Genomic DNA, 224,896 nt, shown 5'->3' on the forward strand with positions numbered 1-224,896 from the left:
CCAGTTTTGGCTTGACCTTTTATCCCTGCAAACAGCTGTAGTGCTAATTCCACCATGCCTGTCACCAACCATGCCGCCGTTTTACTGCTGCTGAGCAAGAATAGAGGTCAAAACACATTTGCAGACCCCCCTCCCCCATTACACATACATATATAAACTCAAACAAAAATGGGGCTGTGAGCTCAGGCCCAAAATGAACTGGTCTAATCCAGCTGTACCCTGTATTTCTATCTGCAATAAAGCCCGGGTCCTTCATGCCTCTGTGTCTAAGTCAATATTTGGAGGTGAAAGCTTGTGGGAATTTATCTACCACAGGCTGAGATTAGGCTACAAGGGAGATTCACTCATTACAAAACAACCCCCTCCTCCCCTCGACAGTTTTTTCTCCCCGACCAACAAATTCCCACTACAATTAGATTCACAACACCAGCTTCCCCCCCCTCTCCCTCCCCTTACACACATTTCCCACTCATGTGCATGCTTATGCTGTCTTGTCTGATTTTAATCACCCGATAAAAGTCCCAGTGTGTGTTATCAGGACCGCACCGTGCTGTAGTTAAAGTTGATATTGCCAGTAACAGAGCCAGCTTTTATGAGCCATAACAAGTCATCATTAAAAGTCATTAGCAAACATCAGCATCGTAAAAAGGCCACAGTCGATCTCAAGAGTCCTGCAAGCCGTGAACAGAGAGAGATAAAGATGCATCTGTGAGATAGACGGGGCATTGATAAATACGTGTGATAAGAAGGAGAAAGTGGGAGACTTCCTGAGCAGGAGTTTTTCCGGGATCACTGTTGGCACAGTTACCTCACAGTGTGTGTGTGTGTGTGTGTGTGTGTGTGTGTGCTTTGTGTCTCTGCTTGAGTGTTTTGTTTCTTTCAAACGCCTCCCAGCATTCCTTGCTTATGTTGTAGGGGGTTGAGTGTTGTTTTGGAGAAAATATTGAATTAGAGAAAAAGAGGCAGAGAGAGAGAGAAATGAAGGAGAGGGAGAAATATTGACTCCTTCTGGGAAGGAGCGAGGCGGCAACGCCTTTCCAATAACCATAAACCCACTGGGCTGAAAATAGACAGGCCGAATGAATAAACGAATGTGTTCATCCCACATGAGCTCTTCTCTTTCACAGACGGAGGGGAATGGAGGTGACCCCCCCCCCCCCCCCCCCCCCCCCCCCATCCCCGTATTCCCTTCTCTCTCTGTTTCTCTCTCTCTCTCCTCTTTCACTGAGGCCATCATTTCTTCAGCATGACGAGAGATATTAACCGGAACAAAACAGGTGTTTATGGGAAGCCTTCCCCCGAATGAGGTTTTCCAAACACACCACTTTTCTGTGCAGCATAAAGGTGTTGAAATATAGAGTATATGAAACATCTGCTTCCCATTTCACATTCACTCATTCACAAAATTACTTGAAATGTATTGATTTTAAAGTTGTTGTTTCACTTCAAATTATGTACTTTTCTCTGCTAATATTTACCTGCTTTGGCAATGTCTTGGCACCATGCTGCTTGTTGATTCTCCTCTTTAGAAAAAGCTGATAATTGACCAAAGACCAAAGGTTTGCAGAATGGGGCAAACCATTGGGCAAAAGGGCAGTTAAGTTTTTATTAAGCGGATTTATTTTTCTGTTTCCATCTCATGTCAGTGTAAGCTAATAATACTTTGCCGGTGATCTCTCGATCTTTCATTGAAAAATGATCAAGCAGCATCAAGTGTTTCCACAGAACTTGCTTTGGCCAGTTCTCGTTGGAACCACTCGAAATAAACACTCACATTAGAAATTCTGCAGAAGAAACCACAACATTGCCCATATAGAAAAAAACAAAAGTATTTTAAAAGGCTTTGAATGTTCCAGCAACGTTTAATTGACTTCCAGAGGCTGGAACCAAAGCACGTACATAAATGATAAATATGATTGTTTGTGTGTTTTAGGTGAACCGTCCTTTAAAGCACTGTGGTAAAAATAGTTTTAGGTTGAGTTAACCAGACCATCAAGATTACCAGCCATAATAATCAACTGCAACCACTATCGCCTTTTTGTGTTTTTTCCTTCATGCACCCACTGTTATTTTTTCTAATTTTCTTCATTCAGCTATAATTACAGACCACCATCAGCTTGTACATTTTCACTTCCGAGAAAAGCTACATCTGTCTCTTTTTTGCTTCCTATCTGCTCCATTCATTAACCATATTTTCAATTCACCCCTTGCAGCAGCAAGCCTGTCAACCTCCTGACCCTCATTCACTCCTCCTCCTCCTCCTCCTCCTCCTCTTCATCCTCCTTTCCCACATTGCCCACTCCTCTCTCGCTCTCTGGGAAGTCATGTGACTTCTCTGAAGCATGGCCCTATAAAACAGCAGTACATGGGGGGCTCAGAGTCTATACAGCTCTTTGATTGGCTCTTGCATTCAGAGTCTGTGTACTGCTGGATGAACTGCACACAAACACAGCAGACCCCCTATTTCTTCTTTCTGGAACAAAGTGATCCCTTGCTTTAAAAAACACAAACAGGAGTGTGTGTGTGTGTGTGTTTTTTTCTAATGCCATATTCTGTAGGAAAAACAGTATTTCCTTCATGCAATAACTAGTCCTTAATGAGTGTGACGTTCTCACCATTTGTTTAATAGGAGGACGGGGGATGCATGCTGTGGCAGACCAATGGCTGAATGGACCAAGTCCAGAGGGCTCTGCATTGAGACTTGTTTAATCCAATTGGATCCTTTTTGAGATGAAACAGAGCAGCCTGACAGTTATTGTCAGAAAAGTGCCACCGTCTGTATTTAGAAAGGTCCAGTTTAATGTGTAGTCTTGTTTTTTTTTTAGTTTCCAGTGAAATCCTTGTAAACTCCAGTGTGTCATTTCCAACAAAGTCTGGAAAGCCGTGTTGTTTTTTTTCTTCGATTTAAGTTCTTCCTGGTATTGTTTGTGTAAATCAATTAGAAATGTGTAAAGGACTTTTTCCCCACAAGGAAACCACAGTGAAGGTGTTATCAATAAAGACATGCTGAGGAGCAGTGAATCCTCACGATTTCAGTCACGCCTTTATTAGGGAGGGTTGAAGACCAACACCCTCTCATGCACATTTCCTCCTGCTATCAGATCACAACCTCACATGTAGAGTGTTGACTTGTTTAGATAAACAGTGTGTGTAACTTTGTGTGACTACAAGCAGAATATTAGAAGTGGGAGTAATTCCTGGAAACACATCTACACGAGTGTGTGTAAATAAAAGCGCAATAGAAATGTGTTATGGTCAAATGTGTTTTTATCAGCAACATCAACTGTTCAATGCTGCTAATACTGTCTGCAGGGAGAAAGACGAGTTGGATGGAGCTTGACAGGGTTTTTCGAGGCCAGCCAACAGGTGCCAGGAATCACGGGATGATGGAGGAACAGTTCCAGGATGCCTTAAAAACCAAGCACACAGCAACTATGGCCATGAAAGATGGATGGCAGTTATTTCTTTTCCTGCATATACTCATGGGGCCAATTTAATGCTGGTGGCGATAGCCTGACTTTTCTTAGTGCCACCAACAGAGTAAGTTTCAATACATCAGGTGAAATGTTCCCATATTAAAGGAAACATTTTACACATAAAGAAATGAAGTTTATCCTCTAAATGTGTCTCTGAGTCAAGACTGTCTACAATGAGTCAGAAGTATGAGTTCCACAACATTCTGTTTACGTGGATGGGATGGCCTTGGGTATAAAGCTGTTTTAAAGAAAAGAAGAATAACATACTCTGCTTATTTGGATGAAAGGTGCAAAGTTCATTTCACCACTGGGGAGGGGGAACAGAGTAGAACAGTCCAACTAGAGATTTAGGTCATATGACATTAAGCAAAAATAGGACATCGACTAAATTAAGAAGAAAACCCCCCAAAAAACCCAAAATGAAAGACCTTGAACTAAGATGGAAGAAAAATGTAGAGTTTCTTTCATCACTGTAGGTAACTCCGGGGTGTTGCCATTCGGTTATGACTAAAAAGCGCTCACTCAGTCTCGAGTTCAAATATTCTGCAGCCCTGTGTGCAGGCTGCATGGACGCAGTGACACCTGAGAGTGTTCGAGGGGTTTGGTCTCACTCCATGCTGTTACAGTAAGCCATTTGGCATCCACGCCTCTCTGCCGCTACGCTCGCGCAGCTGTGACTGGAGAGGAAAAACAGTGTAAAGAATCAGCCTCTTAGAAAAACACAATGGGCCGACTACAATGGGCCTCATAGATAAATGCTTTCAACAACCTGTTTCATACCTTTCCGTTCGTCCAAGGTAGTTTTCTTTGTTCTTTCTGCCAGTAACAGCAAAGACACGCCCATCTGTTGGTTTGTCCAGGTGTTACGGGAAAACCATTTCAGCGATGATTTAAGTGAAAATAGAGTTAGTCACAATGAGTCTTAAATGTGCAGAGGGGGTGGGGGTGTAGTCAGCTTAGAATAATATTGTGGTTTGAGTGTCACAAGGAGCAGGTCAGTGGGTGTGGGTCAAAACTGTCTTTATATTCTTCTACACATACACACACACACAAACATACATCCAAATGCACTCCTTTTTGAGTGCATTTGACTATATGTATGCTTTCCCATATGGTTTTTATTGATCCGTGTCCCTGTTATACCCCTCTTGCTCCATCTCGTTCTCTCCGTCTCTGCGCTGATGGTGAAGGAATGATGGAATGCTGGAGGGTAAATCTCTGGTTTCCTGGAAGCTGGTCTGGCTTTATCAGAAGCGGCTGTGACAATACTCCAGCTGATGGGCCAACCAAACGTCTTTTCTATAAGGAGCCGATCAGCCAACAAAAAGCCTTCCTGGAAGAAATAATCAGCAAACCTGGGGCCCTTCCTGGAAGACCAATGTGGATTGCTCGATGCAGGGCATATTCATAACCCCTTTAATATTCTTTCCACCTACAACACTCCACATCGTTGACATTGGCATCAGCTCAAAAATGAAAAAGACGCATAATAAAGTCATGTTTTCAATCAGACTCTGAGATTGTTATCTGTCAAACCACCTCACTGTTAAGACGTTCATCCTTTGGATTAACATCTCACTTCCTTGTGTTGAATTAATACCATTATGGAGTTCAAGAGGCAGCGCCCAAACCTTAGTGTGAATGTTTTGATTGTTGAAACAGTCGAGCTCAGTTGTTTGAGAGCCGGGTGTTGTGCTTGGCATGGGACTCTGTTGACAACTGTTGAGTTGGACACAGAAAGTCATTACCCGAAAAAATGAATCATGGTGGAAAGACTTTCTATGAGTGTGTGAGATTCACGAGAGGGGCGAATGATACAAGTAAAATATTCCAGCCCCACTAACCAGGCAACTATGGGGAACATAAAATGAGTCATCGTGAGCTGAGCTGGCTTATTTAGACAATGTGTGTGCGTGTGTTTGTGTGTAAAACTGGATTATTCTGGTTGGATTTTGGGAAGAGGGCTCACTCATTCCTGTTTGTCTCTCCAACTACGTCATGCTTGTCTATAATTTCCCTACTCAGTCTTCCTCTCATAGACAAATAGTGACACCCACATACATTTGCACACAAACACAAGCGTACTAACAGCAACTTTCAGCACACACACATTTTTTCCTGTAAGTGTCATAGCAAAATATGGAGCAATGGAAGTGAGTATCTGAATCATTGTAATTACCTGGACTGAGGTAAGCTGTAAAAACAGTTATTAAACGTTGTCCGCTCACTCCCACAAACGCCTGAGACCAGCTCACATCCATATTGGATATGGTAAATATAACGTACAGAGATGACAAAAGTACACAATATTTATTTACTTAAACAAAATGACTCAAGCTAAAGAAGTATTAACAGAAGGCGGTTTCAATGCAAAGTATACTGAGCCAAATAAACAAATAAAGAACTGAAAGCAATGAACATTGACTTTCTCTATTGTGAGAATAGGATGCAAACTGTTGACAAACTTTTTTTTATCAGCGTGGGGGAACCCAACTGGGAAAGTTTGGTTATGACTCGAGTAATCTGTGTAGCTTCTCAGTCATCCAGGTCGTGTGACGTTTGGTCCATAAGCAAGTGGAAAATTACTCAAGTAAAGAAATCAACCTACTTTAAGCAATTCTGAGGAACTTTAATTGTATAATTTTTGGCACTTCTTGTAAACAAAGGTACAAGTCGAAGTGATATATATATATATATATATATATATATATATATATATATATATATATATGTATAATGGAACAATTCCAGGGAGGGGGGCAATGGCCTAGTGACTTGTGTACAGAGGCTGGTCCTTTAAGGATCCGGCCTGGATTCAAATCCCACCTGTGGCTCCTTTCCCGCAATTCATTCCTAACTCTCTCTCCTCCCAATTTCTGACTCTATCCACTGTCAGAACCCTAAAAAAAAAGCACAAAAGCCCCCAGATAATAGAAACAAATCCATCATTTAAACTGAAAACTCATTACTGGAGCTTTAAGTACAGTAACAAAGTTTATATTCCCTTTTTTCAATGACCTTCTTTACTTGTCATGAAAACCTTCAGCAGTCTAGCTTTGTCTTCTCTGAATTTAATTCTCTTCCTGCTAAATTCTGCTTTTTCTATTATTTTCCTCCCATCACTCATTCTCACACTCTCTCTCACACACACACACACACACACACACACACACACACACACACACACACACACACACACACCCACACACACACACTCACACAAATACACCTCATTGGCTCGTTCTCTCACACACACTATCACCAGTAAAGCCGTAAAAAGTCAACTCAATTAAAGTGCCTCATTTCCTGGAAGCCAGCCTCAGACAGAACAGTAGGTATGCAGGGAATGGGAAATGTGTGTATGTGTGTGTGTGTGTGTGTGTGTGTGTGTGTGTGTGTGTGTGTGTGTGTGTGTGTGTGTGTGTGTGCGTGTGTGCATGTGGCAGGGATAGAGACTCACCTCATGCTTTATTTTACTAACTGCAATCTACACACACTCTGCATCAGTTGAAAACCACAGACCATCATAAATCTCCTCCACGTGGACCCTTTCACCTATTTGACCTCACACACACACACACACACTCTCTCTCTCTCTCTCTCTCTCTCTCTCTCTGGAGGACACCATCCTCACTCAGCCCCTCAGGCAGGATGTATAAAACCCAGCTGCATTCCTTTCCAGTTAGGTCCAGCCCAAAGTGAGCTTTCTACACAGTAACTGCTGTGTCAGAGTGCGTGTGTGTGTGTGTGTGTGTGTGTGTGTGTGTGTGTGTGTGTGTTAACTTCTGGGAATCCCTTTGTTACTGTGTTGTAAGCATCTGTGAGGCATGTCTGAGAAACATTTTTAACCCACCCCCTCTCCTATATGTTCTCTTGCCACCTATGGAATTTACCCAGAATGCTCGAGGAGAGAAAACAAGAAGAGATGATTGCAGTAATTTTAACCCCATTATGAATGAGTATTGTCTGTGAAAGCAGGCTGGTCCTGCTCTCATGAAGCCGGCTCACTGAATAAACAGGATCTTGTTTAACTAGGGAACCCTATTTGACAGTTAATAATCTGTTGGTAAGCCCGTACATTGTTATACTATAGACTCCCTTACGGTAAAGTCGAGCCCATTCAGTAAACACTGACTCAGTAAAGAAAGAGAGAAAACAAGAAAACAAACAGCAAAGTAACACACAAGACAACTGCTTCACTTTTGTAAAAATAGTGCTCTTTAATATAAATTATTGAAATATTTTAGAAATATAAATATGTGCAACGTTCCTTTTTCATTTATATTTTTTGTTGTAATGCTTTGTCATTTCCGATACTACAGCTTTTATTATGCCAGACTAGTGGCCAGCCTGGTTTTTTTTTTTTTGAGTCTTTATAAAAGACAAATGATTCACACACACGTGTGGTCCACTGCTGCTGCAACACATGTAAGAACTTGTTTTTTTTTTTATGAGAAAATAAGACTAAGATTTGACAACAACTTTTTGTCACATTGGTCGTGTTTCCACAAACCCAGAGATGTGCATATTTCAAAGCATCGTATTTGAAAATCAGAGAAAAGGCAAAGGCTTAATTTGACCAAACTTCCTAAATTGCGCATGTTGACTTGTTTGAGTGGGGGGGGGGGGGGGGGGGGTAAAATGCACCTTTAAAAATATCCATCACAAGTTGTCATGAACAATCAAACGTGTCCAAGAAGAAACCACTTCTTTGGAAGCTTTTTTTACATTTTTCTCCAGTCGCTGTTTGTTTCTGGTTTGCAAACACAACTTCTGCTGTTTTTACTGGTAAATTACAGCCGTGTGTAAAGCTGAGCCTCAAAACTTCTGAGGAAACTACTCTTGGCAATGGTGCAAACCCGTTGATTAGAAAAGCGCTTGAAAAGTCGTTGGGTTTTTTTTTTTCTTCCTGTGAAATTTCAAACGTTTGCTGAGAAATTGCTTGACAGTTCAATGGAAACACGACTACATTGTTATATTTCTGTGCGCCTGGCTGAAGTGGCCACATGAGATCACAAAATGTTGAAGATGTGAAAAGGCTACCACTTCCTGTCACAGTTAAGGGCGAGCACTGGTCACACACACACACACACACACACACACACACCTTTCATCAAATCCAAGTCTCTGTTTTACAAAAAGGCTTTAGGTTTTTTTTTTTTTTTTTTTTTTTTTAAAGAATCACTTTGAGGACGTCTTGTGTTCCTTTGACATTCAGACAGACAAAACTTAACTCCTGCTTCAGAGGTAATGATGGAGAACAGACGGGGCGCGAACACTTTAAGAGGAAGAGACTAAATTAAACCGACCGCATAAAAGTTAATGTCCTCTCTGTTATCCACTACAGGCTGTGCTGTAACGCCTCATTTCCACTGCTTATGACTTGACTCGCCTCACTCCAAACCGTCCTCTTTTTCATTTCTGAATTGGCAAGAGCTGTGAAGCATACCTGGTCGTTTCACCGGCCTCAGCCACCTGGGCAGACAAAGACGTGAAAGTCTTTGTAACGACCGATTCCTCAGCGGAAATCACTTCACTGTGGCGACTTTGCAAAGTGTGAAAGGACTTAAACGTGCCCTCACATTACTTACACTCCTCATGTTGAATCAGCACATCTTATTTCTTTAAGTTGCTGCGTCTGTTTGTCAGCCTTAAGAGACGCAAACAGCAGAGAAGGCACTGGTACCAGCTCCGAGTGAGTCGAACAAAGACTAAGCTGTGTGGAAAAAAAGGAAAGAGGAAACCAGCAAGGAGAGAGCAGAGACGCTCGCTCAGAGAGGGAACAGTGTTTGAGATGATAACATAAAAGAAACGACCGTGAGAGGCTCGAGAAAACGGACTCGGTTGGAACTTTCTTTTTCATACTGGGCTCCTTTAGCTCGGTTTTATATTTACAGGAGCAGCGTCCTGTTGAGCCTGATCATTTCCTCTAAGTCTGAGACATCAATCACGTCAATGTTTTTGTTTAGCTGTATACCAGTATGTCTCCTCCCACTGCTCCCCTCCCTAGCCCCCCTCCCCAGTTCTTTAGTTTCCTTTTAGCTAATCCCATTTCCCGCTCTTCTTCGTTCTCCTTCTTTCGACCCCTCTCTCCTCATCCTCACCCTCTATTCTCTTGGATCAGCACCCTCATCATCACACCCAACACGAGTTTTACAGTGTCGCTGACATTTTTCCAGCCACTCTGGACAAAAATAAGTTCTGTCGTTTTGTTTGGTCATGCGCCAAAGGCTTTTGTCTCAGTAACAAGCTTTTGTCTCAGTAACAGCAGCCTGTTTTGTGTCATTGTCAAAGCGAACATTCAACTCCAAAAAAAAAAAAAAAAAAAAAAAATACAAAATAAACATTTTTAAAAAAAGAAGAGGGATTGGGCAGGGAAGGGGTAATGGAGGAGAACCGAGAAACAAACAAACAAACAAACAAACAAACATGAGAAGATGCTTTGCTTTTCCACACTTTTGTTCCCACGCTAACAAATCCTACACATGGGCCTGTACCTGTTTGCGTGTGTGTGTGAATGTGTGTGTGAATGTGTGTGCAGAGCTAGCGTGCATGACCACCCTGCTCCCCCTCTGAGGCAACATTTGCGGGAAGCAGCGATGGAAATGTGTGCGCTGCCACAACACACAAAAAAACACACACACACACACTCAGACAAACAAATACTCGACGCTCTCGGCTTTAGCTCCCTCCGTGAGGACTTTGTCTTTTCTCTGAAACTCCTCCATCCTCCTCCATCCCCCCCCCCCACCGTTCTCTTGTTTTTTGTTGTTGCCATCTTTCTTTCTGTCCAGTGATCCACAGTGTTGTAAATGTCAGGCTGACTGAGGAGAGGAGAGGTTTCTTCTAAACCACATTGACCTCCTCCTTATTGATCACGTTGTCGTTGTCATCGTTAATATCTACCAATCAGGGTTAATCTTCTACGAGGCTCTGCTCTGCGTCTTTTTCAGTCTTAGGAAACACTGATCCTTCACGTCTCACTTCACCTGCCACTCACACTAGTGGTCAGTTTTAGGACGCAGGACCGACGAGGTAACCATTATCTGAATCCAACTTGTCATCCCAGTCCCCGTGTTGGCAGGAGACTCTGTGTAGCTGGTGTCTGTCAGTGTTGAACCAGATCTGGGATGAGTTGGTCACAATGAAAATCTGACCTCATACTGACCTCACGTTTGCGTCTAACGCCGATTCTGGTCTGTATCTCGTTGTATGCATTTTGAACATATGCACTGAGAACTGGTCTGCGGCATCCTGAAGACACCTGGTCCTGGACGGGGGAACCTCTGTGATTCCTGTCAGTCATATCGGGGCATCATACTCCTCCAGGAAGTCTTTAAGTGTCTGCGGGAGCTGCTCGCTCCTCTCCGACTCCCCGAAACCTCGATTGTTCAGGGTCCTCCTGCACATGTGCTGCAGGGACGAGAGGGATGTCGAGAGGGGCCGGCGCAATTCCAAGGGAATCCTCTCTCCACCGGTGTGGATCAGATACACACTGCGCCCCTTCATTTCTGCCTCTCCCGAGTTGCCCCCGCACGCCCCTTCTCTGCTCCTTCCAGCCTCTGGCCCCTTCCCCATGTAGTGCGCAATAAGTTTCAGCACACAGTCGAACTGCGGGAGCTCTTGCGTGTTTTGCGGGTCTGGTTGTAAGAAAAAGCCGCCTCCTTCGCTGTGTATGCGCAGGTTCTTGGTACCTCGAGCTGTCTGCACAGAGAGGGTGAAGAAATAGTGGTGGTCTGAGGAGTCACGGATCAGGAAGGTGCCAGGTGGTTCAGAGCGCAGCATGGAGCTGGCCTCCCGGCCCCCCACGGCCCCCCAGTAAAACCCACTTTCCTGCAGTTTATGCAACGCACGCATCACCTGGAGGATGAGAAAAATAAAACCACATTAGAACTCACTGTAATGATGCATAACGCTATTTCTATACACAATGCTCGTTCTCTAAAAATTCAGGCGTCGCTCACCTGCTGGTAGTGTGCGTGTGATCTGAAGGGCTTGTAGTGATGTGGGGTAAAGTTTGACCCATGAACCCTGCCCACAGGAGAGGTCACACTGCTCATGGCGAGGTGGTTTTGTCCGCTGGAGGCTACCATGATGCCATGGCCCCCTGCCTCTGCCCGCTGGTTGCGAGGCAGGGGGCCCGGAACGGGAGTGTTGAAGTGGAAAGGTGTGGGGGAGTTGGGGTCGGAGGGAGAGGGAAGAGAGGGAGACAGGGGTGAGGGCGGCGGGGTCACACACCGGGTCCAGGGCCCCGGGGGAGAGGAGTCCGATGCATCCAGAGAGGGGCTGGGAGAGAGCACCTAAACACAGCTGGAGAGAGGAGGGTGCAGAGTTTATAGACTGATGCGGCACACATGCAAAATCAGGCTGCATTATACAACACAGGCTCCTTTTTTGAGTCATTCATAGGCATAGACACGAATAAATGAGCACTTTGCCACCCTGGAGCTCTCAGTTTACTCTCATAAAATGCTGTTATGGTGACTGTGACAAATGCATGAGGCAAGACTAGGCAGAGCATGAAGGTTATATTTAGTTGACATGACTCCTAGCGTGCTGCTGCTGCTGCACCGTGCAGCCAGACGGCAACTGGATCCTGATTGCTTTCAATTGTCTTCGATCGGTCGTACCGCAACAAGGGATTTCAGAAACGGGGTCACTGTGAAAGAGTCCGACGCGTTTTTTTTTTCTTTTACTGCCTTTCTTTTCACAAAATAACTGCTTTCTCCTTGCTCGGAGGCGACACAGAGGCCCCCCATTCTCCGGTTTCACTGTGACTCAAAATAAGGTGTCCCGTCTGGTCCGGTTTTTTTTCACTGAACCAGACAGTGGGCTCCCCCGCATTAAAGCAGCCGGACTGTGCGGGAAGGCAGGAGGCCCCCATGACGGTTTCAGACGCGTTAAAGAGCCGCTGGAGTAGAGGTCAGCACAATATTCACATTATAATGAAATTAAAAATATAAATATATACCATTAACCTGCGCTTCGGCTGCACTGCACCAAAAGCCCAGGCAGCACCACAAGACCAGCTGGTCTGACATGTTTATTTTATTTTTATTTTTTTTGTCCACTCTGACACGTCTCTCCTCAGTCTGTATAACTTACCTTGCGGTTATGTTGAGCTCCGCACCGCAGCCGCTCGTCGCCAAAGCAAAAGCTATGCAAACTACCCGAGAGTAGTGCTGGATGAAATATTAACTCAGGCATTAAAATCCAAACAAAAAAAGTATCCAGAAAGTGGAAGGGGTCTCTTTCCTAAGCGGAGGAATGTAGCGGCATCGATATCTGCTGGAGAGATCCAGTGAGTGGACAAAGGTTACTGTGGGATGTTTCCAATGACTAAAGCCGATATGCGGAAAGCTCCGCCTCCTCCCGTTAGAGGTTCTTCCAGGAAATAAGCGCGCGCGCACAGGACAGACGCACGGGCTCGCGCTCCCTCTCGGCAGATTGCCAAGAAATAATAACGTGACCTTTGCCGACTTGTTTCCTGGTATTGGTGGGTTCGTTTCTTGACAAATGATCAAGTCACATTCTGCACTTAAAACACAATATATGAAAGTCATTTGCAAAACGGTTAGATTAATGGGACAGAGATTATTTAAGGATCTAGATGGGAGTTAACGTGAAAACCCTCATGGAGACACATTTTTAAAACATCACAACAACACTGTGTTATTGTACTTTTATTGTTTTGGATTAAATTTGTGCTCACAGATGTAGCTTTATATAGGCGAGAAAAAAATCTGATTAATGCGATAGTTTATATTCCAGTAAGCCAATCAAGTTTTAACCAATAACAAGCAATGTGGTATTTGAAATTACGTTTGGCTCATTTATTATTTTATTTTTTTATCAAATCATCCAGACTTCATATAGAATGCAATATGTATATTCAGAATCAGAATCAGCTTTATTGGCCAGGTATGTTTAACACACAAGGAATTTAACTTTAATAGACTGTGCTCTCTCTACAATTTGAACATTAAATATTAACAACAAACATATAAACAAGTAATTAAAGACTAATATGTACAAGACTTACTGTGATAAGAACAATAGTGTAGTGGTGAGTAGTGCAAGAAGATGATGAAGTAAACATGAGGCAGTTATCTTTTAAAGTGTTTATATTAAAGAGTGTGTGTAGGTGATCATTTTAATGTATGTTTATGTTTATGTACATTCATAGTGACAGTTTAGTTCCAGGGTTATTTTGAAACTGTATCAGATTTCAGAAATATTGATTTTAAAACAATATTTGACTTTTCGCTTTCAACATTGTGCTGCAACTGCTACAAAACAATTTCCCTCCACATAAATAAAGCTCTATCTTATGTCTGTCTTTTAAGCTTACTTTTCTTACTCTGTAAATGCCACCTTCTTTGTATTTATTTCAATGGTAAAACTATTTCTGTTAGGGAATGCAGGCTGCTTTAACTTCTCCAACTGAGGATTAATAAGTAAAAGTAAAAAGCTTACCTTAAGATAGTCAACATTTCTATTTTCAGGACCTCAGAAAGGTACTATAATGTGACAGATGATTAACATTTTACCCACTATGAGCTGGCAAAGGTTTAAAGATAAGGTCCCTCAGGCCCTCATGTCGTGTCAGGAAGTGTCTGACTTACTGTAAGTGCTCTTGAGCAACTACCAGCAATAGTTCTTGACCTAAAAAAAAAGCAATTGCAAGCAGAAGTCCTGCATTCAAAAGCTCACTTAATTTGAAGTGAGTTATTACCAAAATACAAAAGATTTTTTCAGAATAACCTTCGTCAGTCTTATTTTTTGTCTTCATTTTGTTATTATTTGTGCATTGTAAAGCAAATACTCTGATGCAACGTTTTTTTATATAAAATAACCTCAACCATAAAATACAATATATGTAATCCACTAATCTAATGAAAAGAAGCTGTAGAAGTACAAAGTAGCAGAAAAGGAAATCAGTAAATTAAAAAAAAGTGATTGAAAATGTTCAATCCACCTTTGTTTGTGTTGAGTATGCAAAGGAAGATATTACTGTAACTGTCTTTATAAGATGAATACTACAACTATAAAACGATAACAACAATCATATTATTACCTGCCTTCCAGTGGAGTCCTTGTCATATAATAATCAGCCTGAAATGGGTGGGGCGAGGTCTATAGTCCTATTCCAATCAGAGGTTGAACCAAACTCTGTGTAAATTATTACACACCCTGCAGTCTAAAACGAACAGTTGTGTGTATACTCATGCTCTGGCTGGCATGAAGAAAACATGTACTCATGACTTTGATATAGGACAAAGATCGAACAGGTGTTGTCAAAGATAAACTCCACTCACAGGCCATGGATATGCAAATATCTTGATGTGTGTAGAAAATCTGTGGTGTGTGTGATCCGTTTTCAGGGTAAATTTGACAAATTTAACTGCTTAACTTTTAAAGTAGTTTGTACTTTGGCCACTAGAGGTCATTTAAATACATTTATACATCCAAAAAACGCAAACCGATACAAATACTGTAATATTTAGCTGTCTTTTTTTGTAAAAGTTGCAGTAAGTAAATCATATAAGAAGAGTTTATAAGTGAATTTTGCATTTCAGAATATTTAAAAAAAAAACCAAAAAACCAACTGAGTGTTTGTGAACCCGGAGTGTGTCAATAAAGTTTTTTCAAAGTGTCTCTGCAGCAGCAATGGCGGCTCCCATGTCCTGGAGGAGGCTGGTGCACTCCGTGTACACACCGGCCATCGCCGGGGTTTTTACCCGAATATCTGACCGACTCTTCCGTGCACGGGATAGAAGAGGAGGGTAAGAGTCTCGGGTTGCATCCTTTGACGTGCACATAATGATCAAACGTGTTTCTGAGATGCTCTACTAATGTTGTTGCTGCCAAAGGGTTAAATGTCGGACGTTGTGTCATCTTCTTTTAGACTTTTAAAATCTCCAATGTCCAAGTTTCTGATACACTTGACAACAACTAGTACCTCATTGTTGAGTTTCATTCAGTTCGTCCTGACTGTTATCACCCTGCTGAAACAGAAGCTACCCTCCAGGAGGAGTGAAGGTTTGTACGTGATGTTCCTCTTGATGTTTATGTAACACATGAACTGTCTGACAGCTTCTGCTGCTGTCCCATCATGTCCGGGTTTGTCTTTGGTTACACACACAGATCATATCACAGATTAGCACACCTGGGTTTGAATTCGTGTTTCCTCTCATTCAAAAACACAGGGTAGCTGATAACTCAATAAAACAACATTTCCCTTCATGCAACACGGCAGAAACACAGGCTGGGTTACTAATACTTGTTTAATGTGCCAGCTGAAGATTTAGGTTGTGTGGGAAATAGATTTAGTCAACATCTTTATGGTTCTGTGAAATGTATTGACCACTAATTGAAGACTAATTTTATCCCAGCATGCATCGTATGTGGAATTAATCAAATGCTGTGTTTAATATGATCTCTATTACTATACTTTTTATTACACACACACACACACACACACACACACACACACACACACACACACTATTAACATTATTAAATGCAGTTAGACAATCTGCTCAAACTGGATCAGTGGTTATAGAATAATAGAATAACAGGAATGCGGATGTAGTTGATCTCAAATATAATGCTGCATACCGAGACTAATTTAAGCTACAGTGGCGCTTTCATGACTGACTCTCCAACAGTATGTCCGTCTACACAGAGCACTCTGAAATGTGTTTTGACTTCAGGCTAGTCTGCTAGTCGTTTTTTTTTTACGTTTCATTTCATGGACTACCTCAGATTAAAAGTCAAGAAGGTCAAACCTCAAAGTAAATTAATACACGGTCTAATTCGCACCTGACTTCTGTTGTTGCTTTTTTTGTAAGGTAAGAAATCTGAAAAGCACAGATTTCCACTCGGTTTTCTCCTTACTCTGTTCGTGTTTCTTTGTCTGTATGAATGAAGAAAAGATCGCTGACTTTCAATGGTGAGAGTTTCAAAACTATAACAAATGAAGGCAAAAAGAAACAAAATCCACGTTCAGATCAAGGAAAACGGTCAATACGGTGAAGCGACCGCCAGTGAAGGAAAAACAGTTTCCTGCAGTTTGTTGAAGCTTTTTATTGAAGAGATCGGAACAGAGATCTTTTATATTGTTACACTTTAAGATAACACAGAAGAGTCCAGGTTGTTTGTTGTTTCTGCGACGTCCCGATAAAATCGAAACACTGCTGGCCATCAAATGTTGAGTTCCTGGCACGGGATTTATTTACCAAAAACATAGTTTGGACATGATGGAGCCTGCGAACAGAATCTGTCATCTTATCACTCACACACTGTTGTTGTCTCACATGATCTCCTCCGGTCTCTATCTCTGGTTTCTGTGAGAGTCTACAAGCTGGCAAAGTTTTGGAATGTGTTTGTTAATGGAGCAGGCGGTTATTATCAATACTTCTGTTTATAGCAGTCGTGTACAGTATGTGGATGCTCATTTAAAGTGTGGTGTATAATATATTTGTTTACTGCTATAGACGAGGGGTTCCCAAACCTGAACACTGGTATTATCCCTCAATCAATATTTGTAAAGCATCAATTCACAACAAGTGAACTCCTGAACAAATTTTTTTTGGTTCACAATGATAAGTCAAGTTTTCAATTTTATGTTTTAGGAAGGAGTCTCACGACCCCCCCCCCCCCAGGTGGGTGCTGACTCCCACTTTAGGAACCACTGTTTCAGACGCTGTAGGTTGTTTGTTTGTTTTTTTCTTCGTTTTTTTTTTTTTTTTAATTGAAGTTATATAATGCATCCACCATCCGCTTGTCTTACCAAGTTATGGTATCGGCTTGGAGACGAGTCTTTCCTGTTTAAAGCTGACTTCAGCATGACAGTGCATTGCTGCTCTTAGCCGGGTACCTGTAAAAAATATTTACAGGTACCCGGCTTCATGAATGAAATGTTCATGTTTTCTAGACAATTTCCGGATATAGTAGTTTACACATGCAGTGAATTTCAGGGGATTTTCTTGAGTGCAGTGCGTGTGTGAAAGAAGCTGATAGAGGTGCCCTCACCTTTTATCTCATAGAACACCTTTGAAGATGAACTAGAGCACTTGGCGGCCTCATTACCTAACATGAGAGGAAGATCTCTCTACTACTTTGGTTAATGAATGGGAACAAATATCTGCAGCATGAATACAACCTGAGAAGAAACATTTTAAAAAAACTTGGAATTCGCAGAGGAACTTTACCAGAAATTCATTTTATTAATTTTTCTTTGGAAATATTCCAGAATTTTAGAAAACTTTAAGGAATTTTCATATAAATGTTCCTTTTCTGGGGAAAAAAATGATAGACATTTCCAGAAACTTAGGAACATTTTCAGTTGAAATGTTCTGACTTATTCTGGAATATGGGTATATTTTCACCAATATTTAGGAAATCTGTTAGAATCTGTTAAATTGAAACAAATAGAAATTTGTTTCAATTTAAAAAAAAAAAAAAGTCAGTACATTTTCAGCATTTGTTTGAAATTTCTTGAAGTTTGGGTTCGTTTAAGTCTATAACTTGAGGATTCTTACTTTAATCCCAGAATTGTGGGAAAATAAAATCAGTCGGACTTCAAAAAGGTTTTATTTCTGTGGCCCTATCAGGTGGGTCTGGATGCGTCACCCAACCTAACTTTTCCAGGAAAAATGAACTAATCACTTAATTCACCTAATGCAGAAAAATGAGATCATGCAAGCTCACAGTTAGGGAATTTTGATTTGCGAGGAAAGATGAGAAGCGAACTCTGACGGATCCTTTTTTCCGCTTCACGCTTCAAATCGAGAGGAATATGTCGCAGTGATGTCGACAACACACAGCTCCTCTATTCATTGGAACTTCTAGACAGACGCGCATCATTAAGTTAGACTCTAACCTCTTTAAATAAAACCCAGTTATCAAGTCAGTGTCACTACAGTGTAAAAACATGTTTGAGAACTGGTACCAGTATGTTGATTCTGGGGATTAATCTACCTGCTCTGAAACTGTTTTTTATGGAGGCTTTTATTTAACTGAGGTAAAGCTGATTGTATCTTTCTCCCCTCGGTCCTGACATGACCAAGCTCCTTTATGTCACTGTAACATTCAGCCATATGTTCTCCTTTCAGGTAACATTTGTAGTTTGCACCACCATGGAGACATTCAGCACCAGAAACGCATACCTCAAAAACTTCTAGTTGTTGTTATGAGGTTCATTCAGCGATGCGTGTGTTTATGATCGGAGTCAGATCCCAAACGTTGAAGAAATCCCCTCCCTGTGTTTGCTGCACAACTTCAACATCAGCACAGTGGTTTTGGAAAGATGCCCTGAGCTGTGTTTCCCTTTTTGAATATGACTTTTGTTTCCTCTGACTTCGTGTAGACAGTTTCTGTGGGTCAAATCCAAACCAAAACTTAAACCATATGAGTGAGTGAGTGAGTGTAGTGTAAGGTTTTCAAAAGAAGAACTTCAAACAGGCAGCCTCTGAGGTCGTGTGAGAATATCTCTCCGCCCTGGTTGTATTTAATGTGGTCGCACTGTCAGACAGAACAGTGAGATTGTACGGCAGACAGAAAGGCGAGGTGTGGTGATGATGGGGGTGAATTTAAGGACACTGAGGACAAAAAAGTCCCCCTTTGATCTGAGTCCTTAAACATCACAAGCATTCTGTCCATTAGTATATCAAATAAAGTCCATTAGTGTCGCAACAAAGAAATAATATGAAAGGCGAAGTTTTTCAGCAGTAATCAGAAACAGCTTTAGAGAGGATTAGTTTTTTAAACAAAAACTCATTTGTACAGAAGAGGATTAGGACCAATGAAAATCATTTCTTTAGTTCTGATTTTTTTTTCCCCCCTGAATTCTGAAATTTGGTCAAGATTTTAAAAAATGTAAAATGTTTTTTTTTTTGGTCTTATTTTTTATTTTGTTGTTGAAAAACCAAGACTGTAGTAGATCCTCTAAAGTTTTTCTTTTTTTAAATTAACATTTTATTTCACCAGGGAAAAAAAGTGTTGAGATTACAGAGGCCGCAGCACAGTAAACAGACTTTCACACAAACAAGCGGTCAACCATACAATCCCAAAAAGAAATGATTAGACATTAAAAGACACAAATAACAAATTTACAAAGCAAATGTTTTTTAGATCATCCACAGAAACATCAGGGAGAACATTTTTAGCCACGTGTCCATCGAACATCCTCATCCTCCTATCTATCCATCTATCCATCTATCCATCTATCCATCTATCCATCCATCCATCCATCTATCATTAAAGCATCCAATGAGAGCAGCTCGTAAAGTCCCAGCTCTAGTTCTGACTCAGTGTGAATCTTTGTGTAAACAGAGCTGCAAACTCTCCCCTCACTTCAGTTCTGCCTTTTGGAACAGACGGTCATTAAAAGTCCTGGGATTAAAGGTGGAAGGGTCACAAGTTATGAAGGACGTATACATGCTTCATTATTTTAAAAACTATTTGCTCTGAATCACTGATTTGGACTGAAGACGTGCAAAATTATAATCAACTTTCATTCTACATTTTCACTTCAACAGTTTATTGCCCAACAAGTAAACGACACCGCTAAATATTCTCCTTCATTCACCTGCTGTACAAATGCAGATATCGAGTGGGATGATAAAGGGAATAGCTGAACCACTGTATTGACATTCCCGTGTTTCCCACAGCTCCTCGGTGCTCCTGTTAGCTCCTCTCCTGGCTGAAGCCGACCCAGCCCCACGCCGCGTCTCCAGGCCCACCGGGTCAGCCGGAGCTCAGGGCACAGATGGCCTCTGCTCCCCCTTCAGATGGATGGCAGAACACGTGCCTGCCTTCAGGGTGCAGGGCACCCACATCCACGTCCTCACCTCGCCTGACCAGTTCTACCAGACCATGAAGGTAGGTGTCACCATGACATGGATTTTTTTTTTCAGCTACAAAGGAATGACTGAGAGGGTAAAACAAAAACAAAAGTGAACAAAACAATTGTGACCTTTTACAAATGCATCATTATTGTTATGTGTCAGGTGGATGACTAATGAGGCAGAGAAAGTATTTGAGGAAGTAAAGTTTTCCCAGAAGGCTCTTGTTTATTTATTTATGACATCTGAGTTGGCAGAAAAGCAAAATGCAAATGACATGAATAATCAACTTTAAAGTGACCGTCTACTCTGTACATCCTCGGTACACTTCATGCTCGCTAAATACACACTCTGCTGGAATAATAAAAAAAAAAAAAATCTCCCCGGACTGATATTTAAAAGTTAAAACAATCAATAAAACTGTGTTAAAAGTGGATTGTTAGAAGGTGTAACGCCTGCTGTCTGTCACCTCACTGGAATCCTTTGATGTTGCCTATCTCCAGGAACAAAGATGCCAATCAGGTCGTTGCTTTTTTAAAATGCTGCCATTGTCACAGCCAAGCAGGAAGTGCTCTTATGCAAAACTATTATTCACCATAAATTCAAATTAGTCAATAGATTTAATTCATTAAAAAGGCTTGTTGCTTGATGCTCATTCTAGAGAAAAATTATTTACGATCACTGATATGCCTTTGTTTAATGAGGTCTACAAATAACACGCATAACATAAACGCTTGATGTGTGAGTCATAAGTGTTATATAATAAGTTTTAAATGTGTAACAGTGGGCGGGATATACAAAATCATTATTTATTTTTATTTTGCAAGGGCACACACACACCACACACATAAAACCCCACTCCCTCTGCCTTTCCCTTTCAACTGTTTGCTGTTGTATTATGATGAGCTGTGTCTGTAGATCCAGAGTGGGGCGGCAGTAGCTCAGTCTGTAGGGACATTTGGGAACCGGAGGGCACTATCGAGCAAATCGACTTTAAAAGATGTTTGTGAAATAATAATAATTATTTTTTTTTGGGGGGGGGGGGGGAATTGATAGTATCCCAATTTTTCAAAATCATACTGGAGGTCATTGTGTTGTGCTAAATATCAGGGAGTGATTGGTTGAGAATTTAATATAGTCATAAATAATGACATCATCAAAAAATCAACCAATACGGTTAAATCTTTCAGATGTGCTGAAACAACATACGTGTCATGTTTAATGTATACAACAGTACTGTAAGCAGCACACAAAGGTCAACAGATGAGTTTCTTTATTATTTCATTCTTACCGTTTTATACAACATAATACTCAAGAATGCCGACTCAATATTTTCTTATCCCCTCAGTCTGTTGACAGCTGAACATTTAAAAGTTTCCGACGTTTGTTGCCAGATCGCAAACACCCACGTACACTCTCCAACTCAAATCCAAATTCCTCCTCCTGTCTTTGCTTCCCAGGCTCGCATCAAGACTGCAAAGAGGCGAGTGGTGATGGCCTCGTTGTACCTGGGAACAGGCCAGCTGGAGCAGGAGCTGGTGAGAAAAGAAGTGTTTGTGTGTGTGTGAGAGAAGCAGAACGTTCGAATCTTGTACGTCTTTACTTTGGAGCAGGTGAGAATAATGGCATCCAAACATGCGTTCGGGCCAAATAGCTGGTCAGAGATGCCAGAAAATGTGAGTCAGAGTCGTCCTCGGGAGAGAACCGCAGTGTGGTTTGTCCAGACTGAAAATGTACTCCAGGCCAGCTACAAGGACTGACCCTAAAATGCAAGGCTTTATGGGAATAAGGAGACAACTATTGGCGTGTGATAGCATGCTGTTCTTCATGCTTGGGGAGCCTAGCATAACAACATTATCCTTGAGCAAACCACCGTCTGGAATCGAGCTCATGTTCAGCTGTTTTTATGGGTTTTTTTTTTAGTGAAGTTCAGAAAAAAGGCCCGGTCGACTCAAACATGTTTAATTGCAGCTCCAATCGCCTGAATCAGCTGCTATGGTCACTGAACTCTTTCACTTCACAAGATGATGGATTACTGGAAACATCCAGTCAAGAGCCGAGTCTATTTCACTGACATTATGAAGCACACGTTGGCTTGTAATTCGACACAATGACCTGATTTCACTTCAGCAGAAAAATGTGAGTCACAGATTTTGTGGTTCAGCCTGAAGAATGCAAACTGCAGGTGCGATTTCAGCCCGAAGACGGTAAGAAAAAACGCCGCTCCCAGGTTCAGGACAAAAAGGATTTACTGATACAGACAACCCCACGTGTGCGACACATTTAACTGAACACAGGCTCAGGCACTGAGAAGATTGTGGAGTTGAAGGCAGGACACACAACCTGCAACGTGAATTCAAAGTGTTCTGAAAAGTACATCGAGTGGATCTTTATTTACTCACTGCAAATGAAACACTGTGCGTTACTCTTATGATCCTGTTTTGATGTCTGTGTTGTTGTTGTTAAGGTGGACTGCATGGAGGAAGCCTTACTGCGCTCACAGGAGAACAGTCATGCTCCAGACCTGAAAGTTTCTGTCCTGCTGGACTACACACGCGGCTCACGAGGTCATTCACAATTTCCATCAGATTTCAGAGATCCACGCTTGTTTTTCTGATTTAAAAAAAAAAATAAAAAAATTGGTGTTTTTATTTTCACGTGCAGGTCAGATTAACTCGAGAACGATGCTGCTGCCGCTGCTGCAGCGCTTCACCTCTCAGATGCGAGTGTCTCTGTATCACACTCCGGACCTGAGGGGGCTTCTGCGGCTGCTCGTCCCTCAGCGCTTCAACGAGACCATCGGGGTGCAGCACATCAAAGTCTACCTGTTCGATGACAGCATCATCATCAGCGGGTACGGCGGTTTCTGGGCAGAGAGCTTGTTTGCCATCCTTTGTGTCAATACGTCTGTTTGTGTGTTTGATTGCCAGCTGAAGTTTACAAGCGTGTCCTGCTTTCACCCTCGTGTTTCTGTTTGCACGAGTCTTGACTAAATGGTCCCGCAGGTGTTTTTCACTACTATTTCTAGGAAGGGTTCCCATCAAGCACCACTGGTTGTGCTCCAAGCCGCGATGGCAGGATGCCTGTTTGTGTGGTTTCCTCTCGGTTTAAGATCAGCTCGCGCTGCTTTCAATGACCTGAAGCAATAATCTGCAATAAAGAAACAAAATACTGCGAGTACAAACCAAGAGAGAGTAATTAACACAATTACCACAATAGCTTTAATATAAAAACTCTGCATCTTTCGGCAGCCTTTTTTTTTTTTTGTTCACCCACAAAAAAACTTTTGAAGTTCCTGTGGACTTTCACATTTTTGTCCTCATTCATGAATCTAACTGTCTCGTACCCACGAACATGTCAGAAATACCAGAACATTGTGAAACATCTGATTGTGTTTGCAGGTCAGCATCTTGTTGTTGGTCCCATTTTCTTAAGTTTTTTTTTAGTTTACACAATATTACTCTTTACAAGTTTTCTATCAAAAGGCTTCAGGGGAACACCCCCACCCCCCCCCCAAAAAAAAAAACAAAAAAACAACAACACCACAATGATTCCCAGACCAGGAAGCAGCACTCCTGTCCGCTCTTTGAATCGTCCTGTCTTGCATGTTTCAGGGCGAACTTGAGCGACTCGTACTTCACCAACAGACAGGACCGATACGTGCTGCTGGACAACTGCAGGGAGCTCGCCGACTTCTTCTCCGACCTGGTGGAGGCCGTTGGTGATGTTTCCCTGCAGCTCCAGCCCGACGACTCTGTGACTATGCTGGAGGGGATGGTGCATCCGTACAAAGGTAGAAACCAAAGTGTGTGTGTGTGTGTGTGTGTGTGTGCGCGCATTCATTCTGTGTACACATAGTCGCATATTTAGCCTCCAACATGTTTTGACACAGTTTGACACTTTCTGCTTGGCTTTTTCAACAAGAGGAGCCAATGGGTTTCACTAATGGAGCGTGAAAGCTTAGAAAGGGCCAATAGATGATAGTCAGAGTGTGTGTGTGTAGATGTGTGTGTGTTGTAAGAGAGTACACTGAGAGAGATGAAGAGAGCTCTTGCGGTTGGCTAGCCGTGCATCCGGATGTGAAATTGTCAAGATTTTCACTCCATGCACACACACACACACACAGATGCACACAGATACACACACACACACACACACACACACACGGGTGCTGTGTGTCCGTAACTGGAGCGCAGACTGCCAGGATGTTAGTTTGAGGAGTGAATGACATCATGTCTACAAGATCGGACCGCCGTGCTAACGAACACCAGGAATAGAGCTGTGATGTCAGAGTGTTGCTGGAAGATGATATGGACACCACACACACACACACACGTACACGCACGCACACATAAACCACACACACAATTATGATTACGGCTAGAAGTAAGAATGAAGTTTTATAGGGAGTTGATGGCCTAGCGGTTAGATCACACCCCATGTACGGAGACTACAGTCCTGCGGGTGGCCCGGGTTCAAGTCTGACCTGTGTCCCTTTCCCCTCATGTGACTCCTAAATCTCTTCCTGATTTCCTACTCTATACACTCTCCTGCATGAATTAAGACAAAAAGTCCAAGAATAAAGAGAGAGAGACGGTTTCTATCTTTTAAAAATCAAAGAGATGCTCTGACATACAAAATATAACCAAAGATGCCTCGTCACTGAGAGCTTAACTTCAGGGATAATTAAAGGATGTCGGAGCACTTTAAACGGAACTCAAAATGTTCTGCAAGAGCTTTTTCCAAACACACACAAATCCTGCAGTTCATCAAGTGTCCACTTGAGGCTGCACACACCCGGTGTGCCCGCGGGGAGCGCAGTGTGGTGTGTGCGTGCATTTTTGACCCTGATTCAAAAAGTGTGTTGATACTGAAAACATTAGTTTCCTTGGCATCCTGACAGCCAAGTTTGTTTGAAAGAGGATAAAGGTCCCATTGAAGGTTCTGTTTTTAGAGCAGTGCAGCGCTGATACGCATTTAGTTAACCTGGTTTTCACACCTTGAAAATGAGGAAGTGGTTTGTCTGGAAACTATGAGCTTAGTTGCCAAAAAATGTCAGCAAGAGTTACTAGGTGGTGATACGGGAAGTTAAGAGATTAAGTGATGCGGTGGGTAAATATATGGAATAGTCCAAGAATCAGACGTCTTATTTCAACATTTTCTCAAACAGTCTCCGAGCTCAGATCACTGTGACCCAAAGATCAGTTTGACCGACTTTTTTTCTGTGCGTATCCTCTCATTTTCTGTCGCCATGCCAACCAGGCAACAGGCAGGACTTCTCCGCGGTGGCGAGGCAGCGGATCATGGAGGTGATGACCACAGCCCAGGTGAGGCAGCAGCTCCTGAACAGCTCGGAGGACTCTGACAACGAGGGGATGAGCGACGGGGAGGAGGACACCTGGGTGTTTCCTCTGGTCCAGATGAAACCTCTGGGCATCCAGGTAGACGAGCAGGTCACACAGGTGAGCCTCTGCACTCCTAGCACGCACCTCTAACCATCTCTGTGTTATTAGCATCTTTCTGCGTCACGTTGTCTGCAGCTCTTTACTTTCTTCTCTCTGAACCTGCAGCGCCTGCTGACAGACGCGGGGCCGGACTCCACTGTGTTTCTAACATCGGGTTACTTTAACCTGACCCGGGCATACATGAGGCAGGTGCTCGGGGCCGGCGCCAGCTACCGCATCCTCACCGCCTCCCCCGAGGTCAACGGCTTCTTTGGAGCCAAGGGTGTCGCCGGAGCGATCCCCGCAGCGTACATCCACATCGCCAGACAGTTTTACAAGCAGGTGTGCCAGCTGGGCCAGCAGGAGAGGATACACCTGCACGAGTACCACAGGTCACAGTGGACCTTCCACGCTAAAGGTGGGGGGTCAAACTCAGGACACTCACACAGACAACCGCGCTTTATGAACACTTAGTTTAGGCTGCAAACAACATTTGTATTCTTCTTAATTATCTTTTAAATAAAGCAAACGTGTTGAACATGTTTACAGATTTTCAAGAAACCAAAGCGTCTTTAAATTGTTTTTTTTTTTTTTTGTGAGATCCAAACTTTAAAACATGAAGACAAAATGATGCAAGAAAATAATAATATAATATAATATATGTATTAGTTTAGCTGTGCATCTACATTCTCTGCACGTCATCAGAACACAAAGACAGATTGATGCGTGCACACACAATAGTTATTAAAGTATTCTCTGAACAGTTCCTACGTTAAAGATGCAAAAGCAGTGATTTCCAGTTAAGATGGAAGCAGTGGTCTTTGGTTTCAGGGCACGATGACCAGGAACGGAAAGAGTCGAGTTAAGGAAATTAATTTTCCTTTTGATATGATTTACAAATATAAACTGCTGCTTCTTTTTCCTGTAACTATGACTGGTGATAATGTCAAGACTCTTCATCGCAGACAAACTTTCTAAAGTGTAAAAGAGTGAAAATCCTATTACGCATCACTCCGGCTGCTCTGCTCTCTGCTGTTGTGGTCTCCGAGGAATTCAATGTGCGAGAGGAGGGCCTGTACAGTCGCTGAGTCGTAGCCTCAGGACAAGGATGTACACTCACTCTCTCATGCTTTGGGGTTTTTTTGGATTCATGTCGGGGATTTCTGCATGCGCTTCCTCTTCGTTGCTGTCTGCGCCGACAGAATTCCCTGCTGGAGCCCTCACCTCCTCACCGGCTCACTCCGGTTTTTTCCTCTCCTGCAGGTTTGTGGTATTACCTCAAGGGGCAGGACCGGCCGTGCCTCACTTTAATTGGCTCCCCTAATTTTGGTTACCGCTCGGTTCATCGTGACCTGGAGGCACAAATCGCCATAGTAACGGAGAATGAGGAGCTACAGAGCCAACTGCAGGAGGTTGGTGCTTTATGTTTACTTTAACCACAGCCAGAAATAATAGTGATGACGAATGATTCCTGGATTCACACCTGTGTTTTAACTCTCAGGAGCAGGAGACGTTGTACCAGCGCTCCTCAGAGGTCTCCGACTCCACGTTTGAGCAGCCAGACCGCCACGTCAAGCTGTGGGTCAAACTGGTCACTCCGCTCATCAAGAACTTCTTCTAAGATGCCACCAGGTTGTAACACACACACACATGCAGGGGATTGTTTTCTAAGTGTGGGGAAGATATGAAAAACATGAATACTTAATTAATTAATACGACCAATCATACTTACTGGTAAGTATGCGTAGTTAAGGATGCGTAGTTAAAGTATTTAAAGCTCCTGTAAAGGGATTTCAGCTGGCTATAAAATGGATTGAATTAAATGCTGCTGCCTTTTTATGACCTGTGAAAGCATACAAACCCTCAAAGACAAAGCTGACTACATCGTTATTTACGTCTGAAACTTCTGCCGCAGGATAAATGCTGGAAGAGGCAATTTACACTACACTGCAGGTATAGACTCTTTTTTTTTTTTTTTTTTGTCTTGTACATGTACCGGACAAGATGAGCCAGGAGATGAGAGCAACCACTTTTGTCCACTGGGGGCGCCAAAATCACCATCAATGAAAAGTTCCTCACAGGAGCTTTAATGTTTGTAGAATCTTTCAATAGTTTTGCTTTCAATGAAGTCATCAATTCAGTTAATAAGAAATAATCACTTCTGCTGTAAAGTACATTTTAGCAATTAAGCCAGACAATATTGTATTGTATATTGTTGTTGTGTTAGCAGACTAACGTTAGCGCTCTTTAGTTAGCTTGTAGCTTCACATCGCGTGTAAATTTAGACAGAATGATCATGATCTAAAATCTCTTACATGACATCGAAATAAGCAGTGAGTCTGTTCTTCTTTTCAACAGTCCTTGATTAAAGCAGCTGTTATACTAAAGTAAACACAGCTCTGACAACAACACAGCCAGCGGGACTCGAGCTTCTCACTCATAGTAGACAGTCAGAACACTCGGAGAGATGCTCACAGAGGATATACTTAAAGTTGCACATTCTACCTGTTAAAACAAACGGATCTCATCGTGCTTTCTTTAACAGTCGTCTGTTTCACAGCCCTCCTCCAGCAGTTAGAGCGATTTAAAACATTGCTAAAGAGTCAGTCGATCTTTATGCTAATTATAACGGTTGCTTTCATTGTTCATATAGAGGCTTCAGTTTGATTTCACATCGGTTTCATAACCAGCCAAAACTCTTTTAATGAAGTAGGAGTTCTATCTTTCACTGCACTCAAGTATAGTCTTTTTTTCTTATTTTTATTTTTTTTAATTCAGTCAGGATTTATGTTGAGTAGACAAAAAACATCCCTGAACATAGTGAACAGAAACACACACAGGCTGACTACACGTAGTAAAGCGGACTGCGGTTTCTTAGAAATGCCTGCAGTCATTGTGGTGCGTCTTCAAATCACGGGTCCCATCCATGTCTTCCCAGCAGCCCGGCTCAGCAGAGTGCGAGCGGTGAAGGAGAGTCGTCTGATTCACTCAAGTGGAGCAGTGAGTCAGCGTGGTGTTATGGGGATGATTTGACTCTGTGGTCTCTGTGTGAGTCCTGTTTGGACCTGACAGAGTGCAGTCAGTTCAACCCTGAAACTACACTGTGAGGGTGTTTTTTTTTTTTTCTAGGTTCGGTTTGTAGAAATGTTTCAATGTTTGGATAGCAGATCAGAGCAAGAGGCTGTCAGCATTTTCTCTCTGTTGTTTCTCAGAACAGGACAGGTTACAGGCAGGATGGTGACGGTAAATGGGTGGTGTCTTATCGCTACCTGGATGGAGTCATGGAAAAAATAAAACTTCTGTGATTTGCTGCCAAGAGGAAGTAGATCTTGTTTTAGTGCTCAAGTATTGTTCAGTGATATGTGGGAAGAAGATTTAAAAATACCTCAGACACAAAGACATGAACAGGAGGCTGTTTTTTGGCAAAGGTTAGAAAGACCTGTTACACGCAACGACACAGAGAGGTCGACCTGCCACTGCTGTGACCTCAGCCTGAAAGTTCAGTTTCCTCATGATCTTTACCGACTTGCTGTCTTACCTTGAACTCCTGCAGTTACTTAAAAATCAATCAGAGCTTCTCAGTTCAAATTCAACAAATCTTCATGAATTACTTTTTGGGCAAATGGAAGAAATCAAACTGACCTGCTGCCAAGAAGAAAATGTCACCTCTCTGTTACCTTTTGTATAAACACTTATTTTCCCCTGTGGTCGGTAAACAATTCAATTCAAAAAACTTTATTTGTCCCCGGGGGTCAATTCAAGGACACACAGAGCAGCAGACAATGACAGTGCAACTATAGTAAAACTAACAGCTTAACCATAGCATCAATAGTATTGTGTACTTTTTGGATCATGAGGCTTGGACAGAGTCACAAAATGTAACAATAAAAATGGATACAAGTGTAAAATGCAGAATGACTTGAAATTTGCTGAAATGTGGGTGGGATTTGTAAAACCTGTGAAATGATCTGGGTTTTTACCTAAAAATCTAAGTGTTTGCTCCTCTGCTGTCTGCGTGGAGGAGCACTGCAGGGACAGGCCGACACACACAAACAGGAACGTCAGTCACCATGCGCAACCGTTTACTTTAAGCACAGCAGATCACAGTCCACAATCTGTTGTTGATTGGGAACATGTGCATCTACTCTCACTGTGTCTGTATTAATGAGTAACTTAACTTTCATAATATCCGCCCACCGGCTTACCTTATCCACACAGACTCTGTAAGCAGGGCTGCGTTATATCCACACAGAGGCAGACTCCGTTGTTCACTCACAACCGGCGCAGTCAGCCAAAAACACAATCTGCTAAATGAACGGTCTGTTTATGTCAAATGTTCAACATTTTTAAAGCTAAATCAAGAAAAAAAAACATATTTTGGTAGGTTAAAGTAACATTTAAAGCAGGTTTTTTTTTGTCTCTTTACTTGTGTTTTGGCCTGTCTGGTTTTGTCATCTGTCATCTTCACCACAAATCTCTTTTTTTGTCTGAAACAGGAAAAAACAAACATGTCCCTCCAACAATAGCTTTTCCGTGTCGAAGGATAAAAAAAAAACAACACACATCCTCATGGACGGGAGGAGCAGGAGGTCTAAAGTTAGAAGCTGTTGATAATAAGTTGGAGCTTCTCCAAACATTTCTCATGTTGTGTTGTTCAGACTCATGAAAGGGTCAGCGTGGTTAAGACTCACAGCCTCATCATTGATCCTGGTAAAAACAGGCTGAAGTGATGGACACAGCTGCCCTCTAGTGGTAAAGTTGGGATTACTCATTGTGGTCTCACATTCAGCTCACCACTTGAGGAAAAGGAAAGTTGAAAAATGAGAGCTAGATTTATTTGTTTTAAAAATCAATGACTGCACTTCATGTATTTTTGTTATATATTAGATCTCACACGTTTATCAATGATACAGTAGTTATAGCTGTAAATTATGTTTAAAAAAAACGGTAGCAAGTTATACAATTTTTTTTGCTGCATCATTCAGCGAGGTGGTACTTTCTTCTCATTTCATATTTCTCCTGATCTTTTTTTTCTTACAGCAGCATATTCCTTTCGTCTTTCTTGATTGAAAGAGTCATTAAAGAGAAAATATACTGAAAGCTTTAAATGATGTTGAATGATGCCGTGTTTATAGAAAAAAAAAAAAAGATTCCTTAACTTTATTTTGTGCATTTTGTGCAGGGCTGCGTGGCTTTATTCGGCCCTGAGGTTGGCGGCTCTTTGTGAAGGTCGCTACTCTCCTGCAGACGGGACAGTCGGACATGTCGCTGGATGAACGGCATGCTGGGAGACTTTTGGACTTCATCTCGGGTTTACACTCATCAGTGTATCACAGGAAGTCAGACACACGCAACTGAGCAGCTTGTGGTGCATTCAGGGGTAAATCCCTTTTATGTAAACTCTGGATCTTTTGGTTTACAACAAATGTTACCCTGTTAGTTTATTAACGGAGAACACATTCACACTTTGATTTTTTTTTAAACTATTACTAAAAAATAAACTTGTACACATCTCTCCAGTTCCATGTTGCATGTTAGAGATTGCATTTCAGACTTCATCAGTGGAAGTCCCTGAAGTGCACACAGGGGTAAAGAAAACCCTTGAGGAGCCTTAATGACTGTTTAAGAGCTCTCTTGGTGAGTTTACAGCTAACTGTACAGTGTCTATGTGTAATTACCTTTGTAAATTAAAGGACAATTGTGAGTTTTTGAATATGACTTCAGATGTTTGACTTTTTTGTTTGGTTAGTGAGGTGTTTGAAAGTGCATTAAGACGAGAGCGAGCGTCCACAAGTTACATTTTGGCAGGCATGCCCCGTTTTATTAAAAAAAATTCCCTCCTCAGACTCAAAGAAAAAACAGCTCGGAGTCACAAATTGAATCTCTCATCACTGATTGACTTTCCACTTCTGACAAGAAAAACAAACCAGAGATGAATATTGTTCTGCAAAACTTTTAATGAGAACGGAAAAAGACAAACTTCAAACAATAAATTACAAGAAATCTGGATAAATAAATATTTAGCTATTAAAGCGTTGCCTTCATATTTCAGTGACAGTTCTTTGACTCGAGACAAACAGCAGGAAAAATAAGCAAACAGGCTGATAAAAAAAAGGAAGTATTTTATGGCAAAAACATTAAAGATGAGGTCCAGGCTTCCGGGTGAGAGATGCCTGCACTTTGTCTTCCAGTAGATTTCTTCTTAAAGTATTTAAGTGAATGAGATGGTTTAGTTGAAGTCTAGACAGCAGACCTCAGCTGGTCAATCAAGGCTCGCACTCCAGTACGATGAGATTTAGCCACCAGCTGCAGCTCCGCCCTTCTTACAGTCCCTTTTCTGACGCGCTGAATTTCTGTTCCAGTCAGTTTTACAGCCCGACTGCTGCCCTCTTCTTCAGACTGAAATGTTTTAAGTGGCTGCAGCCTGAGTGTGTACAGTATGAAGTGTTTCTGAAGTCAGTCAGACACATCTGAACTGTCCTCAGAGCACGATGAAAGAAGAGGACAGCAGAAGGATCTGCATGAACAGAGGAGTGCTCAAAAGAAGAAGTCAATGACCAAAAGCTGAATCTGAAGAGAACAAGGTGCTGAAGATGACAGAAGAGGAGCTCCTCTGCTGCAGGTCCAGGAGTTTCAGGTCCACATCCAGTAAAGATTTAAACCCCGGCGGCTCTACAGACCCTTCAGAGACGAGACCTTCTTCTTCCGAGCAGCGAGCATCTCGTAAAATGGGTCTTTGCTTATGGCGGCTCTGCAGGGTGGAGAGGGAAGGTTAGAAAACAATCAGCATTGTCACCCTTAAGATAGAGAGTTTGAATGAGGCTCACTTCATGCTGTTCATCCACTCGTCCTTCTCCTCCGCTGTCGGAGCAGAGATCCTGTAGTAAGTGTGGTTGCCCTCGACGACGCGGCCGTCTGCCTCCGTCTTGCAGGCTTTGATCACCTGATCTTTGTGGTCTGGGATGAAGAGCTCGAAACAGTTCTGAAAGGGACAAAAACATCAAGTGTTGGTTGGAATGGAATAAAAACATTTCATGACAATAAAAAAAAATCTCCAGGAACAAATCTCTTAAATAAGTGATCCGCTGCTCTGTGTCTGATAACAGTTCATGTTTTAAAGACATGATTACACCATGTGAGTTTTAAGTAACTCAACTATAATATACTGTATCTAACAGCAGGCGTTTTAAAATACATGCAGAATAAACGTTTTAATGAGCGTCATGACTTTTTCAAAACATCCCATTGTTGCTTATTTGTAACTTTCAGGATTTATTTATGCTCATTCTCTTGACTCCAGTTTTGAAAACTTTTGCACATGTTCGTTCTGTGTGTTTACCATTTAGCAGGCTTCATTTTCAGGGATGGAGAAATTTGAAATGTTTTTGACATTAAATTTTTGGCCCTTTTATCAAGTTTTTTTTTTTTTGTATGTTTTAAAAAACGTTTGGAAATATTGACTTTTCTTTTCCCTTCAAGATCTTGTTTTTTAATAGTTTCGGAAAGTCTTGGACTTATTTCGCCTGAGGTTTTTGTATTACTCACTGGGTTATAATTTCATGGTATCTTAAGAAGAAAAAGATGTTTTCATGCTGGGTGTTTGCTTCCAGATGGCTCCTATTTCACTTCTGGAAAGTTCCCACATGCATGAATACTGTTTATTGGGCTTCATCAGGTTTTTATTTATGGAAGTTTTTTAAACATTACTAATGTCTTTTTTTAGATTTTTTTCTTCCTCTAGATTATTATTATTTTAATGGTAGTTTAAAAAACTGTCACTGAGAGAGAAAAATAAAAACAGCTACATTTCGCTTTATTTACCGGTTTCTTGGAGTCCTCGACTTCTCTGATACTCAGATTCTCCAGTGGAATAATTCCTCGAGGCTCTTTATCCTTTTCAGGCAGAGAAAAAAAACAGAATATGAGAACTCTTACCTGCAGTCCTGCATGCAGTTATCCAATATCTTTTGTTTTGTAGCCGAACAGGAAGAACTTACAGTCGTATATTCAAAGTAGTAGAGGCAGTTATCAGTGAGAATAAACCAGCGTCTCTTCCAGGTTTTGACCCGTCCACCTGAGGGGAGATTACAGCTGGTCTGAGAGTCGGAACAAAAAAAACTGAACTTTACATGAAAGCAGCAGCACTCACAGAGCAGCAGGTTAAAATGAGCTGACTTATCAAATCAACAAACTCTGAAGTTAACACTCAGGTCAGTGGTCTGCAGTTAGAAACAGATGTGCAACAGCCTTTTTTTCCCTCACATCTGGGCTTAGCAGCATTCAGCGCAGGGTGAAAGCAGAAACACAATCTATTTTTTGCATTTTGAAGCCGATGTGAGGGTGAAAACGTAAAGGCAGCAGGAAGGGGAAGAAGCAAAGCAGTGCATCACAGCTGGGTACTTTAAAGGTTACATACCTCCTGGAGTCAAAACACATGAAACACAAACAAACAAGAAAAACATTACAAAATGAGAAGAACAAAATGACTCTTGTGTCAAGCTTTTTTTTTCCTCCTGTTATGTTTTAAAGATGTTGTTACAGAGTCGGCCCACTAGAGGGCCCTCCGGCTTACAGTGACAAATTGGCCTTCACTATATGAACACACCGAGTTTGAGCAGCCATCCTTCTCTGTCAGGGTTGAAGAACGTGTGTGTGAGGTCGTTCCCATCGTCCTCTGGGATCTTAAAAGGTTCATTCTTGATGCTGTCGTACAGGTTCTATGGAGAAGGAAGACGAGAGGGAGGCACGAGGACACAGGATGTTTGACTTTTAGGGAGTTTTGGCTGAAATCATCGATATCTTGTAAGTGCCCACATACATTTCAAAAAAAAAAAAAAAAAGCAGGATTTGATGTAAGTTGTTGTGAGTTTGTTCGTTTTCTCACCCTGAGAAGCTCCTCTGGCAGATCTCCTCCATCGTTGATCCCTCGGTTCATGGACGTGAATCTCTGGACGGACGGTTTGTCCTTGACGTTCGGGTTGTGTAGGCTGGTGTTTAACATGATCACAGCGAACGACAGAATGTAACACGTATCTGTAAAAGAAAGAACAAAGGGGTTGTAATCCAAGACTTCTACACACCGAGGTCGGAAGTCAAAGCGATGAATTAAACAGGCCTGATGTGTTTTTGTAACATTGTCAGAGCTCCTTCACATATTCATGTTTGTGGCCAGAATGAAGAATGAAGACTCTACTTTCTTTTTTGTTGTTGTTTCGAACTAAAATATACAAAAAAAAAATCTTGACTGTAACTTGTTTGAGCTCCCAGCTGGCTGCATCGGCTGTACCTGTGCTCTGGAACACTCCGGGGTTACAGCGACAGTATCTCTGAGCGAACGCCTCCATCATGCGGTCGATCTTCTGAGCCTCACCCGGCAGCCTGAAGCTCCACAGGAACTGCCTGAGGGCCTGGACCAGGTTTAGATCTGTGAACTCGTGTAAGTCGAGGAAGGCGTGCAGAACCTCGATGTTAAAGTCATCTCTGCACGACGCGTAACATCCCACACACACACACACACACACACACACACACACACACACACACACACACGAGGGGGAGGAAACAGAAGGAACACAGGATCACAGACTGGACGCAGCTCAAACCGTTTGGATGAGATTAAACACATCAGATGAAAACAGATCTAAACTTAAGCTCATCTTTTAATATCAACATCATATTGATAAGGCCTGATCTGTCCTCACATGTAAGAACATGCAGAGCTTTGTAAAAGTCCAAAGAGGAGTCTCTTACAGAACATCACTTTAAATGTCACAGGAGGACATTAAAGGAGTCTGTTTCCAAAAGCTTAGCTCAAGTTCAACGTGTGAACAAAATCTTAAAACCCTTTAAGAGAATAGGATGAGAAAGTCATTGCACCGTTTAATATCTTTAATGTGATATCCAAGACCGATTCTGATGAATCAAATGCTTTGAACAAGTTTGTCAAATAAAGATGTTAATTATCGCCTGATCACAGTGCTGCATACTACAAACCTTTTCTCAGTACATAACTCTGAATATTTTAGATTGAATGCTGTGCTGGTGAAAACAAAAGGGCATTTATCTCAACACAGGATCAGTCACAGAAAGCAAACTTATCTTTTTCTGCCCCCCCCCTCTTTTTTTTTATGTGACCTCAATAGTCACTGAACTCTTGAACTCGAAGAGATTCTGCCTTAAAGACGCAGCTTTTCTTACAAACCAGCTGACTTCAACAAATGACTGAACACTTAATACAGAATGTACAGTATGTATAGTCAACAGAGCCATTCAGCCGAGCAGCAACTGCCACTTTTAAAACAGAAGAAGAAGAATGACTATAGAAGGTCACAAAGCGAGTTTAGCTGCAGGAATCCTCATTACGCCTCGGCGCCACATCTTGTACTCTTTCTCAAAAGATCAAAATTTGGTTGAAGTAGCATTTAAAAAACGGTGACTGCCATATTCTGGCTTTAAAGCGCCTCTTTAGAAACTAATCGGTGAAGTCACAGAGACTACTGAGTGTCCTCTGCTCTGAAAAGTCTAAATGTCAGCTGTGAAAAAAGGTTTTATTTGATCTCTGTAGTGTCCCTCACCTCTCCCCGAGGAAGTCTCCAATCGCCGTCTTGTTGAGCCCTTCACCCTTATAGAGGAACTGGGCGATGTCATCGCTGGTGTTTTTCAGGAGGGAGCTGTCAATCAGGAAGCGAATCCCCTGAGAGAGACGAGCAGAGAAACAACACCGTCAGTCAAAATGATTCAAACTTCTTTCAGACTTTATTTTGTCCGTTAGCAGGAGCTAACTCTTCTCATTGACACTGACAGAGAAAGCTACAGATCCTTAACTGTTACCTGTACAATGAGCCTGATTCATTCTCACCTTCTTGGGGTCCATGTTGAACTTCTTTCGGCCGATGGCCATTTGTTTGTTCCTATGCATGCTTTTCCTAAAAATGAGATGAAACAGAAAGAAAAAAACCTCTTACACAATGTCTTTGTTTTATTTTCACTTGAACAAAACTGCCGTTGATTGGTTCATTCATTTGTGGGATTTACATTATTGTTCCTCCTACGAGCTAAAGTGCCAAAAAAAGTTTTAGCTTCTCATTTCTGAGGAACTCGAGTTTATTCGGAGTTCCTTTTAACAGTAAAGTGAATCCCCTTGAGTGTGGAGATTCATTTTTGACCTTCCAGACATCAAATACAACAGTCCACTCGAGGTGAAGAAGGTGAAGCTCCCACAATATCAAGACTTTTGAACATCTTTGGGTTTGCTTCTCTCTTTCCAGATAATCACTGAACTAATCACGCCTTTGGATAAACATTCGACACATTCATCGATAATTTAAACTAAAGCCGTCTTGTTTCTGTTTGGATTTTGTTCAGGTCATTTTTGTGGAGTGCACTGATTGGCCCACAGCTTCCCACACATAGGATTGTTGAAAGACACTTTACCTCTCTTCAGTCTGACCCAGGCTTTCAATCTCTATGGTCACCTCTGCTATCTCATCCTTCAGCCGCTGAGAGCAGACAGCCAAACACGAGGAGAGACATGAAGGAAAAGAAGAAAAAAAAAAGAAGGAGAAAAATAACAGCTTTGTTGTTTCTCTTTTGAAGCCACAGAAACCCAACAGACGTGTACACGTGTTTTATTTGTGACATCTGACGTTCCCAGAAAACCTCTGGAGGTGCTTTGATCCCACCGTCTCATGGTCGTCTGCTCCAGCTACACTCAGACCCAAACATCCAGATGAGCACTTACACACAACATGAACATAAAAAACCAACAAGCTAAAAGTGCAGATGTGATTCACTCGCTCAGCCCGTCTCTTTCTTTCTCACAGCACGAGTTTTGTGGAACAGAAAATCGTCTCTGGGAGCTGAAGCACCTGTTCTGGGGTCAATGCTGACCACCCTTTCCCCTGATTCCCTCTCCTCTGTGCTGACCCAGATTTACCCAGCCAGTCTCTCCCCCCCTCCCCCCTTCGTGACTAACTCCCCGGTCTTCTGAGTGTCGCACTGGAGGGGAGACGGGAGTGTGCAGGATCAAAGACCTCGACTGGCTTAGCTGAGCTGCTCCACAGAGCGCAGAGTTTATGAGTGGAAAGAACAGAGGAGAGAAACAGTGAGCCCAGCAAAAAAGTTAATGAACTAAGGTAATTACAGAAGAGAAGGAGACGAAGCCCGAGTGGTAGAGTCGAGCTATAATCACCTACAACTCCCTCTGAGCGCCTGTGTGTGTGTGTGTGTGTGTGCGTGCGTGCGTGCGTGTGTGTGTGTGGGTTAAAAACAGGTAAACAGGGTACATAAGTGCACTTGTCTGTATTCCTCCATGTGGGTTTCCATGGTTACCCTCCCACACAAACAAGCAGCGTCGTCTTTCTCCATTACTGAAATATTGCATGGCTCATTACCCATCAGCCCCCCAGGGCGAGACCTGGTGAGCTTAGAGGAGAAAAGCGCAGAGCGAGCGTCGACCTTGGTAATAAACTCCATCAATCTATTCACGCCGCGTCGCAGCCTGAAGGCACGTTTGTGTTTCCTGAATGTTCTTCATGTGTTTCTATGTCCAGCTTGCCCACAGTACACAAAGTGAACTGAAAATGATTCGATCCAAAATCTTCAGAATTATTTTAGAAGTTTGGTGAGGAATGAAAATACCGTCCAGTTTACAAAAAGTTTAAATGTAGAATTTAACGATGAAGATTCAGTGATATTATCTGTCAGCTTTTCGGCTACGACGTCTTTCGATTTCATCAAGTTTGTAGATGTGAAAAACTTTTTTTAATTTTATTTTATTTCAGGTTAAAGTGAAACTAAGGCAAGGGGCGAACCCATCCATGGACAAAGCCTTCAGGAGACACACACACACACACACACATACACACACACATATACATACTGTATATACACAGAGACAAAGAGAGACCATCCCCCTCCATACACTATCACTCCAGACAAAGACGGTCATCCATCGTAAACGTGTACAGTAACGCTCCACTGGTCATATTCCCAGACCCCTCTCGCCCTCACACACACCTCCCTGGGCGCACTGGTCTAGACGTGGAAGAACAAAATCTGTTCAAGGACGCAGAACTACCTGAACAATGAGAAGGTTAGACAAAGAGGAAAAACACACAATAAGCTGTGCTGCTGTCATTGCTGCTTATTAAATATGCCATGAACCTGAGCGTGAAAAGATCCCTTTGTTAACATTGTAGGAATCAAAAGTTTAATTCCAGAACATTTCAAATTAAAGTCTTAAAGCTTGAAAGATGTGTGTGTGTGTGTGTGTTTTTTTTACTTGTATGTCGTGGAGTAGTTCTTGTTTTCTGCGGCGGATGCTTTCCAGCTCCTGTCTCTCCTCTGGACTGAGGTCATCGGGCACTGAAGAGGGAAGCACATGCAACACTCAGATACACACATCAAATACTCTGTCCTACACACAAAGTGCAACACATTACACACAAACAATGGAAATGCTGCAGCAGCTGCACAACAACACACACACACACACACACACACACACACACACACACACACACACACACACACACACACACACACACACACACACACACACACACACACACACACACACACACACACACACACACACACACACACACACACACACACACACACACACACACACACACACACACACACACACACACACACAGAAACAAAAGGGAGACGAGTGACCTGAGAGTCCCACTGCTCGGGCTCACTATGGAAACACAAGATTTAAGCATCCAGAATATCTCCCCAGGATCCAAAGACCAAAGTGAAGGGTGAAATGAAATCTCTGTTTCATACTGAAGTATAAATACACACACACACACACACACACACACACACACACACACACACGCACACACACACGATGAAACAGAAAGACTTGAGTCATGATTAGAAGGAATTAAAAAATCTGTTTCTTTTCCGTATTTTGAGTTGGATCTACACACGACAGATAATATACTGTAGGTCGAGGCTTCATTCTTCATCCCAGGTCATCTTGATACTTCTTCATGTTTTCACAGGTTGTTGTGTTTCATTAATGAACCTTCTGACACAGATCACGATGCATAACCACTTATAACTGTCTTCACTGTCTTCCAACCACAACATGGAAATGAGCCATTTATTACGTTCAATGATGAGCTCAAACTTATTCAACCTAAGAACTCGAGAGGTCGTCGATAAAAAGAGAAGCCGTTTGCAAAAGAACTTTTCTTGTAGATTTCAATGATCTTTCAATGAAATATTCAGGTGACAAACCAAGAAGAAGACAAAAATAATAATTACTACTGCTTTAAACTTTTTTTCCAGCTCCATCTGTCAGTGACGTCTGATGACAAAAAAACATGTTTGAGGAAGAAACGGAGAGACTGAACTCGGACACAAATGATTTACTGTTAAAACCATCGAGCAGGGTGAACTCATCACTGCGTCCCCTACTTTAAACAGAGAGTTGAACATACTGAGGCAGAAACGGTCCATCATGGTCTCATTACAGCATCAGAGCTCTCGACGAGTGGCTTCATTAGAAACTGATTTTTAAATGACACACACACGCCTTACCTTTAAAATGAAAGAAATGCTGAACTAGCTTTGAAAAGAAACTTCATGAAACGTCTGTTGAGCTCATTCGTCCATCCAGCCTTTCTGTCGTTACTCAGACACACAACTGTACTCTGATAGAAGAGCAGCTCATGAGGCCACACACACACACACACACACACACACCGTCTGCAGAGCGCTGATAAGATGACGAGTGAAATATTGACACGACAGTGTCTGACATGAGGTTTATACTTGAGAGGGAAAAAAAAAAGGTTTGCTTCTAGAAAAAAGAGAAAGCATCATGTGAGATCACCTCTCTGATCTGTATCATCTCCACTTCACATCATCAGATATTACACCATGTTCTTCCTCTCCAGCATGTTAGATTAAAAACAAAACTTGAACCTACATCGATACAACTCTGCAAAGAACCCAGAAGGCCGTACATACATTGAATAGTTTTAAAACGTGGATTGTCGGCTCTGTACAAATATTTCACGAGAACATTTACACAAAGGATGGAAAGTTCCAGCTCTTTGTCAAACACAGACTTTCTCTTGACATTTAGGCAAATGAAGAGAAGTCTGAGGTGCCAACAGATACTGATACCATTCACACACTGCAGACGCACACACACAGAATGTGCTGCATTCCCTCATCATACACACACACACACACACACACACACACACACACACACACACACACACACACACACACACACACACACACACACACACACACACACACACACACACACACACACACACACACACACACACACACACACACAGACTAACAAACTCAGCCTACAGAGAGGTGTAAGTAGGCCAGAGCAGCAGCTCTCTTATTCTAAACCTGATGGGACAAGAATAAAGTCCCATTGTGAGAACAGAGGCATTCAGCTGTCTTCCTCTCTCTGATCGGAGAGGACATCGAATGATTTATGATACCTTGTGAAACATATGATCATGTGTTCAAACATAAACAGAGTACACACATTCTTTCTGCCTCTCCGGGCTCCTGAGCCCACTGCACTGCATCGTCTCCAGCTCACCGAGTGTGTGTGTGTGTTTGTGTTGGTACGTAACGGGACACCTTGCCATAGCAATGCTGCACATGACCAGCTGCTACGGACAGGCAACATACTCGGGCTTAAAGTTTCCTCTCTATCCATCCACCTTCACACTCTGGTTTAAAAGTTATGCAACACTTTACATCCTGTGCAGACAAAAGACACGGTTCAAAAGATAAGAAAAGCACGTACGCAGGTTCTGGCAGCTTTCTCAAGAAGATGTGACGACATAATGCACGCACAAACACTCATTCATGATAAGTTTCTGTAAAACAGCTCAAAAGCAGAAGTTCTGATGACGCACAGAACACCTACACATTTGTGTAATAATCCTGAGGCTCATACCAGAGAAAGCTTCCCGTCTGAGGAACCCGGCTTCTTTGCTGTTTATTCAGGAGTTTGATTCTTGCTCCTGGTATTTTTAAAGCTCCTCTATTTCCAGCCAACAATTCCAGTACAAAACCATCCTGTTTGCTGCAGTCCGGTCTGGCGCCTCCAACATACAAAAAAAATAATCCAGTCCTGCCAAAGCCCTCCAATCCCAATCCTGTGGTCCTCTGGTGCAGCCTCCCCGCTCTGTAATCCTCAGGCTCTCATTCCAGCAGAGGGGAGACAGGAGGGGAGAGGACCTTCAACTAAAATTAGGATGAGTGTGTTTGAGAAGCGTGTGTATGTGTGTGTGTGTGTGTGTGTGTGTGTGTGTGTGTGTGTGTGTGTGTGTGTGTGTGTGTGTGTGTGTGTGTGTGTGTGTGTGTGTGTGTGTGTGTGTGTGAGGGAGGGAGGGAGAGGGGGTAAAACCCTTGTACTCTCATCTTGCTCTCCCCCACTCCTCTCTCGGTCCAGCTTGACTCCTCCCACTCAATGTGAGCTCATCACAGATACAGGCTCCCCCACGTGGACACCGGTGTCCATGAAAGGGAGCGAGAGGATGGAGAGGGAGGACTCACCAACTTTGGATGCAAATCACAAACAAAATGCACAATTTGACAAAAATGCCTCTTTTTTTTCTTATTTCTTAAAACACACATTCCTGAAAATGTCCAGACAATTTAAGGACAGACTGAATGCTCCCTGATTTTCCAGTTCACAAATGGACAATGCAGAAATAGCACACAAAGCGACAGAGCTATTCTTCATCCTCTAAAGTTTTTTTGGTTTTTTAGAAATAAAGTTAGAGAAAGCCCACAGCTTTGTTGTTTTTTTGCCTGTATCCACAGTATCACTGTGAATTTCTCCACTTGCGAGATGAATAAAGGATTATCTTAACAGAGATACAGGAGAAGGTCAAGTTAGAGAAAAAATATTGTCCGTTTTCATTCAAACGGACAAATCTAGGTTAAATCTGGGTAGAAAGTTGTGTGGGCTTTCTGTTGACTTCTTTGGGGGGAAAAGAAGCATCTGATGTCACACTCTGTGTCTGCATGATGCCAATAATCCCGTAGAGCAAATAAACAAAGCGGGCACTTCAGCAGGGCTTTCGTACAGTGTGTTGTTAAAGAACCTCTGTGGAAAATGTGATACTGCTAACCACTAGCATGGCAGCTGACCCAGGACCTGAGGTAAGTCAGTTTGGGTACAAAATAATCTTCCTTTTCAGATTGAAAGATTCAGTGTCTGGTGCTGTTAACATTGAAAGCGCTCACAAGGCTATTAATTGTCCATTTATCTGCTCCCTGCCCCGCGGAGAACAAGATCTAGAGTGATAGAATTAGGCAGTTCTGTTAACCATCCCTTGTGACTGATCGCATTCACACATAGATAAACTGTGACTTCACACAGACAAACACCCATCCCAATAATGAAGGAGAAACGAAGTGAAGACTTTCAGATAGCATGTGAAGTGTCTCTCAGAGAGAAAGAGGCTCTCTGACCATGTTGAACAACGAGTTACAAAATCACTGTTATTGTGAAAACAAACTACCTGAACTTGTGGAGGTTTTAATATTCTGCTTGACCGCTTTAATTGCTTTTTCCATACCTGACAGAATAAGTCTGTTTTTGTATTACTCTCAGGCAAACTTTGTTTTTACAGCTTTTTCCTTCCTGACAGAATAAAACACATCCTGTAGGCGTTGCTCCATCTATCAGAGGAAACAGTGCAGTTGTGAAGAAGCTTGATTTATGATCCAAGTGAAGTGTTTTTTTAGAGCATATTTCCCTTTTTTTTCTGCAGAGACTTTCTCTCCAAACCCTTTATTACAGACTTGGGTCACAAGTTTGGGAAACTGTGCAAAGAAGTGCATGCAGCCAAGTCAACTAGTAATTTTGAGGGCAATCCCTCCAACAAAAGAGTGCATTGATCGTATTTATAGACACATGATGAACTATATAGTGCTGCTCAATAAGCACAAACCCCCATGAGGTCTGGCCTCAATCCAGATAATAATAATGGATCTCTTGTGCCTGATAATAAAGCCTACCAAGCAGTCAGATAAGGACTTGTTGCTTTCTCTCTGTTGGTTGGGGAAAAAACAATCTAACACACTCAATAAAGCGTTTTAAAGACAATGAGGTGATGTTTACGTCTGTTAGCGTGAGGTAAAGTTACGTCAGTTAACTAAGCCTGCTATCCTGGTTAGCTGTCTAAGTTAGCCGCTGTTCGCCTTTTTGACTACATTAAAGCGGTTCAAGCAACTTACCAACTCCTTCTTCCGACTTTAAAACCATGGCTGTGCTGTTTGTCAACGCCTGCTTGGGAAACTTTTTCTCCTCAAAGTGTCTCCGAGGGGTTTAAAAAAGGTGTCGGTATAGTTATTCAGTTACCGTTAGACTGACAACTGTCCGCGGAGGAGGAGGGACAGCCGGTGTTGGAGAAGGATGACGTCGGCGGGGCTTCGACGGCAGCAGCCAATCAGAGAGCGATGGAACGCAAACAGACTCCCCGTCTATTTAATTATCTGTTTATCTCATACACTGTATTATTATGCTTTACAGTCTATGGTTTATCTCTTTCTAATTTAATTCAATTCAAACGGCTTTATTAGCATGGAAGATATACATTAACATTGCTAAAGCTCATTATTAAAAATAATACACGTATAATATAAGAGATTCATCTATCTATCTATCTATCTATCTATCTATCTATCTATCTATCTATCTATCTATCTATCTATCTATCTATCTATCTATCTATCTATCTATCTATCTATCTATCTATCCATCCATCCATCCATCCATCCATCCATCCATCCATCCATCCATCCATCCATCCATCTATCTATCTATAACATGTAACTGTACAGTGAACCAGCCTGTTATTTAATCTCAAAAGAGATTACATGGTTTTGAATGCCCCTCATTCCCAGGGGAAAGAATGAAAACAACAAAAACGTCAAATGGGTGTAATTGCGGGCTTAGAAACCAGTTTAAATGTCTTTTGGCCTTGGAATATGCATACATGTTCTTTGTAAAGCCCTAACACCCAACCTAGTGTGTCCATCAGTGTGTGTGTGTGTGTGTGTGTGTGTGTGTGTGTGTGTGTGTGTGTGTGTGTGTAAACTAAGGTGATAAAAGTTGTAGCAAAAGGACATATTCTTCTCCTCATTAAGTTTGGAAAAAAATTAATGACTCAACAAGGGGCAAGAAAAATAACAACCTTCAGAGAAGATCAACAGATTGATCAATTTAAATGGTTGTGAGGACCGACGAGGCAGTTTTGATTTGAATGATGGGTGGCCTTTGTGTTATGCAAAGAGGAAGGGAGAGGAGAGGATGCAGGGAAGGATAGAGGAAAAGAGGGCAGAGGATTGCAGCTGTGAGCTTGAATCGGTGCTTTATCCAGAATTTGGACACACCAAAAACAGGATATGCTGAGAAAGAGGTGGGTGAACAACTGCTTCAATAGTTTAAAGGGTCAGATCACCAAAATACAGACGATATATATTCTCAACTTCTGATGAGAAACAAGCTGTGAATAGTTTTCATTTGGACGTTTTTCTTTGGTAGAAAGAACATTAAAAGACAGTTGTTGAAAGAGAGGCATGATGTAGATTATTTACAATAAAGGGGTATAATGGAGAGTCAGTTACCAAGTTTTCTGGAAGGACACCCCACAGGTATGCTTTTGTGATTTCTGTATTGGAAGTATTTAAGTGGGCAACCTGGAAGGCACATTTCCTCTAGCTGAAAGACACCTGGAAGCCATGATGTGATGTTTTCTCTATTTAAAGTGCAACCAATCATGTCCTCATTCATACATGGCCTTCTCCGACACCACCTCAGGAAGTGTGGACAATGGGAATGTGAGGAAAACAAAGGAGAAATCCTCCTTTATGTTGTTTTGTATAGCGTCTTGAGATAACAGTGTGAATAGGCGCTATACAAACAATGATTGATTGATTGATTGATTGACTTCATCACATGTTTTCCACTGGACAGGTAACTGAACAGCTCTGTAGTTTTCTTCAGAGGGGAGCTCCAGTGGGTTCTTTATAACATATCTTTACCACCCCCTTTACTTAGCTGAAAGAACATCCTCGACACAATTTAGTCATTTTTGTTACACTTCTTGAAAAGCGACCCTGGAGGACATGTTTGCAAATGTTCTCCAATTGATGGGCAACTTCAGGTCCAGTGTCAAGTTTTCTGCACTTGAGGGGATCTCAAGAACACACTTCATCATGTTTTCATCACTGGAAAAAACACTTTTAAGGGCTTTACTCATATTTTCTCCATTTAAGATGAACCCATATGGCATTTTTTTCAGGTGGCTAGCTTTCCATGGGAGCACTTGTGACAATTTTTCCACCAGAATGGCAACTAATAGGGCATTTGATCAAGTTTCTCTGAAGGCACATCATCATGTTGTCTGTATAACCTGTATTATGTTTTCTACTCTGACATGGCTGTAATATATGGGTAATCTTCCTCTGAGACTGGCATGACTACTACCACTAGAGCTGGCAGTGAACAAACGATATGAATTATTTCCATTGGACAGAACAGTATTGCCCATTATGAAAATGGTCTGCTTAACAGCTAAAGGTTACAACAGTGAAAGCATCACTGTTAGAGAGGCCTTTAGGCAAAGATATGATGAAGTGGAGAGTAGAAGGAAATCACAAGGAAATAGAGGGGAAGTACAGCTTTAGAAAGTCAGGTCATAAAATCAGGACAGCAAATGGAAATAACCTGGGTAAGCACCTCGCTGCTTTATCGTGTGAGATTTTGAATGAGGACATTTTCATGAAATCAAAGCACCTCCTTGGAAGGAGAGCAGTGGGCAGAGATGGAGATTACGGCTCCACGCAGAGCACTCACCCACTGAAGAGAAGGACGTGTGGAGTAGAGGATGATAGGTGTGCGTCATGTTCTTGAAACAAGACCTCGATAACACACACAGTTTGCCTGACTCGTGTCTGCCGCAACTCAGAAATGTCAAAAACACAGCATGGCACACTCACACGAATAAACACACACACTCACACAACACACGCTCACACAACTCAAAGTGCTGCTTAAAAACCTAACAGGGAATCACCACGGCAACTGAACACTTGTAGCACAGTCTTGTTTTCCATTTCTCACTGTTTCTGTTTTTATACAAAGAGTCAAATAAATGCAACAGACGTCATAATGACAATAGCTAGAAATTATTCTCAACACACATTTCTAATTAATATTTTAAGAGAAGTTTAAACACAACTCTAAACTAGGGTTGTTTACCTAGTTTCAACTTTATGAGATTTCTTGAAAAATGCTCTTACCGGTGGTTGCAGCAGGTGCCCCTGGTCGTACTGACGGACAGAGAAATGCCTGGAAACTGGAGGCACACAGCTCACTCACACTCCCCATCACAACACAGTGTATTCAGGAGTGTGTGACCAAAAAGAGCTCAGAAATATCAATATCCTCTCAGCATCTCTTTGCGTTATCGCCCCTCATATTTGACATCACCCTTGGTTGAAAAGAGTCCAAATCGGGAACAGGTTCTTTAAAAACTCTGGCTTTTAGTGTCTCCTCTCCCGGCTGCCACCAGACTCTGCCAGACTCTCAGAAAAAAAACAGCCTTCACTCTCACACGCTCTCCTCCCTCCCTGCACTCCTTCACACTCTTGACCTCTCTCCTGAATCCAGACTCACTTTCATGCCACACTTCTGTCCCACATGTTAATGGAAGTTAAAAAATTACAAAATATAAAGGAGACATTCGTCAGTTTTATCGACACCCGCCCACTGCTGTGTCACTTTGAACAGTTGTTGAGTATTCTTGGTAGTGATGACAAATGTACACACACATGCTCATAACCTCCCATCGTCCTGTTTCACACCCACACATATCAGAGCTCAGCATAGATTAGTCAGAACTGAATACATACTTCATGTTGTATATCAGTGGCGTTAAATAAATACACCCTCTTTTGAGCAAAAAATAGCAGTGTAAAATGTGTAGGCAATTCAGGGAAAACATTTACTGGGGTCAGTTACTCTTTTCATTAAGACTTGTACTTAAAGATAGACACTTTATTTTTATCGTATAAAGTAATACAGAGAAAATTAGCTTTACTTCATCAATCCAAAGCCAATTTAAATCTTATGAAATTCGACAGAAACTAATAAGCCATTTTCAGAGTGGGATTCAGTAACGCCGCTGTAACTGAGCTCCACATACACACACTCAGACGTGCACACACACAGTGCTGTTCTCTCTTTCTCACCCTGTAACACCTCTGCCACTACATATTCGAAGGTAATACACGCCTCTGTGACCTTCACCGATAAGGTGAGACGTCACATGAACATAAATAATGCATCTTGAACAGAACAAGACAAGCACTTTATCGACAGGGGGCGCCAAAATCAACCCAAATTGTCGATTCCTTCGCCGGAGCTTTAAGAGTTGCTTACAAAATAATCAGCGGGGAGCTTTGCCATTATAACGGTTACTTTTGCAGCTATCGAAACAAAAGTCAGAACAGTGCCTAATTACGTTACATCCACTATATGCAATGCAAATAATCTACCATAAATAAGCTTAAGTACTACGTGGACTGTGTGCATGTGAGAACAATATTATATTATGAACCTTTCAGGATGGAGTTTGATTTTGCTCTATATTGGACACGCTACTTCATTTTTAGAATATCTCCACTGCTCCAATATCTCCACTTTCACTACATTTATCTCTTTCTCTCATTAAATCTCCTTTGCTCCGCTCTCTCTGTGGAGCTGACCTCTTTCTGTGGCCCTTGACCTCATCACCTCATTCTCTGACATTCATCACTCCCTGCTGGTTCCGATCTTTCCTCCTCCCAAATCGACTCTTCTCTCAATCTTTGATAACAATCCAGACAACCAGGACAGGAAATGTTTTCTTTTTGAAACATTATTAACGTTGTAAGTATTTTCTAGCTTTAAGTTAAATCTCATTCTATATAGACGCACACAGAAACCAGACATCACAAGTGGTAGGTTGTGGAAAAAACGGAGACAGAGTAGGCGGTGTGACGCGAGCACCATGAGTGAACTTTTGCTTTTAAAATATATAAATAAAGATAAATGGAGGGAGAGGGAGAGTCGAAACAGCATCTGGCCTCATCGCACAGTTAAAATGTGTTCGAAAGGACCTTTCCATAAAGATGATATATGCAGCTTGGTTAAACTTGTGTGCTGCTGTGCCTGCACATAAATGGAATTTTTTTTCATCCAGGATTTAAGGTTTATTTTGTTTTCCATTTTATTTATACGTTTACACATAAGCTTTCACTTATCTGTGCACAGAACAGGTCACAAACACAACAACATAAACATCTACAACGATTAAGAGCCTATCCGCCCGCCATACTGAGTTGCTGCACATATCTTCTGTTTTCTCAGTGATTCAAATGGATTTAACACAAAAAGTGAAGTCATATGAAGAAGCCTAAAGCAGTTTAGACACTGGTATTATTTTCCCAAGCCTTGAAAGACAGTTAGTAGTCAATGTGTTCAGATCTACAATTTATTGAAGAGAAGGAAATCAAAGCTGCTACTGTTTTCTTTCAAAATTCTTCTGGTATGACCCATCTAGTCTAAGAAAATCATGTGCTAATGTTGGCTCTATATACTATTTTAAACTGTTACATACTGTATGTACATTTCAAACTTGAAATGTGTCGCCTGACAGCACAAGCAAGTAGCGCCTGACTTGAAAGTAGACTATGCAAAAGAAAGTTTCTTTAACCTAAGAGGAAAGAAGTCATCTCTGAAAAGGTCTTTGACACATTCAAGTTTTTTTTTCTGCTCCAGTTTGAAAAGAAGACTGAAAGGATTTGGAGGTAATGTTCCTTGAAAAAGAACTAGAGATTTGTTTAACATTGATTTGTTTAACATTTCCTTTTTTAAAGCAATTCTGGTCTGTATTATGATTAAAAAGCCTGTTTCATAAATGTTTAATTATGTACAAGACTGGAGACTAAAGAACATGCATGAACTCTTTGAACTTAAATGATTAGGCTTTAGTATTGCACACACAGCGGTAAGACAGATATTTGGAAACCTCAAAATATGAATGAATGAAATTGTAAGTTTATTTATTGAAATTGTAATTTGAAAGCAGCTTCTGTCATGATTTATATTTGTAGCATTTCAATAGAGTAAAAAGTATTTACTTTTTTCAATTCTCAGTCCTTTCAAATGTCAGATTAAAATGCTCATGTGGAAGAATATTTTCACAACCATGCAGTAAAATCATTTTTTTCACCATTTAAGTAGCCTTTCAAGCTTCAATAAGTTACTGTGTGTTTGTATAAATGCACATATTTTATGTGACCGACTGTCTTTGGGTAGATGAGGAATAAACAAAGGTAGAGGACCCAGGTGAAGACAGCAACATTACTTATTTGAACCAAAGGCAAAAACAGAAAACTTAACCAAACAAGTCTTTAAAAAGTTCAACTGAAAAAAAATCAAACTCAATAGAAGAATAAGGATTAACCAAGGAAAAATCAGGATGTAGGATCGAGAAGGTGAGACAACAAACTGAAAAAAAGAGCCTCATAAATTCAAAACCTCCTTGATAAAAAAAAACCAAAAAAAACAATTGTAAGTCTGTTCTGTCCCCTGGTGGCCACTGGGAGGCATCACAACAAGAAGTAAGAATGACAGTGTGGACCTATGAATTATGCAGGTACCTCAGGTTTGAACTTTATTGAACCTCATCGATGCACATTTCATGAAGGCCTTAGTAAAATTGACTTGATATCAATTATTCAGATTACTTTAGTTGCCTTTTGGTTTAAGTGTTAAATAAGTAAATGACTGATCTTGGCAACTCTCACTGCTGTTGTCATTTTCAGGCAAATGAAGGCACCTGAAAAGGAAAGGCATCATTCGCACTGTATGTAGTGGAGTACAAATATATACTTAAAAAGAAGGATAGACACATGACTAATTATTGACAGTTGTTTTGTCTGAACAAAAGGCGCTATCTCACAATTATTCATAACAAAATTTAAAAAATGCCCAAACTTACTCTTTTTTCTTTTTTTTAGGTTATGGTTATGATAAAAAAAATGATTGAAAAATCCAGGCTTTCTTTGATAAAAACAAAGTTTAATTTATCGTGCCTGTCTGCTTTTTCTAGTAATAAGGATTGCACAGCTGATGTTGTAGAAACAATCCACATCCGTTAAGTGTTGCCCAAACATAAAAGAGAGAAGTAAAACAACTTTAGAGTTAAAGGTAGGACAGTAAACATTTATCCTCCATATCTTACATCTAATCACTTCTTTTCGATGCATGTTTCTGTGGATCTATAATCCACAAAAACATTGACCTGACCTCTGAGTGTCCCACTAAGAGCTCAGCATAGGAAACAGTGAAATCCCCTCTGTCACCGGATGATTATTACAATCCTGTTTGACGTTTGTGAGGAGAGAACGAACAGAGATGCAAAACCCACCCAGTCTGGGCCCTGCCTGCACATTTCTCAAATATTTTCCTAGTTGAGTATCACCACATCTATCTGCCTTTCTCCAAGCACAGCCTCTACACTGAGCTCTCATGTGTCACAATGCTACACCCCAAACACAGTCACAGCTGATAAAAGTGTGAAATGTACAGTGACAAAAAAACAAAAAAACAAGCTCAACTGCTCATGAAACAAAATTACAGATGCTTGAACTTTAATTTTAAAAAAATCAGTTTGGTGTGTTTGCATTCCTATGAGAACGAAACTCAAAGTATTTTGACCCTTCCTGGAGAACCTGAAAGTTTTTGGATTTGCATTTAGCAGAAATTATTTCACTGGTATGTGTGATAAAAAAAAAATATATCTGCAGCAAATGACTCACAAAAACTGTGTTTATTCTTTCAAACATGTTTTTTATTTGATAATACTGAATATTTTGTCCTTTGCCTGGACTTACACAAAGCATCAACACATGCACAGTCCTCTAATCGTACAAAGTAGCCATTCTGATTTCTCTTAACCGCTCCAAAAAGGATTCATCTCTCTCACTCTCACGTTACTCCAGCGCAAGAGGACCCTCTCAACTCTACACTAAAGCTAAATACACCTTAGACAAAGACAGCCAGAAACACACAAAAAATCATGACAGATATAACAACAATAACACTGAAAAAATACAAAGTAATGAAAAATTTGAAAGAGTTAACTTTTTAAATTATGCCTCTAATACTCCATCATATATAGATTTGTTTGTTAATGTAGCTTGAGGTGTATAAAACAGCACTGTAAACTTTTATCAAGCAACTTGCTTTCTATGACAGCAATAAAGCTTTCATTAATGACGAAAGGGAGCAGGAGAGACGAGTCAAAGCTAACATTAAGCATGTAATTACTCAGGAAATAAACCGTCTGCGAGAATATATCAGAAAATCATGAAACTGCTTTTGGCATTTACAATCAACAGATAAAACAAAGCAACTGAAATAACATCCCACCAGCTTTTATTCTTTCTCTGAACAGTAAGATCTGCAAAAAGATCCCTTATCACTAAACCTCTTGCACACTCCCTTTTTTTCCCTTTTCATTGCAGATTCTATTTTTTTCTATGACAAAGTGAATATGCTCGCTCTCGTAAATATCAATCACCAAAAGTACTCGAAAAAGGCGGAATCTGCACCTGAGGTGGATTTCTCAAGCCGGGCGAACATCAGTGAGTTTAGGCTCTTGTCTTTACTGGAACTCGTCCTCACAAAGTGCAAATCTAGTTCAAATGCAGTAAATATTTATCAAGTAACAACAAAAGTATATGCATAGGAACTGTACAGCTACATAGTGGGGGACAACATTGGGCAGGGATGAAGATGAGCTGAAGAAGATTGAGAAGTTTGGGGGTATTTCTGACTTGTTGTTGTGTTGTTTCACATCAAGGTTTAAATTTAGAGCACTCGTCTTTACGCAGCATAGACTGGTCCAGCGAGGCCTGTGGAGGTCACGCACCTCAGTTAAAAATCAACCAGCAAAAGATCCGCTATGCAAAGTGATTCGTGCTTTTTTTGTTTGTTTGTTTGTTTGTTTTCAACAGGAAAGAGTGAAGCATATTGTGGGCATGTGACGTCACCAGTGGCCAAACAGCTCCCAGCACAGGATATGAGAGAAGCAGAATAATGAATATTATTTCCCAAAAGCGAGACAATCATTTAAAAAAAGGCAACTTGGAATTTGGCTTTGGAGTGAAACGGAGAATGAGGTAATAAAAGTAGAAACACGATGGGTAACGTATGATCGTCTGTGTGTCGAGGACTGATTGGTGGATTTGGAGAGCAGAGCTGTTGATGAGCTGTACGGGGCAAAAAAGTGCTCTGTCTCATTAAATGGTTTATGTCCTCCTGACGCCAGCCTCAGGAGGAAGTGATTTCATCACTCGACCAGTCTATGTCTCATGATGCTTTTTTAGGTGTTTTTAAAGAAACTGTGTCCGAAAACAACCCTTGAACCTCATCTGAGTCAGTGAATGTCGAGCAATGCTGAGCTTTTAAGAAGCCTCATATTGCTTTTTTTTTTTTTTTTTGACTGAAACACTTTTGGACAACAAATACAAAGAGAGGCTAAAGATTGTTTTCAGACCAGCTGAAAACTCAGTCAGATTAGCTTTGTTCTTTTTATTTATATATATGTGTGTGTATATATATATATATATAAATCACTTTGCCTGATGTTGTTGTCTTAAATTTTCAATGGAATCATTTACATTTATTTAGCGTGCCACTTGACTAAGGATCTTCTGTGTCCAGGAACTCCTTCTTGGGCAGTGCCACGCCGCGGTACCAGGAGCAGGAGTTGTCTACCCTCTTGACACAGGCGTAGTGGTTGGCCTGACGCCCGTGCACCTGCTTCTCAATCATCAGGTCCGTCCACAGACACTCCTCAGGGGCGGAGATTTCACAGGGTAAGATGGTACAGCGAACAATCTGCAGAGACACACACAGCACTCTCTTATCACGTACATATTTTTGCTCAGTCATGTATCGTCAAGTCGTGATACGATTGTATCTCATAAAAAACGTAAGCCGTGGGTTGGAGCGCCGATAGCATAAAGGTTGTGTCTCACACTCCATGTACAGACGCCATAGTCCTCGTGTTTTTCAAAAGCAAAGTCTAAGATCAACAATTAAAGAGAAATAAAAAATAGCTAATCCTTTTATTTGAGAAACTAAAACTATAAAAAGAAGAAAAAAAACTCTCTGCTTGTTGTTCGTGAAGATCTGTTTGTTGTTCTGATGTTGTTGTTGTGGTTCATATTACTCATTCGGTTTGCTGTATCTGGTTTTCTGCTCCAGAGGAAAACTCTGGCAGAACAACAATCCACACAGACACAGTTCTCCACTGCCTTACCTTGCATTCACAGCCCATCTGGTAGCGCTGGCTGAGACCCTTCTTCTGGGTGTTGCTTAAGGAGTCCCAGGGCATAATGTAGTCACAGAGCGTCACATGCATGCTCCCTCTGGCCTCTGCTTTGCCTGTAAACGATTGGGGGGGGGGGACAAAGGTTGAATCAGATCATTTTGGGACTGTTTCCTGCAGGCATTAACAAAGACCACCTGTCCTCGAGAGTTTATGTTCCCTGCCTGAGTGTTACCAGTCAAAACAAGAAAATATTTCAAGCTGCGTTTAGAGATCTGCTGAGGCCGCGTCCTCGTCAGTTCACCCCTGCAGCTCTTGACATGTTGAACTCTTTACAGCGTGTCCTTGCAGACGGGACTGACTCACGCTTCACTGTAGCCCATCCAGCTGTTAACCCTTCAGACTGCAGAGAGCATGAATCATTTTCAAAGTTGCACTGGTCAGCAGAAAGTTAACTGTCTTTCCCACTGTTTAAGTCCCACATCTTTAAAAAAAAAAGAAAAAAAAAGGGAAAAGGGTCAAAGAGGGAGAAAACGCTGGCTTCAGCAGTTCCTTCTCTTACAACTCTATGTAATTAGGGTGCAAGTTTGTGGGTGCATCGCTGTCTGCGATGGGGAAACCAGAGCGCATATGACATCATGTTCCTCTGTGTCTCCTTTACTCCGTGCACTATACTTTCAATCACTATACCAGTGAGCAGACAAACAATAAGGGAATACATATGCTTATCTACTTAGCTTAGCTTAAAGACCAGAAATCCTGATGGCTTTAGTCCATGAAAAGACATCAATGTCATCTTCAAAGTACAATAAACCCCACCACTTCTCATTAATCGTTCTCTAAGTTGATCACCTAACTTGTATTAAATGTTGGGTTTTTAGGGCAGAAGGGGGATTTAGCGGTTGAGCTAGCGCAACACCTGTGATATCGCATACCGCTACCAGAATGTAAAGAATCCCTTAATATCATACATGTAACGCTGGCTTTCATTAAAAGATGCCAAATACCACTCCCATTCATAAACTCAAAGCAGATTTACATTCACACACAGTACTTTAAGTGGTTAACAGTGCTAATCCATTCACACACACATTTGTGGAGTAACAGAAGGACACAATTTGGGGTTCAGTGCCCAAGGACACTTCAGCTGAGGATTGAGCTTCCAGTAGAGAGACAACTGACTCTATCACTGAGCCACAACTGCCCCAAGGTAAGAAGACAACGGTAAGTTAACTGTAGAAACTTTGTACATGAGATAAAAACAAATGCGGAACCTGATCGGAAATACACACCTGAGATCAAATACTCCTTCTTGCCGCTGGCATCCAGGGTAACACCACAGACAGCGGACACAGGAGCAGTGAATACAGCCTCGATGTCCTGGTTAGGCCCCTTGAACATCTGGAAAAACCACAGCAGGCGAGAGAGTCAAGGGTCAGGAAGATTTCCCCTTTCAACAAGAACACTATCATATCTGATTGATATTCTCAGTAAGGTTTTAAACCTGATATTTGCGTTCTTACCTTGATCTGTTTGACCTCATACTGGATCCTCTTGATGGGATTCCCGTAGATATCGTTCCCGGAATCCACCTCTCTCTCGCCCACCACCTTTGCTCGAATCACTGCGGGGTAAAAAGAAGAAAATGGCATCAGTTTGCATGGTTATATAGTGTTACACCTATCCATCCACACACTGATGGCAGAGGCTGCTGTGTAAAGTTACCATCAGTATGAACTAATCCCATTCATACACCACCGACCAAGCAGCGGGGGCAACTTGGGATTAAGTGTTTTTCCCATGACGCATCAGACATGTGGCTGCAGGAGCTGCAGATAGAACCTGCAACCTTTCAGGTTGACCAGCATTACTTGATCCCATGTAAAAAAAAATGGAAGTATGATTAGCTTATTGCATTCATTAATGGGAAAGGCAGAGGAGTAAATTAAAGCAAAAATACATAGGAATTTGTTTTTTAAAAAATCCATAGAAAGAACCCCATATGGCATGAACAGAATTCATAGAACCAATTACAGGCTGATATGCAAGATACAGCCAGAGGTGCGTTTCTTTTACTCTGTGTGTGTGTGTGTGTATGTATAGATGTTTGTGTTGGGTGTTTTATTGGTCAGACTGGCTACATCAGGCTTCAGCTATGCTTGGGGCATTTATTCAAAATGGAACAAATGAGCAATAGAGAGGGGAAAAAAAGCAGGAACAGAGGACAAATACACAGATAAACACACACTTACAGAGTAGACTGCTGTGGCTCAGACACCCTTGGGTTCAGTTTATGACTTAAGAGCAGACACAATTATTGGGGTCCATAGCTCCCTGAGTTAATAGTGTCTCTCTCAAATCACATTAATCTGCAGATTAACGATGTCTAATCGGTTTGCAGAGTGCGGCCGACCTCGCCGGTGAGTTTCCTAATGCCCGTGATAGAATTTCTGTAATTATTTAATTAATGTGTAATGTTAATTCACTGTTCCCTATGTCAGTCAGACCTGATGTAGTTGAGTTTTATCTAGAAACGAAGGACAGCTTGGAGAGAGTCAACAGCTCTTCCTGATATCTGCAGGGATGTTAGGGAGAACTTGTTGTTCACTCCAACCTCCGAGACGTCACAGATTAGTCGAGGTGGGTCAATATGACACGACCCTGATAATGATCATATCTTTTTGAATATATGCAGAGCCTTCGGAAGTGTCAGTTGTGTTCGAGTATGACACTGAACCACCAAGTGTGATCTGAGTCTGAGGAGTTTTACTGTGTGGAGTCAAGTCCTGATAATTTCCTAAGTTGAATGTCGTTGTGTTGCTCCACTCAAGTTGTTATTTAGCTTGACACAGATGCTCCAACAAGAGGCCATCCATCTAGTGGCACATGGCTGAATTACAGCTTAGACACAACATTTAACCCACATTGAGGGCATTGGGATGAAGACATTTATTCATGTAGCACATCCCTATTTCTGAAATTGTAACAGGGCAACTCTACCTGCGATTTCTCACGATAAATGACTTGAGAATGAAAACGCTGTTTACAAGGACGTCTTAGTTTATAGCAAGCAAACTTCAGCATTTAATTTCCAATCGGATGCTTATTCAAATATCAAGTGGAAGCCAAAATACACACATAAACACACACACACACACACAGCAGTATACCTGGCTGGCACTCTCTCCAACATTCCTTACAGTTTTTCCGCACTCATTTCCTGACCTCGTTCTGTGCCACAAACTAATGAGCAAAGAATCAGCAGCTGGACACAATGCTAAGGGGAAATGATTCGGTTATTCACAACAGACCGTTATTATGGCAGCTTCGCCTCGACTGTTGCAAACATGTTTACTTCTCCTGCAATAAAACCCGAGCGGCTCACTCTGTGAGGCCAAACAGTGTGTTGTGGGGGCTGCAGACTAAACAACGTGATCCATAAACAGTATGACGACAGGGGGTCTGCAGACGGCTAACTTTCACCGCAGATTGATTCTGAAGTCATTGGATCACCAGGAGCCCCCCCCCCACATAAACCACCAAATGACCCACATTCTGGCTGCTCTCTTACCCCCCCCCCAACCAAGAAAACATTTAATGGCTTATACAGCTGTATCACTTGCACTATTAATGTTTTCCATGCCCAGACCAGACCCCATTTGGGCACACACACAGTGCCCCCCTTCAATCCATCACATGGCAATCCATCTCTTTTTTCATACTCCAGTTGCCACCAAATCATCCCTGACTCTCCTGATGTGGTTTGCTCTGATCCAGACATATGTGGGCCTTCTGTTTAACCTGTCGCCTGAACCGAGACAGACTGCCCTCCAACACAATCCAGTCTGTCTCCTGGCCTCCAAACCTTTCAGAAGAACCTGTGATGAAGAGACGAAAGCGGTGTTGTTCTTTTTTCGCGAGGGCTTTATGGGACAGTTACAAAAGTTGCTGTTTTGCCAGTAAAGAGGAAACAGACATGAAGTTATTAATAGGCAGATGCCCATTTACATCCGACAGCTACTAAACAAAATGATCATTCGTTCGGTTTCAGAACATATAGTTGACTGGGTCAAATGTCCCTTCTTCTTTTAGCTCTATTTTTGGTCTCCACCCATTTTTGAGTAAAGTCAGAAAATGATCCACGATTTTAACCATGGAAAAGTGTGTTAAAACTAGGATGAATATTGAGATGCTTTGTAGAGAGGTTAAGAGGCACGTGGATACAACTCTCCAATGTTTTGAATTTGGACTGCAGTACCCATTTGTAACTATATGCGTCTTCTTGCCTCTTTAAGAATCCATCAGAGTAGTTTTAAGAAAAAAAAATGAATTTTTCCCTAAATGGAGATTTGTACTGTTGGTGTGTGTGCACGTGTTGTTGCATGTCCTCTCCTGCCTGCAGACAGCAGGGTGACTCTGGTCTTTCATGGCGCCCAGCCTCAGGACAGTCTGCCTGGGCAGGGCTGGCGGGGAAGTTCCCCTTTGTGGGCAACAGATTTATATGATGGAGGATGTTTGTCTGCACGTGTGTGTGTGTGTGTGTGTGTGTGTGTGTGTGTGTGTGTGTGTGTGTGTGTGTGTGTGTGTGTGTGTGCGTGCGTGAGTGATTGTGTATGGCGGGTGCATGACACTGCTTGATCTTCATGGCTTTCGTTTGATCTGGAGCATGGTTTAGTTTTAAAAATTGAAGGTAACAAAAAAAAAAAACACCCACACAGTACTTGTGCTTGCATGTAGGGGGATCCCACTTCACCAAAAACACAAATATCAATTGTCCAACCACAAAACTGTTGACAATGTCACTTTGTTGTTGCCTACATGCACATTCTTGGAAACCAGACAACCAACTCTATTCTGATATTCTGCTCATTGCAAGCCGGCAAAATCCAATTCCGTCTTTCTTCTCCACCCTCTCTTTGTCCAGCACCATATTGGGGTTTTACGATCAGCCAGTGGTATCCTCAGGTCCACCCTGAAACCACTGCCGGACAATGACATCAACTGTTGTTAGGTTTAGTGGTCTGAACGTCTTTAAACACAATCCTATCTTTAAAAACAAAATGAGCACACACAAAAAAAGAACACTTGTCTTTGAGACATCCTGTTACTAAGACCTGCCAGCTCAGCGAAAGATTGAGTCACACCTGAAAATAGTGCAGTCGTTTTGAAATGTGAAATTACACAGATAGACATCTTAACCACAAACACATCTGAGAATGTGGAAGTGAGTGAATAAGAAGACAGAAAAAAAGATGGAGCCAGAGTAAAAGTATGGTTTAATAGTCTTCCATTCTCTAGGATACCATGCATATTTTACCTCTGACCAGGACTTTTATTGAATTCACACCCTGAACTGACAGCCAGATGTCATTTGTAGCCGGCAAGTGTGCATCCATTGAAGGCATGCAGTTAGCTATGCAAGTGCAGTGTGCATGTGTGTCTCCCTACTTTACATTAAAGAAAAGTTGGGAAAACCCCAGCAGCATTCCTGTAATTCTTCCCAGCACCACCCTGGAAGGAGGGAAGGGGGCAGGAATGGAAAAAAAAAAGATGGATAAAGCTTTAAGTGTGACATAATCTGTTGACATTTAAACTGGTCTTCCTCCTCCATTAAATTTCTTTCACACATTCTCCATCCCTTGTGTCCTTCTCTCTGCTCTTTTCCCTCCTCGTCTCTCTGTTCCTCTCTTGTGCCACGTTGCCCTTCAGAAGCCAGGCGACGCTGCAGCTTTGTCCCAGAGCTGCTGAGGGTGAAGCCTGCCTGGTGAACACACACTGTCTGCACCAGACAGGAGACAGACTCCTTCCTGTACATAACACTGACAAACACAAACATGGTGCCCACAAACCACGAGATAGACCAGAAAATCTCCTAATTGCTGCTTTAAACTAAACACTTTCAAATACATTAACCCTGAAGAAATGATTGCAGGAAAGTTAATTTAGGTCATTATTAGCTCATCATTGACAGGCATAAGGTTTAACTCCTTATTGTAATTTCAGATGGCCTTTGCTTCAAAATGAAGTGTGCTGCACCCCTCCAGAACACCAAATCTTATCCCATAGCTTCCCAAATGGCTGCTTTGGCGTTTTAAGGGTTTATGCATATTGCCATGATGACATGACTAAATGTGACTATATTGAATCAGCGTGAGTCTGCAATCTGAATCTGACTGCAAACGCAAACTGTAGCGCCATGGCCTTGAGTATCAACATCCTCCAGCACCTCCAGGCTTTCCAGCAATTTCCAGAAGCCCCTGTGACCCCCCAGCCAGCAAGCACCTGATCCCCTCAGTGCAGCAGCACAGTGCAACATGAGCAAGGTAAACAATAACAACAACATCAACAGTCCCCCGGGGCTTTACTCACCTACATCGGCGTTGCAGAACGCCTGTTGCGGATGCACCGGAGCGCAGCTGCACGCTTCCGCGAGCTCCTCTGTCCGCCACAGGACGAGCAGCGCGAGCGTGCAAAGGACGCCGTTAACGGCAAACGGCATTTTTATAAACACTTGTGATGTGATATTTTGTTTTCCCCAACCCTCTTCTTCGTCGCTGTGTGCTGCGCAAATGCGTTGCAGTCTGGATTGAGCAGCTGGCAGCAGAGTTCCCCCCTCCTTTTTTTTTTTCTTTTCTATTTTTTTTTTTAAAAATACAGACAGATAGAGCTCGCGACGTCAACAACAGCGCGCGACGCACTCTCACAGCTCCGTTATAAAGGTGAGGCGTCACTCTGAACTCGGCGGCTTCCGGAGGTGTATCGGCTGGTGTCGGCAGCTGGGTATGTTTTCGTTTAAGGGGATCGAGGCGGTTTTATAAACGCTGCACGAGCGACTCCTCCCACCTGCAGTAAGGTGTGCAGTACGGCAGAGGGCGCTCCTGAAGCACACACAGCTGATTGACCGGTGGTGATAGGTCAATAAAAATGAGATATTTGTTTTGTATTTAAGATTACACCATGGTTTAGGCAAACACGTGGCTCTAATTGGCTGCACGATGTATAATCATTTCTCACAGTTGTTTTACTGACCTCTGAAGAAGTTCTTGTGAAACTGTGTGTTACATTAATTGTCTGGTTTCACCTTATTGTTTGGACACTTTAATGACAACCACTTAAATCTGGATTTTAATCTGCACCCTTAATGTCTGTTCTCATACCTCAAACACCACTGTACATGTATAAATAACACATACTTTTACAAGGTCAGCACTTTGTTTCTGAGGTTTCTTAACTGTTTAGAGTCAAACTGAATTGTAATCTATAGTATGTGGACGTGTTGTTTAAGTGTATACTTTCTTAAGGGGCAGTTGTGACTCAGTGGTAGTCTGATGTCTCTCAACCGAAGGTCGGAGGTTAATTTCGGACGGACATTCTTCATAACAGCCTCTGCCATCAGTGTGAATGTGGAGGTTTGACATTTTGTGTGAATGCACTTTGAGTATTCAGACGACTAAAAAGCAATATACAAGCTCATGACCATTTACTTCAAGAAGTACATTACACGATTTCTAAGCTTTTATTATATACCTCTACGTATTATTAATAACATAAAGAAACGAAGAGAAACTACAGGGTACTGTATTCAAATACTTGTGTTGTTTTATTCCAGCTGATACCGAGTATTGTGGCACAATTCAGTGTTTAAACTGTAAAAAGATCTGACTGGAAAACCTTTCAGAAAAATCATGTAAACAAATCATAAAAGTCTACCTCCATTCTGGCAGAAGAGGGCAGTATCCTCCACAATGAATGGCAGCTTCTGAGTTGAGCCATGCATAGAAGTATTTTTCTGGTTTCACAGTAGCAACATTATCGGTTTAAAAAAAGAAGAAAGAAAGAAATTCCAGCCATTATTGTGAAAGGCACAGATTTAAAGAAACATGGCAGAGTTGAGAGCATTTTCTAACATAGAGACACTGACAAACAGCCAATAATGAAAATTACAGGAGTCTAATTTCACAAAGGACACAGTGACAAAGTTTATCTGTGAAATTATGCCCTGTTCCTGAGGTGAGATCATTTTGGTTTCTGAACAGGAGTACACAGTGCCCCCGTGTATATGTGTCAAAGATAAGAAAATAAAGAAATAATCTGAGCCAAAGAAAGAGCAGCAGATGAAAAAGTGACACATGTCAACGTTCCCACAGATAAGCAGGGATATGAAGATGAAGATGAAGATGAAGCTGAAGAAGAAGGGGAAATGAGCACTTAATCATAACAAACATTAGAAAATGGGAACAGACTACGTGACCACACATGATCTGGTCTTGGGTGTCATTTTGATAATGCTAATCCGCCCTCAGAGGCCTTTGTTGAAGTAGACTTGTTGTATTGCGTCTCCGTACTTTGACTTGATGGAGTCTCTGAGCTCGGGCTCCAGCTTCGACACGGCTATAGAGCTACACAGAGAGGAGGGAGGAGACAAGGTCAAAATGTACTTTGTTTGACTTATCATTACTGAGATCTTAACTTATGGAGAACACTAACTGAACTGAAGGGTTGGAGAGAACACGAAGGGGGGGGGAGTAAAAGTCCCCCTACCAAAGGACCTCAGGGGAAAATGTGTACGGCAGTGAATTTGAAGACCAAAAAATATGATGCTGTTGTACGCCTAATATTTAAGGACATGATATTTTCCGGCTGTGTTAATTATAAAAGTCATACATTAGTCATGCCACCATTTGTCCTTGGCTTTAGACTGCCATACATGTTTGTAGGAGCTATAAGACTTTTTATTTGTATATGCACTCCTGAGGCACGACCTGATGTTAAAAGTAATGGATGAAGCAAAATGTTTGTCTCGGGAACAGTATATTATTCACCCAATTGTTTAATTAATAACCAACCGCAGCTGACTTAGCTTCAAACTAAGTCCTGCTTTTATAGAACACAGTTCAAGTACTGAGAAATAAATGTATGAATCGTTTCTAAGCATGACCCAGATGGAAGAAAAATCTTTTTTTTTCTTTTTTTTTTAAAACTTCCCATCATGCCTCTGACAAAATAAAACGAGCTCTAGGCTTCTGAGTGTTGGCGGTGCAGGTGTTGCAGATTCAAAGTAGAGAAACTGGTTCTTACCATCTCTGAGGGAACAGAGAGCAAGCAGCAGGAACCATGAAGATCAAACTTTAAAAGAAAAAAAAAATGTTATTGTCATCCAAACACTCCGGTAAAAATTAAAATGCCTCCGACTCGTTGTACTTACAATCCTCCGACCAGCATCACTTGGATTGGTCCATGTAGATAAGTGATTCTCTGTGGGGAAAAAAAAGAAGCTTGATGACTCTGATGTTGGGACTCTAACAGCAGGAAGGCAGCAATCAAGGTGAAGGTCTGACCTGCATGAACTTGTATTTTTCCAGCCTCTGCATGATGATGGGCAGGATGACTGACAGAAGAAATTAAAGACAGTCAAAAGAGGAAAAGAATAACTTGGAAAACTCTATGGAATAATAAGAGGAAACTTCTCTACATACTCATTCCTGGTGCAGCCATGGTGATCCGAGAGACGACCACTTGAGTGATGCCTTTCACTGCCGCTTTCTACAGGAAAGATAAAGGTTGAGATACTGTTCAGCGATAAAAAGAGGAAAAGTGATGTGTGTTTCATCGAAGTATAGAGGATGTGTCTGGACTGCTGACCGTGGAGTGGCCCAGTTTGTTGCCGTTTTCATCCGTGACTGCGATACCGTTCAGGATCTCCCTGACGAGCAGAGGAGGAAAAGAAACAAAAAGGGTAAAAGAACATTAAACAAATGTAAAAAAAAAAAAAAAAAATCAGTGATGAAAGAAACAAACGTTAAATATTTTAACTCGACTTTAAAAAGCACGCAGGGTGAAACTTGAGCGTTCACCCTGTGAACAGAACAAACTGTGAACGAAAAGACATAAAATACAAATAATTGTTCGACAAATAATTCGCTAAGTTTAGGCATAGAAAACAACCTGCCTTGTCACGATCTCTTTCAAAAGTATAAACACTTAAAGGTTCTACAACGGTAAATGTACAGACCGTATTGACCTTCCCGAGTGCCTTAAAATACCATATAGTCACATCACCACCTTCCCTCAAATTGTTTTTTTTTGATTATCCTTCAATTACGGAGGTTAGTCCTATCGAGATCTATTTTTCCGGCAGACCTGAGCAGTTCTGACAAGCAGGACTTACTGTTGCCTCATCATGGGAATGTTAACACAGTTAGCAGATGCCACCGCTGCAAAAGGGACCCAGCGAGCAACAAGGGGAGGAGCTTTCTGCACGAAGAAGTGAAGACAAAATGAGTCCGTTTGCAAACATGAAAGATCCCTGATCCAAATGGATAAAACAAGACATTGCATGACTTAAAATGTAAGGTCAATACGGCATTTTAAAAACATCCAGTCGAAGGCAGGATAAGAGAAGATGTCGTTAAACTGTCTGTATAGTTTGAAAACGTGTGTGTGTGTGTGTACCTTTGTGTAGAGGTTGAGTCCGACTGCTGTTGCCAACGCTGTGCTGGTTGCAGTTAGGTAGGCGACTCCAATCTGCCTGAGAGAGACAAAACACAGCTTATTGTAGAACCAAGTCAGTTTGTATCTGAATGAATGAATGTTTGATTTCAGTGTCTGGTGAATCCTCATGACTTATCCCACCATGGAATTATTCAGACACATCAGCTGAGAATCAATTACATGAAGTCAACATGACAACATCAGCACCTGATGACCCACTCGTCATATAATAAGACTCCAAGAGGGACAACCAATACCAACACATCTTCACCCACCCACTACTCTCTGTGCTCCCTCAAAAGTCACTGTCCTCTCTCTGAGGAAGACAGGGAGGCGTGATTGGTTCATCAGGTTGTTACCTCATGGCAGACATTGGTCGACGTTTTTACAGGCTCACATCTACAGCTACAGAGGACGGACTGTCTTTGTTCCTTTTTCAGATCACGCGAGTTATTAATTTCTGTCAGGACCTAAAGACAATTTCAACCTAAATCTTTAGAAAAATTACCAACCCTGCCTTTAATATTCATCTGAGATTCAATCCAGAGGAGCTGGTGGAAGGTTGACTTTTTGACGTTATGTAAAAGTGAGTGAGGAAGTTACTCAGACATGAAACAACATGTTCCACTTTACGTAATGAGATCTGAAAGAGACAACCCAGCCGGATCATGGTTTCCTTAGCCTGATTTCATTCTAAAAATCTTACACTGTAAGTAAATTCTTACTTGGGAGTGATGGGGGAGGCAGCGTTTCGGTTTGTGTAGTTGACCAGAGCGTTGAAGGACTGATTCACCCACTGCCAGAACACCACAGCAGGAACTGTCCTACAAACACAAACAGTTATGAAACCCTTCAAGGCTTCTCTGTGAGACTTTACACGTGTTCCTGTCTGTGTGCTCTTCTTCTGTACCTGTAGAACTGCAGCATGCAGCCGGTGATGGCCATGCCTCCAGGGACCTGAAATGACATGCGGCCAATCAGGTTCATGCGATCTCCCGTGTCCGGGTGGAAAGCAGAGTCGTACAGCTTCTTAGCGTAGTGGAGCTGCTCCTCTGTGGTGCCTGGAGGGATAGATCCTGCTCTGTACAAGAAAATCCAACGTATTATATACAACTATGGAAACAATGAACATGCGTGTCTTAGTGTACACAACATTTGACCCAAATGAGCACATATCTAAGTATGACAGAAAAGTAGAACATTTCCTGAGGTTCTGCAGAGCAACAATCCTGCTCAGCTGTTACCTGAGCACAAAGCAGAAGGGTCCGGAATAACAGTTTCATGACCCCCCCCAAAAAATCTCAGAAAAGATACAACATGTGCCTGCATGTGACAGTCTATGTGAAGCCACATTTACAATTAATAATAATTACCATTTTCTCACCTGCAGCTTTCCACTAGCGCCTTGGCCTCATCCAGACGTGAGTCAGGTAGCAGCGCTGTCCGACAGTCTGTGATATTGAAGAAGTGTTTCAGTCGCCCCATAAACGTCGTCTGATCCCATCTCGGTTCGTCGATGTCGAATGAGCTCAAAGCCATCGTGCTGGTTTGTGAGCAATCTAATAAGTCATGTGAAAGTTCAAGATTTTGGACCAGCTCTGCTCAGAGCTTACTCAGCAGCTGCAGACCAAACCTGGACAGAAGAAGAGAAGAAGAATCATACGATTAGACGATACAGAACATGTCAAACAGATTCTGCTTCTTCGCGGAGCTCGACAGTCTGTAACAACCGAGTTCATGTTTGTCTTTCCACCAGTCCACTCTGGTTCAAGCTGATATAACATTAACAGATTTTTTTAGCTCAGTGGGTCAGAGAGCCTTTGAACCCCCACAGGGCTGCAGTGTGTGTGTGTGTGTGCGTGTGCGTGCAGACCATCACCAGAAAATTAGGTGCGACTACACTGATGATCAATGGCTTATTGAATGTGTCGAGCAAAACATTCTCTTTGGGCACTTCTCAAACATGACAACTTTCTGCTGATTCTAAGAGTGTGACGTGCGCGAATAAGTGTTTTGAAGATGTCCCTCTGCACTTTGGAAAATTTGAAAGCAATTTGATGCTGTTGTACGACAAATTTGAAAAAACTTTTTCCTCCTATATTTGATATTTCAAAGAGGTAAGAATGAATCAAGAAAAGAGTCAGCTGATTAAACAAGTAATGAAACATGGGTCTGGATGGCATGATATTCCTCTACGACACCGTTTTGTACTCCACAATAAGGGGAGCTCTTTTTTATGATCGGCCCCCCTCCTGAGCTGGACTTAATTAATTCCAAATAGATTCTACCCAACAAAACCCTGAACAAATACAAACTCTTTGTTTCTATGTAAAAACTCTCAGGAGTCAAACTTGCATTAGAAATCGTTGACCACATCCTGGTAAATGGTTCCACAGGTTGTCATTTTAGAGTTCTGCATCTTCAGCATTCTGCTTCTTATTACACACAACCTGCTGACTGCAGCTCTAACTATCCAAACATCCCAACGAGCATCTTCACCAGTACATTACTAATTGCTTTCTGTCCAAATCTCTGTGTGGTTTAATCTTGTGTAAGTAAAGGGCACATGAGGAGAGGAGGATATCAGGGCTCTGTTCAGCGACTCAGTCCAGCTGGAACTGCAGCTGCTTGTTTGGAAAGAAGGATCAGGTCTACAGAACCTTGTGGGGAACCTTGAACATGAGCCAAAAGACCAAAATGGCCTCACATCCCATGAAATATCATAACGTTAATACCAACACACAGTGGCGCTGATGGCTGCATGGGAGGAATGGAGGTCATTAGACACTAATGCTGGGACGCAGTGTGTTATAATATTATAAAGTTATAAAAACAGATAGGCCTACATAACTTAACACGAAAATTATCATTAGCTGCAATTGTAACTGATTATTTCATTTCAGTTGGGGTTTTGTCTGAATGGCAAAATAATTGATTTCAGATCTATTAAAGACTCAATGAGGTTGAGACATGTGTCACATGTGATTGATTTCCACAATTCTCCAGTTTGTGGTCAATAAAGTAAATCTATCTATCTAGCTATATGATTATTTGATAATAAAAAATAGTATCCCGACATGCAGGTACAGACAGAGTTTGGAGACTAAGGGCTAACTTGAAGCTGGTTGACAAATGTAATAAGGGACTAGAAGAAGCTTCAGGAGAGGCTTGACAAACTGGATCTGCAGCCCAAAGCACACACTAAAGAAACTATAACTTAAATATCATCATCACATAAAACGTGAAAGTCAGCATCCTAAAGCGTGCAAAGACAATCTTCACTCAAATCTAACTAAGGCATAAACTCGATGTTTGTGTAGAGAGAAGGTTTGAGTTCTGCAGATCAAACACATTGCAGTGGGGGAAAAAAAGAGTAAAGACATGTCAGTCGAAAAAGAGAGTGAGAGTGATGCAACATTACTCGATAAACCGGCTGGTTGTTTCTCCTGAAATAAAGGAACAAGAAGAATCAACTGATTGAGAGCAACCTTGGTATATATATATATATAAAAAGACAGCATACCTTTGTTGGATCTTTCGACTTGTGCAACTGAACCTGTCAGGTAGTCAAATGTGCTCGTGAGACCATAGCAAAAGATATGTGCACGTGGCAAAGCGTCCTCCAATCACGAGTCGGGGCAGCTCCCTCCTCTATGTAAAAACTAAACCTGACACTTACTTTTCTAACTGACTCACTCCAAAACATACACATGCAACCTGTATGCGACTGGTGCTTTGTTGTTGTTTTGTTTTGTTGAATGACAATGTGACAAACAAACAAATGGCATTAGCTGTGAAGCTAACTCGCCAGCTAGTTAATTCATAACGTGAGGAGTTTTATTCTGTCTGTACACAGTTAATGTGTAGCCTGTGCAGTAACTTATTTCAATATCTTTCAGCAATATAATGCACACAAAATCAAACACAGAGATCAATTCATGGCCTACATTTTGGACCATGCAATGTGCTAAACTCGTCTTCCTTCCCAGACGTGCTTGAGTTCTGTGCGTGCGTATCTTTGCGTCTGACGTCACTCCCCTTAGTAACCCTCGGCGGCGTCTCCAAGAGCGAAGGCAACAAGATGGTGAGTTTTTAATTTATCGTAATAATTAGCCAGTAACAATAAAAAAAATGAACCCCCACCCTCAAAAAAATGCGCAGGTATTCTCATGAAGCAGAAACTTAAAGGCTCCGAGTCTTCCGGCGACTTGACGTGAGAAACATTGAACTGCGAGAAGCTTTCTGTTTGCTTCGTTTAGTTATCAAGGGAGATTAGCTTTGCGCGCTAGCTGCCTTTAGCATCCACAGGGTATCCCGTTAACTACACCTGTATTCAAATAACTTGTCCACGAGGCGCATTGATAAAAACAAAGTGGATCTGATTAGCTACTTAAAGGTTGTCTTCTGTTATCAGTACTGATAGGATAGTGCTCTCTCAGCTTAGAAGAAACATACTTGTATGGCCTGTTAGTGAGGTTGGAGGATAGAAGGAAGAGATGTATTTCCACAATGCCCCCACTCCCCCGGCAAAGTAACACAACATTGATGTTCTTCTGGTTGCACAGGGATTACTGTCTATTCTTCGGAAGCTAAAGAGCACACCAGACCAGGAGGTGAGGATACTGCTGCTGGGTCTGGACAACGGTGGGAAGACCACCTTGCTCAAACAGTTGGCATCTGAAGACATCAGCCACATCACCCCCACACAGGTGAGGAGAAACATACAGCACTTATTGTACGATCAACTAGAACAGAGTTGTCATTCATATGTATAAATAAGGCCTTGTTCACAAGGCACCTCCAAATCTGACTTTTTAGCACATCCAGATTGTATGTGGGGTTTTTTTTTTTTTTTTTGCCAGTCTGAACACAAAAAGCCACGAGATCTGATTTTTCCAAATCTGATTCAAACCACACACAGAAGTGGTTTCAAATCTGATTCCTACAGATCCAACTAAATCTGAACGTCTCCGTCGCTTCAATGTGTCCTCTGTGTCACAGTCAACGTGACACCATTGAAAAATAACAACAACGTAGATCCGGTGGGCCGGAAGTTAATTTTGGTTAGTGGAAGAAAACAGCAAGAACAAAAACAAACATGTAGTAAAACAATGCTTCTCTGTCATCCGTTTTGCTGTTGTTTTTGATGGCCGTTACCCGTTACAATAGGAACCAATGTGGATCAGACCACGTCAACATGAACAAGCAGATCGGATCTGGTCACTTGCAATTTGTAATGTGGACAGTCAGCCAGTTAGATCCGATTAGATTTGGGCGACAGTCTGAACAAAGCCTTACAGTCTGTGCTCATTTAATATGATTTATGTTTCCTTCAGGGATTCAACATCAAAAGCGTCCAGTCTCAGGGTTTTAAACTGAATGTTTGGGACATTGGAGGCCAGAGGAAGATCAGGCCTTACTGGAGAAACTACTTTGAAAACACAGACGTGCTTGTGAGTCGACAAATCAAGTCACCGCCTATGTGGTAATAGATAGTAAAGTCCCTGTTTATGAAAACATCCTTTTTTTTCCAGATTTATGTCATTGACAGTGCTGACAGAAAGAGATTTGAAGAAACAGGCCAGGTATGTAAAAATTGGGAACATGTCTCAAGTATTAATAAAACACATTTGATCTGTTCTATGCAAGACTATACTATCTCTTGACAAGATTTAAATACTTTTTCTGAAGTCAATTGTGATTTCAAAAAAATGCATAAATTAGACCAAAACATTCAATGTAGAGGCTTCGTTATACATGATCATGGTGTGTGAAATATGTCTGTTGTTGTCTTTGTTTTTTCATTATAATTCAAGAATTTAACACTTTATTCTTCCGTCTTGTTTCACTAGAGTCCAAGTTGGAGTCTCACATTGACAGCTCTGATTTGTAATTTGTGTCGGTTTGTCCTGCCGTATATTTTACAGAAGATATTTGTTTGTTGCAGGAGCTGGCAGAGTTGTTGGATGAGGAGAAGTTGAGTGGAGTCCCCGTGTTGATCTTTGCAAACAAGCAGGACCTGCTGACAGCTGCTCCAGCCTCAGAGATCGCCGAGGGTCTCAACCTGCACACCATCCGGGATCGCATGTGGCAGATCCAGTCCTGCTCCGCCCTCACTGGTGAGGGGATTCAGGTGAGCATACAAGCTAAGTGTTCCCTTGTTACGTATTTGTGTTTTTAATTCCCTTCTTCTCACCATGCTGCTTTTGTTCTTTCTCAGGAGGGCATGAATTGGGTCTGCAAGAGCGTCAACTCCAAGAAAAAATAAATTCTCCTCCAGTCTTCTACTTCTTAGGAAGAACAGCAGCAGCAGTGACAGCAACGCACACACATACACTGACACACATTTCACCCTCCTGAGCCTTAGAACGATGGGATATACCTGTGAATGTAAACACACTACTAATCCAACATGGACTTCGAGTTTTTAACACCCTGTATTCTTCTTTTACTGTCGTCAAGTAATGTCAACGAATCGTCTTAAAGCGAGGGGGGTTGACCGAAAAAGGGAACCCCTTGCCCTCCAACCAGAGAACCCCCGTCATCACTGCAAACCTAGCCGTCATCCTTCGCCTGTTACGACCTCAAACATTCCCATTAAACTGCTGTCTTTCGTTTTGAATTCCAGCTTGCACCGTAATCCTTTCCTCCATCGTATTCTTCCAGTTTGATATTTGTGGGGGGTTTTTTTTAGTATCATTCCACAATGGCTGTAAGCGCTTGTCCTGCTATGGCTCTGTTTGAAGTGAGGTATATTTTTGTAATTGTTTTATTTATGGTGAAGTAGAGTGTTGGGTGTTTTTAAAAAACAACAAATGGCGTGGTGTGTGTTATTTCAAACATGTTGGAGGAACGGTCCAACTCTACCATTTAAAGATTAAAGCATTACATGTTAATATGTATAGAAAAATCGAAGAAAAGAAATGGTTAAGAGCAACTACATTTTTGGATTAACTGTAAATAGCTCAGCCCCCGTGTTCATATATTATGTTATGCAGATATTATAGAGTACATGTCACCCTGCTGTACTCTAATCTATAATGTTTGCATATCTAATATAAGCTGGCAGGTTTTTGACCGAGGTACTGTACGTCCTGATGCATTTCTTTGTGCTTCTTGGGTTAGTGAGGGAATTCACTCTTGGCGTTTCCTTTTGATATTCTTGAATGTAATCTGTCCAGAATTGAAGGTACTGTATGTGAATAAAATATTTAAAAAAACAGTTGAAGTTATGGTTGTCGCTGAATTCTTCCCATTTTTTACTCATATCATGCAGGGACTTGTCCGACTAAGCTCCAGTGGCTCAGTGTCTGCAGCAGGTGGAGTCAGCTGTTCATGACAGCCTGTGTGGACAGCCCTCTATGGAGCTCTATAGAATCAGTACAGCATTGAATTCAGTATACAAATGTACTGGTATCATGGGGAGGTTATAAGACAATAAGCCCGCCATCCCTTCTCTTTTAAGTTTCTAGCTGTGTAGTACCCTACCGTGGAAGTTGTTTCATACGTTTCATTTTGGTTTTGTGTGTTCTGAACTCATAGTGCCTCTGTGGTTGTTTTTTGTCTCTATGTAGATAGATTTGTCTCTATGATTTGCATCTGTGTGTCTTTGCAGTTTGTCCTTTTATTTTAAAACCCTGTTGCTTCTGTTTTTAATTGTGTTTTTTCTCTAATTCCCTTTGGTGTCTCTTTGTAGTTATTTGTGTGTCTGTGGTTGACTTGTGTCTCTTCAAAGTTCCATGTTTTTTTTGTGTTTGTCATTTTGTGTCCTTGTAGTTTTTGTGTCTCTGTTGCTGTCTTAGATCTTATGTTAGTGTACATCAATATAACTCTCTTTTTTTATGTGATGTCTGTGTGTTTTTATAATGTCTCTCTTGCCCGCTCAGCTATCTTTTGTGTGTATGCGAGTCTTTTGTCACTCAGTAGTCTTTTCTGCATCCCTGAAGGGTAAATTTGCATATTATTGTGGACCTATTGCTCTTTTTTTATCTGACTTTCTGACAAGAAATGTTAACAATCCCACAAACAGAGGCCCTGGTGCAGGGGCCCCATGACCTGTGCCCAGTAGGCCAGTCGAGCAATCCATCCATGACTGGGCGACAGGAGAACACAGGAAGACATTGTTTTTTTGTATTATTGGGTCAAGAAAGCCTGACAACCACTGACCTGTAAGAATGAAAAGTTTTAATCATGTCAGAAAATAAAGGCCTATTTCATTTCTTACTTAAATGAGTGCAAAAAGAATCTTAAAAGAGCAGCTACTTGTTAAAGGCTCCTGATGATACATGAACTATGTTTTGTGTTGATTTTAACAGAATTAATTCCACAGAATATTATTGTATCTGGTCTCTGCTGACATGCAGGAGATTCAGGCAGGTGGTGCTGTTTCTGTATGGTTGGGTTAGTGCCATCATGGCCTGGGCCTGACAGTCAACCTGCACAGCAAAAATCTGATCCCCTCCAAGGCATCATGTCGGGCTGTGGTCATCTGGATGCACAGGAGACCACCTGCATGTGTGTGTGTGGGGAGGGGGAGGGGCTGAAGACATTTGTGTGACGACGTTATGGCTCTCAACTTCCACCCTATGGTAGAAGATTATCAATGACGTTCTCAATTTCTTTAACTTCACCTAATTTCAGGGGTTCCTATTGTGCTCACTATACTTTAATAGACTGGCTTATAAAATGATGACTCATTAGCGCTGAAGCTCAGCTTGATTAGCATTACTGCTCGACTACATGTGTGACTCAAACACAATTAGCTCCAATCATCCTTCTTTTCTCTCTTTGAAGGTATACCGTAAATACAGTTGCTTGTCAAGAAATGGATGACTGATTTCTCACAAACTAATGAGATACAAATCAGTCTAATGAGCTCACACCGCAAATCACCTTGTTTAGCTAATGTTAGCATGTTGAACAAAGATAGTAGATGTCAGCTAAATAAATGCTAAAACATAATTCTTAAACAATAATTGAATAATGAATAGGCTCTACTTTTTAAATCAGCATTATAAGTCATTATCAGCCTATTAGCATGTTGATGTTGGCTTTTATCTCACAAAGCAGCGACATTGCTCATAGTTTTGTTTTCTTCATAGCTGTTTTATCGTTAGCTACAATATCCTGCTTAAGTAAACTTTTATTTATTTACCTATTTATTTTATTTATTTACCCATTACCTATTGGATTTTAAAATCCAATAGGTAAATTATCATCTTGTCTTTATCATCTTGTCTTTGATTGTAAAATGTACCCTGGCAGTGAAGCTAGCTTATGGCTCGAGAATTTGGGTCATATTCAGGTCAGGCTTTGAATGAGCCTGTTAAACATTTTACAAAATCATAACTATTGTGAGATTAAAATATAACTGAAGATTTTTTTATGTAAGTACATTTGGTTTAAAAGCTGTGTGATTCATAACTTGATGTTCTGTGTGTTAGGCCGAGCTGATATAGAAATCTTTTAGAGACAGTATGTACAGTATTTGTAGAGGTTGTCTTTGTTTCTTACAGGCTTATTTCTGAGCTCCACACACTGCATGCAGGTCATAAATAATTGCCTTGAGTAAGACATTTGAAGGTGTTATGTGTCCAACAGACTGTTCCAGCTGATGGAATGGAGTATTTGACTTTGACATTGTATGAGACTGATTCAGAGGGCCCTCAGAGACATTTCAACAGCCTCTTCTTGTCTCACAAAGATTCTTTTTGTTCACCCTCACACAGACAGGATGTACTTGTATTGTTTCTCTGGATTTTATCTCCCTGTTAAATTAGATTCACAAAAAGAACCACGGAAAACAGGTTACAGTAAGATGTGGGCTAGGGGTAACAAAGATACAGCTCGATATTTAAAGGAATGATAAGAGACAGGATCAACACCACTCTGATGTCTTCAAACTGAATCTGAGGCTCCATCTATGTTTTTTATTGGCTAGTCTTTGTGGATTACACCTCTGGGAATAATAATAAAAACACACATAAACACAAACACCAAAAAGAAAATATTGGTGTTCTTTCAAAACCTGCAAATAAAAGAAACACAAAGTTTTGTGGTTTTTCAATCAGTGACAAAACTTTTCCGCCACACATTTATTTGTGTGTGGGCAATCTGATGGAGCCAGACATGTGACGGAGATACATATCAGATACGTAGGCAAGCACATTACTGCCTTTCTCTCCTTTCGTGGATTAGACAGCTGTTCACCAGCTGTGTGCACAAGTGTGAGAAAATGTGTGTGTCAGGAGACTGAGAGTGGGTGTGTTTGTCAGTGTGAATGTGTGTGTCAGAGAGTGGAAGATAGAAAAGCAGCACTGTAATTTATGTTGCACCTCCGACCTCACAGTTCTTGGCTGCCTGTGTCTCTGCTGGGTTTTGCTGACGCGAGAAAAAGAGAAAAGGCTCCACATCAGACCTGTACTTCCACCAGCTCGAGAACGGAGAGAGGCGGGAGTAAGAAGGTGGCGCGAGAGGAAGTGACATGATTAAAATGTGTTTCATGTGTACTTTAGGTTCTGATTGATGCCACTCAAAAGATTTTCTTCAATACATTATGTAGATGTTTAATTTGCATTTTTCTGAGCACTAACAGGATTAAAATTCAAGCACTGAGTTTAAAAGGAAAGGACTGGGTTTAAATGTTTAAATGAACTGTCTTGAAAAAAGCATCATGGTATGAAAAGTGTCAACAATTGTTGAGTTTCATTGAAAGATTACACCTAAAGGTATTGATGGCAAACAGTAACCAACAGGCCATAATTATTAAAAAAAAAACTAAAACAAACAAACAGCTAGGCTAATCTAAGATACTTAGCTGCTAGCGCAACACAACAAATTATGTTGTGATACATTTATTCAGAGGACATTTTTGTTTCTTTTTTTCCAATGTAAATTATAAACCTAAACTAATGGTTTCCCACTTTTTCTGCCTTTTGATAATCAAAGCTGACTAGCGGCTAGCATTACAAAAATAGCTCCAAAAGCTAATATTCTCAATTAATACTGTAGCTTATGTATTAGTTAGCTGATTCAGTTCAGTGTGTTATTGTTTTGTTTTACAAGCTAGATTGTTATTCTTCTTTCAATTTTGTGCTAAGCTAAGCTAACTGACTGGTTGCTTAATTTTGAGTGTAGGTTACCAAGTATTTTCCTCATTGTTCAGTTTAATTTACCTATTTACAAGCCAGTTGTTTTCCTAAAGTTCTCTAATGTTTACACTAAACTAAACTATGTGACTGATAGTTTGACATTAAGACTTTTTAAGATTAGATTAAAAATGAACAGTTGTTTGTTTTCCAATTTGTAAGCTTTGTTTCCTGTTATGCTCAGTCATCATGCTAAACTGAGTTAACCGGCAGATCTCCAGAGCATTCATCATAAACACACGAGTATTTTCCACAGCCACAAAAAGCTCTAACATGTTAGTTAATAACCATTTTGAAATTTCAAACCTTTCCTACTTAATCTGAAGATTTTGATCGCATCACTTTAATCTCTAGATAAAATACAACCCCCCCTTTTTTTCAATATTCTTCACCAACAAACATTTATTTCTCTCTCAGGAAATTTTTTTTCTATCCCCATCCCCTGTTCAGTCACTCAAACAAGTGGATCATCCCCACTGCCTGAATGGGGATTGGTTGTAGGGCAAGGCAGTAATGTAACAACCTAATCAGGCTGAGGGGAACACACACACACACACACACACACACACACACACACACACACACACACACACACACACACACTCTCTTTGACTCTTCATCTAAGCCCTCGATCTCTCCATCCTGTTTTCTCTCTGTGGGCCTCCACCCACATATGGGCCCTGATTGTACAGGGTGGACACGGACATTTTACATTTTTGTTTCAGTAGTTTTATCCTTCAGTTGTTATATCTTTAAAAATAAATACAGCAGAACATAAAGTCTGAACATTTGATTTCAAGGAGAGAAAAGCCCGGATTGTGAAATATAGGAGCACAAGTAGGAGGGTGTGTTTGGTCAAAAGTTTAGTGAAAAGATAGCAAATGGCTGTTACTGGATGACTTTGGAAACACTGATATAACAATAAGTTGTAATTGAAAGATTGCTGCTGACATTTTTTTGAGAAACTACTAGTAACACACAAGCAACATTAACATACTGTATGGGGGAAAAATATTTCCATCTGATGATATTGAGCTGAAAAAAGTATGTGTGGCGTTTCTGATGTGGTAAATGTATATTTATAGGCTACTTATCACATCTGAAGGCCGCTTTGTCCTAGTTTGTTTTTAACATCTCACAGGCAATTTTATGCTTGTGTCTCTTTTAACTGATGTACACTAAATGCTGTTGTTCGGTCATGACTGGTTTGGTGTTTGCTTGTCATTGTTGTTATATATAAATGTGTATACTCGCTATACAAGCCCATGTCCATTTACCATTTGGGGCGGCAGTAGCTCAGTCTGTAGGGACTTGGGTTGGGAACCGGTTCAAGTAAATATGGAAGTTGGTCTGGTGGCTGGAGAGGTACCAGATCACTTCTCCAGCATTGCCGAGGTGCCCTTGAGCAAGGCACCAAACCCTCACCAGCTCAGGGGGCTCTCCCAGTGGGGGTAGCCGCTGTACTCTGACATCTCTCCATTAATGCATGTCCCCAGGTCTTGCTTGTGCTCAGTGTGTGAGAAGCATGTCTTTAAAATAACAGAGTGCGAATCCCCTTAGGGGATTAATAAAGTATATAAAATAATTAAAAAAATATGTTTGTGCCATCAACCTGCCAAAGGAATACAGATGGAAATTAGCTTACGGCAACAATCTTGCCAATGAACATGTTATGTTCATACATTTGCATTGTCCCTATTTTTAAATGTGTGATACAGATAGTAGTGTTTTGTCTCGTCTTGCCTAGCTTGAGGCTGTGGCTCCCACAGACAGACAGGGGACTGTTGGAACCTAGATGAACTATGAAGATGCTTTTAGTTTTCAGGTAGTTTGTCATACATTTGAGTTTGGGACAAATGGTAAAATACAGAAAAAGTAAAATACAGAAGCAGACATGCATCCAGAGACTTCCACGTTTGTTATTTGCTTTTGCAACTCCGGGAGTACAGTAGACAGAAATTGAAATCTCAAGCAATCTGTAAATGGCTTTGTCTCATGGGAAATGTCCTATGTAAAAATGTATGGATCTATTTCTGCTTATGTCTTTCTGGTATTACTGTTCTAGATTAACACCATTTATCCCTTAAATAAACGAGGAAATAGACTTGACTGAGTTGACAGCAGAGACCAGTTTTAATTTGTTCGTTTATTTGGAACCCTTCTCCAAATCACGTCTGCAATTTTTTCCATTTCACAAAATATTTACAAAAAAAGATACTTTAATGTTGTTGTTTTTTTATTCATGTTAACTGTTGTAACACCTCATTTTGAGAATGATGACAATTGCTTACATCTTGCAGTCCAGTCTAGTTCTTTTAGAAAAAGTTCATGAAAAAATTCCTCCCACTCTCCTAATTTTCAGTTACGCTCATTTTAAAACTGCATACATGTATCCCCATTGTTCTTCTTCTTTTGAGTGCGTTAAAAAAAATCTTCCTTGCATGCTTTCAGCTTGCAAACAGGAAGCCAAGAGCTTGTGTGCTTATTGAGAGGAAGTGACATCTTTGCCCTGCAGGAAGTACAATTACAGCATCATCAGATCCTCCAGATGCTTGATTGGTTTGGTTTGTCAAGTCTTGTCTTTTTTCTCTAAAATCATAGAGTCTCTCTAGGCGATCAATAAACATACAGATGTACCAAATAACACAAAGTCATTAGAAGTACTAAATGGAAACAGTCTTTGTCAGAAGCGCTTCTGTCCTGTGGGGAGCCTGGGAGCAGAAAAAAAGAGCATTGAGAATAAGAACAATATTCCCAAATTTGAAGCTCTAGTATCCCTCTGCAAGTCTGTAGTCCAAGCATAACAAGGCTTCCACAAGTGCATTGTGGGTGTTCCATGGAAGAGCGTTTAGTGTTCAAGCCGTACAATCCATCCCTGAACTCAGCAAAAAAGGAAGAGTTGCCATGATGATAAAAATCAAGGAGACGCGAAGGGGATGCAGTGCCTCATTAAAGGATCTATCAAACAAAGTGAGCCGGGCAGAGCAAAATGTGATGCTAATAACATAAGGCAACTGACCTCAGTACGACTGGAGGGGCGATTATATCAGATGAAGCGCTAAACTGGAAAGGTCAAACCTGCACGGTGATATCGCTTTTCCCTTTAACGTCCGTAAGAAGCTGTGAAGAGGCATGAGAAGATTTCCTAATAAGAGTTCATTTTCTATCAATCCGTCTCCTGCACTATAAATAAAACGACGCAGGATGTCTCCTCTCAGGCCTCTAGTTTGCCGTTAATGTGTAAAATGCTGAGCTAAGTTGTGCCAGAGTGACGCAGATGGCCGTTCATGTATCATACACGACATGAAACACTGACTGAAAATGGAAAATCATGAGAAAATTAAACACACAAAGAGATCAACCCTGCCCCCGAATGTTTGTATATGTTCTAGATCAGTGTGTGGATATACATTTTAATATTCTACTGGGTGTGTAGACAATAACTGCATTGTGTTTTATGGTAAATAAGTCAGTAAAGGTGTGCTATTTTGGTGCCTGTCTCTATATCAAAGTGTGTTTGTATATGGGTGTGTGTGTGTGTCTGTTTGTGTGTGTGTGTGTGTGTGTGTGTGTGTGTGTGTGTGTGTGTGTGTGTGTGTGTGTGTGTGTGTGTGTGTGTGTGTGTGTGTGTGTGTGTGTGTGTGTGTGTGTCTCTACTCTGTTAACTGGTGACATAGTGCTTTGTAGACGGCTGCCCATACAGCCCGTAAAAATCTGCATGTCTGTGTGTCTGAGAGGCGTCTATCCAGTCCCTCACAGCCAGGCCCTGCATGGACGGACCCCCAGAGGCCAGACCAGGGGGAGGGGGGTAGTCCTGGGCGCTGACCCAGGGGAAGGAGCCCGAACGCGGGTACGGAGGGTGGCTGCGGTGGCCTGACACGGAGGGCACTCCGGAGCAGTAGCAGTTATCCATCGTGCACACCAGGATCTTGCGGCCGCCGTATTGAGGCAGCACGGCCTGCTGGGAGGAGTGCGAGGAGCTGCTGCCTCCGGGTGGAAAGTGGGAGGAGCCGAACACAGAGCCCGAGTGGTGGTTGGTCAGAGAGCCGCTTCCGCTTCCTGTCCCACTGCTCTCGCTGATGTGAGGCGGGCCGCAGGGACCTAGAGGCTGCTGATTGGTGGACTGGCCTTCTCCAGAGGCGGAGCCAGAGCCCAGGTAGGGCTGTTTGGATAGGGATGAGGAAGATGATGAAGAAGAGGAGGAGGAGTCCTTGAAACCTGGCGCAGCGTTTTTTCCGGCGTTCCCGCTGCCCTCTGGGAAGGCAGTGGAATGTTTCCGTTTCTCTGTTCCCGAGCCAGAGCTCTGGCCGCTGGGATACGCAGGAACAGACTGCAGGAAGGTTGAGGGAGGGGTGAGGGGAGCTGAGAGAAAAGAGAAAAGGTGAGATATAAGACGAGATAAGCAGTAATAAAAACAAGAACACAGTCATAAAAGTAAAAGACTCCTGAAAGTGATCCTACCTTCCAACGTTCTCTTCAGGCTCTTCTCTCTTTTGGAGATTTCAGAGAGGAACAGTTTAGAGTTTAGATTACCCACTTTGTAAGGAGGGAGACTGCTGCCCACACATGCCTGAGACCTGTAACAAGCACCAGGAGACACACAGAGTTCAAGATAAGACATTAGCTCGAAAGCACAAACCTGGATATTACAGGCCCACCGGCATAAAAACAAATCCTTCATTTTATGATCCACGGCTGGCAAACATCTCTCTCACCTGTCTGTGAGGATTTTAACAGGCTTGGTGTTTTTCATGAAGCTCAGTTCCTCGGCCTTGTTGAAGGCCGTGTGGATGGAGCTCAGCAGCTTCTGGGCCTCGTGGCGCTGCTCACCTAGCACCAAAACCTGGGCGGCGTTCTCCTGGCAGAACCGAGCCTGAGCGCGATCCAGAGCCTCCAGCGTCCGACCCAGATCCTCCTCCAGGAGCTGGTGCATCCGCTGGTACTGCAGACGCACTTCCTCTTTCAGCTCGCACACCCTGTCCTGAGGAGGAAACAAACATGGACGCACAAATGTCAATCCCCTCCAACTGTCCTTCTCATGTTAAGAGAAGCTGCTCAGAATGTCTGGAAATGTGTGCCGAAGCGTTTACGCCCACGTGCTCGGGTTGATGAAACTTACCTCCACCACACACTTGTCTGAGTCCAGTTTGCAGAGCTGTTCTTCGATCTCCTGCACTCGTTCTTCCACGTGCTCCTGCTGTCTTAAAAGGTTTTGCTGTGAAAGGAGACAAACGGGAAAGAAAGAAAAAAAAAAAAAAGAGGGTTAATGTTTGGAAAGCTCTGACCTCAGCTCGCCACCAGAATCCCCTCTTCATGCCTGAGATATTAGAATCCAGGAGCCTGCTAATTTAGTCTGCATCCAACACACAATCCCTGTGGGGGAGGAGGGGAGGGTGTGCCGTCATAGCAACCAGCAACTATTTTGTGTTTGCATTAGTGAGTGAGGACTAATGTCAGGGGAGCTGGGGGGCAGCGAGCAGAGATAAATAAATGGGCATACAGAAGGAAGAAAAAGCTCCAGGACCTCCTCTCTGTATTTAGTGTTCAAAAGAGGCATTGGAAGCATTCAGAGAGGAGTTTACTCTGCGTCAACAACAACACTTATTTCAAACGCAGACGCTGAACACGTGAGCGGCAGCAGACGCCTGAGAAGCCTCAGATTTTGGTCACAATAAGTGAGGCGATAATGAACGGTCCCAGACGCTTCAGGAGTTTGTCTCGGAGCACAAAGGTTGTTGACAAAGAATTCCTAATCCCTCATGTGATTAATATTTAATGTCAGACATGAATAATCTTCAATCAACATTAAATGAAGGAAGAAATGGCTAATTAGATTGTGAAGTCAAAAAATAATGACATGACGCCAGTATGATTCCATACGGAGATAAAGCACGGTTCAAAATGTGGTGAAGCAGGTCTCGTGGCAGCGGCATCATCTCCACTCACATGACACCATGTTTGGGATTAGAAGAGTTCTGGTTTCACTTTGTAGTCTGTAATTGTCCTCAAGCATTCCAACGAGCATCGACTGTGTGATGGGTAAAAAGAAATCCAAAAATCGGCCTTCACTGGACAAGATCAAACCCCATAACTGGTTATCAGGGTCCGAGTGAATCCGCCAATTTACTTTTTATACAAAAAAAACAAGCAAATCAACAACGTATACTTCTACATATCCATGATGTATGATACCGCCTCTGAACTCCTTTAATCGCTTGGCAGTTTGTTAGTCTACCTGTACACATTGACATGGAAACAGAAGTCTTATTGCTTACTGCCAGGTCATTGCTCCTAAATGTTAGTACTGAGGTACTGAGGTATGATAACTGAGGGGTTTCAAGATGTGGTCGCAGCATGAACTTATAGCTAAGTGCTAACACCAGTAGGCCTCACCAGTTTGCTGCAACCATTACATTATAAAGAAAGAAAAAAACCCATTTCAAACAGCCAATGACATGCCCTGCTACTGAATCACTCAACGTGTTTCTGACGTCACTGAGTGGGTTGTAGTTTTGGGATATTTCTTTTAGTGTTATCCACTGAAGGATGCTATTTGTCGACTTAGGAAGCAAACACATGTCGGGTCGTTTGGCGTGTACAAATAGTCGACTAAACAATTCTACGCTGCCACCCTCACTGGTCAGTGTTAGTAACTAGTTTTTGTTTTAAGATAAGGGTACTTTCCTGCCTGGATGGAAATCTGTTTTTGTTTTGTAAGTAACTTAACCATGGCAAAAGGAAATCGTAACGGATCGTGAAGTAAATGAAAACAGTGAAAACGGTCAAAAAGTGAAATGTTTTATGCGACAGGCTGGATATTACGTTTGACTCGTCAACTGAGCCGTCTGGGTTTTTTTTTTTTTTTGTAGAAATGAGCCAAAGTGGCGGTTTAATAGGCAAATTTAAAGTAAACGTATGTCTAACTCTGAAATGTGTGTAGAATTTAAAAAAAAAAAAAAAAGGTTTTGACCCACATGTTGTGTAGTCTCTAAATGCCATAAACTTAATGTCAAATCAATGATGACCCGTGAAGGAAAAAATAAAATAAAATAAAAAAATCGAAAACTAAATGTTAATGTTGATTTCTTGTTTGATCGTTGTAAAATGCTCTTTTCAGGAAGGTTTCTCTGTAAACAACATTCTACAAATCTACTGAGGTCTGCGACAAAATCAATAATCTGTTGTTTTTCACAGGCTGAAGGTCTGTTCACATGCAATCATCATTATGGAATCAAATCCCTCCGACTGAACAACAGCTGATTTTATCATCAGTGATCAGCTGCTGTGGAGCTTGATAGGAATGAAAACCTGCATACTGGGTCTCAGTGGCACATGGTTGGGAACCGCTGCCCTAGATATCTTTCACACACACACCCACCCACCCACACGTGTATTACACACACATGCACACAGTTGGCATGGTTAGATCCAGGACTGTGACCTGGTTGTGCTGATTGATTGAGTTAGGCTCCAAGCAGCAGCCAGGGGAAAAACAGGGTCGAAGGAGCCGGAGAGTCCCAGAGGGGGGGGGGCTCAATGTATGGGATACCTTTGGGGAATGGAGGGGAGGGCACAGGGGGTAAAAAAAAAAAAAAAAAGGGGGAGGGAGCTCTTAAGCTGTCATTTCACCACAGTGTCTTCTCCATCAGAGCAACCGGAGCAGGAGAGCAGAGCCAGAGGGAAGGTCTGTCCTCGCCCGGAGAGGCGGCTGGATGGTGTGAGGGGGTGAGGTGAATTTGGTGGGGGGGGGGGCCATGGGTGTTGAAGAGCTGTGGAGGGAGGGAGGCTGCTGTGATGGGGTGTGTGTGTGTGTGTGTGTGTGTAAGTGTGCAGACAGGGGGCCATTCTGCTCGTCTTAGTGATCACTGCTATGAGGGGACATTTCTTAGAAATATTTATCAGTTTTTTTTTTTGACAGTTATTGAATCCCATTAATCGGCAGAGCGAGGAGCTTTCTGCTCATAAAATTAAAACAAAAGTAATGCTGCTCATTCATCATTAATGTCTGGTGGGGAGTCTGCAAAGACCCCGTTCTCTGCCTGGATTTTGGTGCTGTGGTTGACTTGGGACGTTTCTGGGTACATTTCCTCACAGCCAATGACAGCGATGGGTTCAGGAGTTCAGGAAGGGATCCAATTCAGCGATTTAAACAACAGAATACGACGGAAGCGGTCGTCTGATTTTTCAGCCGACATGAATTTGTGACAAGCTAATAGATTAGCTTACGTTAGCGCTTGACGTCGTCACAAAGCTCGGCCATGCAGGTTTTATTTCCCAATAAACAAAACTTACTGACAATTCTTCACTAGTACTACATTATATTTAAACATCATGATTAAATATCTTTATCTGGGTAAAATCCAGAATTGATGACTTTCGTTATCCAGCAGGATCATGGAAAATTACTTCAAGCTGCAAATGTGAAAAACTTTGGCAATAAGGTTTTTAAATTCACACAAGGTCTCACCTTATAATCGCTCCGGTGCCCCAGGCGACCGATTAACTATACATAAAGCTGAGTCATGGCATTACCAGCAGGAAATACAGCCAAGCATGTCCCAGTTGACTCCTACACAGGGTGTTGGGTGATCTGCGTGACTCAGTTAGCGTAGAGGCCTTCTTGGTTCTCCCTCTGACTAAACTGCCCCGTCACAGACTTTGTATAAAAAATAAAAAAAAAAGTGGAGGAAAACCAATCCAACCTCAGCTCGAACAGACTACATCGAGCACCAAACCCCAGGAAGTGAATTGGTTCATAAAAAACCCAAGTAGGCCGCAGAATCAAGTGACAAATCACTTTAATCCCCCTTCCCCTTGTCTCCACTCCCCCCCCCCTTTCACAACTGGCGATCCCTGAGCTAGGATGCACCTGTGCTGGGGAGATAAGGCCCTCTAAGGGCCCCCTCATTGTTCCACCCCTTGACTGCATTGTTTGTCATTCCAACAGATGAGAATGGAGGCTGGAGGAGATCAGTACTGAAAAATGCACAAGACTCTCACACAGGATTTAAAACACAATCAAAATGCAATTGTTCCTTTAAAATGGGAAATTTGTTTTTTTTTGATGGAGTGAAGTGAATGGTTAACTAAATTAAAGATTAAGAGCAGATCACAGCAGCTCTGTACCCAAACCTCTTCACTTTTAATATCGTTTTTTTTCTCTCTCAAATCTGAATGAAATGAATCCCTTTGTTGAGCGGATTTTTGCTTGATGAATACAAAGACGTTACAGACGACCTTGTTGGTTATGTGATGCTGTTATGAACGAACAAACGCGTTTCTCAAGCAAAGCTAGCGCTAACCATCTTAATAATTCTTATAGATAACATAACAATAACAAAGACGTTTCGATACCGTCCATTATTGAACTGCTCTGATTGTCTGAGGGAAAATATTGCCAAATTCTTTTTGGTGAAGTAGAATGGATGATTTTTTAAAATGCTAATAAATGATGGTACTTGATCGTCACCTAGCGCCCACTTCCACTGACCAGGTCACTGTCACAGTGACGCTGTCCTCAGCTGAAATGAGTGAATAAACAAGCTTGTATTTGTTTAATGTATGTGTTGAATATTAAACCATCCTTACTCTGATGTCGTTACGTCTCAGCTCCACGTCAGTGACGGCGTGGCCGTGGCTGGGATGGCAGCGGGCGAAGCAGCAGTACTGACACACGGCCGTCTGCTCTGCCTCGCAGTGATACAGCCTGTACTCGTCGTGCTGCAGGCAGGTCCAGGCCTTCACCGCCTCGGCTTCCACCAACAGGTGCCCGAGGGCCGAGCACGGCTGCTGCAGGTGCGTCTGGACGTGAGACTGGCAGCACGGGGCGTTGCAGCGCAGGCAGACTTTCACAGCGGGTAGCGGCGGACCTCGGCGGCAAAGGATGCACTGCAGCGCCGGCGTGGTGGCTTTCTCCACGCTCAGGGCGTTGTACTTCTCCACTATGTTGGACAGTTTGTGGTTCTTCTCCAGGCTGGGCTTCTGTGTGTAAGCGTGATTGCACTCAGGGCAGCGGGCCAGCGAGGAGTCTTTGGCCCAGGCCTCGCTGATGCAGCCCCGGCAGAAGTTGTGCTTGCAGGGCAGCTGGATGGGATCTGAGAACACGTGCAGGCAGATGGGGCAGATGAGCTCCTCCTCGAAACAGTTCCTCCACGTCTCAGCCATGTCAGAGGCCATCATGGTGCGGGCAGGCATACACCGTCTGTTTTCCACCTCCAAGCCTCTCTGTCCTCAAAGGAAAACTGACACTCAAAAAAAAAAAAAACGACTCTGAGGGAAAATATAAAAACAGACCTGACGCAGTCCTGACAGATCGAGTGCGTTTTAACCCTTGTGACCAAATCAGACGAATCTCCCTGACAGAGGATGAGTATTGCTTATTGCTGCAGCATGAAGGCAAATTCCAGAAAACTGACGAGAAGGCTTCAGGCGAGGATGACAACACCTTGGTGATTTCAACACACACAGCAGGGGCTGACGTTGAACAGATTACAGTAAACCCTGCTTTCCTTTCCTCTAAATCACACACAGACACTAACACAGAGGGGCCTGTCTTTACAGCTTCTGTGTGTTTATAGGCCTTACAGGAAGCTAAAAAATCCTGTATGCTACAGGTAAACCATGAAATGCAAACAAGGCACAGAGAACTAAATTTCTAAAAAAAAAGAAAAGAAAAAAAGATAAGATCATGTGGTGAATGAATCTCTGTATAGCACATGAAAAGACACTTGATCCTTTCCTGCTGCCTGCTCGGGCCCTTACCTTGAGAGCTTCAACGTCGGATTATGATTCAGACCAGCAAACGAAGCATGAAAACCACGAGAAAAGGACTGCTCCAGTCCAGTCCAGTCCACACCCTGATTACTAATCACACACACACAGCTTCTTCTTTTTTTTAAAACCTGAATCTATTTTGTCAGGACTTCAAGGACGCTTGAATCCCTTCAATCACAACGCAGCGCAATGCTTTTGTCCGCTGAATCATAAATAAGTATCCGAGGAGCCTCCACCTGCAAGTTAATTATACATACAACCAGCGACGGCTGGCTGTAGACGAGAAATACTGTTTTACAGGTCAGATGAACACCACAGCCACCTCCAGCCCTTCAATCTGACAAAAAAGCGACATTTCTGTCTGATGAATAACGCCTGCTATGTGGCACAGCTCGCATATCTGTACACAAGGCCTCGGCTTTTCCTGCAGTTTTACTGTCGACAACAAAGGCCATATAATCTCATTACACTGAAAATCATACCGGGGCCATCATTTTCCAGCCTGTTTACTGCATAGTTAATCGTTTTAATAGTCGAGTCCAGCTCCTGCGCACAAAACAAAGGCTTTTTAGGATCCGCAGGAATGTAGGCTGCTGTAGCTTTTTTCTCCCCCCCTCCACCTCCGACACATCTATCAGATAGCTCTTGATTTTTAACGTTATTATTGACTATTTTCAAGCTCAGGCCTCTTCTAATAAACGTGCTCTCCACCTTGTTCGCCTATCGTCGCTTCAGCCTTTAGCCAACAACATATTTTTTCCACTTCCTTATCTCGAATAAATCGTGTAAATTACCTCAGACGTCACCTCGCCATTTCCCCTCATAGCACAGGTACAAATAAACAACCAACCTGGCACTATTTCCCGACAAGGACGGTGGTCGCTAATACAGTCATTATTTAAACATTGAACTAATAGAAATACACAAATATACCCCCGCTAATCTTAAAGGGGACGTCGCTTTTCTGTCCTTGTTAGGGGGAGCTGTCATCAGCCATCTTGCAAAATCCTCATTTTAAAAAAAGAGAACAAAAAAATGGAGAAATGCGTCGAAGAGAGGGGAGCTGGATTTTTTTCGATAGTTATCAGCACAAAGTCCCGTTTTGAAGTAAAGCCTTTTTTTGTTCGTTCTCTTGGATCAAAGGGAGCCGCCGTGCTTTCGACGTGGTTACTTTGTTTCCATTTTGCTCCGGTCGGCGTGTCCGGTGTGAGACGGCTTCGTGGTTCATAAAAAAATCCAACACGGTTGTGAATAATAATTGGCCTTTTCTACACCCCCCTCCTCTCTTCCTTTTCTTTCTCTGTCTCTATCGGTCAGGCTTTAGAGAGGAGGAATGCAGGCGAGCTGGACGAGTCCTAAAAAACCTGCGTCAAGAAAACCACAATATTAGTGAACTTCCGGTAACGTTTTTCAAAATAAAATGCAGCATACGTCACCCCTTACATATTGTCCAGGTATGCTAACACAGAAGGAATTTAACTTTGGTGAACTGTGCTCTCCGTGTACTAAAGTACAACATTAAATAATCATTGAATTAAGTAATTTAATGATTTTATTTTTTGTTGTTTTTTTATATACTTATTTATGTTTGCACCTTTATTTTTATGCAAATACTTACTGCTGTTTTTATCCTGCACTTTGACGAAATTTCGTTCTGATCTGCAATCTGAGGTACAATTTCAATGACAGCGAAGAAAGTCTAAGTCAACAATAAACAAAAAAAACCCACATAAGCAAAGACTTAAATGTAAAAGATTAAAAAAAGAAGATAATAGAGCAGGGGTGAGGGGTGCACAAGATGCAGAAGTAAACGTGATAATAAAAAATGTAGTGATGTGAAAGATGGGTCAATTGACTCAATTTAATTTAGAGTTTAACGGTATTTACATTAAAAGCATAGATCAATCATTTCAATTAAATAACATACATATATGTACGTGCACAATGTCGCCTGCATGATATGGGAAAAATACGATGTAGAAATAACATTGAACAGAATAGGTATTTATATGACGTGTGATACATAGGCTAAACAAAAATTAAAGTGTACTTGTTAGTTTTTATGTTTTAAGTCCCCAAAAATAAATGTTCACGGTTTCAAGCGCGTGTTAAATGAATTTAAGTCATTTAAGCAGTGCTCGCTCTCTTTCCTTCATAGCTGCTCCTTGTTCAAAATACAAAATTAAAATTTCAAACACTTGATGCTCCTCATGACTATAAATTATTTGAAAAAGACAGATTGTGTTGTATTGTAAAGCATCAAAGTATTTAAAACATTGATTCTTTGAGAACCATGGTTCAAAACACTTCTTCTTGTAGGCCTTCTTGTAAGCTACATCATGTATGACAGTATGATGACACAATGTTTTAACAAGAGTTTCATGAAGAAAAAAAAAGAACTGCGTGAGAGGACAAACATGGCGCTTTATTTTGAAGCCGAAACACACAGCCTCCTGTACGTTTCAGCCTGCATCTTGCTGACCTGATGCAGTTTCTCGGCAACATCATCCTCCCCCTCCCTCCTTCCGGATCAATGCTACGGCCGTCACGTGACCTGTCACACAACTGATGTGTGTCACGTTTTAACCGGGAGGAGCTGAGGGACGAACCGGGGGAGGAAGGGCAGGAAATCATATTTAAAGAGCTTACTGCATTTGTTAATGGCCTGGACACGCATGGCGGTCCTCTGGGGCAATAATGCATATCTGCATGTGCATATGTATGTGTGTGTGTGTGTGTGTGTGTGTGTGTGGGTGTGGGTGTGTGTGTGTGTGTGTGTGTGCTGGTGTTGCAGGATAATGTTGCTGTAATATGTAATATTTCCTCAGAGGATGAAGCATGGAGGCAATGTCTGTTTGGACACATGCTGTCTATTGGGAAGATGACACCGAACAAAAATAAGTCAAATGTAAACACTGTGGAAAAACTGTTTGCAAGAAATGCTACTATTCTACTGTTTTAGAGAACTTAATTCTACTTTTAAACTAAACTGTGTTGTTTTCATTTCAAGCGATGCTTTGATTTCAGTTTGAAATATTAAATAAATAACCACAAAATAGGTCATCCGATATGCACCCTCATATCCCAGTTGTAATATTTGAGCATATTTACAATGGCGATATTGATATGAGGTCATATCACCCTACCATCACTACAAGAGGATGAAAGTACAAAACTGTCAACGCACCGCCTCATTCATAAAAACAAGATAGTTATGGATCCAATATTAAATCACAGTGAAGGATACCATTTTTTTTTTAACTTTTGACTCTTTTGAATAATCTTTAGATGGATTGAATTTAAACAATTTTACAAAGTTTTCATTCCCAGTACTTTATCAGGTTTCTAATATTGATAATATATCACTCAAAGTAAAACAATGAAAAGGATGGTACAATGAAGTCACTCAAATATTTTACTTTGTCTCTGAACTAAATGTTTTTACTTTTGAGTCCTGATGAAGGTCAGATGTGCCATGGAAGTTAAACTGAATAAAATCCGCCAACCAATGGACGCAGCGTGAGTGTAAATGGTGTTTTCTCAAACCAGCTCTCTTCTTCCACTGGGACTCCTCAGGGTTGTTGTCTGTCACCCCTTTTGTTCATTTTGTCGCAGCAATCGAAGTAACAGACAGATTCTTAAATGTGCTGTTGACACCGTTACTGTCAGTGTCATGTGCAAAGTGTGGATGGAGACTTCATTTCAGAAAGTCCCTATAGCAAGCCAGATATCTCTTTCTTAAAAGTTGTATTGAATCCTTTTTAGATTTTTGTTTTGCTGCCTGGTTTGGAAGCCTGAACTCAACCAATGAGAACCAACTCGGGAGGCTTGAAAAAAACAAGTTGCAAAATTGTAGAGAGGTGTCAGACTGGGCTTCTGACCATTTATTAAAAAAAAGCAGGTTCTGAGGAGAGCTAAGACGATAGTGACCTGCTCAAATCCCCCTATTCACAATGAGTTTGAGCTTTTACCCTCAGGTCGTCGTTTTAGAGCTCCTGTGAGAAAAACTAAAAGACTCCAGGTTTGTCCCTGTTAACATTCATATATTAAACAGCAATTAGTCTTTGTGTTGCTCTATTGCACTGTAACTGCACATTTGCACTTTACTGACTTGCTAGGAATTCCCATTTTAGTATGCGCTCTTGACTTATTTTATAGTTTTCTGAGATGTCTGATCTTGTTTAACTTAATTGAGATTTGTTGGTGATGTTGTCCTTGTGTTTTTTGTCTGCAGCAGAAGAACTGGGCTGCACTGAAATACTGCACTTATTATTACACCACTAACTGACTGACACAAGATACAACAAAGACGTTTAAACTCTTACATTTACAAATTGGTAAAAGAATGGAAAATTACAAGAGAACACGTAAAGCAGAAAAATTCATATGGACTTTCTTGTCAACACGGATAATTCATCTTTAGATCAATTCAACTTCATAATTTACACTCAATAACTATACTATGTCACACAGTCCTAATCACAACCATTTCAATATAAGTTCTAAGCCGGTTATTGAATTTGCTTTGTTATTATACACAGTCAAGGAAGCCCCACACTAGGCAGGGCATCAAAAAATTGAGTTATACTCTTATTGTTCCTCTCCACGGAAATCTTTAGTAAAAGGCGAAAGATTTATACGATCTGAAGAGAAACAAGAGTGATCTACCTACTCAACAGACTGAGACCGAAGTGATTGGCGGAAACACCATTTTCACTGATGGTTCACTTTTGTGTGAACTCACACAAACTCAAAATCATGTAATGCCAAATAACAAACACAAAACTGCACAATTTTCATATAAGTGTGAAAAAACAAACAATAAATCAACATTAGTTAGACAGTTCACGCGAGCGCGCAAGGCATGATGGGAGCCCACCCTACTTCCGGGTTTGTCTGGGACTAAAATGTAAATTAAACTGGTTACCACGGTATTAAGAATTAAAGATACTTTTAATCCCACTATCAATAGAGTTAAGACTTTTTCAAGACTGAGCTGTTCCTGGCGGGTTAAATAAAGCTTGAAAACAGATCAGGGAAGACAAGCACACAAACTCATTCTGTTGTTCAGATGAAGATTTGTTAAACTCATTTTAAATTCCATTTTCAATTTTTAACTTAACAGTACGTCAGTTTCAAATGGTAAAAACAGACCACAGACAATGTAAGGTACGCAGAAGACTTGAACCACGATTAGCGATTTCTTCGAGTTATATTAAATATTGAAATACAAATCTACGGAATCCTGGAAGTCTAGTAGTCCGTATACAACACGGGTTCAACTCTCTTATGAGTGTGTAATATTTATCACATTGTTTTCACACTTGAAGGAAAGCCCCACACAAGGTAGGACATCAAAAAATTGAGTTATACTCTTATTGTTCCTCTCCACGGAAATCTTTAGTAAAAGGCGAAAGATTTATACGATCTGAAGAGAAACAAGAGTGATCTACGTACTGAAGAGCGAAGGTCCCATGTCTTAAACAGGGACACCCATTTCACTGATGGTGACGACATGACGTAAAACCACGAACACACTAAAGAGGCACTGCTGGTTAACAAACTAACTTTTTACCACATCACTGCTGTATTTTAAACGTAACGTTTATTTTCCCCCTCCCGCCATGACGCAAAGCACCCTGGGATTGATGGACGGTAGAGTTGAGTTACTTTAACTTTCCGCTTTTATTTTCAGTTTACTTTTGTTGAATGTAAGTGACGGAAATATCTCTGGCGATCAAACCTCTAAAATGTTGACACAGAACAACGACTCCATGTGGTGGCATCATAGACTGCCAATTAAAACGCCAAACTGTTTTTATTTTATAAAATGTAAAAATATAAAACGGGGGAGTTTTTAAATTTAAACGACTTCAATTACAGGAAACGTAATTAGAGTAGTGTGGGTGGAACACGTTTTTTCATTTTTTTACTTGAACATATTAAGTTTGAATAATTTCAGTAATTTCTAAATTTTCTGTTTTAACTACCTTTCTTTCCTGTCATGATGATTTTTGATTGTTTTTGTGCACTTTGAACTTCTTTGTTAAAATGTGCTATATAAATACACTATCCTTGCCTTTTCTTCATGAGCTACAACTATCCTACTCCAGATATCCCCAAAAAACTAAATGGTCAAACCAGACCAACTTCATAAATACATGTGACAACTCGGGAATATAAACGAGGCCTTAAAAACTATCAACTAAATGATGGCACATACCTTTAAATGTTGATTAATCCACGTGTTCTTCCTAGAAGCACCAATTAAAGGTCAGCAAAATCCATTTTCCAACTTCAAGTCATAAGAACAAGATATATCAGTCTCCTCCTTCCATGACTGCAACTCAGGGATTACATTTCTTGTTTGTTTCTCGCCCCACGAGTTTCCTATAATTAACCATTGTGTTGATATCAAGCTAACTTTAGCTAATTCACCTCTGTCTTCTGCTCAACCATTAGCCTTGCATTCAAACCCATTCCAACCTCATAATAAGGCTTTAAATCAAATAAAGAAGTCAATCACTTGATTCAAATAAAATTGAATTAACACATTTGGTTTCTTTTTGTGTCACACAAGTTCCAAAGCGGAGGCCACTAGTCCACAGGTGAAACCTTAAACACTTCCGGGCGCAGTAAATTACAGATTTAAAAAAAATAATACATTTGACTCCGAATTTAATAAAATCATGGTTTGCAAGAAAATGCTAACTAAATGTGGACGCGGTCACATTTCAAGATGTTAGAAAAAGAAACAGTTACAAACCTGCGTGTATGCATTTTGCACTTCTCGTTGACCTGGCTAAACATTTAACAAAAAACCCCCCAAAACAATCCGCTCTCCAGTATTTAAACAACTAAACCATTTTTTTTCTTATGGCCAAATACTATAAAGAAATAAGCATCTGCTTCCCAAGACGTCTGGAAGTCTCTCTAGATCATGGTGGATTCCTCAGTATATCCGACAAATGTGTACAGTTAGTAATTTATTCCCCCTCTAATGTAATGTTTTTAAATTCCTTGTTTTGGTCCATCGTTCTTTATCATTGCTAATACCGTCTGAAGAGTGTTTTTTTTACTCCTTGTATCGCAAAAACAAGATCTGTGTAAAAATAAAGAGAATACAAGTCCGTGTAGTAGCGCCAATGAAACAGCAGGTGGCGGCATTTATTTTAGAAATGTTCAAATACATGTATAAAACTGTAAAAGTCTACATTTTGACTTGTCTCAAAAGTTGGTTTTATAAAATATGCAGTTGACCTTATGTTTTACTTATGTTGATGTTGTGATGGCTTCTGCACAGACAGTCAGTGTTGTAGATGGTCAGACTTTTCAGTGTTACACAAGAACACTTGTCTTTATGGCAAAGGATGTGGCAATACTGCATACGTTATCAGATTGGAAATTCTGAAGAAAAGCACAAGTAAACAAAACCGCTCCCTTCTGAACATTTATTGAAAACTGACATTTTTTCCCCACTCGTCTCTTCCGTCCTTCACAATGGATCAGGGGTACACGTGTAATAATATTTAGAAAATAAAGGAGTCCTTTTATAATCTAAACATTAACATAAATACAGAAAATGAAAGCCCAGATGAAACATTTCAATAATCATTCCACACAAAAAGACATTAACATGTTTGTATAAGTCCTATAATGTGCTACACAGCAGCAGATATGAACAAAGGGCAATACACCGTTCCAACCTTACACAAGCGCTGTAAATGTTGAATTAAAAAAAGAAGAAAAAAAACGGATTGTGGCCACATTTACATTTTGGATTGTAAACAGAAGACCCATCTATTAAAAAGTAACGTCTGAAACTTTATATACACCAGTGACCAGTATTTATATCCTGATGATACATGTTCTCCTTTTCTTATGTACAGTTTATTTGGGCTGTTCACATTGTAGGTTTCAGATCTCTGAATGCACCCAATGAATTCACTACATTTCAAACCCATGCCTTTGCTGACACTGACGCAGTCTTACAAAACTAAAACATTTCTAATGTCAAGTATCAATGTGGAATCTGAACACTTTAGGAAGGCACTTCATGTAGTTTTTCCTTTTTAATTAATCAACTTCTAGTAAATTAGTTTCATTTCCCCGCCAGAGAGAGAACGAGTACAGTCCTCTTTAAACACCTTCACTAGAGTTTTAACACAACCGTAACAAATTGTCAAACAGTTAGATTATCCATGACGGGAAATGTAACAAAATGAATTGTGGTTATGTCTTTTTTTTTTTTTTTTACATAAAATGCCCTCATTGTTTTACATTAGCGCTTTGATTCTCAAAGAATCAAGTTCAGTTTCTCTTTTTGGTCCCCTTTTTTGGGTCCGATTTTTGGTAAAGCTTCATTATCTTGGCGTCATGTAGATTTTTCCATGTCTTCATCTCCAATTTATAGTCATGGTTGATGAAGAAAATGATATGCGTTTTACCATTGTTCTCAAAATAGTAGTTGTTGTATTTCTTGAAGTCCTCCGTGATGAAGCCGTAAACGCTCACCTTGGAGTGACAAATCACAGAGGAGGGGTACTGGATAAACATCTCAAGCTAAGAAATCATCCCTTATATAACTAAAAGCAAAAGTTTCTTTCAATCATCATCATGTTTATAAAAAAATAGATAGCTATAGGTGGCATTTGGACAAGTTTATGTAGGAAAAGGTAACTTACAATGTCACATGTGTGCAGAGCCAAGAAGAGAGAAAACGCCCCGTTGGTCGGTCGGACAATCGGCCAGAATTTAGCATTCAGATTTTTAGACTTTAAAAACCTGTCGGCATCAACAGTTTGAAAACAATGTATTCAGACACACACACAAAAAAAAAAAAAAAAAAAAAAAAAAAGAAGTCAGTAGCTAATAACGGATTAAACGTATACTTGAATTTTTCATAAAAGCCCATTTCATTTTGTTCAGTTCAAACTGTCTTTTAAGTTCTAATTTGCATAGTATAGCTCCCGTCTTTATAGTTATAAACTAAAGATGTGCAGATTCTGTGAAAATATAAAAGGTAGACCAACCTGTTTCGTATGTATCTGAGGAAATCTGGGTGCAGAACGTAAAAGCGACTCTCATCAAACGGAGTAGAGTACTGCGTCCATGGCCTTGAGAATTTGAATACAAGGGAGAGATAAACGCATTAAATGAGACATCACACCGTCAGTTAATTCCTGCTTCTGATTTTTTGACTACTGCCAAAAAAGAAAAAAAGCAATGAGCTTTAGAGATGAAAAGGTATTTTTGGGTTAATGTGTAATATTTTTAAACAGAATTTGATGTAATAACAGACAGTGATGAACGGGGACTCTGTTCGTTCTGGTGGAAGGGTACAACGTTTTGACTTATGTGTTCCAGTGGACTAATAATATCATTGAAGAGTTGGGAGAAGAAAAAAAAAATAGATTTTTTTTTTAACTTCCTGAATTAAAGAAATTTATTGTAACAGGGAAATAATTTGACCCAGCAGGATGGAACAAAGTTCAGCTCATAAAAGCAATGATCATACGAGTGTATACTCACCGATAGTTGCGAAATTGGCCAGCAGCAACCCTCTGTCTTTTGAGCAGACCAGTGAGCCAAAAAAAATCCCTCAGGCCCTCAGGAATCATCACATATTTTATTCCCTACAAAAGCAATAAAGAGAGACTCATGAAGGTAGGAAACATTACATTACACTATTTTTAAAGCAGTTTGATTACCTCATCAGTAGGGGCATGTTTGTAGCCGTACTTCTTAAACAGACCCCTCGATGCAGTGATGGAGTGGGCCGTGTGAACATAAACAGATGTTCTGTTTCCTACATCTTCCTCATGACCTTCAATGACAGCACCATTCATCCTGACACACAGAAACATTTATTGAAAAAGTGCTAATGCTGTACTCATTTCTAGTTTTATATCATCAGGCTAAGCTACTGCAGAGGTTTTTACCTTTAAAAAAACCCTCTGGGCTCATCCACTGTCTGACACAAGTCATTCTAAGTAATGTGGCTGACATATTGAACATTACACATACCAAATATCATTGTATTTAAGTTAGTGTTGGACAATTGTTGCAATGCTAATATTTAGCTTAAACACCAGCTACTTTTGCAAGTGAGTTATGGGATGTTTTAAAAAAGAAAAAAAAGAAAAAAAAAAAAAAGCATTTTGCGTGTAAACACTGAACATCTGACAAAAAGCTTGAGCCCCGTTTCCACCAAGCGGTTGAGCTTGGTTTGTCTCGGTACAGCACCGCACGCATTGTGTGACGTTTCCATAAACTAAAGCCAGGAAAGATCATCAAAAGGGTAAGAAAACCATTCTTCTAAATAAAGTAGGTCATGGACTTGAACCCAAAGGATAAGAATCAGGGTCAGGGTCAGGTCAGGTCAGGGACCCATAAAGTATACCCAATCAAAGAATTTTTTTTTTAGCCATTGCAACATTCATTGCAGGTCAGGATCTTTTCTCTCCTCAAACATGTCTTTAGTCGAATGTAAAACAAAACTTAAAAAAAAAAAAAAAAAAAAAAAATTGTTTAAAAAGCCTTCTATGAACAGACTGTTAAAGCTGTTTGAAACAATTATATTTCCACAAACAAAAGGTCCTTACAAGAACCTTGGACAGATATTGTTCTTACCGTATAACATAATCGTGATCATTGATCTCTTTCCCCATCTTAGAGCCATTGAGGATCCCTGCTGTGCCCACCACAGCACAACGTACACATCCATTGCTTCCAGGCTTTGGAGGGAATAGTGGCTCTTTTGGCTTTGGGATCAAATTCACTGCCTCCATTACATCTGCAAAGAAACAAAAACAAGCAAAACACACCGTAATCATTCAGCTTATAACAGGAACTGTTTTTGTACATGAAAACTGAGTGGCATAATGCTTACAACCCCCCTGGCATTTACAACAATTGCTAGCTTTACTCACACAAAACAATTGATTCTGAAATGAAATTAAGGCATAGCAACAATCTCATCTATACCTCCATAGCTGACTGTTGCTATTAAGAACAGATCGTTGCTATGGAAGGCGGCTCTGAATTTAAGCAATCCTCAGAAATGAGTTCTGTGAGAAGGAGAAGAAAACAGGAGAAATAAGGCCAAAATAAAATTTATTTATTTTTAAAAATTGCAGGATACACAGAAATCCACATATTGGGTCAAGAGGTCCGACATATTGATCATTTTGTGGGTCATACAATTGTCCTCAAACTTTATTTTAGAAAGAGATATATTTCCGTTCTGAGGATCTTTTTTTTTTTTTACATGCTAAGTGACCAAAATCTCTGTGCTCTGCAGAGAGAAAAGGAGTGGATGAAGAGGACAAGGCTGGAAGGTGAAATAACAGTGATGAATGGTGTGAGGGGATGTAATATGAGCAATACAACTTATAATCAAACAGTCAATGATTCAGCCCATTACATTTGTTATAAATGCAGCTCTGTTTTGGCTCCTCAACTTATTTATTTTTAACATGTGCACCGTGTGCTCTTTTTTGACCAACCTTGGTCTTTGCTGCTGCAACACTGTAAATGTCTCAGTTGTGGGATGAATATCTTATCTTTTCTGACAAGTAATGTTGCAAGCCGAAGAAAGAAAGACATTCAGATACCTTTATCAAGGTAAGATAACAGATGTGCACAAACCACTCTTGTTTGGAATTACATTTTTTAAGTAAGCCTGATCAGACTCATCAGTGTTTACATGAAGTCTTTTTTATTCTGATTTGGCTTTAATGCAGATTCGTGGTCCATGTTCACAAAACTACACAGACAAACAAAACGCTTACCTTTGTACTGGAAACCCATGAAGCCAAAAGGGTTGTTAAAATGTGACAGCCTGTTCCACTCGCTCATGTTGACATTGTCCTTATGCATAAACAGACGTATGTTGGGAAGGAAAGCCGCCTTGAAGCCGTCATCCTTGGAGTTTCGCAGAGATTGGGCACAAGTCTGAGAATGTAGAATAAATAATTACACAATAATAATAATAATGAATATTGATTAACCAATTGCTACATTGAATACCTGAAAGGATTACTATAAAATCAGCCTGTGCGATCAAACACAATCAACAGACAAGAATAATACATTTTATTTGTAAAGCACTTTACATTTTTAAAATCTCAAAGTGCTACAGAGTTTAAAAGGATAAAAGTGTTGGGTAGATATATGTGGAGGCCAATACCACTCCCACAGTATGAAGACATTTACATCTACTCATTTCTTATAGCAACATGCTTACTTGTGGTCTGGGTGGGGCATCCTGGTTATATACATCCTCAAAATCCCATATTGGAAGCTTCTTGAAGGAGCGTACGGCCAGGGGGGGCATGGGAGTCTCAGCTTCAAGTGGAGTGATCCTCTGCTTTACATGCGTTACTGGCTTTGCTTTTGTTGAGTTACCATGTTCTGGCCAACGTCTTGATTTGACCACATCAGGAGATGAAGTCAAGTTTGCTTTTGTATCCCAGAACTCAAAGTTACCGTCAAAAACAAAGCTTCGGTATCCCATCAAAGCAGACGAGCTGGAGTGGACATTTTAGAAGAGGAGATCAATATGCAATATTCAAAACAATAAAAAACACACGCTGAAGTGAAAAAAAAAAGAGTTTCTCTAAAAGAATTAGCCAAAAAAGAAAAAAAGATAGGTAACAGACAAAAAAAAAAAAATCTGGAATGAATATGAACACAACATACCTGATGCTTTCTGAGAAAAATCCACAAGACACGAGTAACAATAAAAGCGCAAGTACAGTGATACACACACAAGAAAACAACCTGGCAGATTGGAGCGCCATCCCTGACAGTCAGAGGAAAGATGACCAATTAAGAGCTACGAGTTTCTTTTTCCTTTGGCTCCTGAATCCTACAGGGACAAAGTCGTACCTGACATGCACTATAGTAACTTGTCGCCCAGAGAGACTGTTGGGAAAGGGGCTTCTGCTCGGTTTACTGATTCAGAGAGACCGACTGAACAGGGAGCTGCACGCACACAGACACACGCACACTTTCACAACTATTGACCTCCTTCACAAATTGTTTGCACCTGTACGATACCAGGAAGCTCGTGCCAGTTATTACGACTAAGCAATTAAATGCCCATATAAGGGCATTAGACGTCATTTCAACGACCGTGCGCAAACAGAAATTAGGATAGAAAAGAGAAGTGCATGGGAACAAGGGTCGAAATTATAATCTCAAAACAATTGAACATTGAACTAGATAGATAGATAGATAGATAGATAGATAGATAGATAGATAGATAGATAGATAGATAGATAGATAGATAGATAGATAGATAGATAGATAGATAGATAGATAGATAGATAGATAGATAGATAGATAGATACTTTATTGATCCCGAGGGAAACTATTGAAAACTATTAGAGGAACTCTCAAATAGAGGAATGTTTGTTGGAAGTAGCCTAAAACATAATTTGACAGTAATTCTCGTGTGTCATGTGATTCAGAGGTAGCCTATATCATCTGCATTAAACTCGAAGAACTGTTTCTTGTGACGTTGACATGCACCGTATTCAGGACACTGGCGGAGTGATACACAAACGAGTAGTCTTATGATGTTGCGCTTTATCAGCACTCATTAAAACCCCTTGTCCAATCAGAGGAGCCTACTCGGTTGGGACTAACTGTTGTAGTGTTGTTGGACACAGTGACACAATCAGTGGCGATTTTAGATTCTGTTGAGGGATGAATTCATTGGGGGGCCCTTCAAACAGTATTCATTACCATTATGTGTACCAGTTAAAGTAATATTTATTGATTTCCCTTCTCGTTTGAGTTACCTGGCTGAGGTGCTCTCCTTCCTGGTTTGAACAAAGGATGAGGCTGGGGATGGAGCTTGGCTTTGTGGAAGAGGACCACTAAGAGACAGCATGGGGGGTTCGGTGTTCCTTGGTTAACTTCGAGTTATTTTGTGTTTAGTCCTCCCCTGTGTGTTGGTTTTGGTTTGATCAGCTGGTTCAAATACCACCCTCAGTTCTCATTTTGTATGTTTTGTATCATGAAAAGCTAGTGCTAATTATATATATATATTTTTTTACCTCTTTTTCACATTATGCAATTTCTTCCTTCTTTATTAAACTGCTATATGTAAATGAGTCCTACCACATGTATCCCGCCTTACCTTAACTAGTCACTTTTTATATTGTTCTTGATGTTTTTTTTGTTTTAACTGTGTGTAATCTTGTTGTACAATTTGTATAATGACAATAAAGGCATTCTATTCTATCCTACATGTCTTCTCCTCGTATATTTTGATTTATTTACTTCTTTGCTTTTGTTAAAACAACATTTTTTTAAAAAGGAGCCTGATTTTCAGCATTCCTAACCCGTGTTCTCACACCAGATGACACACAATAGTTTGATTTCAAGAAGAAACAATTCTCACAATCAAAATAAGTACCATTTGGTAGTGTAAATTTATTATAAAACTGCTTTGAAAGGATGGAACAAGTGACATTTGTCATTAAATATCCAGTTGTGAACTGTTTTTTTTTTTCATATTTTTGGTGTTTAATTAGAAAAACATCATTTTATGTTCATAATTCAACATTTTGCAGTTCACACCAAACATTGCAGGATTTAAATAAAAAATGTCTTCATTCCAATCATAAGCTTATGTCTTTCATTTAATAATAAAGGTGTATATTAAAGAAACCAATTAAAAGTCAGTTTGCACTGGCATGTACAGTATGTGTCTGCAAGTATGCTCTTGAATGATTGTTTCTTATGCTTTTCAACTGAGAACAATGCCAATAAGAAAACTTATGTGAATGTCAAAATGTTGCATCAGTGTGTTTTAAGAATGCCCGTTGTCTTTTATTAAACTATGAAGTTTTGCAGAAATAAACTTTACAGGCAGAGGAGCATACTGTACCTGTTACACAATAGAAGGAGGGACACATTATAACAAGGAGGTTTGATAAACATTTCCTTGATGTAAAAATTAAACAAAAAGAAAAGTCCTTTGTCGCTTTAATCCTTCATTGTGATCTGGAAGAGCTGCGGCCGGTTTCATGTGACGGACAGCAACAACGCAACGAAATTAAAATGATACTGTATTAAAATATGAAAAAGAGTGGATCAAGTGGACAGCACAGATGTGTTGAACACTGTGAAAGAGTATACTGAAGTATTTGGTATACTGGAGTAGTCCAGAAACGCACCCAGGTTAAAGAGCGCCTTCAGAGGCAGGATGGCAAACTCAATGAACTGCACATGAGAGAGGAGCTTCAGATGGAGTAGAGTCTAAGCTGCTCCTCCATGTCTCCCTCTGACACATCGCCAAACGTCTCCTTGTTTTCTTTCAGCAGCTGGAAGATGGCTGCCAGTTGCTCTCGTTGCACCCTGTGAAGACAATTATCAAAGAACGCTGAATCAGGAAAGAAGGACAATTAACCTCAGGTAAAATTCACAGTCACAAACAATACTGGTACTGTGAATATTTAGAAACAAGGCATGGGGAAATCCACCAATATCAGGCTAAACAACCCTCCCTATATCTGTTATCATTCGTATCTTTTTTATCCGACCAATGTGTTTCCAATCTGTGTCCGTGATAAAATAGCAAATTACAAGATGGAGCTTCATAATCGAAAACGATTTGTAAAGCCAGCCAGAAAACGAAAAGACATGTTCTTTCAAATGAGAAGAAGGGAACTCAGTCTAGTTTTAACATGATTAAAATACAGATAGTCTATGTTGAGTTATTTACAGCCTTCTGTGAGGTTTTTTTTTCCTTTCAACCTGACGTTGTATCTCTTAGGATGACAAACTCAGACACCTGCCAAGGGAGAATGACTGTGCACAAAGATATTATACTTTGAACTTTATTGAACTGTAAACAATATAAAGTCTGCAGATAAATATGACCTTCACTTCTTGCCCTAAAGTCTGTTCAGTTTATAATTAGCTCATCATTTAGATAGAGACAGTAATAAAGATGTTAGTGTACCCACAGCATCTTCAGACACTTTACATAAAAGCAGGTCGAGATCAGAGTGGCAACATGAAAGCAACATGAGGATTCGCAAAAGTCTGATGTTATCCCAATAAATAAGAAAAAGTGTTTTATGCAAACAATCACTGCTTTCTCACTCAGCATGAATACATTTTACTAATCTAATGGATTCCTGTTTACACTTTTCATGCTTTTACACAATTTGAATGCATTAAGATGAAGCTCAGGTCAGCTATCTGCTACTCTGGTTGGTGCCAATAAAGCAGTAACAAAGTGGATTTATTTAGGATTCAAGATGGACATGTTGCATAAGCAGTTTGTGTCCAACACGGAGAGCAGCAAACAGACTTCCTGTAGAAACTGTTAGTTATAGCTAATATGCATTGTTTACTGTTCTTCAATTGTATATTGAATCATGTTATTGCATATTGCGTGGTTGTCTCATATTGTGCAGGATGAGGCTTGATCGTATGCTTTCTTTTTTTTTGGGACTTTTTTAAAGAAGTGGACAGAATCAGGAGAGTGAGTGGGGATTGTCGTTGAAAAAGGAGCCACAGGTTGGATTCAAACCCTGCTTGGAGGACTACAGGTATAGCCTCTGTTCATGGGGCATGCACACTTACCAGCAGCACATGAACATACAATGTTATTTCATTTGAAATCATTTGAAGAGACCCAACATTAATCCATGTATAAACTGGTATAAAGCAACGTCAGTGTCTACTAAACAACGTTATATTTAAAAAAAGAAAAAATCCAAAAGGAAACAGATTTTTTTTTTTTTTTTTTTAAATGTTTTTGTTAATTCCTTTCTGCTTGAAAGACACAAAGTCTGCACAAGAAATAAATCATTTCTAAAACTTTTTCTGTCTGTGTTTTGGCTTTGCTTTCTTTTCGTTATGTCTTCTTTTTGTGACCTCAAGACATAATTACTGATCTATAGGAACTGGAAGATGTCTCTGTCAGTGTAACATAACTTTTAAGAGAATATATTTCTCCTATCAAGCACAAACCTTCAGGTCCTCTCTCCCTGTGTGAATGAAGGGATTTAAAGTGAACGCCTCTCCAGCACTGTGTCCCAGTGCTGCGTTACTGACTCCTCCTTGTGGCAGAACAGAGAAGTCCTCCGAGGATTAACTAACACCTTTCTGTCAGAGGTGATGATGACCTGAGGTCCAACCAACACCTGCTGAAAGTCACACTTCTAATGTGGAATAAAGGGGACTGTGGAGGAAGGGGAGAAGGGTGATGTCATGTCAGCAGCACTGCACAGTATTATCTGCATCTTTAAGGCCACCTGTGCGGTACAAGCTTAAGTGGCAAAAATCACTGCTGATGATGCAAAGTTCTGCTTTCTCAAATTTGCCTGAGAGAGTCTTTGTTGGACTGTATCATGCGTTAAAAAGAGCGGTGCCTGCAGACACCCTACAGAAAAAAAGGTATCCTCTGCAAATATGGACAAATCATCCAGGACAGCTAATTTCTTGTCTTATAAAGCTAACTCTTAAACCTTTAGAGATCCAGTTGATGGATCTTTCCAATGAGTTGTTTTCACACGAGGCCTTTATACGTTCCTGTATCAGAAAGTTTACCCCATATTTGTAGTTTTTAACCAACCTTTGCTCCTCCTCCAGCTCCTCTGTGGACATCATCATTTGCAAGTGGTGGGATCGCGCCTTTCCAGGGACATACTGCAAGGAATCGCTTTCATTTGACTCTCCGTCATCTGATAAAAAGAGAGTAACTGTTGGTCATAAATGTGTATAAACCTTTTATTTTCGGAAGAATATACCAAGCGCGTACAAGTGCTCACCGTTGATGTCTGGGCTCTCTGTGACTCCTTCAGTCTGGGGGTGAGAGAAAGCACACTTTAGTAGCTCTTTATCAGAGAGCCCAATGAATGACCTGCGGCTCCTCCCAGACGAGGACTCGGATGACGAGTCTACCTCTAAACTCGTGGAGGTGGAGGGTGAAAAGTCAAAGTCAGGTGTTGACGGCTCTTCAATAAGAGTGTGGGAACGTGTGTCCTCCTAGTAGACAGTTGAGGGGTTAGTTAGGTGATGGGCATTAAACCTTTTTCTTTTTGTCTCTCTCCAACTCAATCAATTAAAATCCTTCATTATCTTTATCTATTTCAGATTATTGTGCACATGGTGATACAGCACAAGCCATCGTTTCAAACGAAAGCTCCAAACAAACCTATTCACCTCCTTGTGTTATGCGTTTATCTCACCTCTCCTGGATGCTGACCTGCCTACACTCATCACAGGTGTCAGGGATTATAGACCCAGCTCGTCCTCTCATAACCTTGCTCCCTTGGGTGTTTGGAAAACATTGGCTTGGCATCATCGACCACTTTACAAGAGGGCAAATTAGTCTAAAACCTTTGAGTTCCTTTTCAACATCAATTTAACTCACACGCTGTTAGACTGTAGGTAGCTAGTGTCAATACTTAAAGCTCACAAAGAGAGTGAAATCACATGATTTAAAAGTATTAGTGCTACTGACAGGACGACAGATCCAGAATGTTTCATCTCTGCAGCATCTCTAAACCCTGTCACAAATGCTGTGACTTGGTCATGTATGCACAAAAACATGGTTTGGTTGAGGACATAACTGTTAGGATCACTATTTTGTTTAATTTCACTTTCTCTTCTCCTTCAACACCCCCCTTTTAATACACTTCCTGGTTTCTCCCTTCCCCTTGATTGGTTGCGGTTTGCATTCTGTCACTCACTAGTTAGATTGAATTCACGATCAGAGACCTGCCAGGCTAGTAAAAGCACAAACTCATAAAGTAGGTTACAGCACAGCACAATAACATTAGTTTCAGCAGATAGATTTGCTTTCTTTTCCGTTTCTTCTTCAGGATTTTAAAACCTGTTTTGACAAAGTCAAAGCTCAGTGTTCAGCCACTTTACTGGATTGGTTTTAATTTTCTCCAAATAGGGCAAAGTTTTCAGTACACTTTGGCATGTTCTGTTTCAGTCACATTTCACAGTCAGATCTTCCATGAATGATTGTAACCTTTTTTGTTGATTAGCATTAAAGTTAAATTACAGGAGCTTCTATTAAAGTCCCTCTTATTGCATTGCAACTTTGACTGAAGGGAAGAGTTTGAGTGCTTGTTCACTGACTGCATATCTGAGCAGGAGGGAGAGTGATTTAAAGAGATTAAGAGAGAGAGAGATAGGTGATTAAACAAATGAAGTGTATGTGCTGTGTGTTACAACCAACCAGGTGACTTACTGAAAGCACAGATTTAACTACATCCCAGTGATCGTGTGAGCTCCCGCTGATGTCACACCAGTCTTCCTCCAGCTCCTGTTTTTCCTCCTTCTTCTCCGGTATAAATCCATTCTGCTTTGGTCCTGGTTCGTCTAATCCTCCGGTTGTACCTTTTCCGAATAATCTCCGGGAGTTTGCAGCGTCGGCTGCGGATGCTTTCGCAGTAAGAAGCGACGTTGCGATCACAATTGCGAGAAGCGTGAAAATAGCGGCAGATAATACAAAAGTTAAATCCATGATGGTTGGTAGTTTAAGGGGGGGGGGTGTGTTATTATTGTGCGTCCTCTGTATTTACTGTCTGTTGTTGTCCATTCCGCAGCTTGCAATAATCCTCCACAAACATCAACGCTGACGAGCAGCGTTTAAGGAGCAGGCTACAATCTCCTGTCCGAGCATGACGTCACATCCTCCAGCCCCGCCCCCTGCACCTCGGTGCTCCATCCCCGGACAAGTGTGGGGAATACAGCTCTTTTAGTGAGCCAGATCAATAAACTCAACTCAGCAAAGTAACCAACTCTTTTGGCTACTTCTGGTTGCCCATTATGTCAGACTTAAATATTTATGATTTAGTCACTGATTTAAATTATTTTCCTAAACTTTACATCTATAACCTAACTTTACACACAAGCTGTAATCACACAACTTTCATTGTCATGTAATATTTTATCTGTAGATAGATAATTAAATGATTTGATATGATTATTTGTACTAAAAGGATTTTAACTGAAGACTGTCATCCTCTAAAATTTGTTCACTTAGGCAATACAGTGTTAAAATAGTGTTGAATTTCCCTCAGGATCAATAAAGCGTCCATCTTCTCAAGCGGGAACCCGGTCCCTCAATTTAGGTGAAAGAGTCGGTTTTGAGATCCGACTCGTTTCCGGTCGACCCATCGCTGTGCCGGACAGGTGAGCTCAGGTGTTTCTGGCTCAGCTCACTGCAACGTGCTCAGCTCCTCTTCTTTTAATCCGTGTTCGGCTCTTCACTTTTAATCAGCTCCGAGTGTCTCACACAAGAGATTTTAATGATTTGTGACAGGACCTGTGTTATGTAGCTTCATTCAAGTCCTCCTGCTTGTCCCTGAAAAACAGCCGCTCCCATTTTAATGTGAACGCTTTGGGATGTTTTTTATTGTAAAGATATTTCTCTTATTACTAAGGAAGCTTCAAGTACACATTTATAATAAATGTCATATCTAAGTTAGTGTTCAGTGGACATTTATTTGAGGTCACGTACAAATATATTTAAAATATAAAACTATTTACAAGATGATCACCAATATGGTACAGTAAATATATGTGTATAAGTTCAGTCTTATTTGTCCAAGTGAGTTTTAGCTAAAGGCAATGTTTGGCTTATTGGATAAACAATCTGAGTTCCTGAGCCACCGAATAACAATGTTTATAAAGTCACAAAGCTCTAAATTAGGACACATTTCTGATACAAAGTGAAGGACCAAGGGTTTTAACTGGGACCATTTAAAAGCTATTCAAAAAAACTTTATGAAAAAGCGATCAACATGATTTGTGTGTTACTATAAAAACCATTTTGATAAATACGAGTCATTGCTGGCCAAAGAGTCACAAATTGAAAAAAAATTGACCTGCAATGTTATTTTAAGACAAAAACATTTATTGGCATTCACCTGAAGCAATTACAAGACAACTGAGAGGTTCACAGAGGAATGCAATGCACAAATTAAGCAGCCTGGACTGCCCTTTAAACCCTTCAATTGGAGTCACACTGGACCCATTTAAAAAAAAAAAAAGGAGTACAAACCAGTTATAGAAAGTGGATAAACCACAGAGGAAGGACAAAGGAGAGGAGGGAGAACAGAGAAACGGGGAAGGGGAGAATCTGTACAGCAGGGAAGGACAGGTCACAAGACAGAAGAAGATGGTTGATCTTTCACACCTGTGATCTTACAAACCGGCAAACAGCAGCGGAGGGTCGAGCCCCGGTACAGCGCCGGGCACCCAGCACCGCAACACGCCACACCATGTCACCACCGCACTGCACCGCATCTTAACAGCTAACCAGCATTACTCAACTGCTACACAACTGCGCCTAGTGCACAAAAGATACACAAGAAAGAGGGTTAGAGTCATAGGAAAGCAAATTGAACAAGACAGGAAAAAAGTGATGCGACAAAAGAATGCTTTCCTCCAGATTAGCAAATCACAAATTAAGCGGCGCTAAGATACTTTAATGTTTTACTGTACAGCAAGTCATTTTTACGAGTGGTTTCACAGCTCTGAAGAGTTGAAATATCCAAACATGACAACCTTTTCTGCAGTTTTGGAAATCAAAAAAAAAAAAACTTTCATATCCATTTAGAAAAATGCATTGAACGAGGATATGATGATCTATGTCAACTGGAGAAAAAAGAAATCAAATAATTTATTAACAATATAATCAAATGCAAACATCCAATTTAATGATGAAAAAAAAAAAGAAGCTTACAGATCCCTTTCAATATGCTGAACAAACAAAGATCACATCCAAACTTACAATGTGTTCAAGAGAATGTACTCCAATGAAAAATTTAAATTTTCTTTAGACCAAGCTTCAATAACCTTTCAGTCTGCATTCAGTCGCAACTGTGGAGTCCACTCGCTCAATGTGAGACTCTTCCTGATGTCCTCAGTACAGGTTCGACTATCCGAGATCTAGAAGGAAAGATAGAGCAGAGTTGACAAGGGCAAAAACAAAAAGACAATCTTATAACATCTCCTGCAGCTGAACTGGATCCTGACAAAGCAGTACTTGTCTGATTCTTTTGTCCCCTGACAATAACATGTAAAAATCTGCTTTTTATTGGACATTCATCTGTGTATAGTCATAGTTACTAATACATTTGTTAACACTAATTTATTGACCCCTTTCACCCACAAGAGTAGTTCCAATTAAACTATTACACTCGGGCATATTTGAAAAACAAACCTCAGGGTCCGTTCCCGCTGTGAGAGGCGGAGGGAAAACCACAGGCACGGGCGGGAAAAGTGCTCAGTGCATCTGCCTGTGATCCCCGTGAACGTACCTCACCACACCACCTCACACACCAACTGACAGCCCGAACCACCGCCATGACGACCTGCTCCTTAGCAACTGCCATCACCTCTCAGCAACAAGGCAGGTCACTTGGGCAGGTCACACACTAACTGCTCTCAAACTGCAACACCCCCATCTCCTCCTCCTCCTCCTCTCTTTGCAAACAGGACTCAGCAGCTTGGAGGAAAGAATTCCACATTTAGGTGAACGTTAAAAGTTAATCACCCCACGTCAGAACTTCCCGTCCCTCCCAAAAAACTATAAAATGGTCAATATCTTTATTTTAAAAAAAGATTAATGATATAGTCGGTCTTTGCCTGTGTGTGCTTTAGCTTTGGCTGAACTTCATGAGCCATGAAAGGCAAACACAGAGCTCGGACTGTGGACTACATCAGTACACATTTTTAATGTGAATATCTAAAACAGTCAGGATTCTGCAGACACTGTTGCTTCTGAAATGTGATTAAGATTGAGAAGGTGAAGGGGTAGTATTAGATAAGTTTATACTTCTTACTACTCTTTTTCAGACAGGTTCAACTGTTACAATATTCTGCTGTCTGTACGTTTATTTATTTTATAACAAAAAAAGTTATTTTGTTATTATTCTTAATTTCTATTATTTTTTTCTTTTCATTATTATGACTTTTTTGGTAGTTATTCCTTCACATGTTCAAAAAAAAAAAAAAGCACCATGGCTGCAGAATGCTAACCTGAATGACAGCAGTAAGCCATCTCAGATGTCCTACTTGACTTAAACATGATCCCCCTCTCCCCCCTGAATACCGTCATGTTGTGTCCAAGTTTGGATTAAGACTCTTCCCCGATGTCCTCCGGAGATTTAGGCCGACTCTTGGATTTGGACCTGGACCTGGATCTGGACCCTCTGTTGGAAGGTGGGGTCCTACTCCTCGACTTAGACCTGGAGCGGGATCGAGACCTCGAGGGAGACTTTGACTTGCTTCGTCTCGGGGTTCTGGACTTTGACTTAGACTTGGAGCGAGACCTGGAGTAGGAACGGGACCTGGAGCGGCTGTAGTGGTGGCGGCTCCTGGAACGGGATCGGCTTCGGCTCCTGGAGCGGCTGCGGCTTCGTCTCCTGCGGCGAGGGCTTGCTGAGCGGCTGTGAACGGACAGAGAGAGAGAGAGAGAGAGAGAGAGAAAGCGGTAAGTACAAACGATACCATGTGGTCAGCTTCTCTTCAGAAAAGTCTAAAAACCTTTAAGGAGTTCCTCAGCTGGGCCTAAACACACCAGCATTACCTCCTACTTCTGCGCCCATACCCTCCGTATCTGCGTGGCGGAGCCCCTCTCCGGCTGTACATGGAGTCCGGAGGTCGTCCGTATCGGGCCATCTGAACCCTCAGCTCCCGTCCGTCGAGCAACGCGCCGTCCATAGCGTCCATCGCGTCCTCCGCGTCGCGCTTGTCGTGAAACCGCACGAAGGCAAACCCACGGCTCTCCTTGGTGTACCTGTCCCGGGGGATATAAACATCACCTACGCGACCGTACTTCTCAAAAACTCGACGTAGAGTCTCCGGTGAAGTTCGGTAAGTCAGGTTATCCACTTTCAGAGAGGTCATCCCCTCAACGTCTGGCGGCGGCCTACCGTAACTCATGTTCTTCGTTGTCTAGCAACAGAGCAGAGCTGACCACTACGATAACCCCCCCCCCCAAATGCCTTTTTGATAAACAAACCGATTAGTAATCGCGGTTAAGTGCCCAGCTGGTGTTTTTTTATCACAAATTGTCGGCGTCTAGTTGTATTTTTTTGCGCAATAAGTTGTCTCTACTGCATTGTATTCACGCAAAATGGCGGCAAGAAGGCGCCCCCCAACACTATGCCCAACACCTAGCTTATGCTGCATTCAGGTGCTGCTCGGCCCGGGTGCTTTAAGATTCCGAATTCTTTCGACTTCGGTGTGTTCACGTGATTTCAGTTCATAAAGTCTGAATGTTGTAACAACGTCACAAAAAACGTTGATTCTAATAAGAGGGAGATCAGTGAAATTGAACTGTTACAAGTTATATTACAGCCAAAATGTTATGTGCAATACAGGATTTAAAAAAAATGTATTTTAAATTTGACAAAACATATCTCGCCCCACAGGTGAGGATGATTCTGACGTCAAGTCGGCGACCCAATTATTTTCTGAGTCGTTATTCCGACTTGAGTAAGCTTTCATGTGAATTTTACAACTAGAGAAATTCGTTTTTCCGATGCGTCTGACATCACATGAATGCACCATATGCGCCCCGTGTTGTTGGCCTCCTCTCATTGGACGCTTCTTCTTCACTGCCCTCGTTTACAACGGTTACATTGCCCCCTGTTGTCAAGGAGTCGCGAGTAACGTAAATATTTGACCACTATCGTTCTCTTTTGTTCCTTTCAATAGTTTCTATAAAGATGAAACTGGATTTTTGTCGTGAGAAAACGATATTTATTTTTTGAACGCTACATATTGCTGCATTTAAAAAAAAAATTGAAAAATCATAGATTGACGCCACCATACTTGTTGCAAAAAAAAAAAAAAAAAAAAAAGCTTCAGTTAAATCACAACGAGGGGGTAATTCCTGGGTTAACTATTTAGAGAGTTGAGTTTTCACGAACATTTCCAAGGTGTTGACAGTATTTCTACTCCACAGAAAGGTCTTCTCTGCACTGCAGTCTCTTCCATTTGGCGTAGGAAGGTCACGTTACAAAGCGGGTCGACACAAGCTGCTGGAGAGAGGAGGACTGCGCAAAAAACCACGGCCCGGATTTGAGCCTTTTGCTGACGTCATGTGGAGCCACAGACCTCTCTGACAGGATCCAGCAACGAAACAGCACCGGAGGTTTATAATCAACATCTAGTGGATCAGGGAGATGTCGACGAGCACCTCGCTGTTTGTTTGTTTTTTTTGTGCGCAACAGTGAAGGAAGCTGAGCCAGGCGCGGTGCAAATCTCCGTTTTGCGCGATATTGCGGCTGAGGTGCATCATCATCATCATATATGAGCGCACTTCTCCGTTGTGATTATTAAAGGGACTACAGCGGCTGCTTTCTGTCTGAAAACAATCTGCAACATCCAACCGGGGAGGGATAAGCAGCCACAGAACAACTACTAATCCCCGGGACGGCTGGGGTTCAGGCCCCGACAGAAAATGTTCAGGGCTGCACGAACTGGATTAAATGATAGAGAATAAAGGGGACACGCCGCAAACAAAGCGAGCCATTTTCAGTGTTATGCCCGTGAACCCGTGTAGTCTGTATCCGACTGGAAATGGGAGCATTAACGAGCAGACAAAACATAGGCGTGGAAGAAGTGGACATTCCGTCCAATTCGGTGTACCGTTATCCACCGAAATCTGGTAAGTCACCGAACAACAGGTTCAGGCCAGGAAAAAGGTATCTGTCCTTACAGGGTTTCTGAAGCTCACTGTACAATGCACATGATTTATTTGTGATTTGGGATAGTGGCCACAAACATCACCACCATCACCATTTTACCTTATAGCTGCTGACAGGCCTGCAGGACATCTGAGCCTTCAACCTGAAGCAGCTACCTGTGGAGACAGAGAGGAGGGCCAATGCTTCTTCACCATTTCTACTTAACATTACATTAACTTCACATTTGTTCTCACATTTAATCATCATTTATTTTCTTTGTTTTAGCACTGAATCGATGTGATGTCCTTGAAGTGATACTGATACCAGCACAGGGGCATTTTTATTATATATATATATATATGTACACACACACACACACATTTGTTTTAGTAGTCTGTTCGAGTTTACTTGTCATGGAGGATGAAGATCCCAAACATCACTCAGTACACTTCTACAAACAGTGTAATCTAAGGCATATTCTTGTTAGTGCACCTTTCCTTTTTTAATATATAAAACAAAACCCAACATGGGGTTCATGCTTATCATTTCACATTTTATTCCTAATGTATAGTGTCAAAATGGTGGAACATGGTGGTGAACACCATCAAGGACTGAGAGTGATGAGAGTAATTCAATACAAATGAAAGCATAGTCTTCAGAGTCTTCAGATTTAAATGGGAAAAAGACAGATTGATGGTCAGAAGAGAGAAATAAAAAAGGATTGATTCTAAGAATTACAAGATTATGTAAGCATTGCCTAAAAGCAAATCTTTTGACATCAAACGTCTTCTTTTTCCACCATGCAACCAAATAATCTTTATCTTTCAATTATTTAATTAATAAATATAAGGTAAAGATAATACATTTTAAAAACATTTTTAATTGAATTTTATGATTTAAAAAAATGGTGAAAGATATGACTTTTACATATGCAGAATTAGTTTTCTCCATACAAAGGGTGAATCCACTTTTAAATCCCATTGGACTCACACCAGTAATTGATTGACAATATTCAGTAATAATCGGCAGTTTTGTTCTGCGGATTGTGAAGGGATGACCCTCCCTCCTCTGTCTCTAATTGGCTAATACACGAGACTAAATATACAGGAGGAGTCTTACATGTCACAGTTTATACAAAAGGCTGTTTATCCTCCTCTAGACGGGCTGCTTAAAAAAAAAATTTAAGGACAAATTCAATATTGTATACTTCTGTAGGCTCCATTACAATACTGACGATTAGATATTCTAATAATAATAGAAGCGTATTTAAAAAATACCTCAAAAGTTGTTCATGTTTGTATTGATGTTGAACCTGTTTCGGGTATTTATAAGGCCGAGGTCTTAAACCGTTTTGCTTGAGGCAGCATCGGCATATTTGTATTATTCTTAATCTTTCAGGAATACTTTAAAGGTTCATATCGATAATTAAATGTCAGATTGGCTCACAGCGCCCCGCTCGACCTCAAACTGACCTGTGTGTGTCTTCAGCCTGTCTTTATTTTTGTCCTGTGTGAGATTTTTATCTTGTGATTGCACATTACGTCCTGCCGGGGCTGAGCTTTAATCCAATCTGTCTGTCAAAACAATCAAATCATGAAGAAATACTGCTATTGTTTTTCTGTTCAATTGTTGACAGAGACATTAAGTTAATAGATAAGTGTGACAAAATATGACTTGGGACAGAAATAGTGACATTACAGCAGGCTTACTTTATTCTCAGTTGTGATGTGCCTGATACAATATTGGTATCTGAGCGGATGGAAAGGAACACAAACAGACTTGTAGCCGCAATAAATGCCTCTCTAACCCCAGTTTTCTTCTGAATCCGTTTTCTGCGCGATATTACACTCCTGGTCGGAGTCTTGAGAGATGCTGGGGGGGGGGGGGGGGGGGGGGGGGTTGGTGGGAGAGGTAGGAGTAAGGTGGTGATGGCTGCTGCTGAAACCGATCTGTCAGCCTTATTTCCTGTTCCTGGGATCTGGTGACAAAGCTTTGGCTAAGTTTCTCTCCCCTACCTGCTGTAAATGATAAGAAGGCGATCGAGAGAGAGAGCCGGTCTTGATACACTTTTTTGTATGAAATATATATTTTTGAGCATCATTTATTTACGGTGAGCTTTCTCAACTCCAGCACTGACAGAAAAGCCTTATTCAGGGAAGAGATGTCCTCACAGCTTGTATTTAAAGACTCTGAACCGGCATTACAGACTTAAGATATCACCCCACCCTGCTATTAAAAGGCAGAATGTCTATTTAGTGTTGTTTTCTTCGACCTGGACCCTTGGTAAACAGGTGGACCGGCGGCAGCCCAAAAACCACCCTGACGTCACCCTTTTAAGGCTTCATTTGTAGTCTGAACAAACGTATTACCACAAGATTAAAAAAACAAAAACTGCACCCACCCTGTCATTACTATTTTTACCTGACACTTTTACCTGATCGTTAAAACCAGTATAAAGCAGACTAATGACGGTAGACAGAAAGCAGTTTGAGTGTTCTTGGCTTGTGCACTGACTGGAGCTATCCGTGCGTCACGGTGCCATCTAAGTGGATCAAACATTTACAGGAAATGTTAATGATTGATGACCGTTAGGTGCCAGATGGGTCATAAAAACAAGAATAACAGACAGCTTGTCCGTCTGACGTCTCTGAATCTTCTTTTGGTTTAATGATCCACAAAAAGAAACGAGTGCATCATTAAACATTGATCCCATGTTTCCCTTCAAATGAGCCTAAAAAAACAAGACTACTTATTTATTGCTTAAGCATTTTCTGGAATTTAGTGTCATATTCTTCATAAAGATTTGGTGTTTTGTCACCAGTATGTTCTCTCAGATGTTTTCTTATAGTCTGTTCTCAGTTTTTAAGTTAAAAATTCTCTCTCTTCTATGCAGGAAGTTACTTTGCCAACCATTTTATAATGGGGGGAGAGAAGTTTGACTCCACCCATCCGGAGGGTTACCTGTTTGGGGAGAACACGGACCTTAACTTCCTGGGGACCCGACCTGTGGCAGTAAGTGCTCTTGAGCCTTAACGGCTGTATTTCATTTAGAAAAGGAAATTGTTTTCATTTGTTCTTTTGGATGTCAAATCAATATTGATGGTACGTGTCATTCAGTGAAATAATAAAATCAGTGCAGGATATATAGGAATTTCCATGCTTACATGTACCAGGATGCATTGGGTGTGAAGAGCCGATGCCTTTGACTGGATTTGTTGTATTTCTTTGGCTTTGTGCTCTCGTTTTAGTTCACCAATATACAGCTGTTGTTTCCATCTTTTAGCCCGATTGAATAGTTTAATATGGCAAAATATCCGAGCCAATGACCGTCTCTCTGTGAATAACATCAAATATTGTGATTGGTGTATGATTGCATTGGTGTCCGAATAAAACACAGATTTTTTCAGCTGCCCAAAGTTGTTCTTGAGAGGCACAAATCAACTCTGCAACCGCTGCAGGAATGTCCTCCTTATATACCTGACTCATTGAGAGTCAAGGTTCAACATGTTCTGTCTAACTTTTATAATCTGAGCTTTTGATCACTTTAAATTGATCTTGATCAGAAAGTGGATTTCCCCTGGTTGTTGAGGTGTTTTGAGAGTTTAAATGTCTCTGTTCTTTCTGGGCGTTTTAAGGAAAACTCTTGAGAGGTTGTGTCTTCATGTCGAGTCTCAAAATGAGACAAAATTAACATTTTTAAACTCAAATTATAGGCCAAAGCATTAAACAAGTCTTTTCGAAAGTATAAAAAAAGAGTATTTTTACATACATTTCTTGTGTACAGTTTTCAACCTACAACATATATCTATCCCAGATTTCCAATTTTTTGGTCATGTCAGAAAATAGGGAAATGTCGTCGATCTCTGAGCTCAAAGTAGCAGCGATTCTTCAGATTCGAAAAAGAAAAAGGTCACTTTCTCTTTCAGCATCAAAAGGTGTTACTGTCTCTTTTCCATCAACATTTCAACAGGCCTGACTCCTGCAGCTTCAATTAACAGTCTCTCAGGCTGTGACCGATTGTAATTTATTTCAGCTTCAGACTAATTCAAAGTGGAACGACAGTCTGCTGGCTCCCTGCACAGAACCGCTGATAAGTGACGTCCCTCCGGAGGGTTCGTTCAACCACATCATGAACCTGAAGGTCAAGCTAATGAGAGCTGGAGATAAGAAACAAAATGAGCTCAAGTCCAAGGAGAAAAGAGAGAATTTGAAAAAGACTGTATTAATTTGACTGAGTGAAAGAATTTGACGAGGTGACGCTGATATGGAAAGTCCAAGTGCTGTTTCTGTCTAGACTGGGGCTAAAATTAGGAGTGCAGTTTTTCTCCAGATTATGTGGGTGATTATAATCCTCCTGTGGGAAAGAGAATTCAGCCGGTGTTAGCATGTTGGGTTTTTTTTCATTCGTGTGACTGAAGCTTTACCAGCATTATATAAGGTTTGTGGTTTCTGAGCAGATGGTGCAGTAGAATCATAAAACCAAACCGCAGTTGTTGTTCTCCGTCTCCTGCGACCGCTCTACAAATATGATAATGGACGAGGCTATATTTAGAGCTTTTTAGAAACTCTTGCACATGTATTTTTAAAATGATTTTTTAGCCATGCGAGTGCTCGATGGATGGAAACAACAACTGGATGTTGGCAGGACATTTTTCAAATTTTCAACAGAATTTCACAATCATCTCCAGAGGATAACCCTAAGAATAAATGCCTTTCCTTGCGTTTTTGTTAATTTTTTTAGGAAGGAATGTTAGTTTTGGTTTTTATGAATCCTGCAACAGCTGCAGCAGGAGCTAATATTATAAACGTACATTTAGGAGCAGAAAACCCACATACAAACTTTATTCTGTTGAGCTGCAGCAATCCATAACAAAATATGCGACACTCTGAGAACCTTTAAAGCCCTGAAGACTTTGGACATTTGTCACTCTGATTGTCTGAATCCGGAGGTTTTTCCTTCTTCGGAGTATTTGTCGAACCCTGGCATGTTTGTTTGTTCGTAAATCAACCAGTGGTGAAACATTGTAAGTGCTTAAAATAAAGTTGAAAAGCATTCAACCACATGACTACAGTTTACAAGCTACGATTAACGTTAGCTAACAATTTATGTTTTTCTTAATATCGCCCTACGTCCACCTACCAATGTCTTATCAGTCACTGACGATCAGGGAAGTAGGGAACTGATAAGTGATTTGTCAGAACCTCAAACACAACAGTTGGATTTTTGATCAGAAGAAAGAAGTTTCCAACCATGAGCGTTATCGTGACGTCAGTGGAGAATTAATTCAGTGTCAGTGTGATGAATGAGACCTACAGTGTTGCCTGTACATTCTCTCATGAATGGTTCTTTTCACAGCGCGTGCTAGTTTGTGTAGTTTACAGGCGTGACTCCTGCTGAGCCCAGATGGGTAATAGCACTGAAAGTGGTGCCATTCACAACCACTCACATACCCTCGCACTGAAACCGATGAGTGGTTGTACTGTGGAGGTATCTGACCACATCCTGCATGTTTCTCCTGCAATGATCCTCAAACCACCTCCACTCTGCGTTTACTCTTCGTCAGCAGCTTCTGGCTTCAAACACACAACAAAGAGAGGGATCATGTTAAAGGTCACGTATCCATTTTCTTAGATCTGGACTTCAATGCTGGAGATTGTAGAGAAAATAATACTTAAAGCCAAGTTAAAAAAAAACAGACACTCTTTGACCCTGGACTAGTTTACACTCCTGTGGTCTCTGTGTGTGCGAAAAAGTGCCAAGCACTGTCTGAAACTTCAACCGTGTCTCTGGAAAGACACAATCTGAGCAGTTTTTTTTTTTTTTTGCTCTGGCTCAGCACTTGTCAGCACACATCTCGTGGTGCTGACCAATCGAAACCCTTGCGTGTAAAGGTTAAACCCGGGAGCAGCGGAGGCCACTGTATAACCCTGAGTTCCCTGTGGTGAAAGAGAGGAATGTCGGGGCGGTTAAGGGAAAATAAATGCTACTATTCTTTAGTCTCACAACATGTGTTTTACTTTCATGTACATGTAATTATTTTTCTTTGTGTTTTCAGTTCCCGTACGCAGCCCCTCCACCTCAGGAACCAGTGAAGACGTTACGAAGCCTTATAAACATCCGCAAGGATACGCTGCGGCTTGTACGGTGTGCACAGTTATTTACCTAAACACACATATAACCTGCCACTTCACCACTGTCGTCTTATTTTATGTCCACTGAACTGTTTTTGATTGAAGGCACAGTGTAGAAATCATGCATGCTTTTTTTTCTTGTCATTCAAACAATTTAAATTACACAGTCAAAAAGGTCAACTGAAATATGCAAATAACCCAAAACAACAACTATACTCCTCACTCATCCTCGTCTTTTCCTCATCCTGAAGGTGCAGCGAGGACCTAAAGCTGCCGGGTGATGAGGAGGCCGGGAAGAACAGGGCCTGCTACAACATAGAGTTCACCTTCGATGCTGACACACAGGTGGCCATAACCATCTACTACCAGGCCATCGAGGAGTTTCACAACGGAGTGCCGGTGTAAGTCGGTCCGCCTGACGAAGGCAGAGCACAGAAACCGTCGGCAATAAATCCTCCTTTGCGAGTTTGACAGTGTGTGGGAGTTTACTTGTCAGATTTTGATGGACACATTCCTCACCTACGCACCTGTCTTATAACAGATTTAGATTATAAATAGAATGAGCCTGCAGCTTGTTGTTACAGAACACAACTGATCGCACAGCTACAGTTTTAGTGCCGAGGCGATCCAGCAGGTCTTACGTTAGCCCGATTAAAAACATGTGGGCTTCATTCGGGATGTTTTGAAGCAAAGGGGGTAGTTCCTGTTGCAAATATGTTGAGGTATCACTATTGGTTATGAAAAAAATGAGTGACTGTACAATGTCATTCACATCAAAGCAGACATCTGCTTTCAATCCTCAAATATTCACATTGACACTTTGAAGATGGGCCAACTTGGTCTCCCAGATCTCGGTAGCTGTATCCTGAACTTTTCCGGACTCGCTGGTTCTTATTATGCACCCCACAGTGGGAGACTTAAGCAGGAGGGGTGGTGTGGGGTCTCAGGAGGACAAAGGACGGGACAGAAAGGACGGACGAAGCAACCAAGCCTGATGCCATGATGACATTTAGGCCTTTATTTTTTATGCTACGTTGAATAAAAATCTATGAGTGGGAAACACAAACGGGCGAGGAGGAAAGAGTCTGAAGCAGCTTCACCTTCGCGCTGCTTGGCCAACGCTCTCAGAGTATCGGCGTTATCACCTCCGCCCTCTCGCTCGCTCTAAATTCTGTCGAATATTTCTTGCTGCATTCAGCTCAGGTGAAGTAGAGTGGATGCAAAATTCTGCCTATCCCCCTCTCTTATCATGTTAATCCTTTTTAAATAATCATGAATAAAAACTACAGCTGCCACATTTAGACAGAGAACCTGCGATGAAAACGTGTGTGTGTGTGTGTAATCAACAAATTTGTATTCACCGTTTCTGTGTGTGTTTCCTGTAGCTACCTGCCTCAGGACAGCTCTCTGCAGTCTGAGACGGTGCACTTTAAGAGGGGAGTGTGCCAGCAGTTCTGTCTGCCCTCACACACAGTTAACCTCAGTGAGTGGGCCGATGAGGAGGTAAGAAGCGTGTGTCGTTTCGAATGCCAAAAAAAAAAACTCCCCAAGAGGATCTAAGAAAGTAAAAAGATGAATCCTTCACGTTCCTTGTTTTTCTCCTCAGTTGCTGTTTGACATCGACAAAGAGATTTTTCCAATGGTGGTTCAGGCGGTTGTAGATGAAGGGGAAGGTGAGCTGCTGCTTGTTGAACACACGGAGGGTCTGATTGTCTTTTAAAAAAACCATGACATGTCTGATGTTTTCTTTGCAGAACATTTGGGACACTCTCACATACTGCTGGCAACTTTTGAAAAGGTAAGATTTTATTTTTTATTTTTTATCAGAGCCAGAGTAATCTTTTCATTCTATAATTTCTTATTGTCAAATTTTCTTTCCCATTTGATTATTTTCTGGTTTGTGTCCATCACTGGGAGAACGGTGCATTCAATTTTAAAGTTATAGTTCTCCTAATTCTTTGAGTCGATTAGTAAAGTAAGAAAGGGTTGAGCTGCTCCACCTTGGTGTTTATTTAGCACGTTCTTCTTGACATTTTTGGCAGAGTGCCACCATTGTCATATTCTGAATGAGCTAAATGCAGTTCCTACTTGCACTCAACCCACTGATTTCCAGAACTCTTTACTGAATCACTGCGAAGAAACTAAATGAGATAATCATGGGGCAGCGTCCATTCTCGATAAATACCTGGATGATTTGGAACAAGTGTTGGTGTGATATAGACATTGCAGGAGAATCAAGATATCTGTTGGTCTGGTGTATGAATGAGTGCTGACAGCAAGACAAACGTTGAGTCATGCAAAATAAATCAATGTCAACTGTTGCTTTCTTTGTCAGCACATGGACGGGAGCTACTGTGTGAAGCCTCTGAAGCAGAAACAAGTGGTGAGCGCGCCGTCTTCTCTTTCCTCTCTCCTTCTGTCTTTTGTTTGATGGCTTTCAAAGACAAAGAAACACCAAAGCTGTGTCTCCCTGTTGTGCATCACACCTGGCCCATGAGACCCGCTGCCTTTTAATCTTCACTTTGTTCCTATTCCCAGGTGGATGGAGTGAGTTATCTCCTGCAGGAGATCTATGGGATAGAGAACAAATACAACAGCCAAGAATCAAAGGTAAACATCAGAGAGGATTCTTCTGTCTGCGCCTGTTTGAATGCATCAGAAGTGATGTGGCAGTGCGGTAAAAAAGAAAGCAGTTTAACTCCTCTGTCTGTCGATGCCCTGACGAGGAACGCTTTCTTTCTCCCTAACGTTCGATTGCTCTCTGTCTGCAGGTCGCTGACGACGAGATCAGTGACAACAGTGCTGAGTGTGTGGTGTGTTTGTCAGATGTGCGAGACACACTTATCCTGCCGTGCAGACACCTGTGTCTCTGCAACGCCTGCGCGGACACTCTGCGCTACCAGGCCAACTGCTGCCCCATCTGCAGACTGCGTGAGTTACCATCGATCATGAAGGATCTCTTTACAACACCACATACCCGACTGTTGGAAAGTGGCTGAAAAAACACTTTTATATCTCAATGACATCAGAAAAAGATTTGGAGATTTGGTACACAGAGGTTAAAGAGACCAGTGATTATAGACAATGCATTATTTATTCTTTAGACTGCTCAACATAGTTGCCAGAGGAGGTGAGAATTTTTTGGGGAGTCCGCAAGAAAACTTTCATATCCACATGTCCAGACTGTGCATGTGTCTTTGATCAAACCACATTTCAAGCAGAACTTCGGTGGACTTCCCCTAGCCCCACTCAAACACAGACAGGCGACATGTTTCTGTTAAAGATGGACGTCCATTTTGAATGGTTTCTTAGAGCCTGAATTACAAGTGTAGCCAGACATTTGAATTTTTCAACACACTTATTCTACACATCTTGAATACGCTTTCCCTTAGTTTGTCCTCACTATTTTTTTCATCAACATGAGTAAATCTAATTTCGACGAGCTAACACCCAAGCTAGGAGCCAACGATTTTTATCAACAGGGTTAAAAGTTCCCACACTTCCTTTTCATGGCTCAGACAATCACAGGTTGTTTTTTTTTCTCTGGAGCTGAAACAATCGTGTTATTTAACATTCCCTCTGCTCAACCAACTCGTGCTTCTGGTGTCAGAACTTCCCTCTTCGCAAACGTTAATGATTCAGATTCCAGGTAACAGCAATGAAACCAAACGTAACACGTGCGTCTTTCTTCTAGCATTCAGAGCTCTGCTGCAGATCCGAGCCATGAGGAAGAAACTTAGTCCTCTGTCTCCCACCAGCTTTAACCCCGTCATCACGTCACAGACCTCTGACTCAGAAGAGCACTCGGTGAGTCACAAACAAACACCATAAATGTATGAAATCATGATGACCACAGTCCGAGCTAGCTTACATCCCCAGTGTCCTCTTTCACAGGCGTCAGAGCACATCCCTCCGGGCTACGAGGTCGTGTCTCTCCTGGAGGCGTTGAACGGCCCCCTGAACACCTCCTCTGTGGTCCCTCCTCCTCTCCACTCCGGCCCCAGCCACGTCTCCGGAGCACTGCCTCCCTACAGCAGCGAGCCTCACCCAGCACCAGCCCGCTCCGTCTCCCCTCTAGACCACTCCAACTCCAGTCAGGGACTCAAACTCAAGAAGAGTGGTTCAAAGTGAGTCAGGCTGTGCCTTGTTATTCTTTCATCAAGGAGCAGAAAACTCTGTGAACTCTGACTGTTGAAAACCAGGATCGGATTATTTGTTAAAACTAACACCGAAACATTTATAGAACAAAATCGGTAAAAAGATAAAGAAGTCCCTTTTTATCCACAGGGGTCGCCAGAAACGACTTTAAGCGAAACTCTAAATCCAAACTAGCAAATAAACAGATTCTTAAAAAAATAATGAAACTGAATCAAATGTGTCCCGGTCGCAGCATTTTTAAATGAGTGTTCACATTATAGAGCATCTAATTTAAATAATATTTTATTGAACTATATAGTCAATAAATACTACAGTTCAGTCACTTTAATTCACGTTTTGTATTTGTTTCATTTTTAGGTCACTTTCCCAGAATTCCTCTGTGCTTCCTGAAGAGGAGGACGAGAAGTCTTGCAGCGAATCCGAGGCCTGTCGACACAAACTGGCTGTGGATCAGCAGGAGGTGTGTGTGTGTGTGTGTGTGTGTGTGTTTGAAGGATTGTGTTGTGAGCTCCTCCTCTTACCACTCTTCTTCTTCTTCTTCTTCTTCTTCTTCTTGTTTTACAGAATGGAGTGACTCCAGACAGCGAGAACCTGACTCTGTCCTCCTCTGGAGCAATCGACCATTCCTCCTGCACTGGGACCCCGCTGTCCTCCACCATCACCTCCCCTGAAGGTACACACACACACACACACACACACACACACACACACACACACACCTAGAGAAGCGCTAAGTCACCAGTAGATAAAAGAACACAGAGCAGAAACCTCACCTTGTTGCACCCGATCACATTTCAGGATCTAAACTGGGAAAACATCTGAACGCTGTGTACTCAAATTAAAACTGCAGCAGCAACACAAAGTAAAGCACAAAGACAGATAGACAAGATACAGACTTTTTGTCTAAAACACTTAGATATCTGTTCAGTCTCCACTTCAGTCTGAAGTCTCTTACTCCTGGTTTTAAAGTAACACACAAGGCAGTGCTGTATTTGTGTCTGGAGCTTTGTATGTATCTGTGCACGTCTTTGTTGTTCTGGCTGTGAAAATGTATCTGCCCCCTGGAAAAGTCATTTCTAAATAAGTTTAAAGATATCAACCAAACTGCCACTGGGTAGATAGAATTGCATTCATAATAACTCCATGGATGAATAAATATAAATAGCCAAACCCAATGCATGCAAGTGAATACTACGAGACAAATCCCAACTTTTAAAAGCAGTCAGTTTCTCTTTCTAACAACAGATTGATTAGAAGAATAAGAACCAGGACTGTAATGGTCTGCTGGTGGTCATTAAGACTTTAACTACACAAAAGAGGTTTAGAGCAGAAGAAGCCCGTTGTGTTGATAAAATGTATTTTTTTCCCCCCCCAAAAAAAAAAAATCACATAAAAGATGCAAAAAAAAAAAAGTCAAATAATCCACATCTGAAGCAGCTCGAGCCATCTGTTGTTGCGCCTCATGAAGTTGGTGTGAAAATATGCTCACAGTGGCGTTCCCCATCTCTAACACTGAGCAAGAACGTTACAAGCAAAAGCCTGAAAAAATCTAATTCTGGACTCACCGCCGTGGTTTATGTTGCTGCCACTGGATCCGATTTGAAGGGAAATCTGCTGGACGGCTCTTTGGTCCAAAACAGGAAGAGAGGACTATTATTTCAGCTGGAATCAAAGGCTCGATAAAACAGTAACCTCTGCAAAGCTAATCCGTTGCTGTTGCTAATCAACCTGTAGGAATTCACTACGTGTTAAGTACAAGTACTCTAAATAAAAAAAAACCCAAAAAAACAAAAAAAAAGGCTCAAGGAAAAAAGGGTAACGCAAAAAATAGAAATGTTTGCTTTTCATCTTTTCAATACAGTCACAAATCACACAGCTGTGGCAACAAATCTCTTTAAAATTTACAATAACTGAAAGATAAGGATACCCACCCACGATCCCACCCAAACCCAAACAAAGGAAAAAAAAAAAAAAACTCGACCGTGATGTGTGTCTCCGTCTGTGTGCCAGACCCCGTGAGCTGCAGCCTGGTCCATTCAGTGATGTCGATGGCCTCCTCCCACTCGCAGCACTCCCACATCAGCATTGACACCATGTCCTCCATGTCAGGGTCCTACCTGGCCGGGGCCGAGGGCGAGCCCGGGGGGGATGACGGGGGAGACGGGGAGGCTGAGGAGAACCAGGACGCCCCCATGGAGAGCCGAGGACCGTCGCAGCAGGACGGGGTGAGGACTCCAGATATGTACCGATGGTCAGATGGATGAAGTTGTCTTGTAAATGTATTTAAGGTTATTTTATTATTTCATACGTTTAGGAGTTTTCCCAGGAGCAAAAGGAACAAAACTACTCTATGGCCGTAGATGAGCAGGACTCAGAGGTGACTGTTGCACACGCATGTTTGTGTAGTAGAGACTCAGGGTATAGGATATATTGCAAGACAACCAGCGAGTCATACAAAGGAATATCTGATTTCCTGAAGAATCTAAAATGACCCTGAAAAGATCAAGTGCAGAATTAATGTCCCAGTATATGTTCATTGCAGTTTTTTGTCGATGGTTTAGCTGATTTTCTTTAAATAGATAACGATATTTTGCACCAGCTTTCCGATGATGGCAACGATAAATTGCAGTATCGATTTTTTTTATCCCACCTCAGAGCAGAGAGGATTACATTTTCTGTATTTATAAAACTCGTAACAAAAGCTTTTCTTCGGTTTTCTTCAGGGAAATGATGTCACGGAGGAGGACTGTTCCTCTCCATCTAATGGGAAAGGTAACTATGGCGACCTTTTCTCACCTCTAAACCCCCTGACCTTTCACCACCCTTTGCATTCGTTGCACTCAGGTCATGAGACAAACACCTTTCATACAAACTATATTATGGACTCAGCGGTCTATCTAATATACTATGTGGTTGCCGTCAGTAAATCCTTTCAAAATGAAGTGAAAAAAGAAACATGTCAGTGATTGTCCTCTAGAGGGGGCAGCCTCTTTCAAAATGCATGTGACGCTGACGCCACGACATTCAGTGAATGGCTTCTCATACAGTGTGTGCAGGAGAACCTTAATCGACCTCACAGTTCACTCAGAGATCTTAAAAGTCCACTAACATGCTGAATTTACAGATTCAACAGAATCAACTCGAACTGGCCCCTCAAATGTATCTCAGACACCGATTTAAATGTTCCTTTTTTTTCTTTTCTGAAAGACATCAAAAATACTTTATTTCTTCTTTTTTTTTTATTTGTCAAAATCTACAGTGAAAGTCAACCAATCAGCTGCCCGGTTGAGGCCCACAACAGACGGCTGTCATGGTTACGACTTTGTGATTGGATAGCGAGGAACATTAGGGCGAGGCCTGTTTACAGACTGAAAGGAAGAAATGTTTGAAGAAGAATTGACTTTGGTGTTGCAGAAGCATCGCACAGCTGGAGCTCCACACGCACACACGCGCGCGCGCACACACACGCACACACAGTGCTGCTCTTCCTTGCAGGCTCTGTAACACTACCACTGAAGATGGTACGGGGGGGAGGGGCACTTCGTCCCCCAATCACACCTCTGTGACATTCAGATTGAAGGTGAAATTTCACCTTGTCAAAAACGTGCCTTGAAACTGAATAGGGCTACTGTTCCTCATCAGGGAATTCAATAGTCTGTGATCGTGTAACAATTAATGGATTAATTGATTCCAGTCATTGAGCCCATCCTGTCATTTACAACGGGAAGCGCGCACGGCCAAGCATCCTGTTTTGTTTAGATGAGGTTCTGCTGCACACCAGGCTACTGCCTTGCATATGCATGACCTGCACCTTCTTTATATAAATGTGTGTGTATGTGTGTGTGTACGTGTACGAGGTATGCCATTTTCATGTGATCGCTCAGAAGGATCTGCACTTCGCTTTTGGCATTTTAAAGCTGCTGCACCATGAACGCTTTTTCATGCCCCATCTGTATGTGTGTGTGTGTGTGTGTGTGTCTTTGCGTATGATTGTAATAAAGGGAGAGTGCTACGAAATTGCGTTTATGTGTGGAGATTGAGAGTCAATGAGCAGAAGGCTTTGGGCAAAAATAACAAGGTCACCTTTCTTTAGAAAACAGTTTGCAACATGTTTATGTAAATTAGTCTCTCTGTGGATTGTGTGTTTGTGTGTGTATGTGTTTGTGTGTTCTGACACCTGGGGCCAGACTGAAACGATCTCTGAGTACCTTGTGAGTTACTGAATGACCTCTCAGTCCTTTAGGAGACGAGCGGACCTGTGCTGCCTGACAGACTGTGAATGTGCACACGCACGCACTGCAGGATGTATGTTTGCACGCAACATGTGTGTGCATCTGCACCGGCGCTGTCAGACAGCTTCTGTATGTGCCCTGTCTTTGTGTCTGTGCTGAGCTGCCAATCATCCAGCCATCTCTGCCAGTTTCTCCACACCATTTAGCACTCGCATACACACCTACACACACACAGGCTTGCTGCAGGCATGAGGCACTTGCACATTTTGCACATGTCAGAAACTCTTATTTGGCCATGCTGGAAAAGGCAGAAAAAAAATCAATACAGAGAAGAGCCTCATTTTGTACCTAATCTAATAAATAAGAAATACACACCAAAATGATAAGATAATTAACTCCAGTGTGCCATGCTAATGTAAAAGCTAAAACTGTAAAGTATTTCCTGAGATAACAGAGCAACTCGAAAAAAAAACAAAAAACAGCAAAATAATTCAAGTCTGGCGGTTTTGTGTTTCTGCAAAAAGACAAAAAAACATCAATCTCTTTCTTGCTTTCCATAAAATGTGCACTGACAGCTCTACTTCAAGAGAGAGAGAGAGAGAGAAACATGGTGGGCAACCAAAGTTAGTGAAAATACTGCACTGCAAAGAAAACCTAATATTTACATTTATGTAAAACACAAGTCTTTGTCTAAGGAAGTCTAAGCTTAAAATGCTTCTCATGCTTCTTAGAACTCAAAATGTAAATGCCCCAAATCTCTATGAAAAAACAAATAAATGATAATATCTGTTATTATTATTGTCATGGTTTCATCATAACAGCTTCTACGTTGTACAATCTGTAATAAAATGAAATAACACTAGTTAGCTGTGAATAACATAGCACAGAGTTCAGGGTAAATTAATACATCAAACATATCTATCACACTATCATCCCACATGGATTTAAGAAGTGCTGATGTACCCACCAACAGTCCTCCAAACCTGTTACCATGACGACTATAATAAGATCAAATCAGCCCATTATGTATTCTAATCGACAAAACTTTACTTCTCAAGGATTCGTTAAAATAAAACTGTCTCTTTAAAAAAACTGATTTCAGCCAGATTTTTAATTTAAAAATAAAACATCTATTGGGGAAGATTGGTTGGTGGTTTAGTCAGTGAGCGTCCTGTGAACAAATTGGCCATTTTGTACATGTTGTTCTTTTTGTGTGTTCTTTGGCTGGCGTCAGAGCATCATTATTTATTTATTGTTCACTTTAGGAGACTTAAATCTTTACATGCTCAGCCTCATCGTGTGTCCCCATCGAGGTGGAGAAGCCCCTACATGATGATGTTAAGCTTTTTTCTAAATGTATGGAGAAAAAAAAATGTTGCCGCTCTTTTTTGATTATGTTCTGTCCACATGAAATGGTTTCACTATCTCAAGTCTGCAAAAGAAACCAGGAATCTACTTTTTAATTTTTCAAAAGAATAGGGGGAAACTGTACATCGATGCATCACTCACAGCAGAACAGTGTGCCAATTAAATTCTTCCTAAAAACTATAAATAATTGTTTTTACATATATGCACATATAAAAACGAGAGAGAAATGCAATATGTCACCAAAACAAACTCCTTTTATAATAATAAAAAAAAAGATTAATTCTTTAGATGTAGTGCCGTTCCAGCATGGCCGACCTCACCCCTCCACCTCTGACACCCTCCCTTCTTCCCTACCTCACCCTGCCTGCCCCACTCCTCCCTCCCTGCTGTGCCTGGCTGCTCTTGTTTGACTTTTGCCCTCGCTTGCAGGTGGGCGGAGCAGGTGTCCAGAGTTGGCCAATAACAATCAGGGCGTCGCCCTCTGTGACACGCCCTCTTTGGGTTTGGATAATGAGCAGGCTTCCGACAGCCGATTCGCCGGTGAGTGGCAACCTCTCGAACATGGACCAATGAGAGCTGAGGATTGGGCGTGAGAGTGAGGTGGGGTCGGGTGGGGGATGAGGGAAGGGAAAAGAAGAGTGAGGAAGATGAGGGGGAACAAAGAGTGCATGAGTTACCTGTCAAAAAAGATAAGGACACATTAGCTTACCATGCTAACGTGCTAAAATAGATAAAAACATTATTTGGTCAGCATAAACATCCAGAGAGGAGTATATTTATAGCATCTTTACCCAGCATGAAGATCTGGAGCTCTCCTTCTTCTCTTCATCCCTCCCCTTTGGTGTTGTGGTGCTTCATTGCTTTTCTGTACTGGTTAGCTTTGCACTCTCTTCCTCCTCCCCCTCCTTTAGCTGAAGCCCTGGTGTGTGTGTGTTTGCGTTGGTTTCTAGTGTGTGCGTGCGTCTTACTCTGAGTCTGATGTATGCATGCTTTATTCTCACTCTTCGTGTTTGAGAGTTAGATTGAGAGAGAGTCGGGTCCATCCCAGAGACAAAGTTCATGTTCAGCGTCTGCCAGCTCCGAGCTGCTTTGCCCAACATCTGCAAATCATTCTCACACCCCGCCACCCCCCCCCCCCATCATCATCATCCTCCCCCTGCTTCCAAACTCTCTGAGGGTTACTGTGATGAAGGCCAAAGGTGTCTACCTTGTTTCTTTGCTTACTAATCTCTTGTTTTTGTTAATTTTTCTCCAAAACAAAACAGCCGAGTCATGATTAGCCTTTAGCTCTGCATCATTCATCGTAGCTCTCAACCCCCTCCCGTCTTAAATCTCGATTTCATTTCCTTGTATCTTCATCCCCACATTTTGTCTTTTATGGTGTATGTTGTGACATGTTTATCTCTTTCTGTGTCGTAAAAGTGTTCTGTTATCTCTCTTTTTCTCCCCCGTCATCCTTCACATCTTCTCCTGTCTTTTCCTGGACGTTTTCCTCCTCTTCTCTCCTTTTTCTCTCTTCCTCCTTTCGCCTTCTTTCGGATGGACAGATGAGGAGTCGTGCCCAGTGCACATACAGGACTAGGTATGAAGTTATGGGCAGACCCTAGATCAGACCCTGAAATACAGTATAAAGTATTAATCTTTGTCCTTACTTGTATGTAACATATCTATCACCTCACCCAGTCGTGATTGGACTTCATTTTTGATAACGTCTTGACCCATCGACACCGGAAAAAAAAAGTTGTCTTTATTTTTTACTGACTCCCCCATGTTTTGTACAGTCTATGGTGTTGACATGATAGCCTTGCTTACTTATTTCTATATGCGTAGTGTCTGTAGATTTAGGTTGTTAGTGTTGTATTGGCTTGGGGGTTCAACCAATCAGGTCTGGACCAATCACTGAAAAGTGACAATTAGAAGAGTACCTTCTCCAAAGTAGGTACTGAGTGACCATTTACTGTACACAACTGTACTGTATAGACTGTAGACATGCTAAATAACCAGTTTCTGTTTCCCCATTAATGACAGTTACAAGTATGTGTTAGCATCAAGCTAACATACCACGATGTACAACCCCCACCCTCGGAAAATAACATACCAGCTGCCACTGACGTGTTACAAACCCAACCAGTCATAGCTTTAGATGTTTCAGAGCCTGCAGAGGTTTATTGAGGAGGAGGCTCCAGAGACAAGAGTCTCAAATCAGACTCTATCAGTTGCCCCCTGGGGACAAATTAAAAAAAAATTAAGTTTGAAGTTGAGTCACGTGTTAGATATCAGTCACATCCTTCGTCTAACTTCCAGAATATATTTGACGTCTGTGACGATTTTGCAATTTGAGCCTTTTCTTTCTCTGTCTGTCTTTCTCTGCTGATACAGGTCTGATGTACCTCGGGGGCTACCGGCCTGTTTTGGAGCCCCGTCCCCACCACACCTCCACCAGCAACATCAACCTGGAGGAGCAGGGGGCGGAGACCCGGGACGGCCAGAGTCCTAAACATCCCCGCCGCGGACCACTCATTGTGTAACACACCCAACAAGCCCACACTCGCACCCACGAAAACCCAACAGACTGATACGTCCAGAGTCAGCTCTTTTACCCTGCCATAGTGCTGCATCGCTGGATACTGTCCTCACTGAACAGGGAAACATCCCCTCCCCACCCACCCACCCACCCCAACATCAGTGTGAACATTTCCTGGATGTCCTCGTTGCTGGCGCTAAAACTCCTTTTGAGTGGAAAGAGGAGGGAAGAGGATCAGAAAGGCTTCAGCAGTCAGTCCTCTGTGCACTTTTATCTCACAGGAGTGTTGTTTTTTTGTTTTTTTTTGTCCGTAACTTTACTTGTTGCTACGTTATTATTTATTACCTGTAGGTCTGACCAATGAGAGCTTTGTATTGTGACTCTATCTGTAGAAAAAAAACACATGCTGCTCCTCTCCTCCCCTTTCCTCTCCTCTCTTACCAGCCTAACAGTCAGGGGCTACTGTGATCGGCAATCGGATTTATTACTTCTGTGTTTCTTCTTCTCTGTTGTAAACTGTTTGTTGAATGAGAGGACACTACATAAATGTCAGCTCCCACCGGACTACCTTACCTTGGCAAAACTAAAAACACGCTGACTCCTCTCCTCGGATCAGGGAGCTCCTGTCTCGACTTCGCATGCAGCTTTTCGACTCTTCTGCCGATTTTTGTCCTCTCATTCTCGCCTTTATTTCCAAACACCTCTGCTGAATGTGAACACAGAAGCAGGCGGACTTGTAAGTTGGTGAATAGGCCAAGAAATGGTGGCCAAATCATGAACAGAAATGGACTGAAACGTAAAACTTCACACAGAATGTAGAACCACGCAGAGGGGGAATGTACGTGACATCCAAACACGCCACCGCAACTGGATTTAAACAGACTTTTAACACTAACCTGGTTCTTCAACCACACACACACACACACACTCACAAGCGCTTACCACCCCATTTCTTCTCCTACAGCTCATCTTAGCATGTCAGTATTATCGTAGTGCAACTGGAAATCAACAACGACCACCAAGCAATAAAGATGACAAGCTGCATCTCCTCTGTTTCTGCCACAGGACGACGCTCACGCTCTGTTCAAACAAAAACTGTTTGCACCGGCCTGTTGTACTCGAATCCGGACATTGCAGTGTATTTAATTATTATTTTATATGTTTGTTGCCATTGTAAAAGGGATTTAAAGTGAGAATTTGTAATTTTGAGTTTTTAGCCAACACTGCGCAGTAAGCTGGCTTTTTGTTCATCCATCATATTCCCTCGTTATCGTCATCCCACCGAGACGTCTCCTCATTTCTGAACCTTTTCAGTTGTTTTGGTTTTGTATAACTTTAACGTATTGATCACCTGTCGTTGATGCCCTGATTATGTGTTTCATTTGTTGCAAAACACTGTGTTGTTTATTAGGATGTGGAGGAAACTATGTGAACAATTTGTAAAGGTTTACACACTTTGCGCACAAACGCGCGCTCACATAACATAAAGTCAAAAGGGACAATAACAACGTTTAATGCACTATTTGCTGTTACCTAGAAGACACACTTTCCTGTGCATGAGGCGATAGTAAAGTAAGCATGTTAGTCTAGGTCAGCCTGCACCCTCCTGTAGAGAACTTGATGATGGATCACTGCACACACATTGAAACACCATATCCTTCTGCAGTGTTACGTATCTGTTGCTGGCTCTGGTTCTGCACTACTATATCCAAGCTGCAAACAGTCATGTTATCACAGTCCAAATGTGTAGATGAGGCCAACAGTCTCAGTATGATATCAAAGGAATGGGTCTGGACCCCACTTTTGTAGAATTAAGAGTGACAATGTCGGAGAAATTATCAAATGGACAATAAAGTTTTTTTGCATCGAGACAGTCACTGTTTTCTTTCCCCTCCTGTCGTTTCATTAATCACGGTGTGTTTTGGTTTTGTGTCCATGAGGATGAAAACGCTGCTCTGGGATCATTCCTAACATGGTCACAATCGCTGAAATTCTCTCTACTCAACACGATCGTTTTTCAAACTCTGCATTCCCACCAAAGAGCTCAATTTGTATTCTTGTCATCAGTAAACTCTCCGGCCTCCAAATCTCTGAGCTGTGTGGATGCGATCTCTCCGCATCTCCCCCACTTTTCACGGCCAACACATTTGTGGCAGAGTTCAATGAGTCCAGGTTTCGGCCTGTTTAAAGGCAGTTCTTCCTTTAGACTTTAACTTTAAATGCTGCTCTGTGCGGTCTTGACCTGCTCTTTTTTTGTAAAGTGTCTTGAGAAAACATTTGTTAAGAATTGGCACTATACAAACAAAGACTGATTCTTTGAGCATCAAGGAGCTAATTCTGTTTTTCTGAGATGACTCACTGGAAGAACTGGAAGAAGATTCCTGTCTTACCTTAACATAACATCAAGACTCGATATGATTGAACCTGGTGCCTAATCCATTTATATATAAACCTGTGCAGGTGAGTAAAAACAAGAGGTACTCTCCCGTCAACATGTTTAAACTATGTCAAGGTGGACATCGTGAAATAAAAGTTTCTTCCAGTTGATTTATGCTGCTTCAGCGCCTAAATAAAGTTTTATCTTTCAACTCAGGAGATCTCAGTTTGAACAAAACAAACATTTTGAGATCATTGCTGCGGCTACTTTTTTTTTGTGACAATTGACTAAAATGTTAAAGAAAATCTTAATCATGATCATAATTGTTTAACCCATGTCTGTTTATTCACTCAAGTGTTAGTCCATTTAATTACTAAAATTACTTCAATTATTCAACACATTAAAACTTCATAATAGAAGTTAAGAAAAAAACATTCATAATTGTCTTTTTTTACATGTAAAATAAATGAGGTTTAGTATTCAGCTCTAAGACTGGCAGCAGCAGACAATGAGTGGTTTCTAATGGGCACAGTGTACATAATGTCATTAACGTCACCAAATTACCACCTAATTGAATTGTATTGCATCATGCGTTTGGTTCTGTTTGTTCTCTCAAGTCCCTGTATTCTTTTGTTGCAGGTCCCAGTTAAGTTGAAATACAAATCTACATCATCGCTCCTTCCAGGTAAATCCTCCACACCTGCTCTTCCCCGAGTATTATTCTTTGTCACTCAATTATCTTCAAGCGCACCTGCCTCCAGTGTCCGAACATTCAGTGTTTAAACTGTTTACTTGTCTCCCTGCTCTCTTCAACGATTACAACATCAATCTGTGCTGTCTACTGAGGGAGGGGTTTCCAATTTCAGACGTTCTGCCCGGCCCTGCTCGGCTCAAAATCAAAGCTCAGCATCACAGAGAGGCTTTCAATTCTCAGCAGGGACTCAAGCAAGACTGGAAGCTGCTCTAACACACACATTCAAACATGATGCTTTTCGCTTTGCTCCTTCTCATCATCTCCACAGGTATGTTATTGGAGCGTGTTCGAGATACATTAAAGGGATACTTCACCCATTTGCATGAAGCTGTGTATCATTAGAAACCTGGTAGTAATTTTGAATGATTGTGACTCCAGCCCTCATTTTGCCCTGAGACGAGAAAAATATGTTTTTCTTTGCCTGGAAGTTTTCTTCATGTGATGCAATATGACGCTTTTTGCATCACATGAAGAAAACTTTCAAGCAAAGAAAAACACATTTTTCTATATAATCATTTGTTCTACGTTTACTTTCAATGTTAATATCCATCATGCTGGCACTGTTTACGTCTGATGTAAACTGTTTGTGTATGTGCAGTCTAGTGTTGTCATGCAGCCTTTTCACTTTACTGAAACCAAAAATGGTCAAAGAACGGGAAAGAAAGGAGAAAAAATGGAGCAGATATCCAGATGCTTTGCTGCAATCTTAGCATCTACATGTCAAGAATGTATACAGACAATCAGTATAATTGCTCTTCAACAGCAAGCAGCAACAAGTGGAACATTTTTAATTATTATCTTGCATAGTGAAAATAATTCATTTTTAATTCATTTTAGGTTTTGTTTTGAGGACACATTTAGGACAAACTAAGTTCTGGAGAAAACTGAAAATGTAAATAAAAGTTTTGAAGATGCGATGGTCCAACGTTACAGTTCGATTAAGTTCAGAGTTGTTTGTTGGATGTCTCTGGTCTTAAACTGAACAATCAAAAACATTTTGGTAATAAAATGATTTATATGACTTTTTTAAAAATCTATTGCTGAGGCTAAAACAAAGACAAACATCACTGAGCCTGTTTTAAAAAACAAACATAAAACTTTCAAATCCAAATAGATAAAGAAATGTAATTCTACATGAAAATCAAACAAACCTAAAAGACAGCTGTTTGTTATGTAGACGGGGTTACCTCTAAGAAAGTGTGCAGTTACCTGGATGTCCTGGACTACCTGAACCTGACTAAAGATAGCACTGCATTCAAACTGACCCGACCCGTTCTGGACTACACAAACCCAACCATGGTGGAGCTGGACATCTTCCTCTACGCCATCCTGGCCCTGGTAGCTGCTTCATGACTGTGTTTCAATATGACTCATTTAATGAATGCTGCCCTGCAGTGATAAAATGTGTGTTTTATGTTGATTCACAGATTGAGAAAACACAAACTTTTATTCCTTTCATCTGGGCATCAATGGTAAGTGATTAGCTGTAGAGTTTTCTTCTAACTCAAACACTCAGCTAACTACTATTCTGGTACCTGTTATTTAACCTGTTATATGTCTAACAATCTTTTCCTCTGGCAATTCAACTCTCTATATATTCTCCTACAGAAATGGAAACATGAAGGCATATCCTGGGACCCTGCTGAGTTTTGTGGGATCTCGGAGATCGTGATTCCCAGAGACATGCTGTGGAGACCTGACCTCTTCATCTTTGAGATGTGAGCCTGCAAAATCAGACACAACTTTTTGTGTTTTTTGTAAATGCGAGATAGTTAAGTCGTCAATTGTAAATAAATAGAGTAGATTATTATCATTGTGCATGGGTTTGCAAACAAAAACACAACTCTGTTGAGTGTTGCTGTATGAATCATTAAGAGAGCCTTTTAATTTACACTAACCCTTCGAAAAATATATGAATTCTTATTTTCTGGTTACAAATAGTGGTATTTACTGTAAGACTAATGTGAGCAGGTTTTGATGCTATATTACAAAATCTTCATTCAAGATGTTTGTGTGGTGATACTGCATAGAATCAAAGCACATTAGTTTTTCGGTATTCGATAAAACACTTGCAATCAAGTAAAACATCTTAGATAATTGGAAAAAAAAGGGGAAAACAACCAAAAGGAAGGTAAAGGCCTGAGAATACGATGCATTTAACAGATTCTTTGTATCTGTGAATCATTAGGTAATTTAATATATTGATATTTACTGATGTCATGTGTGTTTGCTTTAAAGGTAAAGAGTTCATGGTGCGCTCATGTTTGAGTACACAGCAGTTTTAATGCTGTTGTTCAGAGTAAAAGAAGAGAAAGCACGTTGCTGACAGGTGGTGCTCCATCATCTATTCAGCCAGTCCGTGTTTAATGTCGCTTAAATGTTCTGCAAACATGCCGTATGTGTTTTGTTTCAGGATACAGAAGGATGACTCGCCTCTCAGTCCTTACATTCTCTTGTCCTCTGATGGAACGGTGAGTGCTGAAGACGACATGAAGGTGGTCAGCACCTGTAAGATGGACGTCCACAAGTTCCCTTTCGACACACAGAGATGTAACATCTCTGTTTCATCTGCGATACATCACGGTGAGAGACAGAGTGGATATTTGTGCCAGATGTGTAATAAAGTCGGTGCTGTGACGGTTTTCCCTTTTGCCTCCTCAGTTGGTCAAATGCGGCTCCGTCCTTGCTCCAACTCGTCTCGAGCCACACAGTTTACACGAGAAGTGTTGCAGACGCAGGGAGAGTGGGAGTTCATTCACTTATCCGTCAGCAGCTTCAACATCACCTACAGCAACCAACAGTGGGACAATCTCATTTACACTGTACGGACACAAACAGATGGATCTGCTCGGGTCAAACACACTTTCAATGTTACAGAGAGGAAAACAGTTTAAGTTAGTCCATCCTTTAACATTTGATCTGAATACATAGTTTTAGTTGTAAATAAAAAGTCTTACAAATGAAAATGTTTACCTTTGAATATTGGTGCACAGAAATCAACAAGACATAAAATAGCATCACATTACTGGTTAATGAACTTGAGTTTCTTAATTAAAACTTTAACTTATTTTAAAGCAATATTCTCAGTTTAAAAAAAGTTAATTAAAAATTGAAACTTTTGCTCTTAGCTTGAGATAAAACTTTAAACTGAATAAATTACTCATTTAAATCATGAGTCCTTGGAATTTGGGCTTCCTCCAGTTTTCAAATGAACTCATATTTTGAGTGATGAAGAAGTGTCACGGTGTCCGTTCCGTTTTTGACTACCGACCTTTGACCCTGTTTTCCCAGTTCACCATGAAGAGGAGACCCCTCCTGCACGTCATCAACTTCCTGTTACCTATCCTGTTCTTCCTGTGTCTGGACCTCGCCTCCTTCTATATCGCTGACCATCGAGGAGAGAAGTTGGGCTTCAAAGTCACTGTGCTGTTGGCCATCTCTGTGCTGCTGCTCATCCTGAACGACATTCTGCCCTCCATGTCCAACAAGACCCCTCTCATAGGTACAGACTCACACTTTAAGGGATTATGATTCAATGACACAAACAAAGGTAGTTAATGACTCTTCCTGTTCTCAGCAACGTACTGCATTGTGATCTTTGCGCTGATGCTGCTCAGTCTGCTAGAGACCATTTTGGTGACGCATCTTATGGACAAAGACTCAGTAGTAGAGGAGAAGGTTGGGCCAGCGGACGACTGGCAGCAGAAAAAGGAAAAGATGAAAACCCAGGACTGCACCACAGGTGAGACTCACATTACAGATGACAGCAGTTTTTACATATGGGTGATCCATAAATGTTAAAGTTTGAGGGAAAATTCAGTTTTACAAATCTTAAAAGGCCTTAACTCTGTCCATCAGACACGTTTATGTACTCGTCATTATTTAAACGTACAAGTTTTTTTTTTTATTCTACGTTCAGGCCAAATGTATTAACGCGCCTTTAGCATGATCCAAAAAACATTGCAGTCTTTTGTGTTTCTTTTCAGAGGAGAACAAACAGACGTCCTGTGTCTGTGTCTGTAAAGTGTCTGCCGGGGAGAAACACCATGAACTGCTGCCAAATGCTGAAGAGGTACAACAGTAGAGCTGCAGTATTTTTACAAGCTGGGTGAAATTGATGCAGGAAAATATCCGATTTATTTAGACAGGGACACCAACACCAGAATTACATCCATGAGTTATTGTTGCGCATCAATATTTGCCAAAGTTGCCAAAAGCAGCATAAAAATGCCGAAAACTTTGTTTGAATGTTTGCTTAAGGTGGAAAGTTAGCAGCAGACTAAAACATGACATCCGTCTGGAGTAATGTAACAACGCTTGACCTTATCCAGGACCAAAACTTGGCTTATAAGATTTAATCAAATGCTTTAATAGATAGAAAACCAATCAAATTGTCCTGTTCATATGAAAACACTCCATATTCTTAGAGAACTTAAAATGAACAATAACTGCTGGATTTTCTTTTTAACATCTGGCTTGTTATGAATTTTCAGTCACAGGGGAAAGATGGCCAACTTTTTTTTACTGTGTGCAGGTCAACAGCCGCATTCAGTCAGGAGACTCTCACGTGTTGCTGTTGATCCTGGAGGAGCTGAAGGAGCTGCAGAAAAATGTCAATCTGCACCTGAACTCCAGACTGGGAGGGAAGTCGTGCCTGTGGGCTGCAAGAGTCAACAAAGTTTTCTTCATTTTCTACGTCACCACTGTGTCACTGTTTCTACCCCTCATCTTCATCGCATGGCACACCTAAACGTTTGAAGTTATAAGGCCGTCATTCAGTGTGCCAATATGTGTATGAGGGAGTTCCCTGTGTCATTAATCATTTTGAATCTGTTGATGTGTTTCAGGAGAATAATGATTTTGTAAATGTGTGGCGGAGACATTTTTCTGTAGATAAAAGCTTTTTTTGCATGACATACACTTCCCTGCAGAGTCCAGTTAAGATTGTATGAAAACAAGGCAAATATGTAACCTGTGCACATTCACAGCCACAGATGAAAAGGTTACAAAAAGAATCCCTCTCTCCTAGAAATGTTCAATTCTTATTTAAGTTCATATTGAAGTTGCAGGGAGAGAAAAATAAACCTCCAAATGTTTGACCAATTCATAAATTAACAAATTAACTGAACACCCACTGAAGACTTTTTCAAACGTAGCTTCAGCCACAGATACTTCAAACGCTGCAGTGATTGATGTTAAAACGCTGATATGAGAGTATAAATGGAAGCACAGCTGGAGGACGTCTGTAATGACCCCAACATGACACCAACATCACATAAACTGTCGACATCTAACTGATGTGTGTTTGTTTTTTACACTGTAATATTCCTCATTCTCCCTCCTCTGTTACACACAAATCTTCCCTGTTGTCCTGTTTGAGTCGACTTTCCCCTCGCAGCACATCAATCTCCCTGACTTTAAACCAATCCTCTCTAACCTGTAACCCTCATCATCAAACAGCAGAATCTTCATCCCTTTTGTCTGTCACTGATTGATTCTGGTGTTATTGAAACAGATAAATCAGCTGCCTGGAGGTAAACACGCTTTGGCAGCATGAGTGCTCAGAAAAAAAGCATCACTGTCCTGAGGGACTCCTTATTGTTTCCTCACATCCAATCAAAGTGGATTATTTGCTGTGATAGCTGTTGAGGCTTTATAGATGGCAATCCACATCTTTTGTCCAGACTGAAACGATTCAACTTTCAACAGATTCTCAGTCAGTGTGGCTCAGTGGTAGAGAGTCGTCGTCTCTCAGCTGGAAGGTTCGGGGTTTGATGGGGGAGACACCGCTGTGATGTGTCAATGTGTATGAACAGAAATAGTTATTACTTGGGCTGCCAGCTTTTACACTTTAATCCCAACATCTCCATGTTGACACCTCTACGCCTCTATGACTTTAGGATTCAAATATCCAACATGTGATATCAAACATTTTACTATTAAAGGTCCACTTAAACTTTGTTTTATCTACCTTTTCATCTGTCACATGTTTTTTTTTATTGTAACCTTCAGTGTAAGACGAGTGTCTTATTTTCTTTCAAAATAAAAGCTAGAAAAGTGCTTTACAAGCTCACATATGGCAGAACGGGTTGATTTGTTTATTTTACAGAGACACATGCAATGAGCATCGCATCATATGTAAAATACAAAGTAGAGGCCATGAATACAGGTTTCTTATCTTAAAAACCTCGACCTGTATAATGTCTCTGTGAAGCCACAAGGTGGTGTGCTCGACTTTCAGTCAGATCAATGAACTCAATACCCACTGAGGACGGTAACGCTGCAGTGATTTATATTCCCACAAAAAGGTTAACATGACAAACATCAATACTTGTCATCACTGCCTTTAATACCCTTCTTCAAATCACTGCACCGTCAAAAAGAAACAACTTTACTTTTTCACAGCTTCACACAGTGAAACTATTTCCAAATGTATTTCTTGTACAATAATAATACTATTGAAGAAGTTCCAGGATACTTTAAGAAATGTAGATAAGAGGGTTTTTTGTCTATTGATTTGTATTGCTGTCTCTATTCTGATCATTGTTTTGTTTACATCGTGCACTTTCTATTAATTTGTCTCTATGTATTTCTTTATGTACTTTGTGCTGATTTAAAACCTGAACACCTCTTTGGACAGCCTCTCACTTTGATTCCAGCATCATGACACTCAGAGTCATGACAGTGTTCAGTGGCTGCTTTTACTGCACTCACAAAGACCACCAAAAAGTCATTACAGCCCATTTGTGTCACCACAAGGGGCCTTTGTGATTCTTATTCTTCTACTTAAAGACCACTGAGAGCTGCTGTGATTACATCTGTGCGAGAGACCGCTGTCCTCGAATGACTTACACTAATTACATTATCTAAAAAAAACACAGATACTGTGTGATTCAGCTCGCCCGGCCCTCTTCCAGTAAGACACAGACTTGGTGACAGTCAGCACTGAGGGGATATAGAGTGACGCTGACTCTACTTTCTTACAGTTGTTGCAATTATGATGCTAACCATTTTCCTCTTTCTGTTCTTCCTCACAGGTAAGTTTGAACATTTTAATCAGAACTATAAGAAACCTTCTGTAATTTGACTTCAACTCATGACCTGTCTCTTTTTATCAAACGAATTTATGATGACAAACAAATCAAGTTTTAGATTGTTTGATCCAGTGTAGCACTCACTGCTATGCTCTTTTAAGTTTATTTGTGTTTAAGTTGGAAAAAAGAGAACTACATCTTTTAAAAATGTTCACATTGCTGATTATAAGATCAAGAGACAGCACTGAAGCCTAATATCGTTCACTAATGCTTATGAGAAATGCAATTTAAACATTTGGCATTTAGGACCACAATCACTTTTAATGGAAATGCTCTTTGTGGAGAAAAAAAAAATCAACAGCAAGTGAATAACAACCACAGAAGCTGTAATGTTTCTCCTTTCTTCTGAATAACAAGCCTTTCAGAGCACTTCTGGGAAACAAAACAATACCTGCCAGAGAAAGAAAGCTGTGAACAAACACATTTCTATGTTCTTAATAAGACCAACTCCTGTCATAGAGAATGTGTGTTGATGTTTTCTTTGTAGATGGGGTGTTTCCTGAGAAGAACTGTAGTTATCAGGATGTTTTAAACCACCTGAAGCTGACCAAAGACAATGAGCTGTTCTCCATGACTCGGCCTGTTAAAAACTACAAACACCCCACTCACGTATCTCTGGAAGTGCTTCTCTATGCCATTCTAGACGTGGTAAGTGCTTATTTGTAAAATTCCAATTTGGTTATTATTATTCAATAGGAGAAGGGAGGTATGTTTTTAAAGATTCCTTTCGAGGCTGTTATCTCGAGAGGAGAGTGGATAGAGTAGAAAACCAGGAAGAGGGAGTCCAGCTGCGCTTCAAGTTGGGTATTTTACATATTTATTTTTAAATAAGTAAATTGAATTATTTTTTTGCCTGTATTGGATAGGACAGCTGCAGAGAGAGAGAGAGAGAGAGAGGAAATGTTGGGACGAGAGATTAGGGGATAACACGTAGCAAAGGGCCGAGGTCAGACCCAAACCAACAGCCGCTGCAACAGCGCTTCACAAGTGAGCTGTTTTTGATCCCCTATTTGGATATACCTTTCAGTTTACACAGAAAAAAGTTCCCAAGTGGATCTTCTAAAACTGTCCATAACTCATAACGAAATTATAAATGAAACAAATGTGCATATCAGCGCCGCTGGTGCATACTACAAATATTGATGTTGCTGTCCACTGATTGGATGATCAGAGGAATGGTCCCGTCACCTCCAGTCTGTTGGTTGAGTGTGATACTCCACAACCAAAATTTCCCCCCGAGGTGCGTAGTTTAATTATGGTGCTGCAGATCATGCTGAACATTGTGCTTTTTCTATGTTTAGGTGTCTGCTAGTTGATAAGTGTCTTGTGTAGATTTAACATTTGTCATCCAAATCCTTACTCATAGTGTGTCATGTTGAGAAATTACAAGCGTGTTTGTTTTTTTCTTCCTGGACAGATTTAAAAAAACCTTTTTCTTTGATAACAGGTTGAGAAAGATCAGAAATTCATTCCATATGTCTGGACTGTCATGGTGAGTTCTGTCAGATGACGATGAAAACTCAAACTCCACACATGAATTTAAATTTAGTCTCCCATGTTATTGAAACATTTAATTTTCATTTCAGGGCTTCTTAAAGGTGTTTCCCTGAATAAGTAATGTATTTCCATTTTTTCCCTCTGTAATGCAATCATCCGTTTTTCTCTGTAGAGGTGGCATAATGAATACATTTCCTGGGACCCAAATCAGTTTTGTGGAATCGATAATGTTTCTCTTCCTGCTGAAATTATGTGGAAGCCAGATCTCACTATAGAAGAAATGTAAGAGTCAAAGTGTTTGCATGCACTCGCACACACAAACGCACACAGTCAGACGTTTTGAATGCAAAAACTAATAATCACCGCTAGTGTCCCCTCATTTATCTTCATTAAAGAGCTCATTGACCTTTTAGCTGTTGTCACTCTCTCACTAATAGCTAATGAGTGGCAGAGCGCGGGGACATTTACAGATGGCACAAAAGCCAAATCATTTAGATTTTAATTCAGCATACTGACTGAATGTTTTAAACAGAAGGTGATGTAAAATAATGTTTATGGAACATGGAGTTTGTACATTTAACCCTTTAGGGTTGATTTCATTGCATCCTTAACATTTGACAACGTTCCACCAATGCAAACCTCCTGACCGTCCCTAGGACCAGGCACCGCACCTGGGGGGACAGAGCCTTCTCTGTTTCCGCCCCCTCCCTTTGGAACTCACTCCCACAACACATTTGTGACACCGTCGACCCTACCACCTTCAAGACCAAATTAAAAACACACCTGTTCCACACTGCCTTCAACCTGTCACCTCACTAATCTCTGTATCACACATCACTTAGATAAACTTCACTATGTATGTATTTTTGCTCTTTTAACTGTTTGTCTGTTTTCCTTGTTTGAGTTTATCCTGTAAATGTATTTTGTTTTTAACATGTAAAGTGTCTTTGAGTTTTTGAAAAGCGCTCTATAAATATTATTATATTTAATAATAAATATATTATTATTATTATTATTATTATTATTATTATTATTATTATTATTATTATTATTATCTGAGGAATCTGGATTGGTTTCCTCCACATGTGTCTCTACAGGACAGAGAAGGACAAAGCTGCTCCGACTCCTTTTCTCACCATCAATGATAAAGGTGATGTTGAAATCCACAACGACATGGTGCTGGTCAGCACCTGCAGGATGCACATTTACCAATTCCCCTTCGATATACAGAGCTGCAATCTCACCTTCAAGTCTGTCATACACACCGGTGAGAGGTTTTCTGGACACACGTGCCATTTATATTCCAGTAAGAGGGGGCCAATGATGGGTGTTGGTTGTGCTGTCGCTGTGTGGTGATGTAAGGTGGCTCAATAGTGTGGTGTGCAGAATTATCACGCCCACCCCCCACCTCCTTTATTTATATATGAAGCACATTTGTTTGTGAATTAGGGGTCAGAAACTTGCCCTCTAGAAATAATATACAGTATGGCTCACAATGTTATTTGTGACTTTAACTTAGGTGATCATTTTCTGAATAATAACACTATGATAATAGTGTGTGTATGCTGCTTCTCAGCTGAAATGTATTACACTTACTGAGTGTAAAAAAAAATGTCTATCCTAAACATTAGTAGATGTTATTTTCTTTCTGTATTTGTATGATGACACTGGTGTAACGTGGCTTTTGTAGGTCTGCTACTGAACTGGGGGACTTAATCATAACAAATTACAGCAAAAGTGATCTCAGTAATATTTAAGATTCTACTCTATTTTTATCTAATTCCTGCAACATATTCCTGTAGTTCAACATGATACCAAGATGATTCAGTATGCAAAATTAACTACTGCAAAAAAAAGTTAAACAACACAGGATAAAAACTAAATTCACTGTCTCACACTGTCATATGTAACCACTTATCAGCCATTTCTTTTTTTTTATCTCACCTTAAACAACCAAGCTAAGGACATTCGCCTCCATGCAAGCGACAACTCTTCCGAGGCCACAGAGTGGTCTCGTGAGGTGATGAGGACCCAGTACGAATGGCTGTTTCTCAACATGGTCGTAACCACCATCAACGCCACTGACTGGGTCAGCCAAGACAACATTGTTTACACTGTATGTATGACACAGTACATGTGTGCACAGTGAGATGTAACTATCATTTAGGGAATGTGGATTCTTGTGAATTCCTCTATTGTGAAATGTTGGGATGACATCTGAAATATTTTGTCGCTTTCTGAGGAAGCGACAAAACAGTCAATATAAAATAATAAAACTCTCTTTTGAATATACAAATCTGCAGCCTAAAGGAAAATTAGCACCAATTTTTTTAATTTTAACTAAATCCTTTCACAGAGAAAAATAACGTGCTTATATCCGATCTTACAACAGATGAGCGGTCAGCGTAGCTGGCACTAAAACGTGAATACAGCAACATGTGATGGTCCATATTCAATATGAGAGATATCACCTCAATCATGACATTGACAAGAGGGAAATACATGTCTCTCTTTCTCTCGCTGTTACCCGAGAGAGGCTTACTCTCAACACATAACCTACACGAGGAGTAAAAAGAGAGAGTGATCATACACAAGTTTATTGATAGCTGATGTCGGTTCCAGACAGATGACAAGGAAAATACTCTGAACTAAACTACAAAATATTCACCTAAAACAACCTTTTTGGTACACCTTTATTCAGCTACAGGTGTAAAAGAGACATGACATTGAGCAAGTCAGAAGTCTGTTCAGCAAACGGTCTTGTAATCCATTCTTCATCGTACCATCTTGTCTCACAAAGTATTGTTCCACCCATAGTTTTCACCCTGGAGCCATAACTGCAAAGCATTAGTAGTGCAGCCTTTTTTTTTTTAATTTCAGGGAATGAACCTAAACTTTTATCATGATTTCACAGATCACCATGAAGAGGCGCTCTGTTCTCTACATCATCAATTTCTTGCTGCCCGTGCTGTTCTTCTTGTGTCTGGATTTGGCCTCCTTCATGATATCAGACAGTGGGGGGGAAAAGCTCGGTTATCAAGTCACTGTGCTGCTTGCTGTTACAGTGTTACAACTCATCCTGAATGAAATTCTTCCAGCCTCGTCAAACCGGATTCCACTTATAGGTAAAGCAGATCAGAGTGTGTCCTTTCATGGACTACAGTTAATAAGTACTTATTTCACTTCTACTAAATGAGTAATTTTCTGTCTGATTTAAAGTTGTTACCTTCCCTCTCCCAGCGGTCTACTGTATTGGGATTTTTGGTCTGATGTTCCTGAGCCTCCTGGAAACAATTCTGGTGATGTATCTGATAAACAAGGACTCTTTGTACCAAGAAAACACAGCGGAGAAAGACCAAAGCCAGAGTGAGGAGTGTAACAAACATGGAACTGCCAGCCTCTACAACCATCACATAGGTGAGACTACGAGTGGTGTCACACTCCTGGGCCCATATCGGCTCCTGTCGCTTTAAAAACCTTCTTCTTCTTCTTCTTCTTCTTCTTCTTCTTCTTCTTCTTCTTCTTCTTCTTCTTCTGCTTCTTCTAGAATAGAAACTGTCACCTTTCACTAATTGCTAGATCCTTGTTAATCTTAATGTAAAAACTGCATTTTCAGAGTTGAATAAACGGACTCGATGTGCTTCTATCTATGATGTGTCGACTGGTGGAACTCAATCTGAACTTCAATCTGTGGCCAGAGAGGTAAGCGTTATGATGTGCCATCATTGCTTTAATCATGAATAAAAGGTAACAATGTTACAATCCATTAATGTTTACTCAATAATTGTTTTGCAGGGAAACAGCGGCAGACTGATGGACGAGTTCCAGGCCTTGCAGAAGCTTTCGGAAGAACTTGGGGAGATCGAGAAAACACTTTCTCTGCTCCTTCATAACATGAAGAAAGAGGAGAAGCCTGGTTACTGGACCAGAGTTGCTGAAAGATTTAACAGGGTGTTTTTTATCTTCTATGTAACAATGGTCAGTCTCTTTTTATTTATAATCTTTTCAAAATGGTACAGTGGATAAAGATAGTGAAAGCTTCATAATAAACGGTTTATTGAACATTTCTTTTGTATTGACTAGGTATACCTACTGCTACCATTTTACAACTTAGTTATTTGTTTTTATTTGCTTTAAGCACACCATGTTTGCTCCATTGACCAGTGTTTGCAGAAAATAATACAGCCGTGGCACCACAACATTTTTTGGTTAGTCAATGCAAAATATTTGGTTCACAAGACTGGCTGGCTACCTGCTGAAACTCATGAACAAACCGCTAACTCGCTAGTCAGTCACAGTAGCTGCATTTTATTCATCAATGTTCAATGACAAAATAAAAGAGGGAATAAACTTAGAAGTTAATAAGTGTTGTGTTGTGTTGTGTTTGCGAACAGAGCTATAAATTCACACAGTAATCCATTGGTTATTCTGACAGGGACTTTTATTCAAATGAATGACACATTTCCATTGATCAAGGATGTGTATTATTGGCCAGAGTTCCCCTGAAGTTGGGCTGTAAATTTGCCTGAATTTATTTTGCACATTCTCCCTGATCTGGTCGGAGGATTTGGGGCTCCTCCTCCTCACATCCTGCATTCTTCTATCACCACCACCAGTGTCTAAGGGGGTATCCAAGCCTGCTGCCGGCCTACCCTTTATGTACAGTAAGTAGTAGAGAGGAGGGTTTTGATTGGCACACAGTTGCTGTGAACTCTGGGAATTGTATTCTAAGTGGTGAGGAAGTGGGTTATGAAAGAAATATGATCTCTCATGGGCCGGATATAGTGGAGTGGCTTAGCTAAAAAATATGAGGGAATCGTGCACTTTGTGATAGAAGCATGAAATTTGGTTTATAGCCAAAGACATTCTGAAAATAATTGGATATGGAGCCATTTTTAATTTTCAATATGGCGGCTATGGCAGCCATTTTTCAAAATGGCCGCCTCTCCTAACTGTTTTCTGATGTATGATGGCTAAATGTAACTTAAATTGCTTAAATTAACTTAAATTACTTTAAAATAACAGTGTAATGGCAACGAAAAAGTTGACAGTATAATACTGTTTATTTTCCATACAGCACAGTACTGTTCTATCTTTACAGTAATAAAGTGTAGTTGTAGATTACAGTAGGTAACTGTAGAATAACCGTTTCAAGCTAGCAACTGTAGCTGCCAGTAGATTACTGTAATTTAACAGGAAAATGTGTTAGTGTGTGTAGAGAGTGTGTGTTGCTGTTTGCAAATGTATGTGTTTACATCTCTGCCTTGTTTACTTGAACCTTGCCTAGGTTATGAACATTTTAATTTGCCTGCATCAATACATCTCTAAACTTGTATTGGACAAGATTGTTTGATATATTTGCAACAAAACGTCCAGAATCAGCACCGCCTTTCACTTCAAAACCACATCCCAGGGTGTGACTGTGAGGGGAAGACCCTTACACTTAGACATTAAACAGCTGCAATAGTGGAAGTGAGATGTAAAGTTGTTTTGCTGTATAAACAAATGGATTTACCCACAAGCCATTAATTGTTGAGGGGGGTGGAAGTTCCTGGAACCTTTCTTGTGTGTGATATTTATAAGACGAATGAGATTTCTCCCAGTAGAAGACAGTTCTAAAAGTACGGACACCACAGAGGACAGGAACATGCTTTTTGACCAGACAGAACCTTTACAGTCAAGATGATTGCAGGTTTCCTTCTGATAATCCTCCTTCAAGGTAAACTGACAAATTGTTTTTATTTAAGCATGCAGGGGTACAGGTCTACTGTTGGGCTAATTTGGTTACTTCCAGATTATCTCTTCTGTTTTTACATTTTTGGTACTTCAAAGTTTTGTTTCGGGACATAATGACAAATAAATGAGAAAGTTTCCTCTGAATTAAAAGTTAATTGTACTTTATGTGTAATCTAGGATAATTTGAACTCGAAATGAAATGTTGCTGTTGAGTTTTATCATTTCCATTGTATAGAAACATTCAGGAATAGATCATTTTAACTTCAATCCCATCTTCCTATAGGTTGCTTTTGAGTAATATATCATCTAACATGTCCAATTCTTTAACATTAATCTTAATGTGCTGCTATCTTGAGACCAGGACTCAGAGAAATAAAAGATTTTGTGTCTCAATTGGACGATCATAAAACTGTAGATATTAAATAGTGTAAAATAAAAGGAAAAACATATTTTTCATACATTTGGTAATCTGTATTTTCAGAGTTTGTCTAGATATGCTAGCGTGTCTTTTTGCACACAGTTTATAACACTAAACTTTAATTAGTTTAGTTAGTGTCAATTCTGATGTTACCTAATCTCTTTGCTGATCTTGTCCGTTCATGTGTGCGTAGTGCTTTCTGATGAAAAATAAATTTAAAAAATCTTCTAGCTTACTTTCAAAAGTCAGAATTATGTATTGGTTTTTGAAAATCTAAAGAAGAGGTTGATTCTGTAGCGGACTGTAAGTCATCGCCTGTGACAACCCATGGTGATTGATACAATCAGTCTTTATGATGATGGTCCTGATGGATTTGTAACTCATAAGGAAGCATCACAGGTCATTTTAGTCTGTTTCATAACCAGATCACAGGTGCTTGATCTATTTTAATTACAGGTTACGTTATTTACAATGTACAGTTCTCTGGTTTTAGGTCCTACATTTAAATATCTAAATTTGTCTGTGAAAACCGAACTTCTTTATGTTTTGGGCAAAATAATACATTTGAGCTTTTTGAAACAGAGATCAATAAGTTATAAACTAAATGACAAGTAAATTAAAAGTGCGTTGCAGACAGTGCAGTCTTGTATTCAACTTTTCTGTAGGATAGCAGGTGATGTGGGTCTCGAAACATTTAAAATATTGAACTCATTTTTTCCAGGTGGATTTACCTCTAATCACACGGAGCAACAAGAAATTGACCAACCAAAAGCTAATCAGAGCTATGAGGAAGGTATGCACAATAACATAATGATTAAAAAACATCATAAGAGCTTTGTAATAGTATTCCTGTGGTCTTAATTATTCGAGGTTAGGATGCTGAAAAGCACATGGGAAAGACAAAGGTATAGCAGGAGACAAAGTTGGGCTTAGGGAGAAGAAGATCAAAATAAGTATATGGGTGCATGGACCTGCAGTGTTAAAGCTATTACTAGCTGAGCCAACCTCAACAAATGTGAATATTACATCCACCCTCACCAAGTGTAAATAATGTTTGAAGGATTACTAAGTGAATGTTTGGAATAACATAGAATAGAAAGATGATGGGGGTCTCGAAACATTTAAAATATTGAACTCAGTAAATGTCTCATTTTTCCCAGGTGGATTTACCTCTAATCACACGGAGCAACTAGAAATTGACCAACCAAAAGCTAATCAGAGCTATGAGGAAGGTATGCACAATAACATAATGATAAAAAAAAACATCATAAGAGCTTTGTAATAGTATTCCTGTGGTCTTAATTATTTGAGGTTAGGATGCTGAAAAGCACATGGGAAAGACAAAGGTATAGCAGGAGACAAAGTTGGGCTTAGGGAGAAGAAGATCAAAATATGTATATGGGTGCATGGACCTGCAGTGTTAAAGCTAATACTAGCTGAGCCAACCTCAACAAATGTGAATATTACATCCACCCTCACCAAGTGTAAATAATGTTTGAAGGATTACTAAGTGAATGTTTGGAATAACATAGAATACAAAGATCAGACCTGTGTTCTTTTTTTGTGTTAGGTGGAAGTATCTTCAATTGCACAGATCAAACTAACATTACACAGAACAACAATCACAGCTCTGATGAAGGTATGTACAATATAACAGTGCACAACAATGATATTTCTGAATATTTGTTAGCATAGCATTAATTGCAAACCCACTAAAACTAAGTCGAAGATATACACATGTAGCTTATCAGCAGCTACATTTCTGAGAATATTTGGTCGACTTAAGTTGAACGCTGATAACTGAATGTTTGGAATAAATTGAATGCAAAGATCAGACCTGTGTTCTCTTTTTTTGTTAGGTGGAATGATCTTCAATAACACAGAGCCAACTAACATTACACTGAACAACAATCACAACTCTGTTCAAGGTATGCACAGTCCAACAGTGCACAATAATTATATTTCTGAATATTTGTTAGAATAGCTTAAATTATAAAACCTGTCAATAGAAGTGGAAATTATACTTCTTCAGTAAACTTTTAAAAAATGTTCTCAAATCAAAATGCAATGACTCTAACGTTGTCTTATATGCAAAATTTTCAAGTTGTCCTTTTAGATCCTGCATGTAACAGAACCTATCAGCATTTATTTGAGCACCTGCAGTTGTCAAAAAAAGATCGAAACACCATGATTCGGCCTGCTAAGAATGCATCAGCACCCACAGAAATAAGACTGGATATTGCCCTCTATGCCATTCTAGATGTGGTAAGTAGTTGATCATTTAAATTTACATTCTCTTTTTTATTGGATCCTTAAATTAGTTAAATTTGTTATCAAACAGGTCATAAAAAATACCATTGTGCTTTGAAAAAGTTAGGCCACCACAGAGCCATTTAGGGACAAAACTGCCTGGCTTTTTTCTATACAGTATTAGCTCGCTTCTCTAACTAATTTCCAAAAATAGATTTTATTTTTCAAAAAATTAAATAAAATAAATAAATATACGTAAGATGACTTGAGTAGATCCTTACTAATTCATATATAGATTTTGAATCTATGGATCAAAGAATTCAGAATTGTTTTGAATGTAAAATCGATTCTGAATTAAACGGTCAACTCAAGAATCAAAATCAAGTCGTGAGACACCCAAAGATTCCCAATCCTATTTGGCATTCCTGATGTGTTAAGACATCAGAGTTAGCAGGTGGTTCATACGTCAGTTTAAGTTACAGACAGACAGACAGACAGACAGACAGACAGACAGACAGACAGACAGACAGACAGACAGACAGACAGATAGATAGATAGATAGATAGATAGATAGATAGATAGATAGATAGATAGATAGATAGATAGATAGATAGATAGATAGATACTTTATTGATTTAGAGATAAATTCAAGTTAATATCTCAGAGAAATAATTGTGAATCTAGGCCCACAGAGAACATAACATGTGGCCGAGGGCAGCTCTGAATGATTTGACTAAGGGTTGTTTTGATTGCTGATCCTTCCTCTCTTACAAATATTGATTTAATTGTAATTGGTTGCCAAACTCTATGTAACAGAAACACTTTTTAAACAATCGAAAAAAACAACATTTACTCTCTTTTGCTGCACACTGCAACTTGAATAAACATGAATGTAATCTGTACTTACGTATCTGTATTTATCTGTATTTTTATCTGTATTTTAACCCATGACTTATCTGTATTTTAACCCTGTATTTAACCCTTATTAAATCAGGCCTTAAAACTTTGTTCACTCAGGCTTTCAATTAGATATATACTGTCTGCCTTAGTGCAACACATTCTTCCTGTTTTAATAGTTTTAACAGTTGTTCCTTTATCGAGTATTTTTACATTCTTCTCTGTCTTTTAATGATGTATGATCTCTCTTTTGCCCTGTTTATTTTATCTTGGTTTTTTTATTCTTACATTTATGTTGCATTCTTTCCTTGAGCTCTGTTTTTATGTTTTTATGTCTGTAAAGCACTGTGAATTGCCTTGTGTCTGAACAGTGCTATATAAATAAACTTGCCTTGCCTAAAGTCTTCAAATAAACTCTTGTTCTACTTTTCCAACATGTTTTGACTTAAACACAAACTATGAAAGATTTTCATACTTGTTTATTCTTTTACAGAAAGAAAAGGAACAGACATTTGTTTCCTACGTCTGGGTTGATATGGTGAGTTGAAGAAAAGTTTGATTGAATGAATTTCCACTTTTACCTATTTGGGGGATTCAATTTTAATAATTTCTTTTTTTTCTTTCTCTCTTAAGATTTGGATGGATGATTTCATTGAATGGGATCGAAGGAAGTTCTGTTCTATACACAGAATGGTTCTTTCTACTAAACTCTTTTGGCTGCCAGATGTAACTATTGAAGAGCAGTAAGTCAACATATATATATGCATACTTTCACACTCACAAATATATCAGGATACAATCAGAAGAGTAACAGCTAAAAAAGTCACTGTTTATGTTACTGGTAAGAAATGTCAGGTTGCCTTTAAGAACTCGACACACGACAATAAAAACTGCAATATGAAACAATTGAATACAGAAAACTGCTTCAAATAAAGTCAACACAAGAAAAGTGCCTGGATATTTCAAGCATACAAGTCGATGTCCCACAGTTTAATGTCATCTCCATTATGAGAATGTAAAGGCGCCTCCTGCCCTATCAACAAGCTGGAGGTGGGAAATATAACTGGGAATTGAGCAGAATATGCATTGCTTACAACCGAGGGAGGGACTGTCAATTTTATTATGATTATTTTTGGGCTTCTATGTCAAACCAAATTTACCTGAAGTTAAATGTTTTGATAATGATGGTTTGAAATAATATCCATGTTAGAATCAATAATAAAAAAAAACTCCCATTATTGACTTTTAAAGGATTGACTTTAGTGTGCCCAGCTCTGTCTTTACCATTAAACATGAGACATACAGACACCTTTATTTATTTAGATTAATTTACTTATAAAACTATCATGTTGTTATTTGAAAGCCACTGCATTAAATAAATGACCAAGCAGAGGATGCATGGACTAACCTCAATCATTTTGTTAGTGAGAAACCGTCATTAACAAGCTTGTCCAAGCTGCGTCCAGAGTTTTTGAGTGTTTGGAAAAACAATTTTCTTGCCAGCACTAATATTATAATATAATTAGAATAAAAATAATAAAAATAATTATATAATATAATAATTATAATAAGCCAGAAAGATTATTTTTGGTGACTTAACTACAACATTGGCAGTATAGACTGTAATACATAATGTAAAATGAAGTTGAAAGCCTGAATGTGTGTGTGTGTGTGTGTGTGTGTGTGTGTGTGTGTGTGTGTGTGTGTTCTAATTCAGGACAGAAAAGGACAAGGCCACTCTGAGTCCTTATCTCGAAGTTCGTAGTTCTGGGAGGGTCTTTCTTAGGAATGACATGGTGCTGATCACCACCTGCAAGATGGATGTCTATAAATTCCCCTTTGACGTTCAAAGCTGCACCCTCACCTTCAAGTCTATCATGCACAACGGTAATAGAGTACCAATTTAATTTCTAGTATTGTATAATGTTTGTGTTTATAAGTTTTGACTGAGTTAAACAGTATGTGTAGAAAGCAAAGAGACAAATGTTTGAGGTTGAGGCAAAAAAAAGTGTAAAAGTAAAAGAGAAACATATGTTGACAGGTTTTACCAGTTGTTAAGTGTGATGCTTTCTAAGCATGCAACTATTCTCAATATAATATTGAACAGAACAGCATCCACAGTTCATTATGTGCTTATGAATGGTGGTGTTTTAGTTTTGTGTACACATATCTTGAGTGTAATGAAAAGGACTGTCTGAACACGTGTAACCTACTTAATGAGAAACATTTACAGAGTTGGTTTAAGTTTACAGGAAACAGAATGCACCAAGATGTAATGTTAATAATGTGAAGCTGCTGGTTGTTGCATCATGCAGACAGCTTTACCTGCATGATGCAGACGGGGTGAGAGTGAACAGGGAAAAGAAAAAGGACCAATTGACAAAAAGTTTAAGTACATAAATATATAAATATATTTATATTTACGGTATATATGTACAGAAATGTCGTCCTATTTGTCCAGCAGACCTACATGGCACTATAACTCTGCCTTCTTTGCACTGACACTTTATACCATACACCAGGAAATTGTAAAAAAAAAAGGAAAAGTTGTTTTCCTTAAAAGTTAAACAAATCATATCCATTTGTAATAAATGATTGAACTTACAAAGAACGAGATATCAAAAGAAAAACCCCACTCCCCACAGCCTTCATGAATACAAACCAATATACAGATTGAACTGAGGGCAGAGATGTTGCATCCCTAATTCTTTCATCACTCTCTTGTTGGTCAAACATCCAATATAGGTCAAATGTTAAAGCAAACCTCGTAACTGTCCTTTTCTTCTACCCCAACTCAGTTCAGCAAATTCAACTTAAAGAGTTAGTGAACTCTCACTGGACAACAGAATCTTCCAAAAAAATTATGAGAACACAGTCGGATTGGGAGTTCATCAACATCACTTCAACCGACAAAACTGAATGGAATTTTGGTATCAAACAAAGCATGATGGTTTACACTGTGAGTATTTCATTTACAGATAACAGGACTTGGTGCTTTCCTTTCCTTTTCAGCTCAATATAGATGTTTTCACATACGCTCTCCGTATAATATCTAGATAATTACAGGAGGAGTGCTCTGGAGACTCTCCTAACCTGGCTATACACATTTGCTCCTTACAGCTGGAGACTATCCCAGTCAGATGGGAGCGGGGCGGGGTGGGGGCGGGGTGGGGGGGGGTTAAGACGTGACGTGACCCAGCTCCTCTGGGTAATCTCCTGATTTTATCAGGAGATTTTCGTCTGTGTGAAAAGGGTTTCTGTCTCAAGTTAGTTGGTTAGTTAGATACTTTATTGTCCCCCTTAGGAGAAATTTGTTTTAGACACAAGAGAAAGTCACATATAGCTCACACAGAGAACATAGCATAACACAAACATCTGTAGACATGTAACATAAACTTCTTAACAGCAAGGAACACACACACTCTTCATTTGCACTTTTGCAAACACTCTTTCTATTGCACATTTACCCATATAACATCATTAATTTATTGCACTGATTTTTATTGCACTCCTGTTATTATATTGCACTTCCCTATACCATTGTATTGCACAGTCCCTATAGAAGTCTCTCATTCACATTCACACACACACACACACATGCGCACAAACACGCACACGGACACACCTACACACACACACACACACACACTATCTAGCACTGTTTAATAATTTAATGGAGGTAGTTATGAAAGACAGTTTATATCTATTTAATTTACAGTTTCCTGTGCTTCTCTTAAAAAAACGGTACCAAAAATAAAGCTTTACTGCGACCTTTTTAGTAGTGTTCAAGTAGAAAGGATTATTTAGGCAACTTAAGTTTTTATATTTTTAGTTTTTCATATTTTCTCTTATCACATTTTAAAGCAAATCTACCGTACATCTTTGCAATGATATTAGCAGATTTGACTTTTTGTTATAATCTTGCATGAGGCCTTATTTTCATGTAACTGTATGTGTGTACATGTAGCTCTAGTTTCTTTCACCGTCTTTATTTTCCCGAAAGAATTCAGCTCCTATCAATGAATATGGATCACAACCGATACTTCTTTTTCATTTGAATACAATAATCTTGTGTAAATTGTTGCATTACAAATCTCTAGTACCAGTGGCCACTATCAGGATTATTTGGACTGTTATTCCGACCATGATTGTTAGACATGATTACTCATTGATTTCACCGCAAATACCACAAATATTGTCAAATACTGTTGATGCAACCTGAATCTAAATGTCCTTTTACAGATCACCATGAAGAGGCGTTCCGTCCTTTACATTGTCAATTTCATCCTGCCTGTTCTTCTGTTCTTGTGTCTGGACTTGGCCTCCTTCATGATCTCAGAGCGTGGGGGCGAGAAGCTCAGCTTCAAAGTCACTGTGCTGCTTGCTGTCACAGTGATGCAGCTAATTCTGAACGAAATTCTGCCGTCTTCTTCAAACAGGATTCCACTTATAGGTAAAAAAAAAAAAAAAGAGTCTTTTCCTTTTTAAAGTAAACCTAATGAACAGTGCATTTATTTTTCTCTTCAGCAATATACTGTATTGTAACATTTGGTTTGATGATGCTGAGTCTCCTGGAGACCATTCTGGTGATGTACCTCATGGAGAAAGACTCCCAGAATGATTGGACGGATAAAGATCAAAGCTTGGATGAGGACTGTAAGGACAAACGAGGGAAAAATAAATTCCAAACGTTTTTTAAAGGTGAGATTAACTGAGATGTACGAGAGTAAAAAACTTAGATTTTAATACAGATGTTTCTATTGTATTCAACAGTTAAAGGTTTAATGAGTGATGTGTTACTTGTCAAATAAGCTCTGTTTGAATCTTTTCAGACATGAAGACATGCACAAACTTGGTGTCTGTCTGTGCAGCATCTTCTGGGGAAAAGCCTTCTGAAATCCTTGTAGGGGCTAAAGAGGTGAGAAAAACATTTCACCTGTTTAAATTAAACACTAAAGTATCTGTATGAATGATTGACTAAATCCACTGATGTTTAAAATGTTGATGTAGAATTCTCAGAAGAACAAGAGATTTTGTTTAATCATTTAGTGTTTTTTTCATTCGAGCTGTTCCAAGCGATAATTTTTTAATCGATTAATCTAGTGATTATTTTTTTGATTCATCTACTAATTTTTCGATTAATCTGATCATTAAATTTTCAGTTATTGATTATTTCACATGACTTGATCAATGCAATTATTCACACAATATGTTTTGCTGCCATCCTGACACAGAGCTCCCGGATTGTTGCCACCACTGGTCTGAAGTGTGGGACGATGCATCAACGCAAATTATTCATGTCGATGAATTTCTGTCGTTGACGCATTGTTCCAGCTCTATTTTCCACAGAGTGACGAGATACTGTTGCAGTAATATTTATTATTAGGCTTGTATTCATATTAAATGTAGTTTTCCCCCTAAGGTAATTTAGGTTTGGCAACAAACAACTTTAATCTGCTCTATTTATCCACACAGACGCACAGACACAACCACCAGGAGTAGGCCTCACGTTTTCAAAGTTCTACTCGACACTCCGTCATTCAGAGTTCAGTACAACAGCAGCCGTGAGGTCGTTCTGCACTCCTACAGTCTCTCCATCTTGGCCACAAAGCTTTTTTAAGAATACATGAACTATTAAATAAAAACAGCTTGTAAATACATTTACGTGGGTGGCCCGTCCAGGTATCGTCTGTGTTTGGGAAACACTAGCATCACAAACAGATTCAAGCATCATGGTTGGTGGGCAGGGTCTAAAAGAATCCTGCAAGCAACCCATAACAGACCACCAGAGGAAGGAAAAGCTACCAGGCAAAACACACAAGGCCAGGTAGTAGCATAGCCACATAACCTTACACTGTTCATGTGTTTTCAGACGAGCAGCAGCCAGTTGACTGAGGAGTCCAATGCCTCTGAAAGGGAAATGTTGCAAGAGTTGTTGGCCCTGAGCAGCAGGAAGGAAGAAGGAAAGCCAGGCCGCTGGACTAGAATAGCCCAAACAGTCAACAGAGTTTTTTTCATTTTTTACATCACTACTGTCAGTCTGTTTTTAATATTTATGTTTCAGAGCTGGATGACACAAGAAATGGAGGTCAAATCAACATATTAGTCTTTTTGGTGAATAGTGCTCGGCGTTTATTTGAGCTTTAGTTACCATTAAGGCTTCCTATGATTATAAAAACAAGATAATGAAAAGCAAGAGATTACTGCGCCACATGCATGTTTTGTCATGTGTGGTAAATGGAGAGCTTTCTCAGTTTCTTTACAGCAGCATGTGCTCTGCCCCCTAAGCAGCTCCCCCACATCCCATCCTATGTCTCTGCTGGCCTGCACTCACTCTTCTCCGGGCCTGAGCATGGTTACCTCTTGTTACCTACACATGACATCCTCATACAACGCATGCATGGCTTTACGTAATTATGAAGCGTGCCTAGTTTACAAGACAGGCGGGCTAAAAGAAATAAGAAACAAAAATATAAGGGATGCCAAGTCAAGGGCCAAGCTTAGCTTGTACATGAAGTTGAGCAAAACTATTTAAAAACATTTAAGTGTGCATGTTAGTAAAAAAGCATATTCTTGAATAAAGGTGAATATACTGTATATCTTTGGATATTATGAATACACCACCCAATATACAATAAAGGGATGCATTGATTGTGAAAACCACGTTTAAAACCAAAATTTAGCTGAATGCTGATTCCACTGTTTTTTCGGTGCATCGTTTGGTATAAGACTCCTTTAATTGTGACATTTTCCATCGTGTTTGACCATGAAGAAAGATCAGAGTTTGTCCTACAAGTGACTTCCTCTGCCAAATTAAAACCCTCTTCTCTGAATCAGCATAATAAGGGCACTAGATTACAGCTTTAAATTGATACAACACAACTGATTTGCTAAGGTACCGAATATCTGTTCCATCGGTGCATCCCTGATATAAAATATATGAATGCATGTAAAAAAAACCTACATATGAAAATATCTAAAAATTAAGCATCTACTAAGTATTCAAGTAAATATTTATCATAAATGTTGTATTATCTTTGTGTTATATTACTAAAGCTATAATACCAAACTCATGATACTATCCCTTGAGGCAGAGTACTAACACAGGAAAACAAGTAGAAGAAATGAATGCAGTAGAGGATGAAGGATCCTACTCTAAACTTGAAGTGTAACATTGAAGAAGATAACTGTGAGGTTGTGTGTTGGGGGTTACTTACTGTAAGAAATCGATTCTGTTTGAATGGGCTTGATCATGTGTTCATTAATGTAATGTTCTCTCCTACAGTGATGTTCTCTCTCATCTTTATCTGCGTGTTATGTATTCATGATAACCAATCTGTATCTGAACCTTCTGAAGTAGTTCTGTGAACATGTATTACACTTGTAACTGAAAAATAAAACAAACACTTTCTCCTCTGTAATTGCCTTGTGTCTGCGAGTAGAGAAAGAACCAACAATTTCAGGTCCCAATAAAATCAACATCAGTAGTAATTTGATAATTGTATCCCCTACTAATAAACGGTCAGCAAACGGCCTTGTAATCCATTCTTCATCGTACCATCTTATCTCACAAAGTATTGTTCCACCCATAGTTTTCACCCTGGAGCCATAGCTGCACAGCATTAGTAGTACAGCCTTTTTTTTTAATTTCAGGGAATGAACCTCAACTTTTATCATGATTTCACAGATCACCATGAAGAGGCGCTCTGTTCTCTACATCATCAATTTCTTGCTGCCCGTGCTGTTCTTCTTGTGTCTGGATTTGGCCTCCTTCATGATATCAGACAGTGGGGGGGAAAGCTCGGTTATCAAGTCACTGTGCTGCTTGCTGTTACAGTGTTAAAACTCATCCTGAATGAAATTCTTCCAGCCTCGTCAAACCGGATTCCACTTATAGGTAAAGCAGATCAGAGTGTGTCCTTTCATGGACTACAGTTAATAAGTACTTATTTCACTTCTACTAAATGAGTAATTTTCTGTCTGATTTAAAGTTGTTACCTTCCCTCTCCCAGCGGTCTACTGTATTGGGATTTTTGGTCTGATGTTCCTGAGCCTCCTGGAAATAATTCTGGTGATGTATCTGATAAACAAGGACTCTTTGTACCAAGAAAACACAGCGGAGAAAGACCAAAGCCAGAGTGAGGAGTGTAACAAACATGGAACTGCCAGCCTCTACAACCATCACATAGGTGAGACTACGAGTGGTGTCACACTCCTGGGCCCATATCGGCTCCTGTCGCTTTAAAAATCTTCTTCTTCTTCTTCTTCTTCTACTTCTTCTTCTTCTTCTTCTTCTTCTTCTTCTTCTTCTTCTTCTTCTTCTTCTTCTTCTTCTTCTTCTTCTTCTTCTTCTTCTTCTTCTTCTTCTTCTTCTAGAATAGAAACTGTCACCTTTCACTAATTGCTAGATCCTTGTTAATCTTAATGTAAAAACTGCATTTTCAGAGTTGAATAAACGGACTCGATGTGCTTCTATCTATGATGTGTCGACTGGTGGAACTCAATCTGAACTTCAATCTGTGGCCAGAGAGGTAAGCGTTATGATGTGCCATCATTGCTTTAATCATGAATAAAAGGTGACAATGTTACAATCCATTAATGTTTGCTCAATAATTGTTTTGCAGGGAAACAGCGGCAGACTGATGGATGAGTTCCATGCCTTGCAGAAGCTTTCGGAAGAACTTGGGGAGATCGAGAAAATACTTTCTCTGCTCCTTCATAACATGAAGAAAGAGGAGAAGCCTGGTTACTGGACCAGAGTTGCTGAAAGATTTAACAGGGTGTTTTTTATCTTCTATGTAACAATGGTCAGTCTCTTTTTATTTATAATCTTTTCAAAATGGTACAGTGGATAAAGATAGTGAAAGCTTCATAATAAACGGTTTATTGAACATTTCTTTTGTATTGACTAGCTATACCTACTGCTACCATTTTACAACTTAGTTATTTGTTTTTATTTGCTTTAAGCACACCATGTTTGCTCCATTGACCAGTGTTTGCAGAAAATAATACAGCCGTGGCACCACAACATGTTTTGGTTAGTCAATGCAAAATATTTGATTCACAAGACTGGCTGGCTACCTGCTGAAACTCATGAACAAACCGCTAACTCGCTAGTCAGTCACAGTAGCTGCATTTTATTCATCAATGTTCAATGACAAAATAAAAGAGGGAATAAACTTAGAAGCTAATGAGTGTTGTGTTGTGTTTGCGAACAGAGCTATAAATTCACACAGTAATCCATTGGTTATTCTAACAGGCTATTCAAATGAATGACACATTTCCATTGATCAAGGATGTGTATTATTGGCCAGAGTTCCCCTGAAGTTGGGCTGTAAATTTGCCAGAATTTATTTTGCACATTCTCCCTGATCTGGTCGGATGATTTGGGGCTCCTCCTCCTCACATCCTGCATTCTTCTATCATCACCACCAGTGTCTAAGGGGGTATCCAAGCCTGCTGCCGGCCTACCCTTTATGTACAGTAAGTAGTAGAGAGGAGGGTTTTGATTGACACACAGGTGCTGTGAACTCTGGGAATTGTATTCTAAGTGGTGAGGACGGGGGTTATGAAAGAAATATGATCTCTCATGGGCCGGATATAGTGGAGTGGCTTAGCTAAAAAATATGAGGGAATCGTGCACTTTGTGATCAAAGCATGACATTTTTAATTTTCAATATGGCGTCTATGGCAGCCATTTTTCAAAATGGCCGCCTCTCCTAACTGTTTTCTGATGCATGATGGCTAAATGTAAGATGTTAAACATAACATTTGTTAAATGTATGAAGCACATCATTATGGACCTACTTTTGCATGCGCCCCATCACCCCTGATTCAGAAAAATTCAAGATGGAAGCCATTTTCAGCTGTTATTTACACAGATCTGTTGTAATGCTGAATCATGAATGTTTGTGTCTCATAATGAAATCGTTCTCTCATAGTTAAGAGAAACAGTGGTAATTACCATGAAAAAAAACATTCTAGCTAACATTTTTTTTTTTTTATAAATGTGATAGGGTCCATTTTCAATGCAAATTATATTTTCTTATCACACCTAATATCTTATAGTATACTTGCTCTTTTATTACATAAAAGACATTACATTATTACTTAAGATACTTCGTTGGTATTAATCCAGAGAGGGGAAAGAAGACCAGACAGGGGAAGGTTGTGTCAAAGAAGTGGCCAATCTCCCTTTTCTATGGATACTGAAAATGCTCAGCTTTAAAAAAAATGCCTAATTTTGTAAGACCATCTTGTGTCGCAAATTTTCATGCTAGCAATTTTCATGCTAGCAGTTTTCAAAACTTCATTAGATGATATCAAGATTACATTCTACAGTATTTAACATTATTTTACAGTCACAAATTGTTTATGGAGAATACTGTAGGAGCTTTAAAATAACAGTGTAATGGCAACGAAAAAGTTGACAGTATAATACTGTTTATTTTCCATACAGCACAGTACTGTTCTATCTTTACAGTAATAAAGTGTACTTGTAGATTACAGTAGGTAAATGTAGAATAACCGTTTCAAGCTAGCAACTGTAGCTGCCAGTAGATTACTGTAATGTAACAGGAAAATGTGTTAGTGTGTGTAGAGAGTGTGTGTTGCTGTTTGCAACTGTATGTATTTACATCTCTGCCTTGTTTACTTGAACCTTGCCTAGGTTATGAACATTTTAATTTGCCTGCATCAACACATCTCTAAACTTGTATTGGACAAGACTGTTTGATATATTTGCAACAAAACGTCCAGAATCAGCACCGCCTTTCGCTTCAAAACCACATCCCAGGGTGTGACTGTGAGGGGAAGGCCCTTACACTTAGACATTAAACAGCTGCAATAGTGGAAGTGAGATGTAAAGTTGTTTTGCTTTCTAAACAAATGGATTTACCCACAAACCATTAATTGTTGAGGGGGGTGGAAGTTCCTGGAACCTTTCTTGGGTGTGATATTTATAAGACGAATGAGATTTCTCCCAGTAGAAGACAGTTCTAAAAGTACGGACACCACAGAGGACAGGAACATGCTTTTTGACCAGACAGAACCTTTACAGTCAAGATGATTGCAGGTTTCCTTCTGATAATCCTCTTTCAAGGTAAGCTGACAAATTGTTTTTATTTAAGCATGCAGGGGTACAGGTCTACTGTTGGGCTAATTTGGTTACTTCCAGATTATCTCTTCTGTTATTAAATTTTTGGTACTTCAAAGTTTTGTTTCGGGACATAATGACAAATAAATGAAAAAGTTTCCTCTGAATTAAAAGTTAATTGTACTTTATGTGTAATCTAGGATAATTTGAACTCGAAACAAAATGTCGCTGTTGAGTTTTGTCATTTCCATTGTATAGAAACATTCAGGAATAGATCATTTTAACTTCAATCCCATCTTCCTATAGGTTGCTTTTGAGTAATATATCATCTAACATGTCCAATTCTTTAACATTAATCTTAATGTGCTGCTATCTTGAGACCAGGACTCAGAGAAACAAAAGATTTTGTGTCTCAATTGGACGATCCAGGCTTCATAAAACTGTAGATATTAAATAGTGTAAAATAAAAGGAAAAACATATTTTTCATACATTTGGTAATCTGTATTTTCAGAGTTTGTTTAGATATGCTAGCATGTTGTTTTGCACACAGTTTATAAGACTAAATTAAACTAAACTAATAATCATGAGGAAGTTTAGTTAGGGTCAATTATGATGTTTCAAGAGGTACCCAATCTCTTTGCTGATCTTGTCCGTTCATGTGTGCAAAAAATCTTCTAGCTTACTTTCAAAAGTCAGAAGTATGTATTGGCTTTTGAAAATCTAAAGAAGAGGTTGATTCTGTAGCGGACTGTAAGTCATCGCCTGTGACAACCCATGGTGATTGATACAATCAGTCTTTATGATGATGGTCCTGATGGATTTGTAACTCATAAGGAAGCATCACAGGTCATTTTAGTCTGTTTCATAACCAGTTCAAAACTCATCACAGGTGTTTGATCTATTTTATTTACAGGTTATGTTATTTACAATGTAAGCTCTAAATTTGTCTATGAAAACCGAACTTCTTTATGTTTTGGGCAAAATAATACATTTGAGCTTTTTGAAACAGAGATCAATAAGTTATAAACTAAATGACAAGTAAATTGAAAGTGCGTTGCAGACAGTGCAGTCTTGTATTCAACTTTTCTGTAGGATAGCAGGTGGGTCTCGAAACATTTCAAATATTGAACTCATTTTTTCCAGGTGGATTTACCTCTAATCACACGGAGCAACAAGAAATTGACCAACCAAAAGCTAATCAGAGCTATGAGGAAGGTATGCACAATAACATAATGATTAAAAAACATCATAAGAGCTTTGTAATAGTATTCCTGTGGTCTTAATTATTTGAGGTTAGGATGCTGAAAAGCACATGGGAAAGACAAAGGTATAGCAGGAGACAAAGTTGGGCTTAGGGAGAAGAAGATCAAAATAAGTATATGGGTGCATGGACCTGCAGTGTTAAAGCTATTACTAGCTGAGCCAACCTCAACACATGTGAATATTACATCCACCCTCACCAAGTGTAAATAATGTTTGAAGGACTACTTAGTGAATGTTTGGAATAACAGAATACAAAGATCAGACCTGTGTTCTTTTTTTGTGTTAGGTGGAAGTATCTTCAATTGCACTGATCAAACTAACATTACACAGAACAACAATCACAGCTCTGATGAAGGTATGTACAATCCAACAGTGTAAAACAATGATATTTCTGAATATTTGTTAGCATAGCATTAATTGCAAACTGATGGGTTTAATAATATAAATGTCCCTAAAACTGAATCTATCAACAGACTGGATAATATTAACGCAGCATATCACGGCCGTGGTTCTAATCTAACAGACAACACTGAGACTCTGTGCAGGCTGAAAGATAGACAATTTAATGTTCAGTGTGGAGCCATTATATACAGCACAACAGGTGTCATAAATTCCTTCCCACTTTGGATATTTCTATACATGGTCTGGAGAATCACATCACCTTTACCCTTACAATGTCAAACCCCAAATTTGAAGAACAATTCCTCATTCCACTGTCAACTGAGGCCATACATTTATACTTTTAGAATACCTCTAATGACATTCTTTTCTTCAAATATGGTCATAGCTTCTCCAAATAGATCGTAGTCTGCTCACAGCAAAGTCACCTCTACAAAGTGTAACCAAACTGAACGTATTCACAGAAATTTGTACTATCACAAACCCACTAAAACTAAGTCGAAGATATATACATTTCTGAGAATATTTGGTCGACTTAAGTTGAACGCTGATAACTGAATGTTTGGAATAAATTGAATTCAAAGATCAGACCTGTGTTCTCTTTTTTTGTTAGGTGGAATGATCTTCAATAACACAGAGCCAACTAACATTACACTGAACAACAATCACAACTCTGTTCAAGGTATGCACAGTCCAACAGTGCACAGCAATTATATCTCTGAATATTTGTTAGAATATCTTAAATTATAAAATCTGTGAATGTAAGTGGAAATTATACTTAAGTAAACCTTTAACATTGTCTTACAAACACATTTTTGATGTTGTCCTTTTAGATCCTACATGTAACAAAACCTATCGGGATATAATTGAGTACCTGCAGTTGTCAAAAAAAGATCAAAACACCTTGACTCGGCCTGCTAAGAATGCATCAGCACCCACAACAATAACACTGGATATCGCCCTCTATGCCATTCTAGATGTGGTAAGTAGTTGATCATTTAAATTTGCATTGGTTTTTTTATTGGATCCTTGAATTCGTTAAATACCATTGTGCTTTGAAAAAGTTAGGCCACCACAGAGCCATTTAGGGACAAAACTACCTGTCACGGTCGATGGAGGAAAACATGGAGTTCAAGTCATGAGACACCCAAAAATTCCCAATCCTAAAATCAGCACTATTTGGCATTCCTGATGTGTTAAGACATCAGAGTTAGCAGGTGGTTCATACGTCAGTTTAAGTTATTGACAGACAGACAGACAGACAGACAGATAGATAGATAGATAGATAGATAGATAGATAGATAGATAGATAGATAGATAGATAGATAGATAGATAGATAGATAGATAGATAGATAGATAGATAGATAGATAGATAGATAGATAGATAGATAGATAGATAGATAGATAGATAGATAGATAGATAGATAGATAGATAGATAGATAGATATCTGAAGATCTGAATGATTTGGCTAAGGGTTGTTTTGATTGCTGATTCTTCCTCTCTTACAAATATTGATCTTCTGTAATTGGTTGCCAAATTCTATGTAACAGAAACGCTTTTTAAACAATCGGAAAAAAAACAAACATTTACTTTCTTTTGCTGCACACTGCAACTTGAATAAACATGAATGTAATCTGTACTTATCTGTATTTAACCCTTATGAACTTCTTCAAATAAATTCTTGTTCTACTTTTCCAACATTGATGACTCAAACACAAACTATGAAAAATGTTCATACGTGTTTATTCTTTTACAGAAAGAAAAGGAACAGACTTTTGTTTCCTACGTCTGGCTTGATACGGTGAGTTGAATAAAAGTTTGATTGAATGAATTTCCACTTTTACCTATTTGGGGGATTCAATTTTAATAATTTCTTTTTTTTCTTTCTCTCTTAAGATTTGGATGGATGATTTCATTGAATGGGATCGAAGGAAGTTCTGTTCTATAAACCGAATGATTCTTTCTACTAAACTCTTTTGGCTGCCAGATGTAACTATTGAAGAGCAGTAAGTCAACATATATATATGCATACTTTCACACTCACAAATATATCAGGATACAATATGAAGAGTAACTGCAAAAAAAGTCACTGTTTATGTTACTGGTAAGAAATGTCAGGTTGCCTTTAAGAACTCGACACACGACAATAAAAACTGCAATATGAAACAATTAAATACAGAAAAGTGCTTCAAATAAAGTCAACACAAGAAAAGTGCCTGGATATTTCAAGCATACAAGTCGATGTCCCACAGTTTAATGTCATCTCCATTATGAGAATGTAAAGGCGCCTCCTGCCCTGTCAACAAGCTGGAGGTGGGAAATATAACTGGAAATTGAGCAGAATATGCATTGCTTACAACCGAGGGAGGGACTGTCACTTTGATCATGATTATTTCTGGGCTTCTATGTCAAACCAAATTTACCTGAAGTTAAATGTTTTGATAATAATGGTTTGAAATAATATCCATGTCAGAATCAATAATAAAAAAAACCTCTCATTATTGACTTTTAAAGGATTGACTTCAGTGTGCCCAGCTCTGTTTTTACCCTTAAACATGAGACATACAGACACCTTTATTTATTTATATTAATTTACTCATACCTTAAAAAAATAAAACTATCATATTGTTATTTGAAAGCCACTGCATTAAATAAATGACCAACCTAACTACTGTAAGCCAGAAAGTTTATCTTTGGTGACTTAACTACAACACTGGCAGTATAGACTGTAATACATAATGTAAAATGAAGTTGAAAGCCTGAATGTGTGTGTGTGTGTGTGTGTGTGTGTGTGTGTGTGTGTGTGTGTGTGTGTGTGTGTGTGTGTGTTCTAATTCAGGACAGAAAAGGACAAGGCCACTCAGAGTCCTTATCTCCAAGTTAATAGTTCTGGGTGGGTCTTTCTTAGGAATGACATGGTGCTGATCACCACCTGCAAGATGGATGTCTATAAATTCCCCTTTGACATTCAAAGCTGCACCCTCACCTTCAAGTCTATCATGCACGACGGTAATAGAGTAGCAAGTTTTATTTCTAGTTTGTATAATGATGTTTGTGTTTGTAAAAGTTTTTTTTTTGATTGAGTTAAACAGTATGTGTAGAAAGCAAAGAGACAAATGTTTGAGGTTGAGGCAAAAAAAAAAGAAAAAAACATGTAAAAGTAAAAGAGAAACATATGTTGACAGGTTTTACGAGCTGTAAGTTTGATGCTTTCTGAGCGTTCAACAATTCTCAATAATATTGAACAGAACAGCATCCACAGTTCATTACGTGCTTATGAATGGTGGTGTTTTAGTTTTGTGTACAAATATCTTGAGTGTAATGAAAAGGACTGTCTGAACACGTGTAACCTACTTAATGGGAAACATTTACAGAGTTTGTTTAAGTTTACAGGAAACAGAATGCACCAAGATGTCATGTTAATAATGTGAAGCTGCTGGTTGTTGCATCATGCAGACAGCTTTACCTGCATGATGCAGACGGGGTGAGAGTGAACAGGGAAAAGAAAAAGGAGCAATTGACAAAAAGTTTAAGTACATAAATATATAAATATATTTATATTTATATATATACAGAAATGTCTTCCTATTTGTCCAGCAGACCTACATGGCACTATAACTCTGCCTTCTTTGCACTGACACTTTATACCATACACCAGGAAATTGTAAAAAAGGAAAAGTTGTTTTCCTTAAAAGTTAAACAAATCATATCCATTTGTAAGAAATGATTTTCATCATTTTCATTTTTTTCTTGTTAGTCAAACATCCAATATAGGTCAAATGTTAAAGCAAACCTCGTAACTGTCCTTTTCTTCTACCCCAACTCAGATCAGCTAATTCGATTTAAAGAGTACTTAAACTCTAAGTGGACAGAAGAATCTTCCCAAAAAATTATGAGAACACAGTCGGATTGGGAGTTCATCAACATCACCGCAACCAAGAAAACTGACAGTAATTTTGAGATCCAACAAAGCATGATGGTTTACACTGTGAGTATTTCATTTACAGATAACAGGACTTGGTGCTGAACCTTTCCTTTTCAGCTCAATATAGATGTTTTCACATACGCTCTCCGTATAATATCTAGATAATTACAGGAGGAGTGCTCTGGAGACTCTCCTAACCTGGCTATACACATTTGCTCCTTACAGCTGGAGACTATCCCAGTCAGATGGGAGAGCGGGGGGGGGGGGGGGTTAAGACGTGATGTCACTGAGTTTATCAGGAGATTTTCGTCTGTGCGAAAAGGGTTTCTGTCTCAAGTTAGTTGGTTAGTTAGATACTTTATTGTCCCCCTTAGGAGAAATTTGTTTTAGACACAAGAGAAAGTCACATATAGCTCACACAGAGAACATAACATAACACAAACATCTGTAGACATGTAACATAAACTTCTTAACAGCAAGGAACACACACACTCTTCATTTGCACTTTTGCAAACACTCTTTCTATTGCACATTTACCCATATAACATCATTAACTTTATTGCACTCCTGTTATTATATTGCACTTCCCTATACCATTGTATTGCACAGTCCCTATATAAGTCTCTCATTCACACACACACACACACACACACCCACGCACATGCACACAAACACGCACACACACACACACACACACACACACACACACTATCTTGCACTGTTTAATAATTTAATGGAGGTAGTTATGAAAGACAGTTTATATCTATTTAACTTGCAGTTTCCTGTGCTTTTCTTAAAAAAACGGTACCAAAAATAAAGCTTTACCTTTTTAGTAGTGTTCAAGTAGAAAGGATTATTTAGGCTACTTAAGTTTCTATATTTTTAGTTTTTAGATTTTCTCTTATCACATTTTAAAGCAAATCTACCGTACATCTTTGCAATGATATTAGCAGATTTGACTTTTTGTTATAATCTTGCATGAGGCCTTATTTTCATGTAACTGTATGTGTGTACATGTAGCTCTAGCTTCTTTCACCGTCTTTATTTTCCCGAAAGAATTCAGCTCCTATCAATGAATATGGTTCACAACCGATACTTCTTTTTCATTTGAATACAATAATCTTGTGTAATTAAAACAATACTTACCAAATGTCGCTACTGAAGTTGTTGCATTACAAATCTCTAGTACCAGTGGCCACTATCAGGATTATTTGGACTGTTATTCCGACCATGATTGTTAGACATGATTACTCATTGATTTCACCGCAAATACCACAAATATTGTCAAATACTGTTGATGCAACCTGAATCTAAATGTCCTTTTACAGATCACCATGAAGAGGCGTTCCGTCCTTTACATTGTCAATTTCATCCTGCCTGTTCTTCTGTTCTTGTGTCTGGACTTGGCCTCCTTCATGATCTCAGAGCGCGGGGGCGAGAAGCTCAGCTTCAAAGTCACTGTGCTGCTTGCTGTCACAGTGATGCAGCTAATTCTGAACGAAATTCTGCCGTCTTCTTCAAACAGGATTCCACTTATAGGTAAAAAAAAAAAAAAAAAGAGTCTTTTCCTTTTTAAAGTAAACCTAATGAACAGTGCATTTATTTTCCGGCCTTTTCTCTTCAGCAATATACTGCATTGTAACATTTGGTTTGATGATGCTGAGTCTCCTGGAGACCATTCTGGTGATGTACCTCATTGAGAAAGACTCCCAGAATGATTGGACAGATAAAGATCAAAGCTTGGATGAGGACTCTAAGGACAAACGAGGGAAGAATAAATTCCAAACGTTTTTTAAAGGTGAGATTTACTGAGATGTACGAGAGTAAAAAACTTAGATTTTAATACAGATGTTTTTATTGTGTTCAACAGTTAAAGGTTTAATGAGTGATGTGTTACTTATCAAATAAACTCTGTTTGAATCTTTTCAGACATGAAGACATGCACAAACTTGGTGTCTGTCTGTGCAGCATCTTCTGGGGAAAAGCCTTCTGAAATCCTTGTAGGGGCTAAAGAGGTGAGAAAAACATTTCACCTGTTTAAATTAAACACTAAAGTATCTGTATGAATGATTGACTAAATCCACTGATGTTTAAAATGTTGATGTAGAATTCTCAGAAGAACAAGAGATTTTGTTTAATCATTTAGTGTTTTTCATTCGAGCTGTTCCAAGCGATAATTTTTTAATCGATTAATCTAGTGATTTATTTTTTTGATTCATCTACTAATTTTTCGATTAATCTGATCATTAAATTTTCAGTTATTGATTATTTCACTTGACTTGATGAATGCAATTATTCACACAATATGTTTTGCTGCCATCCTGACACAGAGCTCCCGGATTGTTGCCACCACTGGTCTGAAGTGTGGGACGATGCATCAATGCAAAATATTCATGTCGATGAATTTCTGTCGTTGACGCATTGTTCCAGCTCTATTTTCCACAGAGTGACGAGATACCTGGCCGTTGCAGTAATATTTATTATTAGGCTTGTATTCATATTAAATGTAGTTTACCCTCCAAAATAATTTAGGTTTGACAACAAACAACTTTAATCTGCTCTATTTATCCACACAGACACAACCACCAGGAGTAGGCCTCACATTTTCAAAGTTCTACTCAACACTCATTCAGAGTTCAGTACAACAGCAGCCGTGAGGTCGTTCTGCACTCCTACAGTCTCTCCATCTTGCCCACAACGCTTTTTGTAAGAATACATGAAAAATTAAATAAAACAGCTTTTAAATATACTTCAGCGGCAATACATTTACGTGGGTGGCCCGTCCAGATATCGTCTGTGTTTGGGAAACACTAGCATCACACAGATTAAAGCATCATGGTAGGTGTAGGTTATTGTTCGACTGGAGCCACACACCACCAGGAAACAGAGTTTTTGTTCAATTAAATCCTTTTATTTTAACATATATTACTCTTCAGTTGTACTGCTGATTGCCATGGTTCTAAAGGAAAAATAAATGAATGCATTACAGTATTTATTCAAACAAATCATATGCACAATCTTCAAATTAAGTACTTCAGTTATCTAATAATAATCAGTCAAATAATAAATGTCAATCCTTTAAACAATCCAAAGTAGAAAGAAATCTTTTACTCACATTGGTCGTGGTCAAAAGACACATGGCAAACAGCAGCCCATTATAGAAATGTTTGTGAACAAAAGGGAGAAGAGCTTCTTCTGACCCCTATTTATAGGTGAGGAGGGTCTGACCTTTACAACTATAAACTGCAAGGCGTCTCCTTGTAGTGTGGAGGGGAATTGATCTTCAGTTTCTTACAGTAGGTGGGCAGGGTCTAAAAGAATCCTGCAAGCAACCCATAACAGACCACCAGAGGAAGGAAAAGCTACCAGGCAAAACACACAAGGCCAGGTAGTAGCATAGCCACATAACCTTACACTGTTCATGTGTTTTCAGACGAGCAGCAGCCAGTTGACTGAGGAGTCCAATGCCTCTGAAAGGGAGATGTTGCAAGAGTTGTTGCTGGCCCTGAGCAGCAGGAAGGAAGAAGGAAAGCCAGGCCGCTGGACTAGAATGGCCCAAACAGTCAACAGAGTTTTTTTCATTTTTTACATCATTACTGCCAGTCTGTTTTTAATATTTATGTTTCAGAGCTGGATGGCACAAGAAATGGAGGTCAAATCAACATATTAATCTTTCTGGTGAATAGTGCTGGGCGTTTATTTGAGCTTTAGTTACCATTAAGGCTTCCTATGATTATAAAAACAAGATAATGAAAATCAAGAGATTTCTGCGCCACATGCATGTTTTGTCATGTGTGGTAAATGGAGAGCTTTCTCAGTTTCTTTACAGCAGCATGTGCTCTGCCCCCTAAGCAGCTCCCCCACATCCCATCCTATGTCTCTGCTGGCCTGCACTCACTCTTCTCCGGGCCTGAGCATGGTTACCTCTTGTTACCTACACATAACATCCGCATACAACACATGCATGGCTTTACGTAATTATGAAGCGTGCCTAGTTTACAAGACAGGCGGGCTAAAAGAAATAAGAAATAAAAATAAAAGGGATGCCAAGACTAGGGCCAAGCTTAGCGTGCACGAGCAAAACTATTTAAAAACATTTAAGTGTGCATGTTAGTAAAAAAGCACGTTCTTGAATTAAGGTGAATATACTGTATATCTTTGGATATTATGAATACCCCACCCAATATACAATAAAGGGATGCATCGATTGTGAAAACCACGTTTAAAACCAAAGTTTTTTCGGTGCATCGTTTGGTATAAGACTCCTTTAATTGTGACATTTTCCATCGTGTTTGACCATGAAGAAAGATCAGAGTTTGTCCAACAAGTGACTTCCTCTGCCAAATTAAAACCCTCTTCTCTGAATCAGCATAATAAGGGCACTAGATTACAGCTTTAAATTGATACAACACAACTGATTTGCTAAGGTACCGAAAATCTGTTCCATCGGTGCATCCCTGATATAAAATATATGAATGCATGTAAAAAAAAACTACATATGAAAATATCTAAAAATTAAGCATCTACTAAGTATTCAAGTAAATATTTATCATAAATGATGTATTATCTTTGTGTTATATTACTAAAGCTATAATACCAAACTCATGATACTATCCCTTGAGGCAGAGTACTAACACAGGAAAAAAAGTAGAAGAAATGAATGCAGTCGAGGATGAAGGATCCTACTCTAAACTTGAAGTGTAACATTGAAGAAGATAACTGTGAGGTTGTGTGTTGGGGGTTACTTACTGTAAGAAATCTATTCTATTCTGTTTGAATGGGCTTGATCATGTGTTCATTAATGTAATGTTCTCTCCTACAATGGTGTTCTCTCTCATCTTTATCTGCATGTTATGTATTCATGATAACCAATCTGTATCTGAACCTTCTGAAGTAGTTCTGTGAACATGTATTACACTTGTAACTGAAAAATAAAACAAACACTTTCTCCTCTGTCATTGCCTTGTGTCTGCGAGTAGGGAAAGAACCAACAATTTCAGGTCCCAATAAAATCAACATCAGTAGTAAGGTGATCATTGTATCCCCTACTAATAAAAGCTACATTCATTAGCTCTGTAAAACTTAAGTTGTTTGGGATATACACTTACACACACACACACACACGTCTCACAGAGTTTCTCTCTCATGGGTAAATAAAAGTGAAATGAAAATAAAGAATGTGGTTTGGAGTTTGCTAATGCAGGAAAAAAGGATCAGCATCATAGACATAATGGATCTATGATCTTGAAGATCCCACCCCTACCAAATGTGTTCAGTGGGAAGATTCCTCCGACGCTGCAGGTGGCGCTGTTTGCTTCAACGTCGCGTCGATGTCGCTCAATCAGTGACGTGGATTTTCATTGAACAGTCAGAGCTTCCAAAATAACTCATTTACTAACGTGTCTGACCTTTTTTCCACTAACTTTCTTCATATTTAGAAGTCGGACTACTAATTTTCTTTCCTCTGCTCGTCACATTTGTGTCCCAGCCTAAATAACAGGTGAGGGGAGGATGAACAACGTTGACAGAGGTGTTTTTTTTACGTCTGTGCGTGACTAAAGTGTATTCTGTGTAACTGTTCAAACTTGTATTAAATCCTTTAAGTGTTTATTTTCCCAGGATGAGTAAAAACAGCAAAGTGTTGAACCTAAAGGATAAAGTCAGTGGGAATGAGATGGACCTGAGCCTGTGTAACCTCACTGAGGTGCCAGTCAGAGAGCTGGTGAGTCACTTCATTATTACATCTCAGTTCACTTTCAAAATGTGGTCACCTTTAAGACTTTGTACTAATTCACCGACACTTAAAGTATCACAGTGAAATGTTAGGATTGCAAATGTCTAGGTAAATTCAATGTTTTAATAGAGCTACTGATGAAAGCTTCATGTTATTTTCTGTCCCTGAAGGCTTTTTTCACCAAAACAACAGTTTTGGATCTGTCATGCAACAACATTACCTCCCTCCCTGTGAGTACAAAAACAATCATACTGGACTAAGAATGTTTCCCTTTAACTCTTTGAGTAATTTAAAGTGTCCATAAAAGAAACAAGATTGACACTGTTGTTGTTTTTCTGATGATTTTATTTCTTTATCATTGGACCCTGTAGGCTTTACGTTGATAACTAATAACTTTAATTCCCTAAATATTTAAGTTAAAGAAGGTATTTCCCTTGGTACTGCATGTGTTTCACTTGCTCTGTTTCTTTAACATAGCCTGAGTTCTGCAACCTGACCCACCTGGTGAAGGTGGATCTGAGTAAAAACCAACTGACCTGTTTGCCAGATGACCTCGGGAACCTGACCAACCTTCAGCATCTGGATCTGTACAACAACAAGCTGAGTGTCCTGCCTGTCAGCTTCTCTCAGCTCAGGGTGGGTACTAGACTCGAGCTCCATCTGCTCAGTTTATATTACATCATTACAGAATGCGTGTTGTTTAAACAGTTTCTTTATGAAACTCTTTTAGGGTAATTACGCTTCAGTTAACATTTGGCGAGAGGAAGTTATCTTTGTTTTTATCCAACAAATGTGTTGTTATTGGAGAAACTTATTGCACATATTAAAGCTGTTTTATTATCACACTGCATTGAGAAACATTGTGTTTGTTCTCAGAGTCTGAAATGGTTGGATCTGAAGGACAACCCGCTGGATCCCGACTTGGCCAAAGCAGCCGGAGACTGTCTGGATGAGAAACAATGCAAGCAATGTTCCTCAAAGGTGAGAGAACGAAGAGCAAAACCAAAAGAGTTACATGAGAGACGAGGTCTACAGGATCTGTCACTGAAGGATTTGTTTCTTTTCAGGTTCTGCAGCACATGAGAGGTCTCCAGGAAGAGGTTGACCGCGCACGAGAAAAACGCCTTTTAAGAGAAAAAGGTAGTACTTCCTAAAGAGCTTCAAATCGTTCAAAAAGACTCTTTAATGGAGTTTATAAACAGAATTTTTATAGGAAGCTTTTTGATTGAGCATTACTCTGCCCCTTTAAAGTCGTATAACTATATGTGGCGAGGATTAGAAGAAGTGAATGTTATTTTTTGCAGCAAGGAAGAAACCGCAGTTACAGTGTCAACCAACCAACCAACATTAATGACCTGTTATAAACGAATGTTACCGTTATCTTGTCTGACTGCGTCTAAACCCAACGATCCTGACTCCTGGTTTAGAGCTGGAGAGGAAGAAGGAGGTGAAGCAGAGGGAGCGGGAGGCCAGAGAGAAGGAGGCTCGTAAACGGGAGAAGGCGGAGGAGAAGGAGAAGAGGAGGAAAGAATACAACGCTCAGATGGCGGCCACGGCTGCGCGGGAACAACAGAAGAAGAAGAATGAGGAGAAGAAGAAAAAGAACGGGCAAACAGCAGGTGGGAAGTTGTTGACCTCACTCATCCCTGCTCAGAAGAGGCTGTTTCTCTGTCTGTAGCTTTAAATGCAAATGAGCTGTGTCTGACCACGCCCCTCTCTGGAAGGTGATGTTGCTCGGGATTTCTGGCTCCATGCCAGATTGTTTACAGTCAGAAATACTCTTCATGTAGTAGTTATACAAATGTCTCGATTTTTTCTCCTAAACCTTTTAGAAGTCCTCCTCACAGTTTGTCTTGTTGTTTTTGGAGTCATTCTGATTTCACCTTCTCTCTCTTTTCTCCTAGCGGATAAAAAGGCTGTCGAATCTGCGCCTAAAACTCGACGTTCCCTCATTGGCCTGATGTTCAAGCTCCTCCTCCTGCTGCTCCTGGGATTGGCTGGGGTCGCCGCCGCATGCCGACTGACCGACCTGCAGAAGGAAGCCATGTGTGTGCCTGTCAATGCAGCCGTGGATGACGGCCTATCCTGGGCCAGGGAGCAAGAGGTGGTGGTCCGACAGCTGGTGTCGAATCTGTCCTCTGCAGCGAAGGAGTTCCTTGAGTCCACACAAGCGTCTAAGAAGTAAAGCTATCATCTGTCTCCATCAGCTTCAGGAGCTGCAGGTTTCCTCTAACCTGTGAATACTGGGATTTCTTTTAATATGCTGAAATCATGAATCTCACTGAGACGGGCATTCCTGCATCCCCTCACCCTGTTTGTGGGGCTGGGAGGTGAAGTCTGCGCAGAAAGATAAAAGGGGGGGTGGACAGAAGTGTTAAAATCATAAATTCCTATGGAATTGTTGTCGCTCTTGTACCCTCTTTGTACTACAGCCTGTTTTTCCTTCTTTTTTTAAAAAACAAACAAACCATAAACTCGCCTTAATTGCTTACCTGGTGACCATGTGTTGCACACTGATTTAGATCTGTGTTTTCCGCGCATTACATGGAAGCTCAGAGAATATTGAAGAGAGTTGAAGTAAAATGTAAGTCGGCCCTTTCTGCGCTGCTCTGGAGGAACAAACTGCCAGGGAGAGTCTGAGCATGTGCAGTGAAGGCTGCGTGAATGAAGCGCTCACTCGTCTGTGAATTCCTCATCTACACTCTCATGAGTCTTACTCGCTAAATCTGGGCAATTCAACGCCATCCACCATCCACCACACGCCAACGGAGACGTGAAATATCAGTCTTACTTCGCAATAAGAGTAGCTGTAATATAGAACGGGCAGAAGCTTCTAATCAGACATGCATGCATACACTGTATTTCCTCTCTGTGATGATCATTTCTGGTTGTTTTCTCGAGATCGCGACTTGTTTTTCTCGTAACAAAGTTAGCGAAGATTGTTTCAAAACAATAAACTGGTCACTGATAATAAAACAGACCACCAGGTTAAGTTGAATCCATTTCTATGTTTCGGCCTTTTTGCAATGCTGGGTATGAAAGAAGTCGATGTGTCGAGAAAACAACTGGAAATGACTCGACATCTCGTTAACATCGCCTAAATCAAAACCATGCATGTCTGCTTCGGGCTTTTTCAAATTTATGGCGAACAACTAAGAAGAAGTTGGCACACGGATATGCCAAAGAAATGAATCACTTATTTCCTGGTTAATCAGTTCTCATATAGGTGCTAATTATTCTTCTGCCTATTGGCTAACCATTAACCGACTTTAAGCTCCTGTTTATGTTAACAAAAAAAAAAGACAAAGAAATGACGATTATATTTAGATTTAAGAAGTTATATATTTATGGAACTTAATAAAAAAAAAAAAGAAAAGGCAATCACTCGGGCTCATACCGTAACAAAGGACCGTACTGCATGTTCACACCCATTTCACATCTCATTGTGTGGGGCTTCAGACCATCTAAATTTGGGGTTATTTTCCCTCCACTCATTGCTTTCTATTATTTCTGTAACACAGCCAGAAGACTCAACGCTGAAGATGTAAAAACTGTCAGTGTATTTTTTTAATGAGATGATATAAAACACAGATTTCAGCTTACATTATGCCTTGAATGCAAATATGATTCAACACAAATATGTCCGGACTGTGGATTGGACGATTGGATTGTTTGACCTGTTTGGAAGATACAAAAAGTATTCAAAAAGCAGTTCAATGAACTATCATATAAATGCTTTTAATTTTTTTTTTTTTACAGATATCACATCCAGAAACAGTGGTATGGTCTGGTATGGTCCTTTGAGTTAAACTGTTGCTGCTGTAAAATCCACTATAGTTTTGATTCCCTAAATTCTCCCGTGTTGTCAAACTTGACGCCCACAGTCTAAAATACTAAAATGCTATTTTTCATCCACAGTGTGATTGAAGTCATAACAAAGCAGACGATTTATTTGACGGTTCTTCCAGTTTAACTTGCTTGTTGAGATGCATCTCTTCTTCATTTGTTCGGGGTTCCTCTGTGTAAGACGCTGCCGTGTTTCTTGTACAGCTCTGCTCATTCTCAAACAATGTCGGCGTCAATAAATGGCTATGCACTTAAAGATGTGTCTTTACTTTTTGTTCTGCTCGATAAACCTGAAGACAGGTCGTAATAAAAACAACAATAATAGCTATGATGATGTGCTTGATGTGTCTTTCAAGTGTCTTATTGTCATTACTAAAGGGCTTAAACTTGAACACCATCCTGTGCTCATGAAGGGATGGACATGTCCAGCAACAGTACTCAGCTTTACTGTGGGGTTTAAGTGACGCTCAATTAGGGACTTCTGTTGTAACAAGTGCTTCTTTGAGTAACATACCTTTCTATTAGCTTATTCTCTGACCTCTGACATTAACAAGGTATTTCCCCCAGAGAACTGTCGGTCACTGGATATTTTCTCTTTTTTCGGGCCATTGTCTGTCAATACTTGAAATGCTTGAGCGAGAAAATCTAAAAATATTTGTTTAAATGATTTTCTTTTTTGGACCCATTCTGTCCTCATTTAAAAAAGAAAAGATGGAGCAAATTACATACAAAAAAAAAAAGTCTTTCAACATAGCAGAGTGGATGCTCCAAATAAACACCCGCCTCTTGTTCTCAAAGATATTTCTCCAACTTAGTGGGAGAGGACGGAACAGCACACTGAGGTTTACGAGGAGACAACAAGTACAATTAGAGGCTTCCTTTTCCATTTCAGGTCATTCGGATGTGAAAGGCGTTCAATAAAAGCTCCCACAGCTTGCATTTGTTTCCACTGGTAAACAAGAATATTATGAGAAATGAAGCAGACTAATGTGGCAATTAAGAGGAACATGAGACAAACACATTGTTGTAATGCACAAGAAATGTATGTACTCATATCAGGCCTTTAGCAGATTCATCCCACCAAACGGAAACACACTTCTGCACACACTTATGCCAGAATATATGTAAACTAGAAGCTTGCCTTAAGAACACTAGAACCTAGATGACCAGAAGTGTTTTGCTGCTTAACTTAGATGAGACTGAAGTTACAAACCTCAGGGAGACTTTAATGATATAAATGTCTTTAATGACACCCACCTGACATCTAGCACCACTGTTAGTGTTTTTTATTTGATTAATATTATATATTTAACTCTCACAAACAACACATTTTAAGGACAGCCTATTATCTAACCAAAATCAAGCACATCCTGTCGCAAAACAGATGTTGCTGTATACTTGTTTATGGAAACATGTAAACAATAGAGATACTCTTATACATGCATGACGTGTCTTCTTTGATGTTTGTCGTAGATTATTTTGTATTTTTTTTGTATGTATATTTTGTTGGTTTAATGTTCTGTTTGTCATATTTTGTGATTTTTTTTGTAAGTGTGTTGTATGTGGACTCCAGGAAGATAAGCTGCTGCATTTGTGGAGGTTCATGTGGGTCTGAATGAAAGGTACTTCGACTTTTTCCGGGTTACTGGAGTTCATTCCATAAAGTCTTTTTGAACCACATCATGCCTTTAGCCCACACTTTTTTTCTTCTTCTTTGTTTCAGCTTCAGATTTTCCATCATACCTGGAAGTCTTTAAAATGTGAGTGCAGCTCAAACGGCTCCTCACTGTGACATCATTTCCTGTCTGTTGCTGCAGACGTGTCTGTAGTCTCTCTCCTTCATGCCGGCCGTGTCATCCAGCAGCCTCGTCCGAACCGACTCGTCCACCGTCATCTCCAGAGTCACCTCCTTGAACACCTTACACACGGACACCTGCGGCAGACACGAGGACGGGGGTTAGCTTCACTTTCATGCTTAGTTATCCTTCACATCGAGGTGACGGGATCTCTTCACCTCCTGGAAGTGGAGTTTCTTGAACATGGCGATGCTGATCTCGTTGTCCAGTCCAATTTTCACTTCATACTTTTTCACCCCGAGTTTGGTGACGCCTGGTGACAGAAGACAACGTGATTGGCAACACTCAGAAATTGTGATTTAAATATTTCAACCAAAGCTGTGTCCACAGTGTCATCTGTAGTCTTAAGATCAACGTGTGTAAAAGTTGTTATTACAGCGCTTTGCATGATTTAGGCGTTTTCGTATGTGTAGATATTCTCTGCAATGGCAGCCTCCTTAAAATCATTCTAGACTATTTAAGTTTGTATTTGCTGTTGGGGAAATATGTTCTCTGTTAATTACCCTTAAAATCTTCTAACAGATAATACAATCTGCTTACCGTAGCACATCATAATGCGGGTCACCTCTTTCCCGATTCCTTTACCTCTGTAACTGGGCTCTGAAAAAAAACACAAGAGACTTAAGCAGTGTCAGATATAAGAAAGTGTAAAAAAAACAAACAAAAACAAAAAAAAACAGTTAAAACTGAGAGAAATATGTGGAAAATAGTTGATATAAAAGCCTCAGGTACTTAAAAAAATATCTAAATGCTCGGGTGCCCCGCTCATCACTTTCAGCTTGTGCTAGTGTGCTAAATTATCAGAGCTTCTGGTGGTAATGAAACCAGGAGGAGGGTGCACATCTTCCATGTTTCCATTTTGTCCTCTGTGGTTGAACTTGTATTTTAACGGTTTTATAAATAAATTAACTGGAAGTGAACTGCACTACATCAGTGAAAACAAACGCTCTGTTTATGACAATCATGTCGGGCTTTAACTTCACCTGCTATCATGACCTCCAACTCAGCCAACGTTGGGTCCAACGGGTCGGTCAGGAAGATGTTGACATCTCCCACCATGCACTTCTCCTCTTCCACACTGCTGTCGGCCCACAGCTGCTTGTCCAAGATGATGAAGGTGCACTCTGATTAAAACGAAACAACAAATCAGCATTTCTGTTCCATGCAGTGTTATGACGGTGTTAGCCGATTATTTACAAAGAGGTATGAGAAGAAGAGACAGAGTAATAATACCCTGCCCTGGATGAAGGATTTTTGTTAATGAATACTTGCTGATCTGTGACCATTAAGTTAAGAGGCCTCAAAGTTTTTTCATTGGAAATCAAAAAATTGCAGGTTCATGACGTCTTACTGTCGTTATCTTCCCTCCAGCTCCTCGCCATGTCGTACTCCTGTTCCAGGGTCAGCGGTTCTGAAGCGGTCAGCTGCTGCAGCTCGGCAGACTTCATCCACTCGTGATACCTGATGAAGGGAGAGAAAAGATCTGTCGTTATGTTCCCAGTCATAGCTGGATATCATAAAGTTATCTTTAAATAATCTTCTTTTAGACCTGTCAACACATTACTGAAGCTAGAAGGAGATCCTTTTACTGGTTCCATATATATATATATATATATATATATATATAACTATCCAGTGGAACAAATCAGGCACCAACATATGGCACCAAATCAAAATAGCAAAAAGGAAATTTCAAAGTGGCCCTTGTGTCCAATTCTCCAGTAAATGTACACATCGCCTTCAATCAGTGAAACAAATTAGACATTCAGAAATGAAGGTCAAATAAAGCATCAGTCTCAATTCTTTAAAGTTTAGCAAATCATTTATTTTATTTCAATTCTTAGAGATCACATTAAGGAAGGACGATCATTTTACAACTTCAACTGTATGATAAACTAAACAGATGTATTATAAGACAATAAGTTAACATGCCACAGAGGTTGTGCAGTGATGCTCACGTGTCTCAAAAACAGCTTTCAGTAGACTACACAGCAGACAGATGTTGGTGTTACCTGGGCACGTGCTCTGCAGTATAAGGAACCAACACCACTGTTTTGCCCTCCAGCAATGTGTTTTCGTTTATCTTCATGGTTAAAAAGAAATATAAAAAAACCCCACAAATAAACGACTTGAAGTTTAAACAGGTCTAATGTTTACGTTCTTCATGTCAGCTCCTCACTCGCTTCCTCATTTTTACACTCGTGGTTCAAACTGCGGCTGCGCAGACTGACGGAAGGACAGAGGTTGCCACCTGCTGGACAAAATCAGGAAGTACAGAGGAGCTGGTGAACTCCGCTTTGATTGGGCTTCTTCTGGATGCTTTTCAAATAAATATTCATGTAAAAGGTTTGGATGAAAATATACACAGCTGCACATTAAAACATGAAACATCTGTAACGGAATTAGGCAATATATTTTATTGTAACGACTATTTAAGGTTTAGTATATTTTCAGGATTGATTTGTCAAACAATGTCTTTCTGGCTTCTCCCGTTTCAAAAGTTTTTTTTCCTTAAACACAACTCAAACCAGTCTTTTATATTCATCCACTGTTTTAAACCATGTTTCGACTCTCTGTATTTCAATATCTCTGAAACCAACTTTGTTATTTTAGCATCATTCCTGTAATATTCACCTTATTTGATTAATGTGTTTGTAAAACTTAAACTCATGATTTACTTAATTTATGGAAATTTGCAGAGAATTGTTATATTTCAAATATATTCTCCTCTTTTATTGTTATAATTATTTTTTTTTGTATATATAAACATCCTATGTTTGCGTTTTCATGTTAAGTGGCCCTGCGCAGTCCATGCCACAGCTTTATCGCCTCCTGCGGCGTGTTCACCATGTCCATCCAGTGCTGCAGCTGCTGGCCTCTGGCGTACATAAAGGGACCCAACACCAGCACGCCCAGCAGGACTGGGGGCTCTGGCAAGAAATTTAAAAAAAAAGAAAAAAGAAAGAAACAGAAATGAGCTTGCATTCAAGTTAAGTGCTGTGAAATAACACTTTTTGTTAGGAAAGATGATGTGCAAAAGCTTGAAGGTAAAATGAAATTCAACCAAACTTTTAGAGCATTCAACCTGTGAATGAAACATCTTTGGTTACACCTCAAGTTATGTTAATCTTATACTGTATAAAGACATATTTGCAATGCCACTTGGCAAGGCTGGACACACAGCCCACAATGAAGTGAGAACAGGTGACATACGTTGCCTTTGCACAGGAATATTACACCAAACTGTCTATAAAAATAAGACATCATCTTACCTGAGCATACGTTGTTTGGCTCTTGTAGCTCAAACCTGAGACAGGCCTCGTCCACGTGCTGTGGTCGGAGTTTAAAAGTCATCCTGTGGTTGAAATTTGGGTTGAAGCCTTTCACCACGCAGCTTCGTTTTATTTTCACTACCTGAGTGTGTATCTGTAAGCTCACCTGGACACACACACCTGAAAAAACACAAAGCATGGATACATGACAAAGACTTTCAAGACAATTTCTTTTGTCCCAGCCTAAAGGACCTCATACCGGCATCTGTGAGCAGCTGTAGCCCACGGGCCCTCAGGACGACCACAGAGAGGCGCTGCAGAGCTGGACTGTAGCTGAGAGATATCTGCACATCACCCAGCTCTGAACACTGACACAAATCAAAGAAAATGTGTGATTTTTTTTTACATTTTATTGTCCACATGTGATCTTCCTGTGTGTTGCAGTGTGTACCTGTATTTCGTCCTCTGTCTCAAGGTCTCTCCACAGAACCCTGCCCGCCTGACCGAGCTCCCCCTCCAGAGGAAACAGCACCCGGCCAACAGCGTGGCGTTTGCCGTCTTGCTCTACACTCAACACACACACACTCAGAGTTCCCTGAGGTACACACACTCTGGACACCTGTGGCAACAGAAAGATTGTAAGGTCAGAGTCGGCCAATAAGCACAATTTGATGGCCTTTTTGTTTCTTGACAATTTCTACTTCAGCTCAGCAGATAACAGAACTGGCATAATCATTCTTGTCCTCACCTGGAAAACAAAGCAGTCGTTAAACTCCGGGTCGGGCCCCGTGCCTCGAGCCTTGGCCTGGCGAGGTCTCCGATCATCGGGAAGAAGCCGGAGCTCCACTAGGGTGACATTTCCGTGAAAGGGTGGAGGGAGATTTCCAAGGCGGATCAAGGAGACCACGAGCTGCTCACTACCATGTCTGTACTCTACGGAGAAGCAGAGGCGAGTGGCCATGCCGGGCGGGGGGGCCACCACCTCGTTCAGGGGGACAGAGTAGAGACCAGCCAGCACCGTCCCCACCGGGTACCATCCTAATGGAAACATTTTCATTTTTGTATATCTGAGTTTCTTGCAATTTAAACTATTGTAAAGACATTTATTGACCCCATATGACCATCACTGACTCTGGTGTTCCTCCAGCTATATTCATTTCATGCACGTTCCTCCTCACACATATTCATGCTCACATATTCTTCCAGCTATATTAACATATGCCCAATACTCTCTCAGCTAAATTTTGCACCCTGACTTTATCTGGAATTCCAAATAGATACGTCCTAGCTGAAGCTAACTCGCTTTTTCAGTAAGAATGAGCTTCATCAGGAAGCTGTCATCAATACTAATTGTTGAAAAACAGACAAAAGCCTCACAACATGAATTATTGTAGAAAATGTTATTGTCAATGACCACAAAATAAGCAAAGATGGTTAACATGAAGGTGGTAAAGACCTACTGCTTACTGACAGTGATCCACGATGGTCTAAAATGCTCCTCCGTACCTCCATCGTCAACTCCTCTCCTTCTTTGTCATCCTTATTTTTCACATCAGCTTGGTTTTGTGCCATGAAGCGAGGGGGCAAAGTGAAAGGGATCTCATCGGGCCTTCCACACAAAGAGACAAAGGTTATAGGATGAGATCAGCGAAGCGATATAATGTACCACTTTGTACACAGGGGGCGTCAAAATTGACATAAACCGAAATTCCTTGGTAGGATTATGTGCATGTTTAACATGTTTGGTTGCTTGGTACTAACGTGGTCCAGAGGCCCTGAGACACCAGGATCACAGGTGGAGAGCACGCTGGTACAGCAGGCACCGAAGAGAGCAGCTCCTCATAGTACTGCGTCTGACTCCTCTTCTTCCTCCACAGACAATACACCATCAGAACGAGCAGCAGCACCAGGAGACCCACAGACACACCGACAGCCAGAAACTCCTGATCTGAACAAACAAACACATGAACAATGAAAAAAAAAAACAAGTATGTTACTCATGGAGTCCAATACAGTTCACCACTTACCTGTCATAGTTATTCAGCTGCACCAACAGAAAGTGAGTCAACTTTTCTCAGTCTAGTTAAAGCAACGTCTGGTTTTGTTTTTGAACTCTGGGGTGTTTGAAAGTGGTGTGAAAAGTGAATACTGAAAGTACAACACAGGTGGCTGATTCTCACATCCCAATCTGTTATCTTTTTTTTTTTTTTTTTTGGGGGGGGGGGGGGGGGTGCAGCTTAAAGGCAGCACAGCTGTTTTTGTTTCGTTCATTCATGTGTGTGAGTAATGTCAACTATATTCTCATGAACAGTACAAGATCAGTCTAGAAGTCAAATGTACCTTGCATGTATATTGTCCATGTTTTATAAGTCCTGTCTGATCCACCTAACAAACAACAACAAGCATGTTAATAACTTAACATAAACATCTAACGGCTGCCAACAAGTAACCCGGTCTTAAACCAGAATCAAAAGGCTCACATTAGCCACTCAGCCACCAGCACTTGTTTCGCTTACACACATGCACACACATGCACACACACACACCGTTTCAAGATTGGACGGCAGCTAATGGGATGACAGCTAATCCTAAAAGCTAAAGGCAGAGTAATGGTCCCTCTTCTTTTACACACGAACATGCACACATCTCTCAACGCACACATTGAGAAAGAAAAATCCCCAAATGTACACTAGCGCCAAGTTCACATTGGGTCCGGTAATGAGGAAAGAGACAGCAGAGAAGATCAAGCTGAAGACAGTTGACAAGAGAGGAAAGTAGACAGTTTGAGGGTGTGAGGGCAGCTGGGAACAAGCCGGGTGATTTTCTTAAGATGTGAGGCAGGAAGAGTGGATGAGCCGAGGAGAGAAGCTGCCATTTCCTGCAACCTGCTCTGTGGCAAGTGAGAGGCCAAAACGGGACACAAGGTGTCAAGGTAAGATTTTGGCTTCTATTAGATATTGCACTGTGACGCTCATATGTTTAATTTAATATTTATTCTTTTAGTAGAGACAAACTGTGCAGTAATCCTGATATCTGCAGGTCTGTTATTATGAAGCACTGCCAGGTCAGTTCTGGACACAGTTGAGTTTGAAAGCTTGGATGTTGGTTTAAAACTTTACATTGATTCCCTTTGTTTTTGGGAAAATGTTTTAGGCAGGGTTGCATTGAATATCTGTACATTTATAACAAAAATATTTTTGTTATTAAATGCATAAATATACATGTCTTAACATGCTGATTAAATCTCTTTGTGGATTAAAAAAAACGTGTTGATTGTTATATTATAACCTTTAAAGTCCAGTCTTGCTGTTTCTTTCTTTGTCTCCTCTACCTCCTTTGTCATCCGTTAATCGGCGGCCAAATGGTCTCTTAAACTGTCTCGATCAATCCGTCCAAATGATCAAGTAATCTGGATGGTGTAATCCAATTAGGCTAATCCCGGAGTGCCAGTGAATATGCTGCCAAGTATGTGTGTGTGGGTGTACTGTCAGACTGTAAAAAGTCAGACTGAAAAAAGATCAAATGATTAGTTTACCGACTTCAGAAATACAACCTTCAAATCTGTGGTTAATATGACTCTTTAGCTCGCTGCCAGAGAGGTTTGTTTATTATGACAGGAAGAGACAATTAGCCTAGCTCTGTCCAATATCAACAAAATCTACCAATTGGTATTCATTAAGTTTAAGATATCTGTTACCAACCAAAGTAGGTCATTTTAAATGTGACATTATTTCTAAGACAGAAGGACTTAACTGTCTTGGCTTCTTTCTTAGTAACATAACAGGAACAACCAACCTCTTGTAGTTTCCAGTGTTTATGCTAAGCTACGCTAACCTTTGTAGCTTTGAGCAATATGAGTGTGGTACCTGTTTTTTCATCTTACTACCTGAAAGAAAAAAAGGAAAATGCAGCTAGCAATATATATAAATGACTAAATGCAAGAGTTTATTTGTACTGACGAACCGAATTATTAACACAGGCAGCTGCTCCAAGGAGGAAGTGAGTTTCAGCTCATATTTAGCTAACTGGCCTCCCACTGACCTCGATTGGTTCATTATCAATGCGTTGTTTTTGGCCTAGGCAGGCACATGTTTTAAACAATAGAGATCTTTAAATACTGACAGCTGACAGAGTTCCAGTTGCTCTTTCACAAAAAAATTGTACATTTTGAAATATGTTATTTATTGTTATATTAAAAATAAAGACTTAAGAATGAAAGTAGAACTATAAGGAGCAAGTACGAATACCAGTTTTCACATTGCAGTCTTGCATAATTGCATGAATGAAAATAACTTGTTTTCCTTTAGTTAATTAGAACCCCCATTGGTTAAAAACAAGGGTTAATGAAGGATTAAGGATGAACACCAATTAGCCACTCAAAGATGTGTCTTTTTTCCACAGGTTTGTGCGGGTGCCATGGCGAGGCGTGGTCGCCCCGCCTCTGAGAGCTACCAGCCAGTCTGCTATTCTGGAAGTTCGTCAGTCTCTTTATCTAGTGCGGCTGAGCTTGTCGGATTGGATGATGAGGATGATCACGCCCCCATTTTCTCCCTCTCCAAGAGCTCCATGGATGTTGTCATGGTGTCCGGGCTGCCATACAAGCGAGACCCGGCTTGGGCCAGAACAGACCTGAGACGCAGCTCTAGCACCAACACGCACTCTGAACAGAATTCAGTGACGCTCCAACAGCGTCATCCTCAAATGTGGCCGCACATCAACTCCAACAACAGCCACCAGTTACCACTAACAGCCCAAAACGTGGACTTGCAAAGCCCTCCTGTCCTCAGTGAGCGCTGGATTGCTAACATGCAGCGCTGGAGTGGTTGTAGCGCCAGCACGCACAGCCGCAGCAGCACGCCAGATACGATTGTATGGAAGGAGGGAAATTCGCGCCCCTCTAGTCTTACCCAAATAACCTCTTGGTCTGCAGCACCAGACTCTCCCGGGTTCAAATCAACCTCCTCAGCTACGGCACATTCTCCCTCCCCCTTGATCAACTCCCTGCAGACACCAAAGTTGACCAATTATTCTTCTCTTCTCACACTGAACGCTCAACAAAAAGATCCACTGGTGACCTTGCATTCAGCCTCAGCTCCTCAGACACCTCTCCAGGGTTCATCCTCCTCACACTTATCATCAAACTCCCCCAATCTCCAACACCTTACAAGCCCAAGAGATGAGGGATTCCTGGAGAATCACATGCTTTCTTTTACATTCCCTTCCCCGATCCCTTCATCTGTTAGCATAGCAGAAGGAGACACAACATCGGATGCTGGATGCCTTGATGATGTGATAGAAGCGCTGCAAAGTCCTAGAAGTTCACAGTTATTGGAGACGGGAGGAGTGAGAAGCCCAGTGCAGCTCCCAAGCCCCTTGAAACCTGGTTCTTGTCTTTCTCTAGAGCTATGCAGTCCTGGAGGAATGCAGTTATCAGAGAGTGGAGAAGTGAGAAGCCCGGTGCAACATTTTGGCTACGTCAAACCTGAATTTTGTCCCTCTCTAGATCTACACAGTCCTGGAAACATGTTGTTATCAGAGAGTGGAGAAATAAGAAGCCCGGTCCAAATGCGCTACCTGGAGCCAACTTCTCATGCAGAGGGACAAGAATCAGAAAACAAACGTCCTGTTTGCCAACTTCAGCTTCCATGGCAGCCAGTTCAGAGCTTTTCAACAGGCAGAGAAAGGAGGTTACCCCTGGTTTCTTCTTTGAGTGACTCACAGTTAGGTGAGTGCTGCAGGTGCAACTTAAACATGAGAGAGGGCCTCACAAAGGCTCCAAAGGTGGACGTCTTCCGGGACGGGGGTACAACGACTTCAAGGCTACAGCTGGTGGACGCAGCAGTGCAAACAATCTCTCCAATCGGCTCATTTTGGGGTCTCAGGAGAAACACTTCTAACTCCAACATGGACTCTCATTCCCTCTTGGGTTCACCGCCTGGATCAAGGCTTAACCTGATATCCTCAGTAGGATCGAACTCTAATCTGGTGTCCCCGTCCTCAAGCATGTTTCCTGTGAGCAGCGAAGAGGAGGAGGACAGACATGAAGATGACCCCGCCTGGGAGATCAACTCTCCCTCGTCACACAATCCAGAGCGAAGAAGGTCATGTCTGAAGATCCAGGGCGAAAAGAGGGACAAGCTACACAGGAGGAGCAGCATGAAGCAGGTGCAGTGGGATGAAGAAGGGATGACATGGGACATTCACGGAGCAGCTGTGGACCCAGAGGTGCTGAGCACAGCCATACAGAGGCATCTGGAACTGAAGAACAGCCCCCAACTCGCAAAAAATCCATCAAAGAAGAAAAAGAAAGCTCCAAAGCCTCCTCTAATATCAAACGTAGTGAAGGCCATGACCCCAGAGCTTAATCCTCCTGCAATGATCATTTCATCGACTTGTATGGTGGAGCCTGAGAGTGAGGACCTACCTGAGACAGAAAAAGAGATTTCGGTGGCAGAAAAAGGAGCCGTGAAAAGGGAGGAAACACCAGAAACTCCACGTAGAATAAGCAGAGCGGAGGCGGTTGACGCTGAAGAAGATGAGGAAGTGTACAGAGGGGAAGGCTCCAGCCAACCCAAGTCACCCTCGCACAGCAGCAGTGGACAGAGTCGCAGGAGGAATGTAATCAGGTCACTGAGGCCTGGGTGGTGTGGAGGCTCCAGGAAGGCAGATGACTGATCGTGCAAAGAGATTTATTGACTTTAATTAGAGAAGTGAGGATTTAATAAAAGTGCTATGTTATTTGTGTCAGATTTCACTCATCACCAAACACACAGCAATAAACGTAACATGGTTAGTTAGTTTGTAGACTCCTGTTTGGAAGCCATGAATTGGTATTTGGCCATTTAACCTTGTTTTTAGTTCATAAATAGCCTCAAGTTAGCTGTACAGCTCAACTCTGACTGAAAAGTTGCTGTGGTAGTAGTTTGTCAATCACAAGGTGGCAAAGCTTGACGCAAATCCTTCTTTATTTTCTATTTCTCTCTAAACGAGGCCATCATTTACAAGATGAACTACATGCCATCCCTTTTCCATAGACCTCTTCGGCTGAGAGGCTAAAAGTGAAGCCAATGCCAGTGTCAAAATCTGCACTTCCTCAAATGGCCACTTGAGGCTAACTCCAAGAGTGAGTCACTCCCCATAGACCCCAATGTTAAAAGAGCTGAATAAAGTTGATATAAAAATGGGATAAAAACGTTTTTTTACAAAGATAATTCAACCATGCATGACGAATGTAAATGGAGTTCATTTGTATATTCATAACAGTTTTTTATAAGACTGTTATTATAAGACAAAGCTTAAAATTATGTACTATTATGTATTTGCATGGCTGTCTGTAGATGCAGGGAAAAGTTAGCTGTCACTGGATCTAATTTAGTCACTAAAGCGGACATTGTTAATATCCACCAACTCACTTCTGGCTCAGAAAAAAAAACAAAAAACAAAACGGTCATTGAGAGAACTTGATAAAGGTTATACATTTTCTACAAATGTATATGTTTATTGAAAACTGATTTTTCTTTGTAATCCGTCACTCTAACACATTGTGCTCTGTTTGGAGACTGAATATGATTAAAGATTTGATCATGAGTGCAGCTTTGAGAGACCTGTTCTTTACTTGAATTCATCTTTTATGCTATTTTATATTCGACCACTGTTGCACAGGGAGATACTATTGTGATTTAAAAGGAACTAATTAATTCATTTAACATAAATGTAAACATTAATTTAACAAGAGCAACAAAGTCACACATGTAAATGTGCCAGATTTAGCCATGCAGGCTAATTTTCATCCGCAGTCCCTGAAAATATCAGTGTTAAATTGTGTTTTACATATTAACAACTAAAACTGTATAAAAATAAAGTTTGACCTATCCATATCCTCAGCATTTTCTTATGTATCAGCTACACATTATGATATTTCACTTTTACTTTTAGAACCAGGTACATCCTGCTGACAATGATTCTGAACATATACTAGTCAGCTAACTTTTTTTTTTAGTATTACATTTCTAATCAGTCTTTTAACATATTAGAGCATGAGATGATGTGTTCCTCCCACAGATGATCTCTGACTTTACAGCTGACAAATGAGCATGTCCAACTTTACTCTGAAAATGACATGAACACAGGATGTGATTCAGCTTCACTCTGTCATTCACCATACAAACATACACAGTGTTGAGTTGCATGTAAACTTGGTGAACCTCAGTGTTGAGGTTTGACCATTCAGGCGCTACTGTTCAGATGAGCGGGCACATTCTCTCTCATTCACTACAGAAAAAAGCTCAACTCACCAGCGGCTTCCACTGCAGTTGTTGTTTTCATATCTTAAAAAATGTTTGTAGAGCTACCAAATGAGTCTTTGGCTTTTGATTTATCTATTTGTTCATTCTGAATTTCTGACCTGAAAGTGTCCATTTTGAAAGTATATATATATATATATATATATATATATATATATATATATATATATATATATATAATTTTTGGGCTTTTTATGCTTTTATTGTCGAGATAGGACAGTGGATAGAATCGGAATTAGGCAGAGAGAAATTGGGGAATGACATGTCAGGAAGAGGCCAAAGGTTGGATTTGAACCCGGGCCGCCAGCTTTGAGGACTGCAGCCTCTGGGACGCGTACCTCAGCCGTTCAGCAACTGCTGCCCCTGTAATAAAGTCATCATATGAATCAAAATCAGCTTTGATGGCCGGGTTTAAGTGTGTATACATTTATGTACAAGCTTTAACCATTAAACATTTCACTCGTTTTTTAAAGCCTACATCAGACAATCTTTCAGTGGTGAGGAATGACAAGGAGGCTAAAATTAATATGAAAATAAGTGATGTCATTATCTAACAGATGGCTAAGTTTACATGAGGCCGACCGTATCCCAGTCGGCCTCAAGCGAAGGAATTCCTCTTCTGGGAACAAGAATGAAACATTATTAAAACTATTTTCAGGGCACATGAACAGTTGCCATTTGATTTTCCTTGGACTCATTTAAACGATGTATGCTATAGATGTGGGATATGAAAGTATAAAGGGTCATGTTCAGGTCACTATGTCACCACTCTAGGTCATGTGGCTTGATGTGATGTTTGTTGATGTACAGTGCAGTATTGTCTTTGCCCTGTGTGCATGTTGCCGTACTGTGTACTGCAAACTAAATGTATGTGAAAGTGCTGATGGCACTCCCTGAAATCCTCTTTTTCTCAGTGGCAGTGGAAACTCAAAGCTAGAGGAGAACAATCCAGTGCTGGGCCTTTGTTGTGACAGCACATTGTCCCTGTAGGTTTGCTGTTGTGTATTTACGTGTGTGTGTGTGTGTGTGTGTGTGTGTGTGTACTGTATGTGTACTTGTGCATGTACATCCACATGTGTTCACTGCCTGGTATAAATAGCGTGGGATGTGTGCCGGCCGCTGATTCTGTAGATGAAGATGGCTGTACCTGGATCTCCGCTGCTTCTCCTTCTGTCTGTGCTGCTGCCGCTGCTGTTGAGCAAGGCGTCTCTGCCTGCAGATGCGTACACACTCACTCCAGAACAACAGCCACAACCCAAGATCCTCCACCTAGGTGAGGACAAACATCAACACTTCAGCGAAGTTACACTCGTTTGTTTGTTTGTTTTTTAACTTATCTTTCTTTGTGTGTGTTCCTCTCCTCTTAGACTGGCCTAGGGATTGTGGTATGGCTCACTTCAAGCCCAACATGGCTGAGAGGATTGTGTCTGGAAACGAGGCAAGACCTCACTCCTGGCCCTGGCAGGTCTCACTTCAGGTAAACATCTTTATTTTTAATTTCAAAAAGTTTCTTTCCCGGTTAAAAAACAGACATTAAGTTAAAAATTAGCTTTCTTTTTAACCTCCGAAGATAAACAGAAGAAAAAAAAACTTGTAATGAGGCCGTTAAAAAGGTGGTGGAGGCCCAGGTCAAGGTGTTGAATAAAGCTGTCAAACAGTACTGAGGATCAGTGATGAACCTCGTTACATCCCGTAATTACTGTTTACTGATAATACATTAGGACGTTGTTGAAGATGAATTGTGAACTTAGAAAACGTTCGACCCTATAAGGACCACACTTAGCAAAGCACAGCATAATGCTCATAATGCACAGCACTGAGGATGTTGTCTTGTTGTCTCTTGCAGGTTCGTCCAAGGGGAAGTAAACATTATATTCATGTCTGTGGAGGAACTCTCATCCACAAGAACTGGATTCTTACTGCTGCTCACTGCTTCCAGAAGTAAAAAAAAAAATACGACAATTAACATAAAAATAGATGTTATAAAAAAAGACAGCACAATGAGAACTTTTCATGTCTTACTTTAGCTGTCTTTCGTTCCTCTCAGAGGTAAAGCTGAGGATGCTGGGAGCTGGAGAATCCTCCTGGGGAAGCACCAGCTGAAGCGCTCAGAGCATGCAGAGAGGATCTTCCCCGTGAAGAGGATCTACCGGCACGAGAACTTCCGTTACCCAGCTCACAGCGAGCTGGACTATGACATCGCCCTGGTGAAGGCTGGCACAGACATCATCCCGTCAAACTTCATCCGCTACGCCTGCCTGCCGCGCAAGCAGATCAGCCTCAAACCAGGACACTACTGCTGGGTGACAGGCTGGGGAGACACCCGGGGTGAGTGAAGGGAAGCAGGTTGAATAGAGAGAGAGCGAGGGGAGAAAGGTCTGGAAGTCCACTGAACAACAACTGGTTAACAAAACTGAACCCACAGACATGCTTTGAGCTGAATGATATAAGAGCAAAGAAAAGCCAACCCAAATATTTAACGTTTCTAAAACAGCACTGGAGAAGTTATGAAGTCGAATATTGATATAAATGATCTAAACTGTGATATCAAGGCTCCCGAGGAGAACTGAAAGTGACGGTATTTAAACAGCGATCTTAAAACACAGTGATGCTACCAATGTGGTGCTGCAGTATTTAACAATGAGCTTGTTTTTTTGTTTCCCATCAAATGTGCTAATGCTACACAAACATATTTCAATGACAATTGTTTAGCTGTTGCTATGTGAAGCCTTCACAGTATCAAGCAAGTCACCTTTTAACCCTAACCCTGCTGGAAAAGTCCAATTTATAAGCAAAAGCTGGTAGATTGAGAACAAATAAAGACATTTAAATCAAAATGCAGTTAAAGTTTCATACATTTCCTCCAACATATCTCAGGTGGGAAGGAGAATGTGTCTCTGGCTGAAGCCCTGAATCAGGCACGTCTGCCCATCATCGACTTCAAGACTTGCAGGCAGAAGAAATTCTGGGGCGATCGTGTGAGAGACTCCATGATCTGTGCCGGGTTCAGGGATACCGAGGACCCTCCTGCTGCATGCCAGGTATGACTGATTCACAAGTAATACAACAATCTACTCCAGTCATTTCCCCTCTTATTAATCAAATCACCTCCTTACTCTTCTCCCAGGGTGACTCCGGCGGCCCTCTGCTGTGCCAGCTGGGGCGAGACCGCTGGGAGGTGCACGGTGTGGTGAGCTTCGGCCCCATCGGTTGTACTGTGGAGAACAAACCCAGCGTCTTCACCCGCACCGCCGCCTACATCCCCTGGATCGAGGCGACACGCATCAGGGACTTCTTCCTGCACTAAGTGGACTACCTGACCGACAGCAAACATAAGCTCTGCTCTGTTTCATGTCTGAATCACACAAGACGACAAAAGTGTTTCCTTCACATTTCAGTCATGTTTACCACAGACATGTTCAATATTTTTCAGTTCTTAATGTGCAACAATCATTTTCTAACACGCTGCGACTTCAAGTCTAAACTATGAACTACTGTGGTTTCAAACAGCAGAACGTTAAGGTTTCAAATCTTGTCAACATTTGTGCAATAAAATTGGTCGAAAGCAAAAATCTTTGGCAACATTTCCCAATTTTTTTTATTACATTTTTTTTAATGAATCAGGTTTGGTGGGATACACAAACAGGACACGTTTTCAGGATAGCTTTACAGAGATTTCTTCTTGTGCAGTAAAACAAAAACCCACCTCTAAGACGCTTTGAATAAATACAAGAGTAGAGCAGACCGTAAAGCCTCAGGTCTGTGTTTCGTCTCCTCGCTCTCCTTCAACAGGAGAGTCTTTCAGTCCAAAATCAGAACGTGAATGTGAAGAAGCTCATCAGATGTCACGCTGGCTCATTTAACCCACGTCAGACTTCAACAGACAAGACTTCAAGTAGTCTTTAAAACACAATTATAAAACCGATAACATCTTTGTAACGTCCTCAGAGACTTACTACTGATCTGATCTTTAAGAAAGAAAACCACAAAGGTTAACAACCAATGGTGTTATAGGACGGTCTACGTCTGGATTGTAAATGTGTTCTTGTCCCCTGTTTTCAAACATTCCCACAATGCTCCAGGAAGTGACGGCGGTAATGGGGGGGGGGACCAGTGAACAGGGACCAACTCCGGCTTCCCTGTCAGCACACTGCTTTTGACCAGAGTCTAATTCTTCTTAGCGCTGTGGTTAAAGGCCGTGTCCTGGGAGCGATGTTTGGCCCTAGTTGTGGGAGCAGACGTGCGTGTGGTGGAGTTTAGTACAGCCTGGACGACGAAGACGAGGAGCCAGTGATGTGGTCCCAGTTGTTGTAGAGAGCGTAGGCACCAGACAGAGCTAAACCAGCCAGACCTCCTCGTGCTACACCCTTAAGGCCACCTGCAACCGCAGAGAAGAAGTACAGGGGGCAATGAAACTAACGTCAATGTAACCTTCTGGACGAGCAGCACGAATCACACATACTTCAATTAATTATTTTGTAGTGTTAGAAAAGGCTTGATCCAGTGATGTTACTCAAACAGAGAACAGTCAGCAACTGTCGGTATAAAAAACTGACCCATTTATTATTAACCAATTTATTACATAAATTTTAACCTTCAACATAATATCTACAGTATTCTACAAGTGAATAAAATAAATTAGAAGACCCTGGAAAATAACTTCAATAAAAACAAATGATAAATGTTCTGATTATTGGATCAAGCTTTGACTTCACCATGACCTGAATGACTGAGAACCTACAGGGAATCACAATACAGGTAGGCGTTTAAGCAGAAAAAAAAGACACCTACTGCCTGATTTAAAGAGCATCCCTGTTAGCGTCCCAGCAGCCACTGTGTTGACGTCATCCTCTGCTCCCCTGGCCTTCTCTATGGCCACACCAAACACACTGTACAACAAGGCTGCAGAGGCAAAACACACAAGTCAGTCCCGTCAGAAAAAGTGACAGCAACACACAAGCTATAGAAACTAATTCACTTCTACATGCTACAAAAATGATTCATCTGTTAGAGAATATGTGTGCTAACACGATAAGTAATGGTCTTACCAACAGAGCCCAGAGAGTTGGCCCATGATGCACCTTGCCTGGTCACCATGTTGATAATCCTGGTGAGGGAAAAAACATTGTTAGAGGATGATCCAGGTGTAGAATGAGGAGAAACACCTGAGCCATACTCACTGGACATTACGAGGTTTGGCCCAAGCCATATCTTGCGTCTCCTTTAAACCCATCCTGAGACCGTTGACGGCTCCGAGTGCTGCTCCTGTAATCAGAAGAGGGGAAAAGAGAGGCTGAGAGAAGCACAGGACTGGTATGCACCCATGAAGCAGACATTTAAATTCAACTGTTTATTCCAGGAGGAAACACGCACCCTCAATCATGAATATTGATCGTGTATCAGAGCAACCACTTACTCGCTCTTACTGCCTTTGATGCTTTTTTTTTTTTTTTTATAGCTTTCTGGAAGATTTTAGTTCAGTGTTGGAAGGATTTTCTCCCTTTTAGCCACAAAATCTGAAGACTTCAAACAACCAGGTACATCAGCAACATTGTAAAAGTCTGATACACTCACCGCCATAGATGCTGAGAGATGGCACATTATTATTGTCTTACTATTATTACGTCTCATTTGATCCCCAGGTGAAAGAAATAGAATATAAAGGAAATATTGGTGTCAAAATAAATCAGTGACCATTCTAAAATATATCATTAAGCTACGATGATCTTGAATTTCCCTCAGTATCTATTTATCTATATCAGAGAAAAAAAAGGCTAAAATACAACAGTGCAGGTGTGCTTCCTCTCCTACCTGTTATACAGGATCCTCCAATAGTAAAGAAAGCCAGTTCAAACCTCCCTCTGGTTTTATTGGCGCCTGTGGGAAGGATGAACTCATCTGTGTCCTAAAAAAAAAGAGAGACATCACAAATCAATTTAATGATTTAATATTTAACCTAAAACCGGAAACGGTACAAAAACATGCTCATGTAGCTCACCTGAATCAGGTAACGAGGGTCCACATTGAGATAGGGGGACAGAGGACTCATTCCAGTCACTGAAATAACAACAGTGATGTTTTTAAGAAATAAAGTAAAGGGAAATATCTCACAGTTTATCTGAGTTAGCTTTGAAGCTAGCCGTTAGCAGCTAATTACATCACACTTACAGGGAACACCGGAGAGCTCTGTGTTTGAGTACTCAGGTGCACCGCCTCCAAAGAGACCCCCGAGACCACCTTTCGCCCCCCCTGCTGCTCCTTGGGAGTTGCTGTCCATGGCTGCTAAAAGATCCAAAGAGGGGGTCACCTGGCGAAAACTGGAGCCAGGAGGCAGCTGGTCTACCTGACGTTAGCTCCGTCACAAAACTCAAACCCAAAGACGACGATGATTCACCGCCACCGGAAGAGTCCGTCCTGTCGGTGTGTGCGACGAGTTTCCCCAAATTCAAACACCGTTTGTTTTTTCGTAACAGGTTACTAGTCACACCACTGACTGACCTCCAGCAGCACGCTCTGCCGTAAAGCGATTTGTCCTTCTTCTTCTTCTTTAAGGTTTTTTGAAGTTTCAACATTTCCGCCACCTACTGGTGTGGAGTGAATCAGTATGTCTAACGTGTTGTACTTTCTGTAAATAACAATACTAAAACTGATATCCTGTCAATCAACTTTGTTTGTCTAAGAAAATCCCAATAGATCCTGAATCATTCATCAATCAATCATTTTTTCTGAGTTCTATTTAAAGATATCTATTACATTCAATAGTACTTTAATTTCTTTCAATGACTTCTTAAATCATATTTCTGACATAATAACATGTCTCCTCTTGTCCACAGTCATCATATCTGCCCGTGTGACATGTTTTGCTATTTTAAACAATGTACTGTTTAATCCAGTCATCAAAACCGACAACGAAAGGTTAGAAACACCTGTGGACACTTGTGTCAATTTCATTTAATGAGTTTCTTATCATAACTGATTAAAACGTGAAAAGTAAAGCAACAAAAAAAACACGTTGGACATGTTAGTGGTCCTGAAGATTTTTTACGACACCTCCACACAGTTATTTTTACCTAAGGGCGGCCAGTGTTATAAAATAATGCTTCCATACAGCCCTGTGCAGCTTCCTCTAAAATATTAAATACAGGTTTTATTAGAGTATCAAGTCATGCTCACTGTTTCCTTACCGTCCAAAAGCGAGTAGTGGTGATTGTTAAAGTGATTGTTTACCGTGAGCATGAGCACATTTGATAATTATATAAGACTTGCTCCAGAAAGGCTAATGGGAAAATGAAGTTGTTATTTTTTCCTCTGGAAGCATAATTTGATCCTGTCAGCATGCACTTCTCAGCAAGGTCGCACATCTGGACAGAACACTTGTTTTGAATTGACTGCAGGCCATATGAGAGAAAACTTATTGTCACAGGGCGAAAAGCAGACTTTGATGTTCATTAAACAACTTCATCATGTTGATGAAGCACTTTAAAAAAAGAAGAAAAAAAAGAAAAGAAATATAACCAGCAGCAAAAGAAGTAGCTTACTGAAGTTCATTTGAAATGTCTCTTTGTTCGTTGATTTCAGTCCGACTGGAGACTCTGTAAAAGGTCTGTCACCCCTTAACTGGAAGACCATAAAACTTCTTTATTTTCAGCTGGATTGTTTTCACATGCTGTCTGATTTGTCTGCTCACCTGTTGCAGTCAATGAAAAATCTCGTGAAAAAAAACTAGTAGTTCCTCGCATGTGACACATGGGGGCAGCAGAGAGTTGATAACTATGACAGAGCAGCTAAAAAAAAAGGTCAAACCAGTTGGTTCTATTACACCTAAATTCCTCGCCTAATTAGGCCTGATTTGGTTAACTGATTCAGCTACATATGTTCCAGTTCATGATACAAGTTTAGTTTGCATGATGTTGTTTTTTTAATTAATTTTGAGAAAAAACTGGATTAAATGACACCTGTTAGGCTTTTAAAATAATTATTTCCCATATTTCAAAGCTTCTTCTTACTTACCCATGATGCAACAGACAGGCAAGACCACACACATGCACACGTACATGCACATTTTCTCAGCCATCTGCTGCCGGTCAAAGGGACAGAGGCAGTGAAGGAATTTAGTGTGTTGAATTTCCCGAATAACAGAGCATCTTATTTGGATTCTGCCATTGTATGTGTGTATTCAGAAGGGGCCAAGTGGAGCGATGAAGTTTGCCATTGTCGCCCAGTGTGGGTGTTTTCAGACTCTCTGGCATGATCTGTGAGTTAGTGTTCTCTGTGTTACTGCCCAGTGTGCCCACTGTCTTTCCCACAATGCCCCATTCAGCTCTGGGCCTCTCTCTCTCCCTCTCTCTCTCTCTCTTTCTCAGGCTGATTTGCCACCTATTTTGTGCCGCTGGCTAATCATCATCATCATCATCATCATCAATACCATCATCGGGCTAAGAACCAAATTCTCACGTGTAGGATAAAAAAAAATATGCTGTGATGTCATCTTCCTCTTTTTTTCAGCCACTCTTCTCCTCCATTTCCTCTCTCTCTCTCTCTCTCTCTCTCTCTCTCCCTTTTATTCTTTCTTTCTTTCTTTCTGTCCCTCTGAGCTCCCAAACACAAAAGACAGAGAGGCCACGACAGGACCCCAGTGTATGCCGGTTGTCAAGGAGACAAGGAGACAGTGTTGGGTCTTTAAACTGCCTCAGAGGGGTGTGTGTGGAGTTAGGGGGGAGTTGGCCTTATTTACATGGGAAGAGAAGTGGACGAGAGAGAGAGAGAGAGAGAGAGAGAGAGAGAGAGAGACAGTTTGAAATACAACTTCTCTCTCTGCAGCTTATAGGACTCTGTTGTTATTCCGCTAAAATCATTCAGTCATCAAATATTTACAGAGGCAGGCGAAATCTGGAGCTGTTCATTATGTGGAGAATGCAGTGCATACATAGTAATGTAAATCAACCTGTCGTTTTATCCCACACACACCCATCCTGGTGCACACCCACACATACTCTGATTGTGAGGAGCTCAGGGCCCCAAAGTGTTGGCAATGCTGAGAGCTGACTGCAGAATACATTACCAGATGCTTTAAGAGTGTTTCATTCCACTGGAAGAACAAGGAGAGAAAAAAAATAAGCTTGACTGAAAACAGGAAAAACAGGCAGAAGAGTACACACCCATCCAAACATATGCATGCACCCCCACCCATGCATATCCAGTCTCTCTTTTTTTTTTTTTATTCTCCCCTCTTTGCTATCTCCACTCTGCTCCTTCCTGTCCAGCGGATTGTCTGCAGCGGTCACATTATGTTCTCTCTCTCTCTCTCTCTCTCTCTCTTTGTGTGTGTCTCTCTCTTTCTGTGTGATCGGGGGTCTGGGGTTGTGGCCGCAGATCAGGCTCAACTCCAAGCTTGAAGTTCAATATCAAGCTCTCAACTCCACAATGAAAGCAGGAAGGGCAGGGAGAGGACGGATGAGCCACCCACTGCTGCATTCACAACAACAAGAAACATGTGATTCTCCCCTCCTTTTGTGTGTGTCATTTTAAAGGGAATTTGTTTCATCGGTTTTAGTAAGTGCATCCTTGAGGAGAAATAAAGGAGGTTATATTAGAGCAAATGAAGCCACTGTGACACATGTAGCTTTGACTTTAGGGGTACTTCAGGGACAGACTGTTATCCCGTGCAATATTTACTCTGCAGATGTTTGAGGGCGAGCTTGCACAATCAATTTCCCTTTAATTCCCCGGCCGTAAAGTCCTCCAAAACCTGCACCCCCTCTGTTTTTTTTTCTTCTTTCTGTTATACATGTGCATGCCTTTGAGAAACCATGGTGAGCAGGGTGTGTTTTCTTCTCTCCTGTTACACACATCCATGTATGTAGAAAGAGAACAACACCGAGGAAAAAAAAAAAGGAGAAGTGGGAAAAACAATGTGGTGGCCTTTTCCCTGCATTTTGTCTGAAGTGTTTGCCGGGTTTTTTCCGCCCCTCTTTGGGTTTCTAAGGAGTGTTTGGTGATTAGTATGCAGAAAGGAAGCTGATTTGCATAAGTGAGAGCTACAGAGAAAAAGCAACAAAGTTTGGTTAGTTTTACAACTATGAGTTTAATAGTGTACAAAGAGTTATTCTTGCTCAGAGAACTTTTAAAAGGTTAAACGTTCATTGTTCAACACATCTTGATTTTTTTTTTGACACACTTTTTTTTTTTTAAAAGGAATCCAAAGCTGAGACAGATAACATTAAAGAGGTTAATAATCACAGAAGTGGTAACAGTTAGTAACCTACACTTGGCACTGAAGAGTAGATTAATGTTGTACTACACTGTTAATTGTCACACTCAGAGTATATAAAAAGGCACAGAGGGCAAGCAATGCTGATTTCAGAGGGCTCAAGTTAATACAGAAAACTCCAGAATACCAGGACATGATTATTTCTGACACATGAATGATAGTTCAACTCATCAAATTATTCTCCATAATAAGGCATAATGTTCTTATCTGAAAAGGTCATTTAATGTTATTTTCATGTACAAAATAGAATATAAAAATACATCATAAACTTGTTACAGATGCTACGCTCCAAGATTTGTTTTCTTTTTTATTACGTCAAGGCATCGGTTGTTTTTTTTAATGTGTGTGTAAAACTGTACCCTCTGAAAAAGCGGATACACATGCAAAAAATATAGATATATTTGTGGACGACTTCATCTCCAACAACACAAACAAACAAACAAACAAAAGATAAAGTAAAACACTGTTCTCTTGAGGTATTTGAAACCTCACATAAACATCTCAAACTCGTAACCGCTGCTTTAATACTGCATTTCAATCCTAATTATTTTATGCACCAAAGTATGTAAAGAGGGAGGAGCTATGGATGATGATAATGAGGCTGTGAAACGCTTTCTGCCGCTTTAATTCATCCGTATTAAACCCAATGATAAACAGTAATTCGATGCTGTAGTAAGAGATTTAGGTGTGACATTGTTCGATTGTTCTCAATAAATAAAGGCACTGCTGTTCAAGCTTGTACAATACTGTAGTGTGAAAAAAAAGGGCAAAGGCATCGTTATGTAAGCCCGCTGCATTCAGACAGACGAAGTGCAACCTTGCCTGTGTGTGGGTTTGCATCTTCAGTGTGCTGACTTGGCATTTATCCCATAAAAGTGTGGGGATTCTTTTCTTAATATTAAAACACTCTCAAAGGATACTTTGGCATTTCAGGTTACAGGTTTGGCATATTTCCTCACGGAGTGCCTCTTGCTTTACAGTGAATGAAAGGTTCTCACGCTGGCATGATTACTGCTCACAACAATAGCGTTTTTTTTCGTCGTTCGAAGATGTCAAAGAAAAATGGAAATTACTCGGCTGGATCATGAAGAACGTGTCATTTTAAAACACAATTTGGTGTTACAATTTCAAGAAGTATGTTAATATATTAATATTTGAACACCAATTAAAACGGTTATAATGAATATAATGTTTGCGATCACATATTTTAAAGTATGTGGGAGGTGCCCAGTGAGGAAAAATGCTTAAAAATCCCTGTTATATCTCATTAAGTTTAGGATTTAAGGAGGGTTTGTGTGCTGTGGAAGTAACAGTTACCATCATTATATGAATAGCATTAATAGAGTCATCATTATTGCATCATGGACTGAGGGCAGGGCAGCTCAGGAAGACAGTTTGGCACAGTCCGTGATGGTTTAAGCCCTTCACCAGTGTGGAGTCCATCTCCAGTAACATTAAGTGGTAATAAACGGCGTGTACAGGAGACCAAATGGTTTAAAAACATTCTCAGACTGGCTTTGAACTTTTAAAAGGAAGGCACGCTTGGTAGAGTTAAGGTTAGGACTCAGTAGTGGGCGGGGTCCTGAGGTTTATTCCCATGATCGCTGTCGTCTGGTTGGCTGGTTAGACAGAAGCAGCCGGGGTTGTTCCCAATGTGCTGGTCTGGTTGGCTGAGCTGCGGGGAAGTGGCGGGGCCGTGGGCCAATGAGCACACCAGCGGGGCAGAGATGGGTGGGTCATCAGTGGGCGGAAAGGTCAGAAGGTCAAGGGGTCATGGGTTAGTTGCCGTGGCAGCTAGAGTTAGACAGACAGAGACGGACAGACGAGGAAAGGAAACAAAAAGGGCACATAAAAGGGGACATAAAAAGAAAAAAAGATAGAAGAGAGATTAGTGTCAGCTAGTGGCGTCAGGATGACAACAAGGCAGATCTACTGCAGTCGCACAGCGTGAGGGGCGCTACACCAGAGCTGCATAACACCTTCATGAGCCCTGCATGACCATTCAGAGTCTTACACCAACCACCGGGTGGTGACATAAGGAATGGCTGGTTAGCGATGCTCATAAGCGCTCATGAAGGTGTTTTGCAGAAAGAAGAAGCCCCTCCTGCTGTGTGACTGCTGCTATAGTGATACTACTCATGCTAGCTGGGCTACGACTAGCACAGACAGACAGTGAAACCATGGACAGAGAGGGAGACAGCATGGTTTCATGTGGGTGAGAGAGTGACCTTTATGTCCACAGAAAAGTGTCCGGGCCTCAGAGAGTCTTTCAACAACTGACAAGTAGAGCTTTTGTTTAGCAGCAGGGATACGATTTTTAAAAGATTAACAGTTGTGATTATTGATTATGGTTTGATTTTTTTAACTATGAAGGATTAGAAGAGCAACTAATGTCTACAGTAAGCAAAGAGACACCGTAAGAGACAGTGATGAGAGGTTAAGAGATGGTGATTTTAGAAGGACTTTAGAAACAATTTAACAATAGACAGACTAACTACAAGAATTTAGAGGCTTTGGTTTCCATTAGAGATTTTTTTTCAATAGTCATCTTTATTGCCTTTTAGTGTTTTTTGTCCATCGCGTACAACAAGAGCTCCACCGCTCACATACACACATATATTGTAGCTAGCTAGTCCATTTCTATTGCATAAAACAGTCATGAGGCCTGTGAATCGAGAAAGGTCACCTCATCTTAAATAGACAGAGCAAAAACAAAAAAACAAACAAACACTGCTTTTATTGCCACCTTTTTCTTCCATGGTGACTAAAACAGTAGTAGCTACACACCTTGAATAAAGTTTGAAGTTTTACATGGAGACACTTCATCTATAAAAAGCATATCGTAGAAACAAAAAAATAAAAATTTACAAACTAAAAAAAAAAACGACGAAAAAAAAAAACTACAAGTATTTCAAAGCGATCTTGTTCCATAAGCTTCATATAAGCACTTTAAAATCCCTATATACAAATTTATTTTGCAGCTAAATACATGGCAACAGCACCACTCTGGCTAGGAAATATATGAAAGATGTAAACAGCCCCAATGATAAAGTCCAGTGGGCGACTGATAAGACCACAAACAGTATTTCATACAAAAGAGCTTGTAACACAGACTTCAGTAGTTCTCACACGCTGTGTTTTTAGTAGTAGAGACCAACGATCATGTTGAATTGAATGACCTCCAGAAAAAGACAATCACTGTTACTTTAAATGTCATATAGTCATTGGGCACAACACAGGATTTAATTAATAATAATAAAAAATAACATTTGTGTAATTCTAGTGGAATGAAGTTGGGTATAAATAAAAAATTCCCACAGATATTTGTAGGGTCAAAAGTAGTATTGAAGAGCTAATCAACAAACAACAACAACAAAAAACGGTTCTGAGAGAGGAAGGACTCAAAACCAGAGTCACAAGGACCAAGTCACATGAACGGAGCGATCCACTCTAATTGAAAGGGTCCCGGCCTGCGAGCCGTCCGGCCTATCTAACAGGAAAGATAACCGCTGCAGCTGTCACCCTTCACATGGTTCCTCCCAATCTGCTCACTCATTTCACTTTTACTGCAACACCGTTTCACATTTTACACTGACGCTGCTTCATCGCCTGATACAGTTATTTTCTTTTTTTTTAAGGCATGCCGTATTACAGACACATGTAAACTGAGATTGGTCCATCGGTCTGCATGCACACACACTTACAAACACGCACACACACACACTCAAACGCACACATACACATAAAGTGGCTGGTGAGCTAACTAACCTCTGTCTGGGGTCACTACCCTTTGGTAAGGATGGATTCTCTTGTCGTGGCGTCGTACCTTAGTGGTCATGGCACCTGCTTACAGCCATTGACGTTCGCCAAAACAGAACACAAAAGGTTACTCATCAGAAAGACATCAAACAGTCCACCCATGGCACCAACATCAGTGAAACCAGGAATTTAAAAAATAAGTTCAAGGCTGAGGGTGAAAATAAGTCAAAACTTCCAAGAGACAGATTTGTGTTGTTGTTTTGTGGTCTTCTGTTCTCTCAAGAAAATATTAATCCAAACCACTAATTTCTCACTAAGCGTCCCTAGTAGATTCAATATCAGCTGTAAGCGAAGTCACTCTATAGCTCTGATTAAAAGAAGCTTGAACATATATTAAATCACAAACAGCGGCGCTAACACATCTACGGGTTCACTAAAAAAACTGTTAAAATTACAAGCAGAAGCTACACTATTATAAAAAAGTTAAATAGCTGTCACACCACAATGCTAGTCTGCTAATACAAAGAGGAAATTAACAGGAGTGGACACTTGACTACAGAACGACTGTCGAGGAATCTGTCATCCTAAAGTATAAGCAAACTTTGAGTGTTTGCCCTGCGGGACAAGTATGTATAGGGGGGGTAAGAATGAAAGGAGGAGGGGGGGTCTCTGCAATCCAGTCCGTGTGTGCGCTAAGAAAGGTTGCTATCGCTTAGCCTTTGGTTGGGAAAGCCATACCTGCAAAAACACAGGAAGAGGGGACTGTTAGCCCAGCAATGAGCATCAGCGTTCAAATGCATTATGTAGAGGATGTATTACAAGAGCTGGATACGGCTGCCAATCTGTACCTGTGACCAACTGTGGTTTGAGTTCTGTCATCTCATTGGACCTTTAAATCCATTTAAATGGGATTTTAAGAAATAATCTCTGTAGTTTTATATGATTGATAAAAGCCTCTTTTATAACTACTCTCAGAGGAGGCCAAGTTAGAACCTTTAGAGCCAATGTGGAGGTGAAAAAAAAACTGCAGTTCCTCAAGTGTCCACTTGAGGCTGGCTGCAAAAGTCCCTGAAGTCCCATTAACACTCATATTAAAGTGCTTTTTCTTCCCAGCAGAAATACAGCCAGATTAAAAAAAAGTGTTGGTAGGAATGGCTGAATCTTTGTTGATACACACTCCACATACTGAATCTTCTTTTAACTCATTTTTTTTGGATAATATTAAAACTAAGAGTCATGCATATTTATGGGCCTGGCTTTTCTGACAGCTTGGTGTGTTTTAGCTGTTGTTCAGGAGACTTAAAGCCAGTCTCAGCTCCCCCACTGTACTTTTTACTTTGTTTACCGAAAGTAATGCTTGGAAAGCATTTTTAATATGGTGTCATTTTTGGACCTCAAAAGTGCATTTCAGAAAGCAATGGACTATGTCCATGTTTTCGATGATGAACGATAAAACTTCTCATTTTAACCACTTCTGGTTCTTACTGTCTAATGATTGAAGCAGAAATAATAGTCAATAAAGAAATAACCATTACTGACACATCAAGGTGAAATCAATTAATAAAACTAAAGAATAAAAGTGCCAAAATTGATGCCATTTTAGCCTGATAAGCTAACAGTTAGCAATCAATTTTGGCTATCAAATGGACTTGTCTGGTTCAGTATATAAACTGTAAAGTTCATTGAAGCCACGTCTGTGCCCTCAAACAGAGCGTATGATTTCATACAAGGACACAAATTCCCTTTGGATGGTGCAAATTAGTTTAATTAGGGATGGATGCAGGGATGGACCTGGTCCCCCTGAAATCTGATTGGCCATCCTAACGTCCTTTAAAACCGTTGGCTTATTGACTTATAAGAGGCGGGACTTGTGTGCAAAATCAACTATTTCGGCTACATGGGAGGCTGCGAGGGTCTTTCTAAGCATTTCGATGTTGCAGTAGTAGTAGTTTTCCCTCTTATATTACTGTCAACTGATATCTTAACAAATAATCTTCCTTTGTGCCCTCAAAGATCGAAGCTTAGAAAATGTCCATGTTGCCACTCTGTGTTACTTTTAAAGTCAATACATGTTTGTGAATTAATTTGTCCCATTTAAAATACTTAAATATTATTACTTCAGTGAGAGCCCCAGTTTAGCTACCCAATCTCTGCCACTGACTTAAATAATCTCCTTCAATGATACAAGGTAGGAGAGTAAAATCAGAGCGAAAGAAAGAGTGAACCTAAACGTCTGGGGATTCCTGAGCTCAGTCAAAGTCTTGTGTCGACATAAAACAACGCAGACAAAAACACACACGCGCTGCTGGTGTGTTGGTGACTTTAAGATAACATCTGCACAGTTGGAAAGATCTAAAATGACTGCACAAACAGTCACTGATTTCACTTTCAGTCCAAACACACCTTTATAGACAAAACCTTTGGCCCCAACCTTAAGAACAGTTTGACCATGAAGCTTTGAGATTTGTTGAGTATTTTTTTTGTTCACCTCAATGAAAAGTCTATTGGGGTTAAGATGACGGCGTGTGCGGACATAGCGGCCCGTCGTTCTCTAACAGATAGAAGCTTATTGGTTCACATTTAGTCCTACACTACAGCTGAGATTCTGAACTTTTTCTAAACCCTAATTGAGAGTTTATTTGCTGTCTATTGGAGTCAAGTATCCAGTTCTCATAATACATCCATTGACCATGTATGAAAGTGATAAACTTTTGATTTCTAAATACCTAATACTCCGGTTGAGTCAATGGGGTATTCCAATATAGAGGGCGTGAGTGTGTAGGGGTATTCGTAGGGCGTGTAGATGATCCCAGACTCGGGCCCTTGCTGCACAAGCGCTGGGTGGGGGTTTCCTCCTTGCATGAGGGCTGAGCTCTGGATCTGGCGAATCAGAGGCATGAGGGTCGGCGTGTTGACGGGTGCAGGGTTTCGCAGGGCTGGAGGCAGGACGGGCGTCGGGCCTGTGATGATCCGAGGCGCCTGAGGGGTTGCTAAAGGGAAGGCAGCAGTGGCTGCGGTGCGCACGAACATACAATAATGCAAGTATGTGCACACCCACACGCCATCACACACGTACAATAGACAGGGAAGAAGAAGAAGACAAACAGACCATTTAACAGCAGAAACAGAGGCATTGTTCATATATACAGTGGAGTCCTGTACACAGACCCCTCCTTTGTCACCCACCAACCCTCCTCCACATGCATTATGATGTCAGCCTTACGCGTCTTGACATTGGCGTCTCTGTAGGTCCCATTGAGAATGGCCAGTTCCATCAACTGCATTTTCTTCAGGTTGTCCTCCCCCTCAGCCTACAACGAGACACACACACACACAAGCAGAGAAACACAATCAGCTTATTTAGAGAATAAGGTCAACCATTCAACATTATTATTACAGTACACAGAAACAAATCACGATTTGATTTAAAGCTCCTGTGAGGAAGTTTCAGTTTGTGTCGACTTTGGCGCCACATGTGGACAAAGTGGTACCGCTCACCTTTTCGCTGATCTTGCACACGTTTAAGTATTTAGAAATATCAACATTTTTTCTTTTAATCATTAAAAAGCATCACTCTAAAAAGAGTTTCTGCAGGGAGCTATGAATTGCCTTTTCTGACACCAAACCCCCGCAGCAGTTTCAGTTATTGATAAAAACGAGATAGAAATAATCCGTCTTGCTGCTGATGGTCTTATTTTGCTTTAGTTTGTCATATGAAGGCATCAGTATTTATTTGAGTCTATTTCATATAAGCATGTTAATACAAAGCTTTAAATGTTTTCTAAAGGGAAGAGTCTGTAGTTGTGTACACACAGGATATATTCAGTGTCAAACACACCAGCCTCTTAGCTCCAGTTACAGCCTGGTGAAAAGCCCGACTGATTTACAGTCAGACAGCAAGGTCGACTGGGTTAAACAAACACCTATCATTAACTTTGCCCTCGACATGCACACACACACACACACACACACACTCATACACTCACAAACATGCATTAACAGGTGTTCAGCGTCTGATTGCTTCTAGTTTTTTCTCACATCTTTTTGCTTTTGGGGATGGCTGATACCGTGCTGTGATTGGAGCGGAAGTAGCATCTGATTGCTGCAATAGAAATCCCCCTGCTGGTCTTTTCAGACTGTTTCTATTGTTGCAAATAATGCAGAGAAAGAAAAGGAAGGAGATTTGAAAATATGTGCTTGTGTGATTGTGTGTGACGATTGAAAAGATTGTGTGTCCCTATATGAACACGTCTGCATGCGTTTCATCTTTTGTGGTCATGTTTGCGCATGGTTATGCGTGCATGTGTGTCCGTAGGGGGGGGGGACGTAGGTGGGCCGGAGAATGTGAGAAATGTTGAGGAGTGCAATCAAAATGTCCCCTTGTGTGGACAACAAAAAAAAGGAGAGAAAAAGGAATACTGTAGCCAGTAGTTTGGGAATGAAGTGAGTTGTGAACGAGTGAAAGGAGTGATGGAGTGGGGAGAACAAGTGAACAGACTCTCCATTCATTCCCTCAGCCTTTCAAACAACCCAGGGTTACCATGGAAACCCCTTTATGCATGTTCCCTAATTACCCTAACCCCTTACACATACTCTCTCACACACACACAAACACAAAAAAGACACAAACACACACTTTTTGGACTGACAATCCCCTTCCCCCTCCTATGCATACCAACACAGTGAACCCTCATCCAGTCACACACAGCTTTTCCATCAAGTCCAGTCCATAATATCTGACGCTGACAGGTTCGGACTCATACTCACAGCAGGCACCAGAAGTTTCTTGACCTCGTTGATGGCCCGCTGAAGCTTGATCTTGGCCCGGTTGTGTGTGTCCTCCACTGTGATCAGGACGTGGAGGTCCTCGCTGAGGTGCTCCCAGTTGGGCTTCCCTCGGTTCATCTCCTCCTGAAACACAAAAACACATTTTAAAGGGTCCGTTTGAATGCACCACACATGCTCGAGCAATCACTGCAAAGAGGGAACAGGATGTCTTCTTGTTTGGCTCACTTTTTTGGATTTGTCTCAAGCTGAACACACAAACACAAATCTCAAGGTTGGTCGATGCAGCTTCGTAAGTGTTAGCTAACTCGTGTTCCTCTTCAGTTGTTACACATATTGTGCTCAAATTCTTTCTGTAACATGTCCCCAAAGTTTTCCACTGACGTTATCTCATATCTCTCACTTCAACACAGCTTGAGCTGAAATGATTGTTCAATTGTTTGTATTCAGAAGTTCACAAAATGTATTAAAGTAGCATGTTTTGTTCAGCTTAACATCCTTTAATCAGGTCAAAATATCAGACAAATTAACTTCTGCTGGTTAAACTTGTTGTCTTATTTCAAGTTGACAATAAAAAAACAAATGCACAAAGTCTGGTTGAACTTAAACTGATTTCATTTGACTTAATCTGGATTCAGACAAAGAAAAGATGAGTTAGCTATTTTCTTCTGCTTTAGAGCATCGTAATATTCATATATTTTTTTAACAGATTCAACAAAATAAAGCAAAAGTATTTAGTTAAAAAATAAAGATTTTTGTAAAATTCTTTAAAGTTTTTACATCCCCCACCAGGGCTGTGAAACGCAGGGTAACGCCCTATGATACGGTCGATAGCCACATGAATGATAATATTACAAAGTAAATTATTACAAATGAAGTTTAAAGACAACCAGATTAGGATATATCACTATATCTGATGAACTCAAGACCAACAAAAATAATAAAATGAAAAGAATAAATGCAGGACTTGTGTATTTATCCACAATTTCAAATGTAGTGTCAGTTGAACTTCTTATCATGTTTCACTCTATTTTTTTAGGTTTTTTATGCCTTTAATTTGAGATATGACTGTAGATAAGAGTCTGAAATTAAAAAGAGAGAGAGTGAGGAATGACAGGAGCCACAAGTCGATTTGAACCCGGGCTTCCTACTTGGAGGACCATAGCCTCCGTACATTGGAAGCGTGCACTAACCACTAGGCTGCAGGTGCCCCTTTAATAACTTCCTTTCATTGCTGTTGTCTCCTTTATTTTGGAACTTAAGGCCGTTCACGTTACGCTCATACATGTTATAAGCACCACCAGGAGGACTCATGGAGAAGTGATGTCAATTTGACAGGGAAGTCTGAAATCTTTTGGAATCATTGATAAGATCATTGATAACTTTTATTACTCGAGTCAAAACTATGACCGATCCCAGTCCCCAAAGCGATCAATAAATCAAATGCTGTCACAGGGTGAAACAAAAAGGCTCTTTTGCTGTCGAAGCTCAAACCCACTTTTATACATCCTGAATGAAGTAATTGGATGGCAGACTTGACTGCAGACCAGCATATAAATTGTCTCGCCACATAAGAATAGCACAGGAAGGGTTAGGGTTAGTCATAAAATTGACACATGGCACTTATATCCCCAACTCTCTTGTGGACTCGTCCTGCACCTGTTTGTGTGCTTTGGGAGTGTTGCTTGTGGAATTTGGATGCGATCGTGATGTAGCAGACATCTGCATGTTTCTTTTAAAATGCCTACTCAATGGTAGCGCAAAGTCAGAAACATCAACAAGTACTTTTGATTTCCAAAACATTTAGGCAAGCAGTGGTCCAGCCAGTTCAGAACTTTACTGTCCTGGATAGTTGTTTTTCAATGCTTCCAGTATTGGTGCTAATCTTAGCTTAGCTTAGCCTAGCTAACCTCCTGCATGTAACTTCATTTTTCACCGACAGAGAGTGGTGAGCTACTCAGCTCTGTCTTGAATAAAACAAATATATGAATTTCCAAAATGATGCAGTGTTCCTCAGAGCAGCTAACACAGCTGTAGATTACATTTCAGGGCCCAAACTATCAGTTAATGAAATAGGCATCACAGATTGAGTTGTAATGAAAATAACAGTGAGTTTGAAGCCCCAGCTGAAGTTGACATTTTGAAGTCTTGTGTGCAGGGAGATTGTATCCTCTGGGAATGTTTTGTCAAGTGAGATGTATCATTTTGAAAAACACCAAAAGTCAACATCTTTCTCTCGTCTCCCCCTGTTGCCTCCCACTGTGTCTCTGTTTTGCTTCCTCTCTGTCTCTCTGTGTGTGTCTCTCTCTCTTTCTCTGAGGAGTGCGGGGTAGGGAATGTTCTGGTGAGAGAGGGTGGGCTGGAATGCTGGACTTGCTCCACCTGCCGTTTGGAAAGCTTGGGCCGACTCCGTCCAACAGCAAACACCAGGGGAGAGGAAGAAAGAACAGATGGACCGAACACCAGGAGAGAAAAACTGAGCACCGAAAACTTGTTTTTTAAGAGATACATGTAGATAGATAGATGGACTTTTGAACATTGCGGCCGCTTTTTTAATTTTTTTTAATCTCAGATAACAAAGCTCAAAATATTCAATGATTCCTGGTCTCAACTGCAGTTTTTGAAAGTTACATTTTTAATGACTGACTAGATATTTGGCAAAGGCATTAGAGAGCTCTAAATGCCAAACTTTATACTCTTTACTTCTGGCAGAAAGTGTGATGAGAAGACGGATACCTCGTCTTTTACATCTGAAGTGAATGAGGCCACAGATAGAGACCCGTTAGCTTAGCATAAAGACTGAAGGAAGAAACGGCTAGCTTAGCTTGTCTAAATGTAATGAAATGTTCCTAGCAGCTCCTCTTAAACTCACAAGTTGTAGAGATTTACACCAGGGGTGTGTCCACACTTATTTGGACAGGGGTGGCCAAGCTGGGGCACCGCCTTCTTCAAGAGAGAGGACACAAACGAATTGCAATCTCCTTACCTTTTCTATCTCCACTAGTCCTATCTACTTTGATTTTTAACTACCTAAAGGATTTTATTTTCCTGCGTTAGTTGTCGCCCTTAAAGTCAAACAACAGTGGCAACATTGAAATCTTGGCTTTTCGCCAACTGCCACAACTTTAATAACTTAAAGATGTGCAAAAATGAGACAGCGTACAGGAGTTTACTGTAATTCTCCATTGACTCATTCCTCCTGTACACACCTGTCTTCATAATATGACACATCGTCGGTGGCCTGGTGGTTCTGTTGCACCCCTTGTGCAGAAGTTATTGTCCTCATCACAGCAGCATTCGGTTCGTATCCCTCTTAATACACTTCTTATTGCATTTGTTCATATCCTTTGGAAATATGGCAGTGCAAAACTATCAAGTTTTACAGAGGTTATATGGGAACTTTTTCTTGGTCGGTGAAAACTTGGAAAGAGCTAGGCTAGCTGTTTCCCCCTCATTTCGAGTCTTTATGCTAAGCTAGGATAAATGCCTAAGCTTAATATTCAGTTTTCAGATATGAGAGTGGCATTGATCTTCTCATCTAACTTTCACCAAAAAAGCAAACAGGCGCATTTTAAAAATCTTCTAACAGTTTCTCCAATAAATCCGACCTAGCGTGCAAAAAAAATAAATCCCTCTGGTCTCCTCCAGAGCCGTACAAATGAAAAGGACTTAAACAGAAAATGAAAGAGACTTTAAAGAATATATACTGTGTGTGTTTTCTGTGTGCGTACGAGTGTGTATACCTTCTTCTTGTCTCTCATGGAGCCCTTTCCTCGCACCATAATCTTGCAGCCTGTCTCTGCCTCCAGTTGTTTGGCTGTCAGCCCACGTGGGCCCAGGATCCTCCCTACGAAGTTGAACTACACAAAAGAGCAAAAACAAACCAAACAGATAATGAATACGACTTCATTTTGACATCACAGACACAAACTGTTTTTTTTTTTTTTACAATGTGTGTGTTCGGCATATGCATGTGGGAGTGTGCCTTTTGCAGTGTGTGATGTGTTTGTGTTGCTAACAGGGACAAAAATAGCTCATTATAGGGGTGCTGGCTGGTGCTGGTGCATGGCAGGACAGGACAGTGCCGTTCGCTTAACCTTATCTGTCACTAAGACTGAGTGATTAACTAGACAGCTGCCCCTCTGTATGCGTGTCTGTATGCGTGTCTGTGTGTGTGTGAGTGTGTTTCTCTGCAAGTATCCCTCTGTCTCATTCTGCTTTGCAACATTTGTCCAGCCTTTCTCTACTTTTAACCTAATGTCCACTTCAGCAAGAGTTGCAACACACTCGCTCCAGCCTTTCGCAAACACACACACTGACAGATCAAGATAGAGGAACTGCTCTCTAAATTTAACCTTGATCTCAACCATTTTCCAGCACTGGCCCGTCTGCCTGTGTGTCCTGTTAGTCCTCTGTCATGTGAGTGAGGACAGCCAGTCATTGTATTCACTGATTGGCGAGCTGATGCACGGCAAAAAAAATCACGTGAGCCACTCAATCTGGATCAACGAAACTCATATTGAAGTACTTAACTGTACTTGGCGGGAGCAGGGATGTGCTCGATGGTTAAGTCTTTTCACTGAAGTGCATTTATCCATAATATTTGGGGTAAAGACTTTAAGCTCTTATAAATATTTGTGGTGTAAACTAATGTCTGCGGTTGTGTCCTAATGATGGAGTTTAGATAAGCCTTATTTGAAAAACAAAACCTGTAAATAATTAATTTTTATCTTATTGGAAACACTGACCAGGGTTCATTATTGATCTATTTTCAGTCTGGATTACATCAGTGGGTGTGAGCAGAGATGATCTCACAATGAAATCAGTTTTGGGAAAAAATATAAAGCAAGGAAATTCCTGTGATAAAAAGCCCTTGCTGACTTTCTGGCAGCCTCAGAGGAGATAAAATGACAACAGTGTAAAGTAAACAGTCTCCTCTTTGAAAAAGGTCAAAGATCAGGGACTTGGCCACTCACGTCTGGGTACTCTTTGACCGGCACGTAGAGCTTCTCCTGCAGCTGAGCCACAGGGCCAATAGCTTCGGGAAGCTCCTCCATGTCCCGCCCGTTGAACATGCCGCCGTTCACTGTGTCGTTGTACATGTCTTTGCGTACCCGGCCAATCTCTGTGAAACACATAGACAGAAAACACACAGAGAAAGACCGACAGACAGAAAGAGAGAGAGAAAAGGATATTAGTGAAATGAACATCCAGGAAAAACCTCAACGAGGGTCAACAAGTGTCATGTTCCTTCAGACCGTGCGTTTATTAGGGTGATGACTCACTGTCACAGAATTACAGGAGGCTCTGAATGTGACAGCCGAGAGTTAGACAATCAGACAGACGGGCGGGGAGGCAGCGAGACAGTCACAAACATTCTGCACCACAATGTAGAATCTAACCACTGAATGCTTTGCAATCAGGGCTCCTCCAGTAGATAGATAGAAAGGTAGATAGATAGATTACTTTCACATTAAACTTTTAAAAGAAAAGAAAACAAGAGTAGAAAGGTACAGATAGAATCCCAAGGTGAATTTGTACATTCATACATACAGATGTAAGAATGAGTGTAGACTAGAAACACATGTAGAGTGAAATAAGTGCAGAGGATAATGAATGCAGTTTAGTGTCTGATAGACGCAGGTAAGAAAGACCTCCTGTATTTAAAATGATATTCAAGGTAATTTCACTCTTTTCTTCTTCTTCTTTCTCAAGCTGTGTTTGACACGCACACACACAGACACACATTAACTCCCACCCTTTCACAAAAAATCTAAATAAACACACGTTATTTGGGGTCTATGTGACATACCCTCCACACCTGTGTTTATATAGTTTTTTCAGCAGGTCACTTATTTAACAAAACACCTTCCTAGAAGGTAATGTGTTTGCTCTGAACGATCATTTTTGGATACTCATTGAACTTTTTCTCAAATAAAACATCGATCTTCTGGTCCACATAGTGCACCAAAAGTTATTTTAAAATGTTAGATCATGTCTTTGTCCAACTAAAACTCAAAGACCTCAAACTTTTCAGGTGAAAATAAATTACGAGCATAAAATTCTCACTGGAGTCATTTCTGTTTCTACTTCAACGATTTCGTTGTCAACTGTTATAATTAACAAATTTGTTTGTGTAATTTACAGTCTTTGATTCCAAATGGTTCAATGTGAATATTTTGCATTTTCATTTCTTTCTATGACCTATCTGACTTGACCTAATACCAATATACCAATACCAATACAATAGTTGCGATAAAAACAAGACATGAGATGATGTCATCTCTAGGGGAAAGTCATTATCACTCACTTTAAGTTTTTTTTATATTTTCTGTTGATCTAAAAGAGAAAAAAACAATCTATTGATTAAGTAAATATCATATATAATATAGCTCATAGCAGCTTCTTATCCGAGGACTGTTTCCTTTTTATGAATCGAACAAGTCTGTAAAGGGCAAACAAATAAACTATTTAATTCATATGACCTCAATAATGTTTTGGTTGAGCTATCAGCAAAACAGTCAAAAGTATGAGCTAAGAAAATCTCCCAATGGGGACTTTTTTGATCAATAAAAAGTACCAAATATTCTGGCTCATGTTGGGTGCAGAAACACCATCATAAAAGAGACTGTTTGTCTGCTTGTTGAGTGTTGTCTCAATGACGATGTTAGCCTCTGATGCCTTTGTAATGACACGCTAGCACAATAATAACTGACTACTGCACCACACAAATACATACGCAGCACATACACACACAGACCCCCCCCTTCCCCTCCCTACTTGTACGCACTCACTCACTCAGACAGACACACACAGCAGAATAAGTGCCTTGAGGCACAAATATCATCTGACCTAAGCAGGCTGACAGGCATGTCTCCCTGCGCTGAGAGTGATAAGTCTGACCGTAATAACTACAGCAGGACGCTATAATTACAGCCACAACCACGGTGACAATGATGATCCTGTAACAACCCATTTGGACCTGTTACACACCAAAAGGGACTATTAAAAACACACACACATACACAAACAAACTCTGCACAGACACGCAGGGCTTTGGTCACCGTTCAGTGGAGACAGGGAGCGAGTTGCTGGAGGAAAATGAGAAGTGAAAGAAGAACAAGAGAGCTGAACGACCCGGGTGAAAGATAAAGAGAGCGGGTTGTATCAGGACTTATCTTCACACTTTAACCTGTCATTGGTTTATTTATAGTCGGGACTTGACGCCAGTGTTTCCAAAAAAGCCACAAACATACAACCTGACAATAAGTGTGACTGGCAGGGCTTCTTGTTACCCTGAACAAACTTTTTGGTCCTCTGTCGCTGTTCACATAACTCAGGCAGAAGATACAGCCAGCCTGGAAATGGGCACGGTACAATGCCTTTCATTCTAGCCGGGGGTGTCACTTTATCATGTGTCAGGGATGAGTGCGCTCAGCTGTCAAGTCTTTAACATTAACACAGCGAGAGACGTTAAGTTGACCTATTTGTCAGGCTCTAGAGGTCGTCCGTTGTACGGACAACCTTGCTGCGTCATGAGACTTGTCACAATGTCAGGACCGTGGTGATCATGATGTGCAACAACAATAGCAACAACAACAACAGGCCTCGGGAGCAAGTAGCTACTATTAGAGAAAAGAGTTGGGGAGAAAAGTCAATAGAGCATAGAATCATGATATTTTGTGTTGCAATATTATATCCACACACCTAAGCAAAGAAAACCTAAAGTTTTTTTGTTCCCATATTGATACCAGTATACTTTACAAGTACAGATACTGATACCATTTAGTAATGGCATATGAGGAAGCCAAAAATAAGATATCAGGTATTCTGGTCAACATATCAAGCTAACGTACAAATAATAATAATATAAACAAGACTGCAGGTTCAGAGAGTGTAGCATTAATCAAAGCTAGCAAAAAGTTATTAATCAATGTTTAATCACACAAGTGTTAAAGGGGGGATTGGTGTCAGCAAACATATCTGTCCAGGTATCCAATAAATATCGGGAAGTAAAAATGCCTTCCAGACCTTTCTAGATTACTGTAGATTTATTGAGCCTATACATTGACATCACGTATCAACCTTTAAACACAGGCCTTTAAGGCTAATACAACAAATACATATTGAACTGTTTAAATTATGTTTATGCCATTGCTATGGAGTCCACTAGACTGTGCTGAGCTTTGTTCAGCTGAGGTCAGCAGGGAGAAGTTGAAAGTCTGTTGAATACTTGATGGTATAAAGAAATGGATGTAGCTCCTGTGAAGTCACCCATGGGTGTGTTGACATACCGCTACTTCAGTGTTGGTGTTCTGGAGCCAAAGTTACCATATTTGAATGGGATGGTGGTGCTGAAAGGAGTGATGGGTTGAAGAAGGCCAAGTTATCAAAGTTAAACATTCTGAGGCTAATTCTTTAGCTGGCTAATACGCTAGTTACCAGAGTAAGATTGTGAAACTGTCCTGAGTTGTGATTTATGAGGCTAAAGAAGCTAATAGCTTCGAGAGAGTAGAGGAATTACAACTTGCTAGCTGAAATCTCCAGTATAAGAGAGCGGCTAGTGAAAGAATCTAACTCTTTGCAGGGAAAGCCAAAAACAATTCTGACACCTGGCTGTGTAGCAGACAGCTAGCCGCATCCAACTGCTACTCAAAGGCACCAGAGTCCTATTTTTAAAGGCAGAGAGTCATATAAATAGGTGAGTTATATAAAACCCAAACTCTAAAAGGGGCTTTAGAGGTGTTATGAATAAAAATAGAAAATCATTGTTTTCTATCAGGTTGTTACATGTCTATTTCTGTTGTAAAGTTGGGCATTTTAATATGGTGCATAATGGGGATAGGTTCACTTTTGGAGTCAGCCTCAAGTGGCCACTTGAGGAACTGCAGATTGTGGCGCTTTCTTGGCTTCATTTCTCGACCCGTGTGGAGGCCACTGGGTCAAAACAAAGATGATGGGGTTTATTTAAAATTTGCAATTTAAAGGGAATCATTAAAACTTACAGGTGCTGAAGGGGCTGTGTAACTTTTTTGTAACAATGATGGAGTCCCTTCATCATGCCTGTCAGTCTGTCTGCTTACAGGCAGGCAGAAATAGCTTGGCCCCTGAAAGGCCAAGCTAATGGGCCCTCCGCTGATGTCATTTAGCAATATCAAAACATGTATGTTGGATCGGTAGCGTCAGCGCTAGCCTCCTGGCAAACATCTGCCTTCTCAGCTTGGCTCTGATCAGCTTTTGGAGCTGACTGAAAAAAGCTTGTCAACAAGTTATTGTTGGATTCATATAAGCCTCCTTTCTTTTCTGGCATCCTGACTTTTGTGCAGCTCCTGGCGAAGCAATACACAGTTAGACGTTACTGGCCAAACAGTTAAGGTTGAATTACATTAACATTGCAATGACAAAAAAAGGCTCAGGCTCTTACAATTTCAGGATAAAGGGATAATGTTATGACAAAACATGGTGTTTTATTGTTGTGTTAATAATTTGAGTATTTTGTTTGAAAATAATTATTGTTGCTTACATTCAAGATGGACAATTTAACCGAACTTTAATGCCCCAACATTTTGTTTCATGACTCAAGTATTGTGAGAACATTTTGTCATCAAGCAAGTTTTGAAATAATATCTTACCATGACCCAAGTGTTGTGTGGGAGTGCGACAATAACTTATCTTAAAAATATTGTCTTCATTTCGTATCATGACTCAAGTTTCGTGGTTATATCGTTTTGTCAGGTCTCTGATCACTCCCATCTCGATTTGAAAATTAGGGAAAAGGAAAGTCTTTTGACGCTTGTTGCTTTGCTCCAAATGCCCCTGGAGTTTTTCTTTTTTTTTTTCAAAAACATGTTGTTTAGCAGGTGAAGTGCATTGATTGATCTTACAGCCTGTCTTAAATCAAATATTTTACACTGTGACAAGCTGTCCCTCCTGCTCAGGGATGGGCTGCAGCATTCACATAAGCCTGCGCATTAGGTCACTGAGAAAGACTAACAACTGTCTGTTTGTTCCCATCACCAACTGCTCCAGTGTGTGTGTGTGTGTGTGTGTGTGTGTGTCCCTGTCAGTGTGTGTGTGTGTGTGTGTGTGTGTGTGTGTGTGTGTGTGTGTGTGTGTGTGACAGAGAGCTCATCTAATACATTCAACAAATTCAAAAAGTGTAGGACAACCAATAAACCAAGATTTTAAGCAATGTTTGACTCATTCATATTGGGAAACCCCCCCCCCCAAAGTTCTTAGATGAGATTTCATGATAAGTAATACAACAATATAAGTGTTTGAACATTAAACTCATGCATCTTCAGTACAGGATTAGTAATGTTTCCAAGGAGTCATGAGGAATTCCTGCATTAAACGATTTTTAGACAATGGGAGATAATTACTGTTCCTTCAGTGCCATCACATGAAGTGTGTTGGGTGATTAAAAAAAAACAGAAGATTTCATCAGTGGAGAAACAGAAGCCGGGTTACCTTCATCCAGCAGCCGCTCCAGATGCGTAAAGATGCCGCTGAAGTTGGGCAGGGAGCTCATCACCTTCCTGTCATTCATCAGCTGCATTAAATAGTCCGGGTTGGACTTGGGTCTCTCCTTCACCTCTGTCTCCCCGACCATGGCTTATGTTTCAACAATAAAAAAAAGTGACTATAGATAGCTTACTCGATCAACTTTTCGGGGGGGGAATGAAAAAAAGACACGCCCCGACAAGCGATGCGAGGACCCAGAGAGGATTCCACCGGCTGTGACCCGCTCACCACCTCACTTTTTCAGCTGATAAACTCAAATCTCAGCGCTGGAGAAATCGACTGTGCTTCGGGTCAACGTTTCGCGTGCGTGCCCTCTCCTCGTCCAATTGGGTCCCCCCTCTCTCCGACTGTCTCCAGAGTTTTAAAAAAGTTCCTTTTTAGGGGGGAGTTTGGCTCTGCTTGACACCTCACGCAACACTTTCACCGACACTTCTTCTTCGGTGTAAAAATCTCTCATGAACTCGTCTCCTCTGCCCCGGCTGCTCTGCTTGCTGTGTTGGTATTCTGCAGCGGGGATCGACTCCCTATCATATGATTACAGTATAGCAGCAGCACGAGTGGGCTGTCGCGAGCGCGCCGCGCGACGCCGCTATCATAGGGGGGTGGGGGCACCTCAGAGCCCCCGCCTTTCCTCTCACGCACACACACACGCAATCACGAGCACGCACAGACACACACACACACACACACACACACACACACACACACACACACACACACACACACACACACACACACTATGCTCTGCTGTATAACAATAACAGCTCTGCATAGGTATGCACACCTGTTCTGCAAAAGTCCCTGTCCATCACTCGTCCGTTTAGGTGTGTTAGTCCATGTTATCTTAAATACTCCTGCAGATTGATTTAGATTTGAGGTGCTTTGACTTTATTTGAGAATTTCTGTTTAATACAACTTGATAGGCTAATTTAACTTGCCATGGAAAGATTCTGAGACTTTACGATATTATGAGGGGTGTCAATTATAGCTTGCTGAATAAAAGATTCTTTGAGCAAAAAAAAAAGATTTGCTAATATCACCCTGCAAGGACACCATATTGAGTAAATTTACAAGCCTGCAATGATATGAGTTGCTATAGGCCTATCTAATTGATTGGTATTATATAACTACATATAGTGCAAGTTCTTATTGATTTGAAAAAGTTTTTCAGTAATGTTTGTGTTTTTAAGCCGATATGGATCATATCAGTCCGCATCAACTGACCCCTTTTCAAGTGTGAGAAGTAAAAGTTTTGCTGAAAATGAAGGCGCGTTACTGATGCATACAAGTCTTTATGTGTTAAGGTGGAGCTATAGTTTAACTTCTTGTCTGCTAGCTTAATAAAATGTTTCCCAACTGGGTCAAGGAATCTCCAAAAAGTCACCAGATAGTCTGAGGTATCTTGATGGGACAAGAGAATGACATCAGCGAAAAGATTCAAACTATAGTTTTTTTTATGACCTGTGCTTTTAGTTTGATAAAATAGTTTCATTTTTTTAAGGTTATTAGCGACAAAATATTTCAGTAAATACAAAATGATAAACAAGCCTATTCCTTTTTTCCATTAAAGTGTCAATAAGTTAAACTTTCTCTATCTGTAGTTTAACGGCTAAGCGTACATGTTGATCAAACAATCATTTAGTTTATTTTATATAAACCTCTGGGAGCCAATCGAAATGAAGTACAATTCTCACTTTTGGGCTTTTCATAGCGTTTCTCTCTTAATATACCTCTAGTGTACTTTAGTTAAGAATTAGAATACAATACAATTGTGATTGACTGTTTTCTATTTACTGGGAATGCTCTCAGTAAAACTTTAAACTGCTGTCTGTCACACATCGTGGTCTTCTCCCCCTTCCTGCATGTCCACGCCCTCCTCGTTCAGGACTTTTGTCGAGGATCCTGAAATAATAAGAAGGTGCGATGTGTGCGTTGCTTCTCTCTGGGTGGCTGCTGAAACGTTATTACTGCAGGAACAGATAGGTGCTAGTGTCTAAACTTAACTCGCTGTAAATCCCACACATGTGCACACACACACACACACACACACACACACACACACTGGGCAGACAATATGTGTGCCCATGCATGCCTTGACTTAAGCCTTTTGTTGGCCTCCCACCTGGTTTCTCTCCTCTGTCCTCTGTTTCAGTGTTTTTCTCCTTGAGACCAAACTTATGATTGAAAGTGTGTTTGTGTGTACGTGTGTGTGTGTGTGTGTGTGTGTGTGTGTGTGTGTGTGTGTGTGTGTGTGTCAGAGCAGGAGGGATTGTAGCAGCAGCAGCGGTGTCGGTAATGGCTGGTCAGCTGGTATGGCGAGTATTCAGGGCGGGGGCAGTGCATTGTCCTCTCATAGCGCCAACAATGCCCCTCTGAGCAGGCCACACATCTACCAGTCACGGGCCTCTCTCTCTCTCTCTCTCTCTCTCTCTCTCTCTCTCTCTCTCTCTCCCTCTCTCTCTCTCTCTCTCTCTCTCTCTCTCTCTCTCTGTCTCTGTCTCTCTCTCTCTCTCTCTCTCTCTCTCTCTCTCTGTGCCTCTGCTTTTCTTTCTGTCTGCCACGTTTATTCAGCCCTCAGTGAAGTGAGATGTGATAGTATGATCACCCTTTGACCTCTGCCTGAAACCTCAAGGTCAAACCTTCTGTGAATATTAGAGCCTGAGTCAATCATCTCGTCACTGTAAAGACATCACATATTGCATGTTAATTATCACTTTACATGATTCATAAATGTTGCATTAATTCATCACTGCCGCTCCGTCCTGCATAATTGATATTTCACATCAATTAATAAGCCTCAATATGAATGCACTGGTGGCTTATCTAATTAGTCATCAATCATTTTTAAAACATTTCATTGATCAGTTAAGTAGCAAAAAGAGCGATCCATTTCTACAAATCGATTGAGTATTTTTAAACGAAGTCTTTGACAAAATGTCCCTGCTTTCAGCTGCTGTTTCTGATTCACATAACATTGATTGTTTTGGATGCAAATATTAGTTGATTGATCAGTTAGTTAAAGAACCAAAATTAGTAATTATCTTGATGCTGAATGAACTGTAAAGCTTCGAGTTCATTGGTCGAATATTCTCTGCTTATCTGTTCAAAAACAATGGCTGCCATTTGTAATCTTTCAGCAACGATTAGTTGATTAATCTATTGGTTGATAATTTCAAATCAACTGGCAATTAAATATGTGGATCTTTGAGTGGCAGTTTAAGTAATTAATTAAAACATATTCGGTATCAGCTTCTTTTTATTTCTTTAAAACGAGATGTCATTTGTCAGTATAAAGGAATTGATGAAGCAGGAATCTGTTACCTGATTCGTCAATATAATATTCTGATGTTTGAGTAAAAGCTTGTTTTCCAAGCATATTTTGTCAAATGTCCTGTTTTAAAATTGTTGTAGATAATTTTTTGGAAAAGTCAACCCTCTGCTGTGTGTCTGAAAAGATGTTTATTAATCTTTGAGTTGCTGAACCAAAACCAATTATTATATATATATTATTATATATCTAATTCAACTTTTTATTTGTTTTTATTTTGAAGTAGAAAGTCGTAAAACATTTTTGCATTCATCATCAAAAATGTCTAGAATTTGCAGGGGTTTTTCTCTGTTTTAATGAGTGGTGTCAGAGCTTCAATGAATAGTTCATTTATCTAATAACCAATATATATAGCCACTTGTCTTTGGGCACTTAACCCCTGGTAATGAATGTGTATACATGGGATTAATCTTCTGATGGTCACTTTTGTGTAAATTGTGACCTGCGGTGTACAAGCACTGAGTAATCAGGAGACTAGAAAGATGCTATTCAAGCCATTCAAGTCCATTTACAAATTTGTTGTAATATAAAGGTTTCTTATCATTATAAACTGACCATCTTGTTCATTTCATCTAAAGTGAGGGCTTTGACATAAAGCTCTGGAGATTCAAGATGATAACTTTTTTACACTTTTCTCTGACATCTTACACATCAGAATATTCAAAGTTTTATAAGAAAACTAACAGAAAGGTTTGAAATCCTGTCTTTGACTGCCTTAACCTTTTTCATTTGTCCAGAACAGTTTGAAGGATGGATGCTGTTGCCGAACTACCACTGTCAGTAAAATGGGCCTCATTAAGTGATTTACATTAT

The 224,896-nt window shown here is 40.6% G+C and overlaps 22 protein-coding genes and 1 long non-coding RNA gene across 43 annotated transcripts; 11 read left to right on the plus strand and 12 right to left on the minus strand.

Moving 5' to 3' along the window:
* Window positions 1–9,021: 9,021 nt before the first annotated feature.
* LOC306817469 (suppressor of cytokine signaling 3-like) lies at window positions 9,022–13,002 on the minus strand. The gene is made up of 3 exons (XM_079334366.1): window positions 12,582–13,002; window positions 11,441–11,786; window positions 9,022–11,336 (listed from the first exon to the last, which is right to left on the minus strand). The coding sequence occupies exons 2-3, from the start codon at window positions 11,567–11,569 to the stop codon at window positions 10,779–10,781; spliced, it is 687 nt and encodes a 228-aa protein (XP_079190492.1). The 5' UTR covers window positions 11,570–11,786; window positions 12,582–13,002; the 3' UTR covers window positions 9,022–10,778.
* A 2,097-nt stretch (window positions 13,003–15,099) lies between these two features.
* Window positions 15,100–31,488, plus strand: pgs1 (phosphatidylglycerophosphate synthase 1). 2 transcript variants are annotated; one of them, XM_079334362.1, is made up of 12 exons: window positions 15,100–15,262; window positions 20,153–20,363; window positions 21,787–21,864; window positions 22,794–22,893; window positions 22,991–23,180; window positions 23,941–24,119; window positions 25,589–25,788; window positions 25,897–26,188; window positions 27,034–27,182; window positions 27,272–27,402; window positions 27,686–27,723; window positions 30,953–31,488. In XM_079334362.1, the coding sequence occupies exons 1-10, from the start codon at window positions 15,147–15,149 to the stop codon at window positions 27,389–27,391; spliced, it is 1,635 nt and encodes a 544-aa protein (XP_079190488.1). In that variant the 5' UTR covers window positions 15,100–15,146; the 3' UTR covers window positions 27,392–27,402; window positions 27,686–27,723; window positions 30,953–31,488. The 2 variants fall into 2 exon arrangements, with proteins under 2 accessions (XP_079190488.1, XP_079190487.1); XM_079334361.1 differs by lacking the exon at window positions 27,686–27,723 and having other exon boundaries at window positions 15,101–15,262.
* Window positions 31,489–31,709: 221 nt separating this feature from the next.
* LOC306817467 (cytohesin-1-like) lies at window positions 31,710–44,209 on the minus strand. 2 transcript variants are annotated; one of them, XM_079334363.1, is made up of 12 exons: window positions 44,029–44,209; window positions 39,053–39,135; window positions 37,204–37,268; window positions 36,629–36,695; window positions 36,345–36,463; window positions 35,057–35,250; window positions 34,655–34,803; window positions 34,376–34,487; window positions 33,768–33,844; window positions 33,592–33,663; window positions 32,598–32,752; window positions 31,710–32,521 (listed from the first exon to the last, which is right to left on the minus strand). In XM_079334363.1, the coding sequence occupies exons 1-12, from the start codon at window positions 44,054–44,056 to the stop codon at window positions 32,443–32,445; spliced, it is 1,200 nt and encodes a 399-aa protein (XP_079190489.1). In that variant the 5' UTR covers window positions 44,057–44,209; the 3' UTR covers window positions 31,710–32,442. The 2 variants fall into 2 exon arrangements, with proteins under 2 accessions (XP_079190489.1, XP_079190490.1); XM_079334364.1 differs by lacking the exon at window positions 44,029–44,209 and adding an exon at window positions 41,735–41,937 and having other exon boundaries at window positions 33,768–33,846; window positions 34,375–34,487.
* Window positions 44,210–51,673: 7,464 nt separating this feature from the next.
* Window positions 51,674–60,985, minus strand: timp2a (TIMP metallopeptidase inhibitor 2a). Its single transcript, XM_079372584.1, has 5 exons — window positions 60,552–60,985; window positions 55,706–55,806; window positions 55,475–55,583; window positions 54,174–54,298; window positions 51,674–53,749 (listed from the first exon to the last, which is right to left on the minus strand). The coding sequence occupies exons 1-5, from the start codon at window positions 60,679–60,681 to the stop codon at window positions 53,552–53,554; spliced, it is 663 nt and encodes a 220-aa protein (XP_079228710.1). The 5' UTR covers window positions 60,682–60,985; the 3' UTR covers window positions 51,674–53,551.
* A 774-nt stretch (window positions 60,986–61,759) lies between these two features.
* On the minus strand, window positions 61,760–68,681 carry sfxn2 (sideroflexin 2). The gene is made up of 12 exons (XM_079334190.1): window positions 68,197–68,681; window positions 66,058–66,306; window positions 65,584–65,754; window positions 65,399–65,497; window positions 64,635–64,710; window positions 64,351–64,436; window positions 63,825–63,885; window positions 63,659–63,725; window positions 63,521–63,570; window positions 63,388–63,437; window positions 63,261–63,308; window positions 61,760–62,581 (listed from the first exon to the last, which is right to left on the minus strand). Exons 2-12 carry the CDS (start codon window positions 66,210–66,212, stop codon window positions 62,482–62,484), a joined length of 963 nt encoding a protein of 320 aa, XP_079190316.1. The 5' UTR covers window positions 66,213–66,306; window positions 68,197–68,681; the 3' UTR covers window positions 61,760–62,481.
* On the plus strand, window positions 68,676–71,313 carry arl3b (ADP ribosylation factor like GTPase 3b). The gene is made up of 6 exons (XM_079334191.1): window positions 68,676–68,757; window positions 69,239–69,382; window positions 70,010–70,126; window positions 70,208–70,258; window positions 70,621–70,806; window positions 70,894–71,313. Exons 1-6 carry the CDS (start codon window positions 68,755–68,757, stop codon window positions 70,939–70,941), a joined length of 549 nt encoding a protein of 182 aa, XP_079190317.1. The 5' UTR covers window positions 68,676–68,754; the 3' UTR covers window positions 70,942–71,313.
* Window positions 71,314–77,951: 6,638 nt separating this feature from the next.
* Window positions 77,952–93,378, minus strand: trim8b (tripartite motif containing 8b). The gene is made up of 6 exons (XM_079334192.1): window positions 93,360–93,378; window positions 85,409–87,957; window positions 80,940–81,035; window positions 80,536–80,801; window positions 80,282–80,397; window positions 77,952–80,182 (listed from the first exon to the last, which is right to left on the minus strand). Exons 2-6 carry the CDS (start codon window positions 86,012–86,014, stop codon window positions 79,482–79,484), a joined length of 1,785 nt encoding a protein of 594 aa, XP_079190318.1. The 5' UTR covers window positions 86,015–87,957; window positions 93,360–93,378; the 3' UTR covers window positions 77,952–79,481.
* A 977-nt stretch (window positions 93,379–94,355) lies between these two features.
* Window positions 94,356–99,661, minus strand: LOC306817022 (alpha-N-acetylgalactosaminide alpha-2,6-sialyltransferase 1-like). The gene is made up of 9 exons (XM_079333567.1): window positions 99,296–99,661; window positions 98,841–99,123; window positions 98,386–98,548; window positions 97,226–97,388; window positions 96,304–96,442; window positions 96,125–96,228; window positions 95,626–95,709; window positions 95,278–95,377; window positions 94,356–95,107 (listed from the first exon to the last, which is right to left on the minus strand). The coding sequence occupies exons 1-9, from the start codon at window positions 99,394–99,396 to the stop codon at window positions 94,904–94,906; spliced, it is 1,341 nt and encodes a 446-aa protein (XP_079189693.1). The 5' UTR covers window positions 99,397–99,661; the 3' UTR covers window positions 94,356–94,903.
* A 1,570-nt stretch (window positions 99,662–101,231) lies between these two features.
* mxra7 (matrix-remodelling associated 7) lies at window positions 101,232–106,326 on the minus strand. Of its 2 annotated transcripts, XM_079372740.1 has the most exons (5): window positions 105,828–106,326; window positions 104,525–104,608; window positions 104,392–104,425; window positions 104,196–104,304; window positions 101,232–101,965 (listed from the first exon to the last, which is right to left on the minus strand). In XM_079372740.1, the coding sequence occupies exons 1-5, from the start codon at window positions 106,101–106,103 to the stop codon at window positions 101,851–101,853; spliced, it is 618 nt and encodes a 205-aa protein (XP_079228866.1). In that variant the 5' UTR covers window positions 106,104–106,326; the 3' UTR covers window positions 101,232–101,850. The 2 variants fall into 2 exon arrangements, with proteins under 2 accessions (XP_079228866.1, XP_079228867.1); XM_079372741.1 differs by lacking the exon at window positions 104,525–104,608 and having other exon boundaries at window positions 105,828–106,312.
* Window positions 106,327–107,477: 1,151 nt separating this feature from the next.
* Window positions 107,478–110,792, minus strand: srsf2a (serine and arginine rich splicing factor 2a). Of its 8 annotated transcripts, XR_013778030.1 has the most exons (5): window positions 110,178–110,792; window positions 109,701–110,037; window positions 108,810–109,094; window positions 108,443–108,535; window positions 107,478–107,933 (listed from the first exon to the last, which is right to left on the minus strand). XR_013778030.1 is itself a non-coding variant. In XM_079334368.1 (3 exons), the coding sequence occupies exons 1-2, from the start codon at window positions 110,531–110,533 to the stop codon at window positions 109,725–109,727; spliced, it is 669 nt and encodes a 222-aa protein (XP_079190494.1). In that variant the 5' UTR covers window positions 110,534–110,792; the 3' UTR covers window positions 107,478–108,535; window positions 109,701–109,724. The 8 variants fall into 8 exon arrangements, 3 of the variants coding, with proteins under 3 accessions (XP_079190494.1, XP_079190493.1, XP_079190495.1); XR_013778028.1 differs by lacking the exon at window positions 108,810–109,094; XR_013778029.1 differs by having other exon boundaries at window positions 107,478–108,535; window positions 108,907–109,094.
* Window positions 110,793–111,157: 365 nt separating this feature from the next.
* On the plus strand, window positions 111,158–132,567 carry rnf157 (ring finger protein 157). Of its 9 annotated transcripts, none has more exons than XM_079334351.1 (20): window positions 111,158–111,266; window positions 111,561–112,265; window positions 115,178–115,296; window positions 118,341–118,429; window positions 118,668–118,817; window positions 119,802–119,919; window positions 120,023–120,089; window positions 120,171–120,214; window positions 120,752–120,799; window positions 120,955–121,026; window positions 121,188–121,347; window positions 122,111–122,223; window positions 122,311–122,543; window positions 122,932–123,034; window positions 123,139–123,247; window positions 124,585–124,799; window positions 124,889–124,951; window positions 125,298–125,346; window positions 128,604–128,714; window positions 130,554–132,567. In XM_079334351.1, the coding sequence occupies exons 2-20, from the start codon at window positions 112,178–112,180 to the stop codon at window positions 130,700–130,702; spliced, it is 2,100 nt and encodes a 699-aa protein (XP_079190477.1). In that variant the 5' UTR covers window positions 111,158–111,266; window positions 111,561–112,177; the 3' UTR covers window positions 130,703–132,567. The 9 variants fall into 9 exon arrangements, with proteins under 9 accessions (XP_079190477.1, XP_079190479.1, XP_079190480.1 ...); XM_079334352.1 differs by having other exon boundaries at window positions 111,192–111,481; XM_079334356.1 differs by adding an exon at window positions 129,722–129,756 and having other exon boundaries at window positions 111,192–112,265; window positions 130,554–130,744.
* A 1,490-nt stretch (window positions 132,568–134,057) lies between these two features.
* On the plus strand, window positions 134,058–138,766 carry LOC306842256 (5-hydroxytryptamine receptor 3C-like; the record flags this gene model as incomplete). The annotated part of the gene is made up of 10 exons (XM_079372383.1): window positions 134,058–134,097; window positions 135,007–135,167; window positions 135,257–135,301; window positions 135,438–135,547; window positions 136,159–136,412; window positions 136,491–136,651; window positions 137,121–137,331; window positions 137,407–137,571; window positions 137,816–137,901; window positions 138,364–138,766. The coding sequence occupies 10 exons, from the start codon at window positions 134,058–134,060 to the stop codon at window positions 138,577–138,579; spliced, it is 1,449 nt and encodes a 482-aa protein (XP_079228509.1). The 3' UTR covers window positions 138,580–138,766.
* A 2,058-nt stretch (window positions 138,767–140,824) lies between these two features.
* Window positions 140,825–146,710, plus strand: LOC306817359 (5-hydroxytryptamine receptor 3A-like). The gene is given in 11 exon segments (XM_079334167.1): window positions 140,825–140,866; window positions 141,411–141,571; window positions 142,371–142,415; window positions 142,593–142,702; window positions 143,518–143,687; window positions 144,379–144,558; window positions 145,280–145,315; window positions 145,318–145,545; window positions 145,661–145,837; window positions 146,037–146,122; window positions 146,216–146,710. Coding segments are annotated over 11 exon segments (1,464 nt in total). The 5' UTR covers window positions 140,825–140,826; the 3' UTR covers window positions 146,447–146,710.
* A 7,819-nt stretch (window positions 146,711–154,529) lies between these two features.
* On the plus strand, window positions 154,530–158,922 carry LOC306817518 (uncharacterized protein). The gene is made up of 5 exons (XM_079334462.1): window positions 154,530–154,680; window positions 155,964–156,174; window positions 156,249–156,422; window positions 156,554–156,639; window positions 157,594–158,922. The coding sequence occupies exons 1-5, from the start codon at window positions 154,585–154,587 to the stop codon at window positions 157,825–157,827; spliced, it is 801 nt and encodes a 266-aa protein (XP_079190588.1). The 5' UTR covers window positions 154,530–154,584; the 3' UTR covers window positions 157,828–158,922.
* Window positions 158,923–159,866: 944 nt separating this feature from the next.
* Window positions 159,867–160,829, plus strand: LOC306842461. The gene is made up of 3 exons (XR_013781743.1): window positions 159,867–159,910; window positions 160,167–160,252; window positions 160,346–160,829. It is a non-coding gene; the product is annotated as an uncharacterized lncRNA (long non-coding RNA).
* Window positions 160,830–164,358: 3,529 nt separating this feature from the next.
* On the plus strand, window positions 164,359–166,291 carry LOC306842257 (neuronal acetylcholine receptor subunit alpha-7-like; the record flags this gene model as incomplete). The annotated part of the gene is made up of 4 exons (XM_079372384.1): window positions 164,359–164,435; window positions 165,093–165,161; window positions 165,313–165,461; window positions 166,238–166,291. The coding sequence occupies exons 2-4, from the start codon at window positions 165,098–165,100 to the stop codon at window positions 166,289–166,291; spliced, it is 267 nt and encodes an 88-aa protein (XP_079228510.1). The 5' UTR covers window positions 164,359–164,435; window positions 165,093–165,097.
* A 7,374-nt stretch (window positions 166,292–173,665) lies between these two features.
* lrrc59 (leucine rich repeat containing 59) lies at window positions 173,666–176,631 on the plus strand. Its single transcript, XM_079333968.1, has 8 exons — window positions 173,666–173,906; window positions 174,026–174,128; window positions 174,311–174,370; window positions 174,618–174,776; window positions 175,017–175,121; window positions 175,208–175,280; window positions 175,568–175,759; window positions 176,045–176,631. The coding sequence occupies exons 2-8, from the start codon at window positions 174,027–174,029 to the stop codon at window positions 176,323–176,325; spliced, it is 972 nt and encodes a 323-aa protein (XP_079190094.1). The 5' UTR covers window positions 173,666–173,906; window position 174,026; the 3' UTR covers window positions 176,326–176,631.
* Window positions 176,632–179,722: 3,091 nt separating this feature from the next.
* On the minus strand, window positions 179,723–182,048 carry nat9 (N-acetyltransferase 9). Its single transcript, XM_079333969.1, has 6 exons — window positions 181,855–182,048; window positions 181,194–181,303; window positions 180,826–180,966; window positions 180,383–180,442; window positions 180,001–180,095; window positions 179,723–179,919 (listed from the first exon to the last, which is right to left on the minus strand). Exons 1-6 carry the CDS (start codon window positions 181,929–181,931, stop codon window positions 179,770–179,772), a joined length of 633 nt encoding a protein of 210 aa, XP_079190095.1. The 5' UTR covers window positions 181,932–182,048; the 3' UTR covers window positions 179,723–179,769.
* A 142-nt stretch (window positions 182,049–182,190) lies between these two features.
* Window positions 182,191–187,166, minus strand: syt15 (synaptotagmin XV). The gene is made up of 8 exons (XM_079333967.1): window positions 187,078–187,166; window positions 184,876–185,062; window positions 184,575–184,723; window positions 183,863–184,152; window positions 183,566–183,733; window positions 183,374–183,482; window positions 183,115–183,294; window positions 182,191–182,772 (listed from the first exon to the last, which is right to left on the minus strand). The coding sequence occupies exons 2-8, from the start codon at window positions 185,001–185,003 to the stop codon at window positions 182,633–182,635; spliced, it is 1,164 nt and encodes a 387-aa protein (XP_079190093.1). The 5' UTR covers window positions 185,004–185,062; window positions 187,078–187,166; the 3' UTR covers window positions 182,191–182,632.
* On the plus strand, window positions 185,591–190,701 carry LOC306817240 (uncharacterized protein). Its single transcript, XM_079333966.1, has 2 exons — window positions 185,591–186,046; window positions 187,516–190,701. The coding sequence occupies exon 2, from the start codon at window positions 187,531–187,533 to the stop codon at window positions 189,787–189,789; it is 2,259 nt and encodes a 752-aa protein (XP_079190092.1). The 5' UTR covers window positions 185,591–186,046; window positions 187,516–187,530; the 3' UTR covers window positions 189,790–190,701.
* A 1,829-nt stretch (window positions 190,702–192,530) lies between these two features.
* LOC306817565 (elastase-1) lies at window positions 192,531–194,900 on the plus strand. Its single transcript, XM_079334551.1, has 6 exons — window positions 192,531–192,690; window positions 192,785–192,894; window positions 193,264–193,358; window positions 193,465–193,745; window positions 194,295–194,458; window positions 194,545–194,900. The coding sequence occupies exons 1-6, from the start codon at window positions 192,549–192,551 to the stop codon at window positions 194,722–194,724; spliced, it is 972 nt and encodes a 323-aa protein (XP_079190677.1). The 5' UTR covers window positions 192,531–192,548; the 3' UTR covers window positions 194,725–194,900.
* Window positions 194,901–194,997: 97 nt separating this feature from the next.
* On the minus strand, window positions 194,998–197,931 carry timm23a (translocase of inner mitochondrial membrane 23 homolog a (yeast)). The gene is made up of 7 exons (XM_079334552.1): window positions 197,586–197,931; window positions 197,416–197,474; window positions 197,229–197,322; window positions 196,598–196,682; window positions 196,466–196,524; window positions 196,209–196,319; window positions 194,998–195,795 (listed from the first exon to the last, which is right to left on the minus strand). The coding sequence occupies exons 1-7, from the start codon at window positions 197,692–197,694 to the stop codon at window positions 195,674–195,676; spliced, it is 639 nt and encodes a 212-aa protein (XP_079190678.1). The 5' UTR covers window positions 197,695–197,931; the 3' UTR covers window positions 194,998–195,673.
* Window positions 197,932–202,087: 4,156 nt separating this feature from the next.
* qki2 (QKI, KH domain containing, RNA binding 2) lies at window positions 202,088–221,320 on the minus strand. 3 transcript variants are annotated; one of them, XM_079372157.1, is made up of 9 exons: window positions 220,702–221,320; window positions 215,208–215,356; window positions 213,975–214,091; window positions 210,214–210,357; window positions 208,670–208,757; window positions 208,173–208,457; window positions 206,185–206,208; window positions 205,456–205,530; window positions 202,088–203,481 (listed from the first exon to the last, which is right to left on the minus strand). In XM_079372157.1, exons 1-9 carry the CDS (start codon window positions 220,841–220,843, stop codon window positions 203,459–203,461), a joined length of 1,047 nt encoding a protein of 348 aa, XP_079228283.1. In that variant the 5' UTR covers window positions 220,844–221,320; the 3' UTR covers window positions 202,088–203,458. The 3 variants fall into 3 exon arrangements, with proteins under 3 accessions (XP_079228283.1, XP_079228284.1, XP_079228285.1); XM_079372158.1 differs by lacking the exon at window positions 206,185–206,208; XM_079372159.1 differs by lacking the exons at window positions 202,088–203,481; window positions 206,185–206,208 and having other exon boundaries at window positions 204,200–206,184; window positions 220,702–221,319.
* Window positions 221,321–224,896: the final 3,576 nt, after the last annotated feature.

Source organism: Symphodus melops (assembly GCF_947650265.1).
Source record: "Symphodus melops genome assembly, chromosome: 21".
Lineage (NCBI taxonomy): Eukaryota > Metazoa > Chordata > Actinopteri > Labriformes > Labridae > Symphodus > Symphodus melops.

Excerpts from the sequence above, each read along its gene's own strand:
- timm23a (XM_079334552.1), bottom strand. The coding sequence starts at position 197,694 with ATGGACAGCAACTCCCAAGGAGCAGCAGGGGGGGCGAAAGGTGGTCTC. Across the intron at positions 197,323-197,415 it reads ACCCTCGTTACCTGATTCAG|GACACAGATGAGTTCATCCT; the intron begins GTGAGCTACATG and ends CTTTTTTTTTAG. Across the intron at positions 196,683-197,228 it reads TGGAGGATCCTGTATAACAG|GAGCAGCACTCGGAGCCGTC; the intron begins GTAGGAGAGGAA and ends TTCTGATTACAG.
- qki2 (XM_079372157.1), bottom strand. The coding sequence starts at position 220,843 with ATGGTCGGGGAGACAGAGGTGAAGGAGAGACCCAAGTCCAACCCGGAC. Across the intron at positions 214,092-215,207 it reads CGGTCAAAGAGTACCCAGAC|TTCAACTTCGTAGGGAGGAT; the intron begins GTGAGTGGCCAA and ends TCTTTTGTGTAG. Across the intron at positions 208,458-208,669 it reads AGACGCCAATGTCAAGACGC|CCACTGCTGCCTTCCCTTTA; the intron begins GTAAGGCTGACA and ends TGCGCACCGCAG.
- srsf2a (XM_079334368.1), bottom strand. The coding sequence starts at position 110,533 with ATGAGTTACGGTAGGCCGCCGCCAGACGTTGAGGGGATGACCTCTCTG. Across the intron at positions 110,038-110,177 it reads TATGGGCGCAGAAGTAGGAG|CCGCTCAGCAAGCCCTCGCC; the intron begins GTAATGCTGGTG and ends GTCCGTTCACAG.
- lrrc59 (XM_079333968.1), top strand. The coding sequence starts at position 174,027 with ATGAGTAAAAACAGCAAAGTGTTGAACCTAAAGGATAAAGTCAGTGGG. Across the intron at positions 174,371-174,617 it reads ACAACATTACCTCCCTCCCT|CCTGAGTTCTGCAACCTGAC; the intron begins GTGAGTACAAAA and ends TCTTTAACATAG. Across the intron at positions 175,122-175,207 it reads GCAAGCAATGTTCCTCAAAG|GTTCTGCAGCACATGAGAGG; the intron begins GTGAGAGAACGA and ends GTTTCTTTTCAG.
- LOC306817565 (XM_079334551.1), top strand. The coding sequence starts at position 192,549 with ATGAAGATGGCTGTACCTGGATCTCCGCTGCTTCTCCTTCTGTCTGTG. Across the intron at positions 192,895-193,263 it reads CCTGGCAGGTCTCACTTCAG|GTTCGTCCAAGGGGAAGTAA; the intron begins GTAAACATCTTT and ends TGTCTCTTGCAG. Across the intron at positions 194,459-194,544 it reads ACCCTCCTGCTGCATGCCAG|GGTGACTCCGGCGGCCCTCT; the intron begins GTATGACTGATT and ends CTCTTCTCCCAG.
- LOC306817469 (XM_079334366.1), bottom strand. The coding sequence starts at position 11,569 with ATGGTAGCCTCCAGCGGACAAAACCACCTCGCCATGAGCAGTGTGACC. Across the intron at positions 11,337-11,440 it reads CACACGCACACTACCAGCAG|GTGATGCGTGCGTTGCATAA; the intron begins GTGAGCGACGCC and ends CTCATCCTCCAG.
- LOC306817467 (XM_079334363.1), bottom strand. The coding sequence starts at position 44,056 with ATGGTTTTAAAGTCGGAAGAAGGAGTTG. Across the intron at positions 36,464-36,628 it reads TCAACATGGACCCCAAGAAG|GGGATTCGCTTCCTGATTGA; the intron begins GTGAGAATGAAT and ends CGTCTCTCTCAG. Across the intron at positions 32,522-32,597 it reads GAGTGGATGAACAGCATGAA|AGCCGCCATAAGCAAAGACC; the intron begins GTGAGCCTCATT and ends TCCACCCTGCAG.
- LOC306817022 (XM_079333567.1), bottom strand. The coding sequence starts at position 99,396 with ATGGCGCTCCAATCTGCCAGGTTGTTTTCTTGTGTGTGTATCACTGTA. Across the intron at positions 98,549-98,840 it reads ATGCCCCACCCAGACCACAA|ACTTGTGCCCAATCTCTGCG; the intron begins GTAAGCATGTTG and ends CTACATTCTCAG. Across the intron at positions 96,229-96,303 it reads AACATGCCCCTACTGATGAG|GGAATAAAATATGTGATGAT; the intron begins GTAATCAAACTG and ends TTGCTTTTGTAG.
- pgs1 (XM_079334362.1), top strand. The coding sequence starts at position 15,147 with ATGGCGGCTCCCATGTCCTGGAGGAGGCTGGTGCACTCCGTGTACACA. Across the intron at positions 22,894-22,990 it reads CTACACACGCGGCTCACGAG|GTCAGATTAACTCGAGAACG; the intron begins GTCATTCACAAT and ends TTTCACGTGCAG. Across the intron at positions 27,183-27,271 it reads TACAGAGCCAACTGCAGGAG|GAGCAGGAGACGTTGTACCA; the intron begins GTTGGTGCTTTA and ends TTTAACTCTCAG.
- trim8b (XM_079334192.1), bottom strand. The coding sequence starts at position 86,014 with ATGCCTGCCCGCACCATGATGGCCTCTGACATGGCTGAGACGTGGAGG. Across the intron at positions 81,036-85,408 it reads TGAGACGTAACGACATCAGA|CAAAACCTTTTAAGACAGCA; the intron begins GTAAGGATGGTT and ends CTCCTTTCACAG. Across the intron at positions 80,183-80,281 it reads CCTGAAGAGAACGTTGGAAG|CTCCCCTCACCCCTCCCTCA; the intron begins GTAGGATCACTT and ends CTTTTCTCTCAG.
- mxra7 (XM_079372740.1), bottom strand. The coding sequence starts at position 106,103 with ATGGATTTAACTTTTGTATTATCTGCCGCTATTTTCACGCTTCTCGCA. Across the intron at positions 104,609-105,827 it reads TAGTTAAATCTGTGCTTTCA|GAGGACACACGTTCCCACAC; the intron begins GTAAGTCACCTG and ends ACTGTCTACTAG. Across the intron at positions 104,305-104,391 it reads AGAGAGCCCAGACATCAACG|ATGACGGAGAGTCAAATGAA; the intron begins GTGAGCACTTGT and ends TCTTTTTATCAG.
- timp2a (XM_079372584.1), bottom strand. The coding sequence starts at position 60,681 with ATGCCGTTTGCCGTTAACGGCGTCCTTTGCACGCTCGCGCTGCTCGTC. Across the intron at positions 55,807-60,551 it reads GTTCTGCAACGCCGATGTAG|TGATTCGAGCAAAGGTGGTG; the intron begins GTGAGTAAAGCC and ends TTTACCCCGCAG. Across the intron at positions 55,584-55,705 it reads ATGAGGTCAAACAGATCAAG|ATGTTCAAGGGGCCTAACCA; the intron begins GTAAGAACGCAA and ends TGGTTTTTCCAG.
- rnf157 (XM_079334351.1), top strand. The coding sequence starts at position 112,178 with ATGGGAGCATTAACGAGCAGACAAAACATAGGCGTGGAAGAAGTGGAC. Across the intron at positions 118,818-119,801 it reads TTTCACAACGGAGTGCCGGT|CTACCTGCCTCAGGACAGCT; the intron begins GTAAGTCGGTCC and ends TGTTTCCTGTAG. Across the intron at positions 123,248-124,584 it reads CACCATCACCTCCCCTGAAG|ACCCCGTGAGCTGCAGCCTG; the intron begins GTACACACACAC and ends TCTGTGTGCCAG.
- nat9 (XM_079333969.1), bottom strand. The coding sequence starts at position 181,931 with ATGAAGATAAACGAAAACACATTGCTGGAGGGCAAAACAGTGGTGTTG. Across the intron at positions 181,304-181,854 it reads ACTGCAGAGCACGTGCCCAG|GTATCACGAGTGGATGAAGT; the intron begins GTAACACCAACA and ends TCCCTTCATCAG. Across the intron at positions 180,967-181,193 it reads CTGGAGGGAAGATAACGACA|AGTGCACCTTCATCATCTTG; the intron begins GTAAGACGTCAT and ends CGTTTTAATCAG.
- LOC306817518 (XM_079334462.1), top strand. The coding sequence starts at position 154,585 with ATGAGAACACAGTCGGATTGGGAGTTCATCAACATCACTTCAACCGAC. Across the intron at positions 156,175-156,248 it reads AAACAGGATTCCACTTATAG|CAATATACTGTATTGTAACA; the intron begins GTAAAAAAAAAA and ends TTTTCTCTTCAG. Across the intron at positions 156,423-156,553 it reads ATTCCAAACGTTTTTTAAAG|ACATGAAGACATGCACAAAC; the intron begins GTGAGATTAACT and ends GAATCTTTTCAG.
- sfxn2 (XM_079334190.1), bottom strand. The coding sequence starts at position 66,212 with ATGGCTTTGAGCTCATTCGACATCGACGAACCGAGATGGGATCAGACG. Across the intron at positions 64,711-65,398 it reads GCCTCCCCCATCACTCCCAA|GCAGATTGGAGTCGCCTACC; the intron begins GTAAGAATTTAC and ends TGTCTCTCTCAG. Across the intron at positions 63,726-63,824 it reads ACAAACTGGGCCACTCCACG|AAAGCGGCAGTGAAAGGCAT; the intron begins GTCAGCAGTCCA and ends TCTTTCCTGTAG.
- arl3b (XM_079334191.1), top strand. Across the intron at positions 69,383-70,009 it reads GCCACATCACCCCCACACAG|GGATTCAACATCAAAAGCGT; the intron begins GTGAGGAGAAAC and ends TGTTTCCTTCAG. Across the intron at positions 70,807-70,893 it reads TCACTGGTGAGGGGATTCAG|GAGGGCATGAATTGGGTCTG; the intron begins GTGAGCATACAA and ends GTTCTTTCTCAG.
- syt15 (XM_079333967.1), bottom strand. The coding sequence starts at position 185,003 with ATGGTGTATTGTCTGTGGAGGAAGAAGAGGAGTCAGACGCAGTACTAT. Across the intron at positions 184,153-184,574 it reads TGGATCACTGTCAGTAAGCA|GATGGTACCCGGTGGGGACG; the intron begins GTAGGTCTTTAC and ends TGTTTCCATTAG. Across the intron at positions 183,295-183,373 it reads ACAGCTGCTCACAGATGCCG|GTGTGTGTGTCCAGGTGAGC; the intron begins GTATGAGGTCCT and ends GTGTTTTTTCAG.
- LOC306817240 (XM_079333966.1), top strand. The coding sequence starts at position 187,531 with ATGGCGAGGCGTGGTCGCCCCGCCTCTGAGAGCTACCAGCCAGTCTGC.